The following is a 258359-nucleotide window of genomic DNA, read 5'->3' on the forward strand; positions in this document are numbered from 1 at the left end:
AAAATTAAGAAAAAACCCAAAATATTTAGATTAATATCAGAAATGTTCTAGAAAAAAATAATAAAATTTTGAGTTTGAAATTTCAAAAATTTACTAGAAAAAAACTGATTAACATTTTGAGATTAATCTAAAAAAAATCTGAGTTGCAAAAGTTGAAAATTTGACTGTTGAAACTGAAATTTCCAAGTTTTTTCTAGAAAATGTCTGAGTATAATCAAAAGATTTATGAGATCTTTCTTACAAATTTTTGACATTTCTAGCTCAAAAAAACAAACAAACCCCCCCCACTCCCCCTCAAAAAAAAAAAAACAGGGTTTACTTTTAGTTCAACAACTACATTCAGTGGTGTTTGGTGCGCCACCGATTGGCCCGGTGGACCTACTACAGTGTCTTTAGTGATGATGCATTCTGTCGTTGGATGCACATTGTTCCTTGTTTACAAAATGTAAGGAGTTTGTCTCCGTGTGGAAGAAGTCTTAATCCGACTGAAAAACTATTCCCAGAATTTGTACCAATGACTGTAAGGCAGCTAATTTGGGATTAGCATCTTGTTTTTGGCAGTCGATTTGGGGCTGAAGTGATCCAAGACCAGCCTTTTCTTATCATTTCTAATATTGCAGTGATCCGAAACCATAAGTGTGACAGAAAGCAAAAATAAAAACCAATCTGTAAGGGTGAAGTACTTTTCTGCAGCTCTATCTAGTTGAGTGTTCAATTCAAATCTTTAACTGTAAATATCGAGAGTTTTGCCTCACACGTCTGAACTTCGGCGTCCTTTCTCTGGTAATAAATCCAGAGTTTTATCCGTCTGTGAGCCAGGCTGAAGGCTGACGGAATAACGGCCTTGTGTTTTCTGCTCCCCAGAGGCCAATAGGATTTTACATTCACTTGCCCACGAGTTAATAAGAGCATGATTTATGGCATGTCTGGGATTCATCTATCTCACCACAACTGGTGTCAGACTCTGCTTTTTTGTTTTCTGCCCTCCTCTAAATGGTAAAAAAAAACAACTCAGGATCACAAATGAGAAACATTTTGACGGTTAAAATCGGTGACTGAAGCTAAAAGGTAAATGTTTGAGTATTAAATCATTGGTGGGCGTTATCAGGAAGACGATGCGTTTTTGTCTAGCTGTGCGGTTTGATCCCAGAAGTGTCATCTGCTTCCTGTCTGCTCAGCTGGATTATCGGAGAGCTTCCACTGATGGCCTTATCTTTCTATCTGACACACCAGACTGTTGAGGCCTTGAGAAATGATTTAATTCACCCCCATAGGCACAAATCACCCACAGCCACAAACCCACATCACACACACACTCTGACCAACACACACTTGTATGTTTCGGCTATAAGTGACTTTCCCCCTCATTTTAACTATTGTTTCTGGTTGTCGTGTTTTATTTAGGATATTTTAAATATCTTCCAGTTCCAATGCAAAGTGTTCTTTACTAATTAAAGTTTATTGGGCTTGCATTATTATGTCAGTATGAATAATAACAATATTATTGTTTATCGCAATGGGACGATTTATCGTCCAGCAAAGTTTGATTCATGCAGAAGTATTGCTGATTGGGATAATTCACATTTCTGGCAGCTTGCAGTCCTGCAGTGAAGACTGAACCTGATTAAATATCTGTGACTTTCAGTGGTTCAAAATGGAAAACAATGAGATTATGTTAAAGTCATGGAGAGAAAAACTAGTTCCCGTTTACACGACAACGCCAGGACAGAAAAACGCAAATGTTTCGTGCCGCTTTGGCCTCTTGTTTCCATGGTAACAGTGCTTTGAAGGTAGAGAAACGCAGGTGAGACAAAGGACACAATTCAAACTGTCAAAGACTTGAGTCATTAATATTAACACTTTAGATTTTACTTAGGAAAATGTTACTTTTTTATTTTTGCACCAATGAATTGGGACTTGAACTGAACCTAAAGCTGTTTACTTGATATTTTAACTGAAGTCTACAGTTTAAAACAGATACCTGCTATTTAAGAAGTGCTCACATTTTATTCATTTAAGTTATTCTGTATTAACGCATGCAGACTGTTTCTGTTTATCCACACTCTGGATGTTTGTGTGATAATCAAATTACCTGAAACAAGAAAAATAAAAGCTCAAAACAAATATGCCTGCAAGACTAGTTTGTTTAAGATGCATAAACTACGAAGAACTAAGCAAAAAACGCAGTAAAACATGCAAGAAGAGAAACACAAACGGAGGTGGAACAACTTCCAACTCTGTCCAACATTTAGAGTTACCTAAAGAACAGTAGGTGGTACGTTTAGCTGCTTTTCCGCTACGAATGTATGGAAATCTTTCCATTTCCCCACTGACCATAAAACTGCACAAATTGTAATTACAAAAATGTATTTGTTTAATGAAAACACAGCAATTTGGACAAACGCATGTTTTTCAATAAAAGGTTTTTGCGTTGGTATGAGGTGGTTTTCCAGCCGTATCAAAACTAATTTATTATACAAAACTTACATAACACGAGTCACATGATCAAAAACTCAATGTAAGCCTATCGCAATCAACTGATCGCAATATAAATTAAAACAAGTATCAACTAGTTCTTTTTTTGAAGGGCAATTTTGTTTACAGGGAATCATAATTCATTTTAATTGTCAATTTTGTTTTGTCTATTTCTGATATTCAAAATGTCTTCCAGTGCCAGTGTTAAATGTTTATTAAAATCTAAAGCTTATTGGCATTGCTATACTGTTATGTTACTTGAAAATGGTCTCAAAACAACATTATTGTTTACCAAAATAACTTCTGGGACAATTTATCATCCCATAAAATTTGTTGTTGTGACAGAGCTAACCAAATGTTACTACAGTCAGAAACGACAAAGAAGACAACAACAGGAAGCTGTTGGAGGATGATGCCACGGCATGTTTGTAAGTTGTTAAGTTATTCACATGGGATTTTATTTTACTTTCTGTTTGAATGGAAATACAGCCATTGCAAAATAGTGTTTTTTCAACACTAGCAAAACATCAAGAAAGTTTTGCGCGCGTCTTGTCAGCTCAACTCTTGTTTCCATTTTTGGTCCTGCTGTATCTTACAATATGTGGCATCATTCCACCATTTCTGTGTCATTATAAACCAATGTGACTCATTACAACTGGACTTCTGGACAACAGAGGCAGAGAGCAGCTGCTTGTGAAGGGCTTTTTAAAACGACATCATTCAAACGTTCTTTAAGCTCAGGTCTGCACACTTCCACAGGACAGATAGATTACCGTTTTGACAGCTTTAAGCCTTCAAAGCTCAAAAATAAAAAAGAAATCCCCTTTGAACTTTTATTTTGCAGATCTTTCCCTCCTTGTTGACAATGACAGATGATTACGTGACAAAAAGCCTCAAACAGGAAAGACATGTCTATCAAAAGCAACCCGTCCCACCCAGCTGCTCTTCGTTTTTCCAAACTTTTGACAACCAAATCAAAAGCTATTATTCTGGTGTCCTGCAGCAGCAGCAGCGCCATAGTTCAAAAGGTAAAAACTTGAAAAGCAAAATCTCTCAAGCAACTGCCGAGACAGAAAGTTCAAACCGAGAACTACAGCGGGACGGAGCCGGCAGATCAACCAGGAGAGAGTATCTGACAGGGATCAGCTTATGCAGCCATGAAACTGGCAACAGTTTGGCTCTAAACATTAAAGTAAACCATAAAGTTTTTCTTTTACAGTATTTTCTAAAGTCATTGGTTTGCCTTAAAAGACACAGAGTCCCAAGATAGGACTTTTACATATTTTGCTATGTTACATATTAGGGCTTTAAAAAAAATTACAAACTAAAGTCACAAAAATATAAAAGTTAAGTGATAGTATTACGAGAACTGTCCAGTTTTGGCTTCATTGCTGCTCAGACTTTTTTTTTTTTCCAGCATTTTACCTTTTATTTTGTCTTTATACTCTGATTAATGATTAATAGATGACAAATTATTTGACGATTACTTAAGTAATACATCAATCACGATTAATAGTTTCAGACCCAGATACCACACAAAGAGTTGGACACATGGCTGAAAAACTTATCCCCATATAAGTGCTTCATATCAGTTGATATTGATAACTGATTATTGAGGTTTTTGTTTGTAACATGACATTTCCTGTTTTATGTATAGTTTTTACTCTATTATGTTTTTTTATTTTTAAGCAATTGTGAGGCACAAACTTTAAACTGATGCTGCGCAAGTTACTCAACAAGTTGTTGCTAGGTAACCAAAGATTGAGAGAGTTGCTAGGCAACGAAAGAGTGAGTGAGGTAGTTGAAGCCACCAACCTTGCTTAGCTAGCCATGAGAGGGAAACAAAAGTCTTAGTACAATTTTGTTTACAGAGACTTCATAAATTAATTTTGTTATTTCTGTTTATTTATTTTCGATATTTAAAATGTCTTCCAGTTCCAGTATTTCATGTTCATGATCATTTAAAGTCTACTGATCTTTGAGGACCTGTTCTTGCATTATTATGCCACCACCTGAAAACGTTCACAAAACAAATATCATTTATCGCAAAAACTTCTAGGACAATTTAACACTAGAGTAAATTGTAAAAATGACAGGATTATTTACATGATCCTTAAAGAAAGTGATTCATAGCAGAAAATCTAACAACCACTTCGTTTTCCACTCGGTTGTAAGCAACATCTCGTCTCCGGCATAAATGGAGAGTTTTCTTCCCCTTTCCTTCTGAGGATTTCTCCGGTGTTAGGCCTCTACCTTCTTCTCTTCAGTAGGGAGGGCAGGCAGCTTGTGATAACCTTGCCCTGTCATTGCGTTCTTAGAACAAATCTGCTCTTATCAGGATCTTGTAGCAGGCAGCAAATGCAATTTCCCAGCTCCCCTGGCGGGTGGCTGCCTCAAATCCTCTAAGGGCAATCTGCCTGTGTGATCTGACGTCTTTAAGAGGGACTTGAACCGGGGCGACATTAGCCCATCAGACCACCAGCTCTACCTCTGACAAAGTGTCAGCTCGCCTCACTCTCTCTTGCGTTTTCACTCTGATTGCCTTTTCTCTCCCTCATCCTTTCTGTGTATTAGAATCCGGCTCTTTTTCCCTCTCTTACTGTCTTTCTTTCTGTGTTGTGCTACTTTTCAATCCACAGATCACAGGAATGCATTAGCGACTCCCCTCGTCCATCCAGCCTGTTTTCTCTTTTCTCGTCCGTAACACTACACATCCATTCAGGCAGAGTTATAGAGGATGTGGGGATGTGAGGAAACTTTCACAACGATTCCTGAGCAGATAAAAAAAACAATGTGGCAACAAGGACAGGAACGCCAAAGTAATTGAACCTGAGGAGATTTATATGTCTCTGGATAAACATTTAAAAAGGAGATAAATGGAGATTATAACTAGGGGTTTATATCACAACTTAAGCATTTCATATCAGTCAATATCAATATCGATAATTATTGATTAATTTTGTGTTTTAAATATCTGAAATGCTGCCAGCCTGGTGTTGTGTCATTTCCTATTTTATCCAGTTTTCAATCCAGCCTGTTTATTTTTAAGCAGTTATGTAGCGAAACCTTAAACTGCTGCTGCGCAAGTTACTCAACAAGTTGTTGCTAGGTAACCAAAGAGTGAGTGAGTGAGTTGTTGCTAGGTAACCAAAGAATGAGTGAGTGAGTTGTTGCTAGGTAACCAATGAGTGAGTGAGTGAGTGAGTGAGTGAGTGAGTTGAAGCCACCAACCTTGATATTCTATCATATATATTATCTATTGATCACCTGTCTCTTATGATAGACAGGTGATTGAATATTCAATATATAGAATATTCACTGAACTCAGATCCAGAACCGCACGGCATTCTGGGGGATGTAGGCAGAGCAAAGACTTTAGCCACTCAACGTTTCACGGCAGGCTAAGCTAAGTGAGTGGTATCAACTGGCTCACTCACTCTTTCGTTACCTAGCAACGACCTGTTGAGTAACTTCAGCAATAGCTCAAGGTTTCTCCACTGTGCCTCATAGCTGCTTAAAAATAAAACGGCGAGAAGTGAAAATTGTGGATAAAACAGGAAAGGTTACGCCACCAGCTCTGAAGTATTCCAGATACTTAAAACAAAAAACTAATCAATAATTATCAATATACTGATATGAAACGCTTACATAGCGATGCTTTTTTCAGCCATATCATCCAGCCCTTATATTTCATCTCCAGTTTTCATCAAAAATTTTATTTCTACATTAGATTTTTTTTTTCTCATTTAAAAAAAAAAGTATAAATGACAGAAAATATCTTTAAAAACTGGCTTTTATTTCAACCATTCCTTCTGTGGATTGAACTGAATTCAAAGTCCAAATTAATAGAAGCTGTCAAACAAGATGGCCGACCTAAAACTACGGAAAATTGGTGAAAAAAATATTATTATCCAAAAACTACATCTTCAAAAAACAAGAAATCAGATTAAATCAATTTATTGCACAGATTATCCGATCAACAGCAGGTCGGGTCAGTTCTTCCTGTAGGTACAAACCCCTGACTTCTCTGTGAAATATCTTATGAGGGGGAAAAAATCACAACTGATTTCCACAGGAACCAAATCAAACTCATCATCTCTCAGCTCTCTGGTTCTGGCAATAGCATCTCTGCTGGAGTCTGACAGCAACCAGATGAAAGCCGGTGTGTTTGAGAGTCGCACAACCCTCAGAGAAATCACGCGGCGCTATTGATGAGATGCCTGCTTCAATACTTTACACCCTTGGTGGTAATGTGCTGTAATATCATGAGATACCAAGGCAGAAAACCGAAAAATAAAAGAAAATGTTTTATACAAGAGTTTCAAGCTATTTCTACAATTTGTTTGTGCTTTGAATCACAGTTTCTCGTAAGTTGTAAATAAGCTGCTGAGGTTTTTGGTACAGAAACGCGACGCCTGGCTGGTAGACGTCTGCTTTCACATCTAGTTTCAGCTGCAGTCGTGACAGAATTCAAACCTCCTGCTGTGAATCAAGATGGTAATTAGGAAAATAATTATTTTTAACAAATACTGAAAAGTTTGTGGGACATATTGACAGCTGAGGCTGATGGGTGCAGAGATACGGGAATGTTCTGTCATTCTTACAACATTTCCATTATTGGCAAATATAATTAATAAAAATAACATTTTCACTATACTACCAAACTCCAATAATTTGTTCTGCTTTAACAGATGTAGGACGCGATGAAATCAGTTTTATTATTTCCAAAACTTTCCATTTTTCTTTTTCAGCGCTCCAATTTTTCCCTACTAACTATATTAACCAAATAAAGTGTGTGTTTATGGAGAGAATGAAAACAATTAAGTGACAACAATATATGTATAATATTGTTATTAAAATAGCCTTTTTAAACCTGCAGAGTTTATTTTTAGGAGCTGATATTTGCAAATTTCTGTTTATCTTCATACAACAACGCTCAGTTTCAGAAATAGTAAAAAAATAAAAACAGAAAATCTCACTACTGCACACACACATTTTTTGATCACATACTTGAACACACACATATTCAAGCCACTTTAATTAGATTCTATTGGATTTTATTAAATCTTCCTTCAGCTTTCACTTCACAGCAGCATCCATCAGAGGATTATTATTTATCTTGCTGTCAAGAACTGGCAGCGTGTGGAATCCCACTGAGGAACAGTTGTGTCTATGAGATTATCAGCATTTAGAAGCGTTCAGATGCATGTGAAATGAGCATGCATGAGTCCAGGTGTAACGCATGACGGCGTGTTGGGCCACACAGGAAAAACAGGGCAAACTTTAGTCAAAAAACTCAGAAATTTTTAGATTCATCTCAGAAAGTTTCTAGAAAAGAAAAAGAAACTTTCTGTGTTTGAAAAGTCAGAAATTTGCTAGAAAACACCCTCAGAAATTTAGATTAATCTCAGAAAATTTCTGGAAAACAAAAAAGAAAGCTCTGAGTTTGAAAAGCCGAAAAATTTCCAAGAAATACCCAAAAGTTGAGATTAATCTCACATTTTCTGAAAAATTTAATAAAATTCTGTTTGGAAAGTAAACAATTTGCTACAAGGAACTAAGAAAATTTGAGATTAAACTCAAACATTTAAAAAAAAAAAAAAAAAACATAATTTGAGTTTGACAAGTCAAAGATTTTCCAGAAAAGCTTCACTTTTCAAAACTTTTGAAATTTTTCTGAGTTCCTGAATCAAATGACATTTTAATGACCAGGCCTCTGCAAAACATTCTGACATACCAATGAAATATTTCAGCCTTTTAATTCTGATTTTTTTCTTGAGAAAATATGCAAATATTTCGCAGGTTTCACTTGTGACGTTAACAGCGCAAGCTAAAGTCAAAATAATGAAAACTTTCTCTTTTTTTCAGTAAATATCGGAGGAAATTTCTCAGCCATATCACAAATGCTCCAAAATGCAGCCGACAAATTCAGAAATTAACATAAAAAGCAGCAACAACACAAAACAAACAACATTTGTTCCGCCGGTTTAGAAATATCCTCTTAAAGTTTCTTCTGATTGTTACAACATAAAACATCAACTATCGGCTTTGGGGATGAGAAAAACTGCAAACATTCAATAATACTCACCAGAAGTGACGGTCAGACGACTCCAAAGTTGGGAAAAACCTTTTCTGTCTTGGAGCTGAGCCTGTTTTCAAAATGGCCGCCGGTTCTTCTTCCTTTTTTATGGCTGTTGGCAAGCAATGTTTTGATGGGCATTGCCGCCATCTACTGGAATGGAGTGGTGCATGTATGCCGGTTATTTTACGAAGAAGGTTTGTCCTCAAAATTTGAGTTTTCTGCACGAATAACAAATGCCTGTTTAAACAAGGCGACGCAAAAACCCCGAATTAATGTTTTAATTTTTTTTTACAATGACTATTTTTGCACATTTATCTTGTCATTAGGCTGGAAACTGCTTTTTTTTTTTACAACATCCTCTAAAAATAATGACTCCATCCTCTTTTAGTAAAATATTTTCTTTAATTTAAAACCTAAAAGTAGAAATAAAATTGTGATTCTTTAAAACAAATGACATCATTGTCTAAATATGGCTAACAAAAAATTATAAGTTGACTTTTTAAAAGATCATTTAACATTTGTGTCTGTAAACAAGTTTTATTTAGATAGACTGAAGGTGAAAAAGGTTATTTGCATTGTTAATGTTGGAAAGTTTTGTCCATTCTTCTTTGCAAAATCATACATAAGTCAGATTGGATGGAGGTCTAATGAAGACACTAAGCTATGAAGAAAAATCAAGGTATTAAAGCAACTAATTGTCTACATTGTTATGTGTTAATTTAGATTTTTCCACAACCAGTTTGTGGAATGAATGAGTAGAAATTACCATATTAACTGTATTTCCCACCAATACAATTGAGGCTAATTTTTACTATGTGATCTAAAGTCATAAAATGAAACAGTTTGTGCTCTTTTCAGAAAAAACTCAAAAACATTTCTAAAGTGAAATAACAGTAACTTTTTTTTATTGATCGTCTGAATGCCTCTCAGCGCTACCATTTCTCAGCATTAAATAGGAAGCAGTTCCTCTGGGCTTTCCACCCCCTAATGTGGAGACTTCTGGGACCAGCAGGAAACTTACAGAGGAAAAACAAAAGCTGAGTCACTTGCTTTATTCCTTTGGGACTACTTAAAGTTATTTTCAGCTATAAATTTCCTCCAACTGCAGAAACCTACTGTTGAATTCCTGAGGGATTGAGGAAAGGTGTTTGATGCTATCAACTATATGATGGGCTTTTTCAGCAGAATTTCGAGTATGACTTGTCATAAATGACTGGAAGGGATGTGACTTAAATTTAAGAGCACTCAGAATGGGAATGTATTTCTTGATGAATACTTCAGATCAATAAATGGATTTTTACACTATGAATAAAAGGCGTTTACCAGCTTACAGTTGTCTCCTGATTATGCGTTTTGCCACATCTAAATGTTTCAGACAACCTGAAGCACTTTACTAATGACTTCCAGTTTACTAATAGGTTTCCAAACACACCATCAATCAGATTTAGGTCCAAATTTTGACCATTTTATTTACTTTTGCCATTTAGATGAAGATTTGTGCTTCGGATCGATGCCCTGCTGCATGACAGGAGGTGTAAATATTCCGAAATACATTTATTTATTTGCTTCCATCTTATTTTGGCGCTTTACGCCTTAATTTAGTATCAGATATGATTAACTTCCTGTTTGAGTTTGATGCTTTTATTTTGAAGGAGGAACGCCCGGCTTAACGGTTAGCGCAAAAAAAAAACAAAAAAAAACTTAACGGAAGTACGGATTAAACGTGAAGAAAAGGCAACAGTGTATGATTATGATGTAAATAAGTACGTGTTTTACATATTATTTGTGACTAAAACTGTGTATTTGCTTATTTACATGCCAAAGCTGAAATTATTCAAACGTCAAGTCGGATGTTAGCTTTAGCTGTTCTTTTTTCATTTCCGCCATGAAAGAAAACCCCAACAGGAAGTCATAATTTCAAGTTTTAATGTCATAATTTCAAGAACAATTTAAGTAATAATTTCGACTTTCGAATTCACAATATCGACTTTTAAGTAATAATTATGAGATTCGAAGACAGTTTTGAGATAGTCTCATAGGCTTTGTCTCATAAAGACTTGGTATTTCGTAATTATGGCTTTGACAGACAAAATCATAACATATTTTTTCTCTTTTGCTCTCGAAAACTACTTTCTGTTGGGTTTTTATTTTGTCTTTCATGGCGGAAATGAGCTTCGGTGGTGTTTATGTCCCCAATTTTTTTTTTTTTTTTGTTTTTGGTCAAATTGATGCACGATGTTTCTACTGCTTCTAAAAACAGCCTAAGCACTTATAAAATTAATTATTTGTCAATAAGTTAATGTTTTTTAGTGTCTGGAAAATGAGCCCTTTCAAAAACCTTCGAAATGTACCATTACCTAGTAACCCAAGTGAAGCCCAGCCAGTTACCTAGCAACACAAGCCTATCTCCAGCACGTTTGGTCAGCACTGTATGCACTGTACAATGGCTGCTGGAATAGACAAGCGTTTAGCTGTTGACTTACCATCCAGAAACCATTTGCTGGACTCTTGTTAGTTGTGCAGGAGGCTCCACTTCTGCTTCTCAAAGATGTATGGTTGGATAATTGCGTTTTTGACATTACAATGACAAAATAAAATAAAAATAAAAAACACACACACACACACACAAACAGGAGAAATCTGTACATTTTTACACCAATGTGTCTGGGTCAAATTAGGCAGCCTTTACATGTTTGAGTCCAGCTTGTTTTCTTCAGCAGTCTCCAGATTTGACATTGACCGCTGCTCTTCTTGAAGCTTTAGCCCGCAGCGCAGTGCTGATAAACAGGATCTGCTGCTGAAAATGAACTGAATCCATCAACCCACTATTACCTGAGGTTAACTGCTGAAGCATTACCCACCAGGGTCCCTTTTCTCTTTTGATCAATTCTCTCCATACAGACCTCCACACAGCCCTCTGGGCAGAACGCCATCACCGCCCAGGACTTAGTCACCCTTTAACGCACACTCACGCAAACAGAGAGTAAAGAAATGAAATGTCAGACCTAAAGGACAAAACAAAACCAAACAGGAAGCAGTTACGGTTGCAAAACAGTCGCCTGAGCTTTTATTTTCCAGCGGTCAGAAGGTAGTTTATTTGGGTGTTGCTGTCCTGAATCTGTGTGTTTGTGTTCACCCGCCTCCCCTTTCAATAAGAGCTTGTCATAACGGAGCAGATAAAGTGCTGATATGGCTGCGGCCGACACCTCCGAGAGACGGATACAGATGGAGGGAGCGAGAAAGCTGCAGGAACTGGATGGATGAATAGACGGTTAGACGAATGGATGGACCAGAGTGTGTGTATATATACACAATTTGGCATGGCAACTTTAGATGAACCTATAATTTGTCAGAGAGCGAGTGGGTATGAAAGAAAGGGCAATATGGATGGGAAGTGGTGGATTTGCTGGCAGCAGTCTCTTAGTCAGCAGCGGCGCCACGAAACCTGATGAAAAATGCTGCTGTGACAGTGTCTGTGTGTGTGTGTGTGAGAGTGTGTGTTCATCAACAAACTGCCACAGATTGAATCCTGAACAGAGAGACAAGTCTGACACCTAGAGGGAGGTTTCAGTGATTCGTCCTCAAAACTGGATTTGCTAATCAAGTTTGTCCCGAGAAAATTAGAGCCAGTGGAAAAAAGAAAGCTGGTTCCCCCAAAGTGGCAATCAGAGTCAGAAAAATAAAAAAAGGCTAGTGTGAGGAAAAAGACAACAACAAAAAGCCATTGAATTCTGAGAAAGGTCAGAAATCTGAGAATAAAGGGTTTGGGTCTGAGAATCAACTCCAAAATGTAAAATTCATGTCTGAATTCTAAGATTCAAGTTCAAATTCTGAGAAAAATGCATGAATTCTGAGATCCAAGTACAAAATCTAAGATTCAAGTCCAAAATTTAAAATTCAAGTCCAAATTTTGAGATTCAAGTCAGTACTCTGTTGTGTGTTTTTTTCCCCAGTAACTCTTAATCTTCTTTCATATGTTATTTCTGGGAAAATAATTCTCACATTTTGTAAAACCTGATTTTAATTCCCAAATATCTAATATCTCTGTAATTGCTTTCTTTAACATGTCCTGAAAAAGTTTTTTAATTTGTCACATTCTATACACTTCCATTTTTATTTGGGTTATACGTGGTAGATCGCCACAAAGCAGCAGATCGTTGGGATGTGGAAGAAAAAAGAAAACTTTGTAGAAACTCATTTTACGTCTTTTATGGCCTCTACCAGACTCTCACATTCAGAGACAGAATTTAATTTTGATTTGCAAGTTAGGCTCAGACACAAACTGGGAGCATCAATTTTAATAAAGCAAAAAAAAAGAAAGAAAAGGATCCATCTCTTTTGGAGTAAAGTGCAGCCACCAGCTCAGAGCTTGCACACTTCTGGCAGCAGGAACCAGAAATGCATCTGTAAACACAAAAGAGACACATTTCCCAGACTGAGTGGGAGCCCTGCCAGATGCAAAATTAGCTCAAACCAATTCCCACATCCAGATTTAATTAGTAAACTGTCAGATTTGATAGTAAACATTTAAAACTTCCCTTATTAACGTCTCTGCTGCCGTATGCAAATAAAATCCTCGTCCTGTTTCAAGCAGCTCTGACTCATCTGCAGCGAGTTAATCCCCCAAACAGCCGGAAATATATGTGAATATGAGCTTTAACGGGAGCTTTAACGCCACTCAGCGCGAGTCGTGTTTGAACTGAAACCGATGCCTGCGAGAAGGTCCCAAACATGTTCATTAAGATAATAAGAGCTGCTTAAACCAGCCTCACCAAAACCGCACTTCACAATGTCGCCAACAGTCAGCATAAAGACGGAAAACCACTGGAGGAGCTTGGAGATGATTAAGCTAAGATTTAATCATGATCAAACACAGGGTTCATGTTTTAATCAGCTACGATCAAAGAGGCTTTCTGAGCCACAAGAGAGAGGCGCATCAAACGGGTCGAACGTTTCGGAGTGACGGAGTCGCATTAAGGATGATCAAACAATCCTCACCACACAACCCAGTTAGTGTAAAATTAAAGACACACTGAGGACCGTCTCTGAAAACACTTTATTACAAGCTTTTCAGCCTCACAGTTTAACACAGTTAATGCAAACATTGAACATAGACATGATGCAACTTAAACAAAAACACACAAATATGGCAGATCTGAACTTTGGCTGTTCACATATGGATTATTTTTTTGCTGCTTTACTGGCTGAGTTCTCTTCCTGCAGGGTTTTCAGGTCAAGATCGATGAAAACAATAACAGAAAACAACAAAACTCTTATCTATTTTTAAAGCTGGAGCTATTCTGGACTGGCTTCCTGTTTGTTTAAAGTTCAGAAAAACATTTATTTGCTTCTGTTAACACTCAAATTGGAAATATTTGGCTTCCAGAAATACATTTGAACTGAATAAATGCAACAGATTCATTTAGAAAATAAATTTTTTCAGGCAAATATGTTGAAAAAATCTACAGCAAATTAGGGCTGTTGCAGATAGAAGAAAGGAGGAAATTTCAGGTGAAAAACTCAGAACATTTGAGATTAATGTCAGAAATTTTCTAGAAAAATGTAGAAATTTCTGACATTCTTAAGTCAAAAATTTTTGAGAAACTAATTTTGAAATTCAGAAATGTCCAAGTTCTTTTCCAGAAAATTTCTAAGATGAATCTAAAATTTCTGAGTTTATTTCTAGAAAGATTTTGACTTCTTAGGCTCTATTTTTAAATAATGATAAAACATTTTCTGGCATTGGACTTTTCCAATACAGATTCTTTCTTGTTTTTCTAGATAATTTCTGAGATTAGTTTAAAATTTCGGAGTTTTTCTGGCAGATATTTCTACTTTTTTCTATCTACAATGACCCTAATGTAGAAAAAAAAGAAAGAAGGAAAAAAAAACCCAGATCTTCTTTCAAATTATTGCAAAATTGACAGGACAAGTATTATGATGCAAAACACAAAAACTTCTTTGAATATAATAAAATAATAATGCAATTTCTCATATTTTCCAGGTTCTGTTTGTAGTTCAGCATAAATGGTGACACTTATGGTATTTTCCTTTCACTGTTTGTTGCATGAATCAACAGCTGAGTTTTTGGGAACAAAAACAAACCAGACCAACTAATTTTGGGAACTTTAGATTTAGATCTCCACAAGTTTTAAATTTGAACTTTACATCATTTACGACTTTGCAATAATTTCTTTATTAATTGATAAAGTTTTAAAAGCACCTCCACTTTGTTCCATTTGCTTTGCATTCATGTAGTGTTTTATCACAAGCCGTTTTAAGTAAACAATGCTCCAGCATTACTTCTTTAAAAACCATATTTATACTGTCACATATGCAATTTCATATCCAACTAATCCATACTGAAAATTCTGCAGCATTCCAACTCAAATGCCATATTTACTGCTGCAAAAGTTAAGAAAATGCAGTAATTTCTCAGTAACCACTGAATTATCATGTCATGCCATGCAGACGCTCTGTCTGCACCAATGAAGATTCACTCACCTCAGCATTCTAAGCCCTCAAAGCAGCTGACATGGCAGAGAAGTTGGACTTATTGTCTTGGGATCTTGGGAGGACAATGACAATGAAATATGTTCCACTTTAATGTTTTTACCACTTATATCTTATAAAGTATGAAGCTATAAACTCCTGCAGCAGAAATCTGAACTGCCTCAAAGGTAAAACCAGCCAGCAAAGCAGTTCATAGCTCCCTGCTTTAGTGACATTTTTATAAATTTCACTCCAAATTTTCATGTTTTCTCTCCGTTTCCACCCGACAGAAAAAGTCCTACAACTCAAAACCAAGTATGAAAAATGAATCCTAACAAATGAAAAACTCAAACAGGCGTCTTTGGTGAGACTCATGTAACATTTGGCGAAAGTTGAACCTGACATTAATTTTGTAGCAACATCTCCACTGTGTAAACAAACATGGCTGAATTTCTGTCACTGTGGGAAAAGGCCTAAAAGTGGATGGGAAACCAGACTCAGTTTGAATAAAAACACAGTTTTGTTCTGTTTTTTAAATATAGAAAACTCTACTTTATCAAAGTGTCAGAGTAAATAAGGCTGACAAAAGTTAAATTAATACAGCTCTGGTCAGATATGCAGTCGTAGGCATGAATGTTGGATTTTTGAGTTACTTGAACAGCTTTATTTTCTAATCAGGGTGGAACAACAAGATAACCGATTGAAACGAACAAGAAAAATGACCTGAAACACAAGGAAACCAGTTTAAAACTGGATGAACTTGGTGAACGTTACTTCTGGGAAACCTCGATCTAAATCAAAGCGTGAGAACGACACTAAACAACGGGAGTTTCCCACGCTCGGACAGAATTTTATAAGTCGATTATAATTCAAATTTAACCAAATCAAGTGAAGAAAGCTTCAACCAAACCTGAGTTAGAGGAAATAAACCATAAATCTGGAGTTACTAAAAATCACTGTTTCTAATGGTTTTGTCGTTCCACCCTAAAAGGTTAAATAGTGACTGTGTGCAAACTTCTGAATGTTCAACAACAGACAAAGTAAATCTGTCAGAGGTAAAGGTGCACACCACACTGCATTAGTAGGTCCATAAGTGGCTCCAAATGACGACTAAAAGGGTGCAAGCGTTTGCATAAAGAGCATAAGGAAGAATAGAAAATGGCCGCCGTTCTGAGTGAATTCAGACGATCTCTGTTGAACCCTTTCAGACCTCGTTAATCCGCCGTTAATGCAGGTTTATAAAAAGCATCTTTGAAAGCCTGGAAAACACGAGAAGAGAAAAACAAACCAGCTGCAGCCACGTTCTGATGCGACTCTTTTGTTCCGGCGCCAGAACAGCAGCTGCCCCGGCCCGTTCAACCGGCCAATCGGGTCGCTTCGTTCAGAGGAGCGAACCCGCCGTGTTGCACCGATCGTCTGCTTCGATGGACGCCGTCTCTGGATTAGAGTCGAGCAGCGAGCGTCTTCTGAGTCGGCAGCTTTCCTCCTGCAAAATAAAATAAATCCGATGAGAATTTAAGCAATTCTGTTTAAATTCTGGATGAGAAATGAAAACTTTTCTGCTTGTTTCTCACCCAGAGTGTCTTCCAGGGAGTTCACCATCACCGTGTTGACCTTCAGAGTTCCCTGATCCGCTCCTCTGGAGGAGACAAACAGCAACGCCTTCGGTTATTCTCACTACGGCCCAAAACTCAAGACGCAAAGACTTTTAGATGAATGACGAGTGAAATGACTGATTTAAAGGTGAACTATTATGCTTCCTTGGACATATTAGGAAAGTTGCACAAAACATGTTCATTACGTATTTTTCACAAAATCATTTTTAGATAAGGTTTTAATCTGCTTATTTTGAGTTCCTTCCAGATTGAGCAGCTGTAGGGCGCCGTCACTTTAATGCAAATGAGCTTCTGCTGGCCACGCCCCCAACTCATTATTAATGAATCATTACATCATTTGTTCCGTTTTCCTATTATCTCTTTTGAAGTGAAGTGTGGCTGTAATTTGGTTAAAAAGTCATAATTTTCAAGGTAGTGTGTTATTTCACACAAGACAAGTGAGCCAATATCTGATCCTTAAACAGTAATAACAAAAAATAAAATGAATAAGTATTAATAATTTTTACAAAAATAAAATAAATGAATAATAAATTATATTAAAATGCATAAATAATTATGGTAAAAATAAATAAAATTAAGTAATGAAGTATAAAATAATAAAAATAAAATGAATGAATAATAATAAAAAGTATAAATGTAAATAAGAAAAAATAAATGAATAATAAAATGAAATGCGTATTATTTTGCACAATAATATATCCTTATCAATAGAAATAATACAAATAAAATGAATATTAATAATAAAATGAATAAATATTAATAATAAAATGAATAATTATAAATTATAATAAAAATTAAATAGAAAAACTATATAATTATAAAAAAAATAAATAAAATGAAACATTAAGTATAACATAATAAAAAAGTAAAAACATACAAATAAACATTTAAAATAAAAAATATATAATTAATAAAAAATTTAATAATATAAAATATAATAACATAAATATTAATTAAAATAATAATAATGATAAAATAATCCAATGTACAATACCAGTTTCCCAGTTTCTACTTATTATCACCAGTCCTTTTAAAAACCTTTATTATAACTTATTTAACCAAGAACTGAGTAAACATGTAAACAAACCCTGGAATTGAAGCGTCGGGTCTTTAGTTTATCCAAAGGAAGAATAAAACCCAACTCACCCTCCGAGTTTCTGCACCGCTCCGAGTCTCAGTAAAGCTGCCAGAGCGTTTTTCTGGAGGTCCGACGACAAAACCTCAACGTATTTTAACCCTCCTGGATGATGCAGACACACAAAAATAAATGAACATTTTTATGTGGCTAGAAATAATGTAAATAAAAACATCTTAAAAAACCTGTTAGGAGGTGTTTGATGAAGAACTTCCGGACAGCAGGAACAAACTGGTTCTCAGTCAGAGTCTCCGTCGCCTCCTCACAGAGGAACCTGCACACCATCTGGGAGAAAAATAAAAAATAAAATAAATAACAACCCGACTATTAAAACCGTTTTCACACATCAGCTCAAACTGTGCTGGCTTCCTCATGCGGCATCACTCAGCAGGACGCCAACCGTGCAACAAGCTTTTTCACTACTGGGAAAACTCCAGAGTGGAGGGAGAGCCGAGTGTGAAAGGACAGAACATGATGTGAAAGAAACCTCAGGAGGGACTGGAGACACACTTCCTGCCTCCAGTATGAACTGGTTCTACTGGTGGACGAAGCTCCATGCTACTGCAGAAGCAGAGACACTGAAAATAAAAATATTATTAAACTGAATGCTTGAAATTCTGATGTTTTAATGGATGGAAATGACTGGAGACTGATGTCGCATCAACAGTGCCCTCTAGTGGACGGAGAGGGAGGAAGCAAAAAAGAGGAAAGAAGGAATGAAAGACTGAAAGCAGAAAGGAATGGAAGGAAGAACAGGTATGAAGAAAGGATGATGGGAAGAAAAAAAGGAAGAATAGTAACAAACTAGTAAGGAGGGATAGAACGAAAGAAAGGATGGAACAGAATAAGGATAGGAAAGAAAGAAGGAAGAAAGGAACAAGAGAAAGAAAGAAAGAAAGAAAGAAAGAAAGAAAGAAAGAAAGAAAGAAAGAAAGAAAGAAAGAAAGAAAGGAATAAAAGAAGGATGGATAGGAGGAAAGCACTGGAAGGAAGGATTAGACCACATTTTGATGAATATTTGAAATAAAAAGAGAGAGAGATGGAATCACACCATAAATATTGATTTATGGGTCATCAAACGGTAATAATAACACCTGATCCCAGCTAAGCTCACCTGATATCCCTGAACAAACGGATCCAGGATGCTGGTGAGGAACGCCAGCATCCGGTGGCCGCTGTCTGTGACCAGCACCTCCTGCTGGTGGATCTGGAGAACTGCGCTTTTCACCAGCAGGTAGCAAGCTTCTTCAAAGTCCTGGAAAACAGGCAGACATCAACGACAGCAGATATAAAAACATTTAAATCGTTCGCTCGGTTCCAGATCTCCTCACCTGAACTTCGGCTCCGGGACGAAGGATGAACTCGTTAGAAAACATGTTCCTCAAGAAGCTGAAGGTGTTGAAGATCTCCTCTGGAAAACAGAACAGAAATACAGAACAGGCTCCTACCATTTAATGAAAGAATAAAAAAAATAAATGGAAGAATAAAAAAAATAAATGGATTTATGCTAATATCTAGTAGCTACTAGCCAGTAGTAGTACCAACTGCTAGTGGCTAGCAGCTAGATGCTACTAGTAGCTAGCAGCGGCAAAAGGCTGAGAGCAGAAGAGTCATCCTCACGTTTCCTGCTGCTGGTGACAGAGTGGACGGCGCAGGCCAGCAGCGCGGCCCGGATGAAGACGTGCAGCACCTGGTTCCTGTAGGAGGCGCAGGAGAGCACCACCACTGCCTTGCTCAAGAGCTCTTCCTCCGGCGTCATCGCAGCCAGAGGAAACTCTGATCCACTTCCTGTTTCAGAAAAAAAACACTTCTGTTTGATTTCATGACTTTCCATCAGAGCTTTGAGCCTCAAAAGGTCTCCATGAAATAAAGTGAAACCTGAGTTCAGCTGGACTCTCCCCTCAGAGACCCTGACCAGGCTGCGATGGAGGGAGAGGCTGGAGGAAACGACTCTGGAGGGAGGAACGTGGTCTGGAGAGGAAGAGGAGCAGAAACAATCTCATTAAGCTACAAAACAACCAGGCAAACCGAAAGAAAAAATGAAATTTTAGGAGCAAGTTGAAAAGAATATAGTCTCCTAAGAAAAAGAACTGCGTGTTATTAACATTTTAAAGCGGAAAAAATCATTAAAAGCAAAATGTTGTGCCTTGCTAAAGCATTCAAACCCCTTCCTTGGATTTCACTAAGATTTCATAAACCAACACAAACCAGTTCAGAATTATAAATTGAAAGTTAGATACCAAAGCTATACTGTTTCTGACAAAATAATTACTTTAAAAAATGTGTATTTGTACATTAGACATTGTAGATAGAAAAAAGGAGTGGATTTCTACAATAAACTCAAAAATGTTGAGACTAATTTAAGAATTTTTCTAAAAAAAAACTTTTTCTGAGTTTCAAAAGTTGAAAATTTTCCAAGTTTGAGGCTCAGAAATTTCTCCAAACTTCTAGCAAGTTTTCCACTACTCAAATTTTCTAGGAGCTAATAGATTAATCTCTAAATTTCTGAGGTTTTTGCCAGAAAGTTACTTTTCCCCTTCCTTTTTTAAAAGACAAAACATCTATAATACCTGTACTAAGCTGTTGTAAAAAACAGTTTAGATGTTACGATTAAAAATGTATTGGGTTCATTTTTTATTATTTTTACCTTTTTCTTATCTTCCCTCCAACTTTCTGGGGCCCCATTAGCCTGCCACGGTGGCCTCCTCGAGGCCCTCCACCCCCACTTTGAGAAACGCTCTGTAGAATCAATTTTTTCTGCACCTCCAGTAAAAATGTCTGGTATTTCTCTGACTGCTTGTTATTTTTAATCTTTTCTGTTGTACAGCATCTTTTATAAATACAATGTTTTATCATTATTGTTGTTATTGTTGCTGCCTCAGTAACTGGGCTGGTACCGTACCGGGCCAGTGAAGGAAGGCTCCAAACTGGCGGGACAGATCCCGGAGCCAAACGGCTTGTTCAGTCAGGTCTTCCACCAGTACTCCCAGTTTGTTCCCAGCAGCCTGGTTCTGGAGCAGCAGGGCGGCCAGAAGGACCCAGGGCTTCAGAACCATGTTCTCCTCCTGGGACCGGACCAGCCTGAAGGCCGAGTCGTTCACAAAGTCCTGGATTCCCTCTGAGGGCTTCCTGGGGATGTGCCTGAAGAAAAACACAGTCAGGTTTATCTGAAGGGGATCAATAACCAAAGATATTCTCAGTATTGATCAGTGATTATTACTGAATATAATGTCAGAAAATGGAGTTCCTTAAAGTTCAAAGATAAACTTTAAATAAAGCTTAAATGTAAAAATAAGAAATAAAAAGAGGGAGGGATGGAAGGAACATAAGGAGAAAAGAAGAAAAGAAAGAAGGGAGGAAGGAAAGAAGCAAAAATGAAAGCAAGGAGGGAAGGAAAAAAGGAAGGAAGAAAGAAAACAAAGAATGAAGTAACAAAGGAAAGAAAAAAGGAAAGAAGCAAAGGAATAAGGAAAGCAAGAAGGTAGGAATGAAGGATAAAATGAAGAACAGAAAGTAAAATTAATGAAAGAAGATAGGAAGGAAAAACGAAAGGAATGAAGAAAGAATGAAAAGGAAGAAAGTCAAAATGTAGAAAAGAAGGAAGGATAAAAAGGGAGAAAAGAAGGTAAAATGACTGAACAAATGAACCAATGAATGAGTGAATGAATGAATGCCAGTACCGCGGTGTCAGGTTGAACTGGGAGCGGTCCACTCTCCCCTCAGCCAGACTCCTGGCAGAAACCGGCTGGCCGAAGTAGACGTGGATGCTGCCGTAGTTTTCACTCAGGATCTTCCTGGCTTTGAACAAACCCTGCAGGAAGCAAACAGAGGAGAAACGCACATTTAGATCCAGAAAAACCGGAAAAGAGTCCAGTCCAGGGAGACGTGTCATACAAACCTCACATTTTTATGTTCTTAGCTTCAATTTACTACTTCTAAAAACTAAAGCACTTTAAAAAAACATCTAGCAATGTTTTGGCAATAAGTTCATGTTTTTATGGTGTCTGGAAAATGAGCCGTTTCAAAAACCTCCTGAATAAGATTAGCAAACACACTTACCCAAAACTGTGTTCTGGATAATAATACATTAGTTTTTTATATGTATATTTTTTTCAAATGGTATTTATAGTTAGTCTTATATGGTGTTTTTTCTACACTGTACTTTTTGTTATGTCCACTTTCTGCTTGAATTTGTGGAACTGCTGGAGGTTTTTAAAGTCACATTCTACGGGCATTCTGCCGTTACCTAGCAACCTCAGCCAGCCAAGGCCCGTTACCTAGCAACCCAAGCTGAGTTCCAGCACCTTTGGTCTGCCGTTTTTTAAAATTTCTGAATGTTTTTAATGGGATTTTACTTTTTTCTGACATCTCCCAAGAAAAACTTATGAATAAGAACTGACTATCTCATTATCTATGAATAGTTTTGTACAAAAAAATTTAATGAACGTGTTTTGTGTAGGCCAGAAACCCATCTTAACCTGTTCAAGGAAGTATAATGGGTCACTTTTAGAAGTAACTTTAAGTAGTGATCCATAACTGATGAGGTCTGGTGTTCAGGACTCACAGACGTGGATTCCTTGGGCTTCGGGACGCCCAGCAGCTCTCTGGCGTAGAGCGCCTCCTCCAGGATCCGCTCGTAGCTGATGCTGACCGGCACCAGGCTGACGTCGAACACTTCCCCCTTCAGGAAGGGATCCATCACGATGTTCAGCAGACCTGGAACCCGACAAAACCGTCTCACCTGGACTCTTTACCACACACAGAAACTCAACCACGTTTCAAGGTAAGTTTTCAAACATTTCCAGCACCATGTTGGAGATAAATATAATACGAAACAGATTGTTTCAATTCACAATTATCTGATATAATTGACTACTGTTATTAATGATACCTTGTGATCTTATTTTACAACCTACAGCAAGGACAAAATAAACTAAAATACAACAAATGTCTCTCACACACCTTATACACCTGGCTGGTCGGAGAACAAAACAAATAATCACAGGATTTTAATAACTCTGTTCAACAAAGATTACAAAACAGACATAGCAGTTTATTAATCTCCTGCAGCATAATTTACCTAACTTTGGAGTCAGGGATTTGGCTGTTCTGCTTCTTGTACCCTCCAGAAAAAACTCAACGGGTGCAAAGCCATTCTGGAATTAGAAAAACCGTTTAGAAAAAGCTTAAAATGGAGTAAATGTTTGCCAAAGGTCCCCTCAGTGTGTGTGCAGCCTTTTCACCTTCAGCATAGTCTTGACGTACTCGGAGAAAACAGCCCAGTAAAGTTTGTCGCCACCAAACGACCTCCGAATAAAGAAAGCTCCGGACATTCGCAGCATCTCCCCGACAATCTTCATTCCCATGAAGTCTGCAGAGAAACTCTAGGAAGTTGGAGCTGGACGATTCGGCTGAAAAACGAATCACGATACAAGCATTTTCTATCAGTCGATACTGACTCACCCATGCCAGCAGCAATGACTGGTAGAGCTAAATCATAGGTGTAGAGGATGTAGGACACGAGGAGGAAGTCCATGTAGCTGCGGTGACTCGGTAGAAGGACCACCGGGTGTTCCTGGATGGCCTGTTGCAGCTGAGAACGGATCAAAGTTAGTCATGTTTCCATCAGTCTGCGTCTCCCTGATGGGTCTACTCACTCTCTGGATGCCCTCCTCGTTTACACAGATGCTCCTGAACAGAGTTTTAAAGATTTTACTGAGCGTGAAAGCAAAGAAGCGGACCGTGGTAAGCTGCAAGCGGTGAGCCATCTCCTCCAAGATGGCCTCCGCCTCCGACTGGATCTCATCTGTGGCCGTGCCAGTCTCCTTGGAAACCTAAAAGAGAAATCACAAAAATCCGACAAAGGCATTGTTTGTCAGCTCTAAGACAATATCTGTCGCCATGACATCTTTTAGCTAGGAAGCAGCAATGCCTCCATATTGAATGTCCACACACACATGAAATGTGGAGTAATGCTGTGATTTTGGACATTTTTGTTTCAATCCTGACTTCACCTGATTGATGACATAAAGCAGCTGGTCAGACTGCAGCACCATAGATTTGAGGTCGCTGATTGTGCAAGGAGTTAGTCCTTTATAGAGAGCAGGAGTGTAACACCTGAGGGCGTATCTCAGGTCGCTGGTCTTCCTCCTCTCCTCCAGGATGTCCTCAAAGTCATCTCTCTTCTTCAGCAGTGGATCTCTATGCTGCTAAAATAATGAAAAACTCAATTACTTGGCATGAAAATACCCAAAGATTTGTACTCCCTAAAAAAAAAACACTATTTAGATCCTACTAACTGAGCATGCTCAGCTGATAATATTAGGTTCGAAACGATTAATCATATTAATCATTATTGAAATAATTGCTAACCAAGTTAGTGATCGATTAATCATTAACTGGAATATATACTCAAAAAAGGCCATTTGCTGAACAAAATAGCATAGCACTAATTAATCTAAAACTGTATAAAACACATATAAATATTGCACTATTGCCCTGCAGCCTCTGTATGCAATCGCTTCATGGTGTGGGTGCATATCCGTTTAAACACTTAAAAATAAAATTTAAAAGATTATAATTTATAAAATTAGTAAAGTCCAAAATGCCAAATTAGGCCAAAATGAGAAGCAGCAATGTAAAGGTAAAAATGCAATAATTCACGCTGTTTGAATGAAATATCAGATGTTCAGCAACAGAGGGGACAGCTAGCTCAACAAGCTGACAAACACAACATACATACCGAATAAACCGCTTTGGACGCCATTTTGTGTTACAAACCAACCGGCTGCATTCGATGGAAATGTTTTCGGGTTGATATGTTGTTGTCTTGTATTTCTGTGTAACACTTTTTGACACTAATAGCAGCTGCAGAGCTTCACATGGGCGTGAGCATAGTGGAAAATGACGTTTCAGGGGCATCTTTTCACTTCCGGACTTCTTCTCCTACAGTAGCTGGAAAGGACCACTCCGCTCCGCTGTGTTCCGCGTTGTGTGTTATCACGTGTGTTGTTATTCATAAAAACAAGTTAGCAACACATTTTTTGTTGTTTTCTTTTAACTTTCTTTAGTTCACCGTCTGAAAATGAGTTCAGAGTTAGATGAGGACCGTTTGTTTCTGGAGCGGGTTCTGGATTCACTTTATGACTTTGGTAAGCTGTATAAGCTAATGCTAGCTCTGTTAGCCGACTTAAGCTCTCCTGTTTGTTTTTATATAACACAAGAGTAACAGGAAGATCAGGAATGCTTCGTTTTTATCTCATTTTGTATTTTAACTTGAGCAAACTAGCTGAAACCGACTGATGAAGTAATAACTTAATAATTTAATTTGTAAAGCGCTTTCATTCAAAGGGCTGAACAGACAAAATGAAACATTGCAGATTAAAAACAGATAAAACAGGAAGTCAATAAAACTAATACAGAGTGAACAAGTGGGTCTTTAATTGACTTTTCAGATCATTCACATACTTATTAATTTATTATTTACCTTCATTACAAACTCTTGTTTTATTTACAAAAAAGGCTACATTTAATGTGGCATAAGAGTTACAAAGAACAGTGCTTACACTTTCAATTTACAAATAAATCCCGTTATTAAATTATAAACCTCTTGTTAGTAGCATGTGTTCAACGTTTGTAATACTATAGACAGTATTTTTTTAAAAGACACACAATTTTTAAAAAGAAACTTAAACATTAATTGTAGATATTCATAGTCTTCCACTGCTTATTGTTGAGGGTTTTAGATGTTCCCGTTTTAGATTATGTCTGTTAGTTATTTTTCATGTGGAAATATTTTATTTTGTTTGTTTTGCTTCTTTTAATGTCATGCGAGTTGCATAATGAGACTTTTTCATGTTTACACCGTCCTGAATTGTGCTAATGTTGATTAATGTCCTAATAAAATAAATTAAATTACGTTTTCAGTAAATTAAGAAATAGTGCGTTAATATGTTCTGAGGCTTTAGATCTGTTTCATGTTCATTGTTTTGATTTTTGTTTCAGGATCAGAAACAAAAAATAAGGTCAAAACCCAAAAGAAGAAAAAACGAAAACGATGTGAAGAAGAAGAAAAACTTGATGGAGTGAAAGAAACCTGCAGCAACGATGAAGACAGCAGAGATGCTGAGATTCAGCAACCAAACACCGAACTGAAAGGTTAAAATTCATAATTTACTACTAAAATGGCCTTAAATTTGTTTATCTTAAATTATGTTCTGAATGTATAGAGCTCCATTAGAGCCATAAAGTTTGTTTAAAAGAAAAAAAAACTGAAAAATTATTTTGAAACTGGAAAAAAAAAATTAAAAACCACTTTTCAGATTCAAGGTTTTTTTTTGTTTCAAAATAAATGTTCAGTTTAAATTTCTTTTTTCTTTTTAACAAAATTTATGGCCCCAATATATCTCCATATAATTGAGCCTCATTTTGGTGTTAAATTTACACCACAGCTGTCTTCAAAAGGGCTAAAAATTAAACTTTAATTGATCAGAAGCCCTGTAGTTATCTTCACATTCCTGATTAGCGTCTGAAGGTTATTTTTCTGATTATCTTTTTATTCTAATTGATCAGATTCAAATGTTAAGCTGCAGAACAAAGTGGAGGTTGTCACATTTCAGGATCCCAGGAAGAAAATCAAAACCAAACAGTTTCCAGTCTCAACCAGGATCCCAGTTAAATCACCGCAGGTTGGTCTAAATAACATGATACTTAAGCTTCATGTGATGTGGTTTGACTAAAACTATATATATTTTTAATGCTACAAACTTCTGACTCTAAATGTATTTCTTACAATGGAAACTTTGTTACTGAATGAACTCCATACAAACTCCTATTTTCCTTGTTTCCCTTGTCATCTCTTATTTCCATCACTTTTCTTCTTCTCTTGTCTTCATCGCCTTCGGGCGTCGCGCTCGTCACGCCAGGATTCTCGGCAAGCGGAGCAGAAACAAATCAACCAGGAAGAACAGCTCAGTTTGGAAAAGGTGACATTATTTAATTTCACTGGGATCTCGACTGAGTTTATAGTTGGGGTGTGTTAGGATCATTCTAGACAGAAAAAAAAGAAGGGGGACTGAATTTCCACCAAAAAAAACAAGAAATTTTGATATTGATTTCAAACATTTTCTAAAAAAAAAAAAAAAAAAAAAAGAACTTGGACATTCCTGAGTTTGTCAAAAATTAGCAAGAAAAACTCAGAAAATTTCTAGAAAAAAAAAACAAGAACATTTTTGAGTTCCAAAAACTGAAAAATGCCAATAAATAAATTTGGAAATTTCTGCCTTTAAAAAATTGTAAGTTTGCTAGAAGAAATCTCAGAAATTGGAAGATAATTTCAGAAACTTTCTAGGAAAGCCAAGGAAAGTTCGGAGCTCCAAAAGTCGATAATTTGCCCGAAAAAAAAACAAAAAACGCGGAAATTGTGAAATTCTCAGAAATTTTATAGAAAAAAAAAGGAAATTTTTAAGTTAAAAATGTTCTAGAAAGAAACTTGTACAACGGCGTACTCAGACTATTGTAGATAGAAAAGAATACATTTAAGATTAATCTCAGAAATTTTCTAGAAAAATTTGAACATTTGACTTTTAAAACTCAGAAAATTTCCAAAAGTTTAAAATTTTTTACTTTTGAAATTCTGATATTTCCAAGTTTTTTTTCTCGCACATATCAGAGATTCATCTAAAATGTTATGTTTTTTTTTTAGTAACTATTCAAGCTAAAAATTGTCCTTGTTTTTCAAAAATATTTCTGAGATTAAAATTTTCTGAGTCTTTGTAGGAAATTTATTCTTCGTTTTTGTCTAAAATGGCCATAACACAGTGTCATATTGATGTGTGGATTGCTGTATTTCACATTTATCATTTTAAACTCTGTGATGTCTTCCCTCTCAGGCTCGGCTGGATGTCCATCGGTTTGGAATAACGGGCTACAGGAAGGAGCAGCAGCGCGTTTTTGAGCAGGACAGAGCCATAATGCTGGGAGCCAGAGTAAGACGCTGGGAAAATGCTTTTTTTGTCAGATAATCCAAAAAATCTGTCACACAAATATGACATAAGAAAATGCAAAAAAATCTATTAAAAATAAATAATTTATTTTACTATGAGGGGAAAAACTATTCAAACCAATCTGACCCCATGTGAAAAGCTTCATCATTAATTAACAGCTAAATTTAGCTTCACTCACCGTTTCCAGGCACATTTAAATGGAGCCTGTCTGTCAGCAGGAAGTAGGCAAACAAACAGAGAAAATATGGAACATCTCAGAAATGTCAGTTTTTTCTAGAAAATTTCTGAGATTAATCTCAACATTTCTGAGGTTGAAAAGTTATAAATCTGCTTGGGGAAAAAAAAAAAATCTAATTTTGAGATAACTGAAAAGACAAAAATCTTTTACTTTTGAAACTCCAAAAATCTCAGAAATTTCTGAAGTTAATGTCAAAATTCGAGTATTTCAAGCAAATCTTTAAGTTTTCAAGCTCAGAAATTTCAAAGTTTCAATTAAAATATTTCTGAGATTAATCAAACATTTTTTGGCAAAATTTTAACCCTTTTTTTTATGTACAATGGCCTTAATGTGCGTAATATCTGAAACTTTCTATGGAGACAAAAAATCTGTAACGAGGCAAATACCATTTCACAATATTGCATATTACTAGCCAGCATCTCGAATCACAGCTTTAATTCCATCTAATTTTGTGAATGAAGCCTCCGAAGAAGGAGTACGTGAACTACAAGGTGCTGCAGGAACAAATCAAAGAGAAGAAGCAGAAACAAAACGAGGAGCTTCAGCCGGTAAGGCCCGCTAGAGGAATAATATTTCACAACAATCAAATTCTGCATGTTGTAACGTATCTACTTTGTAGGACAAGAAGAAAAAGAAGAAGAGTAATCAAAGGTGAGCGAGACCATTTAAATTAGGGGTGTCCAAAGTGTGGGGCGAGGGCCATATGTGGCTCCTGGACTGACTTTATCCGTCCTACAATTCAAAAATTACACAAGTTGACCTGCCATCACAGCTGGTTGATGCAAATGGAGGTAAAAATATTACAAACAAATTAAAATGTTCTTCTAATGAAAAATGTCTGATGCAAGAGTATTTATCTTTTTTTTTAAACATACTTTTTTACATTCTCTTTGGTTTTGTAGTAAATACAGAAACATCTATTGAGTGACTTTAACTCAATAGTACCAAAATCTGCTTTTAGTGACTATATTAAACATGGCTAAATACACAAAAATGTGACCCAAATCCTGTTTTTATAGCCGACTTCCTCACAAAAAATTAGCAAAATGAATGTCTTTCTTTTAATAATTCAAATGTACAAGATCCTTTTTAATTATTGGGGATATAATAATTTAAACAAGCATTCTAACAAAATGTCTGACTACTTTGTTTATTTTTATTATTGTGTGCTTAGTTTATTGCTGAACAGGAAACATCAGATTTTAAATTGTTTTAAAAATTATTGTTTTAACTTGACTTTAAAATTTTGGCCAATGTAACAAAAACTTTGGACACCCCTGCTTTGAATACTTCTCACAGGAGTTTCAAATGTTTTTATTGGACTGATGCAGACTGTTCAGTAGACGCTCAGTTGTCTTCTTGTGTATTTTTCCTCAGAGACAAAAAGAAACAACCAGCCTCTGGTTCTGGTTCTGGTTCTGGTCAGGTGGGTCAGTTCAAGAACGGCATGCTGATCCTCAGTTCAAAGGAGATCCAGAAAATCAAAGGCAAAAGGTGAAGGGAAAAGGTAAGAAGATGGTTTCAGGGTGTTTTTTGCATCTCAGTCATCCAGAACATGACAGTCTTAAAGGGGACATATTCTGCAGAATCAACATGTTGGTACATCTTTGTTTTACATTAGCATTTCAACTGTTTCTAAAAACATCTATCTGGTCTTTGGCAGTAAGTTCATGTTTTTGGTGTCTGAAACGTTTTAATGAGACAAAAAAAATCTCATTACGCTGCATTCGGGAGGTTTCGAAAACCTCCCAAATGTAGCGTCACAAATCAGCAGGCAGTGACCCTTCACCTAGTAACCCCAGCAGAGCTCAGCTCGTAACCTAGCAACCCCAGGAAAGTTCTGCCTGTAACCTAGCAACCGAAGCTCAAAATATGAAGAACTGATCAGACTAAAATTTTTAATTTTTTTAAGAATGATTTTGTGCAAAAAATGTAATGAACATGATTTTGCCCATATACCCATTCTAACCCGTTCCAGGATGCATAATAAGTCACCTTCAAGTGAATAAGTAGAAGCTAACCAGACTTCTTTGATGCTAGGAACTTCCCTTTTTAGTGCAACTCACAGATCTTGAACTTTCAAGTCCGCTTAGAAACAAAATAAGTTGAAGGTAATGTTTTTTATGTTTAAATTTTCTGCTTTCAGGTGGGATTAATCCAAAGGAGCAAGACGGAAACGGCAGCAGACTGGAGGAAACAATCCTGATAAGACACTGACCTGTAGCAATAGCTGGAATGATATCAGCTACATCTTGAGCAGGGAATCGTGGTTGGACGTAAACATGCCAACACAAAGAGACTTGGGCAGATTCATTTCAGACCCCACTTTATTTATTTCCCTTCTTATAAAGTACCCAAAAAAGGAGACAAAGCAGTTTCTTATATTTTTCATGTTTAAGTTTTAAAAATTATGGAGTTGAGTCTGTTTTCATCATTTACAAACAATGTAGTCGTACAAAACATTTACATTGGCAGCAGGGGACAACTGGAGGACAAAATTGAGGTAATAAAAAAGAAAAAGTCACATTTTCTTTGATGAATAAATATATATACACAACAGGAGACAGCAGAAGCAAAAGCAGTTTTTTCTAACACTCATGCCTGAATTTACAAAGCTCGTCTCCAGCCTCAACAGGCTTTAGATGTAAACACTTGATGTTAAAGGGACAAAGTGAAAGTTGATGATAATGAAAAAACACAGTTGGTCGGGTTGTTTGGGCTGGTTGAGGTCACAGTTACTTTTCTCAAAGCAGCTTCTTGGTTTGATTTTTGAATTTTAATATTGGGAGAATGAGAAACGATGAAGATTCATGACAAAACCTGGATGGATTAATATTAATGTTAATTACCATCGTTAATTAACAAATCTGTTATCAACAGCATTATGACACGTTTGGTCACCTGGGGGACCAAACACACTGGAGTCCCCCAGGTGACCCAGGTTTGGTTTAAACATAAGTGTGATGGCATATTAGGGTCAATGCAAATAGAAAAAGAAAGTAAGCCCCCGCACCCCCAAAAAATAACAAATAAAAAATTCTGAGATTGAAAATTCAAAACCTTTCAGAAAAACTCAGAAAGTATTGAGAACCTCCCCCCCCCCCACAAATTTTGAGATTAATCTTGGAAATTTTCAAAAAGAAACAGGGTCATTTCTGAGTTTCAAAGGCCAAAACTTTGTTAGAAAAAAATTTGAGAATTTCTGAGAAAAATCAAAACATTTCCGAGCTTTAAGTAAAAGATTTGCAAGAAATTTTTTTGAAATTTTGAGGTTAATCTCAAACATTTTCTAGAAAATGTTTGAGACAAAAAAACTTATTTAAAAATTTCTAAAAAAAAAAAAAATTCTGATATTTTTCGATTAATCTCAGAAAATTTCTAGAAAAAAACGTGGAAAGTTCTGAGTTTGAAGAGTTAGAATTGCTATAAAAATTCAGAAATGTTGAGATTAATCTCAAAGTTTCTAGAACAAAATGGAAATATAAGGTTTTTTGCTGGTAAATTTTGACTTTTCAAACTCACAAAATTTCTGAGTTTTTTTCTTGTAAATTTTCAATTCAGAAAAGTCCTTTTTGTCCTATAAAATTTCAAATATTTTCAGATACTTTTTTCTATTTACAGTGGTCCTAATATGCCGTCAGACATAACTAATTTGATATCTCCACGTTTTAAATTCAGAAAGATACTGTCTCATTTTTCCAGCAACATGAGTTAAATCTAAGAAAGAAGTGACATTCATAGGTGGGTATCAGGTAAAGGGACATGCTAAACAAGCACAAATACAAAACAACACTTAAACAGAAGAGTTTGCATGTGAATCAAATCCATTACTAGATTCTTGTTTTTTGTCACAACATTCTTTAGATGAAAAGAATATGTAGCTAAAGTATAATCTGAAATCACTGAAACGTAAGGAGTTAGAGCGCTATAAACAAAATCTGGCGCTCAGGAAAAAAGGTTTTCCTTCTTACACAATGGATGTAATGTTCCAGCTCAACTACTGGGCTGAAATTTATTTCTGGTTACAGTAAATTCAGCCACCAGGAAGGTTTTTGATCTGGAGTGGGAGGTGAAAGGAGGGTCAGAGCTGAGCAGCCAAGCTGATAAAAATAAAGCCCAGAGGTGGAAACTGGTAGGAGCAAATCAGGACACAAGTCGCCTTCGGCTGATGCTCACATATTTGACACTTGTCAAAACTCTCTTACATCCTGACCACTTTGCCATGCTACAAATGCTAAATTTGAAAGTTAAATACATATGTTTTAATGTCAATTCAAATGTAAATGAAAAAAATCACCAGATTACTTTTTATGTTGCAAAAATACTCCTTTTGTTTGTTGCCAAAAGCAACCGAATAACACAATGTTGCTCGGTGTTAACGACCTAGCGGCTACCGTTAGCAACCCTGCTGCCTACAGTGATGTTATGAGCTAAAAAAAAATAGACTTAAGAGGAACAGAATGAGATAAATGTGAAATATTTAAGCAGACATTTTGGTTTAAAAATATATAATCAGTTTTGGACATTTTTCTGCTAGTAATGTTAGCAGCCTAATGCTAGCAACCGTTGTCTTTATATTTTGATGATGTGGTGCAACATCATTCATCGATGTTGCACCGCTGCCGTTGCTAGCAACCTACCATCTGACAAATGTACTGTGCATAGGGGAAAAAATATTAAGATTTTATATTTATTTTAGTTTAAAAATATATTTTACTGTGTTATGTAGTAGTTTTTGAGCATTTTTAAGCTAGTTGATCATATTAGTGTTGTATTGACTGCCAAACACAATCTCTGCTAATGCAAATAACTACAATTAATCTATGGCAATCTTGGCAGATTTAGATTTAAAATTATTTTATTTCAAGTATTTTTCTGATAGAAAATGAGACAGAAAATGACTAATTGTGACAGGACTAGTTGTGGCTGCTTTGAGATGAAAAACATCGAGCACTAAAAGTCTAAACAATGGGACGTGTTTCAGAAATAATTAGTAATTACCCCATGTAAATATTAAAAAGGGATTTTAGACAACACCTTTAACAAAAGAAAATAAATATATCATCATATGTTTAATAAATTAGAAGGTCTAGATATCATTCTTCCACTGGCTTCTTCTATTTAAAAGATAAATATGTTTAGAAAATACAAAACATACTACATGACTTTTAATAAAAACATTACCTGATCGAATGCAGTAAAAATACCAGGTTTTTCCTCCGTTGTGCATTTGAGTTTGTTCACGCTGTGTAAAATAATACTGGCATTTACGATATGAGCAGTATACTAGTTCATCATTAAATAACCATAAACCTCAAAGCATAATCTACATATCACATATCCCTGATTAAATGCTCAAATATTTTAAATTATGGAGGGAATTTTAACATATTTTTACAATTCAATGAGTCAGTGTTTCAGCTGAACGTCTAAGAGCTGCAGTTCCCAATATTGGCCAGCAGGGTGCGACCTGTTACAGCTCATAACAACATCACTCATTGCAGAGACAATAAAACATTATTTACAGAACATTTTCAGACAGTTTGCAAACTTGCTTGTCAATCCATGCTTAATATCACAAGTCACATATCAGTATCTACAGTTTGTCGATTTTCATCCACACATTAGTCCAGTTTTATATGGCAGGTCAGGCTATTCTCACTCATGTTCTTGGGGAAAAGAGAAAAAGCAAAGTAGATGTAATAAAACTCAATATTAAACACCTTCAGCTTTTAATAACAAACCTTTCCATCGATGTGTTGTGTTCTTAGACGTTGGTAATTTCACGTATCCTACAGCCATCAGGTCACAGTGGTCTGGTTTAAGCTCCTGTCCTCTCCAGGTAGCCGTATTTGGTCCCTAACGAAAAATGCAGCAGCAGACGTGGTTCAACCTGATGGGACCGGTACGGAGGAGGATTAGGGCCACTGAAATAAAAATATTCTGATTTAAGCCTCATAATTCTGACTTTAAACTGAAGTCTCCAGAGATTATAGTCAGAATTTTGAGATTAAAGTCAGAATTTTGAGAAAAAAAGACAGTTCTCAGAATAAAAATAAAAATTAAGAGAAAGAATGTTAGAATTCAGAGAATAAAGCCAGAATTTTAAGAAAAATAATAAACAACAGGATTCTGAGAAAAAAAATTACATTGAGGAAAAAATTGTTCGAACTGAGATTAAAGTGAGAATTCAGAGAAAAAAGTCAGAATTTTCAGAAAAATAAAAATTCTGAGAGAGAATGTTAGAATTCAAAGAAAAAACAGAATTCTGAGAAAAAAGATACAATTCAGAGAAAAAAGTAAAAATTCTGATTTAAAGAAAAAGGGGTCAGATTTCAGAGGGGGAAAAAAATCAGAATTTTAATTAAAAAATTAAAATTCTGAAAGTCAGAATTGTGAAAAAAAGTCAAACTTTCAGTTTCCCTAATCATCTTCCGTAGAGTTGGATTTCACTGTGACACGTTAAAGATGCTTCAGAGTTTCTGAGTTTCTTCAGAGACGAAGAGATGAGCGGAGAATGAAATTATTTTGAGAAATTTCTACCATTTAGTGGCTTTTGGCTTTTATAAAATTAACTCAGTTTCGTTTCATATTTATGACAGAGTATTAGGCCCACACCACGCTAAGAAAATAAAAAAAATATATAAAATTGTTAAATTATAAATTCTTTTTGTCAATCAAACTTATATAATGTTTTTGGTCAACCTTTACTGGCTTTCAACTTCCAGCTAAGAAAATCCGATATAATCATTCACACAGGGCTGTTGAGGCTGGAGGTGTGGGAAAGGTTTGAAGTTAAAGTTGAGCGTTTTCCATTTTATGATTACTGATGTAAACTTTGATACTATTCTCCAAGATATTTTCTGCACAGTGAGAATGTCTTCTAGCTGTTTGGCTTTACTATTCAAGGGTAGATCCTCATGTTATAAAAGTCGGTACTGGATGGAGCAAAAATGAAAACATGAATTATGTACAATAACTCCAATCGACTGTGTAAGAATGTCCATTATCAATCAGATTTGTTCCTTTGTTATGACATGATGTGTAGTGTCTGAGACGAAACAGCACCTCGAGGAGGATGGGAAGAACCCAACCTGATGTTTCAGGAAAACATAGAGGTGAGTCTGCATGTGACATCAGAGGTTTGTATCCAGGGCACACAGGAAGGAGGAATGAGCTACTACTGTTTGATATTCTTTGGCACCTCCAGGCCGGTCAGTAAGGTCACCTGAAGGGAAGAAAACAAATAAAAACACTCAGCAAGTGGACGGCTACACATACATCTTTCAGGTTTCACTGTAAGGGCTTCGCTGGATTCACATTTTGCAAGTTTTTGTTCTTCCATTTTGGTTTCAACTGCTTCTAAAAATGGTTAAAGCGTTTAAAAAGCGACACATATGTTTTTAGGCAATAAGTTAATGTTCTTTTTGGTGTCTGCAAAACCAGCTATTTCACAAATCAGCAGGCTCTGCCCATTACCTAGCAACCCCAATGTAATTCCGCCTGTAACCTAGCAACCCCAGTGGAATTCCGCCTGTAACCTAGCAACCCCAATGGAATTCCGCCTGTAAACTAGCAACTAAAGCTGAGCTCTAGAGCAATTTGTCAGCTTTGCTTTTGTAAATCTGGGAAATTAGTCAAAATTCTGGCTACTTTAATGTGAATAAACAAATTTTTATTTTTATTTGGATGTCATTGTCTTTAGTATAAGTCAGTGGTACACAGTAAGCATAAGAAAGGAAAAATCAAACAATCCTTTATCTGCATCCCCAGCTTCATAAATTCTAAAACGCTGGAAGTAATATTTTTAAGCAACCCAGTCAAAGACCTGACTGGAATCTCATAAAAAAATATTTGGAGGGAGTCAGTGAGCACACTTAACTGGTAACCTAATCTTTTTGGTTTGGAAATGTTTAGCACACCTAGCTTTCCCCAAATAAATTTTTCTGGATAAATTGTAAAGCTCTAATTTACTTGGCTGTTTTGTAATTTTTAGCTGAATAAAGTTCAACATTTGTGTTGAAGTTTTGGTTATCGACATAAGAATATTCAAGTAGTGAGACGTTTATATTCATTCTGGGTAACACTTTATTTGAAGGGGGGTGAATAAGACTGTCATGACACTGTCATAAACATGTCATAACACCTGTCATGAACATGAATAAGCCTTCATGAATATTTATGACTGTTGTCATAAAGCGTCATTCGGTAAATTATGACACTTTTAATACAAAGTTGACATTATTGAAAATGTCTTTGTTATGACATCTTGACATTAACCAAGAAATCCTTACTGTTTAAACTTTACTTTTAATAACATAAAGTTACCTAATTTTTAAAGTGCAATCAGTAATTCTTTTATAACAAATTTATATCAGTAATGATTTCCTGGTTAATGTCAAGATGTCATAACAAAGACATTTTGAATAATGTCAACTTTGTATTAAAAGTGTCATAATTTACTGAATGACGCTTTATGACAACAGTCATAAATATTCATGAAGGCTTATTCATGTTCATGACAGGTGTTATGTCATGTTTATGACAGTGTCATGTCAGTCTTATTCAACCCCCTTCAAATTAAGTGTTAACTCATTCTGTTTTTATGATTTGAATATATCCTGTTTACTCAGTAGTTTGGGCTATTAAATCAAGTTCTAGTTCCCAGAGTCTGAAGACAGTTTCAGAGCCTGATCTCATTGCAAATGAGCATCAGTCCTTTAAAAGAGTACTGATCCAGATGATCCAGATGATGTCAGTAACTCCTCAGAAAATGTTCCAGGCACCAAAGCAATAAAACACACCGACCTGAACGTTTCTGTTAAGGCTGACAGCAGGAACAAAAACGCCGTCCAGGTTCTCGAAGGCTGTTGGTCCGTGCTGCTCCTTGTTTATGAAGAAGGTCAGGGTGCGTTTGGTCAGGTCCAGCAGGATGCCCACCGTGGAGCCCTTCGTGATGCCGCCCTCCGCTCTGCCAGCACAAACACAGAGAAGATAGCAGGTCACTTTGAAACGAGGTGGAACAGTGAAGAAGTGAGCATTTCTAGTTCTTCAACTGCGCTATTCCGCTCAAATCTCGCTGCTTCACAGCACAGTGTCAGCTAGCATCGAACCGGCGCATTAGGTAGGTCGTGGCCAAACGATTGGATGTGGTTGAAAGGGGTGGTATTTTGTAAAATCAACTTTTTTGAGTTTTACATCATGTTATAAAGTTATTTCCTCATAAAAACACACCTGGATTGTTGCTTTGATTCTTTCGCACATGTTTGAGAAATCCTGTAATCTCCATGGTAACCATTCAGCAGTGTAAAACTCCTGGGTGGACCTAGTCCCGCCTTCGAGGACTAAGGTCCTCCTCGGTTCTGCAGCTTTCAAGCTGCTGAGCCTCACAAAGATTATTTTTTGGCAATACGTAAAATTTTTTTGGAGTCTGGAAAACGAGCAATTTCAAAACCCTCCCGATTGTTGAGTCACACTGGGCCTTTACCTAGCAACTCCAGCCAAGCCCAGCCCCGTTACCTAGCAACCCAAAAGAAGCTCCAGCACATGTGGTCGGTGAGTTTTATTGCGGTATGCGCTGCACAATGGCTGTTGGAAAAGTGTTTTATTGCTAAGAAACAACCTGCTGCATTTTTGTTGGTTTTGCAGGAGCCTACACTAATGTTTTTCAAAGATAACCAAATGGCCCAACCTTCCTAAAAACAATGCTACTGTGCTTCTCTACTTGTGGTGACGATGAACTCCTACCTGTTGGTGTGGGAGTTGTTATGCATGAACCAGGACCGGTTGTTGTCCACATACATGGCCCAGGCCTTGTCGTCCTTCCCCAACATCATTTCTTTCATGGTGTTGATCCTCGCCACGCCGAAGGCAGGGTCCGGGTGGTTGTCATAGCGATCAATGGTGACTTCCCAATAGTGAGTTCCCTGAAATGTGTGGAAGAATTGTGTGGAAACTTTCATTTGTTTTCCACTACGGATGTGAGCAAAGCTCTGTCGATATTGTGCTAATGTCAAAATTGTGGTGTTTCCATTAGATAAGAAACACAAATAAAAAAGTTTGTTCACTTGGTGTTTTTAAATAACATTTTACTCCAATTACTTCCTGTTGTCATCTTCTTAGTCATTTCTGTCAGTAGTAACATCTGGTTGTTGATCACATGACATGTGTGATGCGAGTGTTTTTATTGCAGTTTTGCGAATTAACCAATTTCAATATAGCTAAAAAAAACCCACCTCAACGTAGCGCCAAAACTTTTAATGAAAAAGCAAGAGTTTTTTGAATTTCCATGTTTTTATTAAGCAAATTTATTTTCGAAATGTCAAATTTCACAATTATATGGTCAATGGAAACACAGCTACTGTAATATAATCATCTGGACAGAGAAAATGTTAAATTTAAAACCACCCTTACCTTTGAGAACGCAGCCGTCCCCAGAACCACGCGGTCGTCGTAGCTGCTACACGTAGCCGTCTGGTTCTCATTAGACAGAACTATGTCACGATGAGCCGAGGTGGGGTCAAAGGTGAACCAAGCCACTGTAAGGACAACAATAAACTTACCCAAGTTAAATATGTGTGTAAATAAAAATAAATATGTGACTAATTAGCACTTGCTTTAATGCTTTCTATGAGATTCTTGGCAAATTTCATAAAATGAATCCAGCTGATTCATCGCTAAGCTGGAGATATTTGTAAGTTCAGTTAAATCTTTAATACAATCATCAATTTAGTGCAATAAATACATTATGTAAAGCAGGGAAGTCAAAGTCAAAGTCATTTTCACCAAATCAACATCATGAATATTGTTGAAGGGTCAGCTGTACCAGATTTGACAATATTCAGTTAAAGAACTGCATTGATTTGACTGATATACAAATACTTAAGCACACAACTTCCACTGGAGTCTAAAGGGCCGCATTAAAGCCTATGACGGGCCAGATTTGGCCCCCAGGCCTTGAGTTTGACACATAATATAAAGGATCCGATGTATTGTTATCATCGATGATGGCCTTAAATTGACCATAGAAAAGCATACAAAGTAAAAGAGAGTTGTTTTAACAAAAACAGGATGCAATATTTGTTGTTAAATTGTTGTATAGAGAAAAAAATACTAAATTGGAGAAAGAATTTGTTGGACTTTCGACAAAGGAAACCATATAATCATGATTGTTGAACTGTGAAAAAGTAAGATGTACCTGTGTATAAATTTAGTATAATCGTGCATCTGTTTGCAGCAATCTGTTGGGATAATCTTAGATCATAATATCATCTGCATAGAGTATAATCTGACTTCTACTCTACTGCTGCCTCAACCTTACTGGATGTCAAGTTATAGTTTGTGAAATCACATTTACTGTCATACAAAAGAGCAAGTATTAATAAATTATCTTCAAAAACCTATTGAAAAAGAAATGACACAAGTGTGAGTGTAAATGTTGAGTTGGGGGGGCGTGGCCAGCAGAAACTTATTTGGATTTAAAGTGACAGACGCCCCAAATTAGTTCATTCTGAAAATTCAAAAATCCTATTATCTAAGAATGATTTTATGTAAAAAATGTAAGGAGTATGTTTTGTATAGGCCACATATCAATCCTAACCATTAAGGAAGCTGGTTAGGTCACAATAATGGCGAACAAAAAGTCTGTTCACACTTAAGTCATGAATTATCTTTTTATGCTGGATAGAAATTATTTTTTAAAATTTCTTAGAGAAATTAATAATCTTTCTTATTTTTGACTTTCATTTTACGTTTCCTTCACTATTCTTTTTGTACATCATGTTTTTATAAACAGAAAATTCACACAAACAAAAGCCAAACTGTACGTGCAGACGTGATTTATTTACCGTCAGAAGTCTTGAGCACCACCGTCTTGCTGTAAGGTCCGACTCCGACGGCGTTGTAGGCTTTCACCCTGGCATTGTAGGCGCTGTTGAAGTGCAGGCCGTCCACCGTGCAGACCGTCTCCTTCCCCACATACACCTCCTGAGGTCCAACATGTCTCAGCATCATTACTAATGCCGTTTACATGGAGCCAAGCACAGCTTATGCTCTGTGCATAATACATGAGCAAAGAGGGCGAGAAATGTTTGTTTGCCCATGCCGTAATTAATCACTTTTCTTATTCTAGAGCAGAGCAGCTTTTTCATTATAAATAACAAGAGCTACAACAGAAAGTTTGACACCGATAGCTGTATTTTGGTTAGATTTATTGCTCTTTATCAATAATCTGGACAAAATGATCAGCTATAAGAAATTTTCTGCATGTTTGGGGAGAGGTACGTTAAGTTGTCACTGCTAATTTTATTTCTAATTACCATGATGCTGGAAAAAACACAAATACTCCACTGTTTTCATTCACTAATAATCAACATTTCAACTCTATGTACCTTTCTCAGCTTCCATGTTACACTCGTTATGCTTCACTACACACTACAGACTGTCATCCGCCTGCTTCCTACTCATTTAAATCACAATATCATCTGCATAGAGTATAATCTAAGGATTCAAAATCTGTTTAAACTTTTTGTTTTTCCAATAGTTTTGTAGAAAAGTGAAATATGTCCTAGTCTTTCATTTTAGATTATGGAAGAGGATTAGAGCCACTGGAGAAAACAAACCTAACAAATACCTGAAATAAGTCACAGAATTAGAACTTTAATCTCCAAATTCTGACTTTGGTCTCAGATTTCCGACTTTAATCTGAGAACAAAGTAAGAATACTGACCTTAATTCTTAGATTAAATTCTGACTTAATCCTAGAATAATGACTCTGACTTTAAAGTAAGAAATCAGAGAATAATCTGAAAAGAAAGTCAGAATTCTGACAATGTTCTCAAAATTCTTAGATTAAATTCACAACTCCAAATTTATTCCAAGAATTTTGAGATTAAATTCAGAATTCTGTCTTAATCTCAGAACAGTGGCTTTGATCTCAAAATTCTGACTTTATTCTTATAATTTTGAGATTAAATTCAGAATTGTTGTTTTAAACTCATAATACTGATTTTAGCATCAGAAATGTCAGAATTCTGACTTTAATCAGCCATAAAATAAAACATGTTCCTCCAGAAAGTTCACATCTCTGCCATTGAAGCTTGTTGCTCGTCTGCATTAATTAATTTATTTTTATGCAGTGGCCTGTATTTTCCTCCATGCTGCTTTGTACCAGGCATGTGTAATAACTAACCCTGTATTGCCCTCCATTCCCATCGTCCAGCTCCAGGATGTAGCCCTCAATGGGGCAACTAGCAGGCGCAGTTACCCTCCAGGCCAGGGTGGCGCTGTTGTTCCTGGTGCAGCATTTCTCCAGCTGTAGTAGAGGCGCCACTGGCACCGCGGGTCCTAAATCCACTGGGGAACGAGATACGTGGATGCAATATTAATCTAGACATAAAGCGATGGTGATGCAGAAAGCAAGGAGCAAGGAAAGGGGGATGGGCGGTCCGAGGATAAAAGCTGGATGAGGAAAAACGGAGGACGCTGGTTGGTGTTTTAACAAGCTGAGGGAAGAAAACAGGAGCTTTAAAGAGAACCTAGAGGGAGCACAAAATGCCTCAGAGGGGCAAAGAAATCCAGGTTCATTTGGAGGACAACAGCTGGAAATCACCGGAGACTTTAACTAGGACATTTAACACTCTGAAGGGAAGCGGTGGAAGTGGTGAACGGGTTAGACTGATACAAGCTCCGACTTCAGGGGCACAAATCACTGGATCCAGGTGGTAAATCTGCATGAAATTAGGATTATATTGGCTGAATTTATATCTGACAACACAGGATTAGGGCCATCATAGATAGAAAAATAAAAGTCAGTTGTTTTTAGATTAATCCTAAACAAGGAAATTTCTGAGCTTGAAAAGTTAAAAATTTGCAAGAAAAACTCAGAAATTTTGAGATTAATCTCAGAAACTTTCTAAAAATATATATCTGAGTTTGAAAAGTAAAAACATTTAGCAGAAAAAAATCTAAATATTTCAAATTAATCTGAGAAATTCTCTGTACAAAATAACAGGTAAATATCTCAGTTTGAAAAGTCAAAAATTCACTAAAAGTTATTTGGAAACTTTGATTAGTCTTAGAAATTTTTAACATTCAAAATTCAATAGTTGAAAATTTTCAACTTGTTTTTTTTTTATAGAAAATTTCACAAATTTTTGCAAAAATTTACTTTTTTTTGTTTTCTATCTACAACGTCCCTATTATTCCGTCATATTTTCTGGCATTTGAATACGTTCATAAAAGCAGAATTAAATTATATTTAGTCAGAAGTATATCAGTCTAACCGCGGTGCTGTGAGGAAACTGGTGCTGAACAGGAGAAAAAAAGACAAAATGCAGATTTGAGTCATAACTCAGTTTTTATGAGTATTCTGGGATATTTACCCAAAAACAGTTGTGAAGACACAAGGGAAAGGCAGCAGTCATGAGAGAACGGGAATCACCAGAGGATTTTAATTCAGAATATTCATTTTCTATCTTATTTTTTTCCATTCGCAGCAGAATGTTCTCCTTCCATTCACTCTATTCTTTCCTCCAAGCTCAAAATTTATTTTATAAAAGACTCCAACTGAGCTTCAGTCTGGATTTCAGCACCATGGCTGAATAAAAGGTCTTATATAACCCTGAATATGTGTGACTAAATATAAACCAGTGACTGTTTAAAACAAAGAAGTTAATCTTTTTACTATTTAATCTAGTTATTAAAGAGCCAAAACAGTAAAAATATTTATAATTTTCTAAATGTGAAGCGTTTTGTAGGCCAACCCAACCCAACCTAAAAACAAGTAAATAGTAGCCCAATTATTTTTATTTCTATTAAAATTATACATTTATAGAAATGGATATTTATTGTAGATCGAAAACTTGAAAGGGATTTTAACAACCATTTATTATGGTTTAAAATAGAAATGAAGAAAAAAACGGCAGAGTGAATTTCCGCCAAAAAACTCAAGAAATTAGTAATTAGTGTCAGAAATTTTCTAGAAAGAAATTTAGAAATTTTTGAGTTTTAAAAGCCAAAAAATTTCACTTAAAATGTTTCATTTTTTTTAAACAGACATTTCCAACAAGCTTTTTGCCAAAAATAGAAAAAACAACTTTTTATTTCATATATTTATACTGATACTTATTATAATTTATTTTATTATTAATGGAGGCATGAAATGAAATTTTGCTCAAACTGAACATTTTAAATGTACAATTGAATAACAAAGTCTGCATGTCTAAATGTGCTCCTTTTTTTGGTCACTTTCTGTCAAAACGATTCCTATATTTATCCAGGTTTAAGAAAGAATAATAGCCGATTTCAGTAAAAGCCTCTGGATAAACGTAGTGTCATCGTTTGTTAAATAAAGGTATTAAAAGGTGAATACTTTGTAAGAAACTTATGTTGGTAGTTAAGGTAAAACGGCAAAAATATGTATAAACTCTTGATATAAATAAATGTTTTATTATTAAATTTCTGCAGAGGTGATATAAAAACATTAACCATGCAGAGAGACGCTGCTGGACAAAAGGAGAAGTGAGTTTCCAGCTGACATGACGGTGAGGGCTGCAGAGGAATGAGGCAGGAATGACAAAATACATTAAAAATGGAAACAAAGGTTCACTGAGGGTTTGTTTTTTTTCTGAAATACCTCCGGGGCTCTCGGCCTCCATCTCAGCCTCACCACTGTCTGCTGCTGCCTGCATTAGTTTCAAAAGCGGTTTCTCCTGCACATCTGGAAACAGGACGTTGGTTTGGGGAGTTTCACACAACAGGAGAGCAGAGAGTGAAACCAGAGGAGAAATTCAACATGAGTTCAACAAGCGACGGAGCCGAGGCTGCGGGGAAATCATAATAAAACGGTTATAAATGTCTTTATTTTGAGTCTATGATGGAGTTTTAGGGCCATACTGACAATAAATAAAAAATAAAATTAGGAGAATAAAGTCAAAACAATAAGAATAAAGTTACTGAGAGGGTAATACTTCATCTAAAGTTCTTGTAATGCTTTGACGAGAGTAAAGTCAAAGCATTAGAAAAACTAAAATAAGTTTAAAGTCAAAATATTATGAGAATTAAGTCACAGTATGACTTTCAAAAGTCAAACATGTTTGACGTTTCAAACTCAGAAATTTTCATTTTGTTTTAAAAAATTTAATCTCAAAAGTTCTGAACTTTTTTGCCAGAAATTTACTCCATTTTGTTTCATCTATGAGGCCCAAACACACCATCACACCTAACTAATGAATGGAGATTATTTAGTGGATTCTGTTGTTACATGACAGACATAGTAAAATATCATGAAAGGCTAATCTTAATATTTATTTTTTTGTTCTCGTAAGGTCAATTCTTTTTTAAATAATGTTGACATTTCCAAAGTGCGCTCTTCTCTTTCGAGTTCTTCTTCAGGCTTCAGCAAAGTAAAAACCAGAAAAATCAGCAGAATTTTCCCACATCAAACATTGAATCATTTTTATGATAATCGCGGAGAAAGACTCCCACACTCTGTCGTAGCTTTGAATGTCAAAGACTGAAACGCCAAATAAAATCTGATCGGCCATCTTTTAACCCTGCAGCTTTGTTCTGGGTGATCAGTGAGATGCGAATGTGGGGAAATGAGGCGGCGAGTTTCGTGTCACCAGCCTGGAAGAACAAAGGCGGCTTGATCAAAGCTGCAGCTCAGATTACACAAACTCTGCTAAAGTGCAGCTCCACTTGAAGAACCTGCAGATTTATGAGTCTAATTATATTTTCATAGCATTTAAAGTAACGTAACAGTGTTTGAATTAATGCATGTCATTGAGTTTTTATTTTCTTCAGCATTAAGTGCCTCATAACACAGAGAGCTAGATGTTTTAACTCAACTGTAATAGTAGAAACAAATAAAAAATAACTGATGGCACAGTGAAGCTGTGCAGAAAACAGAACATGAAAATAGATACAACTGAGTGAATCATTTGACGTTATTTCAGTTTCAAAATATATGTTTTCAGGCTGAAATCTGGTTTTCTTTCCAGTTTAACACTTTTCAGCTGAAACTCTGTTTTTCTGCTTCAAAGCATTTTTTTCATTTAAATTTTATTATTTCAGTTATTTGTTTTTCAATTTCAAAATAACTTTTCAGTTTCAAAATTTTTTTTCAGTGTCGATTTTTGTCAGTTTCACATCTTTTTTTTCACATTTTCAAATTTTGGTTAGTTTAATATTTTCCAGTTTCAACCATTTCTTTTTTCAGTTTCAAAATATTTTCTTCAGGTTCAAATTTTCATATTCAACCACAACGGGTTTTTATTTTCAGCTTCAAAACTTTTTTCAGTTTAAATATTTTTATTCCAATTTGTTTTTGAGTTTCAAAGTAACTTTTCAGTTTCAAATCCTTTTTATTTTCTGTTTTTTTCTTCTTTAGATCAAACTTCTTGGCCCTTCTGTAGCTCCATAGCAGAGTGTTTGCTGGTCAGGTGTGCTCACCTTTGCCCTGGCAGAAGTCCAGCTGCAGGATGGTCTGCATCAGCGAGTCGGTGTTCAGGCTGAGGTCAAAGTCGGGGCCGACCTTTGGCTCCAGGGCCCCTTTCACCCACTGGTCCTGGGACGACGTCACCCGCTTGATCAGGGCGTCCGAGATCTGAGCAGCCAAATCAAAACGCAGCCCGACGTTTGAAAAACAGACGCTGAATAATTTGTAACAAACACTCTGCTGCCTTCAAAACGACAGAAACTGGAGCAAAATGTTTGATCATTTACTGCTGCAGGAGATGAAAAATAGACGAATGCATCACATTAGAACGTGGGTTTAAAACATTTACCCTGCAGCTGTTTTTGTTTTGCTACATTTTCTGTGAGCTTGGTCCAAACTGCAGAGCGGTTTATTCCTCACAGCCTCAGTGAAGACTTTAGGCATCACTATTGATACCAAGAACCTGATCAATATGTTATGAAATATCCAGGATAAACGGAGAGGATGGGATGCTTGTGTGGCCGTTTCTAAGTCATTTAAACTCAAAAGCAGATCATGTTTTGTATCCATTTCATATTTAACTGCAGTAGATTTAAAACTAGACACAATTAAACACTAATCAGTGTAATTTCATTGTTTTATTTTGGGTATTTGTCCTTCCCTACCTGCAGGAAGCCACTGGGGTCGTTCTCCTTCAGGACCTCCAGGCAGTACTCCATCATGCCGGTGGTCTGCCTCAGCTTCATGGTGCAGTGGGTGATCTGGTCTCGCACCACCTACCAAACATCAAACTCATCAGGATTCAAATCCGTTTGCTTTCAAAGGCAACGTTTATGTTGCCAGTCAAAAGTTTCAAGATGGAGGCGTGACCTTTAGTGCAACACTGGAGGTCAAATCTCCAGGTCACTTTCCATCCGGGTAGGGAGAGAAATGCCTCTGCGTCTCAGGTGTTTGAGTTTTTAGAGGTCACTAGTTCTGTTTGTGCTTTTTCACCTCAATTCTTCTGTTTTCAAATCACAAATTAGTTACGGCTGCATCTGCAGAGAACCGTTAAGCTACAGCTGACTGAACCTGTTCTCAGGCGTCGTGTTGGTAAACAAAAGCCTGGGATGAAGAAAGGAACCTGGCATGAAGTGGGCGTCATATCGAAGAGATAAATCTGACTTTAATCACAGAATTATGATTTTTTCCCTCTCAAAATTAAAATATCAATCTTCTAAGTTTAAAGTCAAATTTTGAGAAAAAAAAATTAGAATTCAGTCAAAGATTTCAGAAAAAAAGTCAAAATTTTGAGACAAAATCTGAATTCTGAGAAAAAAAAATCCAAAATTTTGAGATTGAATTCTAATTCTGAGAAAAGTCAGAATGTTCAGACTGAAGTACTAATTATGAGGGGGAAAAGTCCAAATTCTGGAGGGGAAAAAAGAAAAGAAAAAAAAATTGAGAATAAATCCGAATTCCACAGAAAAGGTCAGAATTGTTACTTTAAAGTACAAATACTGAGAAAAAAGTCTGCATTCTGAGAAAAAAAATACAAATTTTGAGATTAAACTCAGAATTCTATGAAAACAAGTCAGAATATTTTGGTTAAAGTCAGAATTTATTTTTTTAGTGGTCCTAATCAGCCAGTTAGAAGCATGAGAGCAAAAAGAGCAAATCGCCGCCAGCAGGTCTTTAACTATCCCACCAAAACACAGCAGAACAGCAGAAGAGACGCCTCTGTGCTCTGGGTTGAGCTGAAGATCAGACAGAAAACATCTTGTGACTCTCAGATAATTAAACCAGCGAGCGCCTGGACGAGTCTGAGTTAATTAGACGGAGTCTTTGTGATTAGTCGCCTCGTTTGTTTGAGGATTAACGACATCCAAGTTAATTATTCACCTGTCAACAACTGTCTGGGATGAAATATGAAGAGCATAAAGAGTTACAATAAACACCTGATACTCTGAGCATCTGGCTTTTTAAAACATGAATGGCTTGATAGTTTTCTTGTTGTTCTTTGGTCTTGCCATATTATTTCAGTTTTTTCTGTCCACTGTTGTTACAAAGGTATTGCCATATTAGTTTATTCCTGTCTTTTTTGATTTGTGTACTTTGAGTGGATAGAGTAGATTATTTCCACAGTTTTTTTTTAATTATTCCTAAAATTCCTACAAGTCATTTAAAAATGACCTGTTTTAATTTTCTGCTATAACAAATTTGATAAAAACCAGAGTCTGATTGTCTTTAATCGCCCTCAAAATCACATGTAAGTAAACATTTGAAGGATTACAACTCAAACTGAACAGTCTGTGTAAATATTAAGTTAAACCAATCAAAGGGCATTTTGAACCATATTGTACGGCATTTTAAGCGAAAGACCTTTCATTATTTCATTCACCATCTAGATAATTGCAACAATATCCTTCTGCTTCATCTCACCTGATTTTGATGAATGGGTCATTATGAGGTTCCTGCAGAATTAATTAAACTGACTGCATGAAGAGCACCGGAGCAGCTAAAGGCACCGAGGCGGAAAAACTCTGCTCTAAATACAGAAGCAAACATTATTTTACTATTAAAAGCAGATGTAATCGATCTTTGTCAAACAACATTATGTACAATTTTATAGAAACTTTTCTAAACTTTTATAGTCTGGCTTTAAAAATCTGTGCTTTTTAATTGATTAGGCAGATTTTGCTAAAAGACTTGTGTTCACAATCTGACATTTTAAATAACAAATGGACCTGAAATGTGGAGCATTTCATATAAATAAATGAATAAACTGATGGAGATAATTACATGGAGGAACATGGAAAACATGGAAATGGTTTCCTATGAAAGACAAAACAAAAATAAGCTGCTTTTATGGAATACATAAATCACAAAAAGAGTTTACAAAAACATGAAAACCTATGAAAGCGCATTAGGGCGTATTAGGGCCAATTTAGACGAAAAACAAAAAGCGTGCATTTTCGCAAAAAAAATCTCGTAGATGTTCTAGAAAAATAACATTCTGAGCTTGAAAAGTTGAAAATTTGAAATTTTGGGGGGAAAAAAACTTGGAAATTTCTCAGAAAAAAAATTGAATTCAGTCAAAAATGTCAGAATTCTGAGAAAACAATGAATTCTACAAAAAAAAATTCTGAGAAAAAAAATTCTAAGCAAAAAAAATTGTATTCTGAGGGGAAAAAATCTAAAATCTGCAAAAAAATCTGAATTTTGAGAAAAATGTCAGAATTCTGAGGAGAATGTCTGAATTCTGAATAAAAAAAAATCTAAATTCTGGAAAAAGAAAATCTGAATTCTCATTTTAAAGTCAGAATTATGAGATGAAATTCAGAATTTGGAGAGAAAAAGCCACAAATTTTCTAATGAAAAAGGAAACATCTTCAAATATGCCAAAGATGTTACTAGGAGATGGAACCCTGCTAGTGAGCGTTAGCTTGAAACCATTTGCTTTTTTCGAATAATTAAATGCAATTTAAATTCATAGTTTTTGAATCTTCTAGGCTTTCGTGAAGTTATTATAAACTCTTGTAGTCCATAAATCACGTTGTGTAATGCAACATCTTGAAACATTTTGAAACATGAACCTCTACAGCTCCCTCACATTCTTTCACTGTCGCACACTGAGAGTCTGCGTGGGTCGGTGGGTCTCACCTTCAGTTTGTACTCCTTCTCCTTGGTGACTTTGGTGAGCAGCTTGGCTTTCTGTCTCGTCAGCGCCTCGATCAGAGAGTCACACTGAGCCACGAGGCAGGCTTCAAACTCCACTCCGTTCTCCTGGAGTAAACACACATCATGCTAGTAGCGCTTAGCTCAGTGCGATTTATTTTCCTTTGAGATGTTTCTCAGTGGTCGGAGGTGAAAACAGGATCTGTTGGTGTAAATGTGTTTACCCACCAGCTCAGAGATGCTTTTTGTTTGTCATTAAAATGTAAATTTATCGTCTCGGCTGCACAAACATGAACACAGGGCGGTGATTATTCCAGCGTTGATAAAAATATAATTACTTCTTCTAGTTTGGAGGCTGCACTCTGGTCTGAACCATCCCCCACTTCTCAATATGCAGCACAGGAAGAAAGGATATCTTCTGTCGGCTGCAGATCTGAGTTTGAGCTGCAACAGTTAAACATTTCCTGACAGCCAGCAGCTTTTTCTCCGGGTCGGAGCAGCAAGCAGCTGGATTACAGGGACATGCGACCACAGAGATCGATTTATTTTGTTGGATTCTTATGTGGAACCCCAAAACAAAGCAGCATGGACTTACGACAGAGTATTAGCCAGCAGAAAACTAAAAAAAGATGAAATTACAAAACTTATGCTATAAAATTATGAGAATAAAGTCGTATTATTATGAGAAAAAGCAGCTGCAGGCTTTGTCCTGCTACTGAAAATGATCTGATGCTGTGTTTATGACGACTTTATTCTGGACTTTATTCTGGTAATATTACAAGAATTTTCTTCAGAATTAACCCAATTAATCCACTTTTGGGTCCTTTCTTTAGCACATAAAAACATAATTTTATTTTAAAAAAACAAACTGAACATCAGAATCCATTCGAATACGAGACGACGTCTGAAACCGTATTTTTTTTTTTTCCCGTGTGGAGCGGCTCCCTCGGCACTGAGCTCAGATCTTTAAGAGGATCGCCTCTTTATTTCACCCTCTTTCAGGCCATGCAAACAAAACTTTTATTTTTTAATTTAAATTCAATCCTCCCTGTTTTATTTTAAGACTCTTAATTCCTGCACATGCTGTTGGAGGAAATGTGTGTGCGTGAGCGGCAGATGCTGCGAGTGGAGATCAGCTGCAGAGTAAAACAGTCTGCAGGGAAACACACACACTCTGCATGTATCGTTTGTTGTCTGGTTCGTTGATCTACTGGATTTATTTCCCTTCTACTGATCTAAAAAAGACCAAATGTTACTTTACGGCTGATTTATTTAGCCCTTATGCTTCATTACAAGCAGGTTTTTCAGAGAAAATATACTTAAATGAATATGTAAAAAGTGATGATTTTGGATTTTGTCGCAGGAAAAATGCAAAGAAAAACAAAAAGGAGTATTTTCTTTCGGGTTCAAAACGAAAATCTGAATTTTATCTTATCTGCTTCTGTGTTTCCTTGTGAGAGTTTGACAAAAAAGTTTTTTTTTAAAGTCGCCTGCTGGGAGTTCAGTCAGCAGAAATTTCCTTCATGGTTTTGTTCTGAAGATGGCGTCGACTCGCCTCATTTATCACCTTTATGCTTCATCGTTTGATGGAATAAATGCAAAACTATCAGACAGAAATCTAATTTATAGAAGTTAACTGACGTCGATCATTCTGAAGAGGACAAGGGCCACTGAAAAAACCCCTTTTATTCCAGAGTTCTGACTTTTTTCACAAATTTACAAATTTCCTTTGAAAGAAAATCAGAATTTCAACTTTAAACTTTAATCAAACTTTAAAGTGATTTAATACATAAAAAATTTTACTGAGAGAAAAAAGTCAAACCTCAGATTAAATCTAAAATTCTGAGACTAAAGTAAATTTGTAATTCTCAGGTAAAGCACATCATTCTAAACTCAGAAATTTGTGACAAAAACATGGATATTTCTGAGTTTGAAAAGTTGAAAATGATCGACTTTTTAAACACGACTAACACGATTTTTTATTTTAAAAAAGAGTTTATTAGAAATAGCCATGTGGCCATTAAGCTAACCTATTTTTGAAATGTCGAATTGCAGTTTTACTGTTAGTGGAAACACAGCTACTGACAGGTTTACCTCCCTGCAGATTGTATGTTCAGGTGACGTGTGTGGACGTCCTTCAGCTCACCTGTATCTGCTGCAGCATGTTCTTGAGCTGAACCAGGAACTCTTTGGCCTCTTTTGCTTTGTCAGAGACGCCGTTCAGAGCCTGGGAGAGCTGGCACTGCACACAAACACCGAGGGGTTTCACATCAGGCCACACGTCTCCAAACGTCCAAAAAAGACATTTTGCTTTTCATTAAAACTGAAAAAAAAATTCTTATAGACAATATTTCAATATAGTATTTGAATACATAAAAAAACACACAGGCTCTTACACTGTTGCTGTATGAAATAACAAGAATATATTTTCGAAAACTGCTTGGCGCTTGCTGTTTTCAGTAAAGCTGTTAATAAAAGAAAAATTGTTGTTTCTAAAAATCCCTCCCTATGCTTATAGGGCCAAACAAAATCCTCCAGAGGGCCACAAATGGCCCCCAGGCCACACTTTGGACATCCCTCCATTAGGCTGCAGTTCATATCTCTGACTGTTTTCGTTTTTAATCAATTTGCCTTACTTTACATGACAGAGTATTAGGACCACGTTAAGCACATAAAAAACAAAATTACAAAATAAAGTCATAATATTAGGAGAATAAAGTTAAAATACTACGAGAATAAAGACAATATTTTGAGAATTAATTCACAAAATTGAATAAAGTTGCAGTATTACAGGTAATATTACAATTTTATTCTCGTATTATTTCGTCTTTATTCTTGTAACTTTATATTTTTATTTTTTTGCTCGTAGTAGGGCCCTAATACGCAGTCACAGCTATACATGTATAAAATCTATAAATTTAAAACTAAATATGCATTAAAACACACTTTTATTAAAGAAATTAACTATTTCCAAACAAGCCTGCTATGAACATTGAGAATGAAAAAAGTAAAATAAATAAATCAGTTATATTATCTTAGTATGTGTGTGGATTTAAGGTTTCCATCCCTCTGAGTAAAACTGTGCAACCAGTTCAACCAGTGATGCTTCTGTGCTGGTTATGTAACCAGACCCAGTTCTCCTGATCTCCTGATCCTCGCCTGAAGCAAAGTCCCTGGGAATTTCATCCACATGCCAAAAAAAATAATAATAAAAGACTCTTCATTGTCTCTATAATATGGATTAAATTTAAAATCTCCATCAGATCATCATCTGCAGAGATTAGAGGCTGAAAAATCCATGAAAACACAATTTGTCATGTTTGCAAATTCACATTTAATGCAAATAATACTCTTCTGTAGAAATCAATAGAAAGATACCAAACCTCACCCATATACTACATTTAGGATTATTAATTTCAAATACTCTTAATGGGATTTAGAGAAGAAAAATATGCTAATCCTCAATAAACTGGCTTTAAATAAACAAATCCTTATATGTTCTTAAATAACACGCAAACCAAATACATCCTGATTCTAAAATGCTGTTGTGAAATCAAACAAATTACAGATCTGTGATGTAAATAAAGGTTAAGCTAATATTGGAATCTGAGCAGAAGCACTGAAGCTGTCAATGAACAAACAGCTAATGCAGTTCAGCATATCTGGGTCCTGCAGCAGCTGGATGAAATATTGATGCTCTGTTGCAGAAATATAGGTTAACGAACGCAGCTCAACCTACAGCTTCCATGCCTCAAACAAAATTTAATTAAGTTTAATAAACATGCATATCATACAAAACTTGATGTATTTTGCAAGGATTTCATAAGATAAATCAACACAAAGTGACCCGTCACAGTGACTGTATTACTGTTACAAATATGCAAAAACATGTTGATATTCTGCAAATGTAAAACGAAAAACATAATTTCATAATTACTGTTTCCGTTAAATAAGAAACACAATTAAAATCACATGCGAACAAGTTTGTTCATGTCATAAATCATTAAAAAACACGCAACGCCATCATCATCCAACTACTTCCTGTCGTCTTCTTCATCATTTCTGCCAGTAGTAACATCCTGCTGTCCATTATGTGACTCGTGAGATACGATAAAAGTTTCGTTGTTGTGGTTTTGTGAAATACACTAATATTGATAGAGACAAAAACCATGTCATTCTACCACAAAAACTTTTAATCGTAAAACATGAGGTTTTTTTGGAATTGGCGTGATTCCATTAAGCAAATTTATTTTTGTAATTCCAATTTGCATAATTTTATGGTCAATGGAAACGCAGCTTGGGTTTGGATCAATATCTGCATAAGAACTCTACAATAAAAAAAAAAACATGGAAATCTGTGAGTTTGAGAAATCAAAAATCTGCTAGAAAAACTAAAATTTTTAGATTAACCTCAGAAATGTTCTGCAAAAAATTGGAAATTGAACATTTTCCACTTTTAGAAGTTTTTCCAGAAAATTTCTGAGATACATTTATTTTAAATCTACAATTATAGAAAAATCTGCACATAAAAATCATAGGTATTTTTAGGCTAGATAAGATAACTTAAGTGTAAGTCAGAAATCCTACAGCACCTGAACGCCACATCCAAAACTGCTGACGAAACACACGCTCTATGAATGGATTGATTTTACTGGAAGGGCAAACTGATTGCCATTTGTCACTGTGACACTTCAAAAATCTATATTAATACAAGTGAAATTACATTTTATGAGCGTCAGATAAAATATTTATTGCTGAGCTGGCTTTTTGTCAGAAGATATAAAAAATCAGATTAAACTAAATGTTTTCTGGTTGATTCTTGGAAACACACAACTGTATGCCTAAATCTGGCACATCAAAAAACACTCCACCCTTACTGTAAACTTGTAGATTATTGCAATAATCAATTAACTGATGGATATTTTCTGTTCTTTGCTTTCCACAGTTTTTGCTTGGAGCACAACATCAGTGTCTGGAAACTGTAAAAACAGATCAAATTGTCTAATTATTACAAATGGAATTTATTATTAGGTTTTTTAAAGTGTCTTTCGTTGTGCACATATTCATCCATCACTGGTAAATAGGAGGAGACAGGACAAAGAAGACTCACACTGTTACACACATGATGAATTTGCTGCTCTGAGGACACTCCCACCTGTTCCCCTTTTTCTGGATGCTGTTCTCATGAATGAGCTCAGACACAAAGACCCAGAAGGAAACAGAAACAGGGAAGACCCATTTCATCACGTTAAGTCGTAAATACGGTAACAATTTAATGGAGCAATGTACAAATGATGTGAATTAATCACTCTTTCCTTCTGTATTTGTATTAAACTCATCCAAACTACTACTGACCCTGAATCATATAACTAATTATTTGTTAATAAATAGCTGTTTTTGTACGTTAATTTTAATTGATATATATATTTTGTTTTCATATGCATACTTTAAAGGCTGTGTAGTTTCATAAATTTAAATGCTGTTATAAGGTCTAAGTTGCCATTTTGTTTACATTCTCCTAGCTAGGTATGCTAGCTCGGTCCAGCTAGAACAGTATAAGTAAAGTTCAGTCGTTTTAATTTGAACTAGAGAACGTTGAAATAGAAAGCAATGAATAAATAAATAAAGGAAAAATGATAGTCGGGAGAACCAAACAATGGAAGAGGAGAGATTTGGCCAAAATAAGGTGATATTTGTGCAGATGCTAACTGGAAATGCTAACTGGAAAGGAGAGAATATAGAGCTCTAAATTTTAACTCAAACTGTTATTAAGATTAAAACATTTTCTCATATGTATCAGAATGCAGCTATAAAGCATTAAAAATGCTTCATTGTCACTTTTTATCTTTCAGATTGTTTTGATTTCGCGTTAGCTCCTGCTAACAGTGTTAGCTGCTGCTATAATATGAGTTATAACATTTAATTTCTCACTAGGATCAATAAGGTATTTTTGAATTTGAATTATGCAGTTTTACCTGAGTAATGATTCTAACTTCTTCATGTTTCAGTTTTTGCTATTGATTATTAATTAAACATTCAGCAGCCTTCATTCTGATCTGAGCCAGTGCTGTAAAACTCATTCCTTCAGACCTGCGCTGGCTTTCATCTGAAATTAAATCTGCCCCTTCTCCGTAATCCCTGTCCTCATCTGCACAGCATCCGCTCCATCCCCGCTCTGACAGCCAGACACTCCCACAGTGAGCTCATCCCGGTCCAGTTTCCTCCGGAGGAGCGACATGTGGACCTGGTGGGACTCCTCACCCAGAGGCCATCTGGACTGCCGAGTTGCTAACAAGCAGATGATGGATGTACCATCGTCTCCTCCTTCCCTATTTGTTCTCTGCTTCTGTATTTATTTAACTGCAGCTTTTCTCGTCAGGTCAAAGTTCTGTGTCAGCTCCCTCGTTCATTCACTGCTCTGCCATGTTTTATTCATTCATTGATTTTCTTCACCCGCCACGTCTTTGGCAGGGGGATGTGGAGCTGGAAACTGTCCCAGCATGCATTGAGAAAAGACAGAAACGGCGGCAGATTTACTCAGATCTTTGTTTGTTTCCACCATAAAGCTAGCTACAGAAAGGATAAGAATGAAAACAAAAGAGCTGAGGAAGAATGCATGATGGTGCATTAAGGCCATTGTAGACAGAAAAATATGAGTACAAATGTGCAAAACACTCAGAAAGTTTGAGAAATTTTCTAAAAAAAAACAAGGACATTTCTGAGTTTGAAAAGTCAAAAATTTGCTTGAAAAAAAAAAAACTAGCAAAACATGAGAAATCACAAAAAGATATTGTTTTGCATTTCTGATTTTCAGAAATTTTTGAGAAAAAAAAATTTCTGGGTCAAAAGTCAAAAATTGTATAGAAAAAAAACGTATAAATTTCTAAATTCTTTTCTAGAAAATTTCAGAGATTAAGCTTAAAATTTCTAAGTTTAAAAAAGCGAAAATTTGCTAAAACAAAAACATACATTTTTTGATTAATCTCTGAAAAACCATAGACAGAACAGGAAAAAAGTTGCTAGAAAACACTCAGAAATTTGTAGAAGATTGACTTTGAAAAGTAGAAAATGTTAAACTTTTGAAACTCAGAAATTTCCTTGTGTTAAAAGAATCTTATGATCCGGGATATAGACGTTTGATAATATGTAATGCTTTGATTTTGTTTCTCTACCAAAATCTCTTGGAACCTTGTTAAAGTGAATCACGAAATCTTTGAATTATCAGAAGATTTTAAATTAAAACCAGTTGGGCTATGTAAGAAAATGAAAACAATTGAAAAAATTGTAACCAATTGGTCTTTCTAAAGGATAAAAATAGTAAAATAATAGCCAACCAGACTCTAAATCACTACTAAATCATTTAGAAACCTGTGATGTGCACAGAAAGGACCAGGACTCTGAATGAAATAGAGAAATTGGTCAGAGATCCGCCTCACTGCATGCTGCAGCCTTGTGCGATGTCTTCCTGTCCAAAACATCAACAGCAGGAGTAACACGCGCTGTGAACTCCTCTAAAAGACAATATTTGTGCAATCAATAAAACAAAAAAGCTGCAGCAAAACGTTCCACTTGTTCTGAACCCGGGAAGCTCACTGGATTATTGATTTCAGAAACTCATTCTGGAGTTTCGAGGCGAGAGATGAGTGCAGCAGGGATTTTACACAGTTTGGTTTTAAACCCGGTGAACTGACCCATTTCATAACACTAAATACAGCCGCCATGTAACCTATGAACACAACAATGCAACAATCAATCCTCCATATATTACATTTCTATGTCTTCTGGTATCCTGGGAATATCCAGCTATCCACAACTCTTTTCAGAATCTGCTGTTGCCTTACTCATTTCTTCATTCATTTTTCTCCTGGATGTCAGAAAAACGTTACATTTCCGGTCTAAAATTCCGCTTTGGTTGCTAGGTAACAGGCTGGGCACTGCTTTGGTTGCTAGGTAACGGTGCATTACTGGTTGATTTTCACCTGGTAGTAATTTGGAGATTTTTAAAATGGCTCATTTTCCAGACACCAAAAAACATTAACTTATTGACAAAAAACAACTGAGTGGGTGTTTTTAAGCGCTTGGGTTTTTGTTTATTTGTTTATTTATTAAAATACCAATTAGTTTCCACCGAAGTGGTTAATAATCTTCCCAGAGTCCAACTGATAAAACACAAAGATATTCATACAACACATAAGAGCATTTCCACATAAACATAAAATAATTGTTTACATTTTACAAATTACACACACAAACCTAAATTAAAAAAATATGACTAAAAAAATTGCTTTTAAAAGCAAATGTGCTTTTTTAAAATCTCATATTTTAAGGTGATTCCTGAATTGTAGAAACAAGTTTGACTTAGCACAGTCCAATAACAGTAACGGGTTTAAAATAACGCTGAACTACGCTCTTTCTCAGTGAGGAAAGTCCCTGAACACCAGATGAAGGCTGAAGCTGGCCTTGGTCCCAATGTGTCAGCCTCAAGCAGACTCTGGTAAAAGTGTGCAGCCATGTTCAAATGCGACACGCTTCCCCCTCCAGATAAAAGGCTGTGACCCAGAGAACAGATATGGAACAAAAAGGAAACAAAAGATGGAAATATAATCAAAATCAAACATCTAGAATACATAAGAAATTGATTTTATCTCTGCAGAGAAAAATAACACTTTCAGAAATCCAATTTATTCCAGGCTTTGTTTCTTTTGTCTTCCTCCCCTTGACCTTTTTTCATCCTCTGACAGTATAATGTCATTTTCCTTTTTCACTGCTGTCAGCAGCCTTCAGCCCCGCTCTCAAAGACAAGTGCTATTATCTTATTATGCTGTTATGTGAATAATGCACAGCCATTTGTTCAGGCCGTGACATTCAGAGAGGCCAGAAGGAAACATGGCTGTGCTGGTTCTGCAGCTCCTCCTGTTTAAAAATGAAACATTTCCAACCCGGTCCAGAACCTCAGTCTGTTTCATTGTAACACAATCACAGTTTAGAGCCGTTGTAGAGGAAAAAAGGAGTAAATTTCACCAAAAAATATCTGAAACTTCACTTATTAAAACACAGAAATTTCCATGTTTTTCCATATAATTTCTGAGCTTTTTTATAGCAAATTTTCAACTTTTTAAACTCTGAATTTTCCTTGTTTGTTCTACAAAATTGCTGAGATTAAGTGAAAAATTTTGGGGTTTGTTTTTATTTTTTATCAAATTTTTAAATTATTAAACTCAGAAACATCCTTTCTGAGTTTTCTTTTCTCTAGAATATTTTTAGATTAATCTCAAATTTACCGAATTTTTTTTTGTTAAATTTTTACTTTTTAACTCAGAAATGTCCTTGTTTTTCTAGATTTTTTTTAGATTAATCTAAAAATTTCAGACTTTTTTTGTAGCAAATTTTTGATTTTTTAAACTCAGAAAATTTGGAGGTTTTTTGTGGAAATGTACTCCTCTGTTTTTTTCTGTCTCCAATTCCCTAATACACCATAATAATTACTCAAATCAGGATACCATCTTCAGATATCCTTTTTGTAGGGCAAATCTGCACTTTATATGTCCAAAATAATGTTTAACTAAAAAAATAACTTCAAAATGTACATGTTAAATTTTCTTTGCTGACAGTTTAATTCTGTATTGCTAATATTTGAGCCACTATTCTTAATAAAATATTCAACCTATTAAATTATTTCCCAGATGTATGCATTTAATGGACAATGTAAAGTCTGGATTTTATTAATGCTAAATAAACAAATAGACATAAATAGTATCAGTTTAAATATCCAGCCCTTTCTGTATCCCCATCTCTGCATTAATGGTTTTTGTTTCTGCAGACTGGAGCAGACAGCTTGCCACTGATCCATCTGCAAAAAGAGTCAGATGGTGCATCATAAAACCGACCGTTTTATGGCAGCGCGAACAAAGCCTGAAGGAGAAAGCCTGAACAAAACCTCTGACTGGGCTGTTCTGTTAAGCCTTCTCCTGCAAAGGAAGTCCAGCTATTTACCCCATATACACACATTATGTCAAAGCTGCAGCCCACTCACTCTGGTACCAACAAGAGTAACACAAAAGAGAACAAAAGGCAGCGGTTACATATCAGATGGGTGATTGTGGCGCTGACCTTGTCAAAAATCACACCCAGGGGACCAGAGGAGGGGCTGAAGTATCACATTTTACCTCTCCACCTCCCTTTTTCACTTGCATTCAGTTTTTTACATCATATTTATCTGTTCTTCTAACATGCACTGTTTTTTATGTTCTTACTCTATGGTAAAAAATAAGTTTAAAATTGACCAAATCTTCAAATGTTTAACATTTTGTTCTACCTAAACAGAATGCTTATGATTTATAATGCTTTAAAACTTAAAGACACTGTACAAAATAATATTGGAAATAATATGTAAAGCATTGAACATTGAACAAAAGTCTTACTTTTGGATCTAAGAAATTATTTAAGTTATAGCTGCAGTATGTAACTTTAAAAAAATATTTTTTTTACATATTTTTGGAACAGCCACCATGTTGTGACAGTATGACTGATAATCAAGCTCCTCTGCTTCTTCCAGTGCTAAACAGTAACAACCAATCAGAGTCAGAAGGCGGGTCTTAGTGCTGTAAATCACAATATATATTTTATTTCCATCCATTTTTAAAGTATCTTCACATTTAACTGCCTATGTCGAGAGAAAAAGTGGAACCGAAGACACATTGCTTGTTTGTGAGCACAAAGTTGATGAATAAATCTGATTAGTACAGTGGAAGATCTTCGATGCTGCGGGCCCAAGGGTATCGAAACATTAAACTCTGTAATAATTAGGGCAGTATTTTATAATAAAACCTAAGAGACATGACAAATAAAATACATTTCAGTCCGAAGAGAAATATTTAAAGAAGAAAGGACTAAATGAGTGTGGCACCAGTGATTTTTATTTTCATCTAATTTCTTAATGTTTATTTTCCCAGCACTAAAAGAATGGGGTCAAAATAACATCACAGGGGATGTAAGGATGTATGCAATTATTTTAATACACTGAATAAAAAGACACAAACCAATTTTTTCTCACTGTCAGAAATTAAATAAGACCAAACATTTCCTGTTTTAACTTAGTTAGAATTACCAAAATTATTTCTATTTGCTAAATGCCAGACATTTTTTAAGGGTAATTTTTCTCAAATTCAAACGTTTCAAAAATGTTCTTAAGAAGATTTCAGGCATTTAGCCAATAGGAATAATTTAGGTAATTCCAACTGAGCTAAAACAAGAAAAGTTTGGTCTGATTTAACTTTAGACAGCGAGAAAAAAATGTGTTTCATGTATGTAAATATCTGGTTTCATGTGTATTTAAACTGTCAGAGTGAGGACTCCTCACCTGGCCAGCAGAGCTGAATGCAGACTGCAGGGCGAGACTCGCTGCAGCCCACACACAGTTCCTGATAGATTTCAGAGGAAGCAGCCGCCTCCACTCTGTGCGTCACAGTTCCCACACACTTTCTCATTCACCAGCAATGAGTAAAAATATCAGTTTCTGTGTGTATATATTTAAAAATGGTCTGTTAAATGCAAGAAATCCAGCATGAATGAATCCAACTTGGAGGAAGTTGATGATTAAAAATTACAAGGAAAGCTTTTATGTCTGTTAATTATGACGATTTTTTTGCTTCCAGCCAATTAAAACCAAATGCAAAACAAGCTTCAAAACCCGTGGATATGAATCTGTTTTTCTAAATTATAAAAGAACCAGAAGAATATCACACCAAAACCTGTAGCAGCATCTGATTCACTCTTTAATCTGACTTCAATAGCTTTGTTGACCGTGTAAAAATTCCCTTTAATCTTAAAGCTTTTGCTGCAGTAATATGTGGTGCATATGCAGCTGCAGCAGAGCAGTCCATCCCTCCCCCAGCTTTGTTGTCCTATTAGTTCAGATCTGGTGGAGGTCAAAACCAATCTCTCTTCTCCTTTCTCCTCTACATCCTTTCATCTACCAATCCTCTGCTGCTCTGCTATATACATTTAAAGAAAATCATTTTTAATATACTGCAGCATCAACACCTGAAACAAGAGGCACAATCTAAACGCCAAGGAGAGAAAACAAGAGAGCAGATTACTTTCCAGATACGGATAACATTAAATGTGACCCATTATGCTTCCTTGAACAGGTTGGGCCATGTTTATGGGCTATACAAAACATGTTCATTGCAGTTTTTGCATAAAATTGAACTTCAGTGTACCTCATAAATCATCTCCAGTCCATAATGAACACCAGATAAATGACTCACAATATAGTGGAATATATTGTAAATGAATTAGTAACTTAAAAGTCTTTGCATAATCTTTCACATCACAAGAGTAAAGAAGAAACAGAAAAATTTTAAAAATAAATAAAAATACATTGTTGCACATTTTTTGTACTTCCATTTGGGTTTCTAGGGCTTCTAAAAGATGGTGTCTGGAAAATGAGAGCTACATTCCAAAAAAGTTTGGAATGTAGCTCACCTAGCAACACCAACATGTTACTTAGCAAACACAGCCAAGCCAAGCCCGTTGCCTAGCAACACAAGTTGAGTTCTAGCACATTTGGTCAGCTGGTTTTACCTCTGTATGTGCTGTACAATGGCTACTGGAAAAGACAACTGTTTTGTCCTTGACTATCCATCCAGAAACCACTTGCTACATTCTTCTTGGTTGTGCAGGAGGCTCAACTTCTGCTTTTCAAAGATGTACAGTTGTATAATTGTTAATCTGTTTGCAAACATTTTCACATAGGAAGGTAAACGTTGAGTTGGGGGGTGGGGAGTGTGGCCAGCAGCAACTTGTTTGGATTTAAAGTGGCAAGATGCCCTAAAACAGCTCAAAATAGGCAGAACTGATCATCTTATTATCTGGGAATTATTTTGTGCAAAAAAAGTAACAAACATGTTTGTACAGCCCATAAACATACCCTAACCTGTTCAAGGAAGCATAGTAAGTCACCTTGAAGTTGTGCGAGTTACAAATAACCCAAAGTTTCAACACCACAACTATACTTTACTACACAAACGGATGAAGTCATGACAAATCCTCTGTCTTTAATCTGCCGTTTCAGTCGAGGTTTGTGATGAATGAGCAGACGTTTGTAGCCATAGCAACAATGCTCACTGTCCACACTTTTCTCGGAAGTCTGGCATCACCACTCGCTGTGTAGCCAAAAATAGATCACAGGGACACAATCTCTTACACACACGTGAACGGTGGGCCTACTACTGCTACACGCGCCGCGCGTCTCCAGAGGATGCCAGGGCCAAAACAGAGGAAGTGCAGAAAAATGGGCATTAACCTACATTCACTGCAGAAGTCCTGCAGCACAGCCTTTAGTCATTGAGTCCCATGTTGCGTGCAAGAGAGAAGAACTGTGTTTGCTTTGCGTTTGTGGCATTATGAGGACAGAAATCTGTTTCTTTGGGACTGGGCCTCCATAAGGGAATAAAAAGAAAGATATGGGGAGTTAAGTCCAGGTGTTTTGACTTAAAAACATCTCTGATTTTGTGTAAATTATTAATTAGGAGTATGTACTGCAACATGTCTGCACTCTTTGAGATGTTCTTTTACATAAATTGGAGCTCTCTCTCTCAAGACATTTAAAGCCCAAAGTACAAATGATGTCCAAAGTCTTCTGTTATGTTCAGGGTGTTTTCACCTGAGCTCTGTCTTTTACTTTTGTCAGTCTTTTATTACTTATTGTTTATTTGTTTTAGTTATGTTTGGATTTTGCCTAGTTTGTTTACTCCTGCTTGCTCTCTCTCCCTCAACCTGCCTTCTGCTCCCTCCTCACAGCTGCTCCCTCTTTCTAATTAGCACCAGTCCATTATCTAGTAATCAGATGATACAACCACCAGTGTTTCCTCACTGGTTTCCTCTGTTTCTTTCATGCTTCATGGGTCCAGCCGTTACCATGACAATAATCACACAATTTCATAAAATAAAAATAAAACAGTCACAGTATCTGCTTGGATCCAGTTTTATCCCTTAATTTTGCATTTCTGCTGTTATTTTCATCATTTTATGTTGAAGAAAGAATTTTTAAATCTATATTCTAGTAAATTATCTTTGTTTTGGTTTTTGTTTCTGAACTAATGACCAGCATTTTATCCCATTTATCTGAGATATTATCACAGTATAACTTATAACAATGATTAAATTAGCATTGAAGAAGCTCATTTTTAATACTCTTTTGAGTTAAACATAACATTTGAGGTGTTATTAGTCAGATATGAATCCAAGCCAATACATAGTTGACTGCATCTCTGTGTTGTTGGGCCTGAGGTCAGAGTCAGCTGGCGCGGCGCCATTTGGAACGAGGTTAGTCGGACATGGCTGTTGGCACAAATCAACACCATTCATGTCGTCTAATAAATAACTCTTTTTCTACTCTGATAGACTCTACTACCAGGACTCTGTGATGCATAGAGCTGAGATCTTTGAAGTTGAATGCAGATTCACTGTGAATTTGTGGATTATTAAATGCAGCTTTTAAATAAATAGCTGGCAGCGTAATTCCTGTCAAAATGTTTTGTCAGCATCCAGAGAAACAAGACAAAGCGTGTTAGTGTCAGGATTAAATGATGAAGCTTCAGAGGAGATGACATCTCTGAGAGGAGGAGTGATCTAATAACCGCACAGAGATGCGTTTAATGCTGCGAGCGGACGCAGAAGATTTATGCATGAATAAAACTCAAACACATCACTAGTAGATGCGATGAGCTGACTAGGTGTAGACGGCCTGCTTTGAGCGTTCGTATAAATCTTGTGTTGGTGAAAGAGAAGTGAGGCAATTCTACCAGAGTACAGCTTGATTATTAGAAAACATCCCCAGTCACAGATGTGCAGCTGTTGGGGCGGCGCAGACGCCATGTTTCCCCAGTGAAAACAATTCATTGCAATTCTACATGCACTGACTTGTCATGTTCTTATTAAAAATAAACACTTGCATTCAGTATTTTTGTTTTTATTTAATCTTTCAAACACAGAAACTTTATGATGCTACAATTTATTCTAATTTAACCACTTTTGATCTTTTGTTTTTTGTACTTAAAGAATAAAAACTTATTCTTTGATGATGAGATTTTATTTTGTTTTAGGACCTTTAAATCAGTTTCTAGATGGTAAGTAAACAACAAACCGCTTGTCTTTTCCAGCATCTATTGTACAGTGCATACAGTGATAAAACCAGCTTACCAGTTGTGCTGGAGCTCAGCTTGTGTTGCTAGGTGACGGGCGGAACTCTGCTGGGGTTGCTAGGTAACGTGCTGGGCTCTGCTGGGGTTACTAGGTGAGGGGTTGTGCCGGCTGATTTGTTACATTACTTTTAACATTCCAGACACCAAAAAACATTAACTTACTGCCAAAACAAGTCTGGGTGGATTTTTAAATCGCTTGGACCGTTTGTGGAAGCAGTAGAAAACCAAATGGAAGTACAAAACCATGCAAAATGCGAATTTTGTATAATACGTCCCCTTTAACATTTTTTCCTTTTGCCACCTTTTTTTAATGTAAATCAACAGTACTTTTGTTAATGTTCAAGGTTTTTAATTTATTTTTGTCTTAAACAGAGCAGACTGAAAGTGGAAGTAATTCAGTTCTATTTTTCTAATTGTTTTAGCCTGATGTTTGAGATACCATTAAATACACAATTACTTTCTGACATCCAGCTAAACTTTGAAGACAGATTATACAACCACCACTGTGCTTTTTGGTAGGTAGCTGTCTTTTTAAGTTTTGTTTTTGTGGGTTTAAATAAGATGCTTTTCCTTTTTTCTTTTTCAGGAATTTCAGATAGTATTCTAGGAAGACTGGCTCATAATTTTCTGGGAGATTACTCATCATTTTTGTGTTTTTTCCTCAACTGGGGCGGTTTATTTTTGGTCCAGTGGAGCCTGATAATGCTCTGTCAAGCGTACTGGTACAGGCCGAAGTCACCAATTCAGAAAGCAGAAATATCTGCAACAACAGGCTGATAAAGGGGATTTAAAGGTCTGAATTAACTGTGATGTTTAGGTAGGTTTAGCATTGTGGAAATTCTGGTAACAATTAATTTGTTTCTTTGCTGTAAAACCTGGATTAATAAGGTCACTTTAAAAAAAGAAATCAATTAGGTATTCTTATCTGTTTTCTTCTTTTGTTTTGAGTACAGCAGTAATTAAATATTTTCAAAGGATGTTAATACTGTACTGATCTCCTTCTTACAACATTTAAAGGGGATTATATGGATTAATAACGTAGAATGGGAGCACAGCATAAATACATATGGTAGCAATTAAAACAGATTAAAGGGCCCAGTATAGTTGACCTGAAGACGAACAGTCGAAGCGCAGTCACATGGTTGTTTTCACACAAAATTATCAATGTTTACAGTTCATTTTTGATAAGGTCTGCTGGAACAAACATTTTCCTGTAAATAAACATTTTTATTCAATCTGACAGCAACAATCTTATTCCTATTTATGGCTTATACCTTAAAGATATTGTAGACAGGAAAACAAGGAGTAAATTTCCACCAAAATTCCAAGATCAATCTCAGAAATTTTTGAGAAAAAAAAACATGAAAATTTCTGAGATTGAAAAGTCGAAAGTTTGCAAGAAAAAAATTAACCAAACTTATTAATCTCAGAAATTTTCTAGAAAAAACATTTCCAAAAGTTGAACATTTTCCACCTTAGAAAATGATCTGAGTTTGAAAAGTAAGAAGTTAGAATTGTCAAAAATTTTTAAGACTAAACTAAAAATTTCTGAGTTTTTCAAGCAAATTTTCTAGAAGTTTTTTGACTTTTCAGACACAAATTTAATTTTTTTGTTTTTGTTTGTTTGTTTTCAGAAAAATTTTAAATTAGTTTTTTGGGAAGAAATCTAGTCTATCTACTGCCCATAACACACAGTGGCACATACCAGATAAAAGATCCGTGCATTTTTCATTATTTTAAAAAAAACTAACCACCAGTTATTCATGGAGCCCGTCAGCTCTATTTTCAGTATGTCTTTCCAAACATTTGGGTCGTTTTGGGCTACCTAGCAGGAAATACAGTTTTCCTAAATCAATTAATCTGTCAGTTTTCTTACAAAGATATATGATCTGGTCAGAAATGTTTCAACAAAACACTAATCATCCAGTGATGCCTGAGAAAAAGAAAATCTTTCTGGGTCACAGGCGGAGAACCATGCTGCTTTGGAAGAAAGAAGAGATCAAGAGGAAAATGGGGGAGGAAGCTGGATAAAGCTACACCCACCAAAGCAGATAGGAGAAAACCAGCGCAATCCATCAAAAATAAATAAAATAGACTACATTGGTCTGTGTGAGTGACACTTCAAAAACTGAACAGCCATTTCAGCGTGGCAAATCGATCTCATTCAGCGAGGAGGACACCAGATTAACTAAGAGGTGCCCATCTCTTGTTCATACGCTGCTGATTACTTATCAACGCCCGCTCACTTCTGCATCCTGATGGGATTTTCACGGCCCATTTATGAGCCTGTGCGATGGGGGATCTGGAAGAAATGCATGGAGGGAGGCAGGGAAGGGTAAATGAAGGGTAGGGAGGATGTAAATAAGAGATGGAGAAGGTGAGACATGAGCCAATTTATGAGAAAAAGAGGGAAGAAGCTAAGATGTGTTGGGAACAAATCCACAAAAAATGAGAAAGACACTCAGAGATTAGTCCCAATGACCCACTTAGCACAAAATGCCTTTTAATTTCTGCAAATGATGAATGAAATACTCCATTAGAAAAAGGGAAAGAGCTAAAACAACCTAAACTCAGACACACACTGGTTTGCTCTATAAGCTAAGAGTTTTCCATTTTATTAAAACCATTTTGCTTCCCACTCCTGAGGCATTTTTACATAATTATACCAAATTCCCCAGATTAGCTTGCTAGTAATTAAGTCGTCATGTTTAAGGACTGCTGTAATTTCCAGAGACAATACATTTGCAAAACACATTTTTCTTTAGAAGGAACATCAAGACTTTTCAGAGGCGCTGCATAATGAATTTAAATCAACTGTCCCTGTGCATATGGCAGGGATTCTCATGTTATTCAAAATAAGGAAGAACCGAGATGCAAACTGGAGCTCTGGTGGATTCTGATAATCAATATTTAATAATGAAACTGTAAAAACAACTTACAAAGACACAGAAGATGATTAGTGCCACTACAAAAGTAGATTCTCACAATTCTGTCAAAATCCAAACATTCTTACAAGTGTGTCAATTGTGCACTTTATCCACAATGAAAGCCTGTCCCAAATATATTTGGTAGATTTAAGTTTAAAGCCTAGATTTGCCTGATGGTGCATAAACAATTTAAACAATTCTGATTCTGAGAAAAAAAAAGTCAGAATAGTGGGGGTAAAAAAGTTACAATTCTGGGAAAAAAATCAAAATTTTGAGAAAAAATTCTGAATCTGTAAATTAAAGTCAGACTTATGAGATTGACATCAAAATTCTGGGTTTATGGTCACATTTTTGAGCTTAAGGTCAGAATTCTGAGAAAAACAGAGTTTGAATTTTGAGGAAAAAGTCAAAATTGTGAGATTAAACCCTGAATACCTGGAAACCAGGATCCTGCAATTATTGAAAGAGAGGAGCTTAAATACTGAGGGAGAGTGGAAACGACAAAAGGGAGCAGCAGAGCTAATTATAGGAGAGTGGACGCAGCTGGGGAAGGGAGCAGGTTGAGGCAAATGAGGAAATTTTTTTTTTTAAATAAACAACATAAAATGTTTTTTATATGTATAATATGTACATTATCTATATCAGGTATGATGCTGAATCATCATAACTGATACAAAAAATTACTTTTAAAAATCTGGACTATCCTTTTAATCATTTATTTTTAAATACATTTCCTTCAATATGCCAAGTTGAGGCACAAATGCATTCAAACTGAGCTTTTTAATAAAAGTCAGTGAGGTCGCCACTAACCTGGGGGAAATGAACTTAAGTTGACCTCGGCCCAGGAGCAAACTCATCTTTAAAATTAATGAAAGGGCCATTTAAAAAATGGATTAGACCATAAATCACTTTAATCACTCCCTAATGAAACAGGCGGGTGATTTATTTATTTTTCTATTTTGGCAGACGGATGGGAGAAGAGCTAGTATCAGCAGGTTTTTGTCCAATCTTTTTGTCCCTGAAGACATTTTAATGCCTGAATGGAAAAATCAATGCGTCATAAAAGCAGCTATTTAACTAAACAAGAGACAGCAGTAAGATTTACTTCACAATTAGTCTAAACAAGGCAAGTTTTCATGTTATTTATTGTTTTGAATACAAATTAAGCTAAATTAACGCAATCACAGCAAATTATTTGTTTTTCATGTCCCAAATTGTGTGTATTTTAAATTATTTACATTAAATCATCCAGTTTTTTACTTTAATTCTAATCAAAACACATATTTTTTTATGTTTATGCAATTATAGTTAGCCTTTCTGAGATATTTTCATATCAAAATGAAATAAAGGGATAAATTATGTGGATATATGTATGCTCCAGAGAAGTGTGCACAAAATTAAAAAATATAACATTACTGTAATATTGCAAGAAACCATATTTTCCATCATCTAATTCTAAATCTGGTAAATAATAGCAACGGTTTATACAACAGGATAAATATATTGTTATTAGTAGCAGCATCCATGCAGTCCTTTGGGATTGTGATATTGCACACCATATTAAACATAAAGATTTGATTTTCCCAATATACTATAAGCTCAAAACAGGAAATCAGAGGGAAAAAATGACCCCCTCCTTATTCTGAAAACCTTTAAGGCATAAACCAACGCTGACCTCCTCCATTTTCATATGCTCCCACTTACAGTACAGATGTAGGCCAGTGGCTGATGTGACTCATCCCACATTTACAGTTTACATGCCTGCAGTAATCATGTTCTAATGTGTTCATTCACATATAATTTGCCCCAAATACTGCAAATCCAACAGAATGGGGGAGATTAATTAACTGAAAATGGTATAAAAGAGCAGAACTCAACAAAAGGGAGGAAGTATTAAAAGTGAATACAGACTTGTACTTTAAAAAGTACTATGTAAAGTACTATGTAGACATTTATGTTCTTAAAGGTGATCTATTATCCGTTCTTGAACAGATGAGATTAGGTTTATGTGCTATATAAAACATATTCATTACATTTTTTTCACAAAATCATTCTTAGTCTGGTCGTTCCTGCCTGTCTTAACTCCTTTTAGAATTAGCCGTTTTAGGGCCTCTGTCACTTTAATGCAAATAAGCCGCTGCTGGCCACGCCCCCCAAATCAAGGATTACACTCGCACATGAAAATGGCTGCAAGCAGATTCACAATTATACAACCGTACATCTTTGAAAAGTAGAAGTGGAGGGTACTGCACAATCAACAAAAATGCAGCGAGTGGTTTCTGGATAGTAGGTTAACAACAAAACACTTGTATGTTCCAGCAGCCATTGTACAGTTCTACCATTACTTTATTCTCAAATGTGTTTATTCTGAAATATTATGACTTTGTTCTCGTATTATTTTGACTTTTTCATAATATTGTGACTTTACTGTCATGATATTATGACATTTCTCCTAACACTGACTTTATTCTCATATTATTTAGACTTCTTTCTCCTATGACTTTATTCTTGTAATATTCTGACTTTTGTCTTGGAATACTATCACACTGTAGTCATTATTTCAACTTTATTCTTGCACAAGTTTTTTCTCAAAACACTTTGACTTTATTCTAGTATTATTTCCACTTTTTGTCTGATTCAACTTTTTTCTCGTAATGTTATGAATTAATTATCGTAATAGAATTACTTTTTATAATATTATGTCTTTATTCTCACACACTTTATTCTTGTAATTTTATTTTTTATTATTCTTTGTTTTATTTCCTATTATTGATGGAGTAATAATAATACTCCATCATACATTCTTGAACTGCAGTTGGGGGCCACAAAAAAAAATCAGCCCAAGGGCCACAAAGGGCCCGCAGCCCGCACTTTTGACATTCTTGCCAAAGGAGCTTTCTGAGGCAACGTAACGAAATGCAGAAGAAATTAATATTTATCTCTAAAATAAGCCCAAAAACCTCAGTGTTACTGAAAAAACGATCCTTATGGAGCATAAAAAGTGAAGTATGCGCTCACCTTGTGTTGCTTCCACATCACAGCCAGCGGTTTGACGTCGTGCTTGGCGTGTTTCCCCTCCTCCAAACACTTCATGCACACCGGAGCCTTGCAGCTGCAGCAGTACATGCTGAAGTTTTCCGCCTCATGATCCACGCAGGTCCCCGCTTTCCGCGCGGTCAGCACCGGCTGCTGACCCCCAGCACCGCCGCCGCTCGCTGCTCCTCCAGCCGCTTGATTCGGCGACGGCGGCGGCACCAGGCGGTGCTTGGCCAGCGGACCGCGGGACGGGTGGCACCGCTGCTGACAGGCGTTACAGTAATAGACGTCGCACTGCTCGCACATCACCGTGGCGACCACCGGGTTGCGGTCGCACAGCTGACACTTCACCGCGGAGGGGGATGCCGAACACGGGATGCCGCGGGTCTGCTGGTACCGCACCACAATGGCCTCCAGAAGCCGGTTCCGAGGAAACCCCCGGAGACCCCGCTCATCCAGGGACACGCTCCGGTGGCACAGCGGACAGGTGAGGGAGCAGTTCCGATGCGGGGCGACCGGCGGAAATACCCGAACGCCGTTCGGAGACTTCAACTGGCAGGGGGTGTAGGAGCCGTAGCCGCTGTCCGTCTCGCTGTACAGACTCATTTTGTCCATGTCCAGGTAGTCGTAGTCGGAGCTTCCGGAGGCTCGGCTCTGGACCGGAGTCTCCCCGTCCGGCGTCTGGACGGTGATGTTCCGGGCGCACAGCAGGCAGACATTGTGGGAGCACGGCAGCAGGATGGGGTCCCTGAAGAAGGAACCGCAAACGGGGCATTTTAGCTCTTCCTCCATGTCTCCGGTAGCGATGTGTCCGGTGAAGCTGCTGCGGGTAAAACGCTCGAGCACCAACTGCCGCGGACAGCTCCCAGCACTGGTCTGCGCATGCGCACGACTGAGAGCGGTGACGTGTGGGTTGATGTGATTTATAACGGTAATTTAATGACTTTGAAAAGTATCGGATATAAAAATACAGCGGTTGTAGATACATAATAATAATAATAATAATAATAATAATAATAATAATAATAATAAAAGAGGAGTAAAAATCCACCAAAAAACTGAAATTTTGAGATTATCCTCAGAAATTTTCTAGAAAAAAATCTTGAAAATGTCTGAGCTTGAAAAGCTGAAAATATGCTAGAAGAAACTCAGTCTGATGTTTTGGTCTCATTTAACACCCCCATACCCCCCCTTTTTAAGAGAGACTATAATTCATTTTATTTGTTGTTGCTGTTGTTTTGTTTGTTTATTTTGGATATTTAAATTGTCTTCCAGTTCCTGTGTTGAAAGTCCATTACACTTTAAAGTTAAATTTTATTGATTTCTGAAAATGTGTCCTTGCATTATTATAATGTTATTACTTAAAAATTGTCTCAAAACAACAACATTATCGTAATAACTTCTGAAACAATTTATCTTCCAGTAAAATGTATTATTATGACATGCTTCATGGTGACAGCTTCAACAAATATGTAATGTTTGGTTTAGTTTAGTTTTCTTTAAAATAAAAGTTACATACTGCAGCTTTACGGTCTTATTGTGAAAACTACAGAAATGGCTCTCGCTTGCATGGGACATTTGGCAGTGTTGCTGCAGGCTTTCTGCAGGTGCCACTCACACGTCTGTGGTCAGCCATTATAAGAATGGTTTCCAGTCTTCACATGTTGATTTACAATGACTCAATATATTCAGTATGACAAACAAACATACTGACTGGGGGAGATCCCCAGCTGAGACTTGTAATCTCTCCAGTAAACCCCCAGTCTGTCTCTGGACCCCTGCCTGGCTGGATGTGGCAGCTACAGCTGTCTAAGGGGGGGTATTTGGCTGTTTTCTGAAGTCAAATGCTTCTTGGCAGGATCTTCTAATGCAAGAATAGGACAGCTCAGACAAACACAACACCTCAGACCTATATGGATAATGAGATTATTACCCTGTATGTCTTGCCTAGAATAAAGACAGGAGCAAATGAAGCCAGGGAAGAATTTGCTAGCAGCTTGGTGTTAAATCAGTTTTATTCAGTGGACCATTAAAGAGAATCTATTATGCAAAATTCACATTTTCCACATTTTTATACTTCCACTTGGGTCTCAACTGCTTATAAAAACAGCTAAAGTGCTTTAAAACACACACACACACACACACACACACACACACACACACACACACACACACACACACACACACACACACAGCCATTTTGACAATAAATTAGTGTTTTTTGAAAACCTCCTGACTGTTCAGTTACTATGTATGGGCGCTGCATCATTACCTAGCAACCCCAGCTGAGCACATCTCCTAGCAACCCAAGCAGAACTCCAGCACATTTGGTCATCTGGTTTTACCTATGGTATGGTAGGTGTAAATTTCTACCAAAAAACACATACAATTTGAGATTCTCAGAAATGTTCTAAAAATAAATAAATAAAAAACTTTGAAATGTGAGTGTGAAATTAAGTTAGCTAAACAAAGGCGAACAGGTGTATTTTTTTAAAGCAACTTTTCTTTTCATTTAATTAATTTCCCAGTAGTAGCAAACAGTCTCCTAAACAAGACAGAAATGGGTCTTCACTGACATCATTATGTCAACAATAATGGCGGCCGTGATAAAGATAATAATTCTGCGTCCGTTCTGCCGTCGGAGTGATGATGAGGATGAAACATGATCGCTGGTGGAAACACATTCTCCACTAAATGACTATCAGATGGATCCCGAACACGCTAAAAATGGACGAGGGAGCCTCTGCAGCGGATCGACCGAGTAACCTTTGTGTTTGTCACGTTAGCCCTTTGTGTTAGCTGGACATTTAACGGAGTAGACAGCGGCAGCAGAGACTGGGGTCCCTCAGGGAGCCGCATCAATCCCACATCCTGGAACAGATTTCCCATTTATCAGCCCTGTTAGCATCACATTACCTGCCTTTCGCATGTGCTTTGTTGTGAAATGAGGATCTGTGCACATCATTGTGTGAACAATGCCACATAAATCTCCTCAGACAAGACATTTTCTCCAGTTTTATTGCCTTCAGTAACACAAGTTTATGGAAGATTAGGGCAACAGAAAATAAATGAATTCTGATTTTTGCCCTCAGAATTGTAATTCTGTGTCAAAATTCAAAATTAGTAACCAAAGATTATTAGGTGTACATCAATTGTTAGTACATGAAAATAACACAACGGTTTCTTCCTCGCTATAGGATTTAATCTGCACTTCATCCACACTGAAAGTCTGACCCAAATTTACTCTGTAAATTTGAGTTTTGAGACTAGATTAGAGATTATGATGCATAAACAATTGAAACAATTCTTATTCTGAGAAAAAAAAGAATTCTGAGATTCACAACTACAAGGAAAAAAAAGTCAGAATTCGGACATTAAAGTCAGAATTCTGAGATTAAATCCCGAATTCTTAAGAAAAAAATCTAATTTTGAGAAAAATATTCTGAATTCTGAGAAAAATGTCAGAATTTGGACATTAAAGTTTGAATTCCAAGATTAATTTCACCTCACACTCCAGTTAAATAATTTCATCTGCATTGATTTTGCCTTTTTGGCTGCCATCTCTGAGATTTTCTCCAATAAAGACCACTTATGACTGAAGATATTAAAGTAAGTTATGAGTTTCTGTTTGTAAACATCTATTTGCTGATACTAACCTGCCACAAGAGGGCGACAGTTCTTCATAATAATGATTCAAATTAAAACTTTCAGTAAAAAAGTAACAGAAACATCCTCACAAGTCTCTTATTAAACAAGTTCTGATCTTCCAATCTGAGATTCAGGATTATTTAAAACAACTGGAATATTTTGGATAACTTTGGGATTTTTTGATTCTCTTGATGTCTCTGGTTTAACTGTAGTCAGATAAAGTCAATATATTGATAGTTAATTCTGCTTGTTAGACATTTTTACTTGATCTGGAAGTAATGTTTGTACTAAACATTAATGTTGTGCTTTATTAATTAATCACTTGTTTGTTTCTATTGTTTTTTTATGTCTGAAATAAAACATTAAAATGTGTTAAAGTAAAAAAAAAAACTCACATTCGACATAATGGCATAGTTTATTCATCCCTTTTCATCCAACATACAAAATGGCTGCCTCAAAATCAAACAACAAATCTACGACGGCGGATTAGGGCCACTGTAGATTAAAAAATAGAGGGTACATTTCCAACAACAAACTCAGAAACTTGTAGATTATTTTAAGAAATTATATATATATATATATATATCAGAGTTTTATAAGTTGTAAATTTACTAAGAAAAAAATCTAATTTTTAGATTAATCTCAAAATTTCTCTGCTTTCTTATTACAAATTTTCAAACTCAGAAATTTCCTAGATTTTTCTTGAAAATTTCTGACATTTTTTGGTGGAAATGTACTCCTTTTGTTTTTTTAATCTATGATGGCCCTAATGCACCATTGTAAACATCTTGTGTATTTTAACAGTATGAAAATCAACATTAGTGATGGGTAAACCTGTTAAACTGAAGCAAATATCTTTGTTTTATGCAAACATTAAAAAAAAATCTGCATTTGATTATTAAATTTTGCACAAAAAAATGCATTCATGGAAGAGATAAAGAAGCATAAAGTGTATACACTGCAAAAACACAAAATCTTGTCAAGTAATTTTGGTCTAGTTTCTAGCGCAAATCCTTAGTCTACTTGAAATAAGACAAAACTTACACATCAGTAACTTCTCAGCAAGATATAGGAGCTTGTTTTAAGTCAATAATTTCTTAAAATTGCAGAAAAATGACTAGTTCCTCTGGCAGATTATTTTACTTATAATGAGACATTTTTCCCTGTTGTAAGTGAAATAATCTGCCAATAGAACTGGAACTTTTCATCAACATTAGGGAATTATTGACATAAAACAAGCTTCTATTGTTTATTATTTTAAGTGTAATAAGATATTTACACTAGAAACTACACTGAGATACTTGGTAAGATTTAGTTTTTGCAGTGTATTTGCTATGTCCAACTCTGGATGAGGAATTATTTTCATAAACTAAAATAAACCTTTATGTGAGAACAGAAATGGTGTGCTTACTGTTTTCATTTTGCTGCTGCTGCAGCCTCTCAACAAAAAGCAGCAATTAGTGTTTCAGTCAGCTGTGAAATTGCATGGAGGGAACGGATGTGTGGGCGTTCCCGACCGCCTCAAACCAAGGAAGTGGTGCTGTCAGGGTTGATCCGCACCGGCCTGGTGCTCTTCCTCAGGTCCTGCAGCTGCTTGGCCGGCTTCCCCACAGCCTCCTCGAAGCGCCGCTCCACCACTGGCAGCACGGTGTCGTGCAGGAAGCTGGCGTTCTGCAGGATGAAGGACTTCTTGTCGGAGTCCTGCTCGCAGCGCAGGCTGTAGTCGACGTGCTGCACGGCCACCAGGATGATCTCCCGCAGGCTCTCCAGCAGCACCATGTGCAGCTCGGGGAAGTAGAGCTTCAGGCCTTCCTCCAGGAAGCTCATCATCTGCTTGGTGAAGGCTACGACCGTGTAGCTCAGGTTGACCCAGCAGTCGTCGCCTGTGTACAGCTGGAAGTTGATACCACAACTGCGCATCTCTTCCTGCAACAGGAGAGAAGATTGTAACGTTAGCAAAAAAATATTTGTGTTGCTTTTAGAGCTGAACTGATTAATCGGATTAATCACGATGAATCAATTACTGAAATAATTCTCAACTAATCTAATAATCAATTGTTTTCTAAACGATTAATAACTAAATGATTTTTTGTTTACAATTATTTCATAAATGACAAATTAATCATTTCGTAAGCAATTAAACGTTTAGTGAACAATTGTTTTACTAAGCATTTCATAATTTAGCAAAGACTAAGTTTTTAAGTTTACTACAAACTTAAAAACTTTTTTCATTTACCATTGTTTGGTATTTGATAGATTAATCGGTTAGTACACGATTAATCATTTAGTGAAAAATTAATAATTTAGTAAGCCATTAATCATTTGCTAGATGATTAATCGTTTATTAAACAATCGTTTACTAAATAATTAAAACCTAAATTATTTTTTCATTTACAATTGATTAGTAAACTATAGATTAATCGGTTAGTAATTTATTAATCATTTAGTAAGCAATTAATTGTTTGCTAAATGATTAATTGTGTATTAAACAATTGTTTGCTAAACTAAAACTAATAAATCTGAGTCTTTCATAAATTTTACAGTGTATCCACATTCATGTGAGTTATAATTCAGAAAAAGCATTTTTCCACCCACTGTTTCTTCTTTGTGTATCTTTTGGTACATTTTTTGCCTTAAAAAGGAATCTTACAAAATATAGCAAAATACTTCAGCTTCCAAAAGCTGAAAACAATACAGAAAGCAGGACAAAAGATGGGACAATGGCAGTCGGCGCCACCTTGAGTTTGGCCAAAGCCTCAGGGGTCATCAGGTTCATCCTCCTCCACATCTCCTCTGAGTTCCTGTGCTTGGTGGCTTCGATGATGATATCCTTGTAGCTCTGCAGGGACGCCTTGACGTCCTTAACCAGCAGTGACTGCAGAGTGAAGGTCAAGTCCAGGCCGATCTCGGTCAGCTGCTGGCAGTGCTCTTTGGCCACTTTCACGCACTCGGCTGCTGTGGACAGACTCTCCTTACTGTCAAACACCTGAAAAAGTGGAAAACATTCATTAAGCTGAAGAATATTTCTATAACGAGCACCTTGGTGCACCTAAAACCCTCGGCCTCTGTACGGTTGAAGTGAACTCTGGTGATGTTTGAATCCAGATGAGAATGCAAAGCAGAGCAGGTACCGCTCCAAAAGCAGGAAGTGAACTGCAGCACATGGCATTCTGGGTAAATACAACCAAAAAAAGAGCCCAAACCCTTTTTCCATTTAATGTACAAGATCAACCTCAAATTTTCAGAGTCAGAGTTTAAAACTTTTGAAACTCAGACATTTTTAAGTTTTTTTTTTATAAACTTAAATTTTTGACTTTTGAAACTCGGAAATTTTCTATTTTATTCCAGAAAATTTATGAGATCAATCTCAACATTTCAGATTTTTTTCTACCAAATTTTCACCTTTTTTAGAAGATTTAAAAGATTCATCCAAATTATTTTTTAGCTTTTCCTAGCAACTTTTCAACTTTTGAAACTCAGAAATTTCCACATTTTTCTAAAAAATTTCTGGTTAATCTAAAAAATTCTGATTTCTGCCTTGCAAATTTTCAGCTTTTGAAACTCAGACATTTCCGTGTTTTTTGTAGAAAAAGTTTTTTTGGCGGAAATTTACTCCTTTTTTTATATCTACGAGAACCATGAAAATGTAACAAATGTTGCGATTTTGGTCCACAATTGAGCCAAATCTACCAGACCGTCAGGTGTGAAAACACCTTTGAACCCGTCTCTTAGCGTCTTCGCTGACCTGTTTGCTGAAGGCGTCTACAAACATGGTCATGGCCGACCTGGACCAGACCACGAAGGCCGAGTAGCAGCCCGTGTTGCCCGCGAAGTCCATCTCAAACTCTTTGGCGGTTTCCAGCAAGCTGGTGAAGAAGATGTTGCAGAGCTTGTGGATGTAGAGAAGCGTGGCTCCTTCGATGCGAAGCTGCCGGATCGCTGTCTGGACGGCGGCGGCGCGGTTCTTCAGGAAGAGTTCGCACGCTTTGGTGGACTGACCTGAAATCAGCAGAATCCATTACACAGTGATACATTAAAGTATCACTGATTTTCCAGTACGACACAGAAGTCTGGACCTTGGTATTTATTCAAATATGTTTCTGTGGGGGGTTTGATCAACAGTTCTCAATGTTTTGTTACACTTTTCTAGTTTTGATTTGGTTTAGTGGTGCAATGATTACAGCTTTGGAGTGCCTGACCTGCAAATACCTTTTTTTTTTTTTGTCTGAAAATTTGCTAAAAAAAAAAACATAGCGACAAAGTCAATAAGCTGGAAAAGGCCTGGACATCTTGGCTGAAAAACATTATTTAAAGATCTGAAATACTACCAACCCCCCTGTGTTTTTTAAGCAGTTATGAGGCACTGTGGCAAAACTTTAAACTGCTGCTGCGCCAGTTACTCAACAGGCTGTTGCTAGGTAACCAAAGAGTGAGTGAGTTGCTAGGTAACCAAAGAGAGAGAGAGTTAGTTCATGGTCGCCCAAATAGTGTTAGCTTCTAGCCAGAGACCCCCTTAGTAAGCCCACAGACAATGCTACAAAATATGTAAAAAAACAGAATTTTACCATTTTTTTCAAATTTTTATTTTCTCTTCAATAATTATTACTTTCGTTTAGCATAAATGCTAACCTCATACCTTCTGATTTTACTTGGCAACATGTTCTGTGTGGTGGAACATTTTCTAAGATAATATATTATGACTATTAATCTGATGTTGCTATATTACCAGGTACAATTTTCCACCTCCACCTCCTCTTTTGATTAAAAAAAGTAATATTTTTACTATTTATCACATCAAATTTTATTTAGTCTCCACAGTGTCGCCTTTTGAAGCAGCTGCAGTTTTTTTCTTATCAGAAATTGTTCCATTTCTAGCTAGAGGAGCAAAGCAACTTGATAAATTTGACTGCCAGTCTGATTAATTGTGTTTTCCTGAATTTCCATTTCCTAACTTTTACCTCCATATTCAATAAGTTTTTTTTTAACTTGTATATTATAATAATAACTACAAAACTTTAAATTTATGACTGGAAAGTGTATTTCTTCATATTTGTTTTCTCATTTTCCTCCACTTTGAGAAACACTGACCAAGTCGGATGAGTTGGGACACCGCCCGTCGGGTCGCTTTAGGTCCACCGCGAAGGGAGCGATCTGGAGACAACTCAAACACCAGAACCTCCGTCAGCTGCCGCACACGCTCGTCCACCTTCGCCCGGAGCTCCTTCACCTTGGGCGTCGCCGGCTGGTCCTTCAGATACTCATTCAGCTTGTCCAGCAGGTCCACTGCGCCCTCGAAGTCCCTCTGCGCGATGCACACGTCCAGATCCTCCGGCAGCTCCTGGATCCACTCCATGCTGAGATCCACGCTGTCCTCCGACTCCACCGTTTCCTCGTCCTCCATGTCGAAGGGGTTGGTGGACACCTCGGCCCGCACCGGAGACATGGGGACCTCCTCCTCCTTCTTGTGCTTCTCCTTGGAAACTTTGTTCTTCTTGGTCTCGTCCAGAATCTCCAGCCACTCCTTCTTCACTTTGCTGTTCTCTGCCTGGAAGATGCGGCTGTCGGGGAACATGAGGATCTTGAACATGTCCTTCATGGGGGGGTTGTCCTTCACGTTCACCACGGCGAAGCTCTCAAGGTCGTACAAGGCGTTGTATTTGTACTTCACCGTGCCTCTGCGGTTGGGTAACCAGGTGGCGATCAGCAGGCAGTCGTTCATGAGGAAAGCGTGAACCTGGTGAAAACAAGAAGTGTGCCAAACCAATTAAAGATTATTTTGTGCACCAGATTATTGAACAAAATAAAAAACTTTGATATGACTTGGGACAGATGTTTCCACAGGCTTGATTCGCTGAAACAAATCCACCAGTCACTGATGGCAAGCATGGTTGTCAAGGAAAAATTATTTTTTGTACTAAAATCACCAATATTTATTTTAGTCTACACATTATGAACCACAGAAATCATATATATTTAGTTAAACTTGTGTTTTCTTTTCCTGGTGGACATATAAATATATTTTTTAAATCAATTTACTGAAAACAGCAACACATTCAGAGCAGCACTTAAGCCAAAAATGTACAAAAAACATAAACATTTTGTGTTCAAGTTAACAACACCTTTGTCTGTGAATATGTTTTTAGCTTCAGCGTCACTTGTTCAGATTTACTAAAGGAATGTTGCATTGTAGGCAATAAAATTTTTATTTTCTTATTTAAAAAAGGAATTGAATTTCTTATTTATATGTTTTGATGTATTTCTAACATTGAACAGCAAAAGACTTCAGTGGTTAAATGAGAAAATTGTAGAACGTGTTTTATTCGATTAATCGTCGATTACTAGTTGTAGCCCTATTTTTTATATTTGATTATTATCATTGTGTTTGTTTTCTTCTCATTCACTTTTGCTAACATTTTACCCATTGTAAATAATGATTTCATTTCACCTTCTGGATGGGCGACATGTTGTCCACGTCAAACTCTACCAGGTCTCCATTGTAGACCAGGTGCCTCCCCGGGGTGTCCATGATGTTCTTTGCTCCTTCCACCTTCTCCAGCAGGGAAGTGAGCGTCCTCTGCTTCAGCTCCTCTGTCTCCTTGGGGAAGGCTGCCTGCATCTCCTTGGAGGTCTCATCTTTATCCGTGGAGAGGAGGGACTGAGTGATGCTCTCCATGATGCTCTTCTGCTCGGTCAGGATGTGGCTCAGCTGGTACATCTCGCTCTCCAGGTATGAGATCTCCTTGGCCGTTTCGATGAACTGCCTGTAGTTCTTGTAAACATTCTTTTTGAGGTTCTGGGCCGTCTCGTCGGCCAGATTCTGGATTTTCTGCCGATGCTCCTGCAGGTCTCTGTCTCCGTCGGACTGCTGGGACAACTGCTTGACGTAGCTTTGCGGGTCGAAATTGGGCGATTCGAGAAGCTTCCGTAGTCGGTTCCCGGTTTCAGACATCTTTAGTCCTCAGTTTTAGTCACGTATTAAATCAAAAGTAGAATTGGGAAGGAGAAGAATGACAACAGGGGAAAAACTCATTCATATCCGCTAATACACAAACAGGAAGTTGTTTGAAGGTGGACACCCGGGTTGTGAACGTCACGGGGATTGGCACGCCAACGGCGCCGCCATATTGGGAAGGTAAACTCTAACCCACACAGCTAAACAAAATACAATAAAATAGAAATAGAACGTTTGTATTGAATCACGTTTATTTATTTATTTATTTATTTATTTATTTATTTATTTATTTATTTAATTTTACCACAGAATTTAATTAAGGACACCGAGATAAGATTTCTTATTTTTCTCTCAGATATATTACATTTTTCAGAGTTCTAACTTTAATCTAAGATATCTCGACTTTTTTCGTTTTTTTCTCAGCATTTTAAGTTTTTTTTCCTTCAGAATTCTGACAGACTATTTACCAAATATCCTATTTATTCTTACTACAGTATTTTCTTGAACTGATACTTTTTACTTTTAGTTTAGTAAAACAATATTTTTGAAGTAGTCCTACTCTTATGCTCTGAGTATTTACCCACCTCGATATATTAAATATTAAACAAATCTATTTTTGATATGTAAAATTCAAAGTATATTTGACTTGAGCGTAGAACAACATCCGGGTCAGGTTTGGACAGGAAAGCGTAGTCAAGTTTATGAGTTAACGCTGAACATCTCGTAAATAAAGGCAAAATGTATTTTATTGATTGAGAGTTTTAGTTTAAGTAATTTTATTATTTAGATTTTAAACAAAAAATGTCGAAAATCTCCCAAATGACTGAAGCTACTCCAAAAACTTATGCTTTTATTTTTGAACAATACCGGAAATACATCATTTCCACTGCAGCACTTTGACTTATCGGCTCTAGTTTTTAGCAAATCGGCAGTTATCTGTTACTCTTGGCTTAGAAAATGTGGCTTAATTAGGAAATATGACCAAAACCAGCGCACTTTTACTCTGATAGGATTTTATTATGATCTGGTCGAAGTTGTTGTTCACTCCAGAACTTAGATTGTTTTAATTTTACATGAATATCGGGCAACAAAGCTAGTTAGCCTCCTGCTAGTTGTTGTTGTCATGGATGCTGATTTCCTGCTCGCCATTCAGCTTCAGGAACAGTTCGACACCGAATACCAGACTTCCCAGATCCCACCGGACTGTTTTCTGGAGGATGGCTTCGGCCATAGCAATAAGAAACAGAAAGTTGAGTCACACGGAGGTGGCAGCGGCGCTGTTACCCGCTGGAAGCCGCCGACCGCTCAGCCCGAGAGGCCGCTGAGCATCGTAGACGAGTCCTGGGAGATGCTGGACCCCAACCCGGACTTGAGGTCCATGTTTCTGGAGTTCAACGACATGTTCTTCTGGGGGAAACTCAACGGAGTGGAGGTCAAGTGGAGCCCCAGAATGACTCTGTAAGACCCTTTTTATTTAATCATTAGGAATAAGGCAGAAATATCAGCATTTCTCAACACAAAATCATAGACTGATGCTTCTGATTTTCAAAGTTTGGGTGGAAGTAGATGTGGACGATTAATCGATTAAATTGAATGATCGATTGGGGGTGTTTGAATTTTTTTTTTTTAAATATTGGGATCTTTTGGCCCGTGCACTCCTTATTAGTTCAGAGTGATATAATTTAACTTTTATTTATTTGGACTTTGAATGAGAGAATATTCCTCATTGAAATGAAAATGAGGAATGTTAAACATCTTGTGAACCTATATTTTTGTGTAAATGTTACAGGTAATACATAATACCTAATAGAAATACTTAACCTTTTAACACATCAGGATCAAATTGTTATCAGTAGTAGGATGTTGAAAAGGTCATACAAACAATTTAGAAGAAAAAAAGAACTGCAAGGACTAAGGTGGTCACAAGAGAACCTGATAACTATTTTTCTCAAGAAAACAATTTTCTCACAAATACAAGACGTTTTATCTGGCAATTTTCATTTATTTGCTAATATTCTTGTAATAAAAAAAAATTCTCATATCCTGGCCCTTCTAGTCCAAAACATCTCCTGTTGATGAGGAGGAATGATGACTAGTCAATGGAAACACATGTAGCTGTTTGTGTCCTTGAGGAGAACCACAAACCGGATCAGTGACGGGGAGTAGTCCGGGTGGAGTCCAGCCCAAAATGAGGATGCCGGGTCGTAAAAGTGACCCCCGGTTTGCAATACACAAAACCTCAGGAGACTCATTCAGAACCACAAAATACATGTGGACAGAGCAGTCCTCCTCCCCTGACCTCACCGTGAACTCCACTCCACTGCACTTTCCAAATCTCAGCAGCTGAACATAAAGCTTCCTTTCCATGGCAGTGGGAGCTAATTTCAAAACACAGAACAAGCAGAACCATTTCAGAAAACACAAATTCATGTGGCTGGCAAAGAGCAATCCTATCAGTAACGTCAAAACAATGCTGAGAAGTTTTGTCTGCTTTCCTTGACTACTTTCTCTACAGGTTGCCTTTGAGTAAAAGGTTTATATTCTGAGCAGAGAAAACAAGATTGTGATTCCCAGAGGAGTAATTATGAATATTTCCTATAATAACAAATCAAAATATTGACCTCAAAAACAATTTTAACAAGATAAAATGTATCATTCAAGTAATCCCTGGAAATGGTGTGAAAATATGCATTCTGTCAGTCAAGTCTTTTATTTCATCATGTTCTGTAGCTTTGTCATTTTTCATCTGCTCTTTTTTATTTTCTTTTGTTTATTTTACACATTAAAATCAGTTTAAACTTTCAGACATGCAGGAATGCACTGATTTATATCTGATATTCATTTAATGGCCAGTAACTGATATTTATAGATATCATATTCCTTTCTTTTTGTAAAGTAGCAAAGAAAAACTAGGTGTTTAAGAATTTAAATTAATCATGCAAATGTTAATGTTCTGAATAAATAATAAGCAGTTTCCTGCTTTTGTTGTTTTTCTGTAGGTGTGCCGGTGTGTGCTCTTATGAAGGCCGAGGCGGACTCTGTTCGATCCGGCTCAGCGAGCCTCTGCTGAAGCTGAGGCCCAGGAAAGACCTGGTTGAGGTCAGACTCTGTTGTAAAAGAAAGATTTTTATTTGTATTTCTAATATACTGATGTTGCTACCTGTTTGTTTCACAGACTCTCCTCCATGAAATGATCCACGCCCTCCTGTTTGTGACCCAGAACAACCGAGACAGAGACGGACATGGACCCGAGTTCTGCAAACACATGAACAGGATCAACAAGGCCAGCGGGACCAAAATCACTGTAGGCGTATTTCCTTCTCCACTGAGCTCCAGCAGCTGATGATCCTCAGTTTGATCTGAAATTCGCATTTATTGTTGTCTTTGTAGGTCTACCACAGCTTCCATGATGAAGTCGATGTCTACCGGCAGCACTGGTGGCGATGCAATGGGCCCTGCCAGAACCGCAAGCCTTACTTTGGGTACGTGAAGAGGGCCATGAACCGGGCCCCGTCCTCTCTGGACCCCTGGTGGGAGGACCACCGGAGGTCATGCGGTGGGACTTACACTAAGGTTAAAGAGCCTGAAGGATACGGGAAAAAAACAAGAAGACCTCGGAGAAGAAGACAGCAGGGAATGGAAAGCCTTCAGAAACAGTCAAAGGTGATTTGGTTTTACCTTACCTGCAGTGTTCAGGTTTAACTTTCCTAGCAGTTCGGTTGGTTTTGATTAGGGATGATACGATTAATCGTGATTAATCGATTGAAATAATCGTCAACTAATTTAGTAATCGATTAATTGTTAACTGGAGAATACAGACTAAAAAAAAAGGCAATTTGTTGAAAGAACAACATACTCAGAGTATTAATTAAGACAAAACAGTTTGAAAAATAAATAATTTTAATTTAAGATTAGTCCTTTTTCTGTTAATATGTTGTAGTCGCATAGTCTTCACCTGTTTCAAATTCTGTAAATAAAATCTTCTATTAATCAGTTATTTTAAAAAGTAATAAACACAGCTGAGCTTCATATATTAAAGCTAAAATTATATTTTTTTTAGTTGCAGAGGTAATAAAGCGTATAATAAAGATTGGCAAGAAAATGTTTTTTCCTTAAGTAAAAAAGGAAATTAATTGTTTATTTGTATTATTTGATTTTTTTCCTAATATTTCATACAGTAAGCTTAGGTGGTTAAATGAAAAATCAGCAGAAGGTGCCATTTTTATTCAATTAATCGTCATAATAATCAATTAATTGTTAGAATAGTTGATTAATCTTCAAAAAATAATTGATTAATCATCAGAATAATCTATTAATTGTCAGAATATTTGAGACAGTAATCAATTTCTACAATAACCGTTCCCTCCTGCCTTATTTTGACACTTGCTGTTTTTGTTCCCAGCTTCTGGATCTCAGGACATCAGGAACGTCATCCCTTTCAGCGGGAGAGGCTTCCTGCTGGGAGGGAAGTCCCAAATCTCCTCCTCTTCCTCTCCATCTCGCTCGCCATCAGTGCCTTCTTCATCCAGCTCCGTCTCCTCTCCAGTTCGCTCCGGCTTATCGGATCAAACCAACTCCATCTCAAACGCCCGACCCTCTTTTGGAGTAAAACCTCCTGCGAAGAGATCCGTCGGAAACACCAGAGTGTTCGTCAACGTTAACGGCTCGCCGGTGAAAGTTCCTAAATCTCAGGGAGAGAGGATGAGACAAGCCTCCATTCAGGATCTGTTCAACAGCGCCACCATCAGGAAGTCAGGAGAAACCACAGAAACTTCCCCTTCCTCTACATCCAACTCCAGTTTGCAGCTTTCGCCTCTAAAGCCAGCAGCACCTGCAGGCGGCGCTGCAACGCCGTCTCAGTCCAAGTATTTCAGCGACTCTGGGGTTCAAAATGGAGGCCAGGTGTCGAGGAAAAGGTCGCGGGACGACCGAAGCACCTCAGTCAGCATCTTTGATTTCTTTGAGAAGACAATGAGCAGCAGCTCAGCAGCAGCGAGGGAGACGGGAAAGACACAGACGGCGTCTGCCGCCACCCCAGCATCTCTTCACAGCAGGAGCTCTTCCTCTTCCTCATCTTCCTGCACTTCCTCATCTTCCTCCCCTTCCTCATCTTCCTCCTCTTTGGTGATGATGGTCAGCTGTCCTGTGTGCCAGGTTAAGATTCAGGAGCAAAAAATTAACGAGCATCTTGATTCTTGCCTTTCTTGAATGGCGTTTAAATTAAAAACTCTGTCACAGATTTTTAGGAATTTATACGGAAGAGGATAAGGGCCAAAAAGAATTATAATAATTTTGGCTCTAACATTAAATTGCTAGAATTCTGACTTTATTCTTAGAATTCTGAGAAAATTCTGATTTCTTTTTTCTCAGAATTTAGATTTTGTTTTCAGAATTTTGACTTTAATATTCTGAAATCAAAAGTCATAACCCTGAGAAAAGAGTCAGAAATCTGACTTTAATCTCAGAATTTTGACTCTCGGACTTTAATCTTTTGTGATCAAAAGTCAAAATTGGGCAATTTTTTTTTCTTTTTCAAAATTCTGAGAATTCTGACTTTAATCTCACAATTCAGACTTTTTAGTCAGAATTCCGCCAAATTATTTTCACAAAATCTTGACTTTAATCTCAGAATTTTTACTTTTTTTCCAGAAGATTTTGACAGCAGAATTTTGACTTTAATGTTCTGAGATCAAAATTCTGAGAAAAAAAGTCACAATTCTTTATTTATTTTTTTTGTCTTAATGGCCCGAATCTCCTTCCGTAGATTTCAGCTTCTTGTTGCCTTTCAGCTTTGATACCTTTGGATGCTTGTTGGTTCTCATCTTCTCTCCTGTAGAAATGATGTCAGTGGAGCTGATTGTTTTATGATGCATATCAGTTCTGCAGAATCGACTCAGGTCTGAACTCTTTCAGTTTTACTGCCTTCAAAATGAATAGATAATTAACGTTTTAAAGATGGCCGCCATGTGCAGACCTCAGAAAGCTCCCCTGAGGATTGTGGGGGTTTATTTGTGCCTCTGCCCTTCACTTTCCAGCTGCGTCAGGAGAATCAGGTTTCACTGTCGTCGGCTTTTTGTTTTTGCACATCTTCCCGTTTCCACTGCAGAGGGAAACGCGATCGATGATGTTTATCTCTGATATTTCTGCAGGAAATAAACAGTTTAGATGCTTCACTTTACATTTATAGTTGTTTCGTTTTTATGTGTGTTTTAAAGACGGTTCTGATGTAAAATATTCTAAGCTTTCTATTGCCAAATAAATCATTTTATTGATTAAACTAATATTGATTTTGCTTCATTATTCATTCATTGGTCAATGTTCCAGTTATTGATCTGATCAGGTTTGTTTTCAGTCTGGATTTAAAGGAACTCAGTGTTTCAGCAGTTATGCAGTTTTCTGGAAGTTGCTCCCAGATTAGTGTTGCCTAGAAGCTGAATGCTGCGTCTCCATGTTTGGATCTTGTGGATGCAGATCAGATTATTTTGACGACTTTAACTTTTGTATTGCAGCAAATTTTGACGTATTTATTTGACAAGCTAAAACTAAATTTTTCAGTGCAACTAATGATCTATGATGAGAGGATTAGGGCCATACTAAGAATATTTCTTAATAAGTAAGAATAAAGTTTTGATAAGTTGCTCAGTACTTTGTACCAAATACTTTTACTTGAGTAAAAGTAGGTTGGCGTTTCTCTGCTATTGTTTTCAGCTTCAAAGGGTTGCCCAGATGGATTGTGGGCGTATTTGAGCAGAAAATGGGGCAGAATGGAAAGGTCAGAGGTCAAGGCTACGTGGGGCCAGCTGTTGATCGCAGACGCTCCAGAAACAACAAGTACTGCCTCTCAATTTCAACCGTCTGTTGGCGTAATTAAACCTCCAGAAGTGTTTTCTCTTACGCGTTTCTTACGCACAAGCAGTTTGTCCGATCCGTTTCCTGTTCGGTGACAGGATGAAGAATCGTTTTGTGAGGAAAACGGCGTCGCTCACAGCAGCTGCTGCTCCGCTTTCCTGACCTGCTGCTGCATTTTGACTCCCTGTGGGAGGCCAAACCGCCCCGAGCCCCAACAGCCGCCTTCCCTCCTTCCTGTCGGCCTTTAGTCTCACGCTGACAGTGACGCGTCCCAGACGAGACCCGAGTTCAGCTCAGCTGCTGCTGCAGCAGAATAACGCGGCACGCTTAGCGGCCGGTGCATCTGCAGGAGGGGGAAGACGTCCTGCAAGGAAACCAGTCAGCTCATTCTGTAGCTGATGCTGTCAGATTCCAGCTACGTTAACAAACCTTCACAGTTTGGGAGAATTCATCTGGACAGGTGTGTTAGGGTCATTGTTGATGCAAAACAAAGGAGGAGCAAATTTACTGCAACAGCCTCCCCCTTAGAAATGTTGATTTGAAAGTCAAACATTTATATCATTGAAACTTTTCTCAATAAAAAAAAGAGTACATTTCTTAATTTGAAAAGTTGAATAATATTCTAGGAGAAAATCAGAAACTTTAAGATTAATCTAAAAACTAAAACTTTGGATAAACCATCAAAATTTCTAAGTTTCTAAAGTTTTAAATTTTTGACTTTGAGTGTTTTCTAGTAAATTTTCAACATTTCAAACTCAGAAATGTCCTTGTTTTTTTCTGAGATTGAGCTCAAATTTTGTAATTATATTCTAGCAAGTTTTTGATACTTCTTGTTTTTTTCTTGAAATTTTGTATTAATCTCAAAATTTAATTTTTCTTTCTTGAAACTTAAATTTTCTAAAATCAGAAATTTCCTTTTTTTTCTTACAAAATGTCAGAGATTTTTTTATAACAAATTTTCAATCTGAGAAATTTCCAAGATTTTTCTACAGTGTCTGAAATTGATCTGAAAATTCAGAAATTTTCTTATTGTTTTCTAGAAAATTCCCGAGTTTTATCTCAAAAATTCAGATTTTTCTAGTATTTTTTTTTTTTCTTTTTAAACTCAAAACTGTCCATGGTTTTTCTAGAACATTTCTAAATTTGACCTCAAAATTCTAATTGCTGTCTAGCTGTTATTTTACCTTTAAGTTCAGAAGTTGTTTTTTTTTCTAGCCCATTTTAAACTTTTTAAACTCTGAAATTTCCTTGTTTTTCCAGAGAATTTCAGAGATTAAAATCAGAATTCTTCTCTTTTTCTCGGCGGCCCAAAGTCTCTCCTGTTCTGATGCCGTTTTTGGGGTAAACCGACCAACTGTAATTGTTGTGGTTTTTAACAGCTAATTCCTTTCCAGCGAAGCCTAAGTGGATATCTTTAGAGCATTATTAGCCGGATTTGACTCAGAGATTGAAAGCCATTGTGCGTTTGACCACAAGGATTAACTCAACCCTGCTGGGTTTCCTGGATCTTCCATCGTTTGTCTAATCCTCCAGCTTTAAGGCCGTTGATGACGGTGAAGGAAATGTTTTAAAAAGGTAAATCTCTGGAAAAACAGCTTATTGACCTCGATCATATGGCTGAACTCTCAGATTTAGAAGCAGGATTAAATGGTTGAGTTGCTTCTCAAGGAAAAATATGCAGAATTCAGATTAACAGATTTATTTGAAACAACAACCAGCATTCAGCAGGTTTTAAATACTTAAGGGGATTTTTTAGTTCAGATCTGGGAAGAGATTTTAAAACCGCAAAACATAAAATCTCACCAAGTACTTTTGGTCTAGTTGCTGCTGAAAATATCTTAGGTCACTTGAAATGAAACAAAACTGACTTACAAATAACTAAATATAGGAGCATATCAGTAGAACAATCTCAATAAGTAGAGATAAAATAATCTAAATCTCAACTGCATTTCAAAGAAATTTGATATTGTTTTAGATTTCAAACTCAGAAATGTCCTTTTTTCTAGAAAATTTCTGAGTTTGGTCTCAAACTGTATGATCTTTTTAAAGCAAATTTTCAACTTTTCAAACTCAGAAGTTTCTTTGTTCTTGAAAAACTAAGAAATGTGTTAATTCATAAACATATTCAGATTTATTACCAAGTGAATTCAATTAAAAATTAAATTAAATGAAAAGCTGTAATTTAAATACATTTAAAAGTGATTACTTGAAATCTGAGGATGTTAAAATCCTTTGTTTTTCTTTGTTGGTTTTAGGGTCAGTAGGAAAACTCTGCCTCTCTGCATGTTTTTTAATGGCATGACGTTGTTTTCCAGCACTGTTCTGTGAAAATTCACTGAGTCATTTGAGGTCTGGATCTAATCTGTTATCTGACCCAGAACAGTTTTCTTTCTCCTCCATAACAGCCAAAATAAGAAGCATCCTAAAAACTAGTCCATGTCCTTCACTGTTCCAGTTGGTTTTATGTGAATAAACTCCACAGCTAATTCAAAATAAAAGTATTCAGGTAAACAGAGAGAGACGAGAAATAGCACTCCTAAATTTATTTTTTCTTCTTTTCATTGCTTTTTTCATTAAAGCATTGAAATTATATGATAATAAAATGTGTTGTAAGATGAATAATCCATAAAAGAGCATTATTAGGAAAGGAAACATTTATACAGAAATGGGATTTTTACATATTTGTTGAAGCTGTCACCATGTCATCAGAGTGTAATATGAAACTAATGAGTGCTAACCAGACATTTGTAGTAAATAGTTACATTCACTTGAATAACTTTTTAGAAAAACAAAAAACAAAAAAGTACTTTTAGAAGTATTTTTACTACCCTGTACTTTTTACTTTTACTTGAGTAATTTTATTATGAAGTATTTCTGCTCTTACTTGAGTAAAATTTCTGGATTTTCTGCCCACTGAATGGAAAACAAACATGTTTTAATAAAAAATTCACCATAAACAGACATAGAACTGCAGTTATTGTTAAATTTTCACAAGTTTTCTATTGAAACAAACTGATTTTATTTTGTTATTTTTTTGTAATATTTTGGTCCATCTGATTATTTGTAAATGTTAAATGATTTATAATGTGATCAGTTACTCAGTACTTCAGTAGAAACTACTTTTTTACTCTTACTTGAATGCAATATTTGGGTTCTCTGCCCACCTCTGGCGGTACAAACAACCAATCAGAGCCGGGAGGCGGTTCTTAGTGCCATCATGAATGCTAATGCTAGTTAGCATAAGCACCATGATGGCGGATAAACGTTTTCCTCTCAAGGTAAGTTGTTTCTCCCTCATTAGCACATCTAGCGGCATGTCCACGAGTTGATTGACAGCACAAAGACCCGCCTCCTGGCTCTGATTGGTTGGTTTTGGTCGGGAGCCTAGCATTTCTTCAGAAGCTCATCTTTTCACAGATTACCTGTCTCATCACAAACTGTCACAACATGGTGACAGTTTTAACAAATAAGTAAAAAGCATATTTTTATATAAAAGTTAAACACTGCAGCTTTAATTTGGGGGATCTGAGGTTTCAGTCTTAATCTCTGTGTGTGGTAAACTTGCCCCTCTCTTCCTGAGGAACATGCGTGATGCTTTTGTGTTTTAGCTTCAAGCTTCTTTAAGTTGCTTTGTTGGAAGGACGCAGCAGAGCTTGGGGGTGGAAATGAGGACCGTCGTCTCTCTTTTGTGCTCAAACTATTGTCTTTGACACACACACGCCTTTTCATGACCTCAAAAAAAAAAAAAAAACCCTACACACACCATGCCGTCTGACAAGTTAGATATAATGTCTATCCAAGTCATTTCCTGCTAAAGTAAATTATCAAACAAAACAAGAAGGAAAAAAGAGAATACTGTTGTTTCTAAGTGTTTGTTGGGAAACGCCTCGCAGCCTCTGTGTTAAAATGACAGGAAGCGGATTTAACTACTCAGCCAAAAGCCAATTTTTTAGCGACTTGCAGCAACCAGTCATAAAACAACCAGAAGGGAATTTCAAAATAAAAGCCGTTTGGTGAAATTTGTATATTGGACAGTTGATTTAACCAGTATTAAGTTTGTGTTGCTTTCTCTGATGACAGAAAATGTTCAAAGATTAAACTTTAAAGACATTAATTTTATTTAATTATTACCAGATTTGTAATAGTTGTAACATTTGTGTGTGTAGAAATATAATTTTAAGAATAAAATTATATTTTAGAAATAAAATTTCTGTCGTTCTTCACAGAGCTTGGGTTGGAAAAAAAATACGGCAGGTTCTAAATGAACTAATAAATCAGAATATTTTAGTTCAAAACTGTAAAACTATTTAAAATTAATATCAAAGTTGAAATTTTGTCCATGAGAGTGAACGTTTTCTAAGAAACAGGAGGATCAACACTTCTTTGTGCTTTTTAACATGTTTTAATTTGTCAGAACATATTTTTATATTTTATTAATATGAGAAAATTTCTCATTATAAAATTTTTAAGATTTTCGTGTTATAAAAGAAAGTTTTCTCATTTTAACAAGAAACGTTCTTATAACGAGATACTGCTCCTGAATTTATGTCTAAGCTCAGGCAGGTAAATGTTTCTGTATGATAGTGTATAGATAGAAGACAAACAGGAAATTTCGGCTAAAAATACTCAGGAATTTTGAAATTAATCTCAGAATTTTTTTGTTATAAAAATTGAAGAAATTAGTGAGAGAAAAAAATCTGAAATTTTGAAATTGATCTTAGGAATTTTCTACAAAAATCTTTGAAATTTCTGAGTTTGAAAAGCTGAAAATATGCCTGAAATTTTCTGAGACTATCCTCAGAAAATTTCTAGAAAAACTAGATTTTCGTTCCTAAAACTTGAACAATATTTGACTTCTACAAAATTTCTGCAATTATTTTTTTAAATACAATTTTACATATTTTGTCAATTTCTGTTTCAAAACGTAAAAATGTGTATCTTTTGAAATTAAAAAAATGCAATTCCAAAAGTAAAAAATCTATGTAGTCAAATATTTTTGACTTTTGAAACTCAGAAATGTGCATGTTTTTGAGATTAATCTAGAAAATTTCTCAGTTTTTTCTTGCAAAATTTTGACTATTGAAGCTCAGAAACTTTCATGAGATTAATCTCAAACTCAGTTTTTTTCTCACAATTTTTCAACATTTGGAGTTCAGACATTTTCTCATTTTTCTAGAAATTTTCTGAGCTCAATCTAAAAAATTGTTAGTTTTTTTGTTGTCGGAAATGTTCTCCTTTATCTCTATCTGATATGGCCCTCTTGCGCCGTCGTACTTCCGTAATAAACTACTAATAAGTTTCAAAAACTCCGTACTATCCCTTTAAATATTGGAAAAAAAGAGCTCAATTGTAGTTTAGGAGTTGGGGCTTTTACTTTGTAGCATCATACAGGAAATGTTACGTCACTGGTTCAGTTAACTTAACGCAGCGTCCCTCTCCGCCTCGGGCAGAGAACGCCACGACTGTTGCTCGGTGTGTTCAGCTCCGGAGACGGCTGCGCCCTCGCTCTGTTTGTCGGATTTAACAACTTACCGTTCAGTTATTAATTACCCGCCGGAACTCACTTAGTAACTCACCGGAAAAATGAATGGCAAGTCAGCGAACGGTACGGCGGGGGGAATGGCCTGTATCGAAGGTCTGCCGCCGCTGCCGAAGAGCCTGAGCGGGCTGCTGAACTCGAGCGGCGGCTCGTGGAGAGAAATGGAGAGGATGTACGTGAAGAAAACCATGATCCAGGACGACCTGAGCCGAGGCAGGAATAACGCCGACAGCCTGCTGGCCAGCAAGCCGGCCAACCTGGACGCTGCCCTGGCTCTCCTGCGGAAAGAAATGGTAACGTTTTCAGGGAGTGTTCATCTCCACTGAGCCTGTGTTGTTGTTTTTTCACCCCAGAGAAAGCCGTTTAATCCCGGAGAAATAGTCCTGTTCAACAAGATTAACTCCGAAAGGAAACTCCGGTTGTTAAGCTTTATGTTGATTCTCGTTTTTCTAACAATCCGCTGCTTAATTATGCTCGAATATATTATAAATTAAATATGACCCTTTTATAAATAGGTCTTCCAGCTGTAGTGTTTATTTTTTTAAGTAGAAGTTTTCTTATTAAAAAAACTAAATTTTGCTAAAAACAGATCAGATTTTATTTATAACACTCTGCAATTTTATCGTAATTTTTATATAACGAATTTTAATGAAAAGAGGAAAAGAAGTCAAACTAATAAAGTTGTTCATAGATTTAAAAAATTAGGGATACGCTAATCCGATTTAAATATTGCTGTTATGGCCGACAACCCGTATTTGCTGATTTTATACACGTTTCACTACCATTTCAACACCTTTGGGGAAACACTACCAGTAACATACGACGTTAAAGTGAATCATTAAATGTTACATTAAAACCTGAGCTGCGACCACTTTCTCAAAAAATACTAAAAGAAATGTGAGGTTGAGAATGAGCGTATAGTTCAGTAGGAAACAAGGTTATTACAGTTAACTAGACCGAACGAAATGACAAAAACTGAAACGGAGAAAACATTTAACTGAAATAAAATAAAAACAGGAATTAATGGGGAAACTGGAACTATGTTGTGCATTTATAGAACTAACTAAATGTACTGAAATTAGTCGGGGTTTTTGGCTGTTCACATCAGTTTTCTGCAAATTACGGCACTTATCCTAATCCGTCGAAGTTGGATAAATTGTCTTTCAGTGTCTTTTGAAAATAGTATCTTCTGTTTATTATTCATTACCCAATTACTGTACATATAACATTAAATACTTTCACCTTTTTCTTTTCTTTACCTAAAAATTAACCAAAGTATGAACAAACTAATATATAGCTAACAAAACACTCTTAAAAAAGTTTTTTACTTTTTCAATCTATAAAAAAGTTTTAAGGGTGTTTTTGTTTAAGAGCAAACACACTCTTAAAACTAAACTATAAATAAAAATCCAAATACAACCCTGGTATGGAGTTGTGAATTTCCAGTAAACAAACACCTGACAGGTTTTTACAGAAACTCTTCCACTCCTTTCCCAGAGGCAGGGGTATTTATGCCAAACATCTCTTCCAACAATGACCCATTTCTGTAACAATAACATGATAATAAATGCTGGAAATCTTATTTTTTTGTATTGCAGCAACAAATTTCTCTGCTTAAATTGATTTGTTTTGCAGCTGCCCATCTTTTGCTAAACGTCTGGAGTTCACAGAGCTTAATGACATGGTAGTAGTTCTATATTTTAAAACCACGTGTGTTTGTGACGGTGAAAACAATGCAGAGTTACCGCGGCTCCGCAGTGAAATGCCTTTTTCAGAAAAACAATATGGAGGTCAGATGTCTGAATCATCATTTCCTCCACGGATAATCTGATTTTCAGCTCCATGTTGTCCATTTGCACAACCATAAGAACCATTGTGCAAATGAAGAAATTTCAGAAAATATTTCAAATGACTGTAAATGAATTATAACCCTAGTTGGATGCTTCGGTAAATTAAAATAATGAATACTGATGTTGAAAACGTCTTGAAATCACAGCATTAGATGGTTTTCTGTGGTTTTACAGAAGGTTTCTGCAGATTTTAGTTTTTAAAACTGTTTTTGTGAAAAACATAAATGTGGTAATGTTAGAGCTTTATTTAAAGTTATTATGCAATGAGGAGAAATGTTGGATATGAAGGATTTTCCAGGTTTGGATGTTTCTATGCATCCATTCGTTCTGCTCATTTCTGTCTCCATCCATCCATACATACATACATACATAATCCGTCTAGTTTCCTATTTAAATCCTGACTTTGCCATTTCTACTTCCTGTTCATTAATGATGAACTTCCTGTAGTTTAATCTGGTCTGGTTGTTTAAAACTGTGAACCCAGACAGCAGAACCTGTTGCATGTTTTTAGTTTTTATCAACATTTCACCAGAAGCAGCTCAGATTTCATCTTCAGTGTCGTCGTATTCCCTTCATGCATCCTGAAGCTTCCTTTTCCCGAGCCGTTGTTAATGGCCGCCTGTGCACTGCGCCCCCTGCAGGTGGGTCTGCGTCAGCAGGACATGTCGCTGCTGTGCCAGCTCTGGTCCCTGCACGAGTCCATCCAGGAGTACAAGGGCAGCTGCCACGACCTGAGCGCCGCCTCCAGCCTCAGCATGATGGAGAACGGCTACTTCGACGAGGACGACGAGTTCTATGCGGAGCCCGGCGCCACGCCCACCGGCGACCACCCGGGCGCCGGGGACGTCGCCGACGGCAACGCCTCCTCATCGGCGGCCAAAAACGGCAAGGAGGACAGCTGGGAGTCCTTCAACGTCGCCATCTGAGGCTTCGATCTGCGCGGGTTTTTTCTGCAGACGGATCCATGTTTTTTAGGGGGCGGAGCTAAGCTGTGAGAAGAGAGTGGCTGGTTGCCGACGGCAACGGACTGCCAAAGAGGAATCCTGTCCGTCTGCAGAGCTGAGATCACCTGGACTCCTTTACTCTGCTGCCAGTCACTCACTTTCTTTTTCTGTTTTACATAATCAAAATATATGAACAAAGTTTTATTATTTATTACATAATATAAATAACAAAGTATTCTTTTTTTTTATTATTCTTTTTGCTCTCTTTGGAAGTTTTGTACAAAAGGTACAGGCAGAAAAGTTGGACTTCAAACCTGAAGGGTGGGATTTTTTTATTTTTAAAGGCATTTCTGACTCTTCAGTAACAGGAAGAGGAACTTTACATCGGTAAAATGTTTTTCAGGTGAGATCCTCCTTCCAGTAAACGGAGCAGAGCTGGTTTCCTGTGCAGGGAGGATTCGTGCAACATTTTATGGTCAGTGTAGCGTCCGTTCTCTGCGGTTACAACCAGCGTTTACTGAGCAGAACTTCACTCAAAACTTTAAAGTAAAGCCTGTAATCATGTTTCTGTTTTGCACGTTCAAGCTGCAATGTTGGCATATTCCTGAAATGTGATGTTTGGTGGGAAATCGGAGCAGAATTAGCAGAAATCAACCTTTCTTTGTGGCCTTGCTATTTGAACATCGTATTTGACGTGTCTACATCCAGCTAAACCTCTTTTTCCTTCTGGAACTGTAGCGAAAGGTTTAGGGCTGGGCGATAAATCGATTTGATCATTTTTGAGGATTTAATTCTTGGAAAATTCTGGATGTTTGCCACTAATTCACTCATCAGGTTTCCGTAATTCTGAGTGATATCAGGGCGGCCATCTTTGTTTGACAAGCTTGTTTACAGATTATTCAACTGCATGATAAAATATTAGGACCAAGCTTCAGTTTATTTGTTTTTAATTAACAGTCGTATTACAGTAGAGTTGGAAATAATACAAAAATAAAGTCGTAATTTTGTGAGAAATTTTAAATAAAGATTAGCATTTTGTGAACTTATAAATTAACAGCACCAGGATTTTGAAACAATCAAATCCTGGTTGCTCTGAAGCTTTTCCCTCATTAAAGCAACTTTTTTCTCACAATTTTAAGATGTTTTTTTCTGATAAAATAGCATCTTTTTTCTTCTGATTACATTCTGATAAATAAAAAATGTCCAAATACGCCGTCATACAACTCAGAAACTTTCGGTAAGTGAGCAAAATAACAAAATTGATGAAAATCAGATCTGGGATGAAAAAAGTCAGATTTTATCTTTAAGCTCTAAGACGGAGGGACTTTATATTAAAAAAGTTTAATTTATGGGGAATTTCTGTAAATCTGCCTTATTTCAGACGTAAATGTTTGTCGACGAACACTTTCTGGATTGATTTGCTCGGTCTTCCTTCATCTGTAGCGCTTAAAGTCGCAGTTCTTCCAGGTCAGGTGGCCATTTTGGTTTTTTACCTGTCGGTCACAGACCAATGGCGGTCCTGCTCTCTGCATTGTATTTAGTTAAAGGTGCTGAATGAATTATCTCATCTAAAGAATGTTTTTAAAGTTACTCTTCAGTCAAACAAGCAGTTTTCTCTTCACAAACACTAAATTTATGAAAATAATATTTATTAAATCTTCTTATTTGCTTGTTTTTTTATGGCTGCTGGTCATTTCACCTCAAAGCCGTTTCATATTCCGTCAGTTTTGGTCATTTCATACCGGAAAATGACCGTAGGTCAGTTCATATCAAGTCATTTTTCATTTACTTACCTGCAAAGAAATGAGTTTTATCGACTCCAATCAACAATTTAAAAACATTTTAGCATTTTAAATCTCGGTCTTCCTTATCATCATGTTGGAAAACAAACTTCAAAATGGCTGCCACTTGTTAAAATCTAATTTTTCTCGAGCTTTTGCAAGAATCTAGATGTTTTCAATCTTTATCATGTAATAAACTGAATGTTTGGTTTGTTTATTTGATTGTTTTTGTACCAACAATCTGGACTTTCTTTAGATTTACCCCATCAGATGTTTTTCTGTTGGATGTCATCACAGTTGGTGCCTTTGTAAAACTGCAGCTTCCTGCTGGACGAACGGAAAGTGAACCGCTGACCGTTGATTATTTGGATTGTATGATGGAGTATCACCATGACTTGTATTGTTTTGATTTCCAGTTTCAAAGAAGTTTACGATAAATTTAGAAAATAAAGTCAAAATGTAAGTTTTGAGAAAATTGGCAACAATGTTTCATAATTGACACCATAATTCTCTCTGAGCAGCTGCTTTACTTTATTTGTGAAAATGTATTTTTAAAAGATTTTCTTGGTTTTTATCTTTATTTTTAAGATTTTGATTGTTTTTCTTTATATTTTTCAACCTATCCTTTACATTTGAATTTTTCTCCTGACATTGTTTTTTTTTCTTTTGCATTTAAACTTTTTTGTCAACATTTTTCTCTTGACATTTTGTCCTGTTTTCTTGAGTTTATTTTGTTTTTCATGGTCAGACAATATTTTTGTTTTCTCAGTGTATTGATTTCTTATCCCTACAGTTTTTTTTAACACTTTTTAAATATTTTTTTCTGTCAGAAGTCACTCAACATTTATTTTCCCCTCTTTTAAACATTTTTTCAGTTTTTCTTCACATTCTGAATACTTTTCCTTTACATGTTGACATTTCTATAAACTCTTTTTTTCTCTAATCAACAGAGAAATGTGACCATAATGCTCCATCACAGTGATTGTTTGGTCTGTATTTTGGGTTTTAAAGCTGCTCCATGTAGAATTAAGAAAAAGTCCAACTAATCAAATCTACTGCAAAAACGATAGGTTGTGGCTTAACTATAACAGAATAAATAGATTCAAATTTGTGCATAATATCATTTTTGATAAGTTTTCTGAACATATAGCCTAAACTGAGATGTTTAAAACAGATTTTAATCCTCTACATGTGGCAGCTTTAACGTGTCGCAGGCAGGAAGCTGAGCTGTTCACGTCTCCCTTCGGGTCATTTGAGGGTATTTATTGCGTGCTAACACTGCGCTCTTTGTACAAATAAATCACAAACCGAATGCCAGCTTACTCCTCTAACAGCCGAAATATTCCCCTTTTTTTAAAATAATTAATGGATGTTGATATTGGAAATGTTTTCTCAGGGTTTTCAGATGCCTGGGTAAAAATGTACCAACACCCACACAGAATGGATTTGTTTTTGAATGTTACAAGCGTCACAATAAAGAAGCAAAAGCCTTATTATTCTTCACTTGATAATTTGGACCAAAGTGGACTCCGTTGACCAGAATGCAATGCGGCTGCTGACGTGTAGAAACTTAAGTGAAAGGTACTTTTTCAAACATCGCCTTCAGGGAGGAATTTGAGTCGTTACATCTGAGAAATCTGTCCAAATGTCTTCCCTGGTAAATTTAAACTACAAAATTCATTAAATTAAAATATGAAATTAGTTCATTTGGATTTTGTTGTTTTTATTCAACAATAAACTAAATTTTTATTAAATCTGTATCAATAAAGATCCAAAACACAAAAAGGGCTTTAGATTGTTGCATTATTAAAACAAAAATTTTCAATTCCCACAGTTTTGAGGTCAATAAGTGTTTTCTATTTCATTGGAAATTCTTTTTATCTTTTTACCACTCTTGACTTGTGGTTAAATTATCTTAAGGGCCATAATTGGCCCCCGGGCCACACTTTGGACACTGCTGGGCTACTGTTAGCTTAAATCTGTTGAGATAAATCAATGATGCAAACTGGAAATGTGAAGGTTCTGTTTATTCCTCTGGTTCTGTACCACAGGACTGTTACTTGGACTGTTGTATCAGTTATACTTACTGTACTCATACATTTAATAAAGTCATTCCATGGTTTTCAGGTCTGATGTGATGGTTTCTACTGGGCCAGACTAAAAAAAAGGCTCACAGAGGCAGTAGCCCAGGGCTTCTAGTTTGGTGGGGTGGCAATATACATTTTTTCTTAATACACAGTAAATTGTGTTTGGTTCTGGTAAAAAACCCAGGATAAACCCAAGCCGAGTAGTTTGGGACCAGAAGACATTTAGAGGGATTAAAAATGGAATCAGAGGATGCCAAGAATCAGCATTTGGGTCGTTGTGTCATGAATAATAAAAAAAACTCCAACATCAAGCTTCTATAACCTCTCTAAACAATAAATATTACTGGGAGATGCAAACCCATCTCGCAGCAAATTACGTAAAAACCTGTTGGTATTTATTCATTATTGCTGGTTTTAAAGAAATAATGCAAAATGTTGAATGTTTTTATACTGACTTTTTACTGCTTCTAAAAACAAATCAAGCGCTTAAAAAAACAAAAAAACCCCACCAACCTGTTTTTTATTTTTTTTTGCAATAAGTCAATGTTTTTTGGCACAAGGAAAATTATGAAGCTAAATTGGGGCCATAAAGTTTTATCAAAAGAAAATAAAAAAAAGTTTTAAACAGAAAAATTACTTTGAAACTGAAAAAAAATCTGTAACTGAAAAGTAAATTTTTATTTTATTTTTTTTCAGTTTCAAACGTTTTGTTTTTCTTCTTTTGAACAAACTTTATGGCCCCAATTTAGTTCTATAGAAAATGATCAGTTTCGGAAACCTCTTGATTAATAAGCCACATTCCACAGGCGTTGCACCGTTACCTAGCAACCACTGCTGAGTTCCGTCCGTCACCTAGCAAGAGCCTCAGCACGTTTAGTCAGCTAGCTTTACCGCTGTATGCGCTGTACAACGGCTGCTGGAAAAGATTATTCTGTTGTCCACTTATAGACACCACTTGTTTACTGCGTTCTTGCTGGTTGTGCAGGAGGCTCCAATTCTGCTTTTCAAAGTTGTATGAAACTTCATTTGTAGCCATTTTTACATGAAAACATCTTGTCTAAGAATTATTTTGAGCAAAAAATATTCATAAACCGATCCTAACCTGTTCAAGGAAGCACAACAGATCACATTTAATAACACAGACATGGATTCACTTAGTATCAGGTTTTTACTCGTAAGGTTTACTGAACTTGCGACCTTTTTCTTCCCAAAACGTCAACCTGCCTCAGTAAAGCGGCAGCTTCTCTTTCTGCTCTGCTGCTGCTCCACTTCTCCGATGCATCTGACTTGCATGTAAATGCTCCAATCTGCATTTTGGTCTGGAGAAGCCAGTGTGCTCATGCATTTTCAGTGCAATTGATCATTAATGCAGCAGGAGGCTTTGATGCAGCAGCTTCTGCTGCGGGGAGGCTCACAGGAAAAAACTGTTTACATTTTCATGCTGCTTAAATCCTCTGAAGTAATGAATAACTGGGTCATGCAGGACTCATTTCAGTTCTAAAAAATAAAAGCAGTCCTTCGCATCCATTTATTTGGAAGCAATGGTCTCTCTATCTGCAGTCTGTTTGACCGTCTGCTAGGAGATTACAGCAGATTACCATAATCTTGAGTCAGAGAGTAAATCGAAGGTGCTCCTCACTCTCTCCAGTGGATTAACAAATCAGAGCTGCTTGGATCGGCAGAAAGCTTCTTTTCCTTCTGAATACACACTGGAACGTCAAATTTGCAGTGATTTAGCTGCTGGTGCTGCTTTATACGACAGGAGCATTTTAGAGGGAAAATAAGGAGGACATTTCCCCCAAAAAATCTTTTAAATTTCTGAGTGTCGAAAGTGAAAAATTTGATTAAAAAAAATCTGAAAATTTGTGATTTCAGAAATTTTCTAGAAAAAACTCAGAAATTTGTTTGAAAAGTCAAATTTGCTAGAAAAAAACTCGAAAAATTTGAAATTGATTTCACAAATTTTCTAGAAAGAACTTGAATATTTCTGAGTATGAAAAGTTTAAATATTGCTAGAAAAAATTGTGAAATTTAGTTTAGATTAAATCTCCAAAATTTTGTAAAAAATAAGGAAATTTCAGAGTTTGAAAAGTCAAAAATTGGCTAGAAAAAACTTTTTTCTATAAAAAATATGAAAATTTCTTGAGTTTCAAAAAATTGTTACAATTTTTTCTGACATCCATTTTTTTAACTTTCTAGAAAAAATAAATCCTGCAATGTGGATGAACTCATCCATCAAGCAGTTCAACATGCCGTTTATCCTTACAGTGTTGCTAACAGATTCGGTCCAAGTGATGAGAATGAAGCAGATATTTAGGGCTCCTCAAAAGCACCAACTGGTGTAAACAATAAAATAACACTTAATTTTACAAACTAAATGATACTACACATGAAAAACAATCTCTACTGTTTTTATAGTCGGTAAACAGGCTAAGTCCTTCCTGCTGTTGGGAAAATATAAGATATAAAATTTTTTAACTTGTTTACTGTAAATTTAGTGCTTATCAGTTGCTGTTACTTTCAAATAGTTAAATTATTTAAATATCACTTTGCATTTCAAAATCCAGGTTTTCTGTTGCTTGCCGTAATAACACCAGTAAACAAGGCTAATGACAGAAGGAATGCTACGCATGTAGCATAGCTTTGGAATGATGAGGCATCTGGTGTTGACATGTTGGCGTAGAAATACGCCAACATGTCTGCAGCGTGATGCGGGGTACGCCCTAAACAGTCAGCATGAAATACAAAGAAAAACTTTCAACAAGACCTCGAAGCAGCAGCAGCTGGTGATGAACTCTGTGATTAAACCTGCAGTCTAGGTGTTTACACGCATTACGTGAGTCAGACAGGCAGGCATCTCACCACTAATCCAAAAGAATGTGCAGAGAGCTGCATGACTCCAGTTCAGACAGACTAGTGAAATTACAACCTCGGGGTTTGTTAGCGTCATTCCTGGAGAGTGGCTCAGGAACTGGAGCGAGTTAAACAGTAACCTGGAAAACAAGATGGCTGTGTGTTTTTACTTACAAAAAAAAATCACCAAAATCGTTCTGAAGAGTCTTGGCTTGTTGTTCACCTTAAAAAAACATCCCTTAATAAGCTTTTTTTTTTTTAATTAATAAATAACTAATGTTCTGGACTGTTAAAAGAAAACACAAAGCCTACACTGCAAAAACACAAAATCTTACCAAGCAATTTTGGTTTAGTTTCTAGAGAAAATATTTTAATACACATGAAATGAGACAAAACTAACTTGAATAGAATAGAATATAGTTTATGCAATACAAATAATAATCCATTTTATTTATGAAGCCCTTTATATCTCCAATTGTAACTGTATATTTACACATATATACATCCAATTGTAATTGTAGTTGAATATCTCGAAATATAACCATATGTAGGGCTGTTGTAAACGAATATTTTAGTAATCGAGTAATCTATCGATTATTCTTACGATTAATCGAGTAATCGGATAAAAAAAATTACAAAATGAAATATTGGTAAATCTGGCATAATACCGGTGTTACTATCAGATATCAATATCAGTCCAATTTTTCATATTTGAGCATCCCTAACAGTTGCTTTTTTGTAGTTTAGAAAACTAACCTGTAACAATAATAGCTCACTTTCTAAGTTAACCAGAAGAAAAGTTATAGAAAAATCTGAAATTATATTGAATTTAATAACAAAGAGGCAGGCTCACAAATATGCTTATAAAAATGTCTACAATCCAGCTTTTAGTTTAATCTTCAGTGAGTTTAATAGATTAATTAAACTCACCTTGCCACCTAACCTGTCACGCTTTGGGTTTGAAAATACGGGAAATGCCGCCTGGAGTGGGAGGAGAGGGCGAATGAACGAACGTAAGATGGGGTGGAGGGGAGGAAATAGACCAGCGGACTGACGAACCGTTAGACCGGGGGACGAACACGGGGGGAAGCAATACGGGATATTTACGACACCTTCACTGGTCACACTCAGAAACTCATCTACCAGCCATGTACGATGCTTTCCGCCACCCGTTTCTTCAGACCGGGATATGAAATTTATTGTGCGGTTCGTCGGTAAAGCTACATTTACACGGGAAGCATCAGCTACTCAGCCGCCCGCCCTGTTCAGGCTATCCGCTCACCTCAGCGCATTTCCCGCCGTTCGCTTTCAACCAGCAGCCCCGGAGGAGAAATGCTGCCGTACTCCAGGCATTCCCCCAGTCATTTTAAGGATGCTTATTGGTTCCCCAAAAACGATAAAAAGTCGGGCATTATCATCAATCAATAAAATCCCCACGGGCCAATCTTGAAGATTGGACTTTATGCCGCTGAGACTTAGCTTTTGTCAACAACTCAGAGGCGGAAGTGAGAGCTCCGCGCAACGCAAATGAAGTCCCGGCCGGAACACAGTGCGCTAACTAATAAAACATAAATTAACGAAGCTTCGAGGCAGGTAAATTTTCCTCGAGGAATTTTAGTAATCGAGGTACTCGAATCATTCGAGGAATCGTTTCAGCCCTAACCATATGCAATGTAAAGTTTATAAAAGTTATTTTTATTATTAAAATTTACTTTTCAGCAAGATATAGGAGCTTCATTTATTCAATCATTTCTTAATATTGGCAAAAAAGTACAAGTTCCACTAGCAGATTATTTCATTTATAACAAGACATTTTTCCTAAGTGAAATAATCTGCTGGTGGAACTAGAACTTGGTTGCTAGGTGACGGGCTTGGCTGGCGTTGCTAGGTAACGGGACGAGTGGAATTACAACTTTTTCTTCAACATTAAGAAATTACTGAGTTAAAAAACTTCTATATCTTACTGAGAAGTTATTTGTAAGTTAGTTTAGTTTCCTTTCCAGTGTACCAAGATATTTGCACTGTAAAAATACTTGGTAAGATTTTTTTGCTTTTGCAGTGTAGAGAACATTTTACAAATCTAACCCGACCTCATGGTCATCAATTTGGTATCAATAGATTCAGATTAGCTTTATTTTGATAAATTTACAAAGTTACAAAAAAAAATGAAGCAAGATAAAACACTATTATACAAACAAATAATTTACCCCGAAAAGAGAAAACGGTAGGTTTATAAAGCGGGTAATCCATCTCTGAGTTAACAGATATTCCAATCTGAAGATGGTAAAGACAATAATTAAGATGTCCACATGTCCTGGATGCTCCACTGGAGTTTCCTGCAGGTCTGAGCGGTGAGAGTTTCTGACAGCAGGCCGAAGCAAACAGCCACCAGGGACAGACGCCTGCTGCAGTTCAGGACCACTGGGAACAACAGCGTCAGAAAAAACAAACAAAAGAAGAAGGGAATTACTGCAGAAAATGAAAATGACAGTATTTCTCACTAGGGATCCAATCAATTAATTGACTTATGATTAATTGTCACCTAATGGTTTATTAGATTAAAATTAGTTCTAATCAGAGTTGGGTAGTAACTAGTTACTTAATTACATTTACTTGAGAAGCCTTTTTGAAAAATAATTACTTTAAGGAGTATTTTTACTGTTATATTTTTACTTTTACTAGAGTAATTTTATTATGAAGTATTTCTACTCTTACTTGAGTAAAACGCCTGCATTTTCTACCCACTGAATGAAAAACAAACGAATTTTAACCAAAAAGTCACCAGACCTGCAGTTTTTGAAAAATGTATGTAGCCCTTTGTGTTATGAAAAGATGGTGGACTACAAGAGAAAACCCAGATTTTTAAGAAAATGGCCGCTTTAGTAGATAGACAAGATCAATCAACTTTAGATTACTAAATAACTGATAAATTGCATTCCTAATATAAACAAAAAGGCAATACAAGCAGAGGAGAAAACTCAGGTTTTTAAGAATAATAAATAAACTGTTAGTCGATCGATGAGCTCAGTTAACTTTAGATTAACTCATTAATCGATCGCCGCTTCTCACCTCTGATGGCCTGTGAGTTGGAGGTGAGCACAAACAGCTTGATGAGGCCCAGGCAGAGCGGGGAGTAGTCGTGCTCCCAGATGACGGTCGGGATGAGGAGGACTTTCCCGTAGCAGGACAGCAGCAGCGCCCTGAGCAGCAGGTCGAGCTCCGCGCTCCGTCCCTGCAGACGGGACTCCCACAGCCAGAGGAACGACAGCACGCCGCTGCAGAACGCCGCCAGCTCTGCAAAATGCACCGGATCCAGGAACAGGAGGAACACGTTGGGAAGTTAAAAATGTGCATGATTAACCATTAATTGAAGTTACAAAGATAAATTTCATTTCTTAAATTTAATGGAAAATTGAGTTTTTTCAACATTAGAGTATCGATAAAGCAGCTACTGAAGGTTACCATCGACACATTACCATCTGTATTTATTGAATATTTTGAGCAACAAACAAAAATCCTCATATGTATAACCATCTCACCCAGGGCAGCTAATCCAAACTTGCCGTAAAACTCCCATTCCTTGGTGTAACGGATGATGTCGGCCGGGTCGCTGCTCTGCTCGGAGCCGTGGAGCGCGGACCACCGGAGGTACGCTTCACACAGCAGGCAGAACACACACAACTTCCAGTGGATCTGCGGAACAGCCGAGTGGGAAGCAGTGGGTAGAAAAGGAGAGAAAAGACATTTCTACTCCGAGTTCACAAGAAAAAGGCTAACAAGTATCACTAGCTGTGTTTCAATTAATCATAAAATAGCACAAATTCCGAATAAACTTTAAATCAGCCAAATCGAACTCATTAATCGATCCCCGCAGCTATTAGTCACGTGAGTAATACCTGAATGTTACTACTGGCGAAAACGCCGAAGAAGACAACAAAAAGTGATCGGAGGATGGTGGTTTGTTTTTGTTTTGACTTTTCTCATGAACAAGCTTGTGTGTGATTTTAATTTTATTTCTTATTTAATGGAAGCACTGCTTTATTTGCAGCCAACTCAGTGTGGCTGAACACAAATGCAAGTCACATTTTGCAAAAGTAAATAAATTGTAAGAACAATTAACAATTTTCCTTCCACTTTGCAATAATTAACTACTTATAGTATTTTCTAAAACTTAAAATCCCAGTCAAATACAATAAATGTAGTAAAAACCTTTGAATACGTTTACAATGCAGTGATACAAATGTCCAGTTACAAAATGTTGACAACTAATATTACTTACATTTAAGCTCGTGTTGAATAAAATGTGTCTGAAAGCTTGTGCTTTGCACAAAATAGCATCAATGAAGATAATAACTGGATCATATTCAATATATTTATCCACTGGCTTCTGACAGGACTCCTGAAGGAAAGAAAAACAGAGCAACAACAGCAGACGATTAAAGACGACTTAGTTTTTCTTTATTGCATGTTATAAACAGTCAGGACTATTTATTTGGATCATTAACTTTCTATTTACCGACGTTAATATAGTTTTGGAAAGCAGTAAGTTGACGTGTTTTACATTATTGAGGCTACTGTTATGTTGATCTCACACAGAAATCTTCCATCTGACAGCTAAAATAAAATAAAAAAAAACAATAATAAAAATAAACGCACGCATATTGTTATCTTCAGAATCCCGTTGCTGTAATCCCGGTGAAGCTCCGCTGCCTTTTCGTTGCACTCAACACATCTGTAAAATGCTTCTTTCCCCATTCTTACATTTGTCCACAGCTAGGAAGAGAAAACTAGAGTTCAAAATAATGTAACCGGAAGAGAAACGGAACGGTACATATTTGACTTCAAAATAAAAGCACCAAATTCGAAACCGTATACTTGAAGCGTCGCTCAGTAAAAATGTAATGTGATACACAGGCAGACCACAGATGGGCATGTTGATGGTTTATTTGCAAGGAGCTTTCACATAACCACCCAACAGCCTATTAAAACTGTGAATGAAGATCACCTTTGATGCCTCAAAGAAATGGTGTCTGCTTTACTCAATAAAGATTGATAAAGATTACATTGCTGGTACAGAATTCTCATATTAAAGTCTGTCAAAGGAAATAAAAAATTCTTCTTAAAAAATCAGATTTATGTTGGTGTTAAAGTAAAAAAAAAATTAAGATTAAAGTTTGATTAAAATCATAATTCTGAAAAAAACATAATTTAGATATATTTCTGATATGAAAAATAAATGTCAGAATACTGGGAATAAGTTTAAATTCTGAGATTAGAGTCAGAATTTTGAAAAGAAGAAAGTAAAAATTATTTTGTACCACTGTGCAATTTTCTACTATATTAGATGTTCCGATATAGTCGCCTCATATTATTATTAGTTATTATTATTAGTTATTATTAATAATTAACAATTACCAGTAATGGTATTAATTATTATTTATTCTGCCTAGAAACCTAGGTAGAGGAAATGCAAAATAATAATAATAAATACTATTTAATAGAAAGATCAAACATCAGTTTTATTTTGAAAGTGTTCACAGGAAGCGCTCATTTTCGACGTCATGCCGGAAAAGCCGGTTTGACGTGCAGCAGAGCGGCTCGGACGTTGTAGTTTCGATGAGCTCTCAGATTGCGGCTCTCTAGTTCTGACTTGCAGCAGCTTCCGTCACTCATGTAGCCGAACATGGCCCCTGCCAGCCGGGCTGTTGCTGTGGTAGCGCTGTCGCTGCTCTACCTGTGCGGTGGGATAATCTCCACGGAGTTCTTCTCCACTCTCACGCTGTTCAACAACGAGCTCCACAAACAGGGATGCAGTTCGCTGTCCGAGTGGGAGGACTACGCTGCGGACTGCGGTAAGCCGCCTCTCTATCGCTGCCTCTCTACAGTTTGCCACGTCCTGCTTGGTCCAACTGTCACCCGGTTAGCTTAGCAGCTAATAGGCTAATAACAACAAACAGTGACAGCTCAGAGACGCTGACGAAAGTCACCTCTGGCTGGATAACAGGTCGGTGTTAATGAGGCCGGGGAGTTTATACATGTAGAATAAAGAGTAGTTTACTTCTTGTATTACATTTGATTAATTCAGCACAATAATCACATTTCTTAATTGCATAATTTAAAAAAAGAAAATGACAATCTTCGTCTTCTGGGGCGTTTTGCTAGTAATTGCAGCATTTAGGTTTGCTGTTTCACAAAGATTCAGCTTTAAGGACATTTTGTTCTTGGTAATTCATTAAGTAGAGATTTCCTACAAATCTAAACGCACCAGGAACTACATCAGAAACTGACATAAATTCAAATATAACCAAATAAAGCCTTTGTAAGAGATTATTAAAGACAAATCTTTACATTTAACCACATAATTGCACTATAGAATACAGTTTTAGTAGAGTAGTTAAGTGTGAAGTTATAGCAAATAAAAATATGAAAACACAGGTTGCATATTTGACTTTAAACCCTTGATTTAATAGTTTGCAGAAATGTCTTTACAGCATCTTCTGTAAATGTTTAGGGATGCGTCTCTTCCAGCTTTGCAGATTTTATTTTTAGAAGCTCAATTGTGTAAACTCAGTTTATTCAAATAGATTTAGATGTATTTTTTCCTTCATTCAAATTGCAGTTTTAAACTTAAAATAGAGCTTTTTCTTTTAGTTTCACTGTTGTATATAACAGAGATTTTTAGTTTATGTTATCTTTATACTCCTGTTGCATTCAGTAGTTATGCGGTCACCATTATCTTACAAATCCCAGTTTTCCATGCAGAGTTTGCATACCCTTCCTGGCTGTGCGTGGTTTTCTCCTACAGGCCAGAAACCTGGATAGGTCACTTTGCTCCTGTTTTTAGACGAGTGTATTTGCATGACCTTTAGGTGCATCCTGTCTATCTCATGGCAGCTGCCCTCTTGCAAGCCTGGACAGGATTAAATGGGTAAAGGAAACCGATAATGGCGGATTTAAAAGCTCCCAGCAGATTCAACGTTATTTAATAAAAACTCTGCATTCTTATCCACACATGCCTCGTTGTTTTGTAATCCTTTATTTTAGGGATAAAACGATTAATCGGAGTAGTCATGATTAATCGATTGTTGAAATAGTCGTCAACTTAACTGGAACGTACAGACTCAAAAAAGTCCATTTGGTAAAAAAACCCCAACATATTCAGAGCAGTAATTAAGCCAAAATTGTACAAAAAAAATTAAACATTTTGCTTTCAAGATAAAAACACTGTTAACTGTAAATATGCTTTAGCCAAAAGTCATCAAGTGACCCAGTTTTAGCTTCACCTGGTTCAAATTTATTAAAGAGGTGTTATAAAGTATTGCTCTAGATTTTATACAGTCAAATATTTTTCTTATTTAAAAAAGGAATTAAATTATCTATATATTTGTCTTTTCTATTGCAAAAGAAATTAAGTGAAAGAGGTTAATTGTCAGAATAATTGATTAATCAATTACTAAAATAATCGGTAGTTGCAGCCCTAATTTCTCTGTATTGTTTTCGATATTAGTGGCTGTTCAGATTAATTGATTAATCGTCAGTATAATCAATTAATTGATTACTAAAATAGTTGGTATTTGAAGCAGTACTATTTTTAATTCACTTCCACCTTGAACATTCAGTGTGTAATGTCTAATTGAACATTTGTCTCTGCAGAGTCTTCGGTTCTACAGTTTGAGGACCCCGAGTGCGTGGAGGGAAGCAACCCGCCGTGCGAGTCGGTTTTCTCGCTCAACGCTGAAAAAATCCTGGTGAGCTCCACACTAATCAGATCTACCACTGCTTAGTTTAAAAAAACAGATTACATCCAGTTTATACCACCTAAACTCAGAAAACTCTGAGCTTTTAGCTGCTACAGCTGAGTTGCAGCTTTGAATTTTCGGTTTATTGCTGATGACTCATTTGAAAGGCAAATGGAAATAACTCGGTTTAATTTAGCCTGCATCAGGTCTTCATTTATTAAGTTGAGCTTCTATGTTTAATAAACAAACTAAAAAGATTTAGTGATGTAATCTGTTGATTTTAGATTGTTTTATGTTCTGGGTGTAGTCCTCCGTACTGATAGCCACACCCTGGACTACAAGCTTACCTTGATTTTTTTTTATGGACTTGGGACTATTCAAAGACACCAGCGTCTGGATTTCGACATTTTATTTCATTATTCCAAAGAAGTGAATGTTCATCCTTTAGAGTTAATACAGCTAAAGTATAGCAGATGTGGTTAGTTTTTGTCCAGATGGTTGTCTCTATTTGGAGAAGCAGAATATCGGTCAACACAATTGTGCATTTTAATGTGGTTGAAAAAAATTCAGAATTTTTAGAAATGGAAAAATATCATAACTTAATTGAAAACAATTTTGGGTGAAAAAAGCCTCCAAAAATTAAGCATTTTCAAAAAAAAGTGCTGAACATGTGCCAGAATGTAAGATAAGAACATTCATCACCTTACTAGGACTACAACTAACGGTTATTTTATTAATCAGTTAATATGACGATTAATCGATTAATCGGATAAAATTGGCACAAATTGCAGATTTTTCATTTAACCACTTAATGCTTAATTTTTTTTAACAATATTACATATATTATAACAAATAAATAAATAATTCAGTTCTGTTTTTTAAATGAGAGAATAAACCTTTTATTGCCCAAAATGCAATAGCAGCATTCCTTTAGTGAAAATTTACGACTTCTCGAACTCAGAAAAAAAATTGATTTTTTTTCTTGCAGATTTTTGACTTTTGGAGCTCAGAAACATCCAAGTTGATGCTAGAAAATTTCCCAGTTTAATCTCAAAATTGTTGGTGAATATTTACTCTCCCTTTTTTCTCTATCTGGTAGAAAAGAATGTTGTGTCTTGATACGTTTTTCAGCCGTATCGTCCACCGCTCAACGTTTTCCTGAATAAGAAAAGTGTTTTTTTGTTTTCCTTTTGCTGTGAAGATGCCGGAAAAAGTCGACTGGAACAGCAGAAATGTATTTATGGCTGATCAGAGGCTCTTTTTTAAGGGTGTGAAATGATTTCTGTTTTTTGCATCGTTAAATTTAAGGCTCAAAACGGGAAACTTTTATGCATCCACCTCACACAGGAAACCGATATGCCGTTTTGCATTTCTGTGCGATATCTTTATGTTTCTCTCATTTCTTCTTCCTGTGTCGGTGTAATCGATCTGGTTTTGATCTCCCCACAGAACCAGGCCAAGTTGTTTATAGAGCAAAAGAAAATCCCCTTCCCTGTAGACAACCAAAACACAAACGAGGAACTGGGTGAGTTGATATCCATATTTAAGAGGCTTTTTAAAAACTCTTTTACCTCCACGTTTTTCTTCCCTCTGCAGCCATATGCTACGTTCTGATAGGAAACGGTCTTTATGACGAGGCCATTAAACATTTCTCCCTCTTACTTCAGGTGTGTGAGCATCTAACTTTAAATTCATAACATGTAAAAGCATTTTCTAATTCTCCAGACAGAGATATTCTTCATAACATGCTTTGTTTTTGACGCAGAGCGACCCTGAGTTGGTCAGCGCCATCTACGGAAGAGGGATAGCTTATGGCAAGAAAAGTCTGCAGGTGAGTGACGCTGGCAAAATGCACAACATGTTTTCATTTCTGTTTTACTCTGTTTAAAGCTTTTTATAGAGTTCCAGCCTGTAAAAATTTCAGTTTCAGTTTTGAGTGTGAATTTGATGTATTTTTAGTTTTATAGTTCTGCAAAAACCAAAGCAGCTTTCTGAGTTTAATTTCTTAGGAAGTAATCAAAATAACAGCAGATTATTATTGCAACAATAAATTTAATCCAATGAATTTAGATTCTAGAAAAACTTTAATTGCGCTGTTAAGCACAGCTTCTCTACCTTTGTGTTTTTTTGTTTGTATTACTTTAAACCAGCATTGGGATGACCTTACACAACTGTTTAGATACAGAGAATAAAAGATTTTTTTCACACTGTCTGAATTTAAATCAGACAAACCTTCTCCTGTTTTAGGTCTGTTAGGTTTACCAAAAGTATTTCTGTTTGCTAAATGCATCAGTCATCTATGAAGGTGTGTTTGGACCATTGTAGACAGAACAAAAGGAGTACATTTCCTGCAGAAAACTTGGAAATTTTCAGATTAAGCTTAGAAATTTTCTAGGAAAAACAAGGAAATGTCAGAGTCTGAAAAGTCGAATATTTCCTAGAAATTTTTCAGATTCTCAGAAATTTTCTAGAAAAAATGTGGAAATTTCTGATCTCCAAAAATGGAAAATTTTGGACTTTTATCAGAAGAAAGAAACGCAAAACAGTTTGACCCAATTATTCATTTCGAAAGCAATGCTGCCAAGCACTGAGGAAATGCATGCAAACTTGTGATTTAGAAGAAATTAATAGATACATCTAAAATTAAAACTGAACTGTGTCTTTTTAAAGATTTAAGTTAAACTGTAACTTCATCTTCCTGCCAGGACATGAAGAACGCAGACCTGGCGCTGTACGAGCTCAACCGGGTCATCGCACTCGAGCCGAACTGGCCCGAAGTTTATGAGCAGAGAGCTGAGGTGAGGCCTAAACCGAGGTCAAAGGTCACGGCGACAATAAAACAAACTGTTACTCCCATGAAAGATTATTTTCTTAAAGCATTTCTGCACATTGTTTTCAAAGTAGAGGGGACTGCAGACACTCTATGCCTGATTATATTATAACATTATACGTGTAGATTCTGCCTCTTCAGTTGGCAGAAATTATTTTAGATGTGAAAAAATATAGATAAAAACAAAGTTTTTGCAAACACACTGCAAAAACACAAAACCTTCCCGAGTATTTCTGTCTAGTTTCTAGTGTAAATATCTCAGTTCAGTTGAAATAAGACAAAACTAACTTACAAACAACTTCTTAGGAAGGTATAAGGGCTTGTTTTAAGACAATCATTAATTAATAATGATGAAAAATTACTAGTTCAACTGTTTTTACACAAATGTTATAAGTGAAATAATCTAGTGGAACTAGAACTTTTTATTGACATGAAACAAGCTCCTTTATTTTGCTGAAAAGTTACTTTTTAGTCAGCTTCAGGTGTAGTAATACCTTTTCATTAGTAATAGGCCATAAATCCTGGGTTAGGTTGTGTTTTTTGCAGTGTATTTGATGCAGAAGCAGCTGTGATGCAGGTGAGTTGAATACTGTGAAACCTGATCTGCACCACTCCCCATGTTTTTGAAGGTGTTTTATCAACCATTTCCTCTTTGTGCCACTTTCTGCAGCTTTGTTTTAATGAACCACAAACAGTTTAACTCTGTATAAACTCATTCATCTGGCAGTTTTTCTGCTTTAAATTCTAATTTCTACTTTTCTTGCATTACTTTTAAAGTCCGTTCTGATATTTGTACACATTTGTTGTTCAGATTCTGTCGCCTCTGGGTCGGATCAGCGAGGCTCTGAGTGACCTCACCAAAGCCATCCAGCTGCAGCCGTCTGCTCGCCTCTACAGGCACAGAGGAACTCTGCTCTTTATTTCTGAGGTCTGACCGGCAAACGCAGCACATCTGCATGTCTGTGCTCCTGTTTTCACATGTGGACGATTCACATTTTTCATGCTCTGTCCAGGACTACGTTGCAGCCATGGAGGACTTCCAGAGCTCCTTAGAGCTGAAGAAGAACCAGCCCATCGCCATGCTCTATAAGGGCCTCACCTTTTTTCACAGAGGAATGCTGAAGGTAGGCTCGTCCCAGATGCTTTCAGTAAGAGCACATGTGTCAAACTCGAGGCACGTGGGCAAAATCCGGTCTGCCATTTATGCGCCCTCTAGATTCTAGACTAAACTAATCAATGGAGATTTTATCTGTTTACTGCTGAATTATATTAATCAGTCCCTCCAGTTTCTTGCAAGTTATCGTGGAAATTCACACAAAATCAACAAATCCTTGCACTTTTTTTCACTAATACATAATTCGGAGTTTATTGCAGATTTTTCTCAAACATTGTCAAAAACTTTCTTACTTGTACTAAACAGCTGCCTCAGCTTTAATTGATGTCAGATTATAGTCTGTGATCTAAGCAGCGAGTAATAAAAAGTTGCATTTACCATCATAAATAAGCGCAAATGTTGCAAATATTTCCGAGTTAGAACCACAAACACTTTGATTTTTATTGCAAAAAAATCACAAAAACAGCTGTGAAATCCTGGAGGGACTGAAAAGATGGTCCTAAAATTAATTAAATTTTAAGAATTCATTATTTTTAACAGTTTAACATGTTTTATCAGCACATTCAGGCACAACCAGTCCTTTAGGAGCTTTTATGTACTTGATTTGGCCAAAATAAAAATGAGTTTGACATCCCTGAACAAGAGGAATAGATTTTTAAATACAATAATCTGCAATGTAATCTGTCCCTTCTGGGTCTGTGTTATTGATATTAACAAACAAAAATGTCTCATAAGTTTCCAATATCTCACTGCTGGAAAGATAAATTATATATTAAAATAGACAACAAGATATTTAAAAAACAACAAAGTCAGAAGTAAATAAATTCAACGTTGTGTTTCTGTTTAATGAACAAATCTGTCTAAACAAACCAAAGAGAGTAGATCTATTTTTACTTTTAAGATAATAATAGAATATTATTTTCTATCGAGGTCTAGTGCTGTGTCATTACAGATATAATGTTTGAGACCAAAGCACCAGTTTTATCATCCTGCTTTTGAAAACAAAACTAGAAATTGAGAGAGAAGAAACAATAAACCATGCAAAATAATTTTAGTTGTAATTTATCGTGTGATTAATTGATTTATTGCTTATTGCTACAGGCCTAGTTAATATTTGTAAAAAGTGCTACTATCTTTCCAGGTCCCTCTTTAAAAAAAGATTTTAGATCTGAATGAGTTTTCTTATTTGATTAAATAAAGGTTCATATTAATGTAGAATGTAAAAAAAGCGCTTTTATCTCCCTCTGTCATTTTCCTGCTCTGGACTTTGCCTTTCATTATTAAATGACTGTACAAAGACCCAGCAGCTTAGAGAATATCATGCTCTGCCTTTACTGTAACATCATTCATGCATGCCACAGAATTTTATATAAAATTTAACCAGCTGCTGCCTTGTTGAAGTTCCACTCACATCGGCATGCTGGATGCTTGAAACTAAAAGCAAAGCTGTTGGCTTGACCTGCTTTGTCATTAATTCAGCTCATATTTATCAGAAAGCAGGTTGGGTTTATTAAAGGATTCTAAATTTATTTCCCAAGTTTCTACTTTTGCCTTAAACATGGAAAAAGAAAGTCAAAGCAGCGTACTCCATCTTGACACTTCAGAACCTGTTAAATCCACACCGGTGCACATTTCAAAACTATCACAGCAAATAATGTTTGACAAAATTTCTTTAATTTCCTCACCCATGCAATGTATGTAAGCTTTATTTAATTGGGTGTGTCTCATTGAGATTAAAAATCTACTTTTTATAAAAGTTGGTCATTTATAAATCAAAACTTTTTTCAGTATGCTAGAATAAATAGGGAACCACGTGACGACAGTTTTACCTAAGTAAACCTCCGGAGCACGCTCACAGCCTTGCTTCGTGGCTCAGAGGTGTTGATTTAAACCTCGTGCTGTTTTCAGAACCTGAAGGCGTTTTTGTCTCACCTTCAGTAGTGATCATATAAGAGTTGTTTTGATGAGAGTTGCCTCTGTGTATTGTCACCACGGCTTGGTGTTGTAATTTGCAGACTGCTTGCAACTTTGAGGGAAAAGGTTGTTCCACATCCTGTCTGGTTGTGTGCTAAACCACGAGGCTACCATATATTTTTGTCTGTATGCTTACAGACCTGTTGAATTGTAGAGTCTCGTATAATGTCCTTTCTGTGATCATGCCTTTAGATTTGGGGTCTGAAACTTCCAAATTGTACTCAGCATTTGGACTAAAGTGGTGGACTAAGAACACAGCCCGGAGGCACACCAGAGCTGGGATGATTTGTGACTTAAATTCAAACTTTAGGGGTTTATTTCACCAATGAATTGTTCTAATTGATCATGTTCACAGCATAATGGAGGAGCATTGTTGTGACGATGTGCTGAAGGTGGAATGTTGGAAAGGGTAGGAGCTTCTTAAAGATACGGAGGCCCAATTTCAAGGTGTCAGATGCTAAGTAAATTTTTTAAGTCATGTTTAATATATACAGCATTTTTACAACAATAGAAGGTAATATAGTTACTTCATTGTGCTGTAAAATGGCACAATGTGCCTGGAAATTATGTAATACGGTTACTTTAATTAACTAAGTAGGTGGACCAGGGACACATCCTTGGGGGACACCAAGGCTAAGACTTATGGGGGAAGATTTGTGTCTTAAATGGAAACATTGGAGATGAATTTTACTGATAAATTGTCATATTCTGAGCAGCTGATGCTGTTTATTTTTACAAAAATACTTTCATTCAGGCTAAATCTTTTAAATTTTTCATTAAGAAACCTTTCTCTGAATAAATAGTTGCTTTGTAGGTATGTGATTATTTCTGATTTTAAAACATGAAAAACCTTGACTTTTTGATTTCAGTTTAAGTCTATTGCCTATTTACACAGATTAGACAGTAATTTGTGACCTTTTATGTATATATGTACATCTTTGTGGCTTTCATCACTTCAGCTAAACTGCGACTGAACCATTTCCTGGGGAAGCCCTGTGAGGCGCCTACTGGCAGCTAGGCCTCAACCACAAATAACACCACCACTTTAAACACCAGGTCACTGTTATCGCGACAGGAAGTTCCCCGTGGACGGTTCTATCTTTTGAAACTGCAGCAGAGGCGATTGCAGATAATGTGTCCTCTATCTGATGACCCCGTTCTCTTCATGTACGCGGCGGACACTTGGATTTATGGACCAAGTTCACAGTCTGTAAATTATTGAATGGAGTAATATTTGGCAAGCAGCAGATGGCAGAGATGACTGGCTAATTTCAACGCCACCTGTTCAACTAGCGTTGATCTACTGACACACTATTGTCAGCATAAACTGTTTGTTTCTTCCATAGGATAAATTAAGAAAAAAATTCAGAGAAAATGGAAGATTTAATTTCATTTATTTATTTTAAACAACTTTTTAAACAAGAAACAAGCGATCAGTAGGACAAAACAAAACATGCACATAACCAAGAACCAAGATGATTCAACTGTGAGTTCACCATTATGTCCTTTCAGTTTGCCATAAAAAAATGTCACAATTAGGGATGCAAACAATTACTCAACATACTATTAATTGTCGATTAATGGTTTAATAGATTAAAATTAGTTGCAATTGATTAACTTTTTACGTCTGCTTCGACCTCCTTTTAGTCTTTAGTTTGGCCTCCACCCAGCAGAGGGCGCTGCTGGTTATCCTTAAGCGGAGCCGTTGAGATATTTTATTAAAATTCAACTTTGGTCCAGTGGGATTTTGTGTTTTTGCAGTGCAGTTTGAGTGTTTCCTCATGGTGTGTGTTGTTTCTCCTTCGGCAGGAAGCCATCGATGCATTCAAAGAGGCTTTGAAGTTGAAGCCTGACTTCATAGATGCGTATAAGAGCCTCGGACAGGCTTACAGGTCTCCTTTTGTTTTCTTTTATAGAAACTCACTCCACTTTTCCGCTTTGCTCTGATGAAAACCAGTGTTGCTTCTCCTTTTCTCCTCTGCCTTCAGAGAACTGGGGGATTTTGAATCAGCGATGGAGAGCTTCCAGAAGGCCCTCATGCTGAACCAGAACCACATCCAGTCTCTGCAGCTCCGGGGCATGATGCTGTACCACCATGGCTCTCTGCAGGAGGCCATCGGGAGCTTCAAGGTGCAGAAACACTCACCACTTTACGCCGCACCACGGTCAGCAGAGTGAGCCTAACTTTGTGTTTGTTTTCCCACAGAGGTGCCTCCATTTGGAGCCCTACAACGAGGTGTGTCAGTACATGAAGGGGTTGAGCCACGTGGCCATGGGTCAGTTCTACGAGGGCATCAAAGCTCAGACTAAAGTCATGCTGAACGACCCCCTGCTGGGACAAAAGGCCAGCTCAGAATACCTCAAAGTGAAATACCTCCGAGGTGAGTGGGCCTGCGCTTTCACACACACTGAAGCAAAAACAGTGACTGTTTTGTAACATCAACACTTCTGAGGGGTCATGGTTGTAGAAGTTGGGAATTTCTCAGTATAACCTGCAAGACTGGAGTAAAGGGAGACGGATCAACCTAAAAACTGAGATTTCAGTTCAGGTAAAGTGAACCCTGATGCGGTTTGAGAGCATATATGAACCCCAAGTGGACTGGATACCGCTCCAAAAGCAGGAAGCGAACTATAGCGCAGTGCATTCTGGGTAAATACAACCAAAACAAAAGTGTTAGCTTAGGACTACAGGGAGAAATGGCTCATGGTTTATTACCAGAGACAAAAGAGAAATCCTACAACCACTAAAATATGACTCTCTCTTCCTCAGAGGTTTTGTGTCGTTTCCCTCAGTAGTTCTTGGTGCAGCGCCACCACTGGTGAGGAGGGGAACAGGATTTTCCAGTTAGTTTGGTTTGTTTGACAGTGCAGCATGAACGTGAACCCCACCAGTTAAAAATGTAACAAATGTTCCAGTTCTGGTCCCCAGTCGAGTCCTAAAGGACCCATGCCTTAACTGTTGACAAATGTAAAATAAATGTAGTTGAAAGTTGGAATTCATTGCATCATTTATCATGAAAACTGTATCAGTACAGCCATCAGAGTCGTTGTCCTGGTGCCAAAAAGAAGCCTAACAGAAGCTATGATTTCTTCCAGTTGGCATTTGAATTTTGAGCAAATCTTCAAAATGTCGCAAAATGACACATGACTGTAATACAAAAGAAGCAGAGGTTGCAAATTACCATGGAATTAGCATCTCAGAAAAATTGAGTCTTCCCCTCCAAACTGGAGGTTTGGACTTTGAAATTTTTCTGAATTTTGTGCCTCTGGTAAGGTACAGACCCAATAGTGGATGGGAGAAACTTACTCTACAGGTGTGTTTCCACTTTAGCTGATTAACTCTTTTTCAAAACATTTTCTCTAATTATTCCGATATTTGACAGACTTAGTAATCCGAACTGATCTAAAACAGTTAAAGTTTCATCTGAATTTAAGTCCAACAGTGAGAAATGTAAAGTTATATCTGGTTTTACCTGCAGTTTATTGAGCTGTTTTTCCCCTCCCCCCCTCCAGAGTATTCCCGTTACCTGCATTCCCACCTGGATATCCCTGTGGCGGAGTACAACGTGGACCAGGACTTACCGGGGAATTTTAAGAACCACTGGGCCAAAAACCTGCCGTTTTTAATAGAGGACTATGAGGAGCAGCCTGGCCTGCAGCCACATATAAAGTAGGTGTGACGCATTCATGACAGCAGATAGGGCTGGAATTAACGATTATTTTAGTAATCGATTATTCTGACGATTAATCGATTAAAAATATTTGGAACATTCTGCAGATTTTTCATTTAACCTCTTAAGTTTTTATGCAATATTAGAAACACATTAATAGAGGCAAATGAACAAATAATTCAGTTCCTTTTTAAATAAACATTTTGTTGCCTAAAATGCAGTCGTATAGTTTTCAGTTAGTGGATTTGAACCAGGTGAAGCTAAAACTGTTATTCTTTTTATTGTCTTGTTTAAACTAAATGTAGTTTAGATATTGGTTACCTGCTGTAGATTATTTATAATCTGTTTTATTAGTTGTCATTTAAGGAACTTTCCCATATTTGTCTTGAAAATGAGAAAAATAACAATAATCTGCTTCATTGCTAAGATGTGAGCACAAAGAATTTGAGTTTGGTTCCAAGCGCTCACAGTGTGCAGACATTAATTATAATGATAAGGTTCAGAGTAAAGTAGTTAATAGAAGGAACAGTGTGTACATGTGCATGCTCCAGATTGGAAAAAGAACTTCAGAAATCCTGACTAAGGTTGATTAGGATCAGTTTGAACCGTATAAAACATGCTCTGATGTTTTAACCCACCATCATTTTCTCAAGTTATTTCATGCTCACGTTAATCAACCAAAGCTTGACATTTATTAGACTTCCTGAAAACCTCATCATAAACATCATGAAGTGACGTCATCCGTCGTGTTTTTTGTCCTCAGAGACGTTCTGCCTCAGAACTTCGACAGCTACAGCACCGAAGTCCAGAAGCTGATCTGCACAGCCGACCATCTGGGCGCGCTGATGCAGTACGACACGCCCGGGTTCCTGCCAAACAAAAGAATACACAGAGGTACCGGCGGCTCCGTCCTCAAGTCACAGATCAGGCTTTAGAAAAGAGATGAAACACGAAGCGTTTCTTTCTGCTTTGTTTTCAAAGCGATGGGGTTAGCAACGCTGGAGGTGATGCAGGCGATGCACCGGACGTGGAGCAGCTCCAAAGTGCGAGTTAACGGAAAGACCCGGCAAATGCAGTGGAGAGACATGTTTGACATAGCCGTCAAATGGAGGAGGTCAGAGAAAAACCTCATTCACCTTATGGGTTTGTCTCATAGTTTTGGAAAACTAAGAGAGAAAACTTGTTCATTTCATGATGCTGAGACTGTAGTAAATGCTGCAGAAAATCTGTAAATATATAAATGATTTAAGTAGTGCAGTTAGGTGTTCTGTACAAAAGATAAAACTAAAGAGATGAAAGGAATAAATGACAATTTCATTGAGATTAATATCAACTTCTGTTCTGTTTGCTCCTCAAATTGTTTGAGGAACTGCAAGACTTTTGCAATAATCTGGATGAGAAATAATTCTTTTTACTTTTTCTAATTCTTTTATGCTGGGAATTTAGATGTTTTTATGAGTTTCAAAGTCAAACTTTTTTGACTTTTGAAACTCTGAAATGTATGAATTTGAGTTCTTGAAAATTTTTGACGTTTATAAATCAGAAACTTTCTTTTTTTTCTAGAAAATTTGTGAGATTATTTTTTCAAAATGCGATTTTTTTTTTTCTTGGAGGTTTTTGACTTTTGGGGCTCAGAAATTGTATTTTGTCTAGAAAATTTCTGAGTTTATTCTCAAAATCTCTGAGGTTTTTTGGCAGAAATGTACATCTTTTTTTTTATCTACAATGGCCCAAATGAGCCGTCTTAGATTTTAACCTTTTTTTGCTCTTTTACTGATACTTAAAATATATTTGCCTAAAAGATATTAGCATTGGTTTGCCCTCATCCTGCCATATTGCTTTAAGAGCTTGTTCCCCAGGAGCAGGCTCTTACAGCAAATAACGCCACATTAATAAACAGATCTCTTATTATTGTGCTGCTTAGCAAGTAGAAATAATTTAGATTATTCTAACTGACCTAAACAAGATAATTTTGTTCTGATTTAACCTCAAACAGTGAGGAAAAAAAGGTGAATGTGTCTTTTTTTGGTGTAAACTTCAGGTTTCAACTGGATGGTTTGATTTTTGTGTATCACAGAAATCTTGGTTTTTACTCTGACATATTTCTGAGTAAGTGCACTAATCAGGCTTTTCCTGTTCCTGCAGGATCGCAGATCCGGACCAGCCGGTTCTGTGGTTGGACCAGATGCCAGCCAGGAGCCTCAGTCGAGGCTTCAACAATCACATCAATCTCATCAGGTCGCAACGTGGACAAATTTCACCTTCGCAGAAACTTTAAAGTCCTTTAATCTGAAGTTTTCTCTTTCCTTTCTCCTCAGGGGTCAGATTATAAATATTAGATACCTGGCCTACTTTGACAGCATCCTAGAGTTTATTAAAGACAGAATATTAGTGTACCACGGGTAAATTACATCAAACGTCCTTTCAATTTTGTTCACAAACTATTTGTATGTAACACCATTGTACAAAAAAGGAGTCATTTCTGCCAAAAGTTCAGAAATTTTGAAATTGTCAGAAATTTTCTAGAAAAATCTCTGAGATTTCTGAGCTCCAAAAGTAACAAAGTTCTGAGAAAAAAAAAACTGAAATTTTTAGGTTAATCTCATGAATTTTCCAGAAAAACGGAAATTTGAAAATTTAAAATGTTGAAAGAAAAAAAATGATCTCAATAAGCAAAATTCTGGACTTTTGAGAATCAAAAGGTGTCCAGAAGCCAAACATTTTGGATTTTTAAAAGTCAGAAATGTAATAATTTTTTTTAGAAAATTGTCAATTTTTCAAGCTCAGAAATTTCCAGGTTTTTTTCTAAAAAAAAATAAAATAATAATTTCTTAATTTCTAAGTTTCTTTGACCAAAGTTTTGACTTTTTAAGCTCAGAATTTTTTTATTTTTTTTTGTAGAATATTTATGAGATTAATCTCAAACTTTGGCAGAAATTTACTCTTTTTTATACCTGCAATGTCCTTATTTGCAGTTATAACAAAGACATTTCCTTCTTTCTATTAAAAGGTTACTTTTTTCCATCTTCATCAGGGCGTACAACCCAAGAGGCCTCCTGGAGGTCCGCCAAGCACTTGAAAATGTTAATAAAGTAGAAGATCTGCTGCCAATAATGAAGGTAAGAAGGAATCGATTAATCAATTCCTTCAATCGATTAATGTTTTATTAGATTAAAATTAGTTCCAATCGATTAACTAAAAACGTCCACTTAGACCTGCTTTTAGTGTTGTAGTTTGGCCGCCATCCAGCAGAGGGCGCTGCTGATCATAATGAAGTGGAGCCTTTGAGACACAGAAACAAAGATGGCGGATCCATATTAGATAGTAAAAGAGAAGCGGTCCAAACAGAGTCCATTTAGGGGTTAAAAATAGCTTTATGCTCAATGAATATAAACATTCATTGAGCTCTTTGAGTTATCAAAAACTAACGATTTGCTATGAAAGGGAGGATAATATGGCAGAAAAGCGGCCGGATGGAGACTAATTGTAACATGATGGGAAAAAAAACATTGCGTCAATATGAAGTTTTAACATTTCTTCAAGAGCAACAGACGGCATTACTGTATGAATATCTCTCTGTTTATTGGAAATTAAGTGTTTAACATATTTTTCGTTATTGTTTCGTTATATTTTATAATAGGTTTGAAAGTATGAGAACTACAAGTTTTTAGTCAGTATTTAATACAGCTGACACAACATGTTAAAATTTAATGTTTTTTTTTATTTTAATTCAGCATATTATGGAAAGACAGTCAGCTCTTAGTGTTTTTAAGAAAATGGCTGCTTATCAAAAAATTGTTACTTTGTTACTTGACTGTTTAAGCAGTGAAATTCCAGGATTGTTGTTTGTGTGTTTATTTCCTGAAGCAGTTTAACAGTAAAACCAGAGATGGATTCACTGTGAACTCCAAGGTGCCGAGTGTGAAGGATCCTGGGAAGGAGTATGACGGCTTCACCATCACCATCACCGGAGACAGGTAACCCCTGATGGAGCCGGACGGTCGCAAGGCCTTAAAACACATTTTTCTGTCCAGTGAGGTTTTATATTTGCTTAATTTCTTTATAGCAGAATAAACAAACCCAACATTTGCACTAAAATTGGGAAACATGAAATCTGTTGCAGGTTTAACCACTAGGTGTCACTGCTTCCCACAAACTGAAGCCTGTAATAACTGAAGTTAATATTGTACATTCAGCTGAACTATATAAGTCCAAGAGCACAAAATAAATGTTTTTCTGTGGTTTTAAGCTACAGAAATAAAAATAATTTTGTTCCATGTCGACTTATTTTCTTTAGGTTTGTTGCAGTGGTTTATGTTTATTATTTAGGCAGTTTTCATCCTGCCTGAGCAGAAAAATTAAGATTATGAAAAATTATTTGATCCTGATTGGTGCAGGACAGTAATAAGCTGACCTAATTATGCATCCAGCCAGCCATACTCACTTATTCATTGTTTTTTTGTTTTTTCCAGCCTCCATATTTAAATCCCGGCCATTGTAGAAATATCTGCCTTAAGTTCTTAGAAACCCTGGAAATATAAGATCATAAAAGTATTAAGTGATGTTTGTATGAATTTGAAGTTGCCTGTTGGCTTATGTTGCTTTTCCTTTCGTTCTGTTAGGGTGGGGAACATGTTGTTCTCTGTAGAAACCCAGACGACAGAGGAGCGGACGCAGCAGTACCAGTCAGAGATCGAGAACATCTACAAAGACCTTACAGTCAAAGGGAAGGCGCTGATGCTGTCCACCGAACTGGGGGTGAGATTTACCACCAAACGCTTTTCTCTAAAAGCAAAACAAATACGCAGTCAATTTTACAGACAGCAGGAGAAAGTAAAAATGTTTTCTGACATGTGGATGTTTAACAAACATGTCCTTAATCTGGACGGTTGCAGAAAGCATCACTCTTCTTCCTGTTTTTTTTTTTTCAGGACGCAGATGCAGTATGCAACCTGATCCTCTCTCTGATTTATTACTTCTGCAACCTCATGCCTCTATCCAGAGGATCCAGGTGCGTTTCAGTCAAATACGTTAAAATCTGCTTTTGTTGAAAAGCAAAACGTGGTATCAGTTGTTGGCTGATGTCTTTGTCTTCAGTGTGGTGGCGTATTCGGTGGTGATGGGGGCGCTGATGGCCAGTGGGAAAGAGGTCATCGGTAGAATCCCAAAAGGAAAGGTAAACATCACAGCAAATAAATAAAACCAGACATTTACACACAAAATATTTAATTATTTATTGATTTATTTCAAACAGACAAAAAGAAAAAACAGAAACAAATGATCATTCCCATTGATATGCATCATTTGTTAGAAAAGTATGGGGGAATTTTTCTGCCATAATCCAAAAGCACACATTTTTATTTTGAAAGCAGGACTTCATGTCTTTCTTCTCAAAACTTGTAATGCTTGTACTCAAAACTTCTCCTCGCGCTCACACCTAGTCTCTGTTCGGACTCTCTGCTCGTGTTTGGAAATGGCTTTTGGCACAGTCGCCTGGCAACTTCTCAGTCAATAGAATGAAAGTATTGAACTGGGTGCGTTTGTTTCCTTTTCACGGGTGTGCCTGTGTGGCTACTATCGATTGTAGGGAGAAACAGTAACGTCAGCGTTCTGCTCCGTAGCACACTAAACATCCACCAGCAGTTTGCTACTGATTGTTAACAGCCTTCTGATCTTAGGCAGGAGTTTGTCCACCCAGCCAACTCCCTACACCGCAGGTTGCTACAATCGATAATAGCCACAGTCAATCTTAAATCCAGAGAGATGGATAGATTTTTTTTGTTCAATCTTTAGAAATTGATCATTAATTTATTCTTTTTTTCTGCCTTTATTTGATTCAGTTGGTAGACTTTGAAGCCATGACGGCGCCAAGTCCAGAAAATTTCAGTAAAACCGCAAAGAGCTGGATGAATCTAAAAAGGTACGATTAGAAAACGACTGCTTTCGTTTGTTTTTCTGACAGTCCAGTGTGACTCTAACTCTTCCTGTTCCCAGTTCACCCAGTTGGTACCGAAGTCTTCCGTCTGTAGCAGAGACCTTCCCGTCCATCAGAACGATGATCGAGGTCCTCAACACAGACTCGTCTTCACATTGTCCAAAGAAGTCTTAAAACATCTCCCAGCGCTCAGAGAAATCTGTCAAATAAAGTCTTAACAATGGAGCTTCTGCACAATAACAGTAAAGGGACAAACTTCTACATCCCAACAAAACGGGACTGAAAAGATCCAAAAATATTCTAAATTCATACCAAAAAGTGAACCTCTCATTTTTGGAATATTCCCAGTCTTACCATCATAAGTATTCCTTTACAATCACTCTTGGCTTCATATTTATTATAAATTGACATATGAAGTGCTTTAAAACGAGCGACAGTCATTGTAAAACAAATTAGCTGCTACTTGATAATGAACACAAAGAATGAACAAGTTGATAGTTAAAGTGCTGCTCTGGATGAATCTTATACTTTATTAAATAAGCACTGCTGCCAGTTAGTTTTATTTGTTTTTACCTCAATATCAAGCTTTAAACAGATCTTTCAGTTTTTACTGCAAAAGTACAAAATTTTGTCAAGCATTTTTGGTCTAATTTGTAGCGAAACCATCTTAGTTCACCTGAAATAAACAAAAGAAAACTAACTTACAAGTATCTTTTCAGCAAGATATAGGAGCTTTTTTAATTAAATAATTCCTTAATATTGATGGAAAAGTTCTAGTTACACTGGCGCCGTTACCTAGCAACGCCAGCCAAGCCCAGCCCGTCGCCTAGCAACCGAGTTCTAGTTCCACTGGCAGATCATTTCACTTTTAACATGGGAAAATGTCTGCCATTGAAACTAGAACTTTGTCATCAATATTAATGAATTATTGACTTAAAACAAGCTCCTACTTATGAGTTAGTTTTGTCTTATTTCAGGTGTGTTAAGATATTTGAACTCGAAACTAGACCAAAAAGTATTTGGCAAGATGATGTTTTTGTGGTTTTGTTTGGGATGTAGAAGCGATTGTGTCTGCCTTTGCTCTTCCTCTGCTTCGTTGGCCTGAAGCACCCAAAGCACAAAACCCATCCGCATGAGGAATCCTCTGAACTTAACCTCATTTTAAAATGCCTCAACTGTAAAATAGGGTGCTAGAAATATTTTAGGTTTAGGTCAGCATCTAAAAAAACAGACTGTAATTGGCACTTTAAAATCTTCCTTGTGGACACAATCAATCAAGCCGATCTGCAGAGAAGAGTTCGGAGGATTAAAACCATTTGGAACAACTTTCAGGGATACTGAATTTTCCTTGGGATACTTGAAGCAGTCTTTTTATTTTTATTTTTTTTCAGCACTTACAATCACTTTTTAAAATTTTCTGTTTTCATGCATCACTCGGAGATGTTGGAGGACTAGATAAAAATGTATTTGTAATCTTAAATCTGCTTCTGATAGCTAATATATATGTTTAGATAATTTAATACAATGTGTATTTTTTGCTAAAAATAATCTGTTATTTAATCAGAACAGTATTCTTATTCTGATCATTTTATACAAAATAATAGATGGATTAATCTGCATTCAGAGTACTTTTATAATTTGTCTCCAGAAGCTGTTTAGTTTCTTTTTGTTATAACCAGGGTTTCTTGTTATAACAGATGCAAAACCCGTTAAAATGAGAATGTTTTTTGTTATAACAAGTTGAAAAGTTCCAAGAAATGTGTTTTTTTCTATAAGTTTCATAGCTCATAACTTGAAAGTTTCTCCTTAGAACAAAATTTATTGTTTTAAAAACATGCAAAACTCGTTAAAATGAGTTTCTTGACTTAATAGGTTTTTCGTTTCTCAGTATAACGAGATGCAAAACTCTTAAAAATTACTTTCTCATTAAAACATGAAGTTTCATATCTCATATCAAGAAAGTATCGTTTTAATGATAAGCAAAATTAATTAAAATTAATATATTTTTTAACGGGTTTTTCTTTATAGCGTTTTCTCAGTATAACAAGATAAAAATTAATTTCTCGTTGAAATGAGAAGTTTAACAAGTTTTTTGTTTTAAGTTTGTCATAAGGAGATGCAAAACTCGTGAAAACCAAGTATTTCTTGTTGAAATTGGACGTTTCATATTGTGCTATAACAAGATGCTAAATTTGTTGACATTAGTTTCTTGTTTTAACTGGAGTTTCTCATAATGTGACGTAAAACTTGTAAACACAAGAACGTTTCTTGTTTTAACGAGATGCTGCTCCTGAATTTATTTCCAAGCTGACAGGTGAACATTTCCATACTTTTCCATTTAAATTTGGTATTTATTTTAAAGTTTATGTCCTCTAACATCTCCGACTGCTTGATCTTTAACTTCTAATCTAACTATGGCAGCAGGCTAAATTTGTATTTTCCTTTACAGTAATTTCCCAATTCTTAATTTTTAAGTTTAGAAAAGACTTGTTTTATGATCCCTGAGAATCTTGATCAGATTTTAATTTTGAATATTTGAGGAACAGATTGAGATGGTTTGAAGGAAATAAAGAAAGCAGAAATATTACTTAATTCTCTCCAAAATTAGACGTTTTGGACTGTCTTCTTAACCATAGAAAAGCAAGTCTGAAGCCGTTATGTTGTGTACGCCACTGTTACCCGACTTAAAGCACAAGGAAGCCGTTCTATGAAACTCCTGTGATTATTGAGGCCTTAAATAAGTTTGTGAAAACTGAAAGTCAATATAATCCTGCAGTACTAACATCATCAACCTGCTTTGTTTAAAAGATCTTATTAATTTATTTGATGCATTACATACAGTCAGAAACTTCTCGTTTCCCTCTAATTTTCTGTTTGCGCTTTCTGATTGTAATCATCTCCTTTTTCCTGGACATCTAGTAATTAACTGCTTCTGTGGGTTTTAGAGTTAGAGGGGAGAAAATCTTTCAATATTACTTCCTAAAACTTGAAGGGATGAGTTTTTCTTATTGAATGAATGTTAAACAGTCAATAAAACTGGGCTGGAATTTCACTTGTCTCTGATTATTTTTGTTTTTGTAGTCATGAAAACTGAATTGCAAATCTGTAAAAATCAAACATTTTTTATTATGGGGAAACATCTAAAGTTCATTAATTGCAATATTCTAATTTCTACATGTCTACAACAAGCAACCAACATTTCATTATTATAGCAATATATCTTACATAAGTACAGTAAACTAGATTATATACTTTCTTGAGTACCATTCCAGTGAATGACTTGAGTGAGAGTTTCAGTTAAATGTGGGTTAGGTAATTTGATGTTTTGGAAAAAAACAATTCTATATAAACACTGCAATTTAAAATAAATTATAAAATGTTTTGGTGCTAGGATGAGGTAGGCTCTTTTTTGGCCATGTTCGAAGTTTTATTTCTCAAAATTACAATGTAAGCACTTTTTGCATCATGATCAACAAATAATTGTTGACAATGTTTCAACCCAGGAAGACAAACAGGAAGTCGCTGGAGAATCATGGTATGGCATGTTTTTTAACGACTTATAGCATCAACAAACGTATTTATGCAAGATTTTAATTTCTTATTTGATGAAAACAGCAATTGCTAAAGTTAGTTTTTTCGACATTTGCGGAATATTGGCAAAGTTTTGCACGCATTTGTGCAACTACTGCAATACCTTCGAGAGGAGCAACCGAGCCCGATTGCAAAACATTGTCACACGGCTGGAAAATGGAGTCAAAAATCGCACCCACTTAGACTAGATTATTAGTATTTTTTAATACTTGACTTCAGACATGAGTTATATCTTCTAATCTATGGAGTTAGAAGATCTAGCAAAATTCCATCCATCAATCCATTTTCTTACACCCTTGTCCCTAGTGGGGTCTGGAGGGGTGCTGGTGCCCATCTCCAGCGAGACCTTTCGGGCGAGAGGCAGCGTACACCCTGGACAGGTCACCAGTCTGTTTCACTGCAGCCTAGCAAAATTAAGAAAGATAAGTTTCAAGTTGGGCTAACGGTGTCTGTGCCATGAATCAAATTTTGCTCAGGGCCCACAAAGTCTTGGATCGCCACTGTTTTGACAGATAAGCATTAACAATTAAATCTTGTTACGGTTTAATAGGTTAATAAATTAGCTTTTATATGCTGCTAGCAAACCAACTTTTAACCCATCAATAGACATTAGTGGTATTTTGGTAATATATATCAATGTCTTTGCTACTTTGCTAACTACCGAAAATTCCAGATTTTCCTGTCACGTGATCCCTAATTGCGCACGCAACTGACCGTTAAGTGCCAGTGACGTCAGAGCACCGGCGGTTAGTCTGAGTTGCGGTGGCCATGGCGCAGGATGTGGCTGTTTCAGAGGAGACTTTAACCGGTGCCCTGAGTCTGTTGGTCAGTTTGGGTCAAATATTACTCCAGAATGCCCAGCAGGAAGCAGCAGGTAAGAAAAACATTAAAAATAGGTTTATATTCAATGTTACAACGTCGTGTAAATAACTAATTAGCACTAATTATGTCGCATTTATTTTAATTTAATTTAATTTAACGTAATACCGCTTAAATTATATTAATTTATATGTATATTTTACTATTTTAACAAAGTTAGTGTAAACTGACTTTTATAATTAATAAATATAGATATTTTAACTTTATTTTCTGACGTAATTCTTGAGCAATGCAGCTGACATCAAATCCTTGGATTAAAATACCGGACTGGCTTGTCTAATCTAATCCCCGTCATGCCTATTTCTAACATAAAGGCATTGCACAAATCCACCTGACCTTTACAAAGCGTCGTTGTTTTTCTATTTCTTCAGCATCTCTGCAGACTTTTGTTCCTCATAAGATCACTACTTTATTTGGTTTGATCACAGCCGGGGAAAATTTCTACAGAAGGTAAATAAAAAATACATATCATTTAAGATTTTTATGCATCTCAAAGTGTTTTTGCATGTTTGAACAGGATTTTGAAGAAAGTCTGTTTTTGAGCAGAATTGGAGTGAAGACAAAAGGTGAAGCAGAGGCTGTTTGGCAGAAATTATACCAGTAAGTCTGACAAAATGTGACTAAAGTGTTCAGAAATCCTACAATTAATCATATGTATCTGTTCATACTTTCAAAAATAACATGAATATGGTCAATTTAGTTTTAGAATTGATATTTTGACATGAAAATTTAAACACAACTTTAAATAATTATTTTTTCCCAGCCATCCAGCAGTCAGAGAGCAAGTAGAAGAGCTTCTGAAACTGGAGGTCTGCATATTTTACAACTTTTTTTCTTTTTTCTATTCAGTTTGTCTTGCTTCTAGATTTGACATTTTTTGCTTTTACGTTTCTGTTTTCCTGTTTTCTCTTCAAGCAACATATACATTGTGGTACTCGGCATCTTTTTGCACAAATATGACAGCCCAATTGAAACAAAACAAGCATAATTTACTTAACTTTTTACGTTTTTGGTTAATTTTGCAGAATGAGTGGGACTCCTTCCTGCAGAGCGTGGACAAAGATTTGCAGATGACTGATGAGCAGCTATCAGGAGCAAAGCCAGCAGACAGCTTAAGTCCTGACTTTGTATTCACTGATGCACGATCAAAAGAGCAAGTTTTTATTCATTAGTCATTCCTAGTCACTCCCACTGGTTTACCTCAGTGTATAAAGTCATGGTTTTGGTTATTTTCTTTAAAAGGAGTGTGACTCTGGGTCAGTTCTTGGGTCAGAAGCTGCTGCTGGTTCTCATTGGAAACTTTGGATGGGTGCCATGTCGGGACCATGTGGCCGAGCTGGAGGCCAATCAGGTCAGTTCACCTTCACCTTTTCCAAAATCCCCCAAAATTTGAAAAAAGCTGAAAGAACATCTCCAAGTGAATCAAAAGAGAATTGTGAAGCAGTTTTATGATTTAGTTTTGCTCTGCAGACCCTCCTGGAGGCCCAGTCAGTGCAGGTCATGGTGGTTTCCTTCGGCAGTGTGGAGGGCGCTCAGCTGTGGCTGGAACAGACAGGATGTACCTTCGAAATGCTGTTGGATTCACAAAGAAAGGTCAGCATTAAACTAAAGCACTTAACTGTGAAAGTAACAGGAGTTAAAACAATCTAAAGTGATAAATTAACTGAAAAGTTTGTCAGCTAATATTGAAATGGCTTTGATTCAGGAAAACAGTCGGTTTGGGAGTTGTCTAAAGGTTTTAGCAGCTGTATAATGGCGTCATTAAAGCTCAATGAGCCAAGTGTGCAGACCTTTCAGCCACCAGTTGCCATGGAAACGGTCATGCTGACTTCATAAACCCTTCCTGGTCCAGGTTTACAGGAGTTTTGGGCTTGGCTCCTCCTTCTCCAAGGTGTTGAAGTTCGGCTGCCTGATGCAGTTGTCAGAGTTCAGCGCTGCAGACAGAGACTTCCCTGATTTCCCACATCGCCTGCTAGAAGACATTTATCAGGTACAAAGCATCATTTTATGGTGCTCATGTAGGACATGGATTTTTGGTTAAATATTTTTTTTCTGAAAAATTTTATTCCACAAAAGTGACTGGATTAATCCCTGGTATTCTATGAAAATGCTTTATGAACAGCAACTGCTTCCAGCTAGAAACACCACCAAGCTTTTAGCAATTAACAGAACTAATCGACTCAAATTTCCAACAAACTACCATCTTTTTCTATCGGTACTTTCCATTTTACAATGGGGCTCTATTGATGAAATCTTTAAAGGTGAGCTATTATGCAAAAATGTAGCAGGTGGCTTCTGGATGATAAGTCAACAACAAAATGCTTGTCTTATCCAGTAGCCATTTTGCAGTGGTAAAATTATCTGACCAAATGTGCTGGAACTCCATTTGGGTTGCTAGGTAACGGGGTTTGGCTTGGCTGGAGTTACTAGGTTATAGCACATTGGGTTTTTTTAGCTTTACCTCATGTTATTATTAGCTTTACCTCATGTTATAATGTTATTCCCTCATCAAAAACATACTGAAAGAGTTGCCTTGATTCTTTCATGCATGTTTGAGAAATCCTTTAATCTCCATGGCAACCATCCAGCCGTACAAAACATCTTGATGGACTTAGCCCGCCTTCGAGACATAACTCCTCCTCAGAGCTGCAGTTTCCAAGCCTCCAAACTTCACAGAGCAGCCCTCCCCCTGTGGTTCTCCACTTGACTCCTTCAGGCTAGCTAGTCACAATTAGCAAACACCTGGTGGAACTGTGCATATGCTGAGCTCCGTTGTTAAAGGGATAATAGAGGAGAGATGTGATGATTTCCTGAATGTGGAGTTTCAGAAAGGGCAGGAGAAAGATAGAAAGTCAGAATTCTTTTAAGTTATATATTGCATTTTTATAACAACTGAAGGGGACATAAATCACTTGATTAAATGACACTATGTGCCTGGAAAACATATACTTTCTTTTTAATTATCGTGAGGTTATTGAAACACCAAAAAACATGAACTTACTAAGATCTGGGTGTTCTTTTAGTGCTTGGGCTGTTTTTAGAAGCAGTTGAGACCCAAATGGAATTATAGAATAGTGTAAAACATGAATTTTGCATAATAGATCTTCTTTAAATTACCACTGTGAGTAAATTCACCAACTCTAGCTTTTTAACTAAACTCTTTCTTTTCTAAAAAATGCCTGACTTCGTGCTCTACCTTCACTGGCTTGCAGCTTTCGGTCCTCTTGGACGTAGCAATGTTGGAAAATCACTTGGCTTGTTCTGTGATTTTACAGCAATAAAGTTTTTTTTTTTATTTGTGCTGTGTTCGATTTTCCTTTCAATTGGTTGTGGGATTTATGTCACACCCAAGCTGAAGCACGCTCCAGTTGTAACTCCAAGAAACCAGTGGCAATTTGCTTTCCTGTTGTATTGCCAGCTATTGGTAACACAAGGGGAACACAGTGTATTTTTTCCCAGTGAACAAGTTGGTAATAATATACTGAGCTCTATTTGTGCCGCCGCTGCTTTAATGAGATCGAAACCATCGATGTGGTAACTAATAGTTTATAGCAACAGTTTTAACTGCATTTTATATGTGAAGCAGGCCATTTGGATCCTGAGACGGCTTAGTCAACTTCCAAATTCAAAGTTCCAACATCTTGGTTTCCTGGGAATGTGGAAAAAATAATTATTTTCCACTAAATCCACTCTTGTGTAATCCAACTTTGTCAATCAGGGAATCAACTCTTTGATTTATAAAATTAAATTTCGCTTCTCCTCTTTTTTGTTTTAAATTTGTTTATGAATCTATCTCACTTTTATTCTTGTTTTTAAGTTTCCAGGCTTTTAGTTTGTCCACTACTTCCTCTCACGTTTTTCGTTAATTAGCTTTAAATATACTTTTAATCCATTAAGTTAACCTCGAGTTTCAGCAATAGCCTCTAACTAACAGCATTCACACAGCACTTTCATCAAGAAATAAAATGTTCCTATTATCTCATTTCATTTAAACTTTGCTTACACTTTATGGGGAGCTTAAATACATCTTTACATTCAAGTATTTTTGTAAAAAAGATGCCATTTTAAACCATACAGTTTCTGTTGCTCTTTGTAGCTGCAGAAAACATGTTTGAAACTGAGAATCAAAAGCATATTTCCTACATAGTTTCTTATCTTGCTATAATTATGTGTATTAAAAAAGGGGTTTAACTTCCCTTACTATTTATTTTACTTATATTTTTAGCTGGGCGGGGATTTTTTACTGGACGAAATGGGAAAGGTGCTTCTCTCTCATCCGTCTAAAAACCCTCTGGACAGACCGAGTTTGAAAGACGTCCTGCAAGCTGCTGAGGACAACTCCACCAGCAGCTATGAAGACAAAAATGAACAAAAACCGTAAAAAAAACATTGATACCACAGAAGAAGACCGGCTCTTTGACACACATCAATGATGTCTCATCTTACACTCGTTACGAAGAAATGCGACTGATGGAGAACTGTGCAGAAAAGATGAAACTGATCTTCTTTTGTCATGTCAATGTTGTGATTTAAAATGAAAAGTCATATTTATTTGTTACTCAACAAAAAATATGCAGTTGAAACCAGATATTTGCATACACCATGTGAAAAGCATCATTGTGTTCTTCACATCAACCTTGGAACCAAAGTTAAACACTTTGAGAACCCAGTGTTAACATGAACTGAAAGGCCGCTCAGAAAGGAAGAAGCCAAAACACCAGAAGCAATATAAAAAGAAAGATTATAGCTTCAAAATTTGGAAGCATGGCTTATGCGGACTAAATGCCCGCTCCCATTGCTAAAACTAAAGGCAGACCACAATGTTAGAACAACGCAGAAAATCAACATCGTTAACAATTTCTCTTTCTGTTTGCTGATTGGCCAGATTGAAAATCTACCAGAGGGAATCCAAGTGAATGGGAGAAAGCCCAGACTGTGCTGTAAGTGAGATTGCGCAGGAGGGGGACATCCAGGGGGACATCTAATACAAGACATCAGTCATTTTAAAGTGTTTACTGCAGAAAAGCAATGCATTGTGGGTACAGAGTAAACATCATTAGCTGCACCGCATTAGAACGTGAGAAGAGGAAACGGAACTGCTGCTTCTCCCACTTCAAATTATGAGCATGAATATAAACATACATATACTTCAGAATTTAAGTAGATGACCAGAACTTGAGTTTATTCAATTTACAAAACAGCCAAGAAAATTAGTACTTTGGAATTTATCTGGAAAAATACTTTTAGGGGAAACAAAGTGTGCTAAACATTTTCAGAGTTAGCAAAAGCGCAGAGACAGAAAGGACAAACAACCAGGCACACACACTCACACCTAGGGAGAATTTAGAGAGACCAATTAACCTGACAGTCATGTTTTTGGACTGTGGGAGGAAGCCGGAGAACCCGGAGAGAACCCACGATGGACAGGGAGAACATACAAACTATGCAGAAAGACCAGGGCTGGGAATCAAACCCAGAACCTTCTTGCTGCAAGGCACCAGCTCTAGGCCAGAACTCCACAAAGCTATTGCTTGGAGCTTATGGAAGGAAAACATTTTACTCAAATTGTAAGTTTAGAATAGTTTGATAAATGCAAACTGGAGAAAGTCCATATCATTATTCTGGCATTTAGCTAATAGAAATGATTTTGGTGCATTACATGGTGTTTTGCCTTCAGATGAAGTGTATGTAAACATCTTTCAACTGTATGCTCAGTCCTAAACAATTGTATATTAAAAAATTAATTAATCTCAGAAGCACATCAACAGCACCAGATATTAGGAGTAGGTTTGTAAAGGTGATTGACTTTATTGTTGAATAATCAAGCATCACAAAGCTACAACTTACTGCTTAATTAAACTAGTTATGTTTCTGATGGAAGGAACAACAAAAATGTTTAGGTAGATACATTTTCATTCAGCATATCTCCAATACCCAACATATCTCCAAAAACAAATGTACTGTTGGCATTTATGATGAATACTTCCACTGAAATCTGATCTATTGTTTATAAGCTTGTACCAAGGAAAATAAAAACCCAAGCTGTCATTTTACTTTCTTGTTTTGCAGACAAAATATGTCATGTTTTTCAGAAAACCATATTTGCAGACTGTGCAGAAGTCAAGCTTAGTCTCCTCTGGTCAAAAGAATGTGGGTTAATCAGCAGTTTAGCAGGACTCAGCACCAGCCCTTATTAAAAACATTTCTGCTGCTTCTTAACTCCTCCTAAGGCCCAAGCACACACTGATGGAGATCCTGAAGGGGTTTGGTATGTGCCGATTCCCAAGAAAGTTCCTCCATCTTTCAGTTTTTACCCTTGTTTGGAAATCCTGATCCAATATTTAGAGTTCCCTGAATGTAATCAGCAGTTTTAACTGGCTTACAGTCATATTTATGCAGCTGCATGAACAACAATGATTAAAGCACAAACACACAGAGAAAAGTGTTTCACTCCTTCGTCGACACATACAGTACATTTCAGTCGATACCATTAAGTATTTAGATGCTTACTTGCTTATTTAATGCTGAAATAATTGTACACTTTGTGTATTTGGAGAAATATCTCTAATACGCTGCACTATGTCGACTCTTCATTGCTTGGTTTGTACAGTTTATTTCAGTTAGATGGTTTTGTTGCACAACCATGGCTTTTCACACATACTTCACAATTTTTCACTCGGGTTGCGCTTGATGCTTTGTGTAAGTCAGGGGTCTGCACTTTTAGCTGCATCTCTGCTCCAAAACACCAGAATCAAATGATTAATAGTTAATGGAAAACTTTCTGACATGTCAGTGAGTTTCAGTCTTAAGGTTCCAGTGTGTTGGAGCAGGAATCCCTCCATTAGTTCACTGAATGGCTTTGCACCAAAATACATTAAAGATCATTAAAGATCTGTTACTGAAGCACCATTCTGTTTTTATGCTCCTCTAACCTGGAACAAACTTCCAGAAAACTACAAAACTGCTGAAACAGAGTTTGTTTAAATCAAGGCTAAAAACTCACCTAGTTTAGTTTCCTTTGATTGCTAGTAACTTTGATTGATTGATCAACATATTTGATGTAGATGATACTTGATAAATTGTAATGTACTATGCTTTTATGGTGTAAAGGACTTTAAACACCTTGTTGATTAAATGTGCTAAACAAATTAACTTGACTTGGATAAAGCAGGTTAATGTGAAATTGTCAACCATGTCAGAAACTGGATTTCTTCCAGGAAACCAACTAATAGAAATGAACTGTACCAGTTTGGCTGTGTTGCTGTTAAATACCCAACAAGTATTATGTCAGAAGCTTGTTGATGTCTACCAAAAGAACGTGTCAGATTCTTGCTTTAAGAATCTCCCAATGCTTGTTGCAAGAAAATCAGTCAAATGGATTATAATAAATCCAGAATTACTACAAAATTCATGCCTAAGATGAACGTACATGAACTTTTCTGCAGAACTCTGCGTTGGGACTAGACCGTGTTGTACGCTAAAATAATTTATGTGATACTGAATAAAATGTTTTCTTTTTTATTTCTAAAGAGCTACACATTCAGGTTTGAATTACTGGCATTATCAGGAAAAAAACAAACAGTTTTTAAAGAGTTCATTTCAAAGTGCCACCCTGTCGTCAAACTCGCAGACATAGTTCATGATCCGGTCGCAGTAGTGGTCCCACCAGTCCCCGTCGTCCGACGACATGGCCACGCAGTTTTCTCGTTTTCCTCCGTCCGGCTGACTGGACAGGAAGTGCTTACGCCACTGGAAGTACGAGACTCGTGTGCCGTCATCGAAGAGGTACAGCCCATCGGAGCGCAGGTCGTTGATGCCCAGCCAGACGGGCCAGTTACCCGGGCTGAAGAAGGCCTTGACGTACGCCGCCAGGGCCTCCTGCTCCTTGCGGTCGCGCGGCATCGCCAAGCGTCCGCCACGTTCCAGGCACTTCCTGGATGCCCCTGCGTAGTCGGCTAAGTTGTTGTACACTAGGTAACATTTGTAGCCCAGTCTTTGTCCTTTGTGGCAGCCTAGGAAGCAGAAAACAAACTGAGAACCAGCGTTATAACAGATTTGAGTTTTTCACTATGGTTTAATTTTATTTCACTGTAACCTTTTGTCAAATTAATTTAGATCTGATTAGTTTTTAGAGTGTATTTTCTAGTGTTTATTAGCTAAATATTTAGTTTTTATTAGTTATAGTGGTAGTTTTAATTTTTTTATACTTTGGGTAATTGAGGGACCAATGTAGGGGAGGGCATTTACCATATCATTTATCGTTTTTAAATAAATAAAACTGACGGTATGATCAGTAATGTAATTTTTAACATTTTCTCCTTTGTTTTGTTCCAAAAGAGCATCCATAAATGAGTAAACTCAGCAATATGATTATATGCTAATCCTGTGTGCTGTTTTTAGTGATATAAATCACTCTGTTTTAAAAACTAAGTAATTTTTCAACAAGATATAGGAGCTTCTCTTAAGTCAGTAATTTCTTAATATTGATGAAAAAGTTCTAGTTCAACTCCCAGATCATTTCACTTAAAACATGGGAAAATGTCTTGCAAGTTAAATAATCTGCTAGTGGAGCAAGTACTTTTTGATCAATTTTAAGGAATTATTTTAAAAGAACTAAGCTTCTATTTGTGGCTGAAAAGTTACTTTTAAGTTATTTTTGTCTTATTTAAACCGTATTAGATATTTACAATGGAAACTAGACCAAAGTTACTTGGCAAGATGTTGTGATTTTGCAATGAAGCCATTTGTCTTGAGAATTCAGGGGCTTTTTAAATTTTAATGATTCACCTCAGAGTCAACAGACTTCCCAAAAAAACAATGTCAGCGTTTCTGTAGAAATTCATGCAAAGAAATTTGGCTCCTTGGATGCAAAACAATAAATAATGACTCACGAGGTAAATAGAAACCTTGGGTGAACTCGGTGGCATGACAAACAGCTGTGTCATCATCCATCCAACAAAAGCTAAGCCAAAATGCAAGCACCGTTTATGGAAACAAAAACAAAGTCCACCCTTACTGCTTTTAAAAATAAGGGAAATAATTGATCATCTGGGAACGCTGGACGCTCTAAAGGTTTTCATTGTGTTTTAACTTAATGAGGATGTTGACTTCTGTCTGTTTTCAGGCAGACCCAGGACCAAAATCGTAGACATCCATACTCAAGTACCTCCATAACCATGTGGATGGTGCAAAACAAATAAGGATTTTAGTTTGGTACCATTTCTTCCATATACTTGCTTATTGTGTCCATTCCTACAAAAGAAACAAACACATTGCCCCGCTTTGCTGCTTTTCTTTCATTTCTGTTATCACAAATATTTCGGTGATCCTCTGATAACCGTGCTGTTTGACACTTCAGCATTCTCCATGCGCTCATCTAACTACAGCAGACCGGATTATAAAAGCCCCTGAGGGGAAACGTGCCAGAACATGCTGTAGAGTTGGGTTCAATTTATTTTATTTTTGGCAATCTTCCCTCCAGAGCTGTGTTTCTTTTCATCCCTGAAGCAGCCCCTGTTATTTGCATAGCAACCAAACACACCAAAGCTATAATTTTCTAAGGTACAAAGTATAACATAACCGCAGGCTTTCCTTTTGATATTTTCCTAATGCGACATTTTCTTTTTAGAGTGTCTGGTGTTGGCAAAGTTCTACCTTTCCAGTGCAAACATCGAAGTTATTTGCATGTTGGAGACCAGATCAGCCCTGCATGTTACCTCATGTGTTTTATTTTCCATGACGACAAATAAAGACAAACTGATCCAGATCTAGAACCCAGAAACGGAACAGAATGCGGGTAAAACCTTTCCAGTTATACATAAAGACATGACTCAATATTAAAATATAACATGATTGGTATGATTAAACTGTTGTTTCTCCATATAAATACTGATAAATTTAAATTCATATTTGCAAACCCTCAAAAAATGGTTGGGAATGCTGCTTTAGCCATTTGTTCCCACATTTATCTTAAAATCTTAAATGCCTATAATATGTAAGTTGGCCTTAAGTACATTTGTATTTTTTCTTGCAGGACTTTTGTGTCAAGCAAAAGTTTAAATGCGCGCACACATCTTTGCATTTTGTGACATGAGGAGTTGAGGCTACCGCTGACTAGTCGCTAATGTCCCATTGGTAGCTAGCCAGCTAGCCTTTTTGCATCTATTATGACTGCGTACAAAGTTACGCACTTTTCATTTTTGCCACTGTCTCACTTCTGTTGCCGACCCATAGGATGCTATAAACTGAGAAGCACAAAGCCAAGAGCTATGAAACAAACCCAGAAATTTCAGTTTTTCTTTGTAATACAGCTGTATCCCTCAATCGTCTCCTATATTTATAGTTTTTTTCTGTCTTAAATTTCATTTAAAGTGGCATTGAAATGTCTTAAATTTGAATACTATAGAATATTGCAATCAAATTCAAGGTCTATATGTATTCTGAAGCTTGAAAAAGTCTGTTGTACCTTCCAGTCTCCCAATCTCCTTGCGATTGTCCTTGCTGTGTTGGTAGACCTCCTGGATGTTGTCCTCCAAATCTCCAACTTTAGCTGTTTAAAGGAGGGAAAAAACAGATAAAACATTCTGGAGCGTTTCTGGAGCGACTTCTACCACCATTTTGAATCTCACCGTCCAGCTTGGAGAGTCGGTCGATTAGCTGGCTGACTTTAACATCCAGAGTGTAATGACCAACGTTCAGCCTGTGGATGGCCTGATCTACGCCGGCTAGTCTGGATACTGACAAAATGGAAAAGAACTGGAAAAATGACCCAAACGAACGTGGAAATTTTGCTTTAAGCACTGAGAAAATATGACTGTTGCTTCTGGATGGTTGGTTAATCTGACAAAACCAACCCACAGATTCCACCATGTGATTGGTTTTTGATAGACCAGCACAGACTGGTGCATGATTGTAAAATGGAATAAAAAAATTATACCGAAAAATGCAAAAATCTGAAAAGTGTGGCAGCCTCAGTCGAAGCATCTGGTGGTACGTTTCCAGCAGCCTTCTGCATCTGAAGGGATTTTTGGTCAGGGTTTGGAATCAGTTCTGGACTTTGACTGGACCATTTCAAGACAGGATTGTTCTTCAAGCTAAACTTTTTCATTGTAGCTCTGGATTTTTGTCCAGGTCTGTTTACCTAAATCCCCGCATCACAATGCTGCCATCACCATGTTTCACAGTGGTAACACTGCAAATGGGACTTCTGATACCGATACTGGTGGCACTGGATTTTATTTCAGGCTGCGCTTCATATTTTTATTCAGTCTATTTGAGTTGGTCTATCACAAAAAAATCAAATACAATACACCAACATTTGTTTTTGTAATACAACAAAACAATCCCAGAAGTGTGATAACTTTTTTACTCTACATGCACCGTTCTCAGCCGATTTTATAATGAAAGAAGTCTTTCAAAGGTGGAGGACGTTACTTACAGACGTAGTTGTACGAGTTTTCGAAGTCCGATGCTTGGCTGGTCGGCTCTGGTTCTGGTTCTGGAAGGATGTCAGGAACGTCACCTCTGGTCCTCTTCACCTCCACCACAGACTCCTGACAGACAGACAGATCCCCATGTTACCACAGCAGACTGTTTGGAACTAAATCTTTGTCTTAATTTCTGATTCAGAAACAAATCCAGGTTTGTTGCTGCACCTGATCACTACAGGCCACTGTGCAGCAAAAAATTAGGACAGGTTTTGGTCCAGGTGGCACAGTATGTTATAAATTTATAGTTTATTATGCCTGTAGTATATTTCAGTGAAATTAATTTAATGCAGCATAAAAAAATTTAGAAGGTAAAGAAGTGGGAAGAAATCATAAGTATTTTTTTAAATTAAACCTCTAAGATTGAAATACTGAATTTTTTCTGCAAATCTGAATCAAACAGACATGAACACTAGTCATTTGGTTATTTATCTCAAGTCACATCAGTCATTGCAACATTCACCAACATCTTTGCATGTCACATGATTTTCTCGATAATATGAACCCCTAGCATTGTTTCGCACCCAACTAACTTGGATACAAAAAGGAGAAACTTACCAGTTTTACTCATAACGGTCAGTGTAAAGTAGTTTTACCTGAAGTATTCAGAGGAAAGAATATGGCTTACTGACTCCAATTAATAAGTAATTCCAACATGATGTCACGGTTATTTATTTTACCTTAATCAGGGTGATGATTACATATATTTCAGTCAAAAGCAATGAAAATATTGTGTAAAAGGAAAAAAATGCATCAAGTAATTTTAGTTATGTAATAAAATAAATCAGTGTGATTTGTAGAGAAGGATTAAATGGTAAAGTCAATCTACCCAATCTAAAGTATAAAGAAAAACTCTGGAGAAGTACTGGTTAAAGCCAGCTGGAAGATTAAAGGAAGCTTTGGCTGCTTAAAAGTAAACTTTAAAGTGAAAAGAAAGAAGACACATGACTTTTCCCCCTAATATGTCTCAGTCGCTTATTGGCTGATTTGAGCAAGAGTCTCAAACACTCACCACTGCCAATGTCTGCTTCCCTAGACATGTCATCTGTAATTATTTGGGAATCACCGAGACTCATGACTTCATCTCATACAGCTTATGAGGTGCAAATCATTTTCAGTTTTGTAATGTAAAGGGAGTTTGGATTGCAGTTTCTCAATCAAAATAGGCCAGAATGAAGGCTCTAGTTTAAAAAAATAAAAGTACATGAAAGCGTTCTGACCTCTGTTGGTGCAGCGTCGATCATCTCTGTCGGAAGAGCCAGAAAACATAAACACAGGAATGTGTACGATGTGGCAGCTGGTCCCATTTTACTCCTTTCAGTAACTCTTCTCTTCCTTCAGCAGCTAAACCTCTCTGAGCCGCTCTGCAAACTCTCCCTCCCCTTTCCCTCATGGAACAGCAGCTGGAATCTCTTTCCCATTAGACATGTGAATGGGAGGGCGCACACACACACACACACACACACACACACACACCCACCCTTTGAGAAGGGAAAAAAGGAGAAAAGGCAGGTATCAAAAATCAAAACATTCCTGCTGCCTGGCTGCTGTCCTTCCTCTCCGTCTTCTCCAGGACAGGTCTGATTTCCACCAAACAACAGGAAGTGTCTTTGTTTTTGCTTCCACCTCCCATTTCCACGCTTTGTGAGAGCAGTGTGGATTCCCATGGACGTCTGTCCTGTGGAAACCACTTGTATCCCTAATATAACCTCTCCACGGCTGGGAAAATACACAAGCAACACCCATTTGTGAGCTACAATCATTGGAACTGTGTTAACAATGATCTCTAGTTTGGTTGCATCGTCGGTGCCTATGGCAAAACAAGCTCTTACTTTACTTTATTGGTGTTTTCACTCGATTGACAAATCAGTTCCTGTTACATTTACACACCAGGCGAATGCGACCCAAATCAGATTGTTTTTTACCATATGTGACACATTCGACTTTTTCACAGCAGTCCAGTTACGATTATAATTATATTTGGCTACGATCACACTGCAGGTCTTAATGCTCAATTTTATTTTATTTTTTCTTTTCCGTGGTTGTTTACGTTTCCAAATATATTCAGATTGTATGTAATCTCAACTATCCTGCTTTTTTATGCCTCCTTCCTATCTTTTCAACCTTTACTGGGTCAAAAAACACAGTCCTTCACTCTTGTTTTGGTTTTTATTGTTGAAACAGAGTGATTCCTCTCCACTGTCGCCACATGCTTACTCAGCCGACTGTCTGAAATCTCCATGTCACCCAGAGATTTACCTCTAAACACAGTTTCTTGGCATGAAAACGTGAAACTTCCCAGACAGCAGTGTGCATGATAAACTTTAGACCTGATGATGTAAATTATCTGACATAATCAGTGGAAAGAACTGTGCAGTCCGTGAATAAATGGTTTAATTTGAATGGAAATTTAAAGCCTGAAATTAGATTACATGTTTGCTCGCTGTGTTATTTCTGGTTCACATCCTCACTGAACTGGATCAGATTCATCTAACCAAACAGATCTACTGACACAAACGCTTCTGTTAATTAGGCTATATATCAGATAAGTGTGCAAAGCTATTTCATTAAAATTAAATCAATTAGTGGGAGCAGAAATATGGGCTGTAAATCAGTTCAGGAAATGATGACAGAAGTAGTTATGTAAGAGGCTGTGCGTCCGTTTGTGTGTGCGTATGTGTTTGAGGTTGTAGCGGGAGGAGTGCCAGTTAAAACGCCTCAAGAATCCAGCAGAGTTTCCAGAGAAGCGAGCGAGGCAGCGCTCGGGGATGTGGAGCCTGGGCGTCGCGCCAGCGGCGGCTGGGACTCTGAGGGTCAGATGTGTTTGAGTCTGCAGGACGTCTGCTTCAGCACAGCTGTTACACTAACATGAGAAATACCAGAAGCATTTCCAGACCTCAGCTCTGCATTCAGAAAATTAAATGTGTCCACTTAAAAAGAGTCTAGCAAAGCTAACATGGAAATGTTTTAAATATTAGCCCTTAAATAATTATATATTCTACAGTTTCAGTTTAGGAATAAGCATCTGCTTTCAATTGGTCTATTTTTGCTGTCCGGTGTTAAATTCAGTATTATTGGATTCTTGATGGTTCGTGTAATTAAGAATTATGTAAAAGGGTCAGTTAAGGACAGAAGAAACTGAGCCTCAAATATTTTTATGACCCAAGTAACTGTTTCCATCACACTGAAGGAAATATGAAACGATGTGTGGAGCAGAAATAAAGTTCCTGTAACTCCATAGCATTAGCTGCTAAACGCCATAGGGAGAAAAATAAATTCTTCATATGCGTTCTAGAGGATAAATCAATACCAATACATATTGTGATAGACATGTCATCAATATTCAATATATACAATATTCACTGGACTCCGGTCCAGAGCCTCACAGCATTCTGGGAGATGTAGGCAGAGGAAAGACTTTAGCACAACTAGCTAAGCAAGGATGGTAGCATCAACTAACGCGCTCATTCTTTGGTTACCTAGCAACAACCTGTTGAGTAACTTGTGCAGCAGCGGTTTCAGGTTTTGCTACCGTTATTCATAGCTGCTTAGGAATAAAATATCTATGGAAAGGTCACACCAACAGATTGGCAGTATTTCACATAGCAAAAAATTAATCACTGTCGTTATCGACCGATATGAAACCCTTATATCATGGTAAGTTTTTCAGCCCTACTGTGTTCATTAAATTCAGTAACGGCTTTACCCAGTTCAGAGGTGTCCAAGGTTTTTGTCACATTGGCCAAAATTGTTGAGTCAAAGGTTTTTGCGGTACAAACAGCTGGGGCGTCCAAGACTTTTTTTTCACTGCGTTGCTTCCAGAACATCTTCCCGTTTCTGGTTCAACATCTTAAATGCTTCAGTGAAGATTTAAAGCAAAAACAGTAGCTTTTCTCACTGAGGATTACTGACACACACACCGTTCTGCTTTTTAAAAATTATAGACTTGGGTTATACTTTTAAACAGAGACATCCCTGTTTAATAACTGGCAATCATTTTCATTTCATTCATTCTGCAGTTTTTTTTTAACCAAAATATTTTCTGAACACAAAGCAGCCATTCAGGCTCTGGAAGAGCCGGGTGGAGGCTGAACTGGACAGAGGAGCCTCAGTTCGGTATAAGGAATAACATAAATGCACAGTTTATTAAACTTATAGATAATAAATGCAGTTGTTAGACAGTTATTGTCTCTGGATTAAAGTCTAAATTATGACCTTTCGGTTGATCAGTAGTACTGTAAATCATTTTGACTGAAAACAGTGTAAAAGGCATTTTTGGGGGGCTCTGCTTCCAGGAAGCCCATTTCGACCATTTGCATGTATAATCTGATTCTTTTAGTCATTATTCAAATTTCATGAGAATCGATGAGAACTGAAATTTAAAGAGGTTTTTAAATTAAGAGAAACGGATTCCTGCAAAGCCTGTTTAGTCAGTGGCCCAATTGTTTGACCACATCTGGTCAACTCTGCCAATCTCAATACAGTATTACAAACCACATTGACTGGAATTACTTGAATCTATATAAATGAACTGATCTGATCATATATTTCAATAGAATTACATGTTAATTCGACCAATTTGTTTTAAAATGGACCTTCAGAGTAAATGTGTTGTGAATTGGTGCCATAAAAATAAACTAATTTAATTCAACCCTAAATAAAATTGTACTAGGCAAAATACTCAACTATTTACTGTTTAATATTCTAATAATTCAGTAGTTTGCATCCATTCTTAAACAGATATGTGCTTGTTTTTATGTAGCTTAGAAAAGCTTTGCAGTCTGGATTGCACATTGCTAGTTAGAACTAGCATAGCTTCTAATGCTAAGCTAGTTAGCATTATAAAAGAAAATCACGAGCTTATCTGAGTTCAGAACACCCTCATTTCTAAACAAGGCTTAGAAATGTTTATCATTTGTAAAGTAATATCCCAAAAGACTTAGGACAGGGTTAAAAACAAGTCCTTTTACCTGCATCACTGCTCCAAATCACAAATGAACGTATGAATTTCCTCAATGGCATTCATTCACCTCTGCTGAGGAGAATTTAATCAGGCATTGGAAAAAGGACGCATCTAAAAGTTGCTGGCTAGTAGATCTGGAGGGCTGGATTTGGGAAAAGCTCTTAAGTTTTATGCTAAACTAGGCTAAACTAAGGGTTAAGCATCTGGAAGCTGGATTATTTTCAGTGTGCTCGCCCTAAAAGGACCTTAAATAATTGATTTCATTGTTGTTAAATGATGCTCTCTCCATTCCCCAAGCATAAAATATGCAGGAATCACAACAGCAGTGCTCCCGATTCTATAAATACCCGGCAGAGCAGCTGCTTTGCTCCAGATTGAGGTTCTGTTTCTAATCTGAACACAAACTTTTCTTTGCCTCATAATCATCAACCCTTCCTTATTTACTACACATTTAAGATTTTAAATTATAGCTGAATCCATTAAAGAGCTGGAAAATTAATCAAAATGTTTTGTCAGAAGAGTGTTGGTTAAACACTCTGACTTTGCCAATTTTCCTTATAATTTAATCAAGTCTGATTAAATCTACATATCAAATGTAGACATTTTTTAGAATAAAAAATATTCAAATCTTAGTCAATCTAAATATCTTGAAAATATGAAACGTGCAGCCATGTTTTATGATTATGAGCTACAAGCTTAAGTACAATCAAAAAGGAAAAGAGTAATAACATTTATCTTTTAGCATTTCTACCCAAAAGCCTCAAAAAGAAAGACATGACACAATTTAGATTTAATTATTTTACTTCATTTCAATCTTTAACCTCACAATGTGAGTTCACTGTCTGTACACATAAAGCTGAGGATAAAATTAGCAGATAAATATAAAACTAAGTAAAATAGTACTCTAGGTATTTAGTCTATGACAAACACTGCCAATCACTGTAACGGTGATTGCTTACCAACATGTTCAAATGCATATTTTATCAAAACACACAACAGTGATGGAATGATGTGGCGAGAAGCTAAATCCATTCAGCAGGTTTCAGTTTTAAACTAAACAGAATTATGGTAAATTTTAAATGATTTTGCTTCTAAAATACTATATTTATATTAGAACTGCAGCATTAAAGGATCGCCTTAACTCTAAACCCTAAAGATTATCACATCAGGAACATATGTAGTTATAAATAAAAGCAAAATTATAGTCACAAAAAACAAAAGTAGTATGATAGTTTTGGACTGAATTATGACATGCTTGTAGTGTTGTCTAATTGTGTAAGCAGTTTAATATCATGCATCCAGACTTGTACATAAAAAAACAAGATGTTCTACTTTGGAGAAAAGCCAAAATGTACACAGGTGGCGAATTAATGTCTTAACAAGCCAGAGAGAATCGATGCCGTTGTGTTTCAGGAGCGTGTCTCTTAAATTTGGACGTGGATGTTTGTAGTCATGGCGATGTGGTCTGTCTCTAAAGCGATGATGATGATGGCGGTGGCTCTCTGCTGTGGATTTTACCAGTTGTCCAAGAAGTCAAATCCGGTCTTCAGGATGTTGTTGCTGGTGTTGAACTGTGAAAACAGCGAATCAACAGGACTGCTGAAATGAGGGTGAACTGGTTGTTTTACCGTTTTAAACCCAATGGGTTTCGCATGGGTTCCCTTCACATTTATTCTGCAAAAATGTAAAATTCTCAGGTTTAAATTTACTGAAATTTTCAATAAAATATTTAATCCAGTGTTAATAAGAAATTAATCACACATGAGAAATTTTATCTTTCCTGTGACCTGAAATGTGTTATTGCATTTTAGGCCATAAAATGTTTATTTGCATTTTGACCAAGACAAAAATTAAACGTTTAAACTTTTTTCTTTAAAATAAGACAGTTTACACTATTACACTTCAAGCAACACAAATTAATTTACACAACTGTAACAGCTATAAACAGTCCTGCGTTTCATTAAGTAATTGCTTTACCAATAACGAAATAGGCAACATCTGTTTATTAGTGTGGCAGCTCATATCAGAAACTGACATAATGTCAGTTATGTCTGACATATCAGGTACTGACATAATGTCTCTTTGAGGTTAGAAATGCAATAACCTAGAGAGAAATGTGGATCGGTTTCAGAACTCACCTGGGAAAAGGTGGGGCTCGCGTCCAAGGGGGCTGAACCTTCCTCTGCTTTCTCCTTCTCTGCGGCGCCGGCGGGCTTTGAAGGCTTCGATATCAGATTGGATGAAAACATTTCATCCAGGGTGTTGCTGACAGACGGCAGGGTGCTCTGAGATCTCTCCCAGCCTCCGACGGAAGATGAGGCGGCGATGGGCGGCGCTGGCGCGATGGAGATGGACGCAGGTGTTGCACTGACAGCCACGGGGGCTGGGGGCTGCGGGGCTGGAGGCTTGGGGGCTCTGGGCTTTATGGACTTGGCCGGAGCTGGAGGGTGGGACTCTGCAGCTTCAGGCTCCTTGGAGATGATAGAACTCTCCTGAAGAAAGATTTAATTTAGCATTAAAAATGGAATATATATGTATATATAGATCTCTATTAGGAGTGCACAGATCTTTAAAGAGCCTGACCTGCTGATTCAGACTTTGACTGATATCAAATGTTTTTTTTGTCAGTGTTGTTAACTGTAGCAATAACGTTGCTGAGTTGGAAACAGTGGGGCGACCGGCCCAGCAGTTAACATGAACTGCTGGGCCGGTCTGTCAGTCAAACGTCTCACTGCAGAGTCGAAGAAGATAGCCACTGATTTTTAGACTTTTGCTAAAGTAGATAAGATCAGCTTCACTTATAAGTATTGATCGATCACCAATCATAAATCATTTCCCAAAACTAAGGAAATCGGTGCCGATAAATCGGCCAGATATAATTCTCTAACTCTGTTTCCATTACAAATTTGCTCAAATCTTTTTCTCTATTCTGCTAATGTCAAAAAACAAAATCAAAACAATTTCGCAACTGCGCCATTAAATAAGAAACAAAATTTAAATCACGTGAATAAACTTTTTCACACAAGTCACTAAAAATCATGGCGACGACGTATGTAAACAGCTACATGTGATTTTAACGTAATTCTTCGCTCTGTAGAGACGCAGTTGGAGTTTACCTGTCTGAGGTAGGAGGGGAGGGGCTTCTCTCCTTTCTCCAGGGATTTGATCTGACTCGGGGTCAGAGACTGGAAATCGGCCTTCTCCCCTTCCAGCCGTGACCTCTCAGCGCTGATCTTCCAGAAGGACGACTCCTCCTCCGGCCTCCGGCCCTCACTGACAGAAACCTGCACAGATCACACAGTCTTGAAATGCCTACGATGCTGAGGCCAGGGGTGTCCAAACTTTTTATCTCATGGGCAAAAATTGTAAAGTCATGGCCAAGAAAAATCTAATTTTACTCGCTCAACAATAAGCACCAGCACCCCTCCCGATCCGACTAGGGGACAAGGGTGTAAAGAAAACGGATGGATGGATGGAAATTAGTCAGACATTTTGTAAGAATGGGTGTATAAATTTATTATATCCCCCAAAATAAAAAAGTGTTTTGCACATTTGTCTCATCAAAATTTACAAATTTTGTAAATTTTTGGGGGTGTTTTTTGTGTTGCTGTTTACTATAAAACCAAAGAAAATGCAAAAAGTGCGGCTATAAAAAGTGAATACTTTCTATTGCATCAAACATTTTCCACTGTAACAATAATTTAATGCGTTTGTAATAATTTAATGTGTTTGTAATATTACCCTAATTAAAAACAAAAACTCTCCGTCTGCATCAACCACCTGTACTGGTAGGCCAAGCTTTTTTTTTTTTGTAATTTTTTAATTGTAGTTGGGGGTCTGGGGCCCACATGTGGCCCCCGCAACTTGGCTTAGGTATTATTAGACAGCTTCAGTTTTGTTAACAGTGAAATGCAATGTCTACTTTCTAGGTGCAAACATATTAGTTGACATAGGACAAAGCTAACTCACAAGTAACATTTCAGCAAGATATAGCAGCTTGTTTTAATTTATGAAAAAGTACTAGGTACAGTGACAGATTATTTCATTTATAAAATGACATTATTCCATGTCATAAGTAAAACAAGAGGAACTAGTAGGTTTTTTAAATCAATATTCAAGAATTACTGACTTAAAACAAGCTCCTAAATCTTATTGAAAAGTTACTTATGAGTTATTTTGCCCTATTTGAAGTGCACCAAGATATCTGCACTAAATACTAAACAGAAATACTTGGTAGGATTTTGAGTTTTTGCAGTGTGATCCATACCTTGGCTCCTGCTGTACTCTTCCCAAGCTGATTGGAATGAGGAGCTTTTGCACTTTTGGAGTCGGCCTGTGAAGCCGAGGTCACCTGATCTGCAGAGCCTGACGTCAAACTGAACTCCATCTGACTCTGAAACACATGTCAGACTTTAAACACTTTGGTACTTACAGAAACATGCATGAACAATGAAGATTGCTGCTCCCAGCTAATCAGGTTTTACCTTCGTCTCCCATGAGAAAGGGGCAGAGTGCTCATCCAGCCATGTACTGTCCTATGAAGAACAGAAAACAGACGAAGGTTTTACCAACTGGCAATGTTAGGGCTGAAACGATTAATTGGATTCATTATGATTAATTATTCAAATAACCATCAACTAATTTAGTAATCGTTAATCGATAACTGGAGTAAACAGACTCAAAAAAGGCCATTTGCTGAACAAACAACACAAACAAAGCAATAGTTGTGCCAAGAGTATAAAAATATATATAAATACATTTTGCATTTAAGATAAAAACATCTTTGTCTAAATATGTTTCACCCAAGACTCCTCAAGGGGGACAGTTTTAACTTCACCCAGTTCAAACTCAGTAAAGTAATGCCATCCTATTGCAATTTAGGCAATAAAATTTTTATTTTCTCCTTTAAAAAAGGAATTTAGTTGTTTATTTGCATCTTTTAATGCATTTTTAATACTGTATATTAAGTGGTTAAATGAAAAATCTGCAGAATGTGCCAAGTTTTAAAATCTTATCAAAATTGCCAGAATAACTAATAACTAAATAGTAAGTTGCAGCCCCAGGCAATATAAGATTAACTGAATTTGACTGTTGGGTTGTATAATTAGAACTACATAACACAGTGGGAATAATGGGAATATACAATTGGATTGAATTGGAGCTAAATATATTGACATTTGTGAAACTCATGTAGCTGAATTACTTGTTGTGAGTCGAAACTTTAGTTTATAGTTTTTCTTCCTTCTGACTGTTACATAAGCATATGAATGACTCAAACTTAAGAAAAAGAACAAAATCACTGACACAGCAGATGAATCAGTGCTGCGTCTACCAAAACAACTTTGGTCATTATAATTATACGTTTAGATAATTTGTCAGCAGAAACTTGTTGCAAACATGTCTCATGTTAATATTTGGTTGAGTCAACAAAATTAAAATATTCTTTATCACAGAAAAATGAGATGTTGCAGCTCATATCTTCCTCCTAACTCCTCTGGGATTTGGAGTCATAGTTCAAGTAATATTTCAGCCATTTTACTTTACTTTTATAAGCTATTTACAAAGCTCTTACCCAAAACATCACATTCAGTTTAGGGAAGTCCAGATAGTGATATTATGGTGTTTTTATTTATTTATTTTTTACATTAACACACTGAGCCAGACTTTAGAAAGGGCTGATGGCAGTTGCCCAGGGCCCCAATTTTCTTGGAAGCTCCACATTTTATTTATATATATTTTTATGAATGGATGTTTGCAGTAATTATACTTTATATAGGAGTAATATGCCCATATCCAGTGAGTTGTAGTAATATTTTAGGAGTTTGATTAATATAAACAATACTCATGTATTTGCAAATTATAAATTTATAGTAATTTTTGGGGGTAGTAACTGGTCAAGGCATGTATTACGTCTACCACCATTAGGTATTATTTGATACCTAATTATGTATAGAATGACCTATTAATGCACTGTAATTTGCGTTCGCAAAATACATTTTCTTTAGTGGATCGGGCACCAAAATGGTTTACAGCCCAGGGCCCACATCCTTGTAAATCCGGCCCTGCTTGTACGTTTAAATGGAAACAAACTGTTTAAAAATGTAATAATATATTAATGATTCATTACTTACAAGAAGAATAAATTAATTGGACTACATACTTATCAAAGCACTAAATATTTATGCTATTATTCATTCTTTGGGGCGTTACGTGAAAACATCTGTTGTGACGTCAAAGAAGTACTTTACGTCTACGTGGCTATTGTTAGCAGCCACACCAACAAAACCATTAAAACCTTAAAATGCAAACTGAAATGACGTTAAATACCTCTTCACCGAAGTGGACTATCTTCTGACCCGTCTGGAGGAGCAGTTTGGGGTAACAGACCACCTCCTCTCGGTCCACTCTATGCATAGCGTATCTGGCTCTGATATGAGGGTCCATCATGCTGTTATCAATGGCGCTGTCTTGCTCCTGCGGGGTCATTTTCTCCCAGGACGAGCCGTAATCGGCTTTGATTTTCTCCCGCTCCTGCATGATCTTCTTGGCCATGGAGTTGATGGAGGAAAAGTACTCGAACTTCTTCTTCTCCATCCTATGGGCGTCGAGCCCCGCCATGGTAGCGGCGGCCATCTTTAACTACTAACAGCTGTTGTTGTTTTTCTGAGAGGAAACGGAAGCTGGGACGAGGAGGCGGGACAAGCCCGTTGTGCGTGTTATTGACTCCATCTACTGGTGCTTTGGATGTACTGCAACAAAATATATAAAAAGTAGCATTCCCTTTGGTTTGACATATTTTATTGTTAAAACATGGGCGGACTGTAAATGCTATTCTCACTTAGACTGCACCTATACTTACGAGGCCGTAGTATATGGAGGACCAAAACCGACATAATATATTTATGCTTTTATTTCTTATTATGTCGGTTTTGGTCCTCCACACATGTAAGGAAAACTAAATATATATTTATTATGCCTTTATTTCTTATTAAAACATATATTTATGCTTTTATTTCTTATTATGTCGGTTTTGGTCCTCCATAGTTGTAGGGCCATTGTAGATAGAATAAAAAGGAGTACATTTCCTTAAAAAAAAAAATCTCAGAAAATTTCTAGAAAAAACAAGAGATTTTGAGTTTGAAAAGTCAAAATTTTTCTAGAAAACAACTCAGAAATTTTGAGATTGATTACAGAAATTTTCTAGAAAGAACACGGGAGTTTCTCAGTTTGAAAAGTCAAACATTTCACTAAAAAATCTGAAATTTTGAGGTGAATTGCATAAATTTTCTAAAAAAAGAAAAAAACTAAACAAAAAAACAAAAGAGTTTCTGGGTTTGAAAAGTCAAAACTTTTGCTAGAGAAAAATCAAAGTTTTAGATTAATTGCAAAAGTTTTTAGAAAAAACAAGGAAGTTTATGAGTTTGGAAAGTCAAAAATGTGCTAGAAAAAAACAATTCTAGAAATAAAAAAACAGAAAACTCAGAACATTTCCAGAAGTCTAAAATGTCACCAACGGCTCCTGTTGGTGCTCCACCTCTCTGACTGAAAGAGGAACATGATTTTCTATGCTGACGTGACTTTGGTCAAACTTGCTTGGCAACAAAAGGAAACATCCAGCTGGGATTCCAATGAGAAACGGTAAATGAAAAATATCCACTTGTTCAAATGATTCATGAATCACCAGGTTCTATGAAACTGGTAAATAAATAGAGATGAATAACTTGTCGCTTTTTTATTCACCCCACGCAGCTCTATCTATGGTAGCATCAGTCGACTGTGACTCAATGGAGCAAATGATTGTTTTGGAAAAAGGAAATTTCTCCCTCCCACATCTTGATGTTGACTCCCAATCAGTGTATGGATTTGTGCATGTTCAAATGCACATTCACATTCAAATGAACATGCACAAATGTTCCAATTTTACTGAATTGGAGTCATAAAGGCAATGACTGCCTTGTAGGAACCCAACCCCCCCAGGCACACCACGTTTAGTATTGTCTAAACACCACAAATTTCTAGTGTTTTCTAGTTTTCTGATATTGGATGATGTTGAGAAAATAAATTTAAAATAAGCTAGTTTTAAAACTTAACATGTCTTGATTCAAATGGCCTAAATTGTGGTTTTAAATCAGTAACTTATTCTGGCCTATTGACCGTTATTTTACTTGTAGTTACAGCAGATGGTTTGCTAGGATCGTTTGAACTGCCTTTTGTCTGTAGGAAAACAACACAGTGGAAGTTGTAGCTTTTCACACTCATCTGTGAAAGGCCGTAAACACGGCAGGGATTTCTGGCTTGAGAGAGGGTCAGAGATAGCTCCTGGTTGGATGAGCAAAGATACGCCTTATTTGAATAAATTAAAGAAAAGAAGATAAAACTTTCTACACAGAAGTAACAAATCAGATTTGCTCTTGCAACTCTCCAAAGATGTCTTTGCACGTCTTTGCTTTTCTTTCTTTCCTTCTTTTCCAAGTCTGTCAGGTAAATGAATGTATGTCTTCGTTGTTCTGCAGTTTCTGGTGTAAGTTTATTAAACTCTGTAATTCTGTGACGTCAACACGCATTGTTGTTTTCCTTGTGGCTACACGTGGCCCGCCGAGAGGACCTGGGATCCAGAGGAAGAGAGAGCCAAACTTTTTCCAAAGTTAACCAATTTAGAAAATTCTTCCTTAACAATGACCAGCTATGCGAAGCCAGGTTAGCAGTTTGTTCCATGGTTCCTTCACGTTCTGTGACTTCCAGAGGAAATTAAAACAAAAGGACAGCTGAAGAAGGCGTCATCCTTTATAATTGTTTGTTGTTTACAGTATGTTAAATTTCTAGGCCAATTGCTCCTTAGTAATAACCTTGTTGGTTCCAAAATCATATTTTCTGTTAGTGAAAATGTGGACTATTTTCTATTGTTGACAGATTTAACTTAAAACATGGGGATGAGATATATTTGTGTGAAAGGGTCAATGTAATAAAATGTCTAAAAATTCAATTTAAAATAATTATTGGGTTGAGACACAACAGTGGCCCCTTTAAGAGAAAAAACAGCAAAAACATAGCTAAAATTGATAGAATGGAAAATCAGTCAAAAATACTCAAAGTTCAAACAAAAATACCGAAATAAGGTAGGAGTCCAAACCTTTCCACAGTGCTGTCAGTGTGAACTAATAAAATAAACACATGTAGAGCATACTGACAACTCAGCTGAAGATAAAAATGTTCTGTAAAAGTGTAACACATTTACAATGTAACCTATGATGCAATATGTTACTACATATTATACCACATAGAAAACAGGGTCCAAGTACTAGTGAGTGCTATCTAGTGAGTATTTTGTTTCCAGGGCATCCAAAGATAATATTTTTTGTTTGTCTCTAGCTGGAAAAGCTACACATAACTTTTCAGTTTGGTGAGGGAGATGTCAGGAAACTCTTGACCAATGCACCAGTTAAGGAGTTGAATTACTGTTAACTGATTCATGTCCTGGCAAACAAAGGGGGATTCAAGAACTGTAGAAATGTCTTGAATCATCATTCATTTCTTAATGTTTCTTCCAAAGAATCAGATTATTTTTTAAAGAAAGCACGAAGCAGGGTGGAGTTAAATGCACAGCTCAAAGAAAAGCCAGGGTCAGTACAAGAGAGGCAGAAGGAGTCAATAAATGCAAGGGGAACAAAATTACTAGAGGGAAAAGATGTGAAAAATGGCCGAAACAAACAAACTGGTATGGAGAGAAGAAAACAGTGAACAAAAACACAAAGGAGGTGAAAGATTATTGGGATCCAGTGTGTTCAATCAGGCTAGCTAGGGAAGTGTTAGCTGCAGAGTTTGGGCAGAAAAAACTCACATGTAACAGTTTGCTAAGGTTTTATTTGGGCCCCATTTGCTTTTATAATCATTTCATGTTCTATACCAGCGGTGGCCACACTTATGCTAATCTGTCAATATGCTAATATTAAATATCTGTTAATTTTAATTAAGGCTAAATTAAGTTTTCCTGGTAAATTCTAAATTGGCTGTTTTGTAAACTGTCAGTTGAATAAAGTTCAACTGTTGAAGTTTTGGTTATCTAGTATTAGACATTTATAGTCATGCTCTTATTTTGAAGGGCGTGAAGATTGTTTTCACAGCAGTCTCTTCTGTGATGAGAGGCAGTAAATGACTTATTCTACACCCAGAAAGCATTCCCTACAGTAAATAGTTCAAAATCTACTGAAGTCTGGAGAGCTTTCTGAGTGATAGCAATTAGCCAAAATTAGCAACAGAGTTAGCAAAACTCAACAAAAATGGAGCCTTGAGTGAAAGGTCTGTTACAAAGAGCCACTTCCTGAAGAGCAAACTACAAGTAGGTGTGTAATAACAAATTTAACCCTGTTGAGGGCAGCATACCTTGTAAGACTTTTTGTCATTTTGTATCCGTATGGTTGAGATTAGCGCCTTAGCATTAGGTTCCTCTAAATACGTCTTGTTTCAGTGCTTCAATATTAGCGGAATACGTTTTTATGATTAATGCAGCAAGGTTAGGTAACTTTGTAGCTGGTGGGGACCACCACTGTCCTGTGCTTTGCTTAGTTTTTTGTTTATATTTATTAAATCTCTTGAGTTTGACCCAAAGAATTATGGAGAAAATGTCTTAAAAACTGAAAGGCCAGTGGACGATCATTAATAGTTGTAAATGATAACTTTGACCCAAAACGTCCAGGTTTATGCTAGAAAGCTGAAAATCAGAGAGATTTTTATTTTTCAGCATCACAATGAGGCCAAACATACATCCAAATTAACAATTAAAATGTTCTGGATAGTCCAAGATGACAACATTTGAAAATAATTTTTCTCAGTTTAATTTATTACTCGCTGCCACTCTGGCATGGTGTGTTGTGTTTTTATATATGTGCTGCAAATGCAGAATAAAGTTTCATTTTGCAGATGCATCCCAGTAAATGGCATCATATTCACATATCAAATTAGGGAGGTCAATTAACCTTTCAGAAAATATTTTATTTTACAAAATGGGACATAAAATTATACATTTTGTATTGCATGAATTTAATTATGTCAAAAGGAACAAAAACCCCGTTGATAAAAAGAAAGCCAACCAAAACGATTTACTAAAAATGTATAATCAGGTCTTGTAAAGCAAACAAATAGATTTAAAAACCAAACAGGTGCAGCTTCCTGCAGAAGAGCTGTGATCCTGATACACATATGTACAAAACACAAAGCAAACACCAAATAAAACCATTTTTCTTCACAATCTCATTGACATCAAAGCTACTAGATATTTCAGTTTGTTACTTATTAAACAAGAACAAACTAGAACTCTAAATTTGTATATGTTTAGTAATTTAATACCTTATAAATAACAGCACTGTATTCTGTAACTGTAGTCGTACAAACGGGCCAATTTTCTCACAGATTCAACCTTTGTACACTTCAAAAACACAAAATATGTTGTTTTAAGTTAATATTGAATTAAACTGATGAAACAGTACTAGTTCCAGATGCAGATTATTTCACTTGTTGCATCAGAAAAATGTTTCTATAAGTGAAAAAATCTGCCAGTGGAACCAGAACGTTTTCATCAGTACCAAACCTGCAGTATGTAACTTTTATAAAAATGTTTTCTACATATTTGTTAAAACTGTCATCATGTTGTGCAAAGAGTGATCACCCTGTGGTTCTATTGCAGTCTGAAGAAATGCACCGCCCCCGACCAAAAGCAACCAATCAGAGAGAGGAGGGGCGTCTTAGTGCTGTCAATCAATGTTGTGTACTTGGTGCTCATGTGATAATGGCAGAAAAACTGCTTTTCATTAAAGAAAAAACTATTTGTCTGCCATCATTGATGGCCATGCTAACTAGCCTTAGCATTCACAACAGGCTCTGCTAGCTGCAGCATAGCACAGAGCAAGGTAGGTGATTGACAGCACTAAGACCCGCCTCCTGGGTCTGATTGGTTGTTTCTAGTTAGAACTGGGAGAAGAAAGATGAGCTTGATTTGACAGTTTCAACAAATATGTAAAAATAATATTTTTTATAAAGGTTACATCTTTTATAAAGGAACTATTTACTTGAAATAATCAGCCAATCAAGTTTATTTGTATTGCACATTTCAGCAACAAAGCATTTCAAAGTGCTTTGCATTATAAAAACACGAAAATCAAAAGTCATAAAGCAACATAAAACAAGCTCTAATATCTTGTTGAAAACCTACTTGTTAGTTTTTCTTATTTCAAGTGTTCTAAGATATTTGCACTAAAAACAAACCAGAAATTCTTGGTAATATTTTGTGTTTTTGCAGTGTAGTCACCGCTTCCCCGCCCTGCCGCCAACAGACTCGGTGGATCCACCGAACGTCGTCCCTCAAGCCGTGCTGGAGTCATGACGGCCGAGCTTCTCGTTCTTCATCATGCTGTCGGTGGTGAAACGCGGGTGGACGGCGATGGCCGTCGTCGGCACCGATTTGGACTTCCGCCTGGACGACCTGGTGCACGCCAGGTAGAAGATCTCCACCACGTTGAGCACCACCGAGACGCAGGACATGACCAGCATGAAGAGGATGAAGATGGTTTTCTCCGTGGGCCGGGACATGAAGCACTCGACGGTGAAGGGACACGGCGCCCGGTTGCAGACGATCTGTGGCTCCATGACGAACCCGTACAGGTAGTACTGCCCCACTATGAAGCCTATCTCCAGCAGGATTCTGAAGAAGATGGAGGTCATGTAGTTTCCCAGCAGGTTGCCCTTGAGCTGGACTTTCCCCTTTTCATCAGAGTACTTTGGTCCCTTCACAATCCCCCGGCTGGGGTGGGCTTCCATGTATTCTCTCAGCTTTTTCTCTTTGTGGATTACATGGATGACGTGGCCGAGGTAGATTAGGGATGGCGTGGAGACGAAGATGATCTGGAGAACCCAGAACCGAATGTGCGAGATGGGGAAGGCTTGGTCGTAGCAGACGTTCTTACAACCAGGTTGCTTGGTGTTGCAAACCATTTTGGACTGTTCATCACCCCAAACCTGCAACGTTAAAACTAGATTTTATTATTATTGTTATCAGAGGTGGCAGAGAACCAAAAACTATATATCAAGTAAGAGTCGCAATACATCAATTACTCAAGTTAAAGTAAAAAGTAGCCATCCAAGAAATTACTCCAGTAGAGCAGGTAGTAACTGGTCAAATTATCAATCATTTAATATTTAAAAATGTCATCATCTGACTGACCAAAATATAAATTTAAGTGGAAATTTTGTTTTATTAAGACCCAGAATGACAATAATTCATGTAAGTAACATAAAATAACAAAATCAGGGAAAAGAAAATGTTTCCAAATCAGTTTCTGTCAATAAAAAACTGATGAAACTTTAACAAAAACTGCAGGCGTGTGTCGAATTCAGCCACTACTATGTTTCAGCAAACACATGCAATGATTTCATTAATGGGTACCAGATGAAACTGAGACGAACTTCAGACATTTTATTCTGTATTTGGGAAAAAAATGTAGGATTTTATTTCCACTTCACTAATTATGTTGTTCTATCACTTCAAATTCGAATAGGTCTTTGAATAATTGCTTTTAGAATAAAATAAATCATTAATGAGTAAAACTGGTTAATTTTAAGCTCATAAGGAAAGATTATTATAGTTACAATAAGCATCTATTTAATGATTAATTCACAGCTTTTACATTATTGCTCACACATCTGCTGTAAATGTGACGTTAGCTGTAAGTTAGACTACATACAGTTAGCCACCAAAGAGAGCTATTTACATACTTAAACGATGCACAAGTTACTGTCACAGGTACATTACAGTTTACACACAAAAAATAGGGGAAAAATTAGATAATATTAAAAAAAATTATAAACTTAAATATTATAATCTGACCTTCTCGGCTCCCGCTCCAAGAACCATAATCCTGAAGATGAAAAGCACGCTGAGCCAGACTTTTCCCACCACAGTGGAGTGGGTCTGCACCTTATTAAGCAGACTGGACAGGAATCCCCACTCTCCCATGGCTGCTGCACACAATTCACACAGCAGATGGTAAAATCTGAAATGATCACCTCTCATTTATTTGTTATTTCAGTCAAAAATTAAACAAACAGAGGAAAAACTGTTTTTAAGCTATAATGAAGAATAGTACATTATGTTTTATCTATTAAGTATTTGTTTGATAAAAATTATATAAAAACATACCAGCTTTATCTCCAATATGTCAATGTCAAATTTATTTAGATAGCAGGTGTAAAACTGCACCAAAGTGCTGTACAAGAACGATAATGAAATAAGTTGATGAAAAGAAAAAGAGAACTATTACAAGAAAAGAAAAATAATTCATATATATTGTTAAAATAATATAAATAATAAGTAAAAAGAAAACAAAAACAGAAGAGCTACAGTATCAGGCCTCAGTTGATCTCACTGAACTGATCATGAAGAAATATTCGATCACATCTGACATCAAAAAGCATTTTTTTATTGTTTAATGTTTTAATTTGCTGCTACATTCATCTGAAATCATAAGAAAGTTATTTAATGTTTGCTGTGTTATCCTAACTAATCAGAACAGCTGAATGTGATCAAAGAAAAACTAAAAATCACAGGTTTTATGTTTGCTTAGTTAAAACATAACTAAGCGTGTCTGTGTGCATGTTTGTTGGAACATGTACACAGTTAAAACTGTGCATGTTCTAACAAACATGCTCACAGACATGCTTAAAACTCTTTATATTTATAAATAAATATTAATATGAGGTTAAGACACCTGCTTGGCTTAGATACATTTTTCTATATCCTTCCAAAAATAAACATGTTTTACATTTGATCCTATTTCCTTGTATGGAAATGATAAAGACAATATAAAAACCTGCTTACCTTTGATTTAAAACTCTCTTCTGTGAGACAAACTGACAGGCCACCGGCGCTGAAGCTGAATGACAGCGTCCACCGCTCCGACTCAAACTCGTGGACGATACCTTGAACTTTAGATTAGATGCTGTTGCACAACCGCTTGAGCCGTCACGTTGTCGTGACATCTGGAAATGAGACATTTGGGCTGAGCTCTGACAAGATTGTGGAAGTTAATGATTGGCAGCAGTTTAAAAAACGCATGTTTCTGCTTCAGCTGTGTGAATAGTTCTGTTTAGGACAAATACGCGAGATATGGATCTAAAAGGTGAGGAGGTTTTTGTAAATTAATAACAGAGTTGGGGTGTAAAAGGTAAAAACCACATTGTTCTGACAGAAATCGTCCATTATAGCATATTAAACATGAAAAACTAAGGACAGATGGAAGTTTTAAGACAATATTCAGGTTATAGAGGAGCTTTGTCTCGCTAACATAATCAACCCCGTCTCATTCGCAGTCAGAGTGACTTTTACACTTTTATACATTCCTCATCTGCATCTAAAAATTATAGCAACCATAACTTTTGACTTGCAAATGTCAGTCACTGCTATAATTTTATTCCAAATGAATCAAACTGTCGTGGGTTGGTCTATGTCTTTATGGACCTATTTTTACTACTGTTGCTACTTGACGTAGTAAAAACTGTAATTATATATGTATATAAAATGTTCAGTAGTGGACAAACACTAAGTTTGTAAATGCTCAGACGATTATCTTAGGGCTTAGTGAGCTTCAGATTAATTCAGTTCAATTCAATTCAATGCAGAAGTACTTTATTGATCCAAAAAGGAAATTTAATATTACTTTAACTCATATTAATTCAGTTTTTCCAAAGAGATGTTGTAGACATTACTGGCTCTAGGCAGGAAAAATCTCCTGCAGCAGTCAGTATTACATCAAATATGAAGAAGCCTCTGACTAAAGATATTGTTTTTCTATAACAGCCAGGATTCACAAGATTTTAGTCAATTGGAGACACTCCAGGAGCAAATCTCAGATCTGAAAATACTTTGATAAGAGTTTTAGTTTCCATAGAGAAATAAGTTTTGTGCTGAAAGGTCGTTCAGGAAGGAAGAGGCCGTTACTCAAAAAGCAACATAAAAAGCCATAATACAGCTTGAAGACCTTAATGTTTAAGGTTATATCACTTAATTTCAACATACTGATTATTACATTTTATGGAAAAGCCACAATTAGAAAGCATGGGGTGAAAGCATCATGGTGTGTGGGTGTTTTGTTGTAGGAGGGATTGGTCCATATCATGCAATGGATGACGTCACAATGAAAAAACATTATGTGTGATAACTGAATCAGTCATCAATCGATCAACCTCTTAGCAAAATTATTTAAAAAGGCATTTAAAGACAACAAAGTTGATGTTTATGAGGTCAAAAACGTTTGACCCAAGTCATACCAACTGCTAAAAACCTGATAAATGAGCTAAATCAGGAAACGGTTAGTATTATTTATAGTCAGAGAGCGAATAAAAGCTAATATGTTGGTGTAGTATGAATGAATAAATCACATTAATACACAAGTGAAGTATTTTATAGATCAGCTTTATTCTGATTCTTCAGAATTTTATTTCTTACTTTATTTTCTATAGTTAAAAAAACAACTTTGTTCAGTTTCAATCATTTATTAGAAAGAGATAAAGCCATACAAAAATATCTCTGCTACAATCATTGTAATCACAGTACAGGAAGCGTATTTTAATGGAAAAGATGTGTGTCACAAACACACAAAGAACACAAACTTAAACTTCTCACTCTTCCAGTCACAAGTATAAATAAAATCAGTATTGCACACGTTTATTAGTAGATTTCAAGTTAAAATAAGAAGAAAAATTCATCCATAGCTGCGTTTCCATTGACCGTATGATTGAGTGAATTGGAATTACAAAAGTAAATTTGTCAATTTCAAAAATATTGTGTTTAGCAAAACTGTATTGGAAACACTTTTTTCACATCACAGAAGTCATGTGATCAACAACTAGATGTTACTACTGCCGGAAACCATGAAGAAGACAACAGGAAGTGGTAGGTGGACAATGGAGCAGCATCTTTTTTAATGACTTATTCATGTGATTTTAATTGCAAAATTGTGTTTTTTTATCGACAAATTTTTGCGCTCATTTGTAACGGAAACACAGCTACTGTGACTCTTCCCGTTGGATATTTATGGTGATTTTTGTTAGTATACGATATGCACACTGGTTTGAGTCTCTTGAAGGTATTGAAAACAAGCTAATCTTGGGAAGCTAATGTCCGCTCAGGAGCCGTTTCTCCTCTTTGGCTCCGTCCAGGCTGCCTCCCACGCTGTGGTTCTCCAGCTCCATGTTCATCTTGTTCTGCCGCATCGTGTCCTCCGTCGTCGGCCACCTGGGGCCCGAGAGGCTGGCGGGGTTCTCCGCCGACGTCATCCTTTGGGTGCGGCGCTTGGACTTGCACCTTGTGGCCATCAGGTAGAACAACTCGATGACGTTTAGGAGGAGGGAGACGCAGGCCACCACCAGCATGAAGATGATGAAGATGGTCTTCTCGGTGGGCCGGGACATGTAGCACTCCACGGTGAAGGGACACGGCTTCCTCTGGCAGGCGAACATGGGGACCATGACGAAGCCGTACAGGTAGTACTGCCCCACAATGAAGCCGGCCTCGATGATGATCTTGAAGATGAGCTGGGTCAGGTAGCTGCCCAGCAGGTTCCCCTTGATCTTTACGTGTCCCTTCTCGTCGCTGTATTTGGGCTGCTTGAGTTTCCGCGGCCCGTCCGGACTCGCCAGCGCCTCTCTCAGCTTCTTCTCGTGCTGGATGACGTGCATGGCGTGGCCCAGGTAGATGAGCGTCGGCGTGGACACGAACAGGATCTGCAGGACCCAGAAGCGGATGTGCGAGATGGGGAAGGTCCAGTCGTAGCAGACGTTCTCACAACCGGGCTGCTGGGTGTTGCAGATGAAGTCCGACTGCTCGTCGCCCCAGACGCTCTCGGCGCCCGCTCCCAGCACCATGATCCGGAACAGGAAGAGGACGCTCATCCAGATCTTCCCAATCACAGTGGAGTGGGACTGGACTCGCTCCAGCAAGGTTGACAAAATCCCCCAGTCTCCCATCTTTACTGAGGCTTTTCAGGCTCTAATCTGTGGCAGAGCAAAGGAAGAAACATGTCAGCACTTAATCAACTGAACAAACTCCTCGTTTTGGTCTCAGCGACCCTGAACCACACCTTGCTGCTGAATTATTAACCCCAACATTTTATCTAATCAATGCACTCGTATGGAAAGAAGACTTCTTACTGTTTAATAGGTGAATCATTATTTATTTCATTCATTTACTGTTTAAAATTAACATGCCACATGTTCAAAACAAAAGTTTTGAATGAAAAAGAGTAGCTGGAAGTAAAAGTCATTTTGCTACACCGTATCGTCACCTTCCTAAAATAATGACCCAAGTCATGATTCAGCTCTCAGTTTCAACAGTATAAAAAAAATACTGTTGGAAAAAAAGACTCTTAGGAAGGTGGCATCAATCAACCAGACATATAGAATATGTTAAACACATAACCGGCGATGTATTTTAGAAAAACCCAAAGAAACAACGAAAAAAAGAAAATATATTATCTGTGCAATGATACAGCACTCTACCGAATCAGTCCACTTGATAGAATATTGTATTTTATTATCTTCTTAAAAGAAAGACTGTTGTTTTAATCTATGCTTGGATCTATCTATCTAGGACTGAATTTAAATATTTTTTTGTAAATTGGACTCTAAGAATAAACTGACTTGAATAGATTTGGATTTAAGCGTAAGAACAAAAACACATGTGCCAGCCGAACCTTGTGCGTTTTGATCGATATTTCACCCAAACTGTCACTCCTTAAGGAAACTAAAACTGAGTCAAAGTGAAAAAAAATCTAAATTATACAAAGAAACACCTTAAATCTAAACTAATTAAACAGCTAGAGGCAATCTGAGATACGCTTAAATAAGCTTTGCAAAAAATCTTTTCACCAATCACTTCAATCGGAAATGCTTAAAAAATTAAAACACCTTAAATTTGAGCGATCTCAAGAGAAATAAGCACCGCTGCTTCCTAAAGCGATCAGAGATCTGCAGCAGAAAGGTGAAAACAGACCATCTTACCTGCTGACCTGGTCAGAAAGGACTGTCTCTGCTGGAGAGGATCACTAACTATGGTTGGACCTTGGAGTTTTGTGCTGGGTGAGGACAGCAGCTCTCATGAGGGATCAACTTACGCAACATGCATCTGGCCTTTTTGTCACGTTGTAACCGTCAGCGAGTAAAGATAGAAAAAAATGAAGTGAGACTAAACCGGGTGTAGGAGCGACTAATGATTGACAACTTTGAAGCCCAAATTTAAGTTTGCTGGAAAGACTGGAGGTTTGGTGTGACAATCTTTTAAACTATTATGATGGAAGGAAACGCTTTTATTTTAAAATTCCAGATTAATTATTTAATTAACCACTCTTATTTCCTCTGGATTTGCTTCACTTCATTAACAGCAAAAGCTGTTTTTATTAAATTTACTGTAGGGCAAAAAGCTCAACCCGACCCAGTGTGAAAGTTCAGTTGTGTTACATTATGAATAACTGTGACTAATCCCATTTTTGGGTCAATTTCACATGTTACACCCAAAGCCTGGTTGGGATGTAAGCTGTGGAATCACTTAAGTATCATCTTAAGTATCGAGTATCAACATGAAGTAGGCTAAAAGATCTAAAAAACAACAACACATAATGCCAAAATCTAAAAAAAATATCATGAAAATACGAAAAACAAATGGAAAATGACTCCAAAATCCAATTTAGGACGTCTCCAGGAGGTCACAAAGTAACACAGAGCAGGATCTAGAGCAGACATCATTTACTCCATTTAAGGGACAGTATAATAATTCAACAAGGATAAAAAATAAAAATAATTATTCTATGAACTGCTGACATGTCTCCAAAATTCCAAGCAAAAATTTAGTACTTATTCACAGAAAATAATGAAAAAGATGCAGTCCTTTCAGACCTCAAATAATGCAAAGAAAACAAGTTAATATTAATTTAGAAACAACAATACTAATGTTTTAACTCAGGAAGAGTTCAGGAATCAGTATTTGGTGGAATAACCAGGAGGTTTTCAATGGGGCTCAGTGCAGCAGGCTTAGTTTTTTCCAGAGCTGTTTTTATTTATATTTATTTGTTTATATGTGTACAGACATGATTCTTTTGGAGAGCTGAAGACGGGGCCCTGGGCCCCTCATGCCCACCCCTCGGGAGCGCCACTGCACCAACAGGTCTGCTTTTTAATGCCTTAAAAGCAAAACAAAATGACGGTTTGGAGTGGCCTAGCCAAAGTCTGGACTTATAGGCAGTAAGAAGAAGGGGTCAGCATTTTCTCACAGAGATGTAACAGATTGATTTTACATTTATTGATCATTAGGATGAAATTACTTTTCCACATCAATGATCTGAAGCATTTGTGATAAAAAAACGGCAAAACACAAGAAACTGTAAAGACACACTGTGCTTTTAAAGTTAAATGTTTAGATCAGACTGTGCTCTGAAATGTTCTGTTTTGAAATTGGAAATAGATAAACTTTGAATGAAATTCATCATTTTAGTTATTCACTCCTTACAGGGACTCATGTTGCTTACCGTCACATTCTTCCTCCTCCTTTTCCGAATGTTTGCTTTCATAATGTGTAACGTTTGCACATTTATACATTTGCAACCATTTAATCATCGGTCCAGTCATCGATTTTAAAACAAATTTCCAGAAATAAAAAAAAAGAAGTAATTTTTAGCTTGAATAATCTTTGTTTTGTAATCTGTTTCAGATCAAAACCATTTTAGGACTCAAGTAGACGAGTTAAACAGGTGGAATTAGTTTTTCTGAATCCATATTAAGTGACAAAAATATACTGTTGGTAAACAAAAGTAAGAACATCTTTATTTATTTGTACAGATTTATGCATTTTAACTTACTGTGGTCAGTAAGACAAGATCTTCTAAATTTAACAAAAACACAAAAGATTCCACATTATTTATTCATTCATTTATTTAGATTTAAACCAAAATAAATGGTTTAAACTGTGGGTCTCCAAAGTGTGGCGCGGGGGCAAATTGTGGACCTTAGACTGATTTTTTGTGGCCCCACACTGCAGTTCAATAATGATACAAATTAGTTTATTATTAAAATTATTACTGATAGTTGAATATGTTAAATATAACACAAAGTATTTATCTTTTTACCACCAAACTTTAATATTCATAGACTTTTACTAAACGTCGACTGCTGCACCAAAATTTGCTTCTTTTATTTAATTTATTAGACTCAACCACATATAGCAAGCGTTTTAAAAGAAAGTAACTCAAATCTTTTTTTTAAATAACTGAAAATAAATTTGTTTAAACAAGCCTAAAAGAATTTGAAAACTGGATGCATAAGTGTTGGATGTAATATTAATAACATCTACTTTTTTACAAAAATGTAGTTTTGATCTGACAATTTTGACCCATTTGACATAAAATTTTAAACCCCTGATTTGAACAAGAAAAAAAATAAAAATGTGTGCGGGAAAAACAAAACTAAAATAATTCAAAACTCTTCATCATCAGTTTGACCCGTCTGCACAACGCCGAGGTGGAACAGCATCAGCAACGACCTCAGAGAATCGAAGACTCCTGTTCAAGATATAAAGTTATGTCTAAAACTACTTCCACAAAAATATTGTTTTTCGTCCAGATGCCAATCTCAAAACTTAAAAAAAAACAAAACAAAAACAAATAAATAAAATCAGTAGCCATGAAAAACACTCCAGAACCAACTCCAAAACATCTGGGACAATGTGGACCGAGCGAGAGTTTTGAACAAGAGGAAAAGTGCTACTTCTGGACATAAAATGGCACAAAACGACGACAAATGACTCATAGCATGAAGCATGGTGGAGGAGGGGTGGTGATTTGGGTGACCTGTGTTGTCCATAAACTCGTCTCTACACTGAGACAAAGGTCGGGCCAAAACCCGGCCGAGACTCGGTAATGAAAGCAATGCTGTGCAGAAAACTGGACCAAGATTCACGTTAAAGTCAAACAGGAAACAACAAATACGAGTTACTAGAGGCGTTGCTATGAGTTACTGAGTGGCAACACTGTGAGTAATAGATAATCATAGTGTGTAATATTTGTTTTGTGGAAGAAAATTTTAAATGTACCAAGGTGTGCTTTCTATGCCCTCCTGTCTGGAAAAATAACTTTTTATAGTAGTAAGAAGCAAATAAAAACTACATGATTGGAGGCAAGAGGATTAGAGAAGTAAAAGTGTTTATTAAGCAACCATAAACGCAGCAGAATCCAGAACTAACTGTGTGCCCGAACTGACTGGCAAAGAAAAACCGCTGACCCAGGATCAAGAGAGGAACCGCATGACTGCAGGGCGAGGGATGACTAATGGGCTGCGATGAAATATAAACTTTACTGGGGAAACAGAACAGAAACAACACACAACCAGATTAAAAATGTACAGTTTTTCAGCAAAACCGGAACCTGACAAACCCAGGCAACTTTAACTCACCACAGAAGAAAGTTTTAAGAAAAAGACAAACTGATTGAAAGGCAAACATCAAATATTCAACAAAAGTTCACCTTTCAGAAAACAAACTATTTTCATACTGTATAGCTAGGGCTGCAAGTAACAGTTATGTTAGTAATCGATTAATCGGATAAGAGAAATTGGCACATTTTACAAATTTATAATGTAAACTCTTTTCATACAATATTAGAAATACATTAAAAAATGCAAATATACACAGTTCACTTCCCTTTTAAAATAATTAAATAAACATTTTGTTACCTAAAATACAACAGTATAGCTTTTCTTTCATTAATTTGAACCAGGTGAAGCTAAAACTAGGCCATGTGACGAGTTTTGGGTAAAACATTTTGACAGAAAAAGGTGTTTTTATCTCAAATGTGTATATATATATATACAGTTTTGGCTTAATTACAGCTCTGAATATGTTTTTTCATTAGTCTGTATACTTCAGTTAATGACTACTAAATTAGTTGACAATTATTTCAATCTAGTTAAGAAACAATAGATGCAATCCTAAACATATTTTTTAAAAACTATGTATTGTAAAATTGTAGACTTCTAATATAAAAATTATTAATATCCACAAAAACAATCTTTGCATTAAAAGGGACCTATTATGAAAAATAGGTCCCTTTTTTGTCTCTTCTGTTTTTGTCTCTACTGCTTCCAAAAACAGCCAATGATCTTTAAAAGAAAATAACACAGACATTTTCTGGCAATATGTTTTTTGGTGTATGGAAAACGAGCCATTTCAAAAATTTTCCAATTATTAAATCACAACCTCGAGTCACTTCGCTGTTACCTAGCAACCCCAGCTGAGCCCAGCCCCGTTACCTAGCAACCAAGCAGAACTCCAGCATGTTTGGAAAAGACAAGTTTGGACTCAGGTTTGAAGATATACGGTTGTATAGCTGCGCCTCCGTTTGCAGCTGTTTTCTCGTTTCGAGTGTAAATGTTGAGATGGGGGCGTGACCAGGAGCAGCTTGTCTGGATTTAAAGAGACAGAGCCCTAAAACAGCTCATTCTGAAAGGAGCTGAAAATAGGCAGAAGGGACTAAGCTAAAATTTTATTATCTAAGAGTAAGTTGTGAATGTTTGGTACAGCCCAGACACCCATTCCAACTTGTTCAAGCAAGCATAATAGGTGCATAATGAAGCTTTTAGTTTCATCTTTACTCATTTAACCAATTCTGTGTAACTTTGTTCTGTGAACGGAAGATGGTGATCTTATCCCCACTTTATTTACTTCTGCCGATGCAAACAAAACACAGATTGATGACTCAGATGTGGATTTCCCCAATGCTGCTCTCCGTCACCACGTCTATGGCGCCTACCATCCCGTTCATCCCTGACTTCCTCCCCTGCAGCTCCAAATCCAGGTTGACACAATTCTGGATCACCTCGCTGTGCTTCTGAAAAGCTTTCTTCTTCGACCTCGGGGGCGTCACCGGGGTAACGGTGTAGTCCTGCCGTCTGGCCGCGCATTCCTTCACCGCCTTCACGAACAGGTAGAGCAGCTCGGCGATGCTGAGGGCGAGCGAGACGGCGGCCGCCACCAGCATGAACCAGATGATGACGGATTTCTCGGTCGGTCGGGACAGGAAGCAGTCCACCTTGTGAGGGCACGGGGAGCGAGAGCACACGTACTGGGGCTTCAGGGTGAAACCATACAGTAGGTACTGACCCACAATGAACACGGCCTCCAGAACAATTGTGGCAATGAGATGCAGCACATAACTGCGGAGGAGGCGACCGCGGATGCTGATCTTCCCACTGCTTTTTGTGTACTTGGGAACCTTCAAGGTCCTCCTGAGGAAGAGACTCACTTTGTCGTCCAGCTCTGCCTGGTTCTCCATCCTTTCCTTCATTTAATGTTAGAAGAATGAGTCAAAGTCAGACATTTTAACTTTAGCGTCCACTAAGCACCATGTGGGTTTAGCGTTAGTGGAACTAACATTTATGATCAGTGCTTTAGTTAGCATTGCCTACTGTTGTTCCTCATAATTAGCACTAGCCGGTTTGGCAGAAGCTCACCTTCTTTTCAATGTGAATCACGTGGAGGACATGGCCGAGGTACAGCAGCTTTGGGGTTGCCAAGGCGATGATCTGAAGGACCCAGAAGCGGACGTGAGAGATGGGGAAGGCGACGTCGTAGCAGACGTTCTCGCATCCCGGCTGCTGAGTGTTACAGATGAAGTCGGACTGTTCGTCGCCCCAAACCTGGGTAGGATCAGAGGAAGAACCAAGCTATCGTGTTTTTAGATATTCTGGAACTGATAGGCTCTTTCAAGATGTCTTTTCATGTAAAAAATTTATTTATTGAGTTGGAAACTATGTTCTTTTTTCCATTTTTGTGTTCTGTGTCTGACCAGACCTTTTCAGCAGCGGTTTGCAGGACCATGATCCGGAAAATGAACAGAACGGTGAGCCAGACCTTCCCGATCATGGTGGAGTGGCTCTGCACTTTCTCCAGCAGCCGGCCCAGTAGGTCCCATTCTCCCATTTCAGCTGGCAGCTACACCACCTTCTGCATCAGAGACCCAGGAAATCCATGAAACACACAGAAACAGCATTTCATCACTAAACATCATCTGCACCAAGGGTGTTCAACGTGCGGCTCTGGAGCCACAAGAGGCTCTTTGGACGTTCTGCAGTTTAAACTGATGAAATAAAATGTTAATATATAAATATATTTTATATAAACTTAATAACAAACGCTGGTTTAAGCAACTTTTATGTTATAAATTAATAGTCCATAGCAGAACCACACTAAAAATGCCAGTGGTTTTGTTTTAGATCTATTTTTTTGACTTTAAGTTGGAAACTGTTTTTTTATGTCTTTTAATATCCCATAAATTTTAGCATTCCACAGAAAAAAAATGTATGGAGCTAAATTAGGGTCGTGAAGTTTGTTCAAAAATTTAAAAATGTGAAATTGAAAACAAAGATTTGAAACTAAAAAAAAATGTTCTGAACTACTTTTCTGATCTAATGTTGTTGTTTTTTTCATTTTTAAAACTTTTTTAGTTTCAGTTTTTAAAAAAAACTAAGTTTATGGCACCAATGTAGCTTCACAGAAACGTATCCATGCTTTTCTGCAAAGTTGTGTTTTACTTTATTTCAAAATAAAAAAGAGGCAACAAATTTCCAGAAATATTTTAAAAATTTGAAGTTTTGTGTGATTTTAAAATTTCTTTTAACAATTTTACTTAAGGCAAATGTGGAGTGTAAAGGTTGCAGACCTCTGGATTTAATTTTATGCCACCATTATTTTACAATATTACAAAATAAATGCCAAAAATTGTGAAAAAGATTTAATTTCAGGACATGTTTGTGAAGTTATATCTGTTTTTTGGACTCGCTGTGGTTCCTGTAAGTAGGTAAAAAGTGAATCTCTCAGAAGGTCAAGCTTCTATCATTTCTCGCTGCCTTGCAGATAAATCCACAGCTGCAGGCTTCAAACATAAACACACTAATATGCTGAACTCTCAAACCCGAAGCAAATCTTAAATTACAGAAACTTAAATACCATGCATATAGTTTCAGATAATACTTTTATAAAGTTTGTTTTCATTTAATCAGATTTCACTTTTATTTTGGATGTTTAGAATGAAGTATGCACATAAAAATGAACGTAAAGCCTTAAAATATCAGGAAATCCAGATAAAGATGATTAAAAACTTAATTAAACTTTCTGTAAAGAGAGAAAATCAACTCACCTGGTGGAGAAACTATAAAAATGGAGGAAATGTGGATGGAGGAAAGAGCGAATGCTGCAGTAAATGAGAGAAGAAGAAACTGTGTCATGGTTAATTTGCTGGCTTATCTGGAAGGACGCCGTCCGAACCACAACAATGGAGCCACAGCTGAAAGTGAGCAGCAGAAACATGAAACTTTTCTCATTTACTCAACTTTCCCTTGCAAAGCTACTCATATCACATTTTTATTATTTTTGTCACAAACTGTAGCATAACTGTGACATGATGCATGTTTTTCAATTTTAAAAATGAACTAAAAAGTGCGGTTTGCATTTGTATTCTGTCTGAATGATCTTCTAACAGGGTTTAACATCTGGAGGCTGAAATATTCAGTCAGACTGGATGAGCTGTAAGGCACTTTGATCTAAACCATTCCATTGGTGTTCAAAGTGTGGCCCGGGGGCCATTTGTGGCCCTTGAAATGACTTTGTTCTGCCCCTGACCACGAGTCAAGGATGGTAAAAATTTGGCCAACAAAATAGAAAACAGTTGATGACCCCATAAATGTGGAAATTGTGTTTTCCTTTTAATAAGGCAACAGTCCGAAGCTGTTTTTATGTTTTGGATCTTTAATGACACACAGATCTCATAAAATATTGTTGCGAAAGTAAAAACATATTACAATAAACTAATTTTTGAATTTTAATTTAAAGATTTTTGTGGCCTACCAGTAGTTTAGGTCAGCCATTTTCATCCCCACATCATGATGCTGCCACCACCATGTTTCGTGTTTAACTTGTGTAAAGCCTTGATAAGTATATAAAACTGAAAGATATGTAAAATAAAACTGAATAGCAAGAATATTTATAATGTAAGAACAAAAACAAATCTATGAATCTATTGGAGTGAAACAAAAAAAAAATACATATATTAAGCTGATTATTTATTCTGAAGCTTTGTATCTACAGTAGTTCTTCTATTAAAATGATCCTATTAAATGATTTGGTTTTGCCTTGTTGTACGGATGAAACCAGATGTTTACAGACAGTGAATAAAAATAAACGTTTTTTCTTACCGTCTGATGTTAAATCAGACCAAACATTTCTCGGTTTAGCTTAATTAGAATTACCAAAGTTATTTCTATTTGCTAAATGTCAGAAAACTTAGCAAGAACATTTTAGAGCTTTTTGAATTCATAATTGTTTTTTAACTGTATAAATTAAAAGAAAGTTACAGAAAAAATCTCTCTTCCTAACCCTAATTTTCTGGAAATAATCAAAAAGAAGTAATTTTGGTAAAACAAGAAAAGTTTGGTCTGTTTGAAGAGATTTATTCACAGTATGTAAACTTCTGGTTTCAACTGGAAGTTCACTGAAACATTTTTTATATTTTATTAAGTTTAAAATGCAGACAGCAGTTCTGTTGATCTCCAGACTGATTCTTTAATGTTCGACAGATTATATTGAAGGATGTTGACGCAGATTGTGACATCACAGATCTCTGAGGTCGATCCTGCAGCAGCTCAGGTTTGTTTACGAGGTTCAGGAACCGTTCTGGCTGGACCCGGGTCAGACGAACCTGAACTCTGCCTCCTCAGTGTGAATCATTGACACGAACCTGCCGTTTTAAATGCAGGAAAAACGTGTCATTCTGGCCACCAGCATATTGATCGGATTAAATCTGTAAAAGTAGATGCTAAAAATAAAACGGGCGTCGGCAGCAGGAAGATGAAACAAACACAGCAATGACTCAGACTTTGATGTTTGAATGGAAAAAGTTTTATTGGTCAAATTCTGAGCTATAATCACACCAGCCGAAAATCAAAACCTACAAATATTAAATGTAGAAACTCATTTTTACTTTCCTTCAGGAGTTCCTGGACTCACTGCAGAACTGATAACAAAAGCAGCATTTCTGTCGTCACACCAGCCTCTGTTTTCACTGGGCAGATAAGCTACAGACACAATAACAGAGTTTATATTACAGACACAGCATTCTGCAGGAATTAATTATGAAGAAATGTTTTCATAAAGGAGCGACATTAAGCTTCTTTACCCAGTGATGTATAATAATAAATAATAATAATTGTTATTATTATTTTGTGTTTGTAGCTTCGTTTTATAATTTTAATGTTGTTTTTATCTGTCTCTGCAGGATGAGTTTGACAGAATAACGAAGCAGACGTGAAAAATTAGGAATTTAATGTCGGATTTAATGTCATAGTTTAAGACTTTAAACTATGTTCTATTGTGTAAATACTGTAAATATCCATCCAGATTCTTTCATCCATCCCTGCAGTAATATTTACTCTAATCCACTCTGTATTTTTTATTTATTTTTATTTAAAATGGACGCCTGTTTTTCTGATCTCTGCTAGTTCAGTCCTGGATTTTTACATCTTTTTCCTCATGAACCAAATCCTGCTTTGCTCGGAGTCTATGGAAGCAGGAAGCACACAAAGCGTCGCTCTGCAACACTTCAAAATCTGTTTAGATCACGCAGAAAGCAAATCAAAAAGCAAACACCTGTTCCCCTCATGAACTCAGTACCGGCATGTTTTGGTCACACAGGGCTGCCGTAGTGCTGCTGGCTCCGCCTTTTAACTATTTTGGATTCTTCTGAACACAGAATTTTACATTAACTTATCATTTTAAATAGAAGAATTATCATCTATTATCCCTACTTATTGCTTTAAATAAGATTTATTTGTTTATTTCAGGACAATATCAATAAATAACGTCAGAAGAAACTGAAACTAAATTCTTGTGTAACATGATCCAGTAAGAGGCTTTTCAGCTCTTAGCTTGTGCTGAATAAAACCCGCGACCCGAGGATCCAGATCCACTCAGGAATGCACTTCATGAGTCCGTACTGTAGAAAAACAAAACACCCGCTTTACGCTTTAGATTTAGTTATTACTGAGTCATGACTCAAATATAAACCAGAATAACAAAGATGTAAAACCTGGAGTGTATGAGGCCAGTAGCCCGTGGTTCTGGTGGAGACGCCCAGTGTGGAAACGGCATGACGAGCGTAAACCTCCGGGCTCGGAGCAAACCATCCCTCTGCTGAGGATGATGAAGATATCTGAAATACAAACAGCAAAATAAAACTTTACACATTTATAAACAGGTTTTATTTCTGGGTAAAAAGCTTTTTTAAATTGAAATAATACACAGAAGTGGTGCAAACATAGAAAAGATGAATAGCTATCACTGATACAGAGCCGAATAAAGGAAAAAAAGCATATTATATCCCTTAAGTAACATTTTGTCATGTTACAAAAAACAAAACAAAAAAACTGCAAAGTTTGGCGTGCCTTTTTATTCAGATAAGATTAAGTTCAGGAATTTTCTAGAAAAAAACTTGGAAATTTCTGAGTTTCAAAAATGTATTTTTTTTTTACTTTTGAAAATTTTTCTGAGTTTTGAGTTTGTCCAATAAAAATCTCAGAAATTTTTAGAACATTTCTGAAATTAATCTCAAAATTTATGAGTCTTGCCTTGAAAATTTTAGACTTTAGAAGCAAGACAATGAAATATTTGCCTCTCTAAATACTTTTGCAACATATTCTATATATTCATTCTGTTCATAAAAGCAAACAATTCCCAAATTGCAAATGCTTTAAAATGTGCAGTTCGATAAATTACAAAGGATTTAACCCTGAAACTCTCTCTGTGATCTGTAGAAAGGTGAAATATGGTTTAGTTACAAATAAATAATAATACATTTAATTTGTATATCACTTTGCTAAACACTCAGAGACTTTACAGGAATCAGGTAAAGTCATCAGTACATCAAACAAAATCGTAAAAGGAGAATACAGGTAGTTAAATACAGAACATGTTAAAAATAAATGAAATTAAATTAAAAAGGAACTACTGCCATATCGGTGGATTACCTGGAAAGGAATCAGACTTTGAATGAAGATCCCTTTGTCGCTGTACTCAAACTGAAGAGCTCTTGAGAAATGATCCAGGTATCCCTGGAATGGAGGGAAAAGTGACGTTAGTGCAAATATGAGAAAGTGAAGATAAAGTTAATGGTTGGATTGGTTTGTTGTTGTCAAATCAATGCGTCTCTCAGGTGTTTATCTTACAGTGAAAGCAGAGAGCATCACTCTTCCATGTCGGGGTCTGCAGCTGGAGCCTGAGGATATGTTGACCACCGCCCCCCTGCTGCGCTCCACCATGCCCGGCAGCACCAGTCGCGCCATCAGAGTGGCGGCGCCGATGTTCCTGTTCACCCGATCCAACACGCCCTGCTCGGGAATTTCAATCAGGCTCCGGGGCGAAGCCAACGTTTCGTCCATACAGTTCACCAGGAAGCCGACGTCTTTACCCCTCAAGGCCTCTGCGACAGGTTTGGCCGCCGCTTGGCCCAGAGAGAAGTCGGCGGTGACGACGGTGGTCTCCACCCCGTAGGTTTGGGAGAGGAAGGAAGCGGCGTCTCTTACAGAGGAGCCGTCCTGAGTGATGAAGATGATACTGATGCCGCTTCGAGCCAGCTCCTCTGCATAAGCACCAGCTACAGGCTGAGCTGCACCTGTCAGCAGAGACAAAATAAAAACCTCGTTTTACCGTCATTAATATTACTTTTTAATGGAAAACGTTTGTATTCCTGCTTTGGATTTGGAAACAAAAACCTGATTTCACAGCAAGAGATAATATTTTTAGTTCTTTGATAAGTTCTGCTACAGAAAGTATTTTCTGATGAATAATTAATTTAAACCTTTAATTTCCCTTAGCACATTTAGCAGTGGGTACATGAGAATGATTGACTGCACTAAGACCCTCCTTCCGGCTCTCATTGGTTGTTTTTAGTAAAAATTAAAAATAATTTTTAAAAAATGCTCCAATTTGCCTTTCCTGTATGAGAATAGAGTAATGCATTGCTTCTCCTTCTGCTTATATGTTGCTAAGCACTACCAGTCAGCTGGCTGAAAGAAGGCTATAACAACACCACTAAATTTGGCGTCTATTTTATATATTTTAAGGTGTTTTTAGTACATTAAATAGTGTTAAAGTATTGCTTTTTTTTGTTTCATAACTTAAATAAAAGCTTAATTTTTTTCTTCATGCTGAAATATTTTTGTTATATTTGCAATGCCAACCTGTTGTTGTCTCCTCTCACCATAAATAACAGCCCAGTCCCCGTATCTCTGGGTCAGCCTCCCGCTGGGCATCATCCGCGGCAGGAAATGGACCCTAGCCACCGTGCAGCAGTCCCTCAACAGGACAACTGCTCTGCTGGCCGCGTACAGAGCTCCGATCAGGGCCAGGGCCTCGAAGTGAGAGTTGCAAGACCGAGAAATTTCTCTGTACAAAAGGTGAAAGCTATCCACAGCCGCCGCCATGCTACACACGCTATATTATTGTTATTTACACCTAGTGGTGAGTTAAAACTCAACGAGGAGACGGTTGGATGTAAACCTAACAGGTACACGAGAAAGAAGAGTAAATATAAATTCGTATCGAGTCACGTTTTCACCAAAGTTGTGTTTTACACACGCTGTGGCAAGTAGAAAAGTCTCATGAAAGCCATCCGGAACAGAAACAAAACATTGGGTCACGTGTCAACATACATCAGCCATGTTGCTTTCAAAACCCTCAGCAAATCCGCCAGATTTTACCCAAATGGTGAGCGAGTTACTTTAGTAAAGTAAAAGTACACGTTTTTTATCAGCAATTAAAAGGAAGACACATTCTTATTTTACATTTGTGTCTCAACTACATTAGAGTAATTAATTAATCATCCCAGTCATATTTCATAGGCAAATATTTGTGTTTTTCGGCGCTTCCTAAACACAACACAACGCTCCTCCCAAACGAGGAGTAGCCGTTTCCATAGAGACATGGCTGTCTATGGCAAGTGATGCTAGAAGGCGATTTCTGGCTCTTTAAAAGGTAAATGCACCTTATTTTTCACACGCTAGTGATGGATTTCGTTCTGTAGTTAAATGCTGCTTTAAGGTTTACAGTGTTTAACTGTTAATTTAGCAAAAATTTAGCCAATTTCGCCCTCGGTTAGCCGCGTTGTAGCAATTAGCATCCTTTAGCTGATGAAGAAAGGTCAAATTTTGCAGCCTTAGCTTCATAGTTTATTAATAATATAAGCAAACATATCGGGCCTTGGAACATGTATTAGTCTACTCGGTGATACATGGGCTTGGATGTCATTTAATTGGATAAAATGCGTTTCGTGCTGTAAAAGGAAGCAGGTCCCACACCTGTTGAAGATGAACTAATTAGTCTGTTTGGCAGCGGTAGGAAACAGATGCGCTAATGTGACGGTCCAGAACAGCCAAAATTATAAATATGAATACAGAAATTAATTAGTAACTCAACTGAGCAATTCATGTCCCAGTAATCACAACAAAGAAGAGGTGTAGCACATTTTTTCTGTACGCAACGCAGTTAGACAAACATCTGCTTAACAACGTCATCATTAAGATATTTTGACATTGTTCATATTTTTTTAGGTATACATTCTTATTCTTGCATTTTGTATTTGAATATATTACATTTATTTTTAAAATATGGATGAATTTGTTTGTTTTGCAATGTAATGATTAAATGATCAATTGTATCAATCAGAAGTTAAACATGTATTTATTACAAGAAAAAGATATTTAAGTTATCACATGCTTTTATTTAATGCTTTATTTATTCATTGAGTTGATGAACTTTGGTCTGACCCAGGCCAGGATTCAAACCCAGGACCTGTAATGTAACAGTCAGCTGCACCACCTTTAAATAAATTAAAATTACTAATAAACTGAACGATGATATTAATTCAATTCTTATCAAATGGAAAAGTAAACAGAAAGTGTAGACCACGCCAACTTTGTTCTAATGTGTTTAGCAATAGTTTTGACTTCAGCAAATTAGAAACAAGCAGAGGAACTTTTACATAAATTATTGCTGTTTTTTCCCCCTAAAGCTTAATTAGTGTTGGTGGGAGAGTAAAGAAATTGACAAATAAATTTATACACTGTTTGATTTGTGCAGCTGGTAACAGCACTGTGTTTCCCTGCTTGTTTAAGACAAAATGCTAAAATCAGAAAAAGACTCTTTCATTAGCAGATTTTGCAATTTCCAAATAGATCTGAATTGTATTCTCCTGTTAAAATGATGGTCTAATACACTGTTTTTCACCAAGGAGGAATTTTACTTTTTCAACCAGTTTTGTAATGTTCTAACAGTAATTATTATTTTCAACAATCTGTAATTAAATACAATTTCAGACAAATCTGTGGTTAAAAAAGGGTTTCCCTGAATCCCTGTTCCTATGGATCACAACTCACATTTCATTTACATTATGTTTAGATGTTTTTTTCTAATCTGGAATATCTTATTGTGCTCATAGATGGGTAGAGTACAAAAATTATACTCAAGTAAGAGTAGCACTACTTCAACATACTTTTTCTCAAGTAAAAGTAAAAAGTAGACATCCAAGAAATTACTCAAGAGTAAAAGAGCATTTGGTAAAAATGTCTACTTAAGCACTGAATAACTGATCAAAATATTATTTAATATTTAAACATTGCATTATTAGATGGACCACAGCATAAGGGTAGGTGGAAATTTACAATTTAAAGAAAAAAAAGGATATAAATAAATACAATTATTTGATTGTTATAAAATGATATGTGCCTGGAAAATACATAATATGGCCCCTTTAAGTCTGTAGCTGCCCTACAGTATTGTCTAACAGACAAACGTCACGCAGGTTGGATCTCAAAACGAGCCTTTCTTAATTATTTTTTTCATCCATCAGCTGCAACAATGTCTCAGCTTTCTGTTGGCGATGAGGTGCAACTACAGTCTCTCCTCAAGCAGCTACTGAGAAGCATCAGCGACAAGATCTCTGGAGCGCCGTCCACTGAATGTGCCGAGGAGATTCTCCTACACCTGGAGGAGACCGACAAGAATTTCCACAAGTAAGTCCTCAAAAACCATTGAACTAGCAAACTGTAATAACATAAATAACTTCGTTTAATGGAAACAAGTTAATTTAGAAAAAAAAACTCACGTTCTTCGATTTGGCGGTTTTTCGGCGTATTGAAATATTCGTGTTCGCGTCATGTGATCAACTGCCAGATGTTACTGACGAAGAAGACGACAAGAAGTAGTAGGAGGTTGGTGTTTTCTTTTTTTAGTTCATAAAAAGTTTTGCGTCATTGTAACGTGTTGAATCCGTAGCTCTTGTAAAATGGCCGACCGCATTTTCCCCAAACCGCCTCCTACGGAGCTGCTCTTGTCGCTCCGAAGCCCGAATAAGACGCCATGTTTCTTCTGTTGGTCGATAGAAGATTATCGCTAACGCCATGGCTGAATTATGAATATAATCTCATGTGACTGTTTACATCCGTCGCCGCCGCCATGATTTTTAATGAGTTAAAACAAGCTTATTCACGTGTGATTTTAATTTAATTTCAAACGCAGTTATGAAATTGTGTTTGCTGTTTTACATTTGCAGAATATAGACAAAGATTTGCGCACATTTGCCGTGGTGGTTGTTGTTTTTGGGTTTAAATTAATATATAAGGGGTGGTTTTTTAAAATTTGTTTTTCAGCTATGAGTTCGTCCGATACCTCCGTCAGCATGTGGAGAGCTCTCTGGGTCCGGTGGTGGAGGATGAGTTGCAGAACCTGACCAGAGGAGGACGACATGGAGTCGGACCTGGACAGGACACCTCAGTTCAAGCCGTGACTCGGAGAACTAGAGACTCGGCTCAGTGAGTGCGAATCACAATATTCTGCTTACTGTTCAAGTGTTAAAAGATGAAATATTTCATTATTTATAAAATGAGTAAGTTCACAAAATGCTCAAAATTCCTCATTTTAATGTTCAATGATTTTTTTGTGGATAAATTTTCATAAAATTACTAATTAATTTCCTAATATTATAATAAAATACAATTTTTATTATTTCAACATTATTGTATGACTTTATTCTTCTATAGTGATTTTATTCTGGCAGTATTGTCACTTTATTCCTTTATGACTTTATTCTTATAATATTATAACTTTATTCTAATTTTTCACAACTTTATTGAGGTAATATGGCTTTTTTGTCATATTATTATAACATTATGCATTATACTTAGTTTTTGTGCTGTTGTAATTTTATTTTGTAATCTTGCAACTTTATCATTTTTACAACTTTAGTCAGGTAATGAGTTTATTGTTGTATTTTTAGAATGTTATAATACCGTGTTTCCCCGATTGTAAGACGTATCGGGGGTTTCAGGGGGGTCGGCTAATATAAGCCGTACCCCGAAAGTAAGACATATGTCTTACTTTTCGGGGAAACACCTCTCATCTAGCTGCGCGCCGCCTCCTGCCCACGCCTGCGCCGTCCCCCCCTCCATACGTCACCGCGCCGTCCCCCTCTCCATACGTCACCGCGCCGTCCCCCTCTCCATACGTCACCGCGCCGTCCCCCTCTCCATACGTCACCGCGCCGTCCCCCTCTCCATACGTCACCGCGCCGTCCCCCTCTCCATACGTCACCGCGCCGTCCCCCTCCATACGTCACCACGCCGTCCCCCTCTCCATACGTCACCGCGCCGTCCCCCTCTCCATACGTCACCGCGCCGTCCCCCTCTCCATACGTCACCGCGCCGTCCCCCTCTCCATACGTCACCGCGCCGTCCCCCTCTCCATACGTCACCGCGCCGTCCCCCTCTCCATACGTCACCGCGCCATCCCCTGCACTTGTCACTGCCGTTAATTTTATGGTTAAAACAAAAAATTCGACAATTTTTTTCCAATATAAGACATACCCCGAAAGTAAGACATAGTGGGGCTTTTGGGGATAAAAAGAAAGTAAGACACTGTCTTACTTTCGGGGAAACACGGTAGTACAACTTTAATCTCCTTTTTTACAACCTTATTCTGGGAATACTATGACTATATTCATGGATTATTTCAACGTAATCAAACTGTTACGACTGGCTCAAGGTCATAACAAAACGGGAGACCATGCAGGGGTTAAAGTGCATTTAAATTAATATTTATTAACAAAAACAACAATGGATAGTGGATATCAGTATCAGTGGTGTAATGCAAATGCTTGGATGTGTTGCATGAGTGCATATGGGAGTGTTGAAGTGCAAAAAACAAAGACAAACTCAAATGTGCAAAAAGGAGGGGAGCTGAGGCCTGGCAACAAACACCACCAGTGTCAATCGGCAGAGTGGACGCTGAAGGCGACCCAGAAGACGGAGACAGCCTGGTTCAAGTACTCTGCGCTCCCAATCAATGAACCAGAGACACCTGCAAAGGGGAGGAGCACAAAGACAGACAAAAGCAACACCTGCAACCCAGCCTACAAGGCCCAGGGCCGTAACAAAACAATCAAATTTTATTTGTATAGCACATTTCAGCAGCAAGGCATTTCAAAGTGCTTTACATAATTAAAATAAAAACAGCATGTGAGATTGAATAAACAGTGAGAAAAAGAGACATTTTGAAAAAGATTAAAAACGATAAAAACATTAAAACCCCTTTTAGGACTTCAGTTAACTCTCTTTTAACTGGGGCTCTAACCCTCTGGGACTTTAGTCAAAAACACCGTTTGACAAGGACTCCAACCTCCAGGTTTTTAGTTGAAACGCCGTCAACTGGGACTCTAAACCCCGTAGGACTTTAGTTAAACGTCGTTTAACTGGGACGTTTTCTGGGGGGCTTTATATCATTAAAACGTAAACGGTGAGAAAGAGAAATAAAAAGAAATTAGTAAATAGATAAAAACATTAAAAACATGGAAGACATCAAATCCCGCACTCCAACCCTGATTTAGCCATAAGCAACTCTAAACAGGTGGGTTTTAAGTTGAGATTTAAAGGCACTCAGTGTTTCAGCTGTTTTACAGTTTTCTGGAAGTTTGTTCCAAATCTGTGGTGCATAGAAACTGAATGCTGCTTCTCCTCGTTTGGTTCTGGTTCTGGGGATGCAGAGCAGACCAGAACCAGAAGATTTGAGGGGTCTAGACGGTTGGTACAGCAATAACAGATCTTTAAGGTATTGTGGTGCTAAACCGTTCAGTGATTTATAAACTAACAACAGTATTTTAAAGCCTATTCTCTGAGCTACAGGGAGCCAGTGAAAGGACTTTAAAACTGGTGTTATGTGCTCTATCTTCCTGGTTTTAGTGAGAACACAAGCAGCAGCGTTCTGGATCAGCTGCAGCTGTTTGATTGATTTATTAGTCAGACCTATGAAGACGCTGCTGCAGTAATCAATGCGGCTAAAGATAAACGCAATAATGAGTTTCTCTAGACATTAGTCCTCTAATCCTGGAGATGTTCTTCGGGTGATAGAAGGCCGACTTTGTGACTCTCTTAATGTGGCTCTGAATGTTCAGGTCAGAGTCCATCACTACTCCCAGGTTTCGTATTTTATGTCTTCGATGTATTTTTACTACTTTATTGTCCTTATTTACAGCTTTATTCAGGTAATATTGTGATTTATTATTCTATTATTTTAAGTTTTTTTTTTACGTGTTTGTTTGACTTTATTCTCATAATAAAATAAAAATAATTTCTTTGTCTGATCCTAACACTCCGTTGTCAACAAAGCTGTAAAAGTATATATAGTATAAAAAAATCTTTGCACGTCAGCTGGCAGTAAACTTAATTTTGCTCTAAACTTTATTTGTTATAAACCAAAACATCATTAAAATATAATGATGTTGGCCAACAGTTAAATTTAATCTCCTGAATTTTAAACATTATTTTGAATGTTTGGAGCTGATTAATATCGAGTTATTTATCGGATTGCTTCCCCTCTCTGTGCCAGGTACCATCAGATGCTGCAGACGTTAAAGGCCACCATGATGGTGGCCGTAGAGTCTCTGATCACCAAATTTGACGAGGACCAGCTGAGAAAAGAGGAGATGCACAGAGAGATTGAACGCTGCCAGTCCAACAGCCAGTTCACTGATAACTGCTCAGACAGCGACTCCTCCTTCAACCAGGTCAGACTCGCAAAACAAATAAGAAGTTAGTGATTTTTGTTTGTTTTTTGCTTTATTCTTATGTTTCACTAAGGCAGGGGTGTCAAAACTTTATGTAAAAACCTAAAACCACAAAATGTTTTATTGAATTTTAAGAATAAGCATGAAATTCTTTAATTAAACAAATAAAATAGTCAGATTTTTTTTTGCTGGAAATGAAAATGTGAATTGTTGTAGATCCATTTTTTAAAATTTTGTATTTTTGCATGGTTTCTTTATTGCAACCAGTACATCAACCATTCTACTCGTTTATTTTGGGCTCAACTGAAAAAATGAGAACAAATATTTAATCTTTTCATAGCAGCAAAAACATGGTTTTTTTAAATGATGTAAAACCAAAAGCAGATTTAGGAGCTTTAGAAGTTTCCTTTAGTGTATAAGTTAATGAACAAATGTGGTCTCATTTACCATTAAACTAAATTAAATAGAAAGCAGAAAGTTTCTTTTTAAAAGATGAACGATTTGTGTTGTTTCTGACATTTTTTGTGAGAAGATTTCAATTTTGTCCTGCTTTAAAAAGAAAAAAGTCTCCATGTGCATGTAGGTCTTTTGCAATAAATCAATTAATCACATAATAAATTGAAATAAAATCAATAATTTCCATTTGAATGATTTATTGTTTTTCTATTTTCTCTCTTTCTACAAAAACTGGATGATAAAAGTCTTCAATCTGGTGCTTTGATCTCAACTAGCCTTTTTTTAAATCACAATTTTTGTTTACAGACTTCATAATTAATTTTATTGGTGGTTTTGTTTATTTATCTTGAATATTTAAAATGTCTTCCAGTCCCAGTTTGAAATGTTTGTTAGAATTTAAAGTTTATTGATCTTTGATAATCTGTTTTCTTAGATTAATATACCATTATATTACTTGGAAAGAACAGCAATTTTATAGTTTATAGAAATAACTTTTGGGACAATTTGTAGTAAAGAAAAATTTGTTATCATATCATCAGGCCCATCTGCATCCACTACCCACGCTGGGGAGACAAATTTCTGCCAATCAGGGGCCACAAATGACCCCCAAACCGCACTCGGGACACGCCTGAATTAAGTTTTTAAAGACATTTAAACTCTAATATCAAAAGGAGTGAAAGTCTTTACTCTCTCATTCTGCTTTTTCCTGTAACTGAATCTGTTTGAATGATTATTGTTTTCTGTTTCCAGAGCTACGCCTTCATCAGACAGGAGCAGCTGCAGGTTCTGGCTGAACAACTTGACTCCAACAAGCCGAAAGAGGTAGAGAAAATGTTCTAGAAAGCTCCACAGTTTGACTCGTAAACCAAACAGATCGTTTGCTCCGTAAATCTAAAGTTCAATGAGATTATTAGGAAATATAAGCCAACAAAATGTACACACCTAATTGAGTTTGGTTTATGTCTCAGCCCTTCAGAGTGAATTGCCATCGTTTACAGCGTCGGCGTGACGAACAGTTTGTGTTGTTTTGGCTGAATGATGTGAATCTGTTCAGGTGCGACGTGAGGCTCTGCAGGCTCTCTGCTGCGCTCCTCCGTCCGACGTGCTGAGCTGCGAGAGCTGGAGCACGCTGCGCAGGAACCTCTGCTCCGCTCTCACCGAACCCGACCTCAGCGTGAGTCCCGGACCCGGCGAAATGTTCATGCAACACGATTAGGATGTTTTCACACCTGAGAGTCCGGTGGGCTCAGTTAGAGATGCACCGATCCGATGTTAAAGGGACAGCAATATGTTAAATAGAAAACACATTCTGCACACTATTTTGCCTTTTTATACCTTAAATTCTTCAGATTCACAAGTGCAAACAAGTCATCAAACCACGATGGTGCATTCAGGCTGGCATAGACAGAAAAAAATAAAGAGAGGCAAATTTATGACACAAACTCAAATTTTGAGAATCTCAGAAGTGTTTGAGAAAACTTGAACATTTGAGTTTGAAAAGCAAAAAATTCAGAGGAAATCTCAGAAATTTCAATGTTATTTTCTAGAAAATTTCCAAGTTTGAAAAGTAGAGAATTTGCAAAAAAACAACTCAAAAATTAAAAGTTAATCTAAAAAATTTAAATGTTTTTTTTTCTAGCAAATTGAGCTTTATCAAAGTAAATAAAGCAAAATCAGATATCTCTTTATTCCCATTTTAAATGATTATAAACTCGTAACATGTTGCAAAAATATATATATTGAGTTTTGTGGTTTTAAAGTGATAAAATGTTAAACTTTTGCAAGGCGCTCCCGAGTGTTTCTGACACTTTTCTGTCGTTTCCACTCCATCAGGAGAATGTGCTGCAGTTTTTCGCTAAAAGCTTTTCTTCATCGCCGCTAAACGTGACCAGAGAGATCTACACCAGCTTGGGTCGGCCTCTTTTCTCACACCTTACATAGAAATATTTTAAATTAAACTTAAGGTGTTAGTAAAATGACTGTTCTTAGCCTCAGGTTAATGCTGTCACTTTTTTATCTTTGTGTGAGCAGCAAAGAGTCTGGAATCGGCTTTTCTGTCTCAGAGGTTAAACTTCCCAACCAGATCAGCTGCTGTCGACATCAACAGTCCTCAGATCCGTCGTCTCCTCAAACAGGTGCTGCCATCATCTTTAGCCACCTCCTAACTTGAAGAAACGTTTGTTTCATGTTTAACTTCCTGTCTCAGATTCGACTGATGAATGATTTCCAGAAGGAGGTGACGACCTTCTGGATCCGTCACCCGGAGAAGTGAGGTTTCTGTCAGAGTTAATTTTCTCTTTAAATACTCAAACTGTGAAGTTTTTCAAAGTTTTTCTATCTTCCTTCAGATACATGGAGGAGATTATAGAGAGCACTTTCTGTCTTTTGTCCTTCCATCATGACCATGGCTCAACTGGAACAGAGAAAACATTGGAACCGGTCCATTTGCTGTCCTTACTGGACATCAAAGCCACCTGGTTCAATAAATGGATGGTTTGTATGAACCATCTTCTGCTCAGTCTGATTTCTTTAAATGTTTTTTTGCATGTATATTCAGTGCGGGCTCGTAACTAATTACATTTACTTGAGTAACGTTTTGGAAAAATTGTACTTGTTACAGTATTTTCACTACGCTGTACTTTTACTTTTATTTAATTTTATAATGAACAAATTTGTTTTTACCAAAACGTCACTAGGCTTGTAAAAGAAAGAAACTAGTTTGGAAAAAATAATTTAGCCTAATTTTGTTGTTTATATTAATTATTTTCATTTTGGCCCTTAAAGTATTAAAATACCCACAAAACTTTCCATTTTGATCTGTCTGATAATGTCATTTTTAAATAATAAATGATTGTTTTTATCAGTTACTCAGCATTTGACCAGTTTTATTCTTACTTGAGTGATTTCTTGTATGGCTACTTTTTACCTTTACTCGAGTAAAATGTGCTTAGGTTAGCACATTTTTACCCACCTTTGCATATTTTTATCTCCTGTTCTTTCTTCTCTCAGCATGGCTACTACAGCAGGACGGTGGTTCTCAGGCTCCTTGAGAGAAAATATAAGACTCTGGTGAGTGATTCAGTCATTCACATCTCAAGCTGTTACATGATCACTCTATGGTGTAATAAATTAATGACTGGTTGTGTTTAGCAACAGGCGCCACCCATGGAAATGTATTTAATGTGAAAAACATGACAGAGACCTGTATTTTACACGTTTTTATTCTTGCATTTGGGTTTCTACTGCGTCTTCAAGTCTTTAATAAAACCACTAACCTGTTTTTTTTGGGTAATAAGTTCATGTTTTTACTGTCTGAAAAGTGAGCCGTTTCAAAAACCTACGTAATGTTCTGTCACACTGTCCCGTTACCTAGCAACCTCAGCAGGAATTACGCCCGTTGCCTAGCAACCCAAGCTGAGTTCCATCACATTCGGTCAGCTGGTTTTGCTGCTGTATGTGCTGTACAATGGCTGCTGGAAAAGACAGGAGCCATTAGCTGTTGACTTACTGTCAAGAAAAACTTTGTGTTTTTGTTGGCTGTGCAGGAGGCTCTACTTTAGCTTTTCAAAGATGCATCGTTGTGTAATCCTGACCAGCTTCTATTGCTGAAAGTGGAATGCATCTTGTTGTCTATGGACTTTACATTTTCAAAATTCTTTCTTACTTTTTTTACAGATTGTATCGGCTCTTCAGCAGTGTTTACATTTCAGTGAGTCCTCTGAACGTAGCTCAAGTGAGGCTGCTGATCCTCACGTGGAGGACTCCAGTGACCCTGGTGAGGAAAACGGAGTGTAAACCGATCATTTCTTCTTCAAGGTTAACGCTAGTGTTCATGTGAACAAACCTTAAATTGTGCAGGTCCACAATGCACAAACAGGTCATCAAACTACAACAGCGAATTTAAACAAACAAGGAAATTTCTGGCCTCCAAGAGTCAAAAATTTGCCAGAAAACTGACATTTCTGAGTTTGCAAAATTGTAAATGAAAAAAAAAAGATCATTTTGATAAATCTCTGAATTTTTTTTTTAGAAAAAAACGAGGAAATTTCAGAAGTTCTCAGAAAATTTCGAAAAGTTAAAACTTTTTGACTTGAAATTTTTTTTTTTAGATTGATCTAAGAATTTTAATTTCTTACTAGCAAATTTTGGACTTTTGGAGCTCAGACATTTCCGTGTTTTTTTCCAGAAAATGTCTTGAGTGTAATCTGAAAAACTTACTATTTAACTAAGACAGTGTTGTATCATACTGTGTAGTTCATTCAAGAATAGATTTCTGGTGAATTTCTTGTATTCCATCTTAGATTTGTTGTTTCCTTAGTTTTTTCTTGCAGCAAGTGCCGCCCAACTTTTGTTGCCAAAAAACAAAGAAAGAAAAAGAAAAAACAAAGATACTAAACTTTCAAATATTTTGCTAAAATAAAATATTTATTAAAATATTGTCTATTTAGTATGATATTGAAGAGATAAAAACAGCAAATGTCTTCAGAAATAAAACTTTTCAGCTTCAATTTTAAAACAATGTGGCTCAGTTGTTTTTGAGTCAGTGATTATAGATGGGAAAGAAAACAGTTTCTTCATCTTCTCATTTGTTAATTTTATTAATAAAATGTTCTTCTGTTTTGCTTTATATGCAACTTAAAGTGGACACATTCTTTGTTTCCATATTTATATCATTCAGTTTGGTTTGTAAAGTGGAACTGCAATGGTTTGGGCTGAATGTAGAGACATAAATTCATTAATTATTCATATTTTTCTCATTTTGCTTTCAGGTTTGCTACAGAGAGGCGTTTTTACCAGGAGGGATCTTGAGTATTCCTTCTTTGTTCACTCTTTATGCATCCTGGGTAAACTCATCATCTACACCAACGGACGAAAACTCTTTCCCATCAAAATTAGGAAACACAAAGGTGGGACTTTTGGCTTCAAGTCTGTGTAGTGAAGGAACAAATAAGTGGTAAAGTTGGAGTTGAGATCTCTAGCTCTTTAGTTTTTATTGTTCTAGGCGATTATTGCAATCAGATTGTGACTCAGGAATGCTTGCAGTCAGCACAGATATGAGTCGCCCCTTCACTCCTCTGATGCTGCAACTTTATTCCTCTCCATCGCACTTTTATCAAATAAAGTTACATAATCCTGATAGTGGGAGGACGTCCGCCAGACACATCTTAAACTTTAACTGTCTGACTTGGCTGTTGTTCACTCTGTTCCAAGTTATTGTTATGCAATCAAGTTAATGAATTAAAGGAGTTGAGAAATGATGGAGACTGCAAAATTACAAAATTTTACCTTTTCATCTAGTTCCTTGTGCAAATCTTACTTCACTTAAAATAGGAGAAGACTAACTTACAAGTAATATTTCAGCAAGATGCATGAGCCTGATTTTAGTCAATAATTTAATAATACTAAATAATCTGGAACTAGTACTTTATCAATATTAAGGAATTATTGACTTGGACCAAGCTCCTATTTCTTTGTGGAAAGTTACTTGTAAGTTTTGTTGTATTTTAGGTATACTAAGATATTTGCACTAGAAACTAGACCAAAAAACAAGAATAATAGCAGCAGAGAGTGGAAACAAACATTTCCAATAAAAAGTGAATTAATTGCGCGTTATCTGGTTTGCACATTTCATGATTACATTCAGGCCTTGATTTAAATCTCGTTTATCCCAACTAACCGAAGTTTGAAAGTATCTGCTTCCTCTGTCTTGTAGCATCCACTCACTTCTCAAAATTCAGGAGTGTTACACTGCAAAAACACGGAATCTTACAAAATATTTTTGGTGTAGCTTCTAGTACAAATAGTTCACTTGAAATAACACAAAACTTAAAAGTAAACAAGATGTTTGAGCTTGTTTTAACTCAGTAATTCCTTAATATTGATGTAAAAGTACAAGTTCCACTGGCGCCGTTACCTAGCAACGCCAGTCAAGCCCAGCCTGTTACCTAGCAACGCCAGTCAAGCCCAGCCCGTTACCTAGCAACCCAGTTTGAGTTCCACCAGATTATTTCACTTATGTGAAAAATGTCTTGTTATAAGTGAAACAATCTGCCAATGAAACTCAAATTTTATCTTATCAATATTAAGAAATTATTGACCTAAAACCAGCTGCTATATCTCACTGAAAAGTTGCTTCTAAGTTCGTTTTGTCATAATTCAAGTGTACTAAGATGTTTGCGCTGGAAACTAGAAATACTTAGTAAGATTTTGAGTTTTTGCAGTGCAGGAGCAATGTTTATAGAAGAGTAGGACAATTTCCCTCCTTTGTGGAAGACTCAACAGAAAAAAACCTGAATTCATTTCAATGATGCAAAACATTTTCTCATTTTCTCTCACATACTTATGGAGGAATTTACTATTTAAGAAAAATGAAAATATTGCATCTCCATTTCCTGAAGTTAGCTAAATCATTTCAGAAGGGAGAAAACACCATATCTGACCAGTGGTTCTGCCTTATTTGGACAATTTCCAAATCTAATATCGATGAATCTTGTTCTGCTCAATAAAGGTTGTGCAATGAAAACACAGACCTTTTTATTTTACAGTCTGGACACAGAACAAGCCTGACTAACTGCTGTTTGTGTTTCAGACCCGGTTACTCTGACAGACCTGATTGTCGTCCTGATTAACATCATGTATCGACACCCCCGACCTTCGAACGGCGACTCGTCACCGACAGGTGTGTCACATGTGTTCCCACATGTTGAAGGTTTGTCCATGAGTCGCAGATCCTCCCTAGAGACAGAAAACCACTCCTAACAACAAAGATTGTATCAGCTAACCTTGTCCTGACTCAATTACTTCTGTAATAGTTCTCTGGGGTGTTTATATAATGTTGTAAACTCAGGAATTTCACATCTGCAATTTTGCTGACTATATTCGATAATGTTCTCCCTGTTGATTATCATTCCCTCCGGCTGCTGCAGATAGTCATGCTGAGCAAGTCTTTTGCTTCATCTGTGGTATCGAAAGATAACGAGGACACTGCAAAACCACAAACTCTCACCAAGTAATTCTGGTCAGGTGTTTAGTGCAAATATCTTCGTGGGCTTTTTAAGTCAGCAATTCCCCAATATTAGTAAAAAAAGTACTAGTTCCACTGGTAGATTATTTCTATTATAACAAGACATAAATGAAAATGTTTTGTGTTTTCAAACTCAAGATTTCCAAATGTCAAAAATTTTCCACTTTTGAAACCTGTTTTTCTAGAGAATTTCAGATTAATCTCAAAATTTCAATTTTTTTCTTCCAAATTTAAAACTTTTGAAACTCCTCAAATGTCTCTTTTGTTTAGTTTTGTTTTGTTTTTCTCTCTCTCTCATTTTTTATTTTTTTTTTAGAAAATTTCTGATACTAATCTAAAAATTTCTGAGTTTTATCTTTTTGATTGATATTCTTTACTCTTCAAACTCAGAAATTTCCATGTTTTTTTTCTAGAAAGTTTCTGAGGTTAATCAAAACATCTCTGAGTTTTTTGTATTTGGAAAAGTCTCAACTTTTCAAACTCAGAAATTTCTAGAAAATTTCATAAACTAGTCTTGAAATTAAATTTTTTTCTTGCAAATGTATGACTTTTGAAACTCCTGAATTCTTTTTCGAGAACATTTCTGAGATAAATCTAAAAAATTCTGAGTTTTTTTTTTTTTTTTTGTGGAAAATTTCAACTTTTCAAACTGAGAAATTTTCTTGTTTTTGAAATTATTCTCCAGATATAAGTTTTTTTTTCTTTGGTGGGAATGTACCAAAGACCAAACCACCTCATCCTAGCACAGAAACCTTTAATCAGGAGACATATTTTGAATTTATTTTCATAATCACTACAGTTCCATGGTTAACAGAAATGCTGCTGCTGCTGTTTCGCAGCGTACCATGTGGACGTTATGTAACGTGTTGGTGTTTTTTCAGGCTCGCTGTCGCCCAGCTGTCTGGTGATGGAGGTGCTGTGGATGTTATGTGAACGAACAGAATGTGCTGCTGATTGTCTCCACCAGACTCCTGTTATTGAGACTCTGCTCGCACCTGTTGTTGCTCTCCTCAATGCACAACAGGTCCATCTCTCCAACACACACTAACACACACTTTATGAGCAGATAGAAATCATAAACTGGGGGCCCAAGTCCAGCCCTGCAACTTTTACTTACATTCCTGCCCCAGAACTCCTCAGTTCCCTCATCCAGATTCAGACATTCAGCTCTGCAGAAGCCCAGTAACGACCCATTAATTTGATTCAGGTGTGCTGGACAAGAGATTAATCTGAAACTATAGTAGCTCTCCAGGACTAGACTTGAGCAGCGCCGTCATAAAACTAAATTATAGCTCATAAAGTCAGAGTCACGGTATAATGTTTCTGTGTCGAGACGTAAGAAATCATGCCTTTTTTTTTTTTTTTTTTTTACAGTTTTACATAAAGAGGTGCATGGGACGTTGGGTATTTGATGAAAACCTAATGGAAAAGCAGCAGCGCTGTGGGGGAAATCAGGTGTACCGTATAATTTAACAGCAGATTAAACCACATTTTTCATCAATATCTTAAATTCATACAGTCTCTCACATATTGCAGAGAAACTTCAGTTTATAACGTTGGTTCAGTCTCCAGTTAGATCTGCTGGTATTTATTGATCAACAGTCCAAACTGCATCTATAAAGTTAATTATTCAATGATGTTAATATTCTGATCGATCCTAAATATCAATATTATCAATTCCAAGTTAGTATCTCAATTTTTTTGTTTTGTTTTGGACTTTATTTATTCAGGAAAAAATGCACACAGATTTGCTTTGTTTTTTTAATATTTTTTTCTATCATATTGTTTTGTGTCTATTCCAGGTTATAACCAAATAATTAAAAAATACTCAAAAACACAGACGTTTAATGATATATCAAACTTAAATAATAAGTGTCGGTATCTACGATACTGGCCCCTGTATTTACTTGGAATCGGGTCGAAACCAAACTATGTAGTATTGCACACATTTAGTATTACGTTAGCAAATGCTTTGTCAAAGTTTCATATGTAAAACTTTAATATATCTGACTTAAACTGCTGCGTTAATTAAGAAATCAGGAAAAATCATTTAAGTAAAATAATCACAAACTTTGTTTCATCAGCACCACTTTTTTTCTGAAAGCTCCTGGATAAATTAGTTAATTTGTGTTCATATCTGTTTTTTTCAGACTAACTTGAAGAATCCTGCAGCCACTCTGATTCTCATCGCCGACGTTTTGGCCCGAATCGCAAACACCGACAGAGGATTAGCGCTTTTCCTGTACGAGAAGAACCTTGTTGTTGCCCACAGTGAAAAGTAAGACGCTGATTAAACATCAAGATTAAAAAACCTACTTTGTGTGTTATTATTTGACCCTATAAGGTGCTTTATGAATGCAACAAATTTGTCCCACCAGCGTCGGTGGTTGATGCAGATGGAGACTTTTTTAAAAATTAGGACAAAACTATAATGTCAGATACAAAACAATGTGTTCATCTGTTAATAACCAAGCTTTCTGCTTTGCTTTGATTTCATGATAAATAAGACCACGTCTACCCGCCACCACGTTGTGTAGATAGAATAAAAGGAGTAAACCTTGAGTTTAATCTGGTTTTTGAGAAAAAAAACTTGAAACTTTCTGAGTTTCAGAAGTTGAACATTTTTGACGTTTCAAACTCAGAAATTTCCTTGTTTTTTCTAGAAAATCTAGAAATTTCTGAGTTTCTTGGCAGAAATTCCCTTTAATTTGTTTTATACTTACAACAGTAGTGGTCAATAGTTAACATCTTCTTCAGTTTAACCCAAAATACATGATTAAAGTGGTTACTGTACTATCAATAAGGAAAATTTGCAAACCCCTGTTGATGTTTTGGGTCTATAATGATTAGATATTCCTGTCCTACAACAAATCTGAACATTTTATTTGTTGGACTGAAATATTTCATGCTTATTTTATTGTTGAGCAGAAAAAATATCTAAACATTCATGTTGCAAGAAGTTTGGACACCCCTGGATTATTCTGCCCAATCACAGCTGTTTGCTGTATTTTAGCAACAGAACATTTTAATGACGCAACTTAAATGTTGTGTTTTTGTTGCCTGTAAGCAGAAAGTCATCATAATTAATAGAAATAAAAGCTTAAAAACACCAACATGTGTGTAATTAATCTGAAATAGATGAAGCAATTAATTTATTGCAGCTTCTGCCTGCACCAACCCTGCATGCTGTGCACACAGATATTGGTCTTTAGTCTCTTACTAGGTGTTTTCTGTTTCCTGTGCAGAACCTTTGCTGCTCACATCGTCGTCCAGTTCACCTTGAGGCTGCTGAATAAGGCCCTGCCATCTCTAAGCGGATCCGATGCGTCTCAGACGTTATGTGGAGCTTTCATCTTTGTTTGTAGACAGATGTACAACACCTGTGAGGGTCTGCAGGTCCTGCAAACATATGGCCTGCACAAAGCCATCGCTGCTGCTTGGAAAAAGGTACAACATCCTATGGTTCGTCTTCCATTTCCGTCCCGCAAACAACTAAATTAGTGGTGTTTTCATAAAAAATATTCATTTATAGGTGACATATTATGCTTCATTGAACAGGTTGGGATTGGTTTATGGGTGATACAAAACATGTTACATTTTTTACACAAAATCCTTAGATTGTGAGTTTTCTTTTCAGAATGAGCTGTTTTAGGGCCTCCGTCACTTTAAATCCATATAAGCTGCTGCTGGCCACGCACCCTAACTCGACGTTTACAGTCACATGTGAAAATGGCTTCAAATAGATGTGCAATTATATAAGTGTATGTCTTTGAAAAACAGAAGTAGCACCTCCTGCACAACCAACGAGAATGCAGCAAGTTGTTTCTGGATGTTAAGTCAACAACAAAATACTTTGCATGGTGCATAGAGTGATTAAACCCAGCTGACAAAATGCTCTGGAACTCAGTTCTGGTTGCTAGGTGACGGGCGGAACTCCACTGGGGTTGCTAGGTAACGGGTTGAGCTTTGCTGGGGTCACTAGGTGAGGGGTCAGTTCCCACTGATTTGTGACGTTACAATCAGGACGATTTTTGAAAACGTTTATTTTTCAGACACCAAAAAAACAGTTTGTTTTATTTTTTCAAGTGGTCTGTTTGTTTTCAGAAGCAGTTGAGACACAAATTGAAAAACCAAAACATGCACAATGTGAATGTGTGTGTAATAGTTTCCCTTCATTTTTATCTAGCAGGACTTAATTACACTTAACCCTCAAACTCTTCTGTTTGTTTTATAAGCTTTTACTGCTGGTTTTATTTATGTGAATTTAATATGTTAATATGAAACTTTCTTCTTAAAGCACCAAACTGAAAGTTCAAGACAGAGCTGCAGTGGTTCGAATGATACGAGGATCTTGATTTTTCAGATTTAAATTTTAATTCTGTGTCTGTAAATACAGATGCTGCATGTGTTGCATTAGCTTTTGCATGTGTGGGTTTTGGAATAAATCCCAATCATAACAACATAGCTGCTTTTAGACATTTGTTTAAATACTGGATTATATTTAAATTGCAGGTAAGCTTAAGCTTTAAAACATGCAGAGACTGTAAGCTGAGAAACAAATGAAAGATGGAATAACTTCAGCTAAGCAGCAAAATCAACAGCAACCACATATTATACGCTCCTTTGCAGCTGACTTCTTTTTAACTCAAAACATTTGTCAAAAGTTAACTTGTATTTAACAGTTAAATCTGTGGACTTCATTGTTTCCCTTTACTTCCTCCTGATTTTATTGAATTTGTATTAAATATTAATAATTCAGCTGCAGAGTCAAGCACCAGCCAGAATGTACTCGGATCTGTTCTCAATATTTTATTAAAGGAAAGGAAAGTACTAATGAGTTCTTATTCTTTGGTTTAAATAAAATAAAGCACTGGTTGTGTAGACTTTCATTTAGATTGAATACATTATTTTTTTTAGATTATAAGTGTGTTCTGCCTGTTTTTAGTATTTTCCTGTTGCAAAACTGCAATAACTTGTTTCATCAGCAGGTTATTGTTGGAAATAATTCAGGGATTTTAATAAGCTGAACAAACCAGCAGCACACTGATCGCATCCGACTCCCTGGATTCATTAATTTACATAAATAGTGGCTCAAACTGAATTCCCTTCACACAACAGGAAAAAACGACACAAATTAGCTTATTTTGCCTATAAAAATTGCCCGTTTCCGATCTTCTCCCACTCCCTCATGCCGTACGTATCTAATTGTTTTCAAAGCAGTCAGAACGGTCATGTTGCATTTTATCCAATTTTTACATCAATGATGAAATTTTGGATTAAGTTTTTATTGTGGATAAAAACTTAATCCACATTTTTCACTTCCGATACCGATCAGATGCAGAAAAACACCTGAATTTACTTAAAAGGTTTCTTTAAACACAGACATGAATATACTGAATTACTAATTTATTTGATGACTCTGCACAAATGCAGCACATTTAAATATAGAAGTAACTTTACAGGTTTGGTCAAACATATAAAAACAAGTTTAATTTGTTCAGTCAGCTCAATTTAAAGAAATGATAAAAACAAAAACAGTAGGCTGACTTTCTTATCAAACATGTAAAAATAAACTGCAGCTATTCTTTCAAATGGTTCAGAAAGTGAGATTAGATTCTACATATAATGTTAAATAAATAATAGAGCATAGAATTAGACTGTATAGATGGGTCAGGAACATCATCACCAAGATTTTGATTCCACTGATATTAATATTTTATTGATGCATCTCATCACAATCCCACCACTTCCCGTTCTGACTGAACATCCAGATTCCTCTGCAGAAGTTCCTTCGTCTTGCTGATTTTGTGACGATAATATCGACTCTCATTGATAAATAAATTTTAAAATAGAGCGCTGGATGTTGCACAACATCAAGCCTGGAGGGCTGAAGTTCATAAAAAACGTTTATAAAACAACCATCCAAATTATTGCAGAGCTGTGAGGAAATCCTCACGATTCTCTGACGTATTTAGTTGTTTTCAGATGGATAAATAATTTTTTTATGATATGATTACGTAAGTGATTTCTTCTGGTCTGAATTTTTCACTTATTTTTGTTTTAAAGACGAGTTCTTTATCAGAAAGGATCCCGACTCCGGTTTCTGGATCCTGCACCGGACCATCCACCCAGGAAACGGCAAACATGTGAGATCACATGTTTGCACACACACACACACACACACACACACACACACACACACACACACACACACACACACACACACACACACACACACACACACACACACACACACACACACACACACACACACACACACACACACGATTTCAATCAAGAAATAACAGTAAAACAGGTCACCGGTGCTACAATGCTTCACTCATTATTTAATATTCACTTGACTAATCATAGCAAATAATTTAATAGTGGTTTGATCATAAACTTTGCTGCCTTTAACAATTGTTCTCATGTAACGTCTGTTGTTAATTATTAACCAATAATTAATAACTGCTGGACTCAAAAACCCAAGAAAACGGCGGCTAATAACAGCCCTTTGAATTCATTACTATGGAAAACTGTTGATATGATATGTGGCCCAAAAGTACTAATAATTGACAAAAGATCATAAAAACAAGCTTAACGTTCCAGTTGATCTCCTCCCATAGTTTATTCTGGCGTATTGATCTCAATAACACAATGTTTTAAAATATTTCTATTAGAGCCAATCTGATATTTTCTCATTAAAAATTTGATGCTACTCTGGATAATTGTTATTTTAATTAATTGGTGATACTTCTGTTTTCAGCTGTTTGTTTTACTTTGCTCTGAAACAGCTTAAAGTGTCAAAAGATAAAATGTTTTTTGCCTTATTATAAGAATCGCTCAATAAATATGTATTAAACCAGCTTTAAAGATGCATCTTAGATTATCTTGAATAGCCTAAATGTGGACATTTCTCAGTACTAAAGCTGTAAATTGAGAATATATCCGTGTTTTGTTGGTGTTGTTGTAACCTGAGGTTTCTTTTTGCTGTTTTTTGTGGATGTGGAACAGGCTCGTCTGGGAGGAAACGATGTTGGGCAGTCTGCTGAACTTTGCTGCGACCCCTAGAGGCCTTTTGCTGCTACAGCAGACAGGCGCCATCAACGAATGCGTCTCCTACATGTTCTCTCGCTTCACCAAAAAACTGCAGGTAAACAGTGAATTAATAAAGTCTGAACCTTTTTTTACATTTCTGTCATAACCTGATCTGATGCATATTTCAGCATCAAAGTGCTTTACATGAAAAAAACACATAAAAACATTCCCCAATCAATGCAATTATAGTTTTTCCTATATTTAATATCTGCTTTAGACACTAGACTATAGAGCTGAAACGATTAATTGTGATTAATCGATTATTTGAAATAGCAATCAATTAATTGTTAATTGGAGTATACACTCAACAAATGAAAAACCAAGATATTCAGAGCAGTAATTAAGCCAAAACTGTGAAATAAATATATATATTTGCATTTAAGATTAAAAAGATGCCTTAAATTCCTAAAGTGGTAAAGTTTTAGATTCACTTGGTTCAAATTTTGTAAATGAGAATCTCCCACTAAGTACCGTTTTCTATCAATCAGTCAATGGATCAGCTGTATTGATTTTGAAGTTTGAAGCGTTGTGTTTTGTCTACAAATGATCAAGTGTTTACTAAAGAAATGCTTTGTTGTTGCATTTTAGGCAATAAAATAATTATTTTCTTAATTTAAGAAGCACTTATGTAGATAAATGAAAAATCTGCAATTTTTCTTATTTCTTTTTTTATGTGATTAATCCATTCCCACACATTCTTGTGTTTCAGACCGTACTTCACTTGGAGAACGTTTTGAGTTTAACTGGTGTCCCACAGGGCTCTGTTCTTAGTCCTCTGCTATTTTATCTGTATTTCCTGCTGTTTGGCTCCATTTTCAGAAAGTAAAATATTGCTTTTCATTGTTATGCAGATGTTACTCAGATTTATGTTTCCCTAAAACGGGAAAATGACGACTATATCCAAGGTTTAGATGAATGTCTTGACGAATTAAAAGCTTAGACGGCCTTTAGCTTTTTAAACATCAATGAAAATAAGACCGAAATGCTGATTTTTAGTCGTCGTTTTACTCTCAGATTACAGAAAGCATGTTGTTGCAAACTTTGCTTTTAAAAGTGTTTTAGATTAGATGGCAGTTCAGTCTTTCAAATTTTCCGTTGACATTTTTTCCAACACATATCTGTACAAAATCTGCATTAAATTTCCATTTCTACTCATGACCAGAAGACTGAAATAGTAGGCTAACGTTATCTTAAATCCTTCTATGTTTTCGTGTGATAATTCTACTCATAATGTGATTTCTGTAAGTTAGGATGAATTGGACCAGTGGTTAACTGGCGAAAAAATCCATCAAAACTGCAGATGAAGTTTATTAGTAGATGTAAATCAGGAACTTTGACCTTCCTTCCCAACATCCGTTTGTGTTGTTTGATTTTTACAGTCTTGTAATTTCAGCGTCCTTGTAAAAAATTAAACGTGGGATGGGTGTGAACAGCTATTTTTGAACATTTGACTCACGATGATTCAGACACATTATTGACCCGGAATAACAGTTTTATTCAGCACCTCCCTTCATACATAAAACAGGTATATTACCCTGCCTTCACTGGAACAACCGTTGGGTTTTCAGCGATAAGAATTGGTATCGATATACAGTAATTATGTCTCTGTTCTTGAACTTATTAACTTTGTGGAGGCTTATTTAATTTCATCCTCATCTGAGATAAATGGAACTGAAACTGGGTGTTATTTACTTCAACCACAAACTTAAGTACGTTTAATTCGGATTTTATGTGATAAAGCAACACAAAGTTGCACATGTGCTATGTAGAACTATATAATGTATGTAGATTTTATAAATAGAAATACAAAAAGTAGTGATGGGCATTAATTACAGGTCAAAGTTTATGGGATGTATGTTTTGAGTATTAGAAAACTTCTTAGGAACGACAAAATAAATCAGGCTAGGAGGGATTTTCACCTTCAACTGTGACAGTAAATGTCAAAGATAAAAAGTTTTTTTTTTTGTAAACTCCAGACTTTTATCTGAGAATCTGAATGAATTCTCAGACTGGTGTATTCTGTACACACTTAAAAATACTTTCTTCAGGGTTTTAAAGTTCAACATGTTGGTCTAAATATGTTGAAATTTTCCGGTTAACATAAAATTTGCTGTTTGTGATATGTAATTACTTTATTATAGTTTGCACCTTTAGCAGTAGCTAGCATAAAATCAAAACAAATGGGAAGATAATAGATGTTTAACGAACGACTGAAGCATCTTTAAGTCTTTGCAAATCACCTTTCTAATATATTTTGAGGAAATTTAATGCTTAACATAAACAGTTTGAGTCTGAAACTGGAGCTATTTGCAGGATGTATTCTTCTTTTTAGTAGCATTTCCAAGCAGCTGCAACATAAACAGCAGATTTTTGGGTCTACTGTCTCCTCATCTCCATTTTCCTGTTGTCATTTCTGCATTGACTTCTTTTTCAATGCAGTTTAGTTCAAATTTAAACAGCTGAACGTTACTTATTGCATAAAAATTACTGTTCTGGCTAGCTGGCTAGCTAGCGTTAACTAGCATATTTATTTAAATTTATGAAAACCAAACAGCCTACTGTGGTGCTTTTATATTTGAAATAAATGTTTCTCAGATAAAGTTTATTGTTACAACTAATGGTGAATACCTTTAAAACAGGAAAGCCCATTGTGGTTAAATGCATGCCACACTTTTCAGATGTGAAGTTGTAAAATCCATTGAAACTCTCATAAATTAAATACGTCAAACTTTTACAAATCCCTGTAAATGAAAGGTTTAATCCTAATAAAAAAAAAACAGATTTTAATTGTATCTTTCAGTAATTAAGCAGTACCAACATGCAGAACCTGCCCTGTTCCTCCTGCTTCATCTTTAAAACATTTGCTCCTGAACTGCTTCTCACGTCTTTGTTTTTCCTGAAGAATGCATTTGTTTTGTTGATCCTCCACCTCCTGAAGGACGCAGCGTTGTTTGCTAAAGTCTGTTTATCTGTTTAGTATTCAGCTGGTGCTCGGATACTGAAGCAGGATTTGTAAAATTTATATTGTGGACACGCATATGCCCAGTCCTACATGCAGATCTCAGCCAACTCCCTTTGGACCCAATTTACTGACATTCTCTGCATGGTTTTGTAATTACTGTTTCTGTTGGACATTGCACTTTAATTACAGCACATGATTCTATTTTACTTTATTTTATTTTGGCTATTTTTTTAAATTATGCTGAAATTAATTAAATTCCTTGAATGTGTGTTTCTTTGTGCTCCTTTAACTGGTTGTTTCTAATGCACACAACTGTGCAGGTGACCAGTTTTGCATCGTCTTTCTGGTGTTTTTGCTGAAGGTGAGTCGCTGTGAGAAGTTTGGGTACGGAGTGATGGTGACACAGATAGCGGCGACGGCTCCAGGGGTTGCAGCTCTGCACAACTCGGGTAACAAAGTGCTCATTTGTACAAACAAACACTTGCCGGCTGGGATGCTTGAGACTTGAATTGGAAATTTATGTGCAGCTGCTGTGAAGAATTTTTATAATTTGTCTCAGGGTTTGTTCACTGTCAAATCTGGGTACATTTTGGTATAAAATGAGGAAATATTGTCATTGAGAAGATCATTTACTTTATACAACTTAAAATTTCAGTGAGTTTTAAAAGCAAGAACTGAATTTATTTAGAATAGACTCAAACTTAGGTGGTTTATGGATTCATTTAAATCTTTTAATAAGTGATGCTAAAACTTTAAAACTGTCTCAACTTAACAAGATTAAGTCGGATTATCTGGCCGGCGAGTCGCCGCTGCTCCAGAATCGATGCTGTCGACTCAAAACTGCTCAAATTAATGAGCCAAATCTGATCTGGAGTAAAAATTTATAGTTTTAGATGAAGACTGAAATATTTGACCACAATAAAAAGAAAATATGAAGTGAAATTAAGTCTTTCAAACTGCAGAAACACAAAATATTACCAAGTATTTATGGTTTAGTTTCCAGTGGAAATATATTTATACACTTAAAATAAGACAAAACTAACTTACATGTAACTTTTCAGCAAACAATAATTTCTTAATATTGGTGAACAAGACATTTTCCCCATTTTCTAAGTGAAATTATTGACTTAAGCTCCTGTATTTAGCTGAAAAGTTTAATTTTGTCTCATTTCAAATTTACTAAAATATTTGCACTAAACTACTTGGTGAGATTTTGTTTTCTTAGAAACTGGAAAATCAACTAAAATTATTTTAATATTTTTCAAAGCTACAAACAGGATTTGAATGATGTGCAACTTGATAATGAATATTTATTAAAACACAAGGAGTTTTTTTTATATATTTTGCTTTTTCTATAGATTACAGAACGTTACCTACAAAATCAATCTTATGAGCCTAATTTCTAATAAAAATAAATATCTTAAACTGAAGGTGGTTCAGCTAAAAATGTTTCAGATTATTTGGCAGCTTTTCTCTGCTGTGCTCATTCTAATCCAGTTTACATCTTTAAGTGGTGCTACCTTAGGTTTTCACTAAAAGTTTCACTGACAGTTGAATTTCTGCATTGGTAAAAATGTGATTTCTTTTTACCTCCAGGTTTTGTCAGATTGCTGGTTGTGGATCTGTGGTCGGCTCTGGAATGTGGAGGTGACGATGCCAGAGTCATCCGTCCCAAACCGACACCCATGGACTCCATAGACAGAAGCTGCCTCAAGGTAAACTCATGGACAGAGCCGGCCCAAGGCACACGCAAGTTACGCAAGTTGAGCGGCTGCTTATGGCCGCCGCAACAACTGTGTTTTTTATTACAAATGTTTATTTTTATATAATATGATCATGTGAATCTCATTTTGTTTATTTAGTAGTAATAGAAGCATTTTACATAAATTTAAATTCATTATTACTGTATTTTAATATCACTCTGCTTTTCAAAATGTTAAATAATGGGAGCATTTCTAAGCTACCTACAAATAATAGCTATGCTACACACAGTGGTGAAACATCTGTGGACATGTTGCTATGAGCTGGGGGGGATTAAAGTCTGGTTAGGGCCCCAAAATGGCTTTGGCCGGCCCTGCATAAAAGGAGAAATTTAAGTCACATTTAAAGGTCGTATCGTCTTTCAAACTGTTTCTTTACACAATATATTTCCAGAAGTTTCTACATTTTTATTTGTTTTTTAATCTTGACAATCTGAGAACTATTCAAGCTCATATTTTGTTCATCTGATCGACTTACAACCTACAACAAAAATCCGTGTAGGATGGCGAAGTCCTAGCACAAATATTCGCATGACAGGTGGATGGAGCCTGGTGCTGCAAGGTTAGGCACCTGTCAGGCGACGGGGCCTGAATAATACTTGTGTTAAACGGACGGCGGAGTCCAGCGACAACAGGCGCTTAAATTCTGTAACAAAAGTATGTTTTAATCTTTTTTTTTTCAAAATCTGTTTCTCTTTCTTATTGTTTATTCAATGTCACACGCTGTTTTTATTTTTTCTTTAATTATGTAAAGCCCCTTGAAATGCCTTGCTGCTGAAATGTGCTATACAAATAAAATTTGATTGACTGACTTCCCTACTTTAAAGTTTGAGTCAATTATGAAGAAATAAAGCTACGTATGGCAGCATCTCTGTGATGTAGTTCAGAATAAGTTCTGTTAAACTGGGGATGAATGACATCAACATCGGTGTCGATGTTTGAAGGTATCGGCCCCATACGTGAAAAATCTCATGTGTGACAGAAATAATACTGCAGTGCAGGATTGTGGTTTGTTTAACTGAAGCAGAGAAAAAAATTTTTTTTTTCAGTGTTGAAAGGGTTGGAAAATATATATAATATCAATAAATATTGATCATCAATATATGTACTGGTCAATGTAGGTATATCGGTTTGGTTGTTTGTTAGTTTGTTCTTTTTTTTAGTTGGACTTCAAGTCTCAAATTAAAAAAGAAGTTTCAGTAACTTTAACAAATACCGATATCAATGGATCCCGACTTAAAATTACTGCAGCTGCTTAGTAACACATTAGTAGTTCATTGTATTTATTTATTTAAAATCAAACAATAATAAAAACTAACTACAAAGTAACTTTGGATTGTTCCAAACTAAAAGAAAATGTATCTGCTTGCAAATCTGCTCTTAATTTTAGTGACATTTGTTGGAGACATGGTGACATCTAGTGGCAAATTCATGAACTGCAAACAACTGATTTTATTTTGCTGTTTCAAGTATGTGTTGCAAACCATGGTGGAGAAATGTGGAATAATTCAAATTACATTGCTTCCTCCATAAATTAACTCATAAATACTTTAATAATCCCGAAAGGTAAATTTAAATATTAAAGTTTTTTTTTCTGCGTTGTGGCCAGAGTTGGATAGCAACCAGTTACATTTACTTTTTTTGGGGAAAAATTACTTTATTACACTGTATTTGTTACTTTTACGTCAGTAACTTTACTATTAAGTATCACAACTCTTGAGTAATTCCTGGATACTTTATCCACTGAGAGTAACTTAAATAAATGAAGATCAAATTTCTTTAAAGTAAAACAAACGTCCAGTTTTTGATTCTGAAAACTTTATTTTGCCTGATTGCATCATGTGCTTATGCTATTTTTATTAATTATTTTCAATTAGATATCTAAGGTAACAACATTGTCACAGCTTCTTTATTTAAAATAATAAATTATTAATGTTTTGATCACTCAGTAAATGACATGTTCTTCTGTAAATTTATTAGTACTCTTGAAATAAAACAGAACTAACTTTCAGGTAGCTCTTCAACTAGTTATAGAAACTTGTTTTAAGTAAATAATTCCTTAGTATTGATTAAAAAGAGTATTAGTTCAACTGGAGGATTATTTCACTTAACTCTATACGTTTTCCCATGTTATGAGTAAAATAATCCTCCAGTTAAACAATTAGTTTTTCATCAGTATTAAAGAATTAATGACTTAAAAGAAGTTCTTATATCTTGTTGAAAAGTTTCTTAAGTTAGCACACCTGAAATACAGCAAAACTGATATTTGCAGTAGAAATTAGATTAAAAGAATTGGTAAGATTTTGTTTTAGCAGTGTAAAAAACCCTTTCCCACCGTTTTATTCCAGAAGTTTAAATGTAGATAACTCCAACCACCAACTTTTTTGGACTCAATTGTCCTCAGCTATAAAAAAAATCTAGAAATTAAATTATGTAAATTTGGAAACATTTTAGTTTCCTTTTGCACCGAATGTTTCTCTCTTTTCTCGCCTAGAAGAGTCTAAATAATTCAACTTGAAGCGTCGGGTTGCGTGCGGCCGAGTTGTGAAACTGGCCGACTGCATCCAGACCGTCTGTGAACCGTGAACTTTGACCCCAACCCTGCCACCGACGGCGTCAGAGCCGGCCGTATCAGGGTGTCAGCTGCCAGGTTGAATTCAGGAAAACCTCAAAGCAAACAAACCGCGTGGAAAGTCTCTGATTTTCACCAGAATCCACAGGAAACAAAACATAAAACAAGTTTCACAGCAGAATATTATCTTAAATAATCTGTTAATTTATGGTAATAAAAACATGTTTAGCTTATGATTCATCCTGTATGTTTTCTTTTTTTTCATTTGAATAATTTTTTTATTTATGAAAACCTAATATAACTTAGATAATAATGTCAACATTAACTAGAACACATTTCTTTACATAGAGCTCCTGTCAATCGTTTGCAAGCGAGAATGATTAAAAAACATGGGAAAATTGAGGGAAATCCACAATAAATTCAAATTTGTGCCTTTTTTTTAATTTATTTTTTATTAAAATCACTGCAGCTGCATGTGATCGGATATCAGTGACGATTCCCCTGATCAATAAGGGCAGATCTATTGAGTCTGACTCCATACTTTGAGCTGCGTCCTGTTTTATTGCTTATTTTACATTATATTTAGAATTCGTTGCCCTTTCGGAACCATTTTAAAGGTTTGTTGCACTTTATTTTTTTATATGTTTACATGTTTCTTCATTATTTACTTTAAATTGGCTGTTATAATTCTAATTGCACTGACTGAGCGAATTAAAGTTGTTTTCACATGTTTGACCAAGATTGTGATGCTGTTGGTGTATTTAAATGTGCTTTACTGGTGCAGAGTTATCAAATAAATGTCTGTTTGTTTTTTTAAAGTCAATGCAGCATTGTTTTTCTGTTTCGGCTGATGCTAAGCCTCAGATATCGGTGTAAGAAGTGAAAAAAGTGAATCTGTGCATTCCTAATTCAAACCTTCAAGACAATTGTTCCACCATGAAGTCTTTAAAAATTGACATCCTTAATAAAAATGATCAGTTTTACATTTTTAAATAACTTCTAATTGTTCTTGTAAGTGAGATTCAGAATTAGCTGAAGCATTTTTGCTTAAATTCATGCAATAATCTCAGATTTTAGTATCGGAAGTGAGAAACGTGCATTTCTAAGTTTAAAGTTTTGATTTTTCATCAGCTTGTTGTTTCTGTGTCCCCAGTCCTTCCTGTCCCTGGTCAACCTCCTGTCCTCCTCTCTCTCCGTTTGGGAGCTGCTGAGCCGACAGCCATTAGCGAACAAGAGCGAATACAGCCTGAGAGAAATCCCATCCTCCATCCCTGTGAGCAGTTCTCTTCCCAACCAGCAGAGGGCGTCTTTGCGCTTCGATTCATCCTTCCACTCACACCCACACGAACCGGTGGGAGTGAGTGGAAAGCACAAAGGCCTTCCATTAAACCCCAGTAGCTTTTTCAAACCTTGCTCTGATTTTGTTTTGCTCCTCATTTCAGGATTTGATTGACAGGCTGGTTGCCGTGGATTCGGATGTGAAGATCCACTCGCTGTTCCAGTACGAGCAGTCGCACACCTTCGGCCTGAGGTGAGACGAGTGTTTTTCCCATACAGCTTGACATCGGAGGGGGGAAGCGCATGATATGGGATTAGCACACAGTCCTCCCCTCAGTCTGCGGCATTAGCAGCTTCAACTTTGATTACCGGCTTTGGGAGGTTGATGAAAGGATTTTCCTGGATAAGATCGAAATAAGCCCGGCTCTGTGGGTATTTATGAGTAACTGGCTGCTTCAGCGAGACCGCTGGTTAAAACAAAAGAAAATACACTTAAAATGAATAAATTAATAAGTAGTTTCTAGCACTTTTCATCAGGCGTGTTCAGAAATTTTCATTTTTAATAAAATCACCGAAATACATTGGTGATTAAAAAAAAGTTTTATCTCTGATTTGTATCACAGCGCATTGGGGCTACTGTAGATTTAAAAAACTCAAACATTTTTAGATTAATCTAAAAAATTTTCTAGATAAAACTCAGAAAACTTCCAAAAGTCAAAAAGTTTCCACTTTTGAAGCTCAGAAATTTTTTTTTTTCTAGAAAATTTCTGAGATTATTTTCAAAATCTCAGAATTTTTTTCTCAAATTTTGTCCTTTCAAGCTCAGACATTTCCAACTTTATTTTTTTATGGCATTTTTTTAATATTAATATCAAACTTTCTTTGTTTTTTCATAAATGTTTTACTTCTCAAACTTAGAAATTTCTAATTGTTTTTTTCCTAAAAAAAAAATTTAATATTTCAAATTTTCTTGCAAATGTTTGACTTTTCAAGCTCAGAAATTTACATGTTTTTTTTCTAGAAAATTTCTGAAATTAGTGTCGACATTTAGGGCTCTATATTTTTGGACCTATGCTGTTGTGGATTTTGATCATAGATCCAAGACTTCAGAAAATAAGTCATGGAGCCACAAATATCCCTAGAGACCCACTTTGAACAAACTTCACTGCAAAAACGCAAAATCTTAAAGTATTTTTTTGTCTAGTTTCTGTTGCAAATATCTTACTTTGCTGGAACTAGTAGTACTCAATGCGCCGCTGCATGCGCCGCTGCATGCGCCGCTGCATGCGCCGCTGCATGCGCCGCTGCATGCGCCGCTGCATGCGCTCCACTAGACATTTTACTATCAGTGACTCAAATCCTGCCATGTTTACATTTCTGATGCAGTTGCTTCGCACACGCCTGGTGAAATAAGATGATTGTTGCAGTTTTACAGTTAAAAATGGAGCCTTTAACTTGAGCTTGGGCACAATTATTTCCATTATTTCCCAAATCACGTGGCAAAAACGCAAAATCTTAAAGTATTTTTGTCTAGTTTCAAGTGCAAGTATATTAATGCTCTTGAAATAAAAGAAAACTGATTTGTATGTAACTTTTCAGAAAGAAAAATGAGCTTGTTTTAAGGAAAATATTCCTCAATATTGATGAAAAAGTTTTAGTTTTTACTGAAATAATCTACCAGTTGGAAAAAGCCAATGACTGATTAGAAGGAGTTGAATACAAATGCATGCCACACTTTTCAGATTTGTAAAAAAAACCCAAAACAAATAAAAACAATAAACCGATTAAAAATTCTCCGTTCATCTCTCAACAATGAGCTGCATTACGAATAAGATTTAATAGACTGAAGTTTGTGATTGTAATGTGAAAATGTTTCAGTGATTTTTAATACTTTTACTTATGAAATGTATCATGAACTGTATAAAAAATCAACATTTTGTATTTAAGATTAAAACATTCTTTTTCTGTGAAGTATACATGACCAATCGTTCATAAAGGACTGGCAGATTATTTCACTCATAACTGGTTATATGTGACATAATCTGCCAAATATTCATAATTTTATCAATGTTAAGGGATTTTTTTATTCTAAAAACTTTTACATCTTTCTGAAAATGACTTGTAAGTTAGTTTTCTTATTTCAGGTGCACTAAGATATTTTTACTAGAAACTGGATTAGATTTTATGTTTTTGTAATGAAAGGGGCCTTAATAATAATTTGTAAATGAAAAATCGTGTATAATTTTTCTGTACTTCTAAATATTTGTGCTGATTTATCACAAAATCCCAGTAAAACACTTTGAATAATTGGGTGTTAATGTGACAGGAGTACTTTTATCTGTCTCTTATGTGACCCAAACTGCAGTGAAAGGAGCAGAAACTGCAGTAATTCAGAGAAAAGCAGCGTTTTCCTGACCTGCTGGTTTTATTGGTGAGCTCTCTTTGGGTTTGAAATCCTTCATGGCTTCCTAATGGTTCTGGTCGGCGTTTAAATGACTTTGACTCACCTGAGGTCCGACTCGGATATATTATCACCTTTTGTGATCATCTGCCCAGCGTAGACAGGAAGGGGAGTCCGGCCCTGTAATGCGCTGATCGTATATCATGCATGTCAGGTAATGAATAATAGATTACAGCTGCAGGTTGTTTTGCTGTAGTAATGAATGTTATTCTTTCTCCTCCTGAGTGTCGGCTTCCTTTAAAGGAACCTTTATTTGTTGTACTTTACAGATACATTTTCCCCAGTTGATTCCTACAGAAATAATTCAAATACAGAATTTAACAATTTGTGAAAGAGGTTTCCTGCAGATATCAGATGTTTGTTCTTGTCTTTGGATTCTTGATCTGGATCTGATGGCCAGAAAAAACTCAGAAATTTTGAGATCAATCTTGGAAATTTTCTAGAAAGAACTTGAAAATTTCTGAGTTTGAAAAGTCAAAAGATTTCTTGAAAAAAAATTTTTTGCTTGATTTTATTATAACTTATCACATTATTAATATAAACTTAACAGATGAGCAAAGATTTTGCAAAACTGGACGATAATTAGTTTCTAACATCGGTGAATAAATAAGTGAATGTGAAAATGTTTGCTTTACTTTTAGCGATCCGGTGGCTTCAGTTCCTGTCTTTTAGTTTGTTTCTTTAAGAAATAAATTAATGGTCATCTTTCAACGTTTAATAAAATAATTTGTGCCGTTCACCTTGTGTGACAACATTTCAACCTCTCAAAAGGGAATAATTAAATTAAACTCTTTATTTATGTTGTGGAAACAAGATTATAAAATTAATTGTTCACAATTTTTTATTTGTGGAGTTTAGAGTCGACAGAAAAGGTAGACGCTGCTAATACTTAAGATCCGCTCTAAAAACGCTTATATTCACATTCAATGTGAATTAAAAGGTTTTTGCACTACTGCAGCATAATCGATTAATGATTAACTGGAGCATACAAACTCAGAAAAAGGCTAATCAGTGAAAAAATACCATTGTTTGGACTGTACAAAGTTTCGACTTTACATCCAGAAAGTGCATTCTTGTTGGTTGTGCAGGAGGCACCACTTCTGCTTTTCAAAGATGTATGGTTGTATAATTGCGCCTCTGTTTGCAGCTATTTTCACGTTCGAGTGTAAATGTTGAGTTGAGTAGCAGCTTGTTTGGATTTAAACTGACAAGGCGCCATAAAACAAAACTAAAATCTCATTATCTAAGAATGCAAAAAAATGTGATCTTTTGTTTCCCCCATCTTAAGATGTTAAAGGAAGCCTAAAAGGTCAGCTTTAAAGAAAAAAACGACAGATGTTAATCAGGCTTTTCCTCTGTTAAACTTTTAAAGCATGCGCCTCGAACGGAGAGCTGCAGGTTTAATTGTTTCAAACTGAGGTGAGAAGAAGTTCCTGACAAACTCTTTGCTTCCTGATGTTCAGCTGTCAGAAAGAGGCGCCGAGCCGTCAGTCACAGAGAAACATCCACAAACTCACCGACTCTGATCGACAACATGGAAAACTATCAGCCTGAGGCTTCATTACCACAAACCTGCAGAGGATGAGACGGAAATTAAAGGCCGGTGGCTACAGGATAAATTAAAACAAGCTCAATAATGTCCATTCATTTATTGTTTTTATCTTTTTTACCAGAAACTGGACAGTAAAAGTCTTAAATCTGGTGTTTTAGTCTCAACTAGATGTTTTTTTCTTTTGAAGGACAGTTTCATTGACTTCATAATTTATTTTATTTGTTGTTTCTGTTGTTTTATTTTTGATATTTAAAATGTCTTCCAGTCTTGGTGTTATATGTTAGGATTTAAATGTATTGATTTTTGAGAATGTTACTGTTGATAATGGTCTCAAAACAACAATATTATTGTTTATTGCAGTAACTTCTGGGACATTTTATCGTCTTACTGTGAGAAGCTCAGGCTGAAGTCAGTCAGATGGATGAAACTGAGCAGATTTTCAGAATATTTTGTAATATTTTTACTCTCACCAGGACAGACATGTTGGTTTAAATCCGAGCGCTCGCTTTGTTTTCCAGCTCTCTCAATGTTTCAAAATGTTGCTGGATCTTATCAGCCTGTCTGAGCCGCTGTCATTACCAGCAGCTGAAAATGAACCGTGAATGTTTTCCCGAAGGCTCCCACTTGACAAAGCTCTCAATTGGCTTTAACAAGCTGTGCTGGCTGACCTAATACGAGCAGACAAAAGGCCAGGGGACAAAAAGAAAAAGTCCAAACTGAGTCTGTGCCCGTGTGTTTCTGCCCTGCAGTGCAGTATGTACTAAATTAAAGTTTGTAATTCTCTGTAGTGGCGTTCTGTCGCAGTATCTCGGTCTGCCAGGCCTGTCTGTAATTTCGTGTCTTTGTTTTGGGTTTGTGTGCGTCGCTGCAGACTGCTCGGTGTGCTCTGCTGCTGCTTGGACTCCTTCCTGCTGCTGGAGAGCCAGTACAACATCTGCTGCTCGCTGCTGCAGAGTCAGAGGGAAAACGTCGCTGACCAAGACGCCACAGACGGGTACGAAGCCAGAAACGCAGTTAGACGAAAACTCGGTGCACACAGAGCCGGGTCGGTTCATGTCGGTCGTTTAAATTCTGATTTATTTGCAAATGAGGCTTGAAAATCAAATCTAATTTTTTTTTCAAACACCTCAAGAAGTAGGCTCACTATAAGAGTTTTATTACAATAATACAATCATAATATTAGCAGAATAAAGATGCAGTTTTACCTGAAAAACATCTTTGAAGGGGCAGTATTATGTATTTTTCAGGCACACAGAATCATTTTGTAGCACAACTATCACATATGACTTAACAGAAATTAGACTTAACGCCTTGAAATTGGGCCTCTGTCTCTTTAAGAAACTTCTGCTCTTTCTGAAACTCCACCTTCAGCAAGTCATCACAACCTGTATTAACCTTTATCAATGTTTTCACTGAGCAGTAGCTCCTATAATCTCAGCTGATCTGCAGTTTCACCACGTGTTTGCTAATTGCTGCTGGCTAGTCTGAAGGAGCCAAGCTGAGTTTGCTGCTATATTTTGTAATGTTTGTGGTGTGGACCCAGGAATAACAGTCTCTAATATGGTACATAAACAAGTAAAAATATATTTAGAGGCTTTTCAGACCAAAAATATTGATAAAAATTCAAAATCTATTTTATTACAATCTTTTTTTCCTTTCTTTATGCACAAATCGATTTAAATTATGTAATTAAACACCAAAGTTAATAAAATATTAGTGCTACCCTTTAAAACAATGATTATACAAGATTTAATTTCTAAAAGTTTGACTCCAAAGTTTTCTTGCTTCAACTACTCGTTGAAATCTGGACTCACATTTGTTGCATTGAAAACATCAAACTGACTTTCGTCTTTTCTAAAAGCCAACAATCAGAAATTTCAGTAAATTAGGCCCATTTTTATTCTCTTTGTGCATCATCTTGATTTGACAGAAAACTTTCACATCCAATAAAAAAATGCATGCTTCAGATGTCAGAATAATAAATAAAATGGAAGGAAGGATAAATAAAAGACCATTTCCCAGAGTGCTTCTCTGCGTTCTTCTAATGGAGACGCTGCTTTTGCTGCTGGTTACAAATGGAGACGGCCCTGAAGAGCCGCTCACATGTCAGGTTTGAAAACTCGCTCAGCTTCACAGAATGACGGCCCGCTCATTTCCTCCTCTTTTTTATTTATTTTGAACTTTTTCTGTAATGGCTGGCATCAGCTTTTCTGTTTATTCTGTTTGTGTTTTCAGCTCAGTGTCATCCTGACTTTGTGTTTTGGTGTTTAACCTTTGAGTTAACCCATTTCCCTCCACATCCGCTTGTTTTGTCTCTGACCTTTTTAACATCGATGACACCAGAACTCACATCTAAGGCATATTTTTACCAATAAAGCATAAGCATGCAACATTTTGGAGCAATCTGGCCTTTGGAGAGAGAACTGTAAAACAAAATAGTCTTTTTGATTAGTTTCTGGAGTCCAAATTGCTCCAGCTATAAGAACTATCCACACAGAATGATGTTTTTCAGTCCTTATAATTGGAAATGTTCTGACTTCAGCTGAGATTTAAACAGCCTACCCTTTTGTTTTCAAACTGATATTATTGCAGAAATTTCGTGGCTTCAGAAAGGCTTTTGTATCACACATTGCCAATAAAATGGAGGACAGGAATGAGTGGAAAGTTTTCATCGTGTTGATTTTGTCATCTATAAATACTGCTATGTTTTTTAAGGGGATCTTTTATCAAAGATTCACATTTTCCATAGTTTGTTCTTCCATTTGGGTCTCAGCTGCTTCTAAAAACAGACCAAGTGCTTAAAAAAACACCCAGATGTTTTTTGGCAGTAAGTTAATGATCCGTTTCAAAAACCTTCCGAATGTAACAACACAAATCAGCAGGCAATGCCCCTCGCCTAGCAACCCCAGCAAAGCCCCAGGGCGTTACCTAGCAACCACAGTGGAACTCCCCTTGTTACCTAGCAACCTAAGCTGAGCTCCAGCACATTTGGTCAGCTGGTTTTACCGCTGTACAATGGCTGCTGGAAAAAACAAGTGCTTTATTGTTGACTTAATGTTCAGAAACCACTTTCTGCATTCTTGTTGCTTGTGCAGGAGGCGGTACTTCTGCTTTTCAAAGATGTACGGTTGAATAATTGCATGTCTGTTTGCAGCCATTTTCATGTCTGAACGTAAACATTGAGCTGCGGGGCCAGCAACAGCTTATTTAAGTAGTTATCTGTAGACATTTTGTTGTTGAGTGAGTGTTGTTATTCTGAAACATTAAATTTGTTTGCTTCTCTCTCTCTGCCTCTCAGGGCGATCATCATCGACAGCCTGTCAGTGGAGAGGAATCACATCTTGGTTCGTGTTCATGTGGTCGGAGGTCCGTCTGAGAGGCGGCTTCCCTCTCGAGCCCTGGACGAGGTCAGCTTCCTGCATTTGGCCTGATTTCCAACGTTTGATTTTACTGTTATGGCTGATGAGCATTAATATATGAAAATATCTTGGTAAACTAACTCGGGAGCAACTTTTCAGAAAGATATAGGAGCTTGCTTTAATATTGGAAAAAATACCAGTTTCCACTAACAGATTTTTTACTTATAACAAAACATTTTTCCTGTTTTATAAATGAAATGATCTTCCAGGTTTTCAACAATATTAGGAAATTATGCACTGGAAAGTTCCTGGTCAGTTTTGTCATATCTACTGAGAGATTTGTACTAGAAACTGGGCCAAAATACTTGGTAATATTTTCTGTTTTTGCACCGTTTTCCTCTGCGAAGTCTGCATTCAAGGTTTAATAGAGCAACGATTATTGATTATTTTAGCTATCGATTATTCTGTCAATTATTCTGATGCTTTTGGCCCTGATGTTTTTAAAAACACTGAGAGAAGTTTCTGAAGGCTGTTGGTACATAAACTGTGAAAGCTTTCCGGTGAACAGGAGACCTTTTCCTTCCTCTTAATCCTTCCTTTCATTAATAATGATCAACAAAAGTGTTTCGTTTTTGATTCTCACATTGGAAGCATTATTAACCTTTCTCCGTGTTTCTGTCCTGCCCTTGTGCTGCTGCTGCTGCGAATGAAAAGAGCGAACTGATAACCAGGCGGCGCCGTCGTCCTTTGAAGCACGCAGCCTTATTTATTCAGCATGCTCCGGGATTGATATCAATTATTTAGGTGTTGTTTATGCTGAGCCCAAACAGGAACTCATTTATGCTGAGGTCAAGGAAATTATATATATATATATAAATTATTTCCAAAGGAGAGAGTGGAAATTAGTTTAGAGACTGTTAAGTTTGTCTGCTTAAAACCAAATGAGAAAAATCCATCCATGATGCACAAGAAGACAAAAACTATACATGTGTTCATGTATGTGCAACTAATGATTAATTGAGGAATCAATTAGTCCCAACGATTAATTGATTAATCGTTGATTCTTCTGCAGATTATTTAACAAGTTGAGCATTTTTTTACAGAATATTAGAAATAAATTAAAAGATGCAAATGGGCAAACAATTCAATTACTTTTAGTTAATACAAAAATAAAAACATGATTGCCTGAAATGCAACAACGCTTGATTATTTGTGGCAAAGGATTCAACGCTAGCTAAGAAATACTGCCCGCTAATCTGTTTATTTGTTGGATTGATTATTGGACAAAGTGCTTAATATATATTTTTGTATGAAATTTGAATCAGCTGGAGCTAAAAAAGTCACTTGAGTTTTGGGTAGAGAAGATTTCCAAACAAATAAGCTTTTTAAATGCAAAATTTTTATTTTTTTTTTGTGTAGTTTTGAAATTATTACTTTTCGACTGTTTTGTTCTTTCAGCAAATTATCTTTTTATCGAGCCTGTGTACTCCAGCTAACGGTTAATCAATTACTAAATTAGTAATCGATTAATCACAATTAATTTGACTAATCATTTCAGCCTTTATTGTTGACAAAATGTACCAGTGGAATCAGAACATTTTTATCAATATTCAAGAATTATTGACATAAAACAAGCAACTATTTCTTGATGAAAAGTTTTTTCTAAGTTAGTTTTGTCTTCTTTCAAGAGTAAAAAATGGAAAACTAGACAGAAATACTGAATTTTGTGTTTTTTGCAGCATGTTGAACCACAAGTGAAACAAAATGTCTGATTTTCATTGGATAATTTTCAGCAAATTTATATTTAAGATATTTATTGTCCCTTTCAAGTTATTCCAGTGACAATTATGGGCTTTTATTAACAGAGGAATGCCAATAATTTTGTCCACATCTGCATAGACACAAACAGAAGCTTGAAACACGAGTTGCTTCAGACACAAAGCCTCACCAAGTCTCCAGTTCAGATCATTACTAGTCCTAAAGCAACAGCGGCTTCCTGAAAAACAAACTTTCTCAAACGATTTCGTCATCTGACAGGAAAACGAATGAACTGACTTTCTGAACCTCGTTAACATCAGGAGCATATTGTGTTGGTAAGTCACCCACTGAGCTCCGTCAAAAACAAAACATAACTTCTGCAATGAATGAGAAATGATGAAAAGTATTAAAAAATCTACATTTTTTCTCATTTACCAGATGTCAGCACTAACGAAAAGCCTCAGCAAGAAAGAAATTTAAAACCTGGGAAGCTATTGTCTGATATTAAACAGGCTTTGACCAGAAAAGGTTTTTTTAATCAGAATAAAGAAAGACCTTATGTCCTGGTGGTCAGAAGGTGAAATATTTAAACCATTTTAATATATTTGTGACATTAGAAATGTGTATTTTTCTCTTCCTTTGGTGCAGGGAGAACTTCCTTACTCCTGGCCGATGTTTCTAAGCTATCCTCCTCCGTCCTGCTATGTTCCAGCCTTACAGGTCAAAAACGACGCGCAAGGTAAGAGAAACGTCATCAGTTTCTGCAATTAAAAGTTTTTAAATGACTTTAAGGGTTTTACTTCTGTTTTTCCTGGATTTAATCATATTTTTTTGCATACTTTTACCTGTGTGCAGAATGTGAGATCAGTGCGTTTCTGGCTTCATCCAAAGAACCAAGAGGTGAGGAGAGTTGGTTGGAGATCTGCAGAAGACATTTCTGCAAAGCCATGAAATCAAAGCCCAACACTTTAACTGGGAAAGGTGAGTTACTGGGTCGATTCAGTAGTTTCTAACATGGCGTTTAGTTTTAGGGGAAATAATTAAGCTTGTTTTTGTCTAGTTTCTAGTACAAATAAATTAATTCACTCCACCCTTGTTTTATTGGAGCTTGTTTTAGGTAAATAATTCCTTAATATTCATGAATTAGTGGAATTAGTACTTTTTCATCAGTATGAAGGGATTATTGGCTTAAAACAAGCTCTTATTTCTTATACATCCATTTGAGTTTCTACTGCTTATAAAAACAGCCCAACTACTGAAAAAGGGACATCCAGGTGTTTTTTGTCTCTAGAAAACATTTCAAAATCCTCCTGATTAAGTCACACTGCCCCGTTGGTGAACAACCCAAGCTGAGCTACAGCTGTACAATGGCTGCTGGAAAAGACAAGTGTTTTGTTGTTGACTTACCGTCCAGAAACAACTTGCTACATCCTTGTTGGTTGTGTAGCGACTATTATTGTTACAGGTTAGTTTTCTAAACTACAGAAAGGTAATCGTTGGGATGCATAAATATGGAAATTCAAGCCGATGTTGATGTCCGATAGTGACACTGCTGTTATGGTAGGATTTACCAATACATTATTTTATACATTTATTATTCGATTACTCAATTAATCGTCAGAATAATCGATAGAATGCTCACTTACTAAAATATTTGTTTACAACAACCTTAAAGTTAATGTTTTATGAGCCATTTCAAAAGTCTCCTGATTCTTAAGTCACATTCCAAAGGCTGCACTGTTACCTAGCAACCCAAGCTGAGCTCCAGCACATTTGGTCAGCTGGTTTTACCGCTGTATGTGCTGTACGAAGAGGTTTCTTGTTAACTTGCCATCCAGGAACCACTTGCTGCATTATTGTTAGTTGTGCAGGAGGTTCTACTAATGCTTTTCAAAGATGTACGGTTGTATAATTCTGTTTAGCCATTTTCACGTGAGAGTGTAAACGTTGAGTTGTGGATGTGACCAGCAGCAGCTTATTTGAATTTAAGTGATAACCGGTTCATTCTCTAAAGATTAAAATGTAATAAATATATTCTGCCTGCAGATCTTTGCTGGCCTGTTTAAGGAAGCACAATAGGTCACTAAGTTAAATAAATCCTTATTTTTTATCATTATGCCTGTTATACGTGACCTGCTGATGGTTTTTATTTTAAAGCGTTTGTGGCTTTCTCTCTCTCTCTCTCTGTCTTCTCAAACGTTACAGAAATCAGAAGCGCCGCGTTCGTCTTTAATAACTCATCATCGCTGTCATTGACTGACGCTTTTTAAATTGCACCTACGCTTACTTTCCTCATATAGGAGTAAATAGCTGTGATTGACGAAAGACAAAAATACATTCAGATGAAGCATCAGGAGAACCTGATTACTCCCTTTCATCAGAACACGGTGGAAATTGCCTACGAAATCATCCACTGTGGGGCTCATTTGAGGCTTTTCAGAGGAAAAAAATAAATTATGATGATGATTTATTATCTTTTAAGCTTCCTTCAGCTGCAGAGAGGAGGTTTTGTCTGACTTGTCAATAACCACACAAAACCTGACACTGTCTTTTCAAGAAACGCCCAAGAAAGGGAAATTGTTACATTTAGCGTTTCAGCGAAATACCTTAAAGAATATACTTTTAAAATATAATTTCTTCCTGTTTTTTTTTCTTTTGGGAGACAAAAATGACTCACTCACTATAGCATCTTTCATCAAAACTGCTTTATCCATTTCATGCTCAGCAGCTCTCTCTCTTGTCAGCTTATTGATTTCTTAATTGGTCTCCTGCAGCAGCGTTTCAATAAGAAGCGTTCAGTCGTGCCTGGATTCGCTGACTGCTCTCTGCTCGCGGTTACGATCGTCAGCCGCCGTCTCCTCAGCTGACAGCTGGGAAATGATCATAATTACACTCTTCTGTGTTTACAAAATATCCTGCAATTCACTCAATATGTTTATTTAGCAGCGCAGGAATAAAGGTCCACCTGCTACCAGGTGGAAGATTAAAACTATTTTATGCTTCATGGTGACTGATCAATCAATAACTTGATTATTAATAATGTTGCAAAACTAAAAAAAAACAAAATTAGTTTTTTAAACATTTTTGAAGCAAACATTTTGTGCTTTTTCATTTTATCTGCTCAATAATAAACAAAAAAATCTGAGAATTTTATTGGAATTAAATAAATTGTATTGTAGACCCACAGTTTCTAAATATTTTAGATTGATTGTTTTCTTGGGTATTGTAAAAACAAAAAGTATTATACGTTTTATTTTTTAAATTGCAAGACAAAAACATAAATTTTTCATGATTAAAGGAATAAATCTGCAATAAAAACATAATTCTCTAATATTCTAATATCTGAAAATAAAAGAAATTGAACAACTGAGATCTCACATCTTATATATATGATGCAACATTTGTAATAATTTAAGAAACTTGTTTTTATTAGAAATTTAAAACTTTTTAATGTCTTTATTTTTGATAAATTTAATTTTTGGCATCATGGAATATCTAATTTTTTTTTTCTCTTGTAACTGTTTGAGATCAATCCAGAAATTTCTGAGGGTTTTTCTTTTTCTTTGGCCACAGAAGAGGAAACTTTCACCAATAGTTATTTTGTCTTTTTTATACAAAGGTCCTAATATTGCGTAGTTGGTTGTATTTAATAAAAACCTTAAAATTGTTTTATCGTAGAAGCATACATGACTTGAAGATTGTAATATTATAAATATAAAACAATGACACAAAGGTTAAATTTCTTTTTACCACTTTTCAAAATAGGAAATAAAAGAAAGCATGCTATGCAAGCAAGGCAGATGCACTGCAAAAACACAAAATCTTACCAGATGTTTTCCTCTAGTTTCTATTGGAAATACCTTGCTACACTTGGGATGAGACAAAAAAGGAACTTTTCAGCAAGAAATAAGAGCATGTTTTAAGTAAATAGTTGCTTAAAACTATTAATCTTACCAAAATACTTAAGAGTTTGTTTTTGCAGTGTGTGTTGATATTTATGAGGAGCTGTCTGTGAAAACGCGCCCCCATGTAGTCGGGGTAATAATTGTATAAATGCATTTCTTGGCACCAGCTTGGCTGTTTTCTGACCTCTTATGAGAGGCTTGTTGTACTTTCTTGCTTTGGCCATCAGTTTGTCTCCCATCTCATTTTGCTTGTTAGATCCTCAGTAACTGCGGGCGGCTCTGCCACGCAGCTCTGGGATCTGTGGCTGTGGGGTCGTCGGGTTTACTCGGGGACGGTCGGGGCAGCGGAGCCGTAAATTGGTGTGAGTGGAGGGTCAGGCTTACGGCTCGCAAAGCCGACCGAGATCGTTGCAGATGAGCCCTAATTTCCAGATTCATTTATAAGCTGAACATTCACAAAATGCTTTGTTTGTCCAAAAGCCAATATCTTAGTCAGAGAAGAGCTGCAGCTAAGGATCATTTTAGTTATTGATTATTCTGATGATTAATTGAATGATCGGCTGAAAAATGTACATTCTGGGATAGAACCAGTGATTATTTTAGTAAGAGATTATTCCTTCAGTTATTCTGATGATTGATTATTTGGATAAAAACATTTATACAATAATACTTTTAGTAATCGATCATTCTGACATCAATAAGCGGGAGAACTTAACGATTACTAAATTAGTTGACTGTTCATCACGATTAATCCGATTAATCGTTTCAGTCCTCATTCAAAGCTGATTTCAGTCTCTGTCTTACTCAGGAGTCGTCTTATAGGAATGTAAAACATGGTTATTCTAGATACATTTTAGCCTGAAAAATGCTAATCTGTCTCTGCTTGAATTATTATTTATGAATCTGATTTTTCTCTACAGTGCTGGCTGACCTTCTGGAGAAAGTTGTGGTCCATTTATCCAGCTCTGGCTCCGGAAGCTTCTTCTCTCCGGTTCAGTACAAAGGTCAGAGAGGAACCAACTCGTTTTCTTTTGCTTGTTGTCAAATGAAAACCACTGAAGGCCTTTTGGTGCCATTTGTTACGTAACCAGTAAAGTAAAAGCTTTTGCGTAATTTGTCCCGCGATCTTAAAGATTGAAAAACTTGAAAATATACACAATCTAACACCAAACTATGCAGAAGATGCATGTTATTTATGTTTGTTAGTATTATGCAGTGTTTGTAATATTTTTTAGAATGGGAACATTCAAAGATCTGAGCTGTAATAAAATGTAGCCTTGCAAAACTTTCAGCATGTTACAAACCTCCATCTACACACCATTATGGGATGACAAAGTAGTGAATCACTGTGGAGTGGATGGAAAATGGTAAATAGTTTTTAAGTATTTTTTTTACACATTCAAGTCTGAAAAATGCGGCTCACATGGCTGAACGATTAATCGAATTAATCGTGATTAATCGATCATTGAAATAATTGACACTGTTGCAGTAACCAGTTCAACTAAAGGTAAATGCATGTATGACTTTATGTAGATCATGTTGGGACGTTATTTAAGTCTGGAGATGTTCTTCAGGTGATGGAAGGCCGACTTGATAACTGTCTTTATGTGGCTCTGAAGGTTCAGGTCAAAGTTCATCACTACATCCAGATTCCAGACTTGATCTCCAGTTTCAAGCTGCGATAACTGAAGCTCTTTGCTGCCTCTATTGATTCTTGTTCCTTTTTTTATGTCTGAAAACAGTTTTGTTATATTCGCTGGGCAAAGTTGTGGCATCTCCACACACTTATTTGTTCTGCTCAGACGTTTCTGAATGGATTCATCATCACCTGGTGACATGTAGAGCTGCATATCATCTGCAGAACGAGATAATAACTTACCTGGTTATTCGTTATAATCTGAGATCATATAGATATGAAATAAGAGGGGCCCAAGATGCATCCTTGAGGAACCCCACGTGTGTTTGTAATGAGGCAAAAGCTGGAAATATGAGAGAAGTACAAATACTTTTTTTATGGTCAACTTGACATCAGGAGTTTTTCCTCTGCTGTAAAAAAAAAACCTCCCCGCAGTATCAGTGAAATAACCTAAAAGCCAGGAACTGATATGTTTTTCAGTGTCGTCTGAATGATGTGAGCTGTTCCTGCGGATTCACAGACATGGAGGGAAAAAATCCTTCACTCTTTGAGAGCGTTTTCCTTCCGCAGGTCAAAATATGTTCGGTTTCACAAGTCTAACAAGCGAACTGTGTCAGCAGGTTGGCGTGTTTGGTAGCCAGAGGGCTAAACAAGCTCCTCCGACTGAGGCTACACAGAAAGACACGAGGCTAATTAGTCAATACACAGAAAATGTTGGAGGCTGTAATTTTTCCTGAAGGTAAAGCGCTAAATGCTCACGTATTCGTCCTAATTAAAGTGTATTTTACTACATGTAGTAAAAGTTTGCTGCAGTGTCCTGTCAGCTTCAGCTGGGAAACATTTGTCACTTTTCTGGAACAACATTATGTGTTAGAAATATTCAAAATAATATTAAACTAAAATAAACAGTAGTGTCAAGTTGGTAATTAAACTTTTCAAGCTTTTTGCAAAAGTGTTGGATATCATAAGATGGTTTTATTTACAAATTTCCATTTGATAATTACTGAGGTGTTTAGTAGCGCTGATTATTTTGTTCTTGTGTGCACATTTTCTCTTGTCCTGCTGATTGTTTTCCTGTTTTTAAAAACTTGTTCGAAATAAATTTAAAAAATGAAATGAAATAATTTTGCAAAACTGCACAAATCCCAAAGTCATATTTTCAACATATTATTCATTTATTTAAAAATGTCACAGTTTCAAGCTGAATATTTACCTTAAGTTATAGGATAAATGTTTACAGGTACAGTAATTATATTGTTTAATATTATTTCACTCATTTCAAATATGAAACTTGTTTATTTTCTAGACCCATTAAACACGGAGGGGAATATTTCAAGCTTTTATTTCTTGTAATTTTGATGGTTTTGGCTTAAAGAAAGTGAAAATCCAAGATTTTGTCTCAGAAAATACAATATTGCAAAAAAAAACTCATGGTGATGCATTTTAATGAGCTTATTAATTTAAAACACAAAAGTCATTGCTAAAGAAGCTGAATAGTCAGAGTTCTGTATCAAAATGCACATTCATAGAAAGTTAAGTGGAAGGAAAAAATGTTGTTTGAATGAATCAACAATGATGTAAATATATTCCTAATACGATTAAATATAATCAAACTGTATGAAAATAAAATAAATTTGAAGTTTTTATATTTTCTTTCTCATAACAGAAAGGGAATTTCATTATATAGATTAAAGAGGGAAATATTTAAGCCTGTATTTTTAATTTAGTTCACAGATAATAAAAATTCAGAATTCTGTGTGTCTGAAAATTAGCAGACTGTGAAAACGTAAAGGCATATGCCTGGAAAGTTAAGTGGAAGGAAAAAGTGTGGGAGAAAAAGAATTGAATTTTAGTGAATTAATGATGGTACAACTATTTAAATGGGTGTTATTCCTAATTAGACTAAATATAACCTATACAGCTAGCTTGTAATTACCACCTAACAGTTGTAAAAAAAGAAAAATGAACCACATTGTTGCCACGGTAACGATCTGAAAGTAATAGACCAGAGGGAATAACTGTTCAAAAAGCAACTTAAAAAAATCATGAACAAAATCTACAAATCTGAACCAATCCTGTATTTTAATTATTTAAAAAAATAAACTATTAATTCTTCGCTGCACTTCGAGTTTTCTTGGTCCGATTGCAGGGGGAAAATCCACACAGTTTCCTCCAGCTCGGTCGTCTTCAAATTAATTTTAAGGGAGTTTATTGTTGTGCATAATGCGTGAACACATTTTTCTCCAAGCCCTTAAATTCTGCAGGATTCATTATTTTCAATATTACTTTCTTAATTTATCTGAAGAGCACAGAGAAAGTCTGGGGACGTCCTGCAGGTTGCTGATATTACTCTGCAGAGAACAACTGGAAATGTTTGTCGCAACTAATATAAGAGATGAAATCCCTGCAACACCTTTTATGGTGGCGCCTTTAAACAAAAGTTTAATATCTGTTATTTGGGTTATTACAACGGTAAACTGGACTCTGGGGGCAACACGCTGAGCGGGGATGGAAACGACGAGAGGATTTATCTCCATTAGACCGTAATTGCCATCAGTGTGAGGTTCTCAGAGATGTTAATATGTGAGGAAGAAAAGAAAAAATTCTCCAAATTAATGCCAGATTTGATAGCGTGTGATTAATGCTCTGCTTCCTGATGGAAACGGCGTCGAATGGTCGCTTTGAGATGTAAATTCCAGCCAACATTTTATGTTTTTATTGCTGTTTTTCCTCTGAAAAATTGGATTTGAGGTTTGCGCTGCTGTTGTCGTCGTCTGGATGATTGTTTTCCATATTAATTGCTAAAATCTCCTCATCATCCGACTATAAACTGTCTGCAGATGATTCATTTGCACTGATATTATTACATTTCCCAAATGCCAGGATGTGGTTGTAACTTTTTTCCCCTTTTATTGTCTGATTATTGAAGTTGCCAGACCATTAAACCTGAATTTCCAAAATCTAATGTTTCAATGATTATACCTCTTAATAAGAACAGTTTTGTTTTTACATGCAGACTCTGCATGAGTCTTTAGTGCTTGTTGTGTTGCTCTGTTAGAAACTATTATACCTGGGAAAAAGTCATCTTGTGATAAAAACGATTCATGTGGAGGAGAAATTAGTAATTTAATCTTTTCTCCTCGGCTCTGAACACGGAAACGTCAAAGTGCCGCTGTGAAATTACCCGATGCTACGCTACGTCGCTAACATCACAGCTAAGGCCGTTCAAGGTGCTTCACATGATAAAAACTGGGAGTTTCTGGGAGTTTGTTCCAGATTTGTGGTGCATAGAAGCTGAATGCTGTTTCTCCATGTTTGGTTCTGGTTCTGGGGAACCAGCAGACCTGAGAGGTTCTGGAAGGTTGATACGACAGCAGATCTTTAAGCTGTTCAGTGATTTATAAACTAACAACGGTGTCTTAAAGTCCACTCTCTCAGTGTGGGGGCTTTAGAACTGGCGCTCTATCTGCCTGGTTTTAGTCAGAACCCGAGCAGTAGCGTTCTGGATCAGCTGCAGCTGGACGATTGATTTTTTATTTTTTTTGTGAGGACACTGTTGCAGTAATCAATGCAACTAAAGATAAACGCAAGAATAAGCATCTCTAATACTGAGACAGTCGTCCTTTAATCCTGGTTCTTCAGCTGACAGAAGGCCGACTTTGCAACCGTCTTTATGTGACTCTGAAGGTTCAGGTCTGATCTCTGTTTTCCAGCTGTAGCTGTGCACCGACTCTACATCTCTCCTCTTTAGGTACAGAAATAATAACTTCAGTTTTGTTTCTGTTCAGCTGGAGAAAGTTTTGTCACATCCACACATTTATCTGTCCAGTGATTGGCTGGTTCAGGGTCACCTGATGACATCATCATGTGGAGCTGGGCATCATCTGCATAGCCAACTCTGTCATTCATCACGGTCAAAATGCTCCCTGCTACGAGGAAAAGTTTTCTTCTGAATATTCCTGTTGTACTCGGTGTGGCTCTCATTTGTATTTTAATTGTTTTGTTGTTGCAGCAGTGGAGAAAAACGTGAAAAATGTTGCGTTATCGTCTGTGGAGCAGCTGGGAATCCAAACATGCTTCAGGTACGTTAAATAGGATGTTTAATTATTGTAAGGAAACTGTTGGATCTTACTGAGTATTGAGCAGGGCTGAAGCGATTAATCGGGACTAATAAATTAATCATATAATCATCAAAATGTCGCTGCATGGTTGACTTTTTCCTTCCACTCAACTTTCCTTGAGCACAATATAAATTTTTCATAGTATCCTAATTTTCTCAGACACTAATTTTCATAATCTGTAAACAATATTCAGCAGATTTACAATAAATATTTGTTGTTAAAAATACTTTACTGCATTTTTCTAAATATTTTGTTAAACAAATTTCATCCTCTTCCAGTTTTTGTCACATTTATAGTTGTTAAACTGTCGATTTGAATATCAGGGAGCAGTTTTTGTTTTTCTTGTAGCCAATTCCTGACACCTATCTCATATTATTGAATGTTTTTCCCATTTTGAAGATAAATTACTGTTGATTTAGTCACACCAGTTGGATTTTCAAATGATTTAACTGAAGGAAACAATTCAACAAAATGTGTTTATTTTTCAGAATGTAGCAGGATTTATTGTGCTCTAAATGTATCACCATTAATTAAACTGTGGAGTGGTTTTAAGGAGTCCTTCTGGGTGTTGCTCTGCCAGGTGACTGTTATACGATCTGGCATCAGGGATTATGGAGGCTGAAATGAAATGAAAGCTCTGAACACTGTTGAGACTTTGCAGAAATTCAGTTTGATCTTTAGTCTTTCTGAACAGTGGGGAAATAAAAATGTGATTCTGATGAAAAATATCAGAACTTCACCAGAGGATTTCACTAGCGGTGCGGATGTGATGTTTGTGTTGCCAGGTATGGCTGCTACCTCCAGCTCCTACAGGAAGACGCAGAGAGCGACTTGGAGCTGCTGATGAAACACATGAAGAACTTCCTGTCGACACAGAGAGTGAAGACTTCATCGGCTCTTGGTATCCTTTAAAACTGCCTGTGTGCAAATTAACAATGTTCTAGGCTTTTCTGGAAAAAAAAAATGTCTGTTGCCAGTTTGTTTAACCGCTTCGTTGAACAGGTTAGCATGGATCTGTGGTCTAAACAAAACATGATTGTTTCTTTCTTTTTACACAAAATCATTCTTGGATAATGAGATTTGAGCCGTTTTAGGGCGTCTTGTCACTTTAAATCCAAATAAGCTGCTCCTGGCCATGCCCCCAACGCAACATTTACACTCACACAGGAAAATGGCTGCAAAGTACACAATCGTACATCTTTGAAAAGCAGAAGTGCAGCCTCCTGCATAACCAACAAGAATGCAAGAAAACACTTTGTGCAGCCCGTACAGTGGTAAAACCAGCTGACCGAATGTGCTGGAGCTCAGGTTGGGTTGCTAGGTAACGGGGCTTGCCTTCGCTGTGGTTGCTAGGTAACGGTGAAGCCTTTGGAAAGTGACTTAATAATCGGGAGATTTTTGAAACGGCTCATGAAACATGAACTTATTACAGAAAAAAACAGCTTTGTTGGGGTTTTTTAGCGGTTGGACTGTTTTTAAAACCAGCTGAGACCCAAAGCGATGTACGAAAACTAAATTAAAACCTGAATTTAGCATTTTAGATCCCCTTAAATAGTTTCTTCCTTTTATTTTTTAGCCATTCTGATGGTTTGAGACACTTTTGATTCCTGAAAAATTAGGCTCATGGTTGATTCAATAAATTCGGCCCACATCATCACACCTCCACCACTGTGCTGGAGGGCTGCTGAAATATCTCTACTCATCTGTTTAAAGAACATTAGTCCAAAAGTCTTCGGGTTCATTTAGATATATTTTTATGAACATCATCTGAGCTCCTTTATTCAAGAAGAAGAGTTTTTCACCTTCAACCCGTCCAAACAGACCGTCCCTGTTTAGTCTTTTCTTGCCATTATAGAATATGAACACCCTTGAACTAGACCGTCCATTAACCAGGCTAACCTTGAAATCTCCATATTAAAGAACGATTTCTCCATCAGAAACCAGAGTCTGATGTTCCTGTGGTGCTGATGGCGCCACCGACCCCCCTGTCGACAGAGATGAGGTCAGCCTCTGTCTGATCAACACTTTATCTTCCTCCATCTGTGTCTCCAGGAGCTCAGCCTCCTTTTTGTCCCACATGACACCCGGTAGCCGCAGCTCTCCTCTGGTCTCCTTTACAAAATGGACAAAAGAAAACAGAATCCTGACAAGCAGGCAGAGCTGGTAGGAACCAGAGTTTATATTAGTTTCATTTTTATTTTGTTGACGTTTTATTTGTCTAATTCAGTTAGTTTTTAGTGTGTTTGTTAGTTTTTATTATATTGTTTAGTTTTTTCATACTTTGGTTAATTTTTAGGTTAAAGTATTATTATGTTTACATTGATTAGGTAATAAATACTCAATATTAGATTCTGTAAACATTGAACAACTGACTGTCGTAATTTGCTGATAAACTGTTTTAGGGGAAAAATAAATTTCACATCAGTTCGGAAGACTATTAATTAGATTTATAGACACGAAAATAACTTTATAATTTCTGAATGTTTTAGTTTTATAAACCCAATATTGTTAAAGTTAGTTATAGTTTTCCCTGTTATTTTTATTTGTCCTGTTCAGGAAAATGTTCTCAATTTCAGTTTTTATTATTTTTAGTTGACTCCAATAACTTTGGTAGTAACTGGTTATATTTACTCAGTCACATTTATTTGAGTAACGTTTTAGAAAATAATTACTTTTAGGAGTATTTTTACTATAAGAAAATGTTTCTTTTGTAATTATGTTATTTACATGAAGAATTTTCAGCTTGATTTCCACATAACTTGATATTTTGGTCTGTTTGATGCAGTTTTTAAATATTTTTAAACATTAATTGATTGATCAATTACTTGGTACTTGAGTGACTCTTTTACTCTTATTTCTTGGACTTTTTACTTTTGAGTAAAATTTTTGGGAACTAATCCGACTATAAAGTGAGAAGTACTAAAACCAGGCTGAAAATTGAGCTTCTACTCATTTAAAAACCCTTAATATACATTTTTAATTTACTTTAAATATGTACTCACTCTGTGCTTTTAGCATTTTCTGTGTTTTATGAATTAAAACAAAGCAACATTTTTAAAATCTCCACAAACTTCAGCAGGAGTTTGAGATGAGGAAACAAAAAGTAACTCTGTAAATTAGAAGTAAAAAAGCAGTTTAATGAATTTTTCTCTGTTGCTGCCTGGCAGTAGATCAAAATGGGTTTTCTCCCCTCCGGGACGCTGCTTTATTTATGATTCCTTATTTAAAAATGATGTCTTGACAGAGTTCATTACAGATTTATAACGGTTGTCTGTCAATGAGATTCAAACAGCATTCATTTGTTGCAGGACTGGACCAACAAACGGCTGATTTCTGGTTAAATTCAGGCGTTTTCTCAGAACCGTCGTTTGTTTGGTTTTGCAGAAAACAAATATTTGTCTTAGTTCATCAAAGAAAAGAATCGTTTCACCAGAAAGGTTTTAATTAACAAGAGACGGAAGTCGTATTTCTGCAGAAGTTATTAAAGTTTTCTCTTCAACTAGATGTCAAAGCGCATTGCATGATAAACCATGCGCTAAATGAAATGTATTCCATCCTATTAATTTAAAACAAAGCCACAGTGATTTTCTGTCAATTTAAAAAACAAAACCTGCATGTTAATAAATGCCAGATGCATAAAACATGAGGCATAGCTCTGAGTCATGGCGACTCTTCACATTTAAGCGACCAGAACTTGTCCTGCCATGTATCTGACATTTTAACCAGCCATCAGAACAGATGGCGCTCTCAGCAGGCGCCGCATTCATGTAAATGTGCAGCTGGAAGAACCAATTTTAAGGAATTTCCTCCGTAAATATGAGACAATCGGATCATTGTTGTATAAAACCTCCTTGAGTTTTCGTTTTAGGAATGTAATTATAAATATAATTAAAATGCAGTGTATTAGTTTAGGGATTTAACATTTTTAGCCCAATTTTGATGTTTGTAAACTAGTGTCCAAACATTTTGAATCGACAGGGTGAACGCGCTCGTTTTGTTTTTAAATTACAAGTGCAAAATATTTTTGGTAATTTTCTCTCCATTTTGCTAAAAAACAAAACCTTACCAAGTATTTTTGTCCAGTTTCTAGTGTAAATATCTCAGTTCACTTGTAATGAGACCAACTGACTTACAATGACTTTTCATTGTAGAGGCTTGTTTTAAGTAAATAATTTCTTAATATTGATGAAAAACTACTGGTTCAATTGGCAAATTATTTCACTTACAACATGGGAAAAATGTTTTAGGATAAGTGAAATAATCTGCCAGTGGGACTCGTATTTTTTCATTAATATTAAGGAAATATTTATTTAAAACAAGCCTCTACATTTGCTGAAAAGTCACTTGTTTTATTAAGTCTACTTGGATATTTGCACTGGAAACTTTGTGTTTTTGCAGTGTAGAAATTATTGTAGGACTTTTAAACGTTTTAATTTCTGAATTCAAATTGCTAATGTTAACAGTAATATTTTTTTAAAGTTTATTCTCTCAGTATATGTGGTAATATTTAAGTAAAGTTTATTTGTTTAGCACATTTCTGCAGTTTAAAATGTTAACAGCATAAAAACATCATACAGTCATTAAACTAAATATTACATTTTGTTATTTTATCCAGTTATTAAAAACTAAAGATAATTTTTCGGACAGGATTTTATCTTCAGCAGAACCAGTTTGGTAAAAGATAATTCTTGAATTTGACGTAACTTTAGACGGGACAAATCGGAGGTTCGGGTCGTTTCCTGAAGTTCAGCCGGACACTTTCATTATTTTCTACCAGCAGGTTCAAAATATCTAAACTGAAAATTGCCGATGTGATATTTAAATTTTGGGAAGTGTCTTCAGAACGCATTACGTGACGGCAAAAAAAAATTTTTTTTAATCAAATTAATTAATATTTTGCTCTCCTTATGGCGCGGGTGTATTTGTCAGCTTCCTGTTTGTGTTTTCCTGCTGTTTTAAAGATGCAGTCTTGATCATTTTGTTGGTTTCCAGCCTTGACTTGGTTGTGCAGTGAGTCTGCAGGACGGCTATCCGGGCCACGATTGGCTGGCCTCCTCAGTTTTCCTCATCATGGCTGGAAACGTGGAGCGATCTTTGCCTCTGCTGCTCAACCTCTCCTGCCTGCTTTCGTCTGCGTTCATCTGGCCTGCAAGGATTCATGGATCTGTACGGAGAAACAACGATGCCTTTAATCTGAATTAATTATTTCAAACAGGCTGTAAAAACAAGTAACCAGCAGGACAAGAGAAAACATCTTTATACATAACCAGGAACAAATTACACTACTTTTCTGTTTTAAGAAATAAGAAGAAATGAACACTTATTTAACCCCACATTTTATCTGAATTTAATGAAACATACGACTTAAACTTAAAAAAAAAAAAAAGAAAAATGCAAGATGGTGGCCATTTTTTCAAGATGGCCACCATGGTTGTTGTTGAAAAATCTTTTTTGCACTAAAATCACCAATTAGGTGATCGTGTTTGGTGTCAAATCATAGCCTACATATTATTTAATATATTTTGTTGAGCTTGTTTTCTTTTTCTGGTGGGCATTTTTCAAAATGGCCGCCATGGTTGAACTAGAGAATATACGTTTGCACTAAAATGGCAGTAGTTATTGCCAGTGGTGAGCAAAGCTAACCAAAAGGTTTGGTTCACCAACCAATTATTCAGTAAACAAGAATCTAAACCACTAAACTCATAAAGAAATTAGCGGAAGCTAACGCTAACCATTAGGGCTAACGATGTGAGACTCACAAACTGGACGTTTCCATTTTGATATTTAATTTTGGTACATTTTATTGCCTTAAAATTGTATGAATACGATGACCAAAGTCAAAAATATATGATGTGACAAATGAATCACTTCGCAATAATTGGTTTAAAAGGCTCAAAATGGCGGCCATCTTGAAAAATGGCCACCATCCTGAAATACAAGTGGCTTGCAATTTTTTTTTTGCTCATTTTCACACTTGAAAGATTCTAACAGCAACATATGCTGCATTATGTGCACTGTAATATAGTTTTATAATTCACTTGCTGACTTTCCTTTTGTTTTTTAACATGTTTATAGCAGAAAAGTGGCTGAAAGCTGTGAATAAAAAAATGACAAAACAAATCAAATATTTGAAGGAAAATATTCCTCAGGGGAGTAATTACAGTAATTATGCAGTTTTAAATAGTAGAGGAAAATCTGCTTTATCATTCCAACTTTTCATCCTGTGATGCTCCATCACCACTTTGGACACACAACAGTCTCTTTTCTTCTCAGTTTTTACAGAATGCTGGACTCTTTCTGTCATTAACAGGTTAAACTTGACAAATGAAGAGGAAAATGCATCAGAAAACATGAATGCACTACGTCTTTTCCTCCATATGTTCGTGTCGGTGCTGCAGTCAAACTTTTGTTTAATTTGCTTCTGCTGCGGCAGGTCCACGTCCCTCAGGAAGTAGCCGAATCAGGAATCTCTCCAGTCTACTGGTGCACGGCTCATTATGTGGAGATGCTGCTGAAAGCCGAAGTCCCTCTGGTCCATTCTGCCTTCAGGATGTCTGGCTTCACTCCTTCACAGGTAAAATCTGCAGATGATTTGATGGGACGACTCGCTTTGCTCCGGTTCTTAAATGGACGGTTGGTTGGTTTGCATAGAGATCACAAAGGAACGTTTATTCAGTTTTGATTTTGACATTTTATATTGTTTTTGTTGACATTTCAACTTTAATCTTAAAACAACTTCTTAATTTTTTCTCAATTTGACTTTTTTCTCAAAAGTAGTAAATAACTACAAAATTCATCCTGTTTTTTCACCGCCATGTTAAGTCCATCTCCTCAGTTTTTATTTATGTATTGATCTGGAAAATATTACAACTTGCGGATCACAAGTATCTTCATTTGTTAAATTAACATTTGGTTTAACAAAAATCTGTCAATGTTGATGCCTTCTAATTTTAGCATTTTGTCCTGTTAAATTCAGGATTCATGAAGGGCCTTGCAGGAGAGTCTTTAGCAGGAGAAACTGAAGGAGCTCCTATTTGTCATCTTCTGAGCTCAATCTCTTTATTCTTTTCTGACTTCATTAAAATTTAAAAGCTTTGACATTGAATCTTTTTGCTTTTTGAAATAGTAAAATAGCTTAAAAAGTCGGACCTCTTTTCATCTTTGCTTGGGCTTCATGGTAACGATGCAGAAAAAGCTTTTCTCACCTTGAACGTTTTTCTGTTTTGATCCTGTTTCTGGCGTCTCGCTTCGTCTCATGCTCAGCAGGATGGCCGTCAATAAGACTCTTCACATTTGCATCAAAGATCTGAACTCCCAGTCTCTGGGCTGACGGATATGTTAACCTCCACATGTTCTCGTCTCTGTTTAGACGATAATGGGCAGAGCTATTCAGGCTTTTATTGGAAGTTGTGGCTCAGAAATGATGCATCTTAACGCTCTGGTGTTCATTCAGGAGGTCGTGTGCTTGCAGGCAGGTTTTCAGTCACACCGGATCTTTGAAGCATTATTCTCTCTTTCATTTCAGATTAACACGTTCGCGCTCAGGGTGTAGAAACTATCAGTAAATTTTACATGACAATATAAGTTTATTTCATCATATTGATAACTATTTGTTTGAAAAAGAAGTAGGTAGAAGTGTAAACTTACTTAATCCAGCCACTTTTCTTTTATGTGACTTACTTTTCACACATTTTTCTTTATTTTGAAAAAAGTGCTGCAGCTAACCATTATGTTAGTGATCGATTAATCGATTACTGTGACGATTAATCGGTTTTAAAATGGCACATTTTGCATATTTTTCATCTACCTTTTTATACATATTAGAATTACATCAAAGAAATGCAAATGAATAGTTAAATTTCTTGTTTAAATAAGAAAATTTACATTTTATTGCCTAAGATGTAATAACAGCATTCCTTTAGTGAACACTGCTCGTAGCAAAGGATGCGTCTGCAGCGAAAACATACATCTAACATCAATAGGACAGATATGTTGATTATTTTATTGATTAACTGGGTAGTAAAAGGTTTATTAATTTTGTTTTTCAGAATTTGAACCAGTTTGGAGTAAAACAAACCAGAGAGAGGTTTTATCTTAAATGCATGTTTTCAACTTTTGTACAGTTTTGACTTTATTACTGCTCTGACTGCGTTGTTCTTTCAGCAAATGGCTCTTTTAGAGTTTGTACCCTTCAGTTAATGATGAATCGATTATGTAAGTAATTGATTAATCATGATTAATCGTTAGTATCTCCTGTTGTAAGTGGATATTGTGTAGCGGTAGCGCTGACTAGCACAGGCTGCCTTTCCCTTCCTGCTGTGAGGTGAAGCTTCGGCTGCACAGCCTCCTCCCGGTGGGGTGACTGAACCCTGCGGTGCAGAAACACTGTTGGTTCTGCTTGGATTGAACCCCCTCATGGGCCGGGAGTCCCTGTTGAACCACTGGGTTGTTAAAGGCTCCTGTGGTTCTTATTAGAGGTTTCAGCAGATAAACATGTCGGAGCTCTGTGTAGTACACTTCACACATTTTCTCTCTTTTTCTGGGATGGAACAAAAATTATTCTGTGGGCAGTTTATGGTGTTAACCACCTAGAGGCCTGAAATTCAATCAAGTTGCTCAGAGAGCCCTCTAGAGGCTCCTTCAATTTGCAAGTCTAAAACCAAACATTTGTCAGAAGTGCAGTGTGGGATTTGCCACTGGCAAGTTCTCATGCCAAAAGTCTCCAAGCAAATTGAGACTGAATTGGGTTGTTTCAAGTGATCTGCCCCATTTCGCTGCTAAGTCAGCCCATATAAACGGTTTTCTGTTGTTGGTAGGGCTGAAATGATTAATCGTTAATCAGAGTATATCTTGACAGAATGTCCCTTCATCCCAACAGAGGCTACACCATTATTTTTGTTTTTACAGCTGAAACAAGAGAAATCATAAAAATGTTAGCAGATTTGTGTTTTACCTACTTAATATATTTGCTTTTAGGGATGAAACGATTAATTATGATGAAATTATTAATCATTAACTGGAATATACAGACTAAAAAAGTACCATTTGATGAAAGAACAGCAAATAAGCTAAAACTTTTTTTTAAAAAAGGGAACAGATATGAAAACACAAGAGCAGCCGGTCAGCATCTAACGATTAATCGATTAAAATATTGTCATTCTGTAAATTTTTCATTAAATCCATTAAGCCGTTTTACACAATAACGGAAATATGTTAAAGATGCATAAAAAAATAATTTAATTCCTTTTTTAAATGAGCATTTAATTGCCTAAAATCCAGTAACTGCATCTGCAGATAAAAATGCTTCCAAGTTCAACGCAGTGCAGAGTTGATCTGTTTTTTCATATTAAATGTAAAATTTATGCAGCTTTAGCTTAATTGCTGCACTGAGGATGTTGTTCCGTTAGCAATTGGCATTTATTGGAGTCTGTACACTCTAGTTAATCCATTCAGCCCCAAACGCAAGCAGAACAAAAATGTTAGCATATTTTTAGTGATTTCTTTCTTGCTTCAAAAAGCAGTTAAGACAAAAATAATGGTGTACCATTGCTTTAATTTTTAAAGTAAAGGATATTTATTTCCTGGAACAATGTAAAAACAGTCGACTTGATGCTAAATTTAGTGTTTTTATTAATCGGCAGGTGTGCCTCCACTGGCTCACTCAGTGTTTCTGGAATTATCTGGACTGGACCGAGATCTGCCAGTACATCTGCACCTGTGTGGTGATGGGTCCAGATTACCAGGTCTACCTGTGTGTGGCTCTTTTCAAACACCTGGAGCCTGAGATCCTGGAGCGCACGCAGTCCCAAGAGCTGCAGATCTTCCTCAAGGTAAATCTGGAGTTCAGAGGTATTTGGTTCTCTGCAGATTTCCACACTTAGAACATGGAGATCTGCAGTTTTCATCAAAGGTACCTCAGCTGAAAGACAGTCTGACAAACAATGTAGGATTTTTGAATAATTTTCATGTTATTGCATGAAATAAGTACTTGTTACTGCATCAGCATGGATTTTGGCCCATTCCTTCTTGCAGGTTTCAGGGCTGTTGCTAGGCAACAGAAGTTTAGCTCTTTCTCCAAAGGTTTTCGGTTGGGTTCAGGTCTGGAGGCTGGCTGGGTCCATTGGCTGCATTCACACAGCAGGCAAATACGACCAACACCAACCACGTTATCATCATGCAGCATTTCGTCCCACTTCGCTCACTCACGTGAGAAACGCCTTGTAAATCCGGACGTCTGAAAATTATGATGATTATGAACAAAGTCTGTCAGGGCATACTGGAATTACGAAAAAAAATTGGCTTAATAGAAATAGAAACACAAATTATGAAACAAGAATTCAAGTTTTTCGATACCAATGTTTCTGTGCAAAGATGATCATTTGGAGTCACCGTCATGCTGGCAGATCCAACAACTTATCCCCAAGGGAAGTCAATTTTCACAAATAAAGGCAACGCTGTGCTATAAAATACATGACATCACCATTAAAATAATTTTCCCACCCAACTTTACACTCAAAAAGACTTAAGTCAGTATTTAAACAGGAGTACAACTTAATTATCTTTTAAGATAATTAATGCTAGACTTTTTTCTGTGGGTAGCATTGATCTAGGTTATTCAAAGTTTTCTGCTGCTAATGATTTGTCCTCAGTTTTATCTTTCCTCACTGATTCCCATGAATTATAAATAAAGATAATCAGCTGTTGCTGCATCTCCAACTGTTAGCAACACAGAGCTGATGAACGGACTCGACGGTTTTATCCAAACGTGTTCTGATTAAGGTGACCTCTGATATGAAGCCATCAGTAGCCATCAGACACAAGCTGCCATGGACCATCTCTGTGAATAAAACATCAGATTTTATCTGAGGAAGTTCATCTAATGAGCTGCAGAAACAGGGAAACTTCCACATCCTCTGTCCTGAGTTGAACTGAGAAGGTTTTTGTCATGCCTCTTTGCATCCAATCTTCCTGCTGTCTGTCTCTGTGGGAATAATGTGAAGTGAGTATTTTATCCAGACAGATGTGGTTTTAGGACATTAAGGTGTTCTCTCATCCTGTCTCACTGGGGGATATATATCTATATTTCATCTAAATTAAAATTTGAAAAGGGAAACGTCTCGTTCCAGTCGAGTCCAGCTGGAGTTTAACTGCAGCAAAGCTAAGAGAGTTGGCTCTGTTTTCCACCGACTCAGGCTACATGGAGCCGCCATCTTTTATTCATCTAAAAGCCGAATAAAATTAAGACTTTCCAGACGATATTTTATTTACAACAGAACATGGATAGCTTACAAAATGGCTGAAAAAGGAGTGAAAATATTTAACATCCAAGTTAATTTATGTCAGATCTATGAAAACTGATTTCACACACAATAGTCCAGTTGGTTTGATTGCAACATTTACTACATGAAACAGAGTGAAAGACCAGTTCCCCTCCTCACCTGTGGGGGTGCTGCACCAAGAACGACTGAAGGAAACATGAAAACCTCTGAAAAACACACTGACCAAAACTTCCTTCTTCATGAAATGTAAACCAAAATATAGTGGTGTCACATTTTAGCCAACAAGCTATTTTCCCTGCTAGTGCTAGACTATCGTTTTTGTTTGGGTTGTACTTACCCAGAATGCCTGGCGCTATAGTCCGCTTCCTGCTTTTGTGCATTCACACCTCCCCAAACGAACCAGACTGACTAAACAGGGCTGGAGTGAAACCTTCCAGCGCTGTGAGCTTTGGTCCAGCATCTCTAACAGGGTTGGGAGGCACGAGTTCATACGTTATGGACAACGTGACGATAAACACAAAACGGATTTTTGATCTAGTTTCTAGTGCAAATATCTTGGTACACTTGAAATAAAACCAACTCATAAGTAACTTTTCAGAAAGATACGAGTTTGATTCAGCTCAATAATTCCTTAATATTCATGAAGTTCTAGTTCTACTCAGATTATTTCACTTATAACAAGATAATCTGCCAGAGGAACCAGAACTTCATCAATATTAAGGAATTATTTATCTCTTACATCTTGCTGAAAAGTTGCTTGTAAGTTTGTTTTGTCATGTTTAAAGTTTACTAAGACATTTGCAGTAGAAACTAGACCTAAATTACTAGGTAAAATTTGTGGTTTTGCAGTGTATTGTGAAGTTTCTCAATAAAAACATGTAATGAATAAAACATTAATTCAGATGATCTGAAAGTCTTCATTTTACTCAACTTTGTAACATTTTGATAAACCAACTCAAACTGTCAAGTTAAAGTAATTTGATTTTTATATATTAATATATGACGGCGTGTTAGAGCCATCGCTACTAAAAAAATTTGAGATAATTCCCAGAAAACTTCTGAAATTAATCTAAATAATTTTGACAGAAATTTACTCCGTATTAGTAAGATTTGCAGTTATAAAATTTTAAATGGTGGAAAAAATCATCACTGTACGACACAAGCTAACCTGTGGATTATAATCTGTTATTTTTCCAGCATATTTCAGCCAAAAAGCTTCATAAATTAAACTTTTAAACACAGATGGGACAGAAAAACACCATCAGTTCTGATGCTCCACCTGAATCTCCTCTGCAGCTCCTCCCCTAAAACCCAAACAGCACAAAAAGACAATTACTTTATAACGAATGTATTAAAAATGTTTAGTTTTATTTTTCTTAAGCAAAAGCTTTAGGGGATTTGTCCAACCCCACACTTTATATTTATCATATTGGTCAAATTAATTATACAACAAAAGTTTAAACTGCTAAACAAAATTTAAATTACAAGAATTTTATCCACGTTTAAATCCTCAGTCTCAAAATTATTTAATCTGAAAATATTAATTTGCAACCAGTGAGGGAATTTATGAAGTCTGAACAAAATAAAGCAGCTCTATTAAAGGTTTAATATTAAGACTTTAGTTGTTAAATGTGTCGTTTTGTGTTTATTTGAATATTTCATGTTTCATTTTGTTTGAAGATGCAGTTTTACAATGAGATAAAAATAATCTACAATGACTTGTTGTTTTTGCTAATTGGCTAAAATAAATAATGTTGACATCAAATTTATTTTACCTTTTTGTTTTTAATAAGATATTTATTTCATTAATTTAACTGTAAGCTTCTGTCAGCATCAATATTTTAATTAATTTCTTCAGTTTTAGCATAACTCATTCATCATGTGCTGTCAACTTTAAGATCAAAGGAATCTCCAGCAATTAGCTCGTTAATTAGCCTAGCTAACGATCTCCTAAATGCTAATGTTCAACGTATTGTGAAGATCTCCGGGACGTTAAGCAGCTCCTGCCACCGTTCAGGAGGGAAACGTTCATAATGCTGGAAAAAAGTTATTCCTTTTCCATTTGTCACAGTTTAGTGTTTCAGAACGTCAAACCAACTTAAACATTAGTCAGAGATGAGAAAACAAAGATTTAAATGGTTCGTTATTGAAAACAAAGAAAACGTGAAAATAGCTTTAAACAGTAAACATTTTCAAAACTACTTCTGAAAATCCCAAACTTCCTCACGAGAATATAAAACCGAACAGCCGGTTTCTGTTTGGTGAGATTAAATTAGCGTCAATGTGACCCTAATATAAAATGTTTAAATGTTTATTGGCTAGACTTAATTTAATATAAATCACGTTTTCAACTGAAATGTGAGACACGTCAACACCGTTTTATACACTGTAAAAATTTCTAGTGCGAATGAACTTAAAATAAGGCAAAACTAACTTACAAGTGATTTTTTGGTAAGATATTTGAGTTTGTTTTAAGCAAATCATTTTTTAATATTCATAAAGAGAAAACTAATTCCACCGGCAGATAAAACAAGCGAAAAATTACTTGTAAGTTAATTTTGTCTTATTTTAAGTGTAGTAAAATATTTGCACTAAAAACTAGATGAAAAATACTTTTTTGTGTGTTTTTGCAGTGTTGACCAGGAAATGAAAGAAACTCTAAACATGTTCCTTACGTTACACTGCAAAAACACAAAATTTTACAAAGTAGTTTTGTCTAGTTTTTAAAGCAAATATCTTAGCAGACATGGAATAAAACACAACTAACTTACAAGTGACTTTTCAGTAAGAAATATGAGCTTATTTCAAGTCAATAGTTCTAGTTCACTAGCAGATTATTTCACTTATGAAAATAAAATTTTCCCATAAGTGAAGTAATCTGCCAGTAGAACTAGTACATCAATATTGAGGAATTATTGATTTAAAATAATCACATTTCTTACTGAAAAGTTTGTTTTATTTCAAGTGCACTAAAATATTACTAGAAACTAGATCAAAATTACTTGGTAAGATTTTGTGTTTTTGCAGTGTACGACTTCCAGGCTGCTAATAAATTAAACATAAAGGCTTGTTGTTCACATTTTCATCTTTGGTGAAGTTCTGTTTGTTTTAGCTGAGCTTCAGTGAAGCTCTGGTGCTGAAGGTGTTGTCTTTCAGAAAATCCTCCATCAAAGTGGAAAATAAATTGCGCCTCCCTTTCTAACCTCATTACTGGCTGCGTTCGCTGAAGGCCACAGGACGGATAACGAGTGAGGGCAGAGTCACGCTGGGCGCCTCGTTCTGACTGCCAAGTGTCCTCAGGGTCCGGCTGATAATTGACGAAGCCACTCAAACCTCTGCAGCTCGGCGGCGACACTCGTCTGCTCTGCCCGAGTGTCTGCATTGCCCACAAGGCCGAGGGTTGCCATGACAGACGCAGACTTGGACCCGAGCAACAGCCATGCAGCGGAAATAAAACCCTGTAGCGCTGTAGATGTTTCTACATATTGAGGTTTTCAATAGGTGTCTTATATTTTCTTATCTAATGCTAAGTGTTTTAATAAGATTTTTTTTCTTTAAAACTTTTCCTAATATTTCTGGCTGTATTGACCACACTGCAAAAACATTCAGTCCTTAGTATTTATCGCCTGGTTTCTGTTATAAACATCTTGGCACACTTGAAATAAGACGAAACTAATTTAGAAGTCATTTTTCAGCTGCAGGACTTGATTTAGGTCAACAATTTATTCAACTTCCAACCTTTTTCCAAACAACTGCTGCCTGGACAATATGACTGAAAAAAAAATTCAAGATATAAGCATTTCATATCAGTCAATATCAATGATTGATTAATTTTTTTGTTTAAATATCTGAACTGCTGCCAAACCGATGGTGTGACCTTCCCTGTTTTAGCCACAGTTTTTATTCCACAATGTTTTTTTAAAGCAGTTATGAAGCACAGAGGCAAAACTTTAAACTACTGCTGCGCAAGTTACTCAACAGGTTGTTGCTAGGTAACCAAGGAACGATCGAGTGAGTTGTTGCTAGGTAACCAAGGAACGATCGAGTGAGTTGTTGCTAGGTAACCAAGGAAGGATCGAGTTAGTTGTTTCCAGTCACTTTGCTTAACTTTCGGTGAGAGGTTGAGCAACTAAAGTCTTTCCTCTGCCTACATTCCCCAGAATGCTGTGCGGTTCTGGGTCGGAGTTCAGTGATTATTCTATATAATAAATATCCTAGCAGATGTATTATATATTATCGATTTGTTGTCCAGCCCTAGTTGTTCCTTTGATTTGGTGTCAAGCAGTGAAAGATTTCCCCTTCGTTCTCCAAATGAAACAGTTAAAAGCTCAGTTTACTCTGTAATGAGCTCTTAAGCTGATCTATAAAGTATATAGAGCATATTTCACATTTATAGCTCAGGCACTTAGAAGCTGAAACACGCCGATTATAATTTATGATACGTTACAACAAATGACCCTTTTCTCCATCTATCTCCTCTTTAATTTTAAACATCTTAACAAAACATTTTTATTTCCCATCTTTAGGAGGAGCCGATTAAAGGGTTTGAGTTCAGCAGCTACCTGGAGTTCATGACGGGACTGCAGCGCAGCTACCGGGACGTCGTCCTGACCGACATGGAAAGCATCAGAAACCCTCCAGAGTAAAACTCTCTCTCACTTTCTGGTCGCCAAGTTGGAGATATTCTACAATATCTGAGCATAATGCAGTAATTTGAGCGTAGATGTGTGAAATATTTATGTGTAACTGTGTTTTCTGCCCGGTGAATAAAGCTGTGCAGAATAATCTGAAAGAACAAACAGAATAACCGCAGTGACATTATGCAAGATCCCAATAATCAGCTTCAATCCTCACCCTGAAAATACGCTTCCAGGTTACATCTGTAAAAATGTGTATATAATGAGTATTGTACGTGAAAACTGGTGTTTATTCCTGTTGTGTAAATATTCATTCCTGTGAGTTTTTGTATGAGGATCTTCTGATGTATTAAAATGAGGTTTTCAATACATGTTGGGTTTTTCCTTTGAAATCCTGCTTTGTAGTTTAAACACATAAACATAAAACAGAAGAGAAAACAGTCTCTGGTTTTACATCATCTAAGAAAAAAACTAAACAAGCTTTGATCTTACAGACAGGAAAATATTTCATATTTTTGTTTGACCATTGGTGTATTTAATATTCAACACACCCAGGAAATTGGGTTTAAATAACGTTTACACTGCAAAAACACGTCTTAGCAAGTATAGTTGGTCTAGTTTCTAGTGTAAATAAATTAGTACATATATTTAATAAGAAAAAATATTTACAAGCAACTTTTAAGCAACATGTAATAAATGGTTTTAAGTCAATAATGGAACTAGAATTTTTGTTATCAATACTAAGAAATTATTGATTTAAAACAGTTTCCAGTGCCTTGCTTTAAAAGTTATCGGTAAGTTATTAGTTTGTCATTTCATTTGTACCAATAATTTCCACTAGAAACGTAACCAGAGATACTTGGTAGGATTTTGGGTTTTTGCAGTGTAAAAATAAAGACTCTGCAAAAACGGTTTCTCTTGCAAATATATTAAGACAAAACTAACTTGGAGATGGAGGATCAATAATTCCTTAATGATGAAAGTTTCATGTTATTTCACTCATAAAAGTAAATAATTAAGTACTAGCTTCATTGGCAGATTTGTTTCCAATTATAACATTTTTCTAATGTCATGAGTGAAATATTAAGACTTTTTTAAATCAATATAAGGAATTATTGTCTCCTATTTCATACTGAAAAGTTACTTCTAAGTTATTTTGTCTTATTCCAAGTGTAGGAAGAGAAACTAGACCAGATTTAGTTTTTTCTGCATTGTAAACGGTTTTCTCATGTTAAACTGTTATAAACACCAAGACGAATCTTTAACCCTTTACAAGGCATCCATATTGTTTTAGCATATAAGAACACAACCCTTTTTATCGACTTTTTGTACATTTAATATTTAAAATTGGACTTTTCCTACTTTATTTCTGTTGAATTATGCCAGATAGCGTATTTCTGATTCGTAGCCGACTAGCTGGACGCCGGCGTTGGTTATTTTACGCATCATTAACGGCAGGTTACGGCACTCAGTCCTTCCTGCTGCTGGTCGTTGCATGAAAGATGCATGAGTTGCATTATTGGGCCTCATTAGCAACCAGAGGCTCATCTCTGCTGCAGTCCTGTTGTCCTTCTGACGCCTGAATAATAAACAAATTCATCACATCCGTCCGTCTCTCTGCTACAGGAACCCATCAAATGTTTACCTCGTAAAAAACGCCTTCGCCTCTGAAGGTGGTTAACATTTGGGCTGAACCTTGATGCTTCTCTAATCAATCAGCCGGCTGTTTGAGGACAGGAAGCACTGGCATGTTAAACACCACAAACCACTTCTGACATTTTAGTCTTCTGGAGGCAGAGCAGACGATCTGCTGTTAATTTGGTTGGGAGGTCTGCAAATGCTAATTTTACAGTTTTATGAACCGAAAAACATGCTGCAGTTTTTAAGAGAAAAATTACTCAGACTTTAATTTGTTTTTCATTTTTAGAGTTTAAGCAGCTTGTTAAAATTCCTGTTTTACACAAGTTAAAAATGAGACAAACCCCAGAAACACTGCCTCCAAGTCTGACAAAAGTAACATCCAAGTCCCTAGAACGTCACCGCCAACCTCCAGAGAAATATCCTCCAAAAATGTCTAACAACTTCCACAAGAGGAGCCTGAAAGTCTTGTAAAAAGTAACTCAAGTCCCACAAAGGTAACACCCAAGTCCCTAAAATTTAGCCTCCGAGTCCCTGAAAGGGAGCCGCCAAGTCTCAGAATACTAGGCTCCAAGTCTCACAAGGTAACCTTCAAATCCCTAAAAAACATTCAGCAAGTAGCATCTAACCTGTGGATATGTAACCTCCAAGTCCCAGAAAATTAAACTCCATTTTCTGGGAAAAGTAACCTCCAAGTCCCTAAAATTTAGCCTCCAAGTCCCAGGAAAGTCCAACAAAGATGACCAGAAACACAGACCCCTAGTGCTGGAAAAGCAGCTACCGAGTCCCAGAAAAGTAACATACAAGTACCTAAAGATGCTCCAAGACTCTGAAACATGGTCCTCGAGTCCGAGGAAAAGTGACCTACAAGTCCCACAAAATTTGCTTCCAACATCTCAAAAGGTTTCTGAAAAATCCCCTCCAAGTTCCGGTGAATCAGTTTGAGCTCTTAATTTGTTTCTTCTCGAGCTTTTTCTACAAAATTAAAAACTACGATGGGAAAATTTATGTTTTTGAAAACCTTTTGTCAGGTTTAGTTTATTTCTACAGCATCAAGGAAGTTCAAAGTATTATAATGAAAAAAAATTACATTACAGTGGCAAAATAAAAAATTAGACTAAAATTAATCAATTTTCTAGGTGTTATTAATCAAAGGCTGCGCAAAACAAATGAGTTTTTAAGTCGAGTTTGGGATCTAGCATTGATAAATTGTTGAAAAAAAAAAAATCAGTATTATATTCAGCTTTGGAAAATTCAGACTAAGCTTTTTGTTCCCCACTGAATAAAATCCATCACTGTTTAAAAAGCAATGAGATATCTGTGCATTTATTTATTCGGCTGCAATCAAAAATAATTATACTTCAATACAGGATTATGGGAAAAAGCAGAGATGATAATTAATATAATCAAGAAGTAATTTTATTATTAATCAACCCCAGACCTATTCTGTAATAATTCCACTAATTAAAACAATGGAAAACAAAGAAAGGCTGATTACTCTACAAACTGCTACCGAAAGGCTAAAAGTTGTAATTTAGTGAATAAAATGTTTGTGTTGAACTTTCAGTTCTCATAAAACCTTTACAAATCATTTAGAGCTCCTTTTTAAACCTCATTAAACTCCAGATCCATGATTTAAACACAAAGTTCTCCAATTATATCACAAATTATAGTTAAGAAGTCACATTCACCGTGTCTTTCATATTTTTGACACCATGAGAAGCAGAACTTTATGTTTGACTCAAACCTCCGGTCACTAGGTGGCAGCGGTGTTCAAATTAATAACAGGCTGCCAGTTTATCAGACACACACGAAGATGTTTTAAAACATTTCTATTTCAGAGGACAAACCTTTAGTCACTACAGACAGAAATAAAAAAGAAAATTTTAACCAAAAAAAAATTATGAGAAATTTTCTAGAAAAAAAGTGGAAATTTCTAAGTTTCAAAAGTCAAAAAAATTTTAACTTTTGAAATGTTTTCTGAAATATTTCTGAGAGTAAGGTCAAATTTGTTCTATTTACAACAGAGCTAATACGCGGCCGTAGATGCTGAAGTAAAAAAAAACCCTCATTCATTTCATGGTCTTAACTTGTTCCATAATGTATTGATAAAACAGCAAACTGTTAAAATACCAATAAGTAGCTGCTTACATAGTAAATAATTACTTAAAATTAAATATTTAACATCTTTCACATCAACTAGAACTTCCAAGATTTTGCAATTGTTTTCTGATTTTTTTAAAATTAAAATCACAGATTTTCTGGTTCCAACTATAAATATTTGCAAGGAATTTTAAAATATTTGTGCTCATGCAGTTAAAGACTATAATAACTTGACATCAAGTAATAATGAGGCATGACTCTAGTAGAAGTAGGAAATACTGCCACCTGCAGGTGGGTTAAACTTAAAACTGAAAATTTTTTAGGAAAATTTGATGTAATTTAGCAGAATGCAGATAGAAAATGCTTTGATTTATTGATAAAATAATATTTAACTCCTCCGTTATCTTGAAGTTTCTTCTTCTGGAGTCTAGGGGGCCCCATCAGGAGCTGTGGCGGACCAGATTTGGCCCCCGGGCCTCCTGTTTGACGCGCGTTTTAAAGCAGATTCTGTTTGCAGAAGGTCGAATCTGATGTGTTTGTGTTTACATGAAGCCATCTCAAAGCTCTGAAAACTGGAGACATTAACATCACAAGCTGAGAAAACAAATCAAATTGGGCTTTTCTGAGTTTTATTTTGCGGGTATTAAATGAGACAGTTGCTAAATTATGTGAATGCTTCCGACAGAACAGCCGACTTCCAGCTCGTTTAGGTTGGTCTGATCATTGTTTGGCTTTGCTCAAGCCTTTATTTCAGCCATCTGCTGCTGCAGTTTGTTCCAGTTTTCAGAGCTACAGCATGAAGATACAAGAAGAGAGAATGAGTGTCTGTGTCAGAGCTGAAGGCACTGTGATGCAGGCCGTATTAGGCGCGTCTGTCAGCGTTTTCATCAGCTGAATCCATGCGGACGCCGTTTTGTTGCATGGAGAGTAAAAAGAAGCGAGCGGAGCCGCAGCCTGTCAGAGTCTGAGGGTTTTCCCTGCTTTAGGAGAATGTAAAGGCTTGACTTTGCTAATAGGAATTGATGTTTTGTAGCTGCTGGATGAATGGCACTTCTGGCTCACTTTGCAGTTCTCCAAACAAACCGTGGAAACTTTTGTGGAGTTAGGGGACGTCTGACCTCATTTCTGTAACATTTGGACACGCCTGGCAGTGAAGCAGCAGCACGAGCTCAGGGGACGACTAACCTTTTTATTTTACCAGAAGACAAAGAGAAGGAGGTTTTATCAAGCAGAGACATCTTGATCATGAAAAACCAAAATAACTTTTCATCATGCGTCACAGCAGTCTGAAAGGTTTTTCTTTGAACAGGTTAGGATAAATTTATGACACATTCAAAACATTTTCAATACAGTTTTTGCACAAAATCAATTTTAGATAATGAGGTTTTAGTTTCGAGCTGTTTTAGGGACTGTCGCTTTAAATCCAAATGTTTACACTCACACATGAAGTTGACTGCAAACAGATGCTGAATTAGATTAGCATGCATCTTTGGAAAGCAGAAGTGGATCCTCCTGCACAACCAACAAGATTGCACACTGCAAAAACTAAATATTGCCAAGTATTTTTTTGTCTGATTTCTAGTGCAAATATCTTAATAGACTCGAAATAAGACAAAAATAACTTATAACTTTACACCAAGATACAGGAGATTGCTTAGAACCAACAATTCCTTAATATTGATGAAAAGTGCTAGTTTCAATGGCCAATTATTTATCTTATAACATGGATAAAAATGTCTTGTTATAAGTGAAATAATTTGCCATTGAAACTATTAGAAACCCTCCGATTTCTTTCGAAAAAGTTACTAGCAAGTTTTGTCTCATTTCAAGTTTCTGCAAGATATTTGCTAAATCTTACCAAAAATGCTTGGTAAGATTTTGTGTTTTTGCAGTGCAGCAAGTGGCTTCTGGATGGTAAATCGTTAACAGAACGCTTGTTCTCCAGCAGCCATTGTACAGCGGTAAAACTAGCTGACCGAATGTGCTGGAACTCCACTTTGGTTGCTAGGTAACGGGCTGGGCTGGCTGGGGTTGCTAGGTAACGGGCAGTGCCTGCTGATTTGTGACGCTACATTTGGAAGGTTTTTGAAACGGCTCATTTTCCAAACGTTTTTATCTTTTTAAAACACTTTGAATGTTTCTGGAAGCAGCAGAAACCCAAAGGCGAGTATAAAAACGTGCAGAATGTGAATTTGGTCTGAACGGTTTTGTTCTGCAGCTATGCTGGTTTATTTTGGGCCCCAGGACTCCATCTGATAAGCAGGTTTTGATGGAGGAGAGGCAGCAGAGCAGCTGCTGACTGATCGATTGGAGCTCCAATCCTCGACTGCTGCTGACACTAAGCTCCATACTTCTTAGGGTAATCAGCAGCTGTTCAGAGGACTTGGTCCGCCTCTGTGATGTGTGATAAACGTTTGGCTCAGTCCATCTGCGATAGAGAAGCAGATATGCAAAGTGAAACGTCTCATTTGTGAGAGAAAAACTAAGTTAAAGCTGCCAACTATCAGAGTCGATGTGATTAAAGAAAGCACAACGCTGCACCTTCCTTTTAAAATGTGTTTTTAAGTCAATTTTTTGAGAAATATTCTAAGTTTATGGAAAAATATTCAGCAGTAAGGTTTTAACTAAGGAAGCTGCAAATACTGATTCTAGAGAATTTAACTGGAATCCAGTCAGGAAAGAGAGATTTGTATTTCCAGTTTCAACCTTATGCAAGTCTGAAAAGTCCAGGTTGTTTCTGAAACCTAAAAACTACGTTAGTTTACACTAAATAAAACCACACTATGCTAATTATCCAACATGAATCTGTTTACCACTTTTGTTTTCACACAACATGAATTAAAAATTTAGATTTTTGTAAATATGCTCATATTTGCATCTTTATAGGTGGTGATGTCACCTTAAAGGAGACCGATTATGGAAAATTCACATTTTTAATCTTCCTTTTGGGTCTCAACTGCTTTAAAAAAAAAAAAAAACATCCAGCTGTTTTATGGCAATAAGTTAAAGTTTATGGTGTCTGGAAAACAAGCAGCTTCAAAAACCTCTGGATTGTCAGGTCACAATCAACACTGCACTGTTACCTAGCAACCCCAGCCCGTTACCTAGCAACCCCAGAGGAGCTCCAGTACAATTGGTCAGCCGCTTTTACCAATGCTCTAAAAGACAAGAGTTTTGTTGTTGACTTATCATCCAGAAACCACTTGTTGGTTGTGCAGGAGGCTCCACTTCTGTTTTTCAAAGATGTGAGGTTGCATAGTTTTGCAGCTACAATGCAGCCATTTTCTCCTGGGCAGAACTGAGCAGATGAAAATCTAATAATTTAAGAATGATTTTGTGCAAAAATAAATGCAATGAATATGTTTTGTATAGACCATAAACATCTTATAACCTGTTGAAGGGACTATGATTGGTCATCTTTAAGAAGGAAAACTACTGGGAGACGATTGTGTTTTTTAAACTATGCTTGTGGAAAGAAACCAGATCATCTGTAGCTTTATGCGTTTCAGATGAAGATGTAAACCTGCTGCAGTTTTCAGATTTTTTAATCCGTTTATTTCCTTTAAATCTCTGTAGCATTCCTGAGATGTTCCAGATCCCGACTGGAGGGACATGACTGAAGTCTGCAGCTCACCGGACATCGAGCCGCGTTCACGCTGGACAATAATCTGTCCATGAAAAGCAACTCGCCTGTAGAAATGAACCAGAAAGAGAAGATAAGAACGGCAGGCAGAGTGAAAGGCTCCGTCTCCACATGGAGCAACCTGAACCTCCAGCATGTTGGAGACGATGCTTTGATCCAAACGGTTCCTGCTGCTTCTGTCTGATCAGCCGCTGATTATTTTCACTCAGAATTAATTTCAACATAATTGTCTGTTGATTTCAATTAGCTGTGAAAACCTCGTTATGGACGATGACTAACGGTAGCTCCTACAGCATAATGACGCGCCGTGCTGCTGATCCTGATTACGGACTTTTAGGTGACAACAAGCAATTTGAGGCAGATAATCGGCGGTAATTAGTTGATAGGCGAGGAACTTCCTCTGGTCTGAGCTGCTATCTTTAGCTGCTTTTTATCTCATCCCAGTTGAACCCATTTGTGTCTCCGACTCCAGAACCGCTTTCTGATTCTAATCTTTAGCGTCTCTCTCTCTTATCGGCCTCTAATCTTTATTTTATCTCCAGTTTCTGGTTCCGTTTTGTCCTCTCATTGTTTCCAGCCTTGTTTTGCAGGTTCTCTGCAGAAACCCAATGTTATCAGCCAGAGATGTCATAGTTTGATCATTGTTTATGCTGTTAACAGCTCTGAGCTTAAGGGAGGCCTGCATTAGCATTTCTATTTGTTATAGTCAATATTCTCCACAATGGAGTGAATGTTCTTTGTGTGCATGCGAAATAAATGACTTCAGGGATTTGGTACTCGGAAATACAGAGCGTTGTACGAGGCATGTTGATGATGCTTTATGCAGAAAAAGGTCACAGCCACCTCTAATACAGATGTCATTAGAGCTGGATTTCATTTTACAGCCTTTTTTTTTTTAAACTGAGAATCATTTATTGATCCCAGCTCTCCACCTCTTTGTTTTCTTCTGCCTCTCGCTGGGCTCTGCCGGCTCCGTCTTTAATTTAAAACGCGGCGCCGCTCTCGTTTGGCATGCATGCTGCAGGCTTTCCCCGAGCCGGTCTGCCTCAACGCCGCCGCCATCAACTCTGCTGCCTGTCGGCTGTCTGGGAGAGGCGGCGAGAATCACAATTCCCCGCTCACGCCGCTCGCACAATCTCCCCTCTAACTGCAGCAGCGCTTCAGATTTGGGGAGCAAAATTAGTAGCCGGCTTCCTAAATCTCATAAATCAGACGTCAGTCTAGTTTCCTCCTGGCAACAGCAGAGTATTATGCTGAGGCTGATGGGATGAATAAGGGTTACCAAGAAAAATCTCTCAAAAGTAGAGTTTGCCAGCGTTTTGAAAGCAACGAGTCTGGAAGATGAAACTACAGAGAAATTAATTTAAACGGGAAAATTTGCTTTCACAAGTTGTTTGTTCACATAGAGATGCTGGTCAGTCTGGTCACAGAAGAGCAGTTTGAGTGAAACGAGGAAGTTTAACAGAAATAAACTTTATTTAACTCTGAGGTGTTTTGGATGTGCTTTCAGCACGACTGATGAGTGAAACATTCAACAATAGAAGTGGTTAAATTAACACTGAAGTTTAAGAAAACAACCGTTATTAAAATCACATAAAAGGTTTTTCACCAAACTGAGAATCCTCCTGGTTTCCTGCCAGTTTCAAACTTTCATCCAGAAGGTTTGAAACTATTTTTCTTTTCTTCTAAATGACAGCAGGTGTAAATTAAATGCCATCCATTAGTGACACTGCTGTGAACCGCTTCACTCTCAAAAACATCAAAAATCCCATTACAATAAAATACAAATGGACGCAGGAAACAATATCCAGCAGAGAAAAAGGCAAGATTTAAAAATACAACCCAAGAATATCACAGTGAGTGAAAAGCTAAAAAAATAGAGCTTGTTAAATGTCAACAAAATTATCGTATCCACGCTCCAATGGTGAGATCTTTAATTGTCTCTAATCTTTGAGAGAATGCAGTTTGAAATATTCCTATTTAACTGGACTTGTTAAAATTTACTGTTCTTTTTAATCCACTTTTCCATGACTTAACCAACATCCGTTCAATTAAAAAGCTCCTAAACTCAAAGGATAAGAAAAAACACACATGAAGTTAGAATTTGTTATGAAAAATCACAAAGGAAACCAGTTTGACAGACAGAACAGATGATTTCTGCCACCAACCAGGTGATTCCCAAAGAGAAACCACCTGAAAATGTGGAAGATGATGCATGGAGCTGCACAGCATCCTGTCAGTCGGGTAGAAAAACCGGCAGAAGAATGAGGGAAAGAGCAGCTGCTGAAAGTTTAAAGACCCTCAGAAGTCCTGGAGAAGTATTGATCACTTGAAAAATGTTAGAAAGTCTGAAAGAAGTGAGTTACTGTCTGAAGCCTGACGATGGAGCAAGCCTTGGGTATTAGATTGTTTCTTCTTGTCATGATTTCATAATTCGTCCAGAAGCTGATCTGTGTCCTGAGAACAAACCAACAAACCATCTGCACCTTCACTTCCACCTGCTATTTTCAGACATTTTAACTGCTGAACAACTACAGAGGCCCCTAAGGGACATGGGGGATTTTTTTAATTTTGTGTTACGTCACAGAAGTGTAGAATTCCCACAAAACACTGCAAAAACACAAAATCTTACCAAGTAATTTTGGTTTGTTTTCTAGTGCAAGTACCTAAGCTGCAGTTAGCCACTACCCCCAACTCAACATTTACATTCACACCTGAAAACAGCTGCAACATGCGCAATTATACACCTGTACATTTTTGACAAGCAGAAGTGGAGCCTCCTGCACAAACGACAAGAATGCACGCTTCAAAAACAAAATATAACCAAGTATTTTTGGTCTAGTTTCTATCTTTGCAGTAGAAACTACACATAGGATCTTTTTTTAAGTCAATAATACTTTTTCCATTGGCAGATTATTTCACTAACAACAAGACATTTTCCTCAAGTGAAATTATTTTCCAATGAAACTAGAACTTTCCCAGTAATAAGGAATTATTTCTCCTTAAAAACAAGCTCCTATGTCTTGCTGAAAAGTTGTAAGTTATTTTGTCTTATTTCACTTATTTGCACTAGAAACTGGACCAAAAATACTTGGTAATATTTTGTGTTTTTGCAGTGCACTGTGATTGCATACAAAGTAGACCGTGGAGTATTTCCTAATTTATTGCGAGGTAGTGCAAAAGAATTAAAAAAGGGAATAAAAAGGGAGGCTTGGTACAACATCATTACTACAATCTTACAGCCTCCATAATGGCTGATTGCAAAATCTAAGCACTGCTAATAATCTTGATGCCAAACAGCTCGATAACAGCGAGTCTGGCCTCCTCCACATATGGAAATGACACCTTCATGTATTGTTTGGAGAGGATTATTCACCAGATCTGCAACTGTTCCGCCACTTCAAACAAGAATAACCTTAATTAAGACAGAAATTAGTTATTAACACCTAACAAACATGTTATCGTCTCTCCCATCAGCAGAGCTTTCAGAGCAGAGCAGTGATCATCCCGACCCCCCACCACTGGCCTCCAGGTCTCAGCCCAGTGGAGGAGGGAAATGAAAAGGTGCAGAAGTAAAGAGACACACACAGCAGCAGCAGCTCCACTTATCCACACACTCAGGTTTGACTCCAACGTTCTGGTCCTGCAGTTTTTCAGATTATACCACAGCAAGGATTACATTTTTAATCTCAGAATGTAGATATTTGAGGACCAAACGCAGATTTACAATCCTTTCAGATCCACCGTCTAGTCCAGGAGAGAGAAGCCATTTTGTTAATTGAGTGCAACAACTGTTGATGTTTTCAGAGAGTAACTGCTGAGCAGGTCCAAAAACAATTACCGTTTGACTTCTGCACTTTTAATCAAACCCAGCAGAGCAACAGCATGCAAAACAACTTACTCTCCTGCTCGATATTCCTGAACAGGACAGGACCCTAAAAGAGTTCAGCACATCTTCTTTTAAGCTCCTCATCCTGCTGCTGTGCACTGTCAGCTGGCTGAAAACTATAAATCACATCACAAAAAGAACCAAAAGCCATTCATCACTCGTAAAGAGCTTATTAGCAAACTCTTTTCTTTTATTAACATTTTCTTGTTAATGTTCTTTAATGTGTATTGTTCCATTCTTTAAAATCAACCAAACAAACATTTACGGGTAATTTTAGCTAGTTAATTAATTAGTTAAGTCTTGCTAAATGTGAGCGGTGCTTATCTGCTACCCCCCACTTCCGAAAGGAACCGCCCACTTCCAGAAGGAATCGCCCACTTCCGGAAGGAATCGCCCACTTCCGGAAGGAACCGCCCACTTCCGGAAGGAATCGCCCACTTCCGGAAGGAACCGCCCACTTCCGGAAGGAACCGCCCACTTCCGGATGGAACCGCCCACTTCCGGATGGAACCGCCCACTTCCGGATGGAACCGCCCACTTCCGGAAGGAATCGCTCATTTTTGGATAGCACCAAATATGATTTGTCCAAAAAATTTTCCAAAATATGTTCCTCATAGCCAGAAGCACTGTACTAATTATAGAACCGCCCACTTTTGGATGGAACCGCCCACTTTTGGGGGGAAATCCCACGTTTTGTGCAGAAACATGAACTTATTGTATTAATTTTAAGTACCAGTTGAAGCGCTTCTCCCTCTCTTGTTTAGAAACTAACTTTAGTTAGTTAGTTTAACTTTAATCATCACCTATCTGCTTACCTTAACATATACACCTGGAATTTACTTATTTTTTACATTTCATACTACACTGTTTCAGTATTTCTATATTCACTTGTATTTTTTGTATATATAGATTTTTATATTGGTTCTGCTCTGTCCTCTGTAACATTGCAAATTTCCGCACTGTGGGATTAATAAAGGAATATCTTATCTGTTATCTTAGCGTTTTGTTATCTTAGATACAATGTATTTTTTGAGAAATCACTAAATTGACTTTAAACTGCTACAAATTTTAAAAATATTTTTCCATATTTTCAACTTATGGCTGCAGGTTGTTTCACAGAATCACACCCAGGTGCCACTTTTCAATCCCACTGACTTAGTGCCTGTGTGTTAAACATAAAAAATTTAATTATGAGAATAAGGTCATAATTACAAAGATAACATGACTCTTCTAGTATAACTTTAGTCTCATAAGTTTGTTTTATTACCTTACTGTGGCCCCAATACGCCCTCATAAAAAGAGTAAATGAAACAGTATGTGCAGGTAAAATCAAATCTAAAATAAAACGGCTAATGCTGTAGTTGTAATCTTAGTCACATCTAACCCGTTTTAACCCTTGTGTTTACAGATGGGGTCCAACCGACCCCACACCTGCATCACTTGTATCATTTGCCTCAGCCCTCGTACGCACAAGGGTTAAATTTTGCTCCGGTTTTCAGAATCAGCCTGCTTCCTGGCATCATTTGTCCCTGTGTAGCCATCTAACAACTACATTAGAAAGGTTTATTGAATAAAAGTAATGTGGAAATATTTTGCATTAGGCTGCTGTATGTGTGAAGCTAATGGATGTAAAAGGCTGACGAGGCAAAATGCAAATGCAACCTTGGGAGGTATTTAATATGCTAATTAGTTTATGACATCCTCTAGTGACTTTCCAAGCTTGGTCCAACAATTTTTCACTGCAACACAATAACAGTAAATAACTAAAAATTAAACTTTAGGCAGAGCTTTATTTCCTTTGTTGCTCACATTGGGCTATCAGATGGATTATTAAAAAAGCTCAGCAGATAAAAATGTTTCCTCCACAGACAAACAGCAGAGAGATCTAGCTGTAGGTCTATGAATAGAGAATGTTTGGTTAAATTCTTAATATCCGTGTCAGAAAAAGGTTATAGGTTTTATATATATATAAAAAAATTCCCCTCTCACCCTCCGTGGGTGGTCTCTTTCATCCTCTGAGCTCGGGTCCTCTACCAGAGGCCTGGGAGCTTGAGGGTTCTGCGCAGTATCTTGGCTGTGCCTAGAACTGCACATTTCTGGACTGAGATGTCTGATGTTGTTCCTGGGATCTGTTTGAGCCACTGCTCCAGTTTGGGGGTGACTGCCCCGAGGGCCCCGATGACCACAGGCACCACTGTGGTCTTCACCTTCCAGGCCTTGCCTCTTCCTGTTGGAATATATATATATATATATATATATATATATATATATATATATATATATATATATATATATATATATATATATATTTTTTTTTTTTTTTTTTTTTTTTTTTTTTTTTTTTTTTGCATATGAAATCTAAATGCTTCAGTCATTAAACTGGAACTTGAAGACGTCTGTGACCATGTAGCTTCAAGCTGAGCTGAGCAGCCGCAGGCTACAGACCAGGTTTCTGTTTGTGCTGTTTTATTCTAAGGATTCTTCAAAAACACATTTTTGGTTGCACATTCCTATGGATCAGAATATGTGTTGTCCTTATCAGAACCAAAACAGACACGATCAATTGGGGGTCAAGTTGCTGACCCCTGACTGATTTTACCATCCTGGTTAAATTATCTGACTGCTGACATTTCTGTTGCCTCTCCGATCTATATCCATGTTTTTTATCCACATTTTTCTTCAAATTTGTTTACTTCAAATATGACCTTTTTTGCTTCCCTGAACAGGTCAGGATTGGTCTATGGGCTACAAAAATTCTTCATTACATTTTTTGCACAAAATCATTCTTAGGCAATTAGATTTTAGTCCTTCTGAAAAGCAGAAGTGGAGCCTCCTGCACAACAAACAAGAATGCCACAAGTGGTTTCTGGATGGCAAGTCAACAACAAAAAACTTATCTTTTCCAGCAGCCATTGTACAGCACACACAGCGCTAAAACCAGCTGACCAAATGTGCAAATTGGGTTGCTAGATAATGGGGTCGGGCTTCTCCGCAGTTGCTAGCCAACGGTGCACCGCCCATTGATTGTGACTTAACAATTGTGAGGTTTTTGAAACAGCACATTTTCCAGACAACGAAAACCATTTTCTTTTTAATCACTGTGAGCAGCTGAAACCCAAATGGAAGAACAAAACGAGCAAATGTGAATTTTGCTTAAGTTCCTTTAAAGCAGTGAGTTTTCCCAGACTGCAGGACTGGATGTGAGGGAATGAGTGGAGTTGGTTGGTGACTGACGGCACAACAGCAGAGACAGATATGTCAACGTGTCTCTGTTCATTCATCCACCGGCCTTTCAGGCTGCAGCGGGAAAAAGGTCAGTGAACACAGAGGCATCATTAACCGAGCCACGACTACTTCAGTCCCGACACGAACAAACCCAGACAATGACAGCAGGATGGTGTGAAAATGATGGATGGATAAAAATGAGAATCTAATAACAGCGTGGAAGTCCTTTACTCGGCTCCTCCAATGTCAGGATGAGCATCTTCTGCCAAGTCTGTGTAATAAATTAGAAAATATCCACCAAAACATGTCTATATGCATCAGTTACGAGAGAAAATTACGTTTGTACATAAAAACACTGAAATATACATCTGCAACTTTGCTAAGGCTCCAAATGATCTTATCTTCTTTGACCTTGTAGTACACTTCAAAACCAATCTTACCAACTAATTTTGGTTTAGTTTCTAGTGCAAATATCTTAGTAGACTTGGAAGAAAAACTAACTTAGAAGTAACTTTTTAGCACGATATAGAAGCTTGTTATATGTCAATAAGTCCTTAATACTGATGAAAAAGTGCTAATACCATAGGAAGATTTACAGCAACTAGCATGTATGGAAAACCAAAAGTGCCACATTCAAATACAAATTAAAAAGTCCTAAAGTTGATATTTGTAGGGAGTGCCAAATAAATTCATATTTTTATCTAAAATAAAAATATGAATAGAAATAGAAAATAGAAATGATTGTCATTTGTTCATAAATTACAAATCACAATCTCTCAGCTTGGCTACGTCTATTATAGAAAAGTAATTGGTTAATCTGCAAAGCA

The 258359-nt window shown here is 36.5% G+C and overlaps 16 protein-coding genes across 23 annotated transcripts; 6 read left to right on the forward strand and 10 right to left on the reverse strand.

The window, feature by feature from the left end:
- Nucleotides 1–13594: 13594 nt before the first annotated feature.
- Nucleotides 13595–24696, reverse strand: gnpat (glyceronephosphate O-acyltransferase). Of its 2 annotated transcripts, none has more exons than XM_014996248.2 (17): nucleotides 24543–24696; nucleotides 23815–24006; nucleotides 23458–23634; nucleotides 23264–23393; nucleotides 23044–23171; nucleotides 22881–22956; nucleotides 22365–22516; nucleotides 21481–21611; nucleotides 20703–20941; nucleotides 19679–19771; nucleotides 19421–19588; nucleotides 19132–19211; nucleotides 18915–19055; nucleotides 17986–18085; nucleotides 17812–17905; nucleotides 16624–16688; nucleotides 13595–16535 (listed from the first exon to the last, which is right to left on the reverse strand). In XM_014996248.2, exons 1-17 carry the CDS (start codon nucleotides 24564–24566, stop codon nucleotides 16492–16494), a joined length of 2034 nt encoding a protein of 677 aa, XP_014851734.2. In that variant the 5' UTR covers nucleotides 24567–24696; the 3' UTR covers nucleotides 13595–16491. The 2 variants fall into 2 exon arrangements, with proteins under 2 accessions (XP_014851734.2, XP_014851733.2); XM_014996247.2 differs by having other exon boundaries at nucleotides 23815–24009; nucleotides 24543–24692.
- A 64-nt stretch (nucleotides 24697–24760) lies between these two features.
- Nucleotides 24761–30604, forward strand: fsaf1 (40S small subunit processome assembly factor 1). Its single transcript, XM_014996250.2, has 9 exons — nucleotides 24761–24951; nucleotides 25805–25957; nucleotides 26372–26487; nucleotides 26725–26784; nucleotides 27691–27786; nucleotides 28504–28590; nucleotides 28662–28693; nucleotides 29420–29549; nucleotides 30189–30604. Exons 1-8 carry the CDS (start codon nucleotides 24885–24887, stop codon nucleotides 29538–29540), a joined length of 732 nt encoding a protein of 243 aa, XP_014851736.2. The 5' UTR covers nucleotides 24761–24884; the 3' UTR covers nucleotides 29541–29549; nucleotides 30189–30604.
- Nucleotides 30605–36756: 6152 nt separating this feature from the next.
- On the reverse strand, nucleotides 36757–71231 carry trim67 (tripartite motif containing 67). The gene is made up of 11 exons (XM_014996245.2): nucleotides 70288–71231; nucleotides 51283–51378; nucleotides 49122–49244; nucleotides 46145–46255; nucleotides 45494–45647; nucleotides 43677–43760; nucleotides 41232–41395; nucleotides 39889–40027; nucleotides 38456–38580; nucleotides 37790–37968; nucleotides 36757–37013 (listed from the first exon to the last, which is right to left on the reverse strand). Exons 1-11 carry the CDS (start codon nucleotides 71095–71097, stop codon nucleotides 36809–36811), a joined length of 2190 nt encoding a protein of 729 aa, XP_014851731.2. The 5' UTR covers nucleotides 71098–71231; the 3' UTR covers nucleotides 36757–36808.
- Nucleotides 71232–74349: 3118 nt separating this feature from the next.
- exoc8 (exocyst complex component 8) lies at nucleotides 74350–81113 on the reverse strand. The gene is made up of 5 exons (XM_014996244.2): nucleotides 80399–81113; nucleotides 79042–79687; nucleotides 77699–77952; nucleotides 76691–76939; nucleotides 74350–75879 (listed from the first exon to the last, which is right to left on the reverse strand). The coding sequence occupies exons 1-5, from the start codon at nucleotides 80900–80902 to the stop codon at nucleotides 75475–75477; spliced, it is 2058 nt and encodes a 685-aa protein (XP_014851730.1). The 5' UTR covers nucleotides 80903–81113; the 3' UTR covers nucleotides 74350–75474.
- A 659-nt stretch (nucleotides 81114–81772) lies between these two features.
- On the forward strand, nucleotides 81773–87186 carry sprtn (SprT-like N-terminal domain). The gene is given in 6 exon segments (XM_014996243.2): nucleotides 81773–82363; nucleotides 83905–84004; nucleotides 84081–84209; nucleotides 84296–84509; nucleotides 84512–84568; nucleotides 85308–87186. Coding segments are annotated over 6 exon segments (1641 nt in total). The 5' UTR covers nucleotides 81773–82028; the 3' UTR covers nucleotides 86114–87186.
- A 6007-nt stretch (nucleotides 87187–93193) lies between these two features.
- fam89a (family with sequence similarity 89 member A) lies at nucleotides 93194–99361 on the forward strand. Its single transcript, XM_014996242.2, has 2 exons — nucleotides 93194–93586; nucleotides 95785–99361. The coding sequence occupies exons 1-2, from the start codon at nucleotides 93338–93340 to the stop codon at nucleotides 96067–96069; spliced, it is 534 nt and encodes a 177-aa protein (XP_014851728.1). The 5' UTR covers nucleotides 93194–93337; the 3' UTR covers nucleotides 96070–99361.
- Nucleotides 99362–104923: 5562 nt separating this feature from the next.
- Nucleotides 104924–108493, reverse strand: arv1 (ARV1 fatty acid homeostasis modulator). Of its 2 annotated transcripts, none has more exons than XM_088001808.1 (5): nucleotides 108374–108493; nucleotides 107088–107207; nucleotides 106348–106501; nucleotides 105878–106102; nucleotides 104924–105229 (listed from the first exon to the last, which is right to left on the reverse strand). In XM_088001808.1, exons 1-5 carry the CDS (start codon nucleotides 108491–108493, stop codon nucleotides 105105–105107), a joined length of 744 nt encoding a protein of 247 aa, XP_087857934.1. In that variant the 3' UTR covers nucleotides 104924–105104. The 2 variants fall into 2 exon arrangements, with proteins under 2 accessions (XP_087857934.1, XP_014851739.2); XM_014996253.2 differs by lacking the exon at nucleotides 108374–108493 and adding an exon at nucleotides 107465–107778.
- ttc13 (tetratricopeptide repeat domain 13) lies at nucleotides 108492–129123 on the forward strand. Of its 2 annotated transcripts, none has more exons than XM_014996239.2 (23): nucleotides 108492–108660; nucleotides 110462–110556; nucleotides 111997–112072; nucleotides 112144–112214; nucleotides 112313–112378; nucleotides 113253–113345; nucleotides 114189–114305; nucleotides 114391–114501; nucleotides 118275–118357; nucleotides 118454–118595; nucleotides 118672–118846; nucleotides 119979–120135; nucleotides 120900–121030; nucleotides 121118–121250; nucleotides 122282–122374; nucleotides 122455–122538; nucleotides 123171–123255; nucleotides 124004–124113; nucleotides 124759–124894; nucleotides 125068–125147; nucleotides 125234–125312; nucleotides 125977–126056; nucleotides 126131–129123. In XM_014996239.2, exons 1-23 carry the CDS (start codon nucleotides 108492–108494, stop codon nucleotides 126243–126245), a joined length of 2481 nt encoding a protein of 826 aa, XP_014851725.2. In that variant the 3' UTR covers nucleotides 126246–129123. The 2 variants fall into 2 exon arrangements, with proteins under 2 accessions (XP_014851725.2, XP_087857933.1); XM_088001807.1 differs by having other exon boundaries at nucleotides 124007–124113.
- Nucleotides 129124–130418: 1295 nt separating this feature from the next.
- Nucleotides 130419–136594, forward strand: selenol (selenoprotein L). The gene is made up of 9 exons (XM_014996234.2): nucleotides 130419–130536; nucleotides 130913–130991; nucleotides 131088–131141; nucleotides 131305–131350; nucleotides 131567–131694; nucleotides 131784–131892; nucleotides 132012–132134; nucleotides 132394–132531; nucleotides 134767–136594. The coding sequence occupies exons 1-9, from the start codon at nucleotides 130431–130433 to the stop codon at nucleotides 134920–134922; spliced, it is 939 nt and encodes a 312-aa protein (XP_014851720.2). The 5' UTR covers nucleotides 130419–130430; the 3' UTR covers nucleotides 134923–136594.
- clec11a (C-type lectin domain containing 11A) lies at nucleotides 136326–143606 on the reverse strand. The gene is made up of 5 exons (XM_014996237.2): nucleotides 143248–143606; nucleotides 141979–142093; nucleotides 141170–141277; nucleotides 141007–141090; nucleotides 136326–138553 (listed from the first exon to the last, which is right to left on the reverse strand). The coding sequence occupies exons 1-5, from the start codon at nucleotides 143332–143334 to the stop codon at nucleotides 138141–138143; spliced, it is 807 nt and encodes a 268-aa protein (XP_014851723.2). The 5' UTR covers nucleotides 143335–143606; the 3' UTR covers nucleotides 136326–138140.
- Nucleotides 143607–147773: 4167 nt separating this feature from the next.
- On the reverse strand, nucleotides 147774–153662 carry cunh1orf198 (chromosome unknown C1orf198 homolog). The gene is made up of 6 exons (XM_014996233.2): nucleotides 153318–153662; nucleotides 151475–151525; nucleotides 151258–151383; nucleotides 150107–150274; nucleotides 149129–149482; nucleotides 147774–148561 (listed from the first exon to the last, which is right to left on the reverse strand). The coding sequence occupies exons 1-6, from the start codon at nucleotides 153621–153623 to the stop codon at nucleotides 148505–148507; spliced, it is 1062 nt and encodes a 353-aa protein (XP_014851719.1). The 5' UTR covers nucleotides 153624–153662; the 3' UTR covers nucleotides 147774–148504.
- A 4296-nt stretch (nucleotides 153663–157958) lies between these two features.
- Nucleotides 157959–161974, reverse strand: LOC106923280 (gap junction Cx32.2 protein-like). Of its 2 annotated transcripts, none has more exons than XM_014996231.2 (3): nucleotides 161857–161974; nucleotides 160867–160997; nucleotides 157959–159998 (listed from the first exon to the last, which is right to left on the reverse strand). In XM_014996231.2, the coding sequence occupies exons 2-3, from the start codon at nucleotides 160993–160995 to the stop codon at nucleotides 159345–159347; spliced, it is 783 nt and encodes a 260-aa protein (XP_014851717.1). In that variant the 5' UTR covers nucleotides 160996–160997; nucleotides 161857–161974; the 3' UTR covers nucleotides 157959–159344. The 2 variants fall into 2 exon arrangements, with proteins under 2 accessions (XP_014851717.1, XP_014851716.1); XM_014996230.2 differs by having other exon boundaries at nucleotides 160867–161000; nucleotides 161857–161968.
- A 1535-nt stretch (nucleotides 161975–163509) lies between these two features.
- On the reverse strand, nucleotides 163510–166180 carry gja13.1 (gap junction protein alpha 13.1). Of its 3 annotated transcripts, none has more exons than XM_014996228.2 (2): nucleotides 166035–166180; nucleotides 163510–165029 (listed from the first exon to the last, which is right to left on the reverse strand). In XM_014996228.2, the coding sequence occupies exon 2, from the start codon at nucleotides 165000–165002 to the stop codon at nucleotides 164151–164153; it is 852 nt and encodes a 283-aa protein (XP_014851714.2). In that variant the 5' UTR covers nucleotides 165003–165029; nucleotides 166035–166180; the 3' UTR covers nucleotides 163510–164150. The 3 variants fall into 3 exon arrangements, with proteins under 3 accessions (XP_014851714.2, XP_014851715.2, XP_087858095.1); XM_014996229.2 differs by having other exon boundaries at nucleotides 166043–166141; XM_088001969.1 differs by lacking the exon at nucleotides 166035–166180 and adding an exon at nucleotides 165942–165965.
- Nucleotides 166181–169205: 3025 nt separating this feature from the next.
- On the reverse strand, nucleotides 169206–173347 carry LOC106923277 (gap junction Cx32.7 protein-like). Its single transcript, XM_014996227.2, has 4 exons — nucleotides 173213–173347; nucleotides 171868–172020; nucleotides 171528–171713; nucleotides 169206–171355 (listed from the first exon to the last, which is right to left on the reverse strand). Exons 2-4 carry the CDS (start codon nucleotides 171994–171996, stop codon nucleotides 170774–170776), a joined length of 897 nt encoding a protein of 298 aa, XP_014851713.2. The 5' UTR covers nucleotides 171997–172020; nucleotides 173213–173347; the 3' UTR covers nucleotides 169206–170773.
- A 1599-nt stretch (nucleotides 173348–174946) lies between these two features.
- hsdl1 (hydroxysteroid dehydrogenase like 1) lies at nucleotides 174947–178749 on the reverse strand. The gene is made up of 5 exons (XM_014996223.2): nucleotides 178325–178749; nucleotides 177291–177736; nucleotides 177093–177176; nucleotides 176156–176278; nucleotides 174947–176062 (listed from the first exon to the last, which is right to left on the reverse strand). Exons 1-5 carry the CDS (start codon nucleotides 178545–178547, stop codon nucleotides 175991–175993), a joined length of 948 nt encoding a protein of 315 aa, XP_014851709.2. The 5' UTR covers nucleotides 178548–178749; the 3' UTR covers nucleotides 174947–175990.
- Nucleotides 178750–179010: 261 nt separating this feature from the next.
- tbc1d32 (TBC1 domain family, member 32) lies at nucleotides 179011–243405 on the forward strand. 2 transcript variants are annotated; one of them, XM_088001971.1, is made up of 34 exons: nucleotides 179011–179097; nucleotides 180971–181133; nucleotides 181770–181931; nucleotides 184999–185176; nucleotides 186383–186454; nucleotides 186687–186806; nucleotides 187466–187544; nucleotides 187664–187767; nucleotides 187839–187900; nucleotides 187981–188125; nucleotides 188642–188701; nucleotides 189308–189407; nucleotides 190402–190539; nucleotides 192222–192311; nucleotides 193538–193680; nucleotides 194807–194934; nucleotides 195902–196103; nucleotides 198723–198802; nucleotides 199671–199809; nucleotides 203078–203165; nucleotides 204313–204431; nucleotides 208202–208321; nucleotides 208491–208579; nucleotides 213211–213333; nucleotides 215638–215746; nucleotides 218105–218195; nucleotides 218312–218437; nucleotides 222282–222365; nucleotides 227010–227079; nucleotides 227904–228019; nucleotides 232130–232284; nucleotides 233552–233692; nucleotides 236760–236948; nucleotides 242924–243405. In XM_088001971.1, exons 2-34 carry the CDS (start codon nucleotides 180979–180981, stop codon nucleotides 243041–243043), a joined length of 3897 nt encoding a protein of 1298 aa, XP_087858097.1. In that variant the 5' UTR covers nucleotides 179011–179097; nucleotides 180971–180978; the 3' UTR covers nucleotides 243044–243405. The 2 variants fall into 2 exon arrangements, with proteins under 2 accessions (XP_087858097.1, XP_087858098.1); XM_088001972.1 differs by lacking the exon at nucleotides 213211–213333.
- The last annotated feature ends 14954 nt before the right edge of the window (nucleotides 243406–258359 follow it).

Source organism: Poecilia mexicana, unplaced genomic scaffold, assembly GCF_051168715.1.
Source record: "Poecilia mexicana isolate PSO_F unplaced genomic scaffold, ASM5116871v1 scaffold_21, whole genome shotgun sequence".
NCBI classification, from domain to species: Eukaryota; Metazoa; Chordata; class Actinopteri; order Cyprinodontiformes; family Poeciliidae; genus Poecilia; species Poecilia mexicana.

Bases quoted from the DNA above. Each gene is read 5' to 3' on its own strand.
- LOC106923277 (XM_014996227.2), bottom strand. From the start codon at position 171,996: ATGGGAGAATGGGACCTACTGGGCCGGCTGCTGGAGAAAGTGCAGAGC. The intron at 171,714-171,867 runs GTCTGGTCAGAC...GATCCTACCCAG, and splicing joins TGCAAACCGCTGCTGAAAAG to GTTTGGGGCGACGAACAGTC. The intron at 171,356-171,527 runs GTGAGCTTCTGC...CATTAAATGAAG, and splicing joins TGATTCACATTGAAAAGAAG to GAAAGGATGGAGAACCAGGC.
- trim67 (XM_014996245.2), bottom strand. From the start codon at position 71,097: ATGGAGGAAGAGCTAAAATGCCCCGTTTGCGGTTCCTTCTTCAGGGAC. The intron at 49,245-51,282 runs GTGAGCTGAAGG...TGTTTACTCCAG, and splicing joins ACATGCTGCAGCAGATACAG to GAGAACGGAGTGGAGTTTGA. The intron at 46,256-49,121 runs GTGAGACCCACC...GATGTTTGGTAG, and splicing joins AGAAGGAGTACAAACTGAAG to GTGGTGCGAGACCAGATCAC.
- LOC106923280 (XM_014996231.2), bottom strand. From the start codon at position 160,995: ATGGGAGAGTGGGGATTCCTGTCCAGTCTGCTTAATAAGGTGCAGACC. The intron at 159,999-160,866 runs GTCAGATTATAA...TTAACGTTGCAG, and splicing joins TTGGAGCGGGAGCCGAGAAG to GTTTGGGGTGATGAACAGTC.
- fsaf1 (XM_014996250.2), top strand. From the start codon at position 24,885: ATGAGTTCAGAGTTAGATGAGGACCGTTTGTTTCTGGAGCGGGTTCTG. The intron at 27,787-28,503 runs GTAAGACGCTGG...TTGTGAATGAAG, and splicing joins CCATAATGCTGGGAGCCAGA to CCTCCGAAGAAGGAGTACGT. The intron at 28,591-28,661 runs GTAAGGCCCGCT...TCTACTTTGTAG, and splicing joins AAAACGAGGAGCTTCAGCCG to GACAAGAAGAAAAAGAAGAA.
- exoc8 (XM_014996244.2), bottom strand. From the start codon at position 80,902: ATGTCTGAAACCGGGAACCGACTACGGAAGCTTCTCGAATCGCCCAAT. The intron at 76,940-77,698 runs GTCAGCGAAGAC...CCACTTTTTCAG, and splicing joins TAGACGCCTTCAGCAAACAG to GTGTTTGACAGTAAGGAGAG. The intron at 75,880-76,690 runs GTGGCGCCGACT...CTCCTGTTGCAG, and splicing joins AGGCTTTGGCCAAACTCAAG to GAAGAGATGCGCAGTTGTGG.
- ttc13 (XM_014996239.2), top strand. From the start codon at position 108,492: ATGGCCCCTGCCAGCCGGGCTGTTGCTGTGGTAGCGCTGTCGCTGCTC. The intron at 112,073-112,143 runs GTGAGTTGATAT...TTCCCTCTGCAG, and splicing joins AAACACAAACGAGGAACTGG to CCATATGCTACGTTCTGATA. The intron at 121,031-121,117 runs GTACCGGCGGCT...TTGTTTTCAAAG, and splicing joins AAACAAAAGAATACACAGAG to CGATGGGGTTAGCAACGCTG.
- cunh1orf198 (XM_014996233.2), bottom strand. From the start codon at position 153,623: ATGGCCGCCGCTACCATGGCGGGGCTCGACGCCCATAGGATGGAGAAG. The intron at 150,275-151,257 runs GTATGGATCACA...TGATCTGTGCAG, and splicing joins AGAGTACAGCAGGAGCCAAG to GTTTCTGTCAGTGAGGGCCG. The intron at 149,483-150,106 runs GTAAACTCCAAC...ATCTTTCTTCAG, and splicing joins TCCCCTCCTACCTCAGACAG to GAGAGTTCTATCATCTCCAA.
- arv1 (XM_088001808.1), bottom strand. From the start codon at position 108,493: ATGTTCGGCTACATGAGTGACGGAAGCTGCTGCAAGTCAGAACTAGAG. The intron at 106,502-107,087 runs GTAAGTAATATT...GCTGTTCCGCAG, and splicing joins TATTCAACACGAGCTTAAAT to ATCCACTGGAAGTTGTGTGT. The intron at 106,103-106,347 runs GTGAGATGGTTA...TGCATTTTGCAG, and splicing joins GTTTGGATTAGCTGCCCTGG to AGCTGGCGGCGTTCTGCAGC.
- hsdl1 (XM_014996223.2), bottom strand. From the start codon at position 178,547: ATGGCGGCGGCTGTGGATAGCTTTCACCTTTTGTACAGAGAAATTTCT. The intron at 177,177-177,290 runs GTAAGATAAACA...CCTCCATTCCAG, and splicing joins TGATGCTCTCTGCTTTCACT to GGATACCTGGATCATTTCTC. The intron at 176,279-177,092 runs GTAATCCACCGA...TTTGTATTTCAG, and splicing joins AAAGTCTGATTCCTTTCCAG to ATATCTTCATCATCCTCAGC.
- clec11a (XM_014996237.2), bottom strand. From the start codon at position 143,334: ATGGGACCAGCTGCCACATCGTACACATTCCTGTGTTTATGTTTTCTG. The intron at 141,278-141,978 runs GTAAGTAACGTC...CCATTTTGTCAG, and splicing joins AAACTCGTACAACTACGTCT to TATCCAGACTAGCCGGCGTA. The intron at 141,091-141,169 runs GTGAGATTCAAA...TCCTTTAAACAG, and splicing joins CCGACTCTCCAAGCTGGACG to CTAAAGTTGGAGATTTGGAG.
- fam89a (XM_014996242.2), top strand. From the start codon at position 93,338: ATGAATGGCAAGTCAGCGAACGGTACGGCGGGGGGAATGGCCTGTATC. The intron at 93,587-95,784 runs GTAACGTTTTCA...CGCCCCCTGCAG, and splicing joins CTCTCCTGCGGAAAGAAATG to GTGGGTCTGCGTCAGCAGGA.
- tbc1d32 (XM_088001971.1), top strand. From the start codon at position 180,979: ATGTCTCAGCTTTCTGTTGGCGATGAGGTGCAACTACAGTCTCTCCTC. The intron at 185,177-186,382 runs GTCAGACTCGCA...TTCTGTTTCCAG, and splicing joins GCGACTCCTCCTTCAACCAG to AGCTACGCCTTCATCAGACA. The intron at 198,803-199,670 runs GTGAGATCACAT...GATGTGGAACAG, and splicing joins ACCCAGGAAACGGCAAACAT to GCTCGTCTGGGAGGAAACGA.
- gnpat (XM_014996247.2), bottom strand. From the start codon at position 24,566: ATGGCGTCCAAAGCGGTTTATTCG. The intron at 19,212-19,420 runs GTGAGGATGACT...TCTGTTTTCCAG, and splicing joins TGTCACCAGCAGCAGGAAAC to AGGAGATCTTCAACACCTTC. The intron at 19,056-19,131 runs GTGAGGAGATCT...CCTGTTTTCCAG, and splicing joins GTCCCGGAGCCGAAGTTCAG to GACTTTGAAGAAGCTTGCTA.
- selenol (XM_014996234.2), top strand. From the start codon at position 130,431: ATGGCGCAGGATGTGGCTGTTTCAGAGGAGACTTTAACCGGTGCCCTG. The intron at 131,893-132,011 runs GTCAGTTCACCT...TTTGCTCTGCAG, and splicing joins CCGAGCTGGAGGCCAATCAG to ACCCTCCTGGAGGCCCAGTC. The intron at 132,135-132,393 runs GTCAGCATTAAA...TTCCTGGTCCAG, and splicing joins TGTTGGATTCACAAAGAAAG to GTTTACAGGAGTTTTGGGCT.
- gja13.1 (XM_014996228.2), bottom strand. From the start codon at position 165,002: ATGGGAGACTGGGGGATTTTGTCAACCTTGCTGGAGCGAGTCCAGTCC.